At 35.6% G+C, this 271,089-nt stretch overlaps 5 protein-coding genes, 2 long non-coding RNA genes and 2 pseudogenes across 12 annotated transcripts; 6 read left to right on the plus strand and 3 right to left on the minus strand.

The window, feature by feature from the left end:
• Positions 1–5,855: 5,855 nt before the first annotated feature.
• LOC118606830 lies at positions 5,856–7,094 on the plus strand. The gene is made up of 2 exons (XR_004952656.1): positions 5,856–6,098; positions 6,645–7,094. It is a non-coding gene; the product is annotated as an uncharacterized LOC118606830 (long non-coding RNA).
• An 18,024-nt stretch (positions 7,095–25,118) lies between these two features.
• Positions 25,119–27,502, minus strand: LOC107509642. Of its 2 annotated transcripts, none has more exons than XR_001596587.2 (4): positions 27,288–27,502; positions 26,790–26,910; positions 26,369–26,423; positions 25,119–26,170 (listed from the first exon to the last, which is right to left on the minus strand). It is a non-coding gene; the product is annotated as an uncharacterized LOC107509642 (long non-coding RNA). The 2 variants fall into 2 exon arrangements; XR_001596588.2 differs by having other exon boundaries at positions 25,119–25,418; positions 27,288–27,497.
• Positions 27,503–27,712: 210 nt separating this feature from the next.
• PLPP1 (phospholipid phosphatase 1) lies at positions 27,713–95,892 on the plus strand. Of its 4 annotated transcripts, none has more exons than XM_036225437.1 (7): positions 27,998–28,123; positions 72,682–72,833; positions 75,811–75,906; positions 77,392–77,672; positions 88,565–88,622; positions 94,618–94,794; positions 95,287–95,752. In XM_036225437.1, exons 1-7 carry the CDS (start codon positions 28,066–28,068, stop codon positions 95,413–95,415), a joined length of 951 nt encoding a protein of 316 aa, XP_036081330.1. In that variant the 5' UTR covers positions 27,998–28,065; the 3' UTR covers positions 95,416–95,752. The 4 variants fall into 4 exon arrangements, with proteins under 4 accessions (XP_015997820.1, XP_015997819.1, XP_036081330.1 ...); XM_036225438.1 differs by lacking the exon at positions 27,998–28,123 and adding an exon at positions 57,313–57,442; XM_016142334.2 differs by lacking the exon at positions 75,811–75,906 and having other exon boundaries at positions 27,713–28,123; positions 95,287–95,892.
• MTREX (Mtr4 exosome RNA helicase) lies at positions 95,629–175,678 on the minus strand. Its single transcript, XM_016142332.2, has 27 exons — positions 175,315–175,678; positions 169,644–169,781; positions 168,195–168,261; positions 164,972–165,034; positions 163,979–164,091; positions 158,495–158,669; positions 157,350–157,440; positions 156,033–156,157; positions 154,890–154,988; positions 154,313–154,415; positions 152,747–152,878; positions 151,229–151,308; positions 149,821–149,931; positions 144,648–144,749; positions 142,450–142,575; positions 138,427–138,577; positions 131,233–131,405; positions 130,453–130,521; positions 120,464–120,592; positions 118,979–119,089; positions 117,529–117,717; positions 113,478–113,641; positions 109,840–109,945; positions 106,749–106,805; positions 105,570–105,732; positions 97,212–97,316; positions 95,629–95,916 (listed from the first exon to the last, which is right to left on the minus strand). The coding sequence occupies exons 1-27, from the start codon at positions 175,446–175,448 to the stop codon at positions 95,864–95,866; spliced, it is 3,129 nt and encodes a 1,042-aa protein (XP_015997818.2). The 5' UTR covers positions 175,449–175,678; the 3' UTR covers positions 95,629–95,863.
• LOC118607038 lies at positions 162,079–162,197 on the plus strand (annotated as a pseudogene).
• A 100-nt stretch (positions 175,679–175,778) lies between the features above and the next one.
• On the plus strand, positions 175,779–216,173 carry DHX29 (DExH-box helicase 29). Of its 2 annotated transcripts, XM_016142331.2 has the most exons (27): positions 175,779–176,103; positions 183,683–183,756; positions 184,907–185,020; positions 185,898–186,027; positions 186,685–186,830; positions 188,356–188,484; positions 191,370–191,496; positions 192,043–192,201; positions 193,699–193,864; positions 194,125–194,248; positions 195,514–196,122; positions 197,472–197,615; positions 199,582–199,758; positions 200,409–200,549; positions 201,689–201,833; positions 201,958–202,075; positions 202,686–202,770; positions 203,786–203,874; positions 205,195–205,323; positions 205,420–205,495; positions 206,256–206,480; positions 207,573–207,709; positions 208,142–208,235; positions 211,181–211,483; positions 212,418–212,549; positions 213,573–213,669; positions 215,876–216,173. In XM_016142331.2, exons 1-27 carry the CDS (start codon positions 175,923–175,925, stop codon positions 215,929–215,931), a joined length of 4,107 nt encoding a protein of 1,368 aa, XP_015997817.2. In that variant the 5' UTR covers positions 175,779–175,922; the 3' UTR covers positions 215,932–216,173. The 2 variants fall into 2 exon arrangements, with proteins under 2 accessions (XP_015997817.2, XP_036081329.1); XM_036225436.1 differs by lacking the exons at positions 175,779–176,103; positions 183,683–183,756; positions 184,907–185,020; ... (1 more) ...; positions 186,685–186,830; positions 188,356–188,484 and adding an exon at positions 188,725–189,395.
• LOC118607472 lies at positions 204,906–205,024 on the minus strand (annotated as a pseudogene).
• Positions 216,174–231,099: 14,926 nt separating the features above from the next.
• On the plus strand, positions 231,100–233,612 carry CCNO (cyclin O). The gene is made up of 3 exons (XM_016142265.2): positions 231,100–231,714; positions 232,347–232,532; positions 232,894–233,612. Exons 1-3 carry the CDS (start codon positions 231,328–231,330, stop codon positions 233,377–233,379), a joined length of 1,059 nt encoding a protein of 352 aa, XP_015997751.1. The 5' UTR covers positions 231,100–231,327; the 3' UTR covers positions 233,380–233,612.
• A 3,323-nt stretch (positions 233,613–236,935) lies between these two features.
• MCIDAS (multiciliate differentiation and DNA synthesis associated cell cycle protein) lies at positions 236,936–243,861 on the plus strand. The gene is made up of 7 exons (XM_016142266.2): positions 236,936–237,218; positions 237,306–237,402; positions 237,583–237,671; positions 240,835–240,907; positions 241,458–241,681; positions 242,300–242,410; positions 242,670–243,861. Exons 1-7 carry the CDS (start codon positions 237,102–237,104, stop codon positions 243,108–243,110), a joined length of 1,152 nt encoding a protein of 383 aa, XP_015997752.1. The 5' UTR covers positions 236,936–237,101; the 3' UTR covers positions 243,111–243,861.
• The last annotated feature ends 27,228 nt before the right edge of the window (positions 243,862–271,089 follow it).

The following is a 271,089-nucleotide window of genomic DNA, read 5'->3' on the forward strand; positions in this document are numbered from 1 at the left end:
ACAAGTTTTGTGAGAACTTGGCTATTATACTGAAAAACTTCCTAAAAATTATCTTCGAGTCACTCTTTCCTCAAATTTCCACCCCTTACCACAGCCACCACATCTCTTTCTCTCTCCTGCTACTCTACCTTTCTCCCCAGACCTCTTACAGCCAAACTAGTTGTTATCTTTTTTTTTCCAATCTGTTTCTTTAAATCCTTCAGCTTACATTTTCCACCTAGCAGAAACCACCCTTCCCCCACAACAAGGAAGAGAATTTCGGGTCACCTACTGTTTTTCCTGCATGCTCCTGAGGACGTCTACTTGCCCTGCTAGGAATTAATAATTATTAAAAGTTCCTAAGAGTCTCATGGAAATTGTTCTGTAAGGTGCTGAATTAACTCAAAGAGTCAGACAGCTTTGGCTAAAAAATAAAATGACTAAGATTTATTCAAGGGTCTTAGGGCTTGCGAACTGAAAACACTAGTAGGCAATACCCGAGAGAAAAGAAGAGTCTAAGAGTTTTATGGTAAAAAGTACATTCTTGAGAAGAATTGGTTCTGCATTCTTAGCCCTCGGATTGTTTCCAGGATGGCGATCGTCAGATGTCTGGTAGTCATTCAGATGGTTAACTTAAGGTCTGAGGTATGCCTAGGCATTAATGTACAACAACACACTGATGTGCATGCAGGTATTGACATGGGACTGGAAAGTTCAAAAGTTTAAGTTCTCAGGCTAGTTAAAACAAGAATAATCATTTCCTTATGCCGTGACCCACTCGAAGTTAATAATTTAGCAGCTTGACCACAGCGACTCCATTTTATTTCTTCATCTACTCCTCCGCAGGGAAAAACATAACTTTAATATGGTTTAAAAATACCACAAACTATGTCTAAAGACAAACAAAAAATTGAGAAATATTTATAAAATACACAACAATTCCTTTAATGTACACAATTACTTTTACAAATCACTAAGAAAAAGATGGACATTCCAAGGTAAAAGATATAAGCCATTAGTTTACAAGAAAGAGAGAGATAACATTTATTTTATTTTAATTTTTTCCAATCAGATTGACAAAGATTAAAAAACATTACTAATACTCGAATATGGAGCAATTAGTGCTGTTGATGGGACTATCAATTGGAGTAACTTTCCTGAAAGTCAATGTGCATTTGTGTCAATATTCAAAATATATCTACATTCGATCAAGTAATTAAGACTTCTAGAAATTTATTCTAAGGAATTATGCATGTAAGGGCACAAACATGTATTTACAAGATATTCATCATAACTCTTTGTAATAGCAAAATTGAACAACTTTATTGTCCAGCTGTAGGGGATTAATTCAATGAATTGTGGAAAATTTGTGTTCTCAAAGACTTGCTTACCTATGATTGCATCTCCAAAATCTAGCTCGGTGACGTCCATATATGAATATTTATTGAATAAATGAACTAGTAAATATAGTAGATGTTCTATAGCCATTAAAAATGATGATGCACATTTATATTTATTAAATCATAAGGCTGTCATCTGTTGAAAGAAAAAGTGTATTCCAATACTACATGAATAGAATGATCTCACTCTTATATTTAAAAAAGCACATGTGTTTGTATCCATAGAAAAAAATTTAGAAGGCTATATACCAAAGTATAAGTCGTGGCTCTCTCTACATGGTAACAAATATTGCTTTCTCTAAATACGTGTGCTACTGGAACACATATACCTGCAAGTAAGCATTCACTACTTTGCACTTTTATATATTTTGCTGGGACAATCTGAAAATGTCTAGGTCCTTGTAGAAGTTTGCCACCAGGAAAAACTCAGCACTTTATAAAATTTTTCTCAAAGAAAATACAAAAAGAAAAGTCCCAGGGAGTTCTTCAGCAATACGTTGTGTGATGATGTAGTAAGTGGACAAGAAGGTGGACAATACAGCTTTAGGCCTGGTCAGGAGGGGCCTTTCCTGAGCCACATGCCCAGCTGTGGTTCTCTTCTGTCCACCATCCTCCCCACAGGAATCCAAGGAGCCAAGTTCACCCATTTCTAGATCATGCTCCAAATATCTGGGAACTGGAATAGTCTCCTGTGTGTGCTTTCTGCAGAGACCTCTTCCCCAAATGTGACCTCCAGAGGATCAACTGTGCTGGTAGTGTCACTTTCAAAGCCCAAGAGGAGGCCAAGGGGCACTAATCCATGGAGGTGTAGGAGACTGGGGTACCCGCATCTGTGTGTGCAAGAATCCCAGGAGTGCGCCTTGGGTTGCTCCAGGGCTGAGAATGAAATGAGGAATAGGCCAGAAGCTGGTTTTCCCACATTCCAGCCTGGAACTCCTGAGACTCTGATAATGCTGAATTTGAAACTGACCTTCCAGGTCATTATGAAGGATACTTATGAAAGTAGGAGAATAAAATATGATATTTACAGTATGTTGGCTTGATTTATAGCTTTGACTATTTAGACACATGGTATGTGGACTTTCATTTATATTCTTGCCCTGGGTTCCACAAATGTTAGGGACCAGCCTGGAGGCACAAAGCAAAATCAAGTAGACCAGTTTGTTGCCTGAGGAACACAAAATGTCATGTGAATAGGTCTACTGAAGAGCATAGCTGGTGCTCTCCAGTCTCGTGGACAACATAGACCTAGATCTGTCTTAAATGACAGCCATGGCTTCTCAGTGGGTCCACTGGTACCATCTGGACTCTGGTGAATATAGCAAGCAATGGACCAATGACAAAAGGCCTAGAACGTACTTGAAAGAAATGCTTATTAAAGACCAGTTGATAGGCCAAGAATTTGCTAAGAATGGACAATAGGATTCCCAGGTATTCCGGGCCTTGAGCTGTAGGTACACCTGGGACTTATTTGGAAAAGAAAAACTGACTTCCCATTTAGCTTTCTAGAAAAATCCCTACTTTCTGGGAGCCCTGGCTTGGGACCGCTCTTGAGTTCAAGACAGAGTTAAAAATAAGAACAAAGGACAATTCATAGAAACGAAAATTATGTTTTAAACATATGAAATATTTTCAACCTCACAATAAGAAAAAATTAAAGTACACTTTTCTCTGTATATTATCCAATATCAAATGATTTGACAATATGCAATACTAGGTTAAATATAAGACAATTTAACCAATTCCTTTTTGGTGGAAGTGTAAAGTAGTAGATCCTATTCAAAATTATGTTTTGGCAACATCTATCAAAAAGCAAAATTTGCATAATCTTTGACACAACTATTTCACTTTGAGAAATTTATCAAATAGATATCCACACCTCGGTATATGTGCACAAAGAAATTTGCACATTGGATAGTATGTGTATTAGTGGAAGATTGGAAACAACTTGAAAGTTCATCAACATGATACTGGTTAAGTAAATTATGCCTCATTTATTCAGTGGAATGCAAAATTATTGTTAAAAAAGAAATAGGCTGCTTCATAAAATACTTAGAATATGCTTCAAGGTATGTGAAGAAGAAAAAATTGCCACAAAGGATAGCATTGAGACAACTGGAAAAATTTGTATTTGGACTATGTATTAGATAGTAGTTATTGTGTCAGTGTTACATTTCCTGAATTTGATCATTGTATCACGGTTAGGTAAGACAATGTACTTGTTCTTAGGAGATAAGCAAGTATTTAGGTGTGAAGATGTCTGCACTTCACTCCAAAATGGTTCAGCAGTAATAATTGTAACAATAACAATACTAATAAAATTATATATATAAAGAGAGAGAATGCAATTGTGGCAAAATATTAACTGATGAACGTAGGTAAAAAGCATTCAAGAGTTCATTCTACTACTCTTATAACTGTTCCGAAGGCTCGAATTTTTTAAAAATAAAAGTTTAAAATGAAAGAAACAGAGGTGCAGATCTATCTATAGTATACTCCCTTTCGGAAGAAATGCACGCACCACACCTAGAAGGAAACAAAGGAATCTGACACCAGTGGCCACTTCTAGGAAAGGCAACTGCCCTGAGAGGTGGGGTAAAAAGGAGATTTGCTATATTATGTACCTAACTATGCTGCACTATTGAAATTAAAAGATATATATATATATATATATATATATTTTACTTTGTGCACATACTCTCTGTACAAAACGAGAGAAAAAAAACAAGTTATTTTAAAAATAGCTAAAGGTAATAACCAATAAACACAACTTCACCTCTGTTGCACAATGTTAGAGAAGCTATCACTTTTCCTAATCCATTTTAGGCATTCCCATGTACGCCAATCAGAATCAGTCAGGATAATGCTAAAAAAATGAAGGGCGGGACAACAATGGCCAGAGACAAGCACAGTTAGTATTTTCCTGTTTCCTTGTAACCTTTTCCCTACATTTTTAAAACAAAGTTGAGATCATACTTATATAATTTTATGGTCGACCTCTTTTTTTTGTTTTTTGGTTTTTTTGTTTTTGGCTTAATATGATGTCAAACATCTCATATCCTTAAAAACTCTTTTTAGACAAAAATTTCAATAGCCACATAATATACTATGCTTTTTTGCAATCTATTTAACCTACCTCTATTGTTGGACATTCAGGTTGTTTGCAGTTTTATTTTATTAAAGTAAATCTGCGATGAACATAATTACTTAAAATTCTTCATCGGCAATTCAATTATTTCCTTAAACTAGATTCCTAGTAGAGAAACTACTGGATTATGTAGTATTAACACATTCAAACACTCTTGAGGCATATTTTCAAATTCCTTTCTGCAGAGATTTTTTTTTCGGCTGCTTTTTGCAATGCCAAGAGCCTTCTAGGACCTGTGGTGACGGGAGCCTTACTCATTGTGGACTGGACTAGAAGTCAGGGCAGCTGGGTTATGGTCCCTGCTCTGCCACAAACCAGTTGTGTAATTCTGAGAAAAGCAATAAAAAAAAAAATTTTTTAAAAAATATGCCTAGAACTTACATGATTTTTAAATCACTTTCATATTTTTTTCCAAACCTCACAATCGCTCCATGAAAAAAACATGGAGATGTTATTCCCATTTGAAAGATCAGAAAACAAAGCCCGAAATGGTTAGTGATTTTTCCAGGGTCACTGCTGGTAAATAACATGAAATGCACAACTTCTGGTTTCGATTTCAGAATAATTTCTAAATAATTATCTTTCCTCTTTCTTTTCACTATTTCAGCAATCATTCTGGATCTCAAGGTAGGGATTGCCTTCATGCTTCTCAGACTTTACTAAGCACACAAATCCCCTGTGTATTCTAATCAATAGGTCAGGATAGTGCCCAAGATCTTATATTTCTAACAAGCTCCCAAGTGAAACAATGCTGCTGATCTGTGGACCTCACTTTGAATAGCAAAGCACAACACAGCCTTTTAAACTCCTTTTGGCACTAATATTCCATATTTCAGTATTTTGCACCTAAAATCAAATTGTATCATATATAGATGCCATTTATCATATAGAACCAACCAGGTTCCAGAATGTCTAGATCGGTAGATGGGGATCAGTAACTGATGACAGCACAGATTCCATAATTTTCTGCCATAATGTCAAATAATGAGGAGTTAAAAAGAATTAAATCTAATAAAGAAGCTCTTCAGAGCCAAGAACACAGACTGCGGGACCAGCCCCATATTGAGTGTGACGTTTAGCCGGGGAGGCAAGAGCTGTGCACTCGAGAAGTTCGCTAAGAGCTCCAGGGTGCATGACTAAATATTAGCCAGGCAGGGCGTCCCAGGCAGGGACCACAGCCTTGGAAGGCAAAGGCAATAGGAATGAGTCACATGTTTTAGGGGCAGCAAATAGACTCATTTGGGAGGAATGTACAATTCATGTAGGAAGATAAGATTGGAAGTGCAACTCCAGGCCAGATTTTTATAGCTTGTGGATGCTTGGTTTAATTTAGGCCTTTACTTAATAATCCAGAGGTATTTACCATCGAAAGCTTTTGAGCAAAGGAGTGGCACGAAATGGTGTTAGGAAGATGAATTCTCAGAGGGGAGTGGCGGTAATGTTGAAAGGCCAAATCCATATTTAGGTGTGAGAGAATGGCAGTGGGAACAAACGTGAACAGATACAGCGAGGAAAGTGATAGCTCGACTGTGGTGGTTTATGACATGTGGCGAGAGATGGGAGTGTTTAAGGTGAGTTTTTGGGATTTCAGGGCTAGATGATTAGTAAGTGATGCAAACACAGCAAAAACAGGGACATGAGGAAATGTATTGACTAGATAAACCACAACTGCCCCCGCCCACTTGATGACCTGGCATGGCCCAGAATACTATGATCACAATGGCAGAAGAAAAATTAATTTGAGATAATCTTGCCTCCTTTCTATCCAACCTAGTAACTGTCATTGGTAACAGTTTACTAGGAGTAGAGAGAAATTTTCATGCTTGGATCGGGGCCAAACTAACTGGTCTCTGTGGGGTTCGGACTCAGAAGGGGTGACATTGTGAATTTCTGCTGTCTGCCCACTCTCAGCACATACAGTTTTATAAAGGCATTAATGTAATTTTAATTTCACCCTGATTTAGCATAGTCCACTGGAAACTTCTTTTCTGCAATCTGAAATTCTTTACAATTGAGGTCACAAATGCACTGGCTTCTTTGCCTTATAGAGGCTTCGATGCCCTCAGAATAGCACAGTTATTTGCAGCAAAGGGCAAACCTTTGTACTCCATTGGCAGCCTCATCTCTGTGGAGCTCGTGGGAGCCTGAGAGGAAGAAGCCCAGACACGGATGCAATTTCCTTCCCTGTTCATCAATTCGCTCCATTGTCTTTTTTGGTGGTTTGACTTTATGCCGCAATTGTAAGGTATCTGGGGGAAATTCTGAGATACAATGCCTAGCTCTTGCTGTACAGATGGAAGATTTTTAATTAAAATGAAAGCAATAATAGAAACATATTTTCAGAGAAGAGGATTGGTTTTTGTTTAAGCCACATGTCTTCATCAAATTCCGACTGGGATAGTTCCATGTGTGGATATTTTTCTCCTTACTTCTTATTACAGACAATTAAGAATTTCTGGAACACGCACTCTGTTCAGAGCACAATAATAGTATGCTATTGTTTAGAGTTCGAAACAAGTTGCTAATTCACTAAGCCCAATAAAAGAGTTTGTTTTTTCCCTTTGTAACAGGCATTGTTATCCGAGCAATTGACTATATTTCAATAGTAGGATTAGGAGGCATCATATAGCATATGTCATAAATTTTCAGTTTACTACAAGATGAGATGGCACTGTGATGAAGCCACCAAGAAAAGGGCTTATCTCATTCCCTCCCCTCTTGTCAATTCTGACCGTTTTAGTGGTGGGAGAGATGTTTCCAGCCTAAGGAAAAGACAGGTGCAGCATCAGCATCTGGCATAAAAGCAAAGATGAGTAATGAGGTCTCAGGATAGTTCTGTTTTTGCTTGGCTGTTAAAATCCTGCCCTGTGTTCTTATTACTCTCTCAATCACTTCTTACGCCAGTAATACAGGCAAAGAAGTTAGTTCAGATATGTTTTCAATCACAGGAAGGCCTTAGAGAACAGGCAACTGATTCAGAATGACTGATTATTTCGACCACAGTCACACAGTAGGAAGGTACCCAAAACTAAATCAGTGCCCCCACAACTTGCATAAGAACACAGCCAAGGAAAGAGAAGATAAAACTGTAGAAAACCAGCTAGGTTTTATCTGTTACATCAGCTGTTTGGCAAGGTCTGTTTGATAAACATTTTTTAAAGGCTTCTTTTAGTTGTTTATTTTCAATTACAGTTGATATTCAATGTTATGTTAGTTTCAGGTGTACAGCATAGTGGTTAGACTTTTTTTTTTTTTTTTAGTTTCTTATCTATGGAATCAGCTGAGTTCTTTTAAACGATACTTCTTCATCTTACATTCAAAATGATGATTAAAACTTAGCTTACGGCTATGTCCAAACAGAAACTGAAAGGAAGAATCTTAGTAAAATCTCTGGATGATTGGGGCTAAAAAGAAAACTTCTGGTAACCTGGAGCCCTTTTCAGTTATGTTTCACTATCAGTAATGGGGTAACATGGACCCAGACTAAACAATTTGTGTGGCTTTAAGCTTTGCATTTATGTTTTGGGATAGTGTCCAAAATCCTTCAAAAAATTCAATGTATTAAGTTTTATAGACTCAAAATCTTATTTGAAGGTAATATAGCTTTTACCTATGTCTGTAAAGTTAACTCCATTAGCATCAAAACCTGAAACACTTCATTTTTATGGCCCTAGAATCATGGTTTAAAATGTTCAGTAAGATGTGAATATAACCCCAGTTGATATTTTCCTCATCTTACAGTTAACGTAAGGGCATCAGCGAAGGTAGTTTCAGCATGAATGAAAAACTGTATATTATTTTTAATTGAAATTTTAATTGACATAATGGTAGATCTACCTGCAGTTGTAAGAAATAATTTAGAGATCCCTTGTAAACTTTGCCCAGTTTCAATGGTAACTGCTCAATAGTAACATAGTCTGGAAGTATAGTACAATATTATGACCAAGATATTGACATTGATACAATCCAGTGATCTTATTCTTATTTCCCCAGTTTAACTTTTGTTTGTGGGTACACATGTGTTTATTTATACAATGTTATCATCTATGTAGTTTTTTTGTGCATCCACCACACAGTCAAGGTAGCCAATTCTATTACCACAAGGATTCCTTATGTTGTCTTTTCATAACCACATACCCTTCCCTCCTAGCCCCAAACCATATTATTTTTTGACTTATCAGTTAGTTCTCCGTGTAGATTGAAAAGCTGGTATATGTAGTGATTAAGAGTGACTCTGAAGTCCCACCGCCCGGGGTTGAAGATTCCTGGCTCTGCCACCATTCTAGGTAATTTATATGCATGCTCTTATTTGGTGCTCACAAAAGCTCTGTGAGATAGATATTCTTGGTTCCTGTTTTAATATAAAGATTCTGAGCCTAGCAAATTAAATATAATACAGTATTTGCCCAGATAACACACTAGTAGCCATTTGAACTAAAATTCAAAACCAGATCTGTCTGACCTCAAAACCCATGCTTTTCTATAACAGCAAACATATTAATTACAACTGTTCCAGTTAGAGTAGTGTGCTAGTTGTTAAGCTATTGATTCAGCCTCAAACTCACCCTTCTATTCATTGCTTTGTGATGCAAAGCACAATTCTCCTTTGCCAGCTTGCTCTTCAATAGGTTCTATCAATAAGAGGCCCTAGGAGAACAAGGTACTGTGCTCCTTCCCATTGTCTTCTGTTCCTATCACTGTCACCCTGGAAACAGCTCTTCACCCTAGCATTGGCAGTTCCTTCCAGTAGCAGGACTCGATTCCAGGCTCCAGGTTTCCCACATTTCCAGAACCAGCCTCATTGCACCCCTCAGTGATACCCTATCACCCAAACATACCCACTCCTCAGAGATCTGGCTCGCAGCTCCTCAGGGTCCCTCCTCTGAGTTCCTGAAACTTTTGGCAAACAGCATCTTAGATCTTCAGGCCCTAACCCCAAGGCTCTCAATTTTAATAATCCAGGCCCTACGCTTTGTTCCTTCAGTTCTAAGGGTGTCAATCACTTCCTGATGTTACTATCTCTGTGATATCTTCATGTTCTCCTTTTGTCTTTCCAGTTCTAACACTTGGCTAAATAGTTCCTTATATTAAATTCTCTCTGTTAAAATAATTGGTATGGTTTTTGACTCCTGATTGAATCTTAACTGATACAAGTAGCTAGCTCATAATTTGGAAATTCGTTTGTAAAACTGACAAAAATTTTGGTTAAATTGTTTACTCTAGCAAATAGGACTTGTTACAACTTTAAGAAAAAATATTTAAAACTTAAAAAGAAGGCAAAAAGGATGGCTGTATGCCTGTCTTTTCAGTGTCGTACTGGCACTGTCTAACAGGTCTACCCACATACTATATAATTCTCTAGCGAAATGCCTTTTCAGCCTGGCTTCCTTCACTTAGCAATATGCATTTAAGGTCCCCCCATGTCCTTCTGTGTCATTTCTTTTTGTTGCTAAATGATAACCATTGTATAAATTCATCACGATTTATCCATTCTCTATTCGATATGTGCTTGCTTAACGATTCGCGTTAAGGGTCATGTCTTTTACTTTACTAAAAATATACTTTGATGATAATAGCCAATCATATTTCCCACATGAAAGATGATCCTACTGATCCACCATAGGTAGAAAACTCTTTTGTCATTTAAGTCGTGATAATGACCTTCACAATTACCCTCAGATTTTCTAAGAGTCAACTCACATGTGAACTGGTCAAAACAACCCTATTAAAAGTTAATGTTTTATGAGTGCAAAAGAGTACCTCGTGAACATTCCAACAAATTAATCCATTGATTTGTTTTATATATATATATATATGTGTGTGTGTGTGTGTGTGTGTGTATATATATATATACATATATACATATATATGTGTATATACATATATATATGTATATATAGTGACCTGAGAACCAATTACTAGATAAAAGCTAACTCACCCTGTTATAAATCTGATTAAAATGAATTTTTCAAGCTATATACAGTCTCCTTTTTCCTACATATTTTAAATTTACTGGCCTCTCTTAAAGGAGAGAATTGAAATCAACCCTTTACAACCGGGTCTTAGGCTTATCTCCAAGAAATAGAATCCTTGTAGGGTTTTGAGGCCTACAGGCTGAATTCTGACACTGCCCAGAGCTTCCATAGGCAGAGTAGAGAGTAGAATTACACCTCTGGTAGTCAGGGAGGCGAGGGTGCGTGGTTTGAATGTCAAGGGCATTCTTGGGCTTGCTGCGAACCTCGTTCTGATTCGTTCTTTTTCAGACTGTTGTGCTCAAGTCTATTTCTCTTCAGTCTTAAGTCATTCCAGACCATGGATTGAACAGTTCGCTCTCCCCACTCTCCTCAGATGTGGAGCCCCTGGGCAATGGCTGGCACGGTTCACATGAAACTTGCACACATACACACACACCCTCAACTAATGTAAAGGTCCCAACATAAACACTAGTTCTCACCAATGTTCCAAGGATTTTAAAGGCTTTGGTGCTGTAAAAAAAATATTTAGTCAGCTTGTGACAGCTACAATCCTGCTCCTGTTTCGGCTTTAAAAAAAAAGAAAAAAAAAAAAAAAGGAAACCATACTCATTTCTTCCTTCCACAGCTCAGTGAAGTTCCAAAAAGTAGAAAGAATCCCTTAGCTTGCCTCATTGGTAGAAATGCCTGGTTGGGACATTCCTTTGGCCACTTTAGCTGTAGTTTTCATACCGCTGGGACTAAAGCATCCTTGCTCTAGTCTCCTGTCTCGGAACTGACTGAGAGCTGTCTACAAAGATAGGAGAGCTCTGTGCAAAATGCCCCAGAAAAACAACACAAAACCACACCTGACCTCAGATGGAGGTTGCATTTCCAGAGAGAAAACACAGCCACTGAGATAGTAGCATCCCTCAAAGTCTCTTTTTATTTTGACTGCCAAGCAGGTAACCACCCTCGTAGGAATTTTGGTCTCTGTTTCTATCATATCTGCAGAAATGTAGGAAACTCTTTTAACCAACGAAATGAAACAGTAGTTAGTATGACACATTGCGGTAACCTCCAAGGGGTCATACTTGCAAGTGAAGAAACCCTCCCTATAGGAAACGGAAAAGCTGACAGGGCCTTTCTATCTAGGATACTCATGCTCCTGGCTGTTTTCCTGCAGCTTGTACTTAATTTCTTGTTTTATTTGGCAAAGAGAAAACAAGGAAAACAAGGGTATTAATAATGATAATCGACATTTGAGCTTCCTGGGTACACAATGTCTTGTACCTAAGTGCTGAATAGAATTTTTTTAAGATTATTGCCTGTGTGCAAATGAGACTAAAATTTGCCACAAAAGTAAATCATTCATTTCCCTTTGTCCTAGAAAAACACATTTTTGTCTCTGTGGCATTTGAACCAATTCTTCTTTTCTATCCTAATTTTGGCATTTTTATGTCATGAAACAACTTTATTTATGTATTCTGCAACTCATGCCACAAAGCCTTGGAGCATGCCAATTAAAAACACAACAGCAAAGAAGTGAAGTAACTCAATTTTCCATCGATGAAATGGTTTCCATCAGCAAGCTCCTTGCAAAATAATATTTGGTGACTCGAATGCCATAAATCTGGTTGTCTCTCTGGTTTTATGGTAAATCTCACCTGCTGTGGGCTTGGTTGGTGACTTTCAAATTTCAGTCTGGCTGCCATTTAATGAACCCTGTCCCCTATCCATCCTTTGTTAGAAAGGTGGAAAATCAACAAGGCCCCGGGAAAACAGGAGTCTTGGTAGGAGTCTCCTAAGAGTGATACCATTTACGGATTGTGATTTATGGAATTCAAGTCCTGAAGCATCTGAAGTCTGCTGCTGCAGTTTTCTTGGCATGTTAAAATCTGCCCGCAAGAGAGTTTACCAGAAAAGGAACTCCTGAGGTGAGGAGCTAGTGTCTACATCTTTGCCTCAGATGGTCAACATTTCTCAGGAAAATCTCAGCTGGAGCTCTGCTGAGAAATAAGCTGACATCATTGGGTTAAAGGACTTATTACCTCAAGATTCTAATGTTCTAGAAACTTGTGAAAGCCACTATTTGTTTTAAATTGAGTAGCTTGGAGTTGCACGCATCGAGGCCTCCTTACAAACACATGGAGAAGTTGTGCTCAGGAGCAACTGTCCTTTGCTGTGAGAGATCCCGGAATCAGCAATCTGTATGATTAACACAGTGGTAAGAACACATTTGGTGAAAACCCACAGCAAAAGCTATTAATATATCTATTTCTGATGCCTCACCCCCACCTCCCCCGATTTGGCCTTCTTAAAAAGCCTGATCCAGCTAATTGCATTTTTGGTGTTCTGAAAACACAGTAACTAAAGAGAGTAAAGAGTAAATTGAAACTGGGAGATGTTTAGGTATTTTCCATGATCTAATCCAACCCTAACAACTCCATCCCTGACTTTTTACCTTCTTCTTCCTTTCTTTTAATTACAAAAGTGCTGCATATACATGTGGAATAAAATTTATTAGAGCACAAATAGTTTTAAAAAATCTTTTATGCTTCCATCAACTGGGAACAATTATTGTAATCACGTCAGTGTATTTTCTTCTGGTCATATTTCTGTGTTGAAAGTTTATCAATTTTTGTATTACAAATTGTATGTATTATAATGTATTATAAATCTACATGCTTTGTATAAACAATTCACGTACAGAAATAAAGGATAAATTATTTCCTATAACCCCAACCCAGAATAGAGAGATAACTATTGTGAAAAATTTGATAGTAATATTATCTATTAAATGTACATCGATTCTATATTATTACATAATAACACATAATCTGGGTATATATATCTTATATCTACTACATATTATTTGTTATATATACTGACTTGATATTTTTACCAAATGGCTTATACAATATATTCAGTTCTGTAATTTGCTTTTTTTTTCACATAACAATATATCTAGACATCTTTTGAAGTCCAGATTTGGCTATCTACTCCATTTTAAAAATGACCATATAGTATTCTATTGCATGGATGTACCATATTTTATTTACCTGATTCCTACTGATGAAGATGTGTTATTTTTAATTTTTGCTATTATGAACAAAGCAGTGAACATCCTTGTGTAGTTGTCTTTGCATACCTATTTGGCAAGTGGAATTGTTGGATCAAAGGATATTGTGCATATATTTTAAAATATGATGACAATTACATCATATAGAATTTTGTCCTTCACTTCCACTAGAGATTATATCATTTCATGATATCACATTAAGTTAGTAAGTATCATTTTAATGGCTCTATAAATCACTAAGTGAATTAGTACTTCTGAGCCACATGAATACTGTATACGTGAAATACCTACCCCTCACTGTTTTTAGCTACTAACACTAGTGGCTGCCTTTAACCACATCCTGAGTGAGGAGACTCAACATGGCTATAAAATGTGTCTTGCTGGAGGCAAAAAAAAAAAAAAACAAACATGATTTATTTTTTAAAATTGATTTATATCTGTAAAGGTTGGAAAAAGGTGCAAAAGAGTCACTTTCCATATTTTACTAGGGAATAAGCCAATATTTCAAAGATGAAAAATTATTTCTTGATAGCAAATCCAAGCCATCTAAGGTTTCAGTGAAAACTCTCTTTGAAAAATACTCATGTCAAAGCAAGAGGAGGTTTCTAGCTAAAATAGTACATTAGCAATTAATCTAGGAAACCACAGTGTTTCCTGATCATAATGTTTGAATTTTTAGCCCCTGGTTTATGCATACATTGTTCCTGGCTGACAGCTGTCAGATAGTTTCTTACCATCATCATCAATAAAATCTTATAGTTAAAATGCAGACTAATAAGCCTGTTTAAACTTAAACCTCCAAGCTTTATTAAGTCACATCTCTATCAAGAGCCTGCTTCCCAGAAACATCAAACATGTTGGATCCTGCAATTCTGGAAATTTTTATTAATTGCCCTGTGTAAAACATTGTCTAGGATCCAGGATTTTCAAAAAATGAGTAAGTGGAACCATTTTTTCAAATAAAATTTTATATAGAAACCTAATATGTAAAACATTAAAGAAAAATCTGCTCAAGTCCAAGTTAGATCCAGGCTCAGAGCCTCACTCTCTCCTTTCCCCAGTACTGTGGTCCTACAGGTGTCTCCTCAGACTGCAGTTGGGTCAACAATAAGTTGACAAGAAGTAATAAATGAAACAAAATAATAGATGAGATACTGGTAAGAAGGAGGACCAAATCTGCAGAAAACAAATTTTCTTTTATAGTTACGTGCTTCTGACATTTAGTGCCTTTTAAACTATGTAAACTGTGCATAATTATGGTCAAAGTAAAAAAATGGTCAATCTCAAAATTAATCAAGATCAGATCACAGAGAAAGTTTCTGTTTTAATGCCATGCTTCATTCAATTTAAACCAGACATTATCCAGTTAAGAAGAATGATATTGAGAGTAATCCACCATTTGGATTTTAGCTATAAAGTATTAAATTCGATCTATTAAACACAATTTATTAAATATCATGTTTGGAGACTACCTTCATTCCACAGTCCAGCTCAGCATGATAGGCTTTGGTCTAGTAGGATGAAAGAAAACCTGGAGGGTCCAGAAATTTGGAACTAGAGTATCCTCATCTTTAAATGTTGCTTAAAAAAAAAAAAAGTCCAAAGACTACCTACATTAGAATTGTCTTGAGATATTAAAAATATAGGTATTTCTATTTGCCCTCCAAAAATCCTTATTCAGTATCTAGGGAGAAGCCCAGGAATCTGTACTTTTTCAAATGGTCTCCAAGTAATTTCAATGTCCACTCAGGCAAGAAGTTAGCAATATGGAGTTTAGCAAGTGATAACAGGGCATTCTGGTAGGCTGGTTTGCAGAGCTCAGTTGCAGGTAAACTATAAAATAGGTAAATAGCTGGCATTCAAGAAGTCCCATATCCTCCCTGTGCCAGTCCTGAGCGACTTGCACTCAGATGTATTTTTCAACTCTTTCTCTACTCTGCTCAGTATAGCAGGTGCCTGATCCCTGCAGGCTGTTTCCTAGGTTCCCATAGACTGACTTCTAGATGGGATCAAAAAATGAGAGGTACTGGTTTATGTTTGGAAGACAGAAGTGAGAAGCCAGGACACTTCTCCCTCTTTTCTGTTTTAACCTCCTTCTCTGGCTGCAATTGTGTCTTCTTCATAGTTTTGGCTTCTATCAGATAGGACCACCATGGCTTGTGCTTCCACTAGCTGACTCCAGCTCCTGAGCTCTAATCATCATTTTCTCCCTCTTTCCCTGCAGACTAGAAGTGAAAGTGCCTTCCTGCTGACGCTAATGTCTGGGATACTTTAATCCCAGGATTTTCAGTTGCTCCACCACCCATATAACCAATTCTCTCCATTAAATTATATTTTAACTACTCACAATAGTGTCTGTTTTCCTTATTGGATCCTAGCTGGTACAGGCCTGTCTACAGGGCTAGCTAGGATTTAGAACCAGGTCACCGCTAACTCCAGAGGCAGGTGGAACTGAATAAGTCCTGGGGCAGGTGGGCAAGAATAAGGCAGGGAGGACCCTGACATCGGGTGTAGCCCTGGAGTATATGCCTTAGGATTCTCCAAATGTGTGATGAGGCGTGGTGCCTCCCTTTAGGATGTGGTCTTCAAAAAAAAGTCACAGGATATAATGTCTTCTGAAAGCCAGCCCACTGGAATGTCCAACACATAGTAGCTGCTTAATAAATGTATTAAATCTAGTATTGAATGTGCATAATTTGTAAGGGAAACTATCTGATCAGATTTAGAAGGAAAAATTTGAAGATTTTTTTCCCCTTTTCATCCAATGAATATTTCCCATCTGAAAAGAAGATGAAGTTATTTTTCTAGAGCTATTTATTTTTATTTTTAAACACCAGAATTTCTTTCTTTATTTCTTTTTTCTTTTTTTTTTGACTGAACAATATCTTCTAGGGATTAAGTCAAGGTTTGTTATATTTTTATGCAGAAAACCAGGCCTACAAACTAAGAATTTATTTTTATCTACTTGGCAATGAGCAGTAGCCAGTATCTGACTTTTACAAAACAATCCATGTTAATGAGATAATCAATGTCAGATGCTCGCTACATTAAATTTGTACCACAGTTTTGTAGTAAAGTGTTAACATTCCTAGGACAGTAACAGTCTAGTATTATTGGGAAAACAATTGAGACTCATGAGAAAGCAAAATGTATTGAGATTAATGGGTTAATGTTTCAATGTAGGTTGGTACATTTACTATTTTTATTTATTAAAGTTCCACAAAGTCAAAATTTCTATGTAATTAGTCTCATTCAATAACTAGGACAATTTTTAAAGTCAAAGACAATGTTTACAAAATATTATCTTCGTGTTTGTAGTATTACATTGTAATTGATTCTTTTCCTTTTTCTTTTTATTACTCATATATTTATTTCTAAAATGAACATTCATCCTTTTTTAAATTGAAAAAGAACATAAAGTTAAAATTATAAGACAAATTTATTTTTATTTAGAAAAGACAGCAAAAATGCTAACCTTAAAAAAATAACAAGTTGGTTTGGTCTAGATTAAAATTCAGAACTGCTCATCAAAAGACAATAAACTGGTATATCTGACAAGGAGATTGTTTCTTGAATATACAAAACCTCCTAAAAATCTGTAAGAGAAAAGACAACCAAACAGAAAAAAAAATACACAAAAGAGGTGAATAGACAAAACAAAAAGGAGGATATAAATATCTAATAAATACATAAAAAGGTTTTCAACTTCATTAGTCATTAAGGAAATGCAAATCACAGCCATAATGAAATAACTCTACAAATCCATCAGAAGGTCTCTAAAGAAAAAGGTTGTAAAGAAAAAGTATTGGTGAGGATGTGGAATAACTGGAATTCTCACACATTGCCGGTAGAAATGGTAAAAACATTTTGGAAAACTGTTCAGCAATATTTGCTAAAGTGGAAAACATTCCTTATGGCCCAGCAACCCTACACCCAGGTGTAACCTAATAGAAATGCGCTCATATGTTCACCGAAAGACATGGACAACATGTTTATAGCAGCACAAGTCATAATAGCCCCACACTTGGAAACTATCCATGTCTACAACAATAGAAAGGATAAAAAAAAAATTATGGTTTGTTCACAAAACAAAAAACCCTACAGCAATGAAAATAAATTAGTTACAGCTACATGCAACAAATGAACAGATCTCACAAGAACAATGTTGCATGAAAGAAGTACGGGTTAGACAATTCCATTGAGGTTAAGATAGTCCATTGACATCGAGAGTGCACACTATATAATTCCATTGGTATCAAGTTGAAATCATCAGAAAATTAATTTATGGCACCCGAAGTTAGAGCAGCAATTACTCTCGCTGTGAGTGATGACAAGAAGATACCGGGGGGATTTGTGCAGTGCTGTCAAGATTCTGTATCTTCATTTGGGTACAGGTTACGATGATGTGTTAATTTATAAAAATTTAATGCATCTGTACTTTGGTGATGTGTATATTTTTACGTATGTAGATTATACTTCACTGAAATGTTCTAAATAGAATGAAATGCTCTAATAGGCCTTCTGAACAACAGTTTGTTTATATGGCTTATATATTTATAGCACATGCAGCCCAATAAACATAGCATTTGTCCCATATTTCCTTCTTTAAACAAATCTTAAGCAAAAGGCAGAATAATACCTCCACCCCCAAAGGTATCCACATCTTAATTATTGGAACCTATAGATATGTTACTTTATAATGCAAAAGGGACTTGCAGATGTGATTAAATTAAGGGCCTTAAGAAGGGGATATCTAGGTGAGCCCAACCTAAAATCACATCTGTCCTTAAAATTGGATCACTTCTTTCAGATGTGGTCATGAAAACATATGACTGTGGGAGAATGGTCAGAGTTGCAACATTGCTGGCTTTAAAAATGGAAGAGAGAGGTCATCAGCCAAGGGATGTTGGTAGCCTTTAGAAGCTGAAGAAGGCAAAGAAATGGATTCTTTCCTAGATTCCGCAGAAAGGAGCACAGGCCTGGCAACGCCTTGATTTTAGCCCTGTGAGGCAAAGGTTGGACTTTTGATCTATACGACTATAAGCCACTAAGTTTGCAATAATTTGTTATAGCAGCAATAAAAACATATACCTTCCTTTTCCTGTTTGTTGGAAATGCATTTTTTAAAATAGAAAACTAATATATTTTCCTTCTCCTGATTGTTGGAAAAGCAAATCTTTTTGTAATTGCAAGCTTTTCTCCCTTATGGGCTACCACTGTCAGCAGCAGAAACAATGATCCTGGAATGTTGAAAGTTTGGCAAGACTGAGAGTTATGAACTGTATTGAATCAAAACAAATATGCAAGAAGTAAAGGGCACAAAGAGCTTACCTGAAGTTTAACCTGTTCACTGTTCTTGGAAGCTCTATCAAGAAGTGCAAAGTACAGAGGCCAGGACAATGTTCTTGGTATAATAAGAAAATTGGTTTGTAAATAAGGAAATCATTCAGGTAAATACATGGCATGCCAATGAACTTAAAAGCCTGTTCATGCATCTGAAAACTGGGTATACCTCCCTGACCTGGAGGTATGATTTCTGTCCCCAACAGCAAGAGAATAATATAACCAAGTAGAGAACTTCATTATTAGCAAGGCTATAGAGTAATAATTTGAGAGTGCGTCAATCAATGGTGAGCTATTCTCTCCATCCACATTCTCTGATAGGGTCCTTTGATTTTTTTCCCCCCTAATCATTTTTAAAGTGTTATGTAAATACGGTTTCAAGATAAGTTTCACAAATCCTCCCACACGGAATTCTGGAATCACCACTAGAGCTAATATTTGATACACGAATTGTCATATCATCATTTCTGGATACTTGCCAATTTTGGTTGACGATAGTTTGGCCTTAATTTGTAAAGCTGAACATAAAAATACCTGTATTAGCTTCCTGGGGTTGCTGTAGCAAATCACCACAAACTTGATGGCTTAAAACAACAGAGGTTTATTTTCTAACAGAAGTTCAAAATCAGTTTCACTGGATTGAAATGAAGGTGTTTGGCAGGGTACCATGCTTCTGCTCTGGAGTCAAATCTCTTCTGCCTCCTACTTGTATAAGGACACCTGTGGTTTGTATTTAGAGCCTGGATAATCCAAGATAATCTCCCCATCTGAAGATCCTTAATTTAAATGTATATGCAAAGAGTCGTTTCACATAAGGTAACAGTTACAGGTTTAGGGGATTGAAATGTGGACATATCTTTGAAGGACATTGTCAGCCTACCACCAATACCCTGGCAATTCTACTCCTGGTAAGTGCCCCATATATCTCTGCCTAAATGCACCAGGAAACATATACAAGAATGTTCAGAAGTACAGTTTTCATATGCATTTTAAAAGTCCAAAGGAAACTACCAAGATGTCTAGTGATAGTGAATAGATAAATAGTGGCATATTCACACAAAGAGAAATGTATCCATCAGTAAAAATGACTCATGTGTAGCAACAGAAAACAACATGAGTAAGCATTAAAAATAATGGTGAGTGAAAACCAAATCCTCACCACTGTACATGGTATGCTACTGTTCTTGTAAATCTCAAAACATATAAAATAGGGACAAATATGTGGTAAAACCACAATTTTATTTTGACTAAAAGCAACGATAAAGAGAAAATTCAGAATGTGGTCTCCTCCAGGTTAGTGGAAGTGAAAAATGGAGCAAGAGTATGAAATTGGAAATGAACACCTAAGTCACAATATTGAAGAGGTTTCGGTTTTTATGTTGGGTAGTGTGTCTTCAGCTGTTTATTTTGATATGCTTTACAATTTAAACATATTACATACATTCTTGCACTTAAAAAATACCAAGGTAATTAGTGGCGATTTGTTAGGCATTGTATACAGGCTCAGGCTTGCTAGAGAAACAAAGTGATTTATCCCAAGGATTCATATGGATAGGAACTGAAAAGCATCTGGGATTCGAAGCAACCTAAGGACCAACTTCTCTCTCTTCTCCTTTATATGCAAAGGAGAAAGAGGCTGCTGCTGCAGGAAGTCTCATTCAGCTATGAACAGATTATCTGACAAATTATTCACATGCTTGGCTGGCTGCTTCATCTCTGAGACCAGTGTTTCCTCCCTAAATGAGAATAACCCAGAGTAATTTTAAAAAATGACCAGGTTTCATGAACCAAAATTTCAAAGAAAGACAGCAGATGATCTGCCTATTTAATAAGCATACCAGGTGATTCTCATTAACAGGGAAATTTGGGAAATTTCTGGAGCAGTGCTTCTTAAAGGTTAATGTGCACAAGAATCACTTGGGATCTTGTTGTACGCAGACTTTAAATCTTGGGTGGAGTCTGAGTCAGCCTTTCTAAGGAGACTCAGGTGATGCAGACATTGCTAGTCGAGTATACTATTTGAGCAGCAAGATTCTAGAGCTCAACATAGTGTTACAGGCCTCCTTTGAGAAGAGCTATCTATAGATCCATTACACAGCAAAATGCATAAACGTAGAATTTAACATACAACTGCAAAAGATTTGGAGGGGCCCTGAACAGTATCCTTAGGCCGAGGTTAATAGGACACACCATCGACCTGGTTCTGATGAGGAAGTGACAGGATTCTTCAATAATAAAGCCAACATTTATTGAGCACCTACTATGTGCCTTGGCACTATGCTAAGTATTTAAGACATATCATCTAATTAAATCCTCAGACAAACCTATGTAGAAGATACTATTGTTATCATTCTCATCTGACAAATAAGGAAACTGGTGCATAGAAAGTTTTAAGTAATTTGCTCAATGGTATTCGGTGAGACTGATTCCTGAGCCCAGGAGTTTAGTTACTATTGTTGTACTGCAGTCTCAATGTGTAGCAATCGCTTTGAAGAAAGTGACTATATTTTATTAAATTTTGTCTGGAGAGTGAAAATGGGAGCTGACTAGAACTGAAGTTTTCAAATTTTTATGGGCATCAGAATCTCCTGGGGGCAACTGTTTAACATGATAACAAAACAATGTTTTGGTTCCATCCTAGACCTTCATTATAGACTCAAAATCTCTGGGGATGAAATCAGAAACTTGTATATTGAACTAGCAGTCCAGATGATTCTGGTTTGCAAAGTATGAGTATGATTGCCATAGAGCTTACAAAAGCAGAATTTTAAAAGTCCAAAGGAAAATTAAATGAAATTTGTGATGTGAGAAACTGAAATGAAAGGTGGCTCTGACCTTAATGAGGAAGAAAAGCAGGGAGGACCTGTAAGTTTGTAGTCTTTTGCAGTCCAATCAGGAGTATTCCATAATATAGTCACTTAGAAGGGAATGGATCCACTTTTTAAAGTAGTTCACATTATCAAGGACACACACAAGTTACAAAGTGGTGTCATGAACCTATAGGAATAATGGCAGGAAATTTAACCCTGCTCCCCACCTCCACCCTGGACAAGCTTAAATTTAGGGGGTGGGAGAGCTAGAAGAACAGCAACAAAAAGGTAGGGACACAGCTCCTGTACTTTTGTTTACTTTTCTTTTTCTCATTCATTAGTTTATTCACAACTCCAGGGGGCTGGGAATACCATGCAGAAGGCGACCTACTCCTTTTGCTGAAGGAGATCAGTTAACCAGTCATATCAATACGGGGTTGAGGTTTAAGAGAGGGACAAGTACAATGTGAAAGGAGCACAATTGAGGCTTAAACAAAAAGAGAATCAGAGGATGAGAGAAGGGCAAATTTTATTATGATTCCAATTACAGACCTGTAGCTGGATGACAATCTTACCCAGTAATTTTTAATAGAAAAATATATGTGATATCTTTAAGACTATAGATACTTCATAGGTAATTAAATTCTGTATCTTTGGTGATATATTTTTTTAAGAGATTATTAAAGAAATAATTCGTGAGCATCCTTGAGGAAGTGGTGCTTTACCAGGGCTGGTGTGGATTTACTAAGAACAAATCATATCAGACCAGCTCCAATTCTTTGGTAGATTAGGGAACCATGGTAGATATAGGGTTGAGTGGGTGGTAGGGAAGTAGATGTAGATTCAGAGATGAGACATTTGCTAAGCAATTTCATCTACATATTTACATTTAGCCATCACAATAAAACTATTAAGAAAATATTGTCTTCCTAAAATACAACATAAAACCAGGCCCTCCTAAAGGAAAGCCTTGGTGGAAGGAGAATATCCTGGTGGGGCTGGATTGCCCTTTCATGAGGTCCCCAACTCTGATTACAGAGATTCACTTCCTTTTGATGGCTATTTATTTTTTACTAACTCTTGCAAAGTAGTCACATTTGTAGATTGAGGTAAAGTGTTAACAGAAGACTTTTCCCTTAATACTCTGCATCAAAGATGGAAAAGGGCTGGAAGCCATAAATAAGATTTTAGGAAGATAGAAAATAACAAAATGAAAATACACATAGAAAAGGACTTAAAACTAAATAATACGGTTTACAAAATAAGGTTTACTTATCTTTACTTTAGAACCCACTGCAGGGATTATGACTTCTCACTACTAGATTCTTCTCAGTACTTGTTTTAAGTGGCTGTCTTCAGCAAGTCACTCTGTATTATCAGCCATTTTTCTTTGCTTCCAGACACACTTTTTAGCTATAAACCGATCTTCTAGAACCTTATCTTTCACTAAACCTCAATGTGAATTCTTTATTTCATAGCTTTTTCTAATCAAGGACTTCAGAATATGTCATTTTTTATCTCTAGGTGCAAACTATTCTTCAATCTTCAAAATCTATTCTCTCTCGGCACTTTTTTACCTACTCAAATTGTGGCTTTGTGGTTTCCAGGACCAGAAATTCAATTAAGTTAGCTCAAGTAAAAAAATTTTCCTAGAATAATATAACTTGTGATTTCTCAGTAATAGGAATCAAAATAGTCTTGGGCCTTGTACTAGTTGTGAATATTTGAGGCTTAAGCCATTTTTTTCCTCACGTACAAAGAAATCTGGAGGTAGCCAGTACTAGTTGCTTTAGTAGCTCAACATCATAAACACCAGTGACATGATTTTTCTAGTCCTTTCTCTCATGATCACAAGATGGCTGTTGTAGCTCTAAATATCATGTCCATTTTTAAGGAAGGAAGAAAAAAAAGGAAAGGAAGCTAGTTTTTTCCTTTGGTCAGGAAAGCAAAAACTTTCACAGAAACCTGTCAGTAGACTTCTGCTTACATTACATTTACAACGATTCTGTCACATAGCTGCTTATATGTATCACAAGCCACATATTGAAAGAAAAAAAAATTACTATTGAGAATATATAAAGAATATAAAAATTTACTGCACTTTGATCAAAATAAGATAAATGACCCAATAGAAAAATAGGTAAAGATATAAATAGGTAAGAGACAGAAGAGTTAACATTTTTGGCAAAAAAAAATTCAGGAAAAGATGTCCAGCCACATTAGTGATCAGGCAAATACAAATTAAGACTACATTGAAATATATATTATATCCATTAAATTAGAAAAAATTAAGAAATCTCAAAAATAAGTCATTTTATTTTTATTATTTACACCTACAGCATCTGGTCTTCCTAGGTAGTCTCCCATCCAAGTACTAACCAGGCCTGACACTGCTTAGCTTCTGAGATCAGACATCAGGCTTGTTCAGAGTGGCATGGCCATAGACCATGGACCCTGCTTCCACTGGGGCACAAACCCAGGACCTTCTGCATATAAAGCAGACGTGCTAACTACTATGCTATGTTATTACATACTCAAAAATAAGTGTTGATGAAAATGGGTGAAAATGGGGAGTCTTATCCACTACGGGTATGAGTAGGGTAAAATGGTATAATCCTTTAGGAATACAATCTGGGACAATCTAATGAAGTCGGATGTGAGCACGTCCTACTGTGCAGCAATTCCATAGCTAGCCATTGCACACACGAGACATGCACACTCAATATTCACAGAGGCATTTTTTTAACAGCAAAAATGGAAACAAACCAGATGCTCATTGTCAGAAGAATGAATAAAATGATAGTCATATGATAGACCTACAATTATTGCAGCAACATGAATGTAAGAAATATAATTCTTGGTGAGAAAAAGCAAAAGCAGATGACTATGCATATGGCATGTTTTGAAAGCTAAAAAACATGAAGGCCAAACAATATATATTTTTAGAGATATGTACATAACATGTGGTTATGTGTTTCTCAAAAAAGAAATAACAAATCAAGGAAAAGATTAAAACAAAATTCATGGTAGTGGTCATCTCTCCTGAAGCAGAGAACAAGAAAAGGCTAGAACACACAGATAGATTGAATGATACTGAAATGCTTTTTGTATTAAATTGAGTAGTGAATTCATAGTCGCTGATTTTATTATGCTTCATAACTTATTTATATATATTTCTGTATGAAATATTACATAAGAACTTCAATAAAATAATAAGTAGCTTTAGCAATGAGTGTTAAAAGAATTATAACATACCATAGTGCGAAATTTTTTTTTGGGGGGGGGCGTGTAAAATACACTTTTTAGTGTTTTACATTTTTAGTGTTTTAGTTTTACAATACTATTTGAATATGATAAAAACTATATTTGTTTCAGTCCAGGTGGGAGAAAGGAGACAAGCACATATGAATATAAATACTCTAAGGGAATTTATTCTTAATCTTTGCAGATACTTTTTGAAATAAATAAGTTGGGACAAGCACCATTAGAACAAGGAGAGGAAGACTCGCCAATGTTAAAGAACAGAGCAAAAAGAGGAGTGGGAACAGAAGTGCGAATACAGAAGTATTTTAAGAGAAAGTAAAAATGGAGGATGTAGATTATAGTCTTTTCAAACTGCTTAGTAATGAGGGAAGAAAGTTTCTCTCTTCTGCAGGGAGTCTTCAGGACTATTCTTCCCAAGCCCATTCTGCTTTTGTTTGATGCCTATATTAGAGAAAAAAAATAATGAGCCCAAGGACAAACTCTGTTAAGCATTTAAGAAAGCCTTTGAGGTTTCATGTTCAGTCTAGGGACACACTAGTATCTACCCTCACAAGGGTGTTAATGGTGTCACCACTAATCAGTCAGTTTCCTTTTTATTATTTTCACCATCTTTTTAAGGTTATTTAACCCATTCTCACTTCCAATGATCACACCAGAATCCAGCCATGACAACAGACCAAAACAACACCTCTAAAAACGAACAAAAACTTCTATCCCCAAAACAAAATAACATTTCTTAGTCATTCTCACTTCAACTGAAGATTTAATTGTTTATAATCTGCACAAATCAGAGATCCTATTTTAAATTACAGGAATGACAATACATTTTAATGGACTTTGCTTTGTTAATCTACTTTTAAAAGGTATTATCTGCAACTCCTCCAAAAGGTCAAAAAATCTGTTAATATTATCAACTGGCTTTTTTACTCCCTTCTCACCTAAGAAAATGTCCATTGGTATGGGAGAGGGTTAGGAAAGAAGAATGTATGTATCACTTCCCTACAGAGTGTTTCCAGAGCTCCCCAGGAAACTCCCTCTGTGTGCCTGCAGAATACCAGCATACTTTTATCACAGTATTCATTTAATTACATGCCAGTTTTCTTGACTGGGCAGCAGACTCCTGGAGAGCAGAGATCTCGTGCTCATCTTAGTCTCTCCACAGCTGTGCACTTGGGGCTCATCTATATTGGGGGCTCAATAAATGAATGAATAAATGAGTGAATGAGTGAATAAACAATGAACAATAGCTTTAAACTAAGGTTTTTTGAATGCTTACTTTTGATAAAGTATTTTTAAATGTTTATTTCAAAAGCTGTTTAAAACACTGTCCCTAGGCTATGCCTGGTACACAGTCTCAATAAATGTTTTTTGAATGAATATCTAATACTTACATATCACACGTAATTTCGATTTCTTGTAGCCTTGCAATCTGGGGTCCTTTTAACTCTGGAAATAAGGGAAGCCATAGAACCACGGCAAATCTTTCTCAGGTATACATCATTCAAAACATTTTAAAGATAATCAAGCAAAATGTGAACTCCAAAATTCACATTCCTTTAAAAAAACATAACATGTTTCTTAAAATACTTTTTTTTTTTCTTTTTTGCTTGAGGGGGATCACTTGGTACTATAGACTCTGTGAGCGTAATATTATTTCTCCGTTGGTTTTAGGAGTATTTCACAAGAAAAACCTTAGAAGTAGTAGGTACAGTTTTTAATCTGCATCTTACATATTTGTATCAGAACATATAAGGAGGAAAGATACTAATCGTTGACATCTGTAGAGTATATGACCTTTTAGAAAACACTTACATGTTATTTTTTCCAGGTTTCACCACTTTTTGACTGTAACACAGAGCAGGGATTATTAGGAAACAGAAATTTACTAAACTTTTGCGAGGGTCCTCTCAGAATCGGGGATATTCTTCAACTGCTGTTAATGAAAAATTATTGACACTTGTTAAAATGGTGAGAATACTTTATTCAAGACTATTGCAATAGTAGAAATTGTGCTTGACTTTGAAGATAGCAAAGATCGCTGCGAATTTACGGCCAACAAACAAGCTGAGTGTTGGGGTCAGTGGATAGAAAGTTACTAAGAGGAAACATGAACGGTAATGGGCTTCTTACTAAAGGCAGGACATGGACTTAATATCAAAGGTGGGAGATAAGAAGTTTGATCACATATCAAAGATACCAAGGGTGGGGGATGATTTAGCAGATTTCACACGGATACTGGGTTAGACTTGAAGGCCTAGGTAAGCAGACGGCTTAGAGTAGCCTAAAGTTTGCCTACCCCGCACCACTTACCCAATCCCTATGGAGGAGGGGAGCTGACTTGAGCTCTGGGGTCGTGGGACGGGCGCCTAGTTCTCCCTCCCAGGCAGCAAAGGCCAGCGGCGAGTGCTACCCATGCCGCATTCAGTTACCATAAGATGAATGCGGGTTGGAACAACAATCCCGGTACGGCACTGCAGGAGCCCCACGTTCCATTCCGCCCGCCAGCGTCCTACATCAGGGGGCGGGCCCCACAGGTCGGCCGGGGCGGAGCCTGGGGCGCTGATTGGCTACAGAGCCCCGGACGGGAGGGGTGTCCCAGCCCCGGCCCCGCCCCCGTCGCCACTTACTGGCCGCCCCGCCCCTACCGCGCTCCCTCAGCTTACAAGGCCTGGAGCTGGCGGGTCCCGCGTTGCCCCGCGGGAGGGGCCGAGCCCGCGTTCCTCCTCCCTACCGGTCCGCATCCTTAAAGCACGAGTCCAGACGCCCCGCCTGCTGGAGAGGGCGCCGGGATCCGGCCAGCGAACACTGGAGGCAAGCCAGGGCCGACCGAGGAGGGCCTGAGGCCGCAGAGCTGCCGCGGCTGATACGCGAGTGTTTCGGCCTCGACCGAGAGGTTGCGGGACCTGCGAGGGCAGGGCTCCCGGGCGCCATTGCCGGCCGTCAGAGCGCCGCCCGGCCCCTGTTCGCCCTTGGCTGCTCTTCCCTGGCTGGGAGGAGCTGCAGCTCGGGGCCATCGCTAGCCCCTGGCCGGGACTCGTGAAACGGGTGCCTTGTCTGCCGCCCGCGCAGGGCCGCCCGGGCCGAGACCATGTTTGACAAGACGCGGCTGCCGTACGTGGCCCTCGATGTGTTCTGCGTGATCCTGGGTACGTCTGTGCCGCCGGGCCGGGGGCGTGTGTGCGCGCGAGCCGGGGTCTGGTGCACGGGTGGGTGCGGGCGTGTATCCTCTGGGAGGGGACTCACGGAGAGCGGCGGACTAGCGTTGGGGAGGGGTGTGCGCCTGATGCGCGCGCCTCTCTGAGGGCGAGACACTGGGGCGGCTGCCGCAGCCCGAGGACCCCGCTTCGCAGTGTGCACCCCGGCTCCCGCGCGGCCGCTGCTGTCTGTCTGTTGCCCACCCGTGCGCTGAACTCATTCTGCTTGGACGCTGTTCACGCCTCTGCACTCAGTGCCTTGCTTCTGTCCTCTATTTCCCGTTCCACTCCCAGCAGAGCAGAGTGGGCTCCTCCTGCTGTAGGGAAACCTGGTCGCTGGCTTATCAGGTTCAGGAGCGAAACCGGAGGTTTGATCACGGGGGGTTCTCAGTAACAGGCGCCAGTGCCTGGTTTATCTTACTTGTGGGAAGCAGTTTAATTTTTTGTCTATAAAAGGCTAGAACGTTCCTAATTAGAAGGTGTTACTAGGCTGTAAATTGTCAGGTTGAAGTGGGTGTGAGGATGCCAAGTTTCTACCTATAGGTCTGAAGAAATTTGATATTTTTTTTGGGGGGGGGGAAGGGGGCGCCCCGGACCTACCGCTCCCTTCTCCGCACAGAACTTTCCGTGGTGTAGCTTTCCTTCTTCTATGACAGCTCACAAGGAGCACCAGACATTCTTAACTGCAGCAAATTTGGCGTTGTCTTCCTGATGGAAGAGTTCAGTTCTGGGGTTTCTGGTTGCCAGTTACTCCTTTCTTTTGACGAGAAAGAATTGAAGTCATTTAGATAAGGGGTAGGCGTTGGAATGAATAACTTTCACCTTTTAAAATATATGTTGTGTAAGGCAGTACGTTATGGAAAACACGCACAAACAAGAAGGCCTTCTCGAGGTTTGGGTAGTCCTACTCATGTGCAAGTAGCGAAGTAGTAGTATTATTAGCAGGTTCTCAGGGTTAGAGATCTGTGACTTTAGCAGTATTCTAGATGGCAAGTCTGCATGACGGCTTTTCTGTAATGGGAAATTCCTCTGATTATAATCCACTATTCCATTCTGCTTCAAGCCAGTCCATTTAGGTGCTTTCAGTCTTGCTGAATTCTTATAAATTGTTACCCGTTTTTTTTGAGGAAAAATACCTTTTTGTTAATTATGAAACATTTTTATTGTTTAGCAAGACACCACCTGTATTGCTCCACAGTGAATTGTAGGAATTAAGTTTAGGAAAAGGAAATGCAGTTTTGGAACACTTTTTATAGAAACACAAGTGATCCTTTCAGATGTCAGGATATATTAATAGTTACATTAAAATATATTCAAATTTATTTGCAACAAAAAGTTCCCCTTTGGTAAAGATGTTAAATTTTAAATTCACTTCATGGATTGTATAAATGTCTAACTTTTTAAAATTAAAAATGAAAAAAAAAGTTAAAATTTAAAGTGTACTTTAACTTGTACTCAGTGTCAGTGGAGCTTTGTTAAACTTCATTTGTATTTTCATGGAGAGGAAAATTTGGTCAGAAGTAATTTGGATAATTTGACTATATTGGATAGTATTCTGTCATTGCCACATGTTTTATACTGTCAGAATTATATATCAACTTTCCCTTTCCTACCTTATGAGATATACTAATTTATAAAACAAATATTATGTTTTATCTTTGCGCCAAGTACTCTACTGCTTGACAAAGGAAACAATAATGCCCCAAAGTAGCTGAAGCTAATGTTATTAATCATAGAGCCATATAGTATATCTACGTTTTGTTTGTTTTTTAAATTTATGTATAATGGAGGAACCCTATTGTAGTATGGCTTCAGAAATTATAAGTTCTTGTAGTTTATATTTTCAACATGATGCAAACATCACACAATTGTTCTATAGAGGTAATTTATTGTTGCATTGGCCTAACAGTTACAGGATTTATAATGACTCTCAAAAAGATAAAATTGTGCTTACAATTTTAAATGTCTTTTGGTGGTTTTGGAAAAAACTTGTTTGGGGGATTTGTGCATTAAGTATGTTTTAGGAAAAGATACCTGATCTCTTTGAAACACGTTTTACCTGTCTTTGTATTAATAGAATTTCTTTTATAATAACTCAGTGTATTGTTAAGAAAAGCCCAGAATTCTCTTTTTCTAAATAGCAAATGAAGTACTGATTTATTTCAATTTGGTATATAAGATAACATTAGATTTAAGAATATCAATTCTTTAGAACAAAGAGCAATGAAGGAGAATTGTGGGGCAAGAGATAAGAAAAACTTCATTCTGAGTTTTGGAAGACAATGTATTTTTATATCAAACTCACCTTTCTGGTGGAGTCTAAGGGTCATTTTAAATTTGGCTTTTATTCATCTTACCGGCAGCAGGAGATTGGCAGCCTAAAGTCATGGTGGCTTGAAGAAGATTATCAATTTGACATTAACTCTTTTTTTTTTCCTGTGGAGAATCTACAGGTCAGAGTTGACTATACCAACAAAAAGATGATTAAGCACTTTGTAAGTACAGGGTTATGTGAAAATGGTTCATAATTATAATGTGAATATGTTCCATGTTCTGTTAATGACCACCCCAACATCATATAGTAGATCCGTTTTAATAGGACAGTGTTATGTGATTGTGTTACATGGCTACATTATAATTTTCCAGAGGGTAATGTCTGTTGAAATGATCATTAAACGTATCCTCTGTGTGTGCCTGTGTGCACAAGCATTTCTACCCCGTCAACATAATCATCACTGTGAAACATGAACTCCTCTATATAATATATATACTCAAATTATTAATTCTTTCAGTAGACGGGCTGCTCTACAGAGGATGATAGTGGGCTGGTCTGAAAGGAGCTGTGTGTTTTGTCCAATGTGTGTAACTGTGTCCTGAATAAAACTTATTGGGGTTTAATTGCTGAGGGTCATTCTAGATTTTATCCATGATGGCTTTAGGCTGCCATTGTTAATAGACAGTGAGTCCAGTGCATGCCGATTGAAGGCTAACTCTCTGCTAGTTCCATGTTTAGGTGCCAGGGATATAAAGATGAATAAGACAGTCCCTGCCCTAAAGGAGATCAGGGTCTAATGAGGGAGAAACAAACAAGAGATTATAGTACATCATGATAAAAATAATAATGGAGGTTTGGAATAGGTGCCTTTCGCGTGTAGGGAAGGAAGTTGTCACAATAGATAAATAGGTTGTCTCTACTCTTAGAGGTGCAGAAATGACAAAAGTTATGAGATTATTTTCATAATTTTTTTTTTCCAAATTGATATAAGGTAGTAGGAACTCAAGTACCTGTGTTTATGAGTTTTCTGCAGCCAGTCTCATGGTGTCTAGAAGATTTAGGTGAAACTGGCAAACCTTTTTATGTGCCTATGTTTTTCTGGGTGGCAGTCATTTAGAATACCTTTCTATGCTTTATTTTCTACTTTTGCCCCACCTAATTTTTTCTCCACCCTGCTCTATGCTTTGAGAAGTGACTTCTGTGGACTGTATTAACTGAGCATTTGCTTTTTGGTTTCTGGCTGGCTTTGGCCAGTGGGGCATCAATAGGAGGCTTGGAAGAGCCAGTTTCCTCTTGCTAGATGTGTGTTGTCAGAGCACAGACTGTTTTGTGAGTAGGTCACAGCTTCTGTTTAGTGGCCCTCTCTGCCGGCCAGCTACGGTTATAGATCTTTCTTGGTTTTGGTAACTCTTTCTTTACTTGCCCTTTTAGGCCTAGAGGTGATAGTGGCTTCCTGATATTGCTAGCCTAGGAGTATTTCACCTCCCTTGCTGCTTTCTCTAAACCCTGCCTATACTTTTAAAGATGGTTTCTTCACTAAATTCTCTTGAATACCTTATTTGAGTGTGCTGTTTTTTTGCCTGGACACTACTCATGATACTCACTTATTATCAGATCTGATATAGCTTCCCTTTCTGCACTTGTAGCCAGTCACAGCTGCCCATGATAGCAGATGCAAACAGGAGTTCATGGACCCAGCATTGGCTTTCTTGGAATGGCAAGGGTCATGGTTTCCTCAGAAACTCCGGATGCTCTATCACCATTATGCCAAATCAAAGTTAGTAGATTTAAAGTAAAATATGGCACTGAAGAACTTTGGCAGCCAATACTAGGTGGTTGTGGAATCCTTGTTACATATTCTACTCCAGTGATTATCATCATAATGCTGACATTATTCTGTCCCTTAAGTAATATCCCTAAGAAGTGGTCCTTTTCCTTACCCTCAATCTAGGCCCTTTTCTTATGGGGAAAAACCCAAGTATTTACTGATTTTCATCTGCTAAATAGTCTGCAGCATTTTGTGCCTTCCCTTTTCTCCTAACAATTACTTGTTAATTCACTCATATTGAATATGTATTTGTTTAATATCTAGTAAGTGCTGGGCATTGTGTTAAGTACCAAAGATAAAAAATAAGTAAATAAGTAAGTACAGACGGTCTTCTGCTTAGGATGGTCTGACTTGCGATTTTTTTGTCTTTACACTGGCATGAAGCTGTGTGCATTCAGTAGAAATCATACTTCAGATTCGAGTATTTATCCTTTCCCAGCTTATTGGTAATATGTCATGATGCTCTCATGATGCTGGACAGCGGCAGCCTCATGATTTCGCAAGTAAACAGTAGGTACTCACTCTTCAGTGTACTGTGTTGCCAGAGGTTTTTGGATTTTGTGTTTTTGCATCAAATCATGTCTACAAAATGCCCATTTGTGTCTCCTGCTTCTGGGAAGGAGGATAAGAGGAAGGCAGTTACTCAAGATAAAATTCAAGATAATTGGCCAACTGTAGGCTAATGCAAGTGTTCTGAGCACATTTAAAGTAAGCTAGGCTAAGCTATGGTGTTTAGTAGGTTAGATGTATTAAATGCATTTTGACTTAAGATATTTTCAAGTTGCAGTGGGTTTATGGGGACTTAATTGTAAATCGAGGAGCATCTGTAACTAGATAAACAAACAGGACTTAGTGTTATCCTGATCACTTGGCATTTCAACATTTATTAACTTCTATTAAGCAAACTTTTTCTACTTCCAATGAAGATTAACTGAGTTTGTTTCTTTGTTTTATATAACTTTTCTCTTTCTTTACAACCATAGAGAAAGGGAAAGAACCTCAAAAAATGAACAAAAATTTATCCATCTGGCATATTTCTGGGTCAGACTGGAGTCCTCTCGCAAGGTTTTTTCTACTTTTAAATGGCCAGTTTGGAACAAAAGCAGAAACCTGGAGGAAATTGCTACTATTAGCTCTAGTTGATTTTATACAGTTGAGTTTTAACTTAAAATTTACTTTGCTTAGAATAGAAATAGAAATGTTCAGAGACTGTTCCCCTCTATAGATTTTATGAAATGTAAATTTTTCTTTATATTCTCTTTGAATTACATCCTTTTGGAAACTCATGAGCATTCTATGACTATTAATTTCGTTTTTCCTTAGTCATTTTTGACTGAGCTCTAACAAAGGTTCCGATGCGTTACTCAGCTTGGAGAATTATTCTGATTCTTTTATATAAGAAATTCAAGTTAAAATTGTTACTGTTTACCCTACTAAAAAGTACGGAAATTGATAGAAAGTCACTAAATTCCAAGATTTTAAGTGAATTAGTTAACATGTAGTTTCAGTTCTATGGAAAGCAATTTGTAATGTTACTTGTCTGCTTTCTCTTAATTTTGGTGGCTTAATTCAGCATTTGGGATAGAAATACCCAGTCCTGGTAACAGGGTAGTTAGGGATTATATAGGCATTGTCTTGTCTCTTTTTTTTTTATTTTCTTTTCAAAACATTCATCATTCAGATATTATGAACAGTAGTTACTACTTTTTTCCTGTCCCTTTTCTATTTACCTTATCTTTCATTGTCATTACTCCCTTCCCCTCTTCTCTTCCTCCTGCTTGCTTTCTTCCCTTCAACCTTCTTGATATCTAGGTTTAAAGCCCAGATGGCTGAGTTGTTTTTCACATAACAGAAACTAGTTTAACATTGGGAATGATTTATTCTTTATAAATTTTTTTTTAAAGCATTAGTGAGACATAGTTCACTGATAAACTCTGGATCCAGACTGTCTAGGTTCACATACCAGCCCTTCCATTTACTGTGTGACCTTTGGCAAGTTTTCTCTTTGTGCCTCAGTTTCCTCAGCTGTGTAATGATGTAATTACCAACCGCATTTGGTTGTTGTGAGGCATAGATAGGTTAATATGTAAAGTGCTTAGAGCAGTTCCTTGCACTTAATATGCATGATATATGTTTGTCAAACAAAATTAATCCTTTGTCATTTTATTATCTATAAAATGATAATTATTTTAATTGAAATAACATCAACCACTTTTGTATTAGGAGACCAAATAACAGACTTTTAAAAAATACCCATGAGTACTCATGGAATGTTCTTGACGTTTACAGAGGATCTTGAAATAGTAGTGTTGTACCAGTCATGTGTAAAAGCCACATAGATGATCTCTAAGTAGTGGTAATCCCAGCTATGTGGAAATCGACCTGTGTAGGTCTGTGGTAGAGTGTAATTAAACAAATGGAAAACTGTTATACAGTGGTCATTCCTGAATTTCAACTTAAGAAAATGGAGTTAACAGCACTCTTGTCACCTTCATTATTTTTATTCTCAGGCCTTGGAAATGGTCCCTCCTCTTGTAAAAAGTAGACCTAATAGTCCTAAAATTTTTGAATGACCTTAATTATACATCCTCATTTGTGTAAATTCTATTATTTTAATTCCTCTCTGCAATTAAGGCAGCAAAGAAAAAAAACTTGTGTAATAACTTTTCATACCTCTCTTCCTCTTACCCTCGTTGTTTCAGATGCTTATTTTGATGTATGCTAACCTGAAATTGTTTTTTATGTTATGTGTGCACAGTGTTGTTTTTAAAATATATCACTTTGCTTCATCTTTCACTTATTTATTGACCATCCATTCTGTGCTTAGTACAATGCTAGGAACTAGAAATATCACTGTGAAAAAGATAAGGTTTCTATACTAATATATAAGGAAATTACAGATGTTTGTAAATGTCATGAAAGAAAGCAAGGTTAGAGTGAGACGTCGTGGGCCAGAAACCTCAAGGAAAGCTTCTCTGAGGAGGGGGTATTTGAATTGAGATTTAAGGATGAAAATAAGTTGGCCATGAGGAACTGGAAGAATGCTAGCATAGGGAAGAGCTGGCATTGAGGGCCAAAGGGGCAAAGGTCATTTTGCAACAGAAAAGAGGCCAGTGTGGCAGGAATACAGAATGCATCCATGGTGAATTTTGTAATTCTTACTAGTGAATTTTGTAATTCACTTCTAAATGTCAGAGTGGATAATATTAATAACTGACATTTATTTAGTGCTCACTAGGCCTTCTGTGGCCTGTGAGGTCTCTAGTCAACTTGCTCAGGGAGAGTAGCTTGGTCATATTTATTTTGTAGATGATGGAACTGAGGCCTAGAATAGGTGGGAAACTCTCTCAATGGCACCTGAGTAAGAAGTTCTGTGGTCAGGAATTGGGAAATGCATTTTTGAGGATTATAACTTTTGAATGTAGATTGGTCCAGATTCTGGAAAGATGATAGTAAATGGAGAGGGTGAGGAAGGAGGGATTAGGGGAATTAATTGGTTGCAAAAGCAGTGATTATTTTAGGTGGCCTAAACGTGTTATGATTATCTTTAATTCTGTATGATGTGGCCTCAGAGTCATTTTCTGCTTACTGTACTTTGAGCATGTGTCTGTCTAAAGGAGGCACTTTAATTTTTTATAACTCAATCTCCTAATAACTACTAAGAGTTTGCCAGGAGGGTATACCATACTAGAAAATGTAACTGATTTGCCCTATTCAGAATTTTTCTTCAAATACCATTGTCATTGTAGGCATTCCTACACAGGAAAGGAAGACCTTTTGTCCTTTGCTTTATTTCATGTGAGTCTTGTGTGTAGAGTTCAGAGTTACCTTTAGTAACTCATTCCAGCAGATATAGTTAGAACCTCTTGGTTTAGTTCTCAGTTGTCACTGCTTGGAATATTCCTGAGTCTTTTTCAGGGTGGAGTTCCCAGGAAAATGACATATAGGAAATGTGTAGCGGATGAGCTCTTGAGTTAATTGGCAGCTTGTTAAGCCAGGTTCTGCCTTGCCTTTTGGTTTCTTTACGTCAGCAGCAAGAAAGATGGGTTGGCTGCCTAGGTGCTTGAGTGGTAAATGAAAAGAGAAGAAAACTATTATTTATTAAGTGTCTAAATGAGCCTTTGAGAAATGTCTGACATAAACTCATGTAATCATCACAAAACTCTGTGAGGTGTTGGCCTCATTTTATGCCCTAGCATTGGGTATACAAAAATGAGTGGAAAAATTAAATAAAACCCATGCATATCAAATAGCCTTTTGCTCGATGTGGAAGACAGAATCATAAGAAACAATGACAATACTATGTATGATAAATTGGGTGCCTGATATATTATTGCACTGAGGTTACTGAGAGTAAGTGAGAAAGGCTCACTCCATTCTCAAGAGGTACACAGAGCCTTGTAAAGGGAGATAGGCAGGTATTTTAATAATGCCTACCTATATTTTAAAGCAATTTCTCCTGAGACCGTTCCTTTTACTTTCCAGCAGAGTTAATGGAAACCTTTGGAAACATTACTTTTGGCTAGTGCTAAATTCTGGAAAAAATTGCTTAGATAGTTCAGAATCCATCTGCATTACTGGATGAAAACATTATAATGAAGATGGTTGGAAAATGGGTAGCAAATGGTAGTCATTCAAATATTTGTCACATGAATGAAAAGACAGTATCCTTGAGTCAGCCGTTCTTCTGGGGTTTGAGTTCTAGCTCCATCTATTACTAATCACTGAATGACATTGGGCAGGTACTTCAGCGCTCTCTGAGTTTCCTCATCTAATGAGGAAAAAGATGTTGCTAACAGTGCCTTCTTTATAGTGCTGTGAAATTAGATAATGTATAAGGCAATGTATGTGAAATGTTTGGCACAGTCCTAGCCTGTAATGCTATTATTATTGTCATTATTAAGCTAATAAACCAATTTGGTACCACCGACCCAATCTGTTATTTAAATTTGATATATGCTGTTTACTTTTCTTTAAACATTATTTATGTATAGTTTTAGCTTTAGTTTAAACAGCATCGAAAGTGGAACCTAGTTCATATTTCAGTTTTTAGTGCACAAATCACTGTAAGAAATATTTTGATTACTTCTAGCCTTTTTCTTTCTGGAATCAGATACCACAGTCAGATATTCTGATTTTACTTTTAAGTGAGCAGTATTCCCACAGTCCCCAGGCAAGGTACCCAAATGAACGTTAATGGTTGGAGGAAGAACAGCAAACTAGAAATAGGAATAAACAAAGATGTGTGAGGTGGTAATGGCATGGTTTGGATAGTCATAACCTCTCTTAGTACTCAGCTCCTAAAACAAAGATATTATTTCTTGAATATAAACTAGTCAAGAGCTAAGTTGCAGTATAGGTTGAATGAGCTAAACATAACCAGTTCTCATCATAACTTCTTTTGATGGATAAGAATTTGTCTTTTCTTCTTTCCATAGAGTTTAGGAAAAAGATGTATAGAGGGATACACCTATTTGCAGTGTTCTGGGATAGTCCTAATTTTAGATAATATTCTTCATAGAGGCTGTTTGTTAAATACATGACTAAATGTATTTAAAATTAATATTTTCATAATATTTTTCTTTAAAAAACTTTTTAAAGAACATTTTTTCAAATGATATCCCATTTTGATTTGGAAAATATACTTAGCATAGTTGTGCAGTGTAGTAGAAGCAAGTGACATTTATTGTATTTTGCTTTTTTCCAAACAGCATGGATAAAGGAAAGGAATTTTAAATGCGCTCTTTTCTAGTTATTGTCTCTGTCTGACCCAATGGCCCAGTTGGAGAAAAGCGTTCTTAAATTGTGATGTTATCAAAACTTGTTAGGCAGGTTATAGGTAACACTCAACTTTATAGCTAATGTTTGATATCTACGTTAATGTTAACTTTATGTTCCACAATATGAGTGAGAATCTAAGTGGTGCCACTGAATATAATCAAATCTAGTAACAGGTAAGTTACCTTTTCTGAAGATAAGTTTTTGCATAGTGTTCCCCCTTGCTTAGGATTGACACTGTGGATGACTTCTCATGAGTGGCAATATGTTTATTAACATTATTTAAAGGGTTCAAAATGTGATCTAGTAGAAGTTGGCTTGGAAGCCAAATTCTGAACTTGCTTGTGCTACTCTCAGTGATCACATGGTGACATCTTGAATGTAGGGAGTCAAAGAAAGAGAAATATGAAGGATAATTCTGAAAATTCTAGCTTATATAATTGGGTAGATGTTGGTTCCTGCGAGTTACTGAGCTGGGGAGTACTGTGAGAAAACCTGATTTGAAATAGGAAGGGGATTGGAGAGAAGATAGTTTGGTTTTGAGCATGTTATGTTTAAGATGCCTTTGAAATTTCTAAGAGGAAGTATCAAATTTTCCTCTGGTTAAATGGGTCTAGAGCTGAGAGGAGTGATCTGACCTTTGATAGTCATTGGCATATTTGTGGTAACTAAAGTCATGAGAATTGACAAAATCTCAGGAAGAAGTTGTGAAGCGAGAAGGAGAAAAGATTAAGGACTGAACTTTGAGAAATACCAACGTGTTAGCTGGTTGAGGAAAAGGGAGAACACCGAGACTGGGAGGGAACACTTTAAAAACCAGGAGAATGTTTTGGAAAGCCAGCTGAAAACATTGACTGGAGGGGAGAGTAGCAATGTGTACATTCTCCTGAGAGGTCAAGCAAGATAATGTCTGGAAAGTGTTCACTGGGTTTAGTTACACAAGGTCATTGATAACTTTATGTAAGTAAAGCCATTCTCAGATTACAGTGGGCTGAGAAGTGGGTTGTTGGTGCAGAAATGGAAACTGTGGGTGTTGGTAATCACTTATAAAAGTTGGGCTGAGAAAGGAGAATGTAGAAGCTTAAGAGGTAATATTGGCTGAATGAATAAATGCGCCTCATAGGCCTTCTTGAGAAAATTCCAAGCATAGGCCAGCAGGGTCATTTCTGAGAATAGGAGGAAGATCACTTAGGGGTATCAGCTTAAACACTGATATTCTGAGATAAGATATGTCATGGTTTCCTGTGGTGTGCTGGATGGGGGAAGAATATCTTGAAAGATAGAGGAATACCAGTTTTAGATCAATGGTAAAGGAATAGTTGAATTCCTCCTACAGAATCCTCTTTGCTGAGAACAATGGATTGGTTTATATTGTTGTTTTCCAAAGTAACTGTTACCAAGTATGAGGGAGTCTAGGATTTGAAGCTATAGACAGGATTTCAGAATCCTGCTTTGCTACATGTTCTTGCTTCAGGTCACACAGGTGATTAGTCTTCCTAAGCTTCAGTTTCTTCACTTGTATAAAGTGGAGCGAATACTGTCTACTTCACAGATTTGTTAGGAATAAATGAGAATCTACGTAAATAAAGCACCTGGCACTTCATAGGCACTCAGTGGACATAATGTGTGCCTGTCTTTTTTTCTTGTTTTCCATGGTGGCTGCAGTTTATTGTGTAGTTTCAGCATTGTATATTTGCCTTGCTATTTAGCCGTAAAGGAATAATTTGTGGGAGTCCTTCCTTCTTCAGCTTATCTTCTGTATAAAATAACTTGAGTGATACAAACATACATTTTTGGGAAAATGGATATATGGTTTGCTACTGCAGTAATCATAGCCATTAAAAAAGAAATTTACTGAACTTTTTTGGCCTTATGTGCCTTTTTTAAAAGTGTGTATGTGTTTTAAACAAAGCTTACTAATTTAGATATGCCACTTTGGTGACTTCCTGCCCAAGTAAGTTTTTATGTTTTTCTTCTGAGACACACCTTAGTGTAACTTTATTTTAGTTTCTGGACCCTTGCCATTTGGCATGATTTTAGACTAGACATGATAGATCTACATAAATACTTTTAAGACTTAAAATGAACAATATATTTTTTTATCGGGGGGGGGGTGGCGTGTAAACTGATAAGAGCAGTTGCGAACTCAGGTTTAGGTTTTATTTGGTAGCTTATTTTTATTTGTAGTTTTGATTATTGAATTATTTCCTATGTGTATTTTGAGCACCGAGATAACTAATTTTGTACCAGAATGGTGAAATCAAGTCAGTATGATTTCTTTTTTTTTTTTAAGTTCAGTTGCTAAAGCAATCTCTTTGAAGGTTTTAAAGTGTCCCCAGCCACCATACACAGTTTCTTAAAAGGCATGTATGTATTTACTTTTCTAGAAGGTGACTGCCCTAAAAATTTTATAAGGGCATTAGAGTTTGCCAGCTTTATTCAAGAATCAATATAATGGTAAACACACACTTTTGAATATAGGTCTCACTACTGAGTGGGAGAAGTTATCTCCTGCCCAGCTATTAATAAGAGAGACTTTACTGGTTAAGGGAACTTTATAGATGGCATTACTGAGACTGGAAGTCTAATTGTTGGTTCAGAGAGAGAAGTAACTTAACCAGGTATTCTTACCTAAATATGGGTTAAGTGATACTCATTTAAAACTGTACAGGTCATAATTTCTTTAAAGACTGAATAATCTCTGTAGAAAACTATACTTCAAAGAGGAACCTTTGATCAACTATCCTACATCATCTTCTGAAGTTTGTTAGCTATCAATAAGCCTTTAAAGATAAATTATTAAAATACATGTAGTTAATATTTGATGAAATGTTCCTGTGTATCTGTTTATAGATTTTCTAAGTTAAAAATTACTTTTTTCACTAGAGGAGCTTCTCATTTCTTGTTTCATAATTTGTAATATATTTTACTGTTTTGACTTTGGAAATACATGGTATTTCATTGTATGAATTTAGCATAATGTACTGAACCTCCATTTTTGGACATTTGAGTCTTGGATATGGAATATCATAATTAGTAAGATCTAGATTAGCTTTTTTTCTTTAAAAATAATTATTCTGTGATTTCCAAATTTTCTAAAATTAACATGTAATAAATTAGTAAACTCTAAAAAGCCTAGAGAAAATAAATGTCACTACTAACCTAACCATCACCCAGAGAGGAGCCCTTTTAACATTCTGGTTATATACCCTTCCAATGCTTCTTTTCATGTCTATGAAGTCACACTTGAAAAAAAGGGGGAACAAACCCCATACTTTTAAAAAACCAAATTGAGATATTGCTACATATACGCTTCAATTTTTTCCCTTATTTTTCTCTTTTTGGTCTTCTTTTGTTTTTATTATTTTTTCTTATCTTGCTCTTTTCTTTCTATACTCTTTAAATTTTAACATGGTCTTCTACAAAATTACTTTTAATGCTTATATGACATTCTGTCTTTACTTGGCATAAACCACTTTACTTTCAGGTTATTTTCAGGTTACTTTTAGGTTATTTTCAGTTTTTGTGCTATTATTTTGTATACGACATCCTTGTAGAAACTGGAAAACCTTGGGTTGTCCATCCAGACTATCTCAGTGTGTTCTGGCCTTTCTACCTTTTTCTGTCTACCAACACTTCCTTCTTTAAAAATAAGACCAGATCAGGTGGACAAACTTTTTTAAACAATTTATTGGCTATCAGGCAATGACCATGCTGATCTCTGTGAATTCAGGGATCAAAGAGACACATAGACACATTCTATTTGCTGGAAATAATTTTGTTGGTGATAGAATTATGTATGTAACAGCTTTATGGGAAGTCAGAAAGAACAGTAGTTGTGAAGGCAGTAGGCAGAGGAGAAGGATCAGGGAATAAGCATTTATTAAGCTCTTTTAATGTGCCAGGTACTATGTCACGTGCTTTACTAAGCTCTTAGTTTGCGGCAGTTTTGGGAATTATGTAAAGTAGTATTTATTCACCCATGTACACTCAAGTAGTCACCGACTACAAAGCCCCAGGTCTATCCAGGACCCCACCCTGCCACACCAAAGGAAAGATTCCAAGGAGTAGCTGAATAGAAGCTAGAATGGCAAGGAGGCATTAGTTAGGTGGGGATGGGGGCAGGGTCATTGTGTAGAGCGTGGCAAGAAATTTGAAACAGGTGAGGGGAGTAGAGAACAGTGATATGAGGCTTAAGCCAATATTTTTAAAAAATTGACATATAGTAAAATTCACTCTTTTGGGATACAATTTTATGAATTTAGACAATTTAGAATTTAGAGTCATGTAACCATGACACAATCAAGACACAGAACTGGTCTCTCCCTTCAACCCTCCACACCCTCCCAAATTCTTTCATGCTACTCTTTTGTAGTCCTTCACCTATGGCAACCTCTGATCTGTTCTCCATCTTATCATATAAATGGAATGCCATATATTGTCATATAAATGGAATTATATAGGATGTACCCTTTTGAATCTGGCCTCTCACTTAGCATAATGCATTTCTAATTAAGCAACCATTAATGATGTACTAATTGTTACTGTACAATATTGCTATAATTTTTTTCCTCTGTCAAAATGTGCTTATATCATTTCCAACTCTGGTTTCAGGTAAGCAGAATGTTTTTTGGCTGAGAAATGATTGTGGTTATAGCTTCAAATACCAAAGAAGACCAAAATAGATTCCTGATAAATGCCCAGGAGAAAGTAAAATAGGAATGGAAAAAAAAAAAAAAGCTGTGTCTCCTCACACCCTATTACATCAGCCATCTCCTTATCTTTTGCATATAGAAAACCCACCAGCTTGGAAAGTTTGCTACTGTTTGTGACCTGTGCTAGCTTGAAAAAGAAAGAGAACAGCTGAGGGGGTGGAAAGTATTAATGTTCTTCCTGGCCAGTTGGCACCGTGTGCCTTTCTGGGGAGGGAACAACAGGTGACCAATTTCTTGCTTTTTATTTTTGGAGTATATAAATAGTCTAACTTGTTCTTTTGTGCAGAAATCTGAGTCCATAGTTAGAGAACCTGCCCTTATCGTCATTCTGGATTTTTTAAAAAGCTCTTTAAATATATACACATTATTTTCAGTGTCTTAATAAACCTTAGACTCCAAGGTTGAGGACACTATAAGTAATTATTGACAGAAAGCTACAAAAAGTAAATACCTTCTTTGGTAAATGCCACTTTTATTCAAACGGCCTTTTTTCCCCTTTTGTCCCAACTTAAACACAAAACAAAAACCAAGAGGACTAAGTACTTTTTATAGTAAAACCATGTCAGCCACAGATAGGTGGTGACTATAAGCCAGTGACCAGAATAGGTGTCTCTAGAAGCTGAGGGTACACTGTTCTTTGAACTTTTGCCCCTAAATACTTGGCCTACCATTTCTGTGAATCACACTCAAATACAACAGCCCCCACCTTATTCATGGAGGAATATGTTCCAAGACCCCCAGTAGATGCTTGCAACCGTGGATAGTACTGAACCTTATGTACACTGCATTTTTTCTTATTCTTACACACCTTTCATTTAATTTATAAATTAGGCACAGTAAGAGATTAATGATAGTAACTAATAAGATAATTATAACAATATACCATAATAAGTTATGTGAATGTGGTCTCTCTCAAAATATCTCTTCGTACTGTACTTACCCTTCTTGTAATGATGTAAGGTGATACAATGCCTACAGAATGAGATGAAATGAGGTGGAGTTTTTCCATTTAATATTTTTAGACCGAGGTTGACCACAGGTAACTGAAACTTCTTAAAGTGAAACTGAGATAAGGTGGGAAGGGGAACTGCTGTATATTTCACTCTGTACCACTGACCCCTCCTACCTGGCTCCAGGCTCTTCCTCATCTCCATTCTCCCTTGTCCAAACTCATCTTTCTGAAGTATAGCTTTCACCAACTTCTTTCTTGCTCAAGAACTAGTGTTGATTTTTCATTTCTTTTTGAAACATCCAAGTTATTTACCTAGAATCAAAAATCCTCATACTGTAGTTTTGCTGTCCATCCATATTTCTCTTATTCCTCATTTCTCTTTACCCTACCTTGGTTGGATCATCCTGGTTTTGTTTTTTGTTTTTTGTATTTTTTTTTTTTTGAGCTCAGTTATCAATCTTTAATTTATTTCTAATTCCATTTCCCATTGTAGTTGTTTGGAATGTTTTTTTTTCTACTCTATTAAACCTCCAGTTATCCCTTGTTTTCCTCATTTTTTTTTTTTTTTCTAGCAAATGGGACTATTTCCCACTTCATTTAGACAGATTTAAAGTCAGGTAAGTATATGATTGAATCCTGGGTGTAACACTAATTGTCAAGGCTGATAGCCAATATAGATCTGAGTTTTCCCTTCCCCACCCACAACCTTCCAGTGTCACGGTCCTTCCTACGGACCTCCCCAAGATCCCACAACTAAAGGTTGAAGTAGAGCCCAGCTCTTCCATCAGTAGGTAGCATCTGTTCTGAGTGGCCAGTGCTGGTGCATCATTAGTTGTTAAATATTTTTAATTTCACCCTTATTATATGTGTGGCTTTAATTAAGTTACTTACCCTCTCTGAGTCATCCTCTCATCTTTAAAGTGGAGATAATACCTGTTTTACAAGATGACTCCTTGTTCATTCATCAGATCTTTGTTGAGGGCTTGTCTTATTCTAAGCACTGACTTAGGTGTTTGGGATACATCAGTGAACAAAACAAAAATATTTGTGCCTTCTTGGAGCTTGTGTTCTAGTATTCTGAATAGTAAATAAAAATTAATGCTACCTGGTCAGTGTGGTGCCAGACATACAGAGGTGCTCACCATGTTTTGACCCTCTTTCTTTCCCTTTGCCATACTGTTTCCATCAGGGCCAAAGGGCCAAGGGGAATGTGTGACAGGCGATAGGGTGGAGCTAGTATTAATAACTGGGCATCAGCTCACCAAAGAGGACTCAGGGCCTGATTACAGTGCATGGCAATACAAGTGAAATAGGAAGCTTTTTTTTTTTTTTTTTTTTTTATGGTAAAAATACTAGCTGACCCTTCCCTTGGTGGTATTGTTGCTCACCTCTTGGATCTAGTTCTGTCCATTTATCTTTATCCTCAGGTCTTCCTCCTCCCCATCCCTATTCCATCACCTTAGCTCCCTATCATATCTTTTGCACTATAGACAACAACAGAAATTGTTACCATTCTTCTGCTCTGTTTGTCCTTCAAGGTGTGGACCAAGTTCTCCCTTCCCTTCCTTTTTATCAGAAGACATTTTAAAGTTGTCTCCCCACTCATTTATTCACTCCTTATTTCTTTTCATTCTTTCTCCCCTCACTCTAAGTGCTATGGTCCTTCTATCAGGGTTCATCAGTAATCTCTTTTTTATTTTTCTACTCAGCTTCTTTGTGTCATCTGTTATTGGGCTTATGGCCTCATTGACCTGGGTTCATATTCTAATTCTGCAACCTAAGTGGTTTTGGACATGTTTCTTCATCTTCAAAATGTTAAATTTAAATGTTTACCATTTAAAGTTATTGAAGGATTAGAAATCTACAACACCTAGCACACTGTCAGGATAGATGGTGGAAATTAAGTAAAAAGTACCTACTGTTACCGACATTTTTAAAAAGTGGCCCTTCATTTTTCCTGAGACAATCTATTCTTGCATGTCCTCCATTCTACTTTCTTGATAATTCATTCCTTATTAGTGGGCTTAGACATGAAACATTTGTCAGATAATTAGGAATAATAATCAGGAAGTAGTGTTTAAATTTGATCTGCAAGGAAACAATTTATGTTACCTGGAAAAATTATTAGCATCACTTAAGTTGGTAAAATTTTAATTAACTTTCTTTACTTTTAGACATCTAATGATCCTTTTTGAAGAGGGGAAAGAAAACCATTTCTGTTCAGAAATAACACATAACTCCTGTCAGTTAGCAGGAAGATTTTTAATGTGATTTTGGAAAGAATTTGTAACACCTGTTTCCAAAGATAGCAAGAAAAAATATTACATTTTTCCCCAAAATGTATTTTGTTCAAATTGAATTAGACACCAAATAAAGAGCATTCCTTAAGTTTGGAATGAATAGAACTTTCTAAAAACTGCTCAGGTAACACTAAGCAGTAAAGATCCAAAAAAATTTTATTTACTTTTAACCTTAGACTGCTAAAAGGAGAAAATGAAAGGGTTTGTAGAGAAAATTTCACTAAAGTAACTAGACTTACTTGTTAGACCCAAAAATATGTGTAGAGAAATGCACAAACATGGTTAAGTTTACATATGCTAGGTTTTTTTTTTTTTTTTTTTTTTGAAAGGGAGACTTATTTCCTATATATGAATTTTATCCATTACCTTTTTGGTAAAATATCAGCTCCTAGAAGCAGTTTCTTCACTGTTTATTTTTCTTGTAAGTTTTGCTGAGGTTTTGTATGTCTCTTCCTTAGTTTGTAGCAAAGTGTAGATAGATACTAGGATAGCTCAGTCAGCTCAAGTGCAGTAGATTATGATGTATCCTAGGCCACACATAGCAATTGCACCTTCACCCTCCCCCTCCCACCCTGCGGTCTAACCAAAAGAAGGAAATCAATTGAGTATAGAACAGTTTAAGCTCATAGAATCATGGACTGTAAGGAATCCAAGAGATGATGTCATTCTTCTGTCTCATTTGTAAATAAAGATAGTGATACCCTGGTGGTTAGACTCCTTTCCTAAAAGAGAGGCGGTATGACGTGGTGAAAAAGAAACTTTTTGTTAAAATCTTGGCTTCCTGCTTACCAACTGTGTAATACCGGTTATCTGCCCTAGTATACACCCAAGAGCTGCGTGCTATTGGGTAAGTTACTTAGTGTCTCTGAGTTTTTGATAAAAGTTAGCCCAGATATATAGTTAGTAGCCTTTAAAATTTTTAATAATTTACTGTATTTGCATGTTTGTTGTTGTTGTTATTTTCTTAAGCCTTTAACTAGACCGATCATTTCATTAACTGGTAAAAACTCGTTTGGTTTTTTGTTGATCTGATTTTTCCTCTGTTTTCTATTTCATTAATTTCTGTTCTATATATTCCTTTTACTTTCTTGAGCTTTTAAAATATAGTTAGTGAATGTTTCACTAATTTCTAATGTATAAATTTATGGCTGTATATTTTCATGAGTCTTGTTTCAGCTGTATACTTTGTTTTGCTTTGTATTTTCATTGTTCATTTCAAACTTTTGTATTTACATTTTGACTTTTCTTAGACCAATGACTTAGTGATTTTTAAGTTTTCAAATTTTGGGGGACTTTCTTTCTCCCTCATACACTTGTTAGAATTAAAGATAGTATATAGGCAAATACCTGGCAAGTAGTAGGTATTCAACAAATGCTTTTGTTTAAAGAAATGAACCTAGAACAGGAAATATAAAATTACAATAAGCCTAAGTAATACTAAAATGACTTTAGTTTCATAATATAACCACATAAGAAGATGAAGTATAGGGAGCAAAGAGGGATGATAGGTAAAGGATAAAATCAGGATGGGGAAGGAAGCAGAATTAAGGGAGGATGTAGGAATATCAAGTTGAATTAATTATAGTCTTCTTTGAGGTCATATTCTACTGATCACTTTGGTCTCTGGGCTTTAGGACTTTATTTTGTGTTGTTATATTTCTTATGCCTTTGTGATAGAGGTGACCATAAAGGATCTTTTTGGGTGGTGGGGTTGGGGAGGAGGTGCATGTGCATGTTGTGAAACTGTGTGGCAAAAGTTCTTAATGTTTTTGAAGAGAGGGTCTGTAGTTTCATTAGAACCTTAAAGTGGTACATGAAACCCAAGAAGTTAAGAGCTGCTATTTTAGAGACTTGATGATGTGGAATAACTTGAAAAGCTTTCCAGGAAAGAATTCTGTTTTTTCCTGCTTCAGTAAGAGTAATGACTACTACCCACTTGAGAGAGATTGAGTGTTCCTTATGATTCCTCAGGTTAGAAGCAGATGACCAGGCATTATACTAAGAAAAGAATTTAGCTTTTACTAAAGTGAAACGTAAAATTACATAGTATTTTACTAGCATAAATATTGTGATATGTGGTATGACTTACAAAATCTTAACCCTTTGATTGTTATTATTTTTATACAGCCAAACCAAGTGTTCTTGGCCTCTATTGAGGGTAGGAATAATCCAGGGAGTAAGAGGAAGCAGTTGGTAGCTGTTGTGGAGATGGGGTACTGTATAAAGGCAAGCTTTGGGCAGCCATAGACAAGAAGGCACTCTGCTGGGTTAGAGATGAAGAGGCCTACCCCAGGACAGAAGAGTAGGGAAGATCTGAGGTCAGTGAGGGAGGTAGGAAGAGATCTCAGACATACTTGATCAGCCCCTCTTGTTTCCCCTTATAGGAAACCTAGTTGCCTGGAGAGAGAAACAAGTTCAGATTTTAAAAATTGAGGGGTGCAGTAGGAATAGGTTCTTTAAAGGAAGCAAGCCAAAAGTATGCATGTAGAGGAATGTTATTCTGAGCACTGGCTCACAATGAAACCTATGTTTCCTCAAGTACTTCATAATTATTTCCTCTTTAAGTTTCTGGAATTAAAATTAGTTTTGCTGTATTAAGTATTAATACAATTTAGAAATTTGATGGCTCTCAACTTGTTAGTTTGTTTTTAATTACCTAAATCTACACTATGTAGTATGAGACCCTCTAGCCATATGTAGATGGGATTAATTCAAATTATGTAAAATTTAAAAATCAGTCCTTTATTCTCACTAGCCACATATCAAGTGCTAATTAGCCATGTGTGGCTATTGGCTACTGTATTAGATAGCACATCGTATTGGACATTTTTGTCATCACAGAAAATTTTTGGATAACACTGCCCTAATGAAATTATTTTCTTTACTCTCTGCTCCATCAGACTAATGTTGATTTATATTAATATGTAATCAATTTAAATCAACATTAGTCTGATGGAGCAGAGACTCGCTAGAGTAATATCCTTGTTACATAATTAAAAAGACGGTGCCACTCTTTTAGAATGATCTGCCCGAGTGCCATTATTTTATCAGGATTTTCAAGCAGTGGTGACTTAAAATTTAAATGTATTCATTATGGCTTATATTCAGCTGCCTCTGCTAAACTGATGACCCTCAAGATTATTTTTACTCTCTCTATATTAAGCATGTTCTGAAAGAGCCTGGAACCCTAGAATAATTATTTCACTGTAGGCCTACTTCTCTGAGATCTTAACAATGAGGTATAAAAGCTAAAGGATAATTTCTTTTGTTCTGTTTTTTTGTTTCAAACAGTACAAAAAAATAGGCCTTTTTCTTTGCTTTGGTTTCAGACAATCTCTGTACCACAGGTAGGACTCTTTCAGGTAAGGTGCACATACAGCATGATTTCAGGAAACACAACAAAAAAACTTTTACATTAAGCTAAAGCATTTTTTAAAATTCAAAGCTAATCTTGATTTTTTTGTTTTATTATAAAATATTCAGACATGGAAATATATACAGTAAGAAATGAGTTTTCTACCTGATTTGTATTAATACCATCCCTGGAGACAACTACTTAAAAGTTGGCTATATATTCTTCTAGACTTTCTGATGTATATTTAGACATAAACACAAGTAATTTATATAAGTGAAATTATACTAAATATGTTTTTACAGATTATTTTAATATATTGAACATATTTCTCTGTATATGTTGATTATTTTCATACTAATACTATTGATTAGGTTTTTAAAATTTTCTCCAGATTTCATGGTAGGAAGTATAAAGTATAAATATGTTTTTATATGAAGATGATATAGTTGAAATGTATGTGCAGCTGCCTTAGTATCATGGTGACCTGTATGAGATGCTCAATACATGTTAGTTTCCGTTCTTCTTGGACACATAGGAGAAGGGCCGTGGAAGAGGAGTAACTTTCTTTTGAGTAGTAAAACTCTGAAGACTCACAAGTAAATGTCCACAAACAACCAGGGTATTAATCTTTCTCTTAAGCATGTTTGTGTTTTGTGATTCAGGTTTATAAATTGCTACAGGTCTAGCAGGATTGCTATTTAAGAGTCTTGTGAGCTAGGCTGCCCTGATTATTTTAGGTGCTTTTGGTAAGAGCAAATATTTTTTAATGGTGAATAAGAGACCACATTATGATTTATGTTTTGTGCTGAGAGTGCGTAGTATAATGTGTACCATAAAATTGTACAGTATGTGAGAATGTTGTACATGGGAGTCTCAGAATGGATGCTGAGGTTGGAAATTAATACTTCTGTCATAGAGCAGGATGTGTAAATGTGTGCTTTACAATCTAAGATCTGATTTTTTTTTTAAGTAACAAAATTCACATATTATTTACATTGAAATAAGCTATACAAAATTCATTTTCTTCACCAAAAATAACAGCAATATTTTCTGTATTATTCCCAGATAAACCACAAAACACAATTTTGTAGGTTTTCCAGGTTTTGCATATAAATCAAAACAAGGCACAATAGATATAGTTATGGAAAAAGGAAGAATGAAACAGACAAATTAATTGCCAGTATTTGTGGTCTCTTAATCTTGTTCAGACCATGAAACTGAAGTGTTCAACATATAACTGCTAAAAAGCTTATGAAGATATAGGCTCAACAAAGGAATGCAAATAGCAACAACCAGATATTAAACAACAATAACAGTTTCTTTCATTCAAATGTTAACTGTAATTCGTTCCTTTAAGATCACTAAAAAAAGACAAAATCTACACCGAAATGCTTGTTTGGCAAGCTCACATGTTCCTTTCACAGTCTGGAAATTCCCTTAACTGCCCCTTACAGATTTTTAACAGCATACTTAAAACTCCTGCTATTCAAAGATTAGTTGTGAGCTTTATTATAATATTTCATGAAGTGAATTCTTTCTTCCCATACCTCCTCAAAATGTGTTTCTCCAAAGAACTAATAACTCAATCCCTGACAACTGGATCCATAGCGATGATAAATGTTATATCTAAACTGATTTAACTAAAACAATTCCAAAGTGCCATTAGTAGAGATCTCGTAGAAGTGCAACATGGCACTTTTCAATGCTATCTTCTGGAAGAACAGTAAAGTCTCCAAAGCATGGGAGTTCAAACAGGGGCCATTTAAAAAGACATTATCAGTGGCTAATGTACTCACTGGGAGGCCTATAGGTCAAGATATTCAGTGGCTAACAGAATATAGCTTTCAGATCTGATTGTCTCTAGTGGTTCTAGAGAAGAAACTAGGAAAAGGTGGATCTGGAGCTGATAATTATTTGTAAATTCCAATTTTGAAGTATTACTGCTTTATACTCGTCATCATCTCATTTGGAAATCTGGTCCATCTCCTTTCCTGCAGGGAAGTCATGGACCTCTGTTCTGGGTAGATCAGTGAAGAGGATTGAATTGGGTGGGGCTCCAGCTTCTTTTGCTAGTTGAGAAAAGAGTGAAGGGTGGTGCTGAGAGAAGTGCTTCCATAGCCATTCTGAAGCTTTGCTCGGAGGTAACGCTGGACTATACAGAAATGGCCTTCAAGATTCCAGGAGTTTGTGAATTATAAATTTGTTTTAGCAGTTAACATGGGCATATCAATATGTTTATCTTTACTTGTTAGCACTTTGTGTTCCCAGTGGAAAACAAGCTTGAGAAATAAGGGCTTCCCTGGCATATTCTTGGATTTTAGATTGTTAACCAGTTTTTTGTTTTTGTTTTTTCATCTTTTCTTGATTTATTTGTTTTAACTTGAGCTTTTGGAGATAAAAATCACTTAAAACTTTTCACGTATCTAAGTTTATGGTTCTGCAGTATTATTTTTGTGCCTCAGAGGCTTTTGCTCTCCTGTTTATTCATTTATTCATTCAACAAGTATTTCCTAAAGTGTTTTTATTATAAGCAGGATTGTGGAGGAAATGCTATCAGATATTAATCTGCTGAGGGTGAAGGAAAAATGGAAAACGTATTCTGCAGATATACCAAAGGCTGGGGGGGGTAGTAGTAGTAGTGGGGTGTGTGTGTGTGTGTGTGTGTGTGTGTGTGTATTTAAGAGAGACAGAAATACATCCATATATATATACATATACAGAGATATGGTCCACAGTTATATAGGAACAGTTTAAATTTTTTAGAATCTGTCTCTTCTTCCTATTCCCACTGTTATTTCTTATTTCAGGACTTCAACATCTCTCATATGCACCAGTATTTCCCTCTATTCTAATTTCACACTGCTTTTTCCTTTATATAGCTCTTCTCATAGTTTTTTCCCCAACTAAAGCACAGATCGGATTGTATGTCTCCTGTTACCCACAGAATAAAGTCCAAACTTCTTCATATATACAGTCTTAATATAGATTCTGCAAATAGTCCTTTTAAACTCTCCTAAGTTATCCCTTTTAGTTGCTGTCTGTTCCATGCTGAGACACTGATCGGTCTCACCTTCTGCCTCCAGGCTCTGTATAGGTCCTATTTTCCTATGCAGACCTCTCATCATTATCTAAGTGCCCTCAGTGTCAGGAGGCTGACCTTGCCCTTTGGCTTCTAGACGGGTTTGGACGATGGGAAGCACTGGCAGGAGAAGAGTGGGCTTCTTGTGTTTATTCTCCCAGCTTCCTCCAGCCAAATCATATCATGTTGGCTCTCTCAGAGGTCCAGTCCTATCAGGCGGCTCTCTTTGTACCTTTTAGTCCTAGGGGTGGTAGTGGCTTCAGGAGGTTGCAGTATCTCTTGACTTTGTCTGTACCTTCCATACCTGGTAATAGTCCTTTATTAAGTTCATAATTACACAGTTTGGCAGTTTCCTGCTAAAATCTTGACTGCTCCATTGTTGATATTCCTTAAGCTTCAACCCTGCTTGTTTACAGTTGTGTTATTTTCCTGTGGCACTTATCTCTCTTTCATTAAAATTTTTTCAGTGAGTTCTTTTTCATTTCTTACCTCTTTTAGTCTGTTTTCCTTTTTTCTTACCTGGCTGCCATATAGAAATTGAAATATTTGAATGAATAAGGAGTGGAGATTTTCAAGAGGAGGGACATTTGAATTTTCCTGTGGTATAGAATACTATTTAGATATCTCAAATGAGAAAATGGGGGAAGGTAGTGGGTACTGAAGTCAGTGTAGTCACTTTAGTAATATCTAGATTTGTACTTCTTTCTTTTCAAAAGGTAAACTTAGCACTTGTTTTTCTTTACCTTTGCTGCTACATATTGGAAGTTAACATTGGTTTACTTTACTTTTTCTCTGTCTTTACAATGCATTTAGATTTATACTATTGAAATTTTTTTGTAACAGCATATCTTTGAAGAAGTATGTACTATATATAAAATGGGAGAGATTTTAATTATCACTTAATTGGAGGAGAATATAGGAAACGTGTGTGTGTCTGTGGGTATTCATATGCTCTTCCTCAATATATCTTAGAAGGGATGCACTAAGAACAGACATACAGTAGCTAACAAATGTGTTTAGTAAGATTGAACTATAAAAGTGAATTCTCAAAAACAAAAAAGTCAATTCTCTAAAAGAATTTTAGTTAAGAGAAAAATATTCTAGAATTATGATTAGAGTCAAAAATAGTTTCTATGTCCTGTATATATTAAGGAAAGCATACAGCTATCTTATGAAGGGGTTTATTTGGAGAAGGATCTTCCTATAACAGTAACGTCGACACAGAACTCTTCCATTACTACCCTAAAAAATGCCGTCGAAAATAACTTCTATAGCAGATGGAGAATATTTTGTTGCTTTTTAGAGTAAAGATATCTGTCTCCTCTAGGGGGATGGATGTGCCTCCCCCACCCTCTCTCTCTGTCTTCTTGGGGTCCCATAACAAAATACCATAGACTAGATGGCTTAAACAACAAATTTATTTTCTCACAGTTCTGGAGCTGCAATTCTGAGATCCAGGTGCCAGTATGGTTGGGTTCTGGTGAGAACTGTCTTCCTCACTTGGAGACAGCTGCCTTGCTGTGTCCTCACATGAGTGTGTGCATGTGGAAGAGAGAGGTCTTTCTCTCTTTCTCTTCTTATAAGGCTACCAGGCCTATTGGGTTAGAACACTAGTTTCATGACCTCATTTAACATTAATCACCATCTAAACATCCTATCTTCAAATGCAATAAAATCGAGAATTAGAACTCCAACCTAAAAATGCAGGGGGACCACAATTCAGTCCTTAGGGTTGTGCATGTGCATATATATATATAAATCATGAGCAGTAGAGGAAATCTACTAAGCATGAAAGAAATTCATACTTAGACTATGATAACCCAATATTGAAGCTTATTATTGGCATTTCTTCATAAAGATATTATTGTGTCAGTAGAGATGGTGTAATATACTTTCTCACAGGTTACTGATTATACACCCTCTTCCCTAAGATTTTGTAGTCTACTAAGTTCACTTTCCTGAATGTCTTAGCATTTGGCATCCTACATTTATCTACATATAGATTTAATACTTTCATTGGCTTTTGTATCACAACACTATCCTATTGCTTCTCTATTGCTTACTCTTTTGTTCACAGAATGGCCAGTGTGTGCTGCCAAATGAGACACACACACAGCTCCTGCCCTCTAGAGCATGTAATCATCCTTTCTTCCTCTTTCGCCCATGATCTCTTTTTGAGATTTAGCTATGGGGATTAGTTCTTAGCTGATTGTTTGATCTCTGTTAGTCTTGACTTTAGGCTTTCTCTGAGAACTGTTTGATTCTCTTGGCTTAAGTTACCCGTTCTAATGCCAACAATTTGCATGTATCTCTCTACTTCTGATCTTTATCCTGAATTTTATTCATTTAAGCCATTCAGCAAATTTTTATTCGGAGCCAACTGTGTGCCTGGTGCAGAGGATACAGGAATGATATAGTCTTTACCATCAGGTTGCTGACAGAATGCAAAAGGTAGTTTAAAATATAGTGTGATAGATATGTATACAACATGCCATTGGACAGATAAGTAGGGAGTGCCTTGCTTGGACTTAAAGGGGAAATGAGAGGGCAAGTATCTCCAGTAGAAAGCTGAACATATTTGAAGGCACCTAAGATTTTGAAAACAGTTTGTTCAGGCAACAGCAAATGGTTCCTTGCGTTTGGAGCCTTGGGCTGCATGGGGAAGAGTGAAAAATGAGGCTGAGCATTTAAGAAGGTGCCAGAGCACTCCAAAGGCAATACACTCAATACTAAGCTAATTTTTTCTGTATAAACCAGCTCCCCATCCCAACTTCAGATTTCTGTCAATGGGACTATCATTTTCCCTACTTCCAAAACCCTGATGTGTCGTGTCCAGACCTGTCTCAGCAGTTTGATCAGTCATCAGGTCAAGACATTTCTATATTCAAAACACTCTTTCTCGCATTCCTTTCCGTTTTCACTATCAACGTACCACACAAGTGTTCCCCTTTCTGCTGCTTTTTATAAAAAATTCTAAAACCACTTATTTTATCCAGTTGCTGGCCCCAAACAAAAGGGGGCAGTGATATTTTATTTCCTATAAGTTCTTTCTTAGTATTGTAAATACATAATTCTTTTTAGTGAACTCAAAATTTCCAAGCCTACTTTCTCCCATTAAAAAAACAAAATTGCAGATTTAAGAGTAATCTGCAGCAAAGATTTTGTTCCATTAACTTTTGGTTTTTATTATGAACATACATGTGTTTTGTACCAAACAAGCTTTCCAAAAGGACAGGTGCCCTCGCCCCCCGCCCCCCCGCCACCCCGGCGCAATTATATGTTCCTTGGCACATTTCTAACTTGTTAATTTAGCTGGATCAGTTGCCATTAGGGGAGGCCCTGTATACACTGACTGTAGAAACAGATAACCTGTGTTGGAATCCTGGTTCCACTTACTGGTTTCAGTGAAGATCTGTAATTCTTAAAGCCTCATAATAAGTTTATGTGAAAAATGGGAAAGTGATAGTACCTACTTCACAGGGTTGAGGTAAAGATTGAGTTAATTTCTGTAGCCTGCACTTGGCATGTGTGAGCATGTAGTACCTGTTGGCTATAAAGTATTATGTACCCTGAAAACTCCTTGCTCATTCCCTCTGTGATCTTGTCGATGTGCTCTTGCTGACCTTGCATCCATCTACCACTAAATGCTCTCCTTGAACCCTTTCCCATTGCCTATGATTTACCTGCTGTTTCAAGTTCAACTCAGTTGCCTTTGTCTTTTCTGACTACTCTAGTTCAAGTTGACCTCTGAATTCCTTTTATAGGACCTTTTATGCCATTTTAGAAATTAGTCATGTTTTCTGTCTTCTATGATATTTCTTCTAAAATTTACAGGTAATAAAATTTACTTTTTTTGGATGCACAGTTCTGTTAAGTTTTGACAAAGGCATAGAGTTGTGGAATTAATATCACAATCAAGATATAGAAAATTTTATCACCCCTCCCCCAATTCTGCCTTGGTGTTACTTTTTAAACAGTTTCCTGAGTATACATTCTCTTTCTACACGTACAGTTTAGGCTCTTGAAACTAGTATCTGTTTTACATTAATTTGTTTCTCTTATAAATGGCCTTGCCTAATATTAAGTATATAGTAAATAATGCTTGAACATTTAAATTTTATAGAACAAAGCCTAAAAACACGGGAAATTTGAACAAATTAAGAAACTACTAATTAAAGTTATTTGGGTAAAAAATTGTGAATGAAATTACTCTGTATAAATTCTTAAAGTGATTTTAGAGTCTTGCCAGGCCTAATAAAAACCAGTTTTAATTTGTCTTTGGAATAGAAAGGGCTTGTTTCTTTCTGTTTCTGTTGTCAAATATACTTATGGTTTCTATTGTTTTCTAACCCTATTAATTTAAATTTTAATGTAAAACAAATTTTTTATCTTTCCCTTCAACTATATTTGGCTGTTAAGACATGATTATTAAATGTATTTACTGAGTTTTCCCCTTTTTTCTTAAATATATTTAAGTTATCAAGCAATTCAATTAAAAATGAATTAGTTACAAGATGTAAAACCTTGCTGTTTTCTCAGATTAATTTTTCCGTGGGCCAATTTTGCTCTCTTCCCTCATTTTTATTTAACCGATTGTCTCTAAAATCGGAGGTCAACACAAGTAAGAGAATTTATACTTGATAAAGGTGAGACTGATATAGACATGCTAATGCTGCATGGTTTCCTCAACTTTCATTCTTGGACATTATGGAATATTTGTTTTTCAGAAAGGGTACAGTATGTTTTAACATTTGCACCCCATTCAGTAGACTTTACTTCCTAACGAAGTGAATTGAATTTAACCATGTGTGTCTTTTTTTCCCTTCCCCAACAGCTTCCATGCCTATGGCTGTTCTAAATTTGGGCCAAATATATCCATTTCAGAGAGGCTTTTTCTGTAAAGACAACAGCATCCAGTATCCGTACCATGACAGTACCGTCTCAAGCTCTGTCCTCAGCACAGTGGGGCTTGGTTTACCCATTTCCTCTGTAAGTAAATTAATAAATAGGTAGCAATGGGCATGTGCTGAAGGTTGGATGAAGTGATGGAGTTGGGGCGGGGGTAAATCCAAAGCACTATCCTCACCAGTGTTTATGTGGTGAATGATTGGTTGAGGAATCTACCCACTGTTTTAATCCAGGGACAGCCTCTCCAGTTAAAAGCAGATGCTACCCAAAACAACTTGATGTTATCATGAAGAATTATAGAATGATTATTTTAGAATGGAAGGGTTCATTTAAGTCATTTGGACCAACTCCTTTTAGTATACAAGTGAAGAAACTTATGCTCAGACACTTGCTAAAGCTCAGTAAGCTGTTCTATGGCAGAGTTAAAACTAAGATTATGCTTATTTTATCATATTATTAGACAGAAATTGAGGCCATAATAAAGGATAGATTTTTTTATTAAATTTGAGACCATAACTCCGCAGAAAGGCTATAAATATATATGCAAAAAAAAAAAAAAATCCTCAGAATACATCAGAATTGTATCACTATTTTTTAAGTTGTACTGACCTTTATATAGTTCATCAGTTTGTAGGATAATACTGGGTTTCATTATTTTAGATAACTGTAAAGTTTCCTTCTAGGTTAAGTTTCACTGACTGGTTAAGATTGGCACTTAAGATGTGCTTACTTCCTTTCTCATTGACTCCGATTCCTGAACCTTGCCTTATGTCTCTATGTGACTTGGAAATAGAAGGAGCTGAGTAGAGACTTACCTCCTAGAGTGTCTTGGAAGTCAGCAGGTCATGCCATACTTCTCTGACCACCTATCTCTTATCAGTAGTCTTCCTCAGAGAGTGTACTTAAAAATTTTTGTCTTAAGCAAATCAGCAGACGCATTTCCACAATAGGACGGGCTGACTTTTCTTTCCCTATTTTGCCCCTAAATTGGCTAAGAATAATAACCTAATTCTTTGGTTTTCTAGTTTATATATGAGTTCATTTTGTCTAGCAGTTTTTTCGTTGTTGTTGTTTTTTGGTCATCTTTAGCACAGTATTCTCTGAAGGTGAAGGGGGCTTGAATTTTGTTATGTTCCAAGATATATTAAAATATTTCTATGTACAGTATACACATTCTAATTTGATTATAACTACTTTTATAGGAGTAAAGGAAAGAGAAAAATCTTGAATTTAGTTTAAGGAGATATTTACTTTTTTCCTAAAACTTAAATTCCACCATAACTGGTAAGTTCTGTGTTAGCCAACAGGCTTATGAAATAGTGTGCAGGAAAGCATCTACTACTGCCACTTAGATGATAAAAACAATGTTACTATATTTGTATGAAGTTCAAGGTATTTGTTGTAGCCATTATTTTAAGCAGCTATTGACTGATAAAAGTTTTTTAAAAACTACACTTGTACTTGAGAGTAATTGCTTGAGGATTTGGAGGTTACTTTTTAGTTATTTAACTTGATACATTTAATCTTTTTCTAAAAAAATGTTTAATTATAAAAATAATACATATTTCTTAATGAATTTAAAATAAAAAAAATCACTATTCTACTACCTAAAGATAACTACTGTTAACATTTTGATATTATTTCCTTTAGCTGGACAGTTTTTTAGATCATATGGCAGTGTGCAAATATAATTTTGTGCCTTGTTTTTTACTTATTTTTATAACAAATATTTTTGAGTTATTGTAAATATCAAACAGCTTAAATTAAGAGCAGTAAAGCTAAATTTAAAAAAGTAGTAGAAAAAGACTTGGTGTGAATCCTTGAGTTTTTGGCTATGAATTCCTGTGAGGTTGCTATTATAGAGATGTGATCTGGAAAGATATTTCAATGCAAATTTATTTATATTAAAAGAAGTAGTATTTGGCCACTTTCTGGACCTTAAATGCTATGGTTTGTGGATTAATGAGAAGGGATTTTAGCACATTTCTAGGGTAGATTTGCTTGTTTTAGTAGTTTATATGTAAAACATTTAACGAATAATAGAACATTTTAAATCAGTGACTTAAATTTTACAATATGAAGTCAATAATTAAAAAAAAAATGCATCCAGTAATGTTTCTTCATCCGCTAATGAAAAAGATGTAACAGTCAGAAAACTATAGATTTTCATATTTTTTGGCATAAAGTTTCTTTTTGGTTTTAAGGATTCACTTTTTATTTAACGCTACATTTTTTCCCTTCCCATTTTGGCTTTACATAGGTTTACCGTCTCCTCCATTTCCTTATACATTTACTTTTATAAATTTACATTTCTAGAAAAATGATAAAAGTTTGAATTTGTATGCAGATTTTCAGATTAATGATAGTAACCATAAAGTTAAATCCCAAATCCCTGTGTTAAAATGAGTAAGTATACTTTTTCTAGCATTTAAAATGTATATAGTTTGGGAATAGAAAACTTTCTTTTAGTATTTAATAGGTTATTTATATTGACGAGTATTTGAGTAGTTGCTTTTCTTAGCTCTTGATTGTTCTGTGGTTTAATATTTGAGTAAAAATTTAACCTAAAATAATATAGCCAATGTTTTTTGTGTGTGCGTGACCAATTTATAAAACTCCTAAAGAGACATTGTTTTATTTACAATGATCTAAATTGCTCCTCGACCAGCTAGGAATGTATATGGATATATGTGAAAAGGCTTATTAATCCCTTTACACATAAATACTGTTTTAAATTAGTGAGAAACAGATGAATGCCCCAGAGCAAAGTGGGCAACAAGCATGAACAAAAAGGTGTCAGTGGAAGAAAAAAGTTGTCAAAAAATGTTAAAAAAAGACATTCTTAAGAAATTGAATACGTTCATTTTAAAACAACACTGAGAACATGATAATTTGCCTGTAAGAGCTTTCTCAATTTGTCAGGTGTAGAAAACAAGTACTCTCATACACAAAACTGGCAGGGGCTAAATCGATATTAAAAAGGAGATATTGTTGGACCTAGAAATTATACTTTTAGCAATTTATACTATAGAAATAATAATTTCATAAAAAGAATTAGTTATAAGATTGTTCATTACAGCATTATTTTTAATAGAAAATTGGAAATGAATTCAGCTGTTAGGGGACTGCTTATGAATGACCTCAGTGATGAAATATTTTGATATCCATTTAATAATATTTGATGATGTATATTGATCTGGAAAGATCTTTGTAATATGTTAAATGGGGGAAGGAGGGAGAAGAGTGGTGTTATTATTTTCATTTTATCTCCTGCATTTTCTTCCCCTCTCCCTTTTTTCATAGTGTTTTTCAAATTAGGCTGTTTTAAGTTTTTAAAACATCATAGAAATTATCCCATTTTCATTTTGATAAGTGTGAATTCTGTCTTAACTGTGTACCCATTTCACAGAGTTGTTCCAGAAGCTTAACTGTTCTGTGTGTTCAGTTTTTTCTGTCTCCAAAAATGGGCCAAAATAAAAGATTTCAATGGCAGTATTTTTAAAATGCACAATAAGTCAAAATCAAAACTTCACCGTTTTCTCTAGGGCTCAGCATCCTATGTCTCTTTTAGGAGTGATGGGTTGTCTATGTACTTGAGTGGACCTACAGATAAACATAATAACTTCTTGAAGGCAGAAAGTTTGTCTTACATGTTGCAATCTAATACATTGTAATCTAATTCTGATGCTAACCACCAGAGTTAATGTCAAACGCCACAGGTTTAAGGTCACAGTCTGCAACAAGATTGTCCTCACTTTAGTTGTCAGCTACAAATTTGATGGTCCTCAGGTCACCCACAATTCTGACCTACTGGTATAAATCCAAGGGATTCCCATGACCCTCTTTCCCCACAAGACTGACCTCACTCAGATGCCAGCTGCAAGTTTGGGGGATTCTTGCTAAGACTGGACCATGCAGACAGAGCAAGGAAAGGATGGATACAGAAGGTTAAGTTCAAAGCCTAACTGAGAAGAGGGCTCAGAGGAGCGTAAGTTTCATCAAAGAGAGTGTCTTGGTCACCCACCATTTATTATCATTAATGATGAACTTCATCCTAAGTGTATATTGTACGTTCCTATTAGCTCATGATATTAACCTATGTGAATGTATCTTAATGTGCAAAAACCTTTACCTAAATTGTTTTAAAGAAAGCATTATTTGAAATTCTATTATGTCTTTATTGTTTGAAGTGTTTGCCTGTTAAAATTCCCGTACTTTAGAATGTGCATTGATTGTTCCAGTTTCTGTTTCCCCGTTGACATAGTTGCTGTGCTACCTTTTCAGAGTTTCACCCCAGTATGCACAAAGTAATAAACTTTACTAAGGTAAACTTTACTAAAACGCCTGTCTGTTTTGCTCACCATTTTACCCTTAGCACCAACCACAGTGTTTGGTATGTAATAGGTGTTTAATAAACATAGGTAGAAAATTTAACAAAAAACTACTAAATATGAAATGGAATATGATTGTCACTTATGTTTAATAATAATTACTATCATGAAAATTTGGCTTATTTATATACCATATTTATATACCATTTATAAATTCAGCTTATTTATAAATATACCATGTTTCCAAGCCATCTCTTAATGTTGGATACCTCATTAAAATATCTTTTTAGGAAAATAATCATGAGAGACTATTATATTGAATATATGTCCTGATTGGAGATATCTTAAAATATGGGGGAAATTAGAATTAAAGAAATTTAGTATTAAGGAGATTGGTTTCTTAAGTTGGAAAAAGGTTTTATTTTCTTGTTTACTTATTCCCCTTTGGAGCTACATTTCTTGTGCTCTTGAAAACTTACACAGAAATCAGCACATGGATGTTTCTAACAGCTTTATTTATAATTGCCCAAACTTGGAAACAACTTGAGATGTCCTTTAGTAGGTGAATGGATAAACCGTGGTATATTCATAAAATGGCATATTACTCAGTGCCAAAAAGAATTGAGCTATCCAGCCATAAAAACACATGGAAGAACCTTAAATGCATGTGTATTGTTAAATGAAAGAAGACAGTGTGAAAAGGCTTCATACTGTGTGATTCCAACTATATGACATTCTGGAAAAGGCACAACTGTGGAGACAGTAAAAAGATCAGTGTTTTCTAGGGGTTGCGGGGAGGACAGAGAAGGGATGAGTAGTTGGATTACAGAAGATTTTTAGGGTAGTGAAACTATTCTGTATGATACTGTAATGATGGATACATGATATTACGTATTGTCAAAAATCATAGAATTGTACAACACAAAGAATGAACCCTAATGGACTTTAGTTAATATATCATTATTGGTTCATTAGTTATGTCAAGTATACTACATTAATGAAAGATGTTTATAAGAGGGGAAATTAAAAGTGATAGTTGTAGAGCAACAGTATATCTTACTTTCTGTTCAGTTTTTTTTTTTTTAGAAATGTAAAACTGCTTTAAAAAATAAGATGTATTATTAAAAATTTAAAAAGAAAAAATTGCTCATAAAATCTGGTGAAATATCAATGCTCTTTGGTTAATTAAGTAAGATTGCTCAAATAATTATCCTCATAGTGAATATTTATACATTCATTGCTAGGGATTGGATTACCTGATAAGATATAAAAAGTAAAGTTTCTGGGCTATGATTCATATAACTTATCTATTTGTGAACTCAATTTATAGGAGTATTGTTTTTGACTTGAGATTTGTGGTTTTTACCAAAGGAAAGGAGTGCAGAATTGGTTGACAGTTTAATAAATAGAATAAATTTGATTTAATCTAGTGAAGACTTAAATTTGGGAAACACAATAGTACTTAATGAATTCAGTGCCAGTTTTCAATTTTTTTATAGTGAAAAACGACAAGGAATTGAAATCTTGTGGCCTTTACAGTCGTATAATTAAGAAAATGTATGTGTAGGATATATTTAGTGCATTTTATTTTAAGGGACCATTACTGTTAAAATTTTTATTATGCAAATAACCTTGAATACATCAAAAATTTTGTATTGGCTCTTTGAAAAATAATAGATTGAATTTAGAAGCATCTTTTAATAGCAAAGATTTTATCTAAGTACAAGTTCACAGTCCATTATCCAAAACTCTTGGAGCCAAAAATTTTTAAATTTTTGAAATGTTATATGATTCATATACCTTATGTAATGCCTTCAGCAGAGTCGAGGAGAGTATCTCATAATCCAGATATTAATATTTACACGGTGAAATATGACTTGTCAAAGTGGAGTAAATAACGTCTAGCGTTGTTCATTTGTTCAGGTTAAGTCTTGCCATTAGATAAGTTCAGGTTGGGTTTTGAGGACTTTGGACCTTTGAATGAAAACTAATTTAAAATTATTTAATTATTTAATTTCTTAGTCATGTTCTGTGGTTATTTGAAAATCCAAAATTTAGTTTTTATTGAACAAAACCTATGGTTAGAAGTGTGTAAGCTTAGAACTGCTTATGTGAAACACTTATTTGTGATTGGAGTGCAGGGTTGGTGATGTAAGCCATAAAAAATAAACAATGCATAAAGTAATTTTTGAATACTGTCTTATTCAGTAATTGTGAAGTGTGAGCAAAAATAGTGTCCTGGAAAGAAGCCACTCATGAAACATTTTGGTGTTTCCTTGTAGCTACAAACAACTTATGTTGCATAGCTGGCTTGCTGGAAAATCACTTTATATTCTATTGTAGCCAAAATTTCCTTTGGGCTCCATCTTTAAATAAAAATTTTAAAAAGTTATCTACCATTTCTGTCAATTGTCTTTAAGCTTTCATATTTACAATGAGAATGAGGGCTTTTAAAAAGGCAATTTTCTGCTTGATCATCAACCTGTGTTTCTAGCATGACAAGAAATGAAATGCTGTATTACTTATAGAAAGAAAACTTTTTGTGTTTTTACATCTGTTTTTGTACCATGAATAGTCAACACTAGTTCAGAGCTGGTATTAGAGCACCCTACTTTCAGAAGGCGGGTCCTAATTGCTGCCTTTCTGGCATCAGGGTACGTAGCAGCAGTGAGGAATCTTTTTAATCTAAGATGACTTTCTACCAGCTATTTTGGCTTGGAGGGCTGGTTGGGGGTGGGGGAAGATTCACTTGGGTATCTTGTTTTATCCAGGGGAAATATAAGCAGGGGTCACTGGCAGGGCAGTAAAAGTGGGGAGAATAGTTTAGTGATTGATTTTCTCATCAGAATACTTGGGAGTTTGGAGCACAGCATACGAATCAATGTGTTCAGTTAAATATGTGTATGTGTCAAATCAGATATATTCTCATACTTTGGTGTTAATCTTCTGATGTATTAAAAGCACCTTTTTAGAAGATATACAAATTTGAAAGAAAAATAAGATTTCTGTCGAATTCATTTCTCTGTAACTTGGAGAATTTAATAGCAGATTATGTGTTTCTAGCGTGGTGAGTCACTGTTCTCTGGGACCCAGTAAGAAAATCACTGGGCAAGGAGAAGGAAGGAGCAACTGGGAAAGACATTTATTTTGTTTACTATAGAATTTTGCCTATTCTCTTTGAAAATATTATAAATTGGCTATTCATTGTTTGGCTTTGAATTTTTGCATATGTGGCAAATGAAAGGCTTCGTTTGTCCTGTCATTTATTGTCTATTGTGTATGAAGTACACCTGTGTTATAGAGTCTTTCTCTCCTCATGACAACCCTCTGAAGTCGGTAGGTATTTCTCTTTTATAGCTACCAAGAGGCTGAGTTGGGATTTTGACCCCATCAAGTCTGCCTTACCCCATTGTTCACGTTCTTTTGTTAGTCCCTCACTGTCTTCAAGGTGGAGTGGGTCTCTTTTGATGGAAATGGGTAAGTGCTGTAAACTCTTTTGTTTTGGTTTTAGTTTATCAGTTGGAAGTTATAAATGCGTGTCTCGATGGAGAAGGTTAGATTAGGCAGGCTTGGTAGGAAATGGGTTAGTGTGGTAGCAGTCACCAAAGTATACCAGAGGGCTTGTCTGTTTAGGTTGACTTTATCTGCTGGAAGAATTTTTGAGTCTAGACAATTTAAAATAAAAATTTAAATGTGAATCTACTTCTTAGTTCCAATCCTGAAATTCAACATAACCTTGTGTAAGTTACGTAAGCTGTTTAGATGTATTTCTCTAACTATAAAAAGGATGTTTTCGGTTTGTCAGAAAGCCATGAGAAGAGCATTTGTGTCATTGACGCATGCACAACACCTATCTTAAAGTCTGTCCGTGTTCTTAAGAATAGAGTTCACCGATTCAGCTCCAAATACAGCAAACCGTTTTGGTATTGTACTTTGGAGAAAGGCACTGCCAATTCACCTAAGCAGGAATGAAATGCTTTGTATTTCTTTCCCTGATCTTTTTGTTGTCTGTCTTTACAACTCTTTTAGGGCTTTAATAATCTTTTCTATGGTCCTTAAATCAACTCTAGAAGAATTCTTGATTACTTGTTGCACTTGATATAGTTTAGTAGCCTCCTTGGGAATATTTCAAGAATAAGCTGACCCTTTCCTTCCGCAGATACAATAAGAAAGTCTCACCTTCTTTAATTTTTCTACTTTAAAGGTCTTGTCCTTTGGCTTAGCTACTTACCTCTCATGGTTATATCCTAGTTGATATGATTTCTAATAACTTAACCCACCCCCATAATCTGAACTTTAAACATTCTGTTCTCTAATCACCATCCTCATGGAAATAGTTCCTTTTAATAACTAGCAATTTCCAAGTTGTTAAATCTAATAGTCTTGATCTTAATTATCAGCAGCATTTTAAAAACATTTTTAAATGTTATACTTAAAAATAATTTTAGACTCACATAGAGATTGCAAAAATAGTTCAGAGTTCCCATGTTCCCTTTCTGCAGCTTCTCCCGAGAATAACATCTTATATAACTATGGTAAAATTATCAGTATTATTAACTAAGATACCTTATTCATATTTCACCAGTTTTTACATAGTCTTTTTTTTCTGATGTGCATAATTCTATGAAATTTATCACATGTATTGATTCGTGTAACCATTAGCACAATCAAGATTCAGAACTCTTCATTACCCTTAAGAAACTCCTTCATTCTATCTCTTTATAGTCACACCCTTCCCCAGACCCTAACTCTTGGCAACCGACTGATCCATTCTCATTCTCTATTACTATACTTTTGTTAAGTATGTTATATAAATGGATTCACACAGTATATATCCTTTTGAAATTGGCTTTTTAAAAAACTCAGAGTTATGTTCTTGAGAGCTGTCCAAGTTTTGTTGCATGCATCAGTAGTTTTATATATATATATATATATATATATATATATATATATATATATATATATAGTTGAGTAGTATTCCATTGTATGGATATATCACAGTTTATCCATTTGTTGAGGGACATCTTGGCTCTTTCCAGTTTTTAACTATTAACAAGTAAAGCTTTATGAAAAGTGTCTACAGGTTTTTGGGTGAACATAAATTTTCATTTTTGTAGGGTAGATAACCAGTAGTGAGATTGCTGGGTCTTTTGGTAATGTAGATTGAAATTTATAAGAAATTGCTAAACTGTTTTCCAGAGTGGCTATACCATTTTGCATTCTCATCAGCAATGTAAAGTGGTCCAGTTTTTCTGCATCTTCACCAGCACTAGTATTTATTTTAGCCATTCTAATAGGTATATAGCGATATCTCAATATTTAATTTGTTTTTCTCTAATGGCTTCTGATGTTGAACATTTTTGCATGTGCTTGTTTACTATCTATGTATTCTCTTTGGTGAAGTATAGGTTCAAGTCTTGCTCATTTTGTAATTTTTTTTTTTTTTTACTGTGGAATTTAGAAAGATTTTTGTATGTTCTGGACACATAAAGTCTTTTGTTAAATATGTGATTTGCAAGTATTTTTTCTCCAGTCTGTAGCCTGTCTTTTCATTCTCTTAAAAGTACCTTTTGAGAGCATAAGTTTTTAATTTTGATGAACAAAGTTTTTTTTTTTTTAAATAGATGAGAAAATTTTTTCCCAGAGAAGTATTTGTCCCAGGTCCTACACCTAGTAAATAACAAGGCTGAGATTTGAAACTGGGATGAATCAAGTTTGTTGATGTTTTTTCTTTTATAGATTGTTGTGTTTAAGAGTTCTTCACCTAAGCCTATTACAAAGTCTTTTTTCTGTTCTAAAAGTTTTATAGTTTTCTGTGTTCTACTTATGTCTGTGATTCATTTTGTATAAAGTTTTATATAAAGTATGAGGTTTAGGTTGAGGTTCACTTTTTTGTAGGTATGTATAGATGACCAGTTGTCCCAGCATCACTTGCTAAAAAGCTTTTCTTTCTTCACTGAGTTGTCCGTACCTTTGTTTGTTTGTTTTTTAAAAGGTAGTTGGCTGTACTTGTGTAGATCTATTTCTAGACTCTGTTCTTATTCCATTGATATATGTATCTTTTCTACCCGACATACCACACCTTGATTTCTATAGTTAAAGATATAAATTGAGTAGTAAAACATATTGAGTAGCTTAAAATTGTATTAGTAAAAATATATATTGAGTAAAAATATATATTGAGTAGCTTAAAATTGAGTGGATGAATGGGGGAAAAATAAAGTATAAACACATTTTTCTCAAAAAATTCAGGAAGTATGACTCTTCCAACTTCATTATTTTTAAAAATTATATTAGCTGTCTAGTTCCCTTGCTTTTCCACATGAATTTTAGAATTAATGTGTCTACGAACAATCAGGCCAGAATTTTGAGAATAAGAATTACATTAAAGTTGTAGATCAGTTTGGAGAGAATTGACATCTTTACCTTGTTAAATCCTCCAATCCATGTCTTTATTTAGGTCTTTGATTTCTTTCATCAGTGTTTTATAGTTTTCAGTACACAAATCCTGTACATACTATGTTAGGTTTATACCTAAGTATTTCAGTGTTTTGAACCTACTGTAAATGGTATCGTGCTTTTAATTTTGGTTTCCACTTGTTTATTGCTGCTATAGAAATATGATTGATTTTTGTGTGTTGACCTTAAATCCTGTCACCTTCTACACACACTTGGGTGGTCTAGGAGTTTTCAGATAGATTCCTTGGGATTTTCTGTATCTTCCTAATTTTAGTTTTATCTTACTGGCTGCTCTTTGTCCTTCTCCTCTGAAGTTCTTTTTCTTCCTCATGATCTCTTAATATTAATATTGGAGTGTTCCAGGAATCACTTCTTGGGTTCCCTTTGCTCTTCAGTGTAGACTCACTCCTTGGCGATCGCATTCAGTGTCATGACTCTTAATACCACTCCTATGCCATATTTCTATCTTTAGCCTGGACCTCTCCCTCAATGGACTTTACATCCAACTGCCTAGTTGACATCTCTTCTAACAGGCACCTCAGACTTGAGGAATGCAAGTCTGAACTCTTGAATCTGTCCCTTGCCCCTATTCAGTCTCCAGTTTTCCCCATCTCAGTTAATGCAGCTTTAAACTTCTGGTCTCTCAAATGGAAAACCTCAGGATCATTGTTGATTCTTTTCTCACACTCATATCCAATATATCCATCAGAAATACTATTGACTCTACTTTCAAAATAAATTCAGAATTTGACCTATGCCATATCTATGGTCCCTCCTTACTTCAAACTAGTGCCTTGTACAGAGTAGTAGGAAGTAAGTTAATTGTTGAACTAAATTGAATGATCGCTTCTTTATTAAAGAAATTGTACTGAGGAGTTTGAGATCTTAGTTTGTCTAGTTGAATAATAATGATTAATTTTCAGTTTTTTAAAACTCTGCCTCTATTAAAGATTAATGTTAATGAAATGTACTCAGATAAGCATTCCATTTAACACTAGAGTACATTATGTTTAAGGTAACTGCTCTCAATTGTTTACAACAAAAGAAGTATAGTCATGCTTTAAGTAATACAAGAATGCAGTAGTCCAGGTATTCCTTCGGTTACGTTATACTCATGACCATTCCTTCTCTATTTTTGGCTTTTGTTTTTTGGAGTAATTCAGTAATTATTTTTGTTTCTGTTTTATTCCTTCTGTTTCCCAAACTACATTTTACCTTGGACCCCCATGTGCCCTAATGCACATACAATCATGCATTAATGGGACAGGGTAATTTCACAGGTTCTCTTGAATAGTCACCAGAGTTCACTCTCTCAAATATAAGCAAAAGGAAAAGAAATAAGGCATTGGCATATTCTTTTTACGGTCTTATTAAAAATTCTTATATTTTAGGTATTCACTTTAGACAACTTGTATTTTTAAAATTGACTCTTTCCTACTTGGAATTTTCCCCTTTGGTAAATAAACAAAGGGAGGTTTTCAAATGACCTAATAGAAAAGGTAGACTAAATAAATACACACCTCATATCTTTTTAGCCTAGGAGTCTAGTCAGGTGGCAAAAACAATAATAGACCCATGATTCTACAGGTTAGCGTATACCTTTGGATTCTTTAGGTTTCCAGTCTCCACCTACATTCTCCCCTTTTTGTTCAGGCATTAGAAAAAAAGTGTGATCCCTGAGATAATTCATAAGTGGATATCATCTTCTTTGTTCAGTGGAGTCTTTTGGTCTGCCAGTGGGGTCTTTTTGTCTGCCAGGCCATTGAGGTATAGTACCTAACCTCTCAGCAAATCTCAAGGAACCTGACAGTTTTGTATCAGAATTTCTCTCTCTTGCCTACTGCTCTTAACCTTGAATTAGTGTGTTCCCTCAATGATTTGCTACTGTGGACTCTGAAGTGGCCCATCCGTCTCTTCTGGGCATCTGAAGTGGTTTATATCTGTATGATGGAATGCTGTACTGCAATAAAAAGGGACAAAATATATCCATCTATACTACACCATTGGTGAACCTAGTAACATTATTAACATCTTGCGGAGGCATTTGTGTAGTTTTCACTATTAGAGGAGTTCCCTTCACACGGTGGACCAATCACCACCTCCTGAAATGCTCTGGACTTTGCCTCAAGGACATTACTCTCTTCCGGCCTTCCGTCAGCCCACCAAGTCTGCTCCGTGGATCTTCTTCCTCTGCTCATCCCTTCAGTGTTGCTATTGCCAAGTCCCACATCCTCCACTTCTTTTCACTTGGTAGCTGTTCCGCACAATTTCTTTTTCCTCTGTGGCTTCAGAGGTTCTTTATGTCCTCAAATCACTCTGTCTGCCAGACCCCTTCTGCTGAGATGCTGACTTTGATGACCACCAGCTTTTTGTATATCACCACTTTAGAACCTCACCAGCTCTCCTCTTTTGAACCCTCATAGCTCTTTGTACTTCTGTTTAGTCTCTGTTATAATTAGGCACTGTGCGTTATTCAACTTTGTATTCCTGATAGCACCTAGCAAAATTTTTTGCACAATAGTTTCACTCAGTATTTGCCCACTCGAATATTTCTATTTTAAGAAAATGGACTAATTACATTTGTATATGATTTTATTTTGTTTCCCTCCTATTCTAAAAAATGCCCACAAACATTTTTTTTCTAAATCTAAGAATAATTTCTAACATAGTTTTTGTGGTCAAAGGAAAAAAATCAACTTAATAGATATGCCTGTTAAAAACATTTTTCAATATATTTGGGCCTATTTAGTATGAATTTTTTTCTGAGAATAAGGACATAAACCTACCAAGTTTTAGACACTAATCAATCATACATGGATTTAATTTCTGTACTAGATATCTTTTTCTTACTCCAAAAAAAAGAAATGCTCTGAAAAATTAAAGCAGTTCAGAAATATGCAATGTAGACACCGAAAGTGTCCAATATTATATATAGAGTTCTTACAAGTAAAATGAATTATAGAAGTGGTTGTTCTTTGTAAAAAAAAAAGAAAAAAAAGGATAAATTTGCTTATTGAGTTCGAGTACAGTTATTGGTTGAAAGCTAATCATTTAGTTATTGTATTGAGCAGGCAACAACTAAAACTACAGCCCTAAGTATTCACCTCCATGGGGTGTGCTACGTGCAAAAGGCTTTTGCTGCAGCCACAGTATTTGTATTGTAGGTTTGGACACATCACTCCATTTGTCTGAATGCAAAGAATTCAGTGAATCAGAAGATAGTCTGAATTCAGATATGAGAAGTGATAGAGGGGTCAGTTAGAAAAGTCAGCTCTATTGATTTTTTTTTTTTTTTTAATGTAGCATTTACTAGAAGTATGGCTTTAGGAACCTTGTGAGCCTCTTAAAGATGTCTGATGAGTTTACCACTATTGGTAAATTGGCTTACACACAAAAAAATAAACTTTGGCTCATGTGTTCAGGGTCTAAATACAAACCAGGAAGATAAATAAAAGAACTAGGAATGCACTTCTTTTTATTTGGCCCTTGGAGCTTGAACAGATTTGATGTTTGTAGTAAATACACTTAGGCAGGGTGGCAGAGTCTCGTTTGTCATTCAGCCTTTCAGACTTTATGGAGTAAATGAGAACTATAAGCGGTTGTCAAGTCTTGTTTCACAGAAAGAATACTTGAACATAAAGCACATTAGCTTAGCTATGGTATTACTGCTGGGAGAATGAGTCACTTAGTGAGAACTTTCTGTACTTGAGTAAATCTTGAAGCAGACCTCAAGTTGAGGGTTTCTGCTCACCTGTATCTCTTTTACAAAGTAGTACTTGTTAGTATGCTGCAGTATTAATCAGTTTGCCAAGTTCAGTGAAGTAAAGAAGAACTGAATCCTTAAAATTCACCCTTAGGTAAAAGTGGGACATTTTAGGAGGTCAGTGTGAGTCATGATCTTTAGGGAAAACATTGCTGATGAAAACAGACAGCTGTCTTTCAGGTGCTTTCAAGTGCTTTTGTGCTTGAGTCCATTGTCCATCTTTACTTAAGAAACTTGGTTTAAGTTCAGACTCCTTTTCACAGTACCAGAAACGATTGGCTAAAGCTCTGTTTAGATACTCTGATAAGTTAGCCAGTGACCGGACCTGTCTAAAGGTGATGGTAATATAGAGACAAAATGAGGAATGACAAAATGCTGTTTTCCTTTTGGAAGCAAAATCTGTGACAAGTTGGTTTAGTGTTGAAAACCCCGTGATGGAATGAGAAACAAGAGCATGAGATGGGATTTTTTTTTTTTCTTCTAAAATGCATTTAGTGTATTTGGGAAGAAACAAAGGGAAAAAGATACTCTTGATTAAATTGGTTAAGAGTGGACTTGGAAGTGTTTCCTGCAGAAAAAAAATCTTTGCCCGAAACTGTAATCTTTCTAACTTCTGTTGCATGCATTGCTGCATTTCCTTTTTACATGTGCTCTTATTTATTTTCATGGCAAATGTATTTTTAAACACAGCCTCTGGGATAATTACTGCCATTAATCAGTTTTGATATTTCCTTTTTAATGATATTTTCATTTATTCCTTTTGCTAGCTGGATTGCCTTTTGCAATTCTTACTTCAAGGCATACCCCCTTCCAACGAGGATTATTCTGTAATGATGAGTCCATCCAGTACCCTTACAAAGAAGACACCATACCTTATGCGTTATTAGGTGGAATAATCATTCCATTCAGTATTATCGTTGTAAGTTAAATCCATTTTTTCCAAATTTATCACTTTTGAGCAGTTGGCTTAATTTTTGTGTTAATCTGTTAATGATTGAATGCGTAACCCTCTATAACAATGTATGTTTTTTAATGGAAGGTGTTATTTGATCAAGATAATTTCACCTATTTCAGGTGGGGCCAAAAGAATAACAATGTATTACTGAATATGTATAGGTTTTATGCTGATCTTTTCAAGTCACTGTGAGTTTTAGATCCCTAAATTACAATGGTTTCAGTAATCATGCAATAGATGAATGTTCCTGTCACTGTTTCTAGCATACTTTATATCTAGGATGTTATTTTATAGTTTATTGAATCTATGTATATGTACCTATTTTCTAGTTACTAAATTCTGGAAAAGAACAATTGCTAACTAATGTTAAGACTTCATTTAATCCATGTTTACTCTAAAGAATTTTTAGATAATACTAAAAACGGGAGAGACCAGCCAAAGTTCTATATATAAATAGCAGTGAACACGAAAGAACTTTTACTGGTACTGAAACCCAATATTTACTACTATTCTCTAGGATTTCAGGTGGGCATGCTTAGAGAATTTGCTCTAGGGAAGACATCAAGCGATTGACCCACAAATTCCATAAGTTAGATTAGTTTTATATACCATAACTTGTAACTTTAGAAGCAAGATTTATTTTAGTTAAAAGCAGAAAATGTGGTCCAGGAGATAGGTCAACAAGATAATGGCATATATGTCTGGTCGGTTTATTAAAGAAAAAAAAGACAATTCTTAATTTAGAAATTTAATGTCTTATTTAAAAATGATCACAGCTCCTTATTAGCACTGAAAGTTAATCAGCTCATAAGTTATGGTACATAATTAGTAAAAGAAAACCTCTGATATACAAATGTTTGCTTCACGAGGCTATGAGCTCCTTGAAGGAAGGGACGGTGCCTTGTTCATCTCGGTATCCTCGCTGCCTTCCACGGAGCCTGGCAAGTCCTAGGTGCTGGGATGAAGCTGGAGTAGTGATGCATTAATGTTGGTGACTCTCCTACAGCATGGTGACGTTTTAAGAAATCAGTAGATGCCTTTAATCTGAACAAATCTTTACATCGAATTTTTACTAGTAAAAGAAAGAGAGGCAAGCCTATGATTCTTCCATTAAGAATGGAGTAAGAGTAAGGTCTTTTTTTTTTAAGTATGTATGTTTCTGAGAAATTACTTTTTAAATATCATTTTTTTAAGTAGGACTCTACGTTGCAGATTGTAGCTGATTTCAGACAGGATGCAAGTACTCAAACACTGCTGCAGATGTACTTGTCTTTCAATTCTAATTTTCTTTGTGTCTCAGTAAAAAGGATGCTATACAAGCAAAACGACAGGAATTCACTGCAAACGAGAGGCCCGCAACAGAGGGCCGACTGCCAGGCACCATGCAGCCTGCACGGCAAGTGCAGGGTCCGACTGGCCACTCAGTTAGCAAAAACTCGGTTTCTATTTTGTTGACTTGGAACTTTTTACTGTTCCAGCCTCACCTGTGTGAAAGTTATCTTTATATTTAATAAAACAGCAAGTAAGTTGAGTGTAGGTTTCTTAAAAAAGAACAGACTATTTAAAAGTGCCATAAAGTACTATTTTCATATTAACCATATCAACAAAGACAAACCTGCTTAGGGCAGTGGTTTTATGTAGTAATTTAAAATAATTTTAGTTTATTCGGTAACTCAGCTTCTTTTAGGCAGGACTTGGTTAGATTTTTATATGTTTAACTTTATTTACTAGAAAGTAAATCATTTCTTTAAAAAACTTTTTAGTTATGATTCAGACTTCATACCAACTCTTTGATCTAAGTTGCAAATGAGCCACAAATACATGAGTGAAGGAGCCTAGTAGAGAACCAGAATTAAGGTAGTTTCTCAGAAGCCAAGGGAGAATTTCAATGAGGAGTAGTCAGCAATGTCAAAGATTACTAATGTTAAGGTAAATGAGGGTTGATAAAAATCTGTTCAATCTTATGAGACTGTTTTGGCTTTTGAGAGAGATTCAGTAGAATATAGGGAATAAAGGTAGGTAGAGATATTTAGGAAGGAGTGGAAGTGTGTCAGTGATTTTAGACTATTCTTTTGGGAAGGTAGCCTTGAATGGAAGACGCATAACTATAGGGACGGTGTAGAGATGTATAAAATCATCTTGGTTGGTGGAGATATAAAAGAGATGGAGAGAAAATACTGTGGTGCATAGGTTTTAAATGATTTAATCACACTGATTTAGATAACTATTAGCTTCAAGCTTCACAAGTATTATATTTTACCCCCTCAAACATTATCTTTAGTTCTTTAATAATTTATCCGGTCTTTAAAATCTGAGTAAGCAATGCATGACAGGTCATCTCAGCTCTAAGATTAGGCCACAGTTAGCTTAAGTGCTGACTTCATCAAAGACTAAGGATTGGCATAAATGGCTCGAAGGGATAAAATATGAAAATGAAACAAAAATATGGCTGCCACATGTAGGTGAAATGCACAGACATATCCCAACATTTAATTTAGAAGAATTGATTTAGAACTTCTCTCGTTTATTTCTCTCAATAAAGATGGAGCATATAATCCAAAATGATGTACATTGACCTAGCATTTGTCAGCTTGAGTCCTCCTACCCTTCTCCGGTATTAAGGGTTAAGTTTCAGCTACCACTACTTTTAATCTGTGCCCAGGGCTCTGATTGCTCCTAGTGAGCTGATTTTTCTGTCAAGAACCAGAGTTTGACTGATCCTATACAACCATCACTGTGACTAGGGAGACTCAAAAAAATCAATACCCGTTTTTGGAAAATAGTTGCTTGTTCATGCAAGAACAGTTGACAGCCGAGATGCGGAAGATTCAACTGCTCCAATTGTGGCTGATTAATACACTTGCTATCGATTTTAAATGATCAAAGATCAATTTCATAACAGAGCATTAGAGAAACTCTTTTTTGCTGCTGATCTATCAAGGCAGTTTCTGGAACACAGCAGCCTGAGGAGATAGTGTATACATCAATGCAAAGCCACGGGAGGCAGTCTGGGAGAACCCTACCCAGAGTTGCACAGGTATGGCATCCCCAGAAGTGCGTGTGGTTTTCTTCTCCTGTGAGACCTGGTCTGATTCAGTTATTTGCATTAAGGACCATAATGAGTAATATATTTCTCTGAAAAGCTAAGGGTGTTTATTTTTGCTCAAGAGGCAGCATCTTTAATTAAAATTTATTGACCACCTATTCTGTTTTAGGTCACTGTAGTGGTCCTAACTTTCTAGTCAACAACCAAAAATTCATTCTTGCTTTTGTAGATGTCGTAATGTAGTCATCAAAGTTATAACATTCTAATTATGGAATTTTAGGAGCCATCCAGCCAGATGAGGAAAGAATTTATGGTATCAGGTTCTTGAAATCCTTTTCAGAAGGTAACCATTTATTCACCTATGGTAAGGCACACCCTAAAAACAGTTAATCCTCACTAAATGGAAATATCCGAATGCTTTGTAAAATTGTCTATGTAAATTGAACAATTTTTATGTAAAATGAAGCAACAAAACTAGTATGTATCTTAAGCGAAACTTTGTGACATATCCACCCTCAACATAAATTAGCAAGCAGACTTGTTTAAGTGTTTATTTTGGTCTTAGGTAGCTAGAGTGTACCTTATTTTATTAGCAAACATAGTTTTTTTTTAATATATATATATATATAATGTGCCATTCAGTATTGTTTTAATTTCTCAGGTTATTGGTCTGTGAAGTCCTCAAGTATTTGGAAACCTTTTTATGCCTTTAAACTCAGTACACTGTTGTGTGCTCATACACACATTGTTCCTGAATCTGGGAAGGCTTTAACTCCAATTTTACAGAAGTCAGTGAAAAAATAGAGAGAAAAGAGTCACTTGAAATGTTTTCTAAGAGAAGAAGAATATCAAGTTTGTGTTTGATCTTTTATTGAGACTTCTTAAGGAAGCTGGGCCTAAAGGTCTGGAGAGGCAGGATGGGAGTGGGGGGCTAACCTCTGCCCTCTGTACCCATTGGCCTCAGTGTTAGAGCCCTGCATTTATATTAGAGTCCCGCTTTTACATTTTTTACTCCTTTAAATTGTCTTAACTATCTTACCCTTTTAAATATGATAGATGTCTTTGATTCAAAAGAATGTTTGATAAAAATGAAGACCGTCAAAAGTACTTGTATAAGGGATATTCTAATTGGGGAGGTTCGTGTTCTTCAAATAAACCATAGTTTTTGTCCATAACACATCGCTGTCTACTTATTAAACTCAGTTTTTTTAATACAACAAAGGAAATAAGGCCATATTGTTTTGAGTAGACTGAAATTATTCTGGCTTAGCCATTGTTTGTAAGCAGTATTCACAATCGATCTGACATCTTTTTCTTTGTGATTTAGAATGAGATATCCTAAGTTGACTCTCCATTTGTAAGGAAAAAATGGGGTGGTGGTATTTTTAAAATAAAGATTTTATTGTGATTTACCATTTTTGATTTTGATTAAGAGCCTGGTTGCTGCTTTAACATTATTTTTCTTTTCTTTTTCAGATGGTTATTGGAGAGACCCTGTCTGTTTACTCTAACCTCTTGCACTCGAATTCCTTTGTCAGGAATAACTACATAGCCACTATTTACAAAGCCATTGGAACATTTTTATTTGGTGCAGCTGCTAGTCAGTCTCTGACTGACATTGCCAAGTATTCAATAGGCAGATTGCGGCCTCACTTCTTGGATGTTTGTGACCCAGATTGGTCAAAAATCAACTGCAGTGATGGTTACATTGAAAACTACATATGTCAAGGGAATGCACAAAAAGTGAAGGAGGGCAGGTGCGTGTTAAATGTTTAATGCTTGTCTTATCTTGTGTCTTCTTGAAAATGAACGTTTCAGTGACTGGAAGACGAGTTTAGAGAGATAAGCTAATATAATCACTGGGAGGTGAGTTGAGTTCATGTGTTTGACCTATTCGCTCCACTTATTCTTTTCCCCCATTTTATGCCTATCCTCTATTTAAGAGCATTTTAATGCAACTCTTTCATCTCCAGTGTATTATAATGTAAAATGAACCTTGTAGATCATAATAGTCCTTATCTCAAGGTGCCGAAGAGTAAATATTTTAGGCTTTGTGGGCCACGTGGTCCTTAGGCAACTATCCAACTCTTGTTGCAGTAAGAGGAGGGGTTGGGGGAGGTTAGCAGCCATAGACAATCTTTGAATGAATGGGCGTGGCTATGTTCCAGTAAAACTTTATTTACATAAACAGTAGCTACTTCAGAGATTCTAGTTTGCTGACTTCTGACCTAATCCAATCATATGTGAAGCTCAGCTAGATCTCTTAATATTCATAGAGTACATTTTTTTTGTAAGGTAACTTCATTCATATCTTGACAGCTCTAGGTCTTCAGGTTGCCTTTTTATAACAGCCTTGGTGGGCTACATTCTACATCTAGAGCCCCGTCAGGCATGAATGAAATAGAATGTTTGGAACTCAGAGTACAACTTTAATTTATAGATGAGCAAACCAAAGCTCAGTAACATTAAATAAATCCACTAATTAGTAGCAAAGCCATTTCCTCATCTCAAGTTTCAGAATTGTTAGCTATACCTTTTTTATATGATTGACCTTATATTTTAAGGTAGATAGTGATTTCTCTTAGTTATTTATCATTCAACAAATAGTTTCTCTGGGTAAAACACCCTTAGATTGTTCTCTATATTTAATTCTTAGATACTTTACTGTCCTTTTTGTTAATTTTTGCATTTAGTGGGGATGAAAAAACACCTATTTAACTACAAATATACGTTATACTATGTGCTTAGGATTCAGCAGTGAACAAGATAGCTCTGGTTCCTATCTTCATGGAACTTAGTCTAGCAAGGAAGACTTACTTACATTAAACAAATGATGACAATGGAAGAGAACGCCTCTGTTGTGATGAAGCCAAAGATTAGAGGGGCTGTTGAATGGTGAGCTCTGAGGTGATGATATGAGGATTGATGTGGGTGTAAAGTCTTAATGAATGAAGGAGGGAAAAGTGGCTAAAGCAGTAGGTGGTTGAGAAATAGATAGCGGAAGGTGGTATTGTTGAGTTGAGCTTAGGCGAGCGAGCACTTTTTTAACGGGAGGAGGAATGGTTCAGAAATGGCTTTGAGGACTGATGAAGATACCAACACTAGACTCTTAAGGTGTGGGATGTGGAGATCTCATTCTCTGCTTTGATAGCATTACAGGGCTACGCGGTATACTTGGGAAGGCTCTTTAATTTAATGAGCAGGGGATGCAGTTAACTTTCAGTGAAGAGTTTGAAGACATAGAGGAATATAGAAGACTTTAACAATAGAACTGGAGTTCCAGAGTGTACAGTAGAGGAATTGGGATGGAGGGGATGGACATATGGTTTGGTTGGAGAAAAGGAAGCTTATTTTGGTAGAGATTGCTTCTAATCTGTGGATCAATTTGTGAAGGATTCCATCTTGATATTGATTCCTCCAGACCATGAATGTGGTGTATCTCTTCATTTGTTTAGGTTTTCTTTAGTTTGTCTTGGCCATATTTTTTTAATTTTCAGTATTCATGTCTTGCTCACATTTTGTTTAATATGTCACTAAGTTTTTAGAATCTCTCGATGCTGTTGTGGATTTCCAATTGTGTTTAGAAATACATTTTTTTTTCTCACAATAGGTTTTTATATTGGTCTTGTATCCTGCAATCTTGCTAATTTATTAGTTGAAGTAACTTTTTATAGATTCCTCAAGATTTTCTCTGTACCCATTCATATTGTCTGTGAATAGAGTTATGCTTTTCATTTTCCCTTCTCTCTAGCATTTTATTTCTTTTCTTTGCCCTACCCTATTGGCTAAGATCTCTAATACAATGTCGAAAGAAGTGGTGAGAGCAGACGTGATTGTCTTCTTCTTGCCCTTAAGTAGAAAGCACTCAGTCATTCATCATTAAGTATGTTACCTGTGTGTTTTTTGTAGATGCCCTTTGTTAGATTTTTATCATGAATGTGTGTTGGATTTTGTCAGTTGCTATCTCTATGGTCATATTATTTTTCTTTTTTATTCTTTTAATACAGTATATCCCATTAATTTTGGAATAGTAAAGCAGCTTTTAATTTCTGGTATAAACTCCATGTGGTCATAGTATATTATACTTTTTATATTAACTGGATTTGATTTGCTAATATTTTGTTAAGGAATTTTGCTTCTATGTTCACTAGTGTTATTTGTCTATAGTTTTCTCGTACTGTTTTTGTCTAGCTTTGGTATCAGATGTTTGGTATTAAATGTTTGGTAGAATTCACCAGTGAATCCACTTAGACTTGTAGTTTCCTTAGTGGGAATATTTTCAATTATGATTTTATTTTTTAAAATAGATGTAGGACTATTTAGGTTATCTATTTCTTGTAAGAGCTTTGGTCATTTGTCTTTCAAGAGATTTGTCCATTTGATCTAAATTACCAAATTTATTGGCATCAAATTGTTCATAGTGTCTCCTTATTATCCTTTTACTGTTTGTAGGAACTATAGAGCTCACCCCTCATACATTTCTGCCATTGATAATTTGTGCCTTATCCTTTTTCTTGAGTGGTCTGGCTAGAATTTTATTGATTTTATTAATCTGTTTATTAGTTTCTTTTAGGGCCATTGAATTTTTTTCCTATTGTTTTTCTGTATTCATTTATTTCTGCTCTTTATTTACTAATGCTTGCTTTCAGTTTGATCTGGTGTTTTTTTGTTTGTTTGTTTGTTTTTTTTTGTTTTTTTTGTTTTTTTTTTGGTAGTCTCATTAGGCACAACTTAGGTCAATAGCTACGTTACAAATTTTGATATGCTCTATCCTCATTTTCATTTAACCGAAAGTATTTTATCATTTCCTTTCTGTTTTCCACTTTGATCTCTGAGTTATCTTTCTGTCATTGATTTCTAGTTTAATTACATTGTGGTCAGAGAACATACTTTGTATGTTTAGAATTCTTTTTAATTTATTGAGGTTTGTTCCATTGCTTGCGTATGGTCTATCCTCAAGATTGTACCATGTGAAGAGAATGTATATTCTAATGTTTTTGAGGTGGAGTGTTCTGTAGATGTCAGTTCAGTCAAGATTGCTATTTTTATTCAAATTTTCTATATCTTTATGAATTTTCTATACAGATGTTTTATTAATTCTTTAGGAGTTTGAAATCTCTATAATTGTTGAGTTATCTTTGTTCTTTCATTTCTGTCACCTCTTGTTTCATTTATTTTGTGATTCTGCTATTCGGTGTATAACATGTACAAATGTTCTTTTTTTTCTGCTGTCGGTGCCCTTTTCTGTATGAAAGGGGTCTCTTTGTTTCTAGAAATATTCTTTTCCTTAAGTCTATTTCGTATGGTGTTAGTATGTTGCCACTTTTCTTCTCTTATGTTTATTGTTTAGATAGTATATATTTTCCATAAGTAAAACTTTTAGTTTCTTTGAATCTTTGAATTTCAAATGTTTGTTGGATATTTATACAGTTGGATCTTGTTTATTCTTTTCAATCCAGTCCGAAAAATCCCTTTTTGATTAGAGTGTTCAATTAATTTATACTTAATATAATTACCTATATGGATTTAGGTCTGCTATTTTGCTGTGGGTTTTCTGTTTCAGCTCTTTCTGTTCCTATGCTTTTTTCTTTTGTATTACACAAATGTTTTTTAATATAACATTCTAAGTATTCTACTAACATTTTATCTAAATTTTTTGGCTAATTTTTCTCTAGGAATTACAGTATACATATTTTAATCATTATTTACATCACATTAATGACAATTAGCCTTTTGCACTTAGTATAGCTCTGTGCCCCCAACCTCCACCACTTTGGGCTATTACTGTCATATATACTACATCCATATACATTATTAACCCAACAAAATAGTGAATAGTGTTGTGATTTTTGCTTTAAACAGTTGTGTTTAAAGAAATTAATAAAGACATTAAGCAGTTTTCTTTAATAATTAGGATGTAGCAACTCTTCAATGAAGAGTAGTTTAAGAATAGCAGAAAATATAGGTTTTGTATATATAGAACTGGAGTTCCAGGGTGCACAGTGGAGAACTTGGGGTTCAAGTTACCATCTGATGTTATTTCTCTCAGCCTGAAGAAATTTCTTTGGTATTTTTGTGGCTCCACATGTTAAATATGTCATTGCATAGTCTTTTGGTCTCCACTGGTGAGATCTGATGAGAGATCATCTCTTAATTTTATTCTTGCTCCCCTTAATGCAATGTATTATTTTCTCACTACTTTCATCAGTTTTACTGCGATATGTCTAGGTATAGTTCTGTATTTATATTTGTACTACTCAAAATTTGTTGAGCTTCCTAATGTTTTTCACAATTTGAGTCTTAGCTTAGTACTTTTCTACCAAGTATCATACCTGTGTCTCCTATAATAGACTTATCTCCAAACAGGAAATCGACAGGAAAACTCTAATATTTTCTCTCATCAAGGTAAATAAACCTGAAGTTTGAGGGTGTGCCTCTATAATAGTGAAAAGCCATTAGAACTAGACTGACTGGCTGTGGTACTAAGTACTTGGTAAAACCTGCTTTATACTTTGAGAGAATGTCTTCTTCTATGTGGCCTAATAGTAGACATTACTGGATAAACCTTTATGCCTCCAAAAAGATTAATTTGTTCAGGGTTATCTGTATTTCTCATATGTGTATATATTAGTAAACTAGACAAACTTTCTAGTCTTATCAATGCATATAGAATGAAAGTGGACGATTTTAAAAGATCCTTCACTCTATGAAAGGACATTAGTTATTTGTGTATTTAAAAGGAATGTGACTTGAAGGCTGGCACCTCTTTCTGCCTCCTCTATTCTGAATGTCAGTACTTGACACTTTAGGTTGTAGCTGTGACTGCTTCCTCACCCCTACACCACCCTGACTCTTTTGGCCCCACTGTTTCTCACACTCTAGTTTCACTAGAATCACGTGGAGAGTTTGTTTAAAATACAGATTGCTGGACCTCACCCCCAGAGTTCCTGATTCAGTGGATCCATGGTGGGGCATTTCTAAAACGATCCCAGATTGTGCTATGGCTGCTGATCTGAGAACCACAGCTCAGTCTATTCCATGAAGTTACTAAGTTCAACTAAAACCTAGTGCTCTTAAGCCCTAGTCAGCGCGTGGCTCTTGTGGAGTTCACTGCTGAGGAGCTGAGACATGGACTGTATGGGTAATAAGTAGCACATGCTTAAAAAGTGTAAAGATAAAATACTTAATGAAATCAAAGGATGCTAATACTGCTAATAGAGGCATGTTAGAGGATGAGTACAGTCTGAATGTAGAATCGGGATGGAATATGTCTCTGTAAAATATGAAAGTTTTTCTTAACTCCCATTTGATATCTTTCTCCAGAGCCACTGTTAACAGTTTGTACATCATTTTAGTCGTTTTTTGGTATGTTTTTACATTAAGTGCGAAATTGTATAGTTTTATGTAGTTTAAATAAATGATGTATTTTTAAGTATGTCCTAGAGATTTTTTTTTTTTTTTTTTTTTTGTCGTTTCACATAGTTACTCATTTTAGCTAACTTAGAGCATTCAGAAAGAATAGAGACAGAACCATCTTCTCGGGTCCTTGAGTTGCCAGTGTTACAGCAGACATCTCTGTGCTCGTGTGTTTCTCTAGGATAGATGCCTTGAAGTGGAATTACCGGGTTAAAATATATGCTCGTTTTACATGGAGACAGTTGTCGTCCAACCACCCTCTGAAAAGTGTGTGCTTATATCAGTGCATATGAATGCACCCATTTTTCCCACTCATCCTAGGTGATTCTTCAATAATCTTAGACGTGAGACTTTTTTAGATAATAACCTGATATCTCATTGCTTAAGCATTTAGCACATTATTGGTCGTGAAAATCCTTTTATAATAAAGTAGGACTAATACTTGGGAAATTGTTCAATAAGGGTCGTTGTTCCCATGTGCCTTTGTATGGGACATGTTTTAACCTTTGAAAAGGATCAGTCCATGTTTAAAGGTTATCACAGAAGAGTAATTTATTATATCCTTCAAGTTAATTTGCTGTTATATAAAATTTATAAATCAGGAAATAATATTTGGAGAAAATGCCTCACGTTGCCGTTTGACTTCCTTTTATTTGAACTTTAGATTATAGAAAGGACAAATTAGTCCTCTCTTAAAATGGTTATTTACACATTGCATTTGTTTTTTCACAGATTGTCTAAGTTCTTGTTCATAAGTTAGCTCCCCGCGCGTTGCCATGTATAAGCAGTGCAGTTTTTCCGGTGGCTGTGCCCCGCCCTGAGGTGGCGGGATGAGGATGCTGCTGGGTTTGCCTGCCATTCACAGGAGCGGGATCATGGCCCAGTGGGAAGGAGCTGGGAAGACTCGGATTTGAGCAAGTTCCTGAACCTCTGTGAGGTTCAGTTTCTCTATATGTAAAATAAGGTTGGCAGCCCCCCTGCCCTGGGGGCTTTTGTAAAGAGTGGAAATGCTGTGTGTTAAGAATCTGCACGTAGAAGGTACTCAGTAGCTTGTAACCATTAACAGTTGTTTGACAACCTTTCTTTCTTAGAATGCTTTAGGAATCAATTTTGGGATGATCTGTAGGGAGAAAAGGAAGTTCTAATTTGTAGCAAAGCCAACTTTGGTAGACCCAGTGAACTGGTGCAATAGTAATAATTGGAAACATTTGTGAGCACTGACCACTTTATAATTAAAAACAGTTTTTACCAAACTCTAGTCTCTCAGTAAAAAGCAATTGATATTAGGTGACATTTTATTAGTCCTAGCCTTGTTTTAAAAAAGGCTACATCTGTTTTTGGCAATATGGAGGGTTAGAAATGCTCACTAATACAGTTCAGCTAAACATGTTTGTATGTATATATATATGTGTATATATATGTATATATGTATATATATGTATAGAAAATATACATAAATCTTAAAACATACACATCTTTTTAATAAATAGCTGAGCTGGTAAGAGAGTAAAGAACTTCTGAGGTTGGGGTCAGTTAATGCTGTACATCTGACGCGTGTCCTTAAAGTATGTGCCAATTCCTTGTAGACTGGAGCTTGGATTTTGAAAGGCTCTGAACGTGGGGCACAGGAAATAAAGGCTGAGGCCAGAGCAGAGTAGAAAGACAGATGGAAGGCCCACGAGTAATGTAGAGACTCTCACAGGGCAGCATCCTCCCAGGGGGAGCTATCAAAAAAGGTTTCTTAACTACAAGACCACAGTTACACCGCTCTGGGGCCAGAATTCATACTGTCAATGTGAGTTTTTAAAAAAAGAGCTAGAAGTTTAAAGTAGACTAGTAGTTAACCCAGCAGGAGAAAACATATATTCTCTGGAAGTCTTTTTAAACCAAGGCCTCCAAAATTCACCACAGATAGAGTCCCAAGGACATAAGCTCATATTCTAATGTAAATGGACATACATAGAAACAAACTACCCTAAGTGAGAGTCAGCAGACACAGCAAACTACCTAAACTCTCCAAGATTGCAGATATTAGAATTACCATATAGACTATAAAATCAATATGTCTACTGTGTAGAATAAGAGATTGAGAATATGACATAGGATGAAGAGAATCAAAGTTGACCAGATAGAATTGAAAAAGAACCAAAGAGATCTTCTATTAATGATATATATATATAGTAATTTAATTTTTTTAAAATTAATAGACTTATTAAGCAGATTAGACACAGTGAAAAGGAGGACTGAAATGAATGATAGGCCTGAAGAAAACAAGATTAAAAACACAAAAAAAGGTTAAGAGTTCTGGAAGGAATAAAACGAAAGTGTCTAACATGGTGAGTCAGAATCTCAGAAAAAGAAAATAGGGTGAAGGATACATAATCAAAGATATCATGGCTGAGACTTATCCAAAATTTGTGAAATATACAAATCCTTAGACATATGAAGCTAATGAGTTTTAAACCAGATAAATAAAAATAAATTCCACCTAGTTACATGATAGTGAAACTGCATAAGATAGAAGATCTTGGTGGGGGAGAAGGGGAGAAAATAATGGCAAATGGAAGGCTTATATTTTAACAGCAAAAGAAGCCAGAAGATAGAATAATGGTATCTTCAAAGTGATGAGAAAAAAATCAGCAACTTAGAATTTTATACTCAGGAAAACCATCATTCAAGAATGGATGCAAAATAAAGATTTTCAAGCTAAAAAATAGTAAAAGGCGTAACTGTTTTATGCCTTTTAACTCTGGGAAGTTGAGAGGAAGTAAGGAAAAAAGTCGGGTGGTAAAGAAAAAGTGAGATGATTCGGTTATTTGTGATTTAACCTCTTCATGAGGTCCCAAGTACTTAGCAAATTCCATTTTAAACTTAAGAAATGCTTTATGTGAGTTGTTTGCTTCTGATAAATGATAAAGGCTAGGTTTGGTTGTCTTTGCAGTTTATAAGGCTGAACATTGATGTGAGTGTTGCATAATTTGTAACTGGGAAATCAAAGACTATTGGGGTTCAGACCAAGTTTAATGAGCTCTCCCAGGAAAAGCGATGCCCTGGCTGATAAATGTAAAGGGGATGGGAATAACCTTAAAATTGTGATTAGGACTGAAATCCCATTCACAGTTACAGTCATGACCAGTCTGCTTGCTCATTGTTAATATACCATAGCCCAACGTCCGTGAAAACAGCTGCATTTTAGAATATAATTTTATCTCTAAATTTTCTTTCTGAAAAGACTTTCCTAACCATTGATAGTAAACTGGCTTAAATTATTATCTACCTTTATTAGAGGGGCTATATGAAAATGAGATGGTAGTCTAGGATTGGTTAAAATATAATAAGAGGTCAGTGTTCTTAGGCCACAGACAAAATTTTAAACATTTCAGTTGAGGTCACTATGATGCAGAAAACATTCTGCATTTTGACTAGTCTTTACATTTTTATTAAAGTACCCACTGCAATTTTTTTGTTCATTTGTGAATTATGGACACAATAAGATGCTCTTAAGAGCTGTGTTGCCTAGAGACTCCAGGAAAGAGTTAGTTTGGTAGGAAATATGAAAATAATTTGAATTGATATTTTGGTGGGGTTTTTTTTTCCTGTTAATTTTCTTTTTAATAGAAATAAAAGTCCATAACTATGATTAAGTGAAGACTTAGAGACTGAGGTTGGGCAGAGTTCTCCCTTTATGTTTTATGTTTTATAATCTTGTCAAGGTCAGAGCCAGACTTCTTTGGCTGATTCTATACTGAATAAAATGTTTATGTATTCAGAATAAAATCCTGAAACCATTTTGTTTGTAACTAATCATTTCACCCTGTGACTGAATCAGAGCTGTTCAAACCTATCACGAGTTTGGTATTTATGATTTTGTGGCACAGCGTATAGTGAATACTCTGAACAGGAAGTCTTAGTGAAACTTTTAACTTGCTTGGCTTTGAGAATATTTTTGTGATCATGGTCACGATAGCTTAATGGGATTTGACAGTCCTTGAAATTGGCTTTTATTTAACTCGTAGACTCTTCAATATAACTCACTGAAACTAACCATAAAATGAACAAAACTCTTCTCTAATTATCTGATTTAAAATAGGATTTGTATTGATCTTTTTCTATAGCCAAATAGTTGGCAAGGGTAAAAGTAGTTTGTTTTATGTAGGTTAAAACCAATATAAGTATCTGGTTTAATTAGTAATTCCTAATTGGCACAGGAAGTTAGAATATTCTTTCTTAGCAATGTATCTGATTCTAAAAAAGACTATCATAATTTTTGGTAGAATTATCATCACTAAATGTTTAAGAACTTTCCACTCTCTCACCTACTCTCGAGTTGCCAAACTTAAACACATGACTTTCTTATGTGTGTTCTAGCAGTCTTTTTTCCTTCTCTGAATCCAGGGGACCAAATTGAACCAAGCAGGGAATAATAAGTAAAATACTTAAGAGCCTGACCCTTTTTGTCTTGTTTTTATTCATATGTAGGAAAAGCAGCCAGAAGCATGCTAATTATTTGCATGATGCATCTTTCACAGGGAGTACTTCTACTGTATCAAATGTACTTGCCTTTTCTGCGCAGCAGAACTTTCGATTATGAATGTTAGCTTTTTCTTTTTCCAAAGTGCCATAAAGTTTTGCAAGCATTCCCTCATTTTTAGGTGAGAAGATGATACTCAGATGTTTACAGACTATAATACTGAAAGAGAAGATTCATGTGGTATAGAAATGTCAGTGTACAATTTAAAAATAAATGTCAAACAAAAGCATGTAATCTGGTGGGAAATGTAAGGCAAGATGTGTGCCCATTTAAAATGCTAAAATATAGGTCCTGAAATTTTTTACTTATTTTTTAAAAAGTAAACTTCTGAATATTCCAAGGAGGTGTTACTATTACTAAGGGGCAGACTCTGCAGGTGGAAAATAAACTTTAAATCATGGTCACATAAGTTTACATGTAATAAAGTCAGGCCATTTATGCCAGTTATAGCTTGTCAAGCATTACTTTAGAAATGCCTGGCAAGTTTCCGCTCAGACTCATTACTCATCCTGAAAGTTTAAATAAAATGACACTGTATTAAGAAATTGGACCTCAGACTGCCCACACACGCCCTGCAAATACGGTTTAATGTTCCTGTCCTAACTGTACCCCTATACCACCTTCCTAATTTCTAAAGGGGAGGGGAGGGAGCTGTGTTTCCTATAGGAGAGAAAATTAATGTTTCTCTTTTTTCTCTTTTAGATTATCCTTTTACTCAGGCCACTCGTCATTCTCCATGTACTGCATGCTGTTCGTAGCAGTAAGTACTTTGTGTACATTGGTGGTGGGTTATGTACTGTGTGCAAGTCATGTGTTCAGCTCTCGTTCTCCTGTGCGGCCACCTCCGACATTCTCATCTTAACATCCCAGTTAGCTGGACTCCGTTGCTGGCTGCAGTTAAGTTCACAAGGGAACGTATGCCTGTGCTTTTGCCCAAGGCCAGTTACAATTGTTTGAAAGTATTTTTATCCTTCATTTAGCAGTAGCAAACAGGCACATTGTATAGCAAGGTGCAAATTGGGACCTTCATGGTAATAGGGAGTCTTTACTTTGGAAGTAGGTTTTTTTTTTCTGACAGTGGTAGAAACTTATACAGATAATTAATTACCAAGTCTGTACTCCTGGTGCTAAGAATGAATCGATGTGTGCCCTTATTCTGGGACATATTTTCTGAAAGTTTTCTGGAACACAGAAACAGCTTCTGTGTAATCAGTCACAGCAGGTCGCTATCCGAAATAGCAGGCCAAGGCGACTGCTGCTGCAATAACCTCACCCTAACTGGGAGCCCTAGCCTCACCTGTTCGGTGTGGGCTTTGCTTCTTCATCCTGGGCGGCTGCTGGGGCGAGGAGCTGTTTTGATTATTAGAAGTCAAGGAAACTTCTGAGCAGGCTAGATACTACTTAAAGAGCTTGCCATCTATGCAATTTCTAGGTCCAGTTCTACTTGCTCACCCGTAGTGCATGGCAGTTTGTATTTCCATTATACAAAGTCGACAGTCAAGAGTTAGAAATGATTTGCACCCAAAATTTGCAAATCAAATTAAGAGATGAATGTGTCTAAAGAGTAACTAATAGAAGACTAGGCTTTAGGGCGCATACAAGGTCTTTAAAGATCAACTTAACTGACTTTTTAAATAAAGTCCTTTCCTTCTGTGGGTATCCCTCTCTGTATAAAATTATCAAAACTGGATGTTATTCACGCTCACTGACTTTATGATTGATTACTTGATCTGAAGTTATTTTGAAGGTCAGGTGATTCCGATCCCTGAAAATTAAATGGTGGCTGACACGTAACTTTTCCCATTGTTTTTAATTTTAAAGAATATTTTCAATTGTATCATATACCATGTAATTTTCTGCTCTTCTTTGACTCTTCTCAAAACATCTGTATGGTCAAATAGAAACTTTTACTGAGGGCCATTTTGTGAAATATGAAATTAATGTGGGGAGGACAGAATTAATGTATAGAGGGTCTCAATGACAGGCCTGCTCTTTGGGCACTTGGGAGCATAGGAGGCAAGTTAGGATATAAGCACAGGGAAAATTACCTCAACTCTGGTTTGAAAATTGGGTCCGCATGAGCCATTTAGATGTAAACTTATAGTGAAAATAAAAGTTCAGATAAATAGGTTTGTCATAGACCAAGGCCCTTGTGGGGAAGCAGGCCAGAACTGTGCACTGCATTTCACTGACTTTAAGCAGTGGAAGTATTTACTTGATGTGTGTCTAGGCCCAGCTTTTATTTAGCCCCTAAACACACTGATATCTCCTTGCTTTCCAGCTTTCACATTTATATATACAACACTTCACCTCCACCCCCAAATTCCTTAGGCCATGACTCATCTTGTTTCTCTAGGCATCTTGGCATCATGGTCAGTCCCAGATTTGGGTGGAGATGTACAGTCATTTGAATTCTGAGGACAAGTGTTTGATAGCCAAAACTTCCCTGTCGAGAATTCCTGACACCCAGAAATTACCTTCTAGTTAAAAATGTCTCATAAAGAAAATACTATGATCATTGTTCTCCTCTAGCAGGCAGCCCAGCCTTGCACATTTTACAATGCTAATAGTCAACATCCGTGAAAGCCACATAGGCTGGTGGGAGCACAGGGCAGGGCTTCCTTGCACATGGCCAATTTATGTACTTAGTGAGGCCCCTTGAACTTGGCTGAATGCCAAAGATTCCAAATTTATTTGATCAGGGAAAGAGTCATGGTATGAAACTATCCTTTTTTTCAATACAGTGAACAACATACTAAAACATTTTTCCTAGCACCGTCCTATTGAGGCTGAAACCTCAGACTGTTTATACCACTGCCTGGTATGAAATTACTATGTTCATTACTGCAGTGGGGATCCAGGTACCTGTCTGTGCCTCGGCTTTACTCCCCTCCCTGCCACAAAATGCCTTGTGTCCGGGCCTTGCCCCCTCCTCTGCATTGATTGGGATGGTGCTGCCTACCTGTCTGAATCTTACTCAGGCTCTTTGACACCACCTGCTTTCCGCAAGATTTGTATAATCTCTCATCTGGTATTACTATATATATATATATGTAGGGGTGTGTGTGTGCGCGCGCGCGCGCACACACACACACACACACACAAAAATACCTAGCACTCCTTATTTCGTGAAATTGTTTCCAGAAGTGTGGATTAATGCAGAACATAGGGCAGATGAACAACTCATGGCCCATAAACAACATGGGTCCAGCCTAATTTTAAGGTGGGATTTGACTCCCTCCCCTTATCATGTCCTGTGGTATTTATCTATCCTGCGCCTCTTAATAGATGAAAATGGTGAGGAGGAGTTGTGTAAAGGTTCACGAAATAAATGATGTATGTTTTTCCTATTAACTCTTCTTCGACCTCACTTTGTGTTTCCTGGAAACCCACAGCCCTCTTGCCTTTTCCTGTTTTAGCAGGGATGACACTAGTAGCAGGCACAGGCATCCCTCTTATAAACATAACTATTCTCTTAAATATTTCAGGACAGTGTTCAAATTCGTGCAGGGATAGGCAGAGGAGGTAGGTAGTCTTTTCTAAGCAATCAAAGCTCTTCTGGTCTGGGAAGCTAACAGGATTCACCCTCATCCATTCCCTCTACGCTAGACTAACCCTTGTGTTAATTCCCTTTGCCTCCCCTCTTAAAAAGAGTTACCACTGCAACTCCCCCTCGGCATGTCTCTGGTTTAGGCCCTTTACCTCAGTCTTTCTTCTGTGGCTGACTTTTGTGGATTGCTCTAGTTAGAAAAGCCTTTGCCACGACTGGAGTCCTGCCAGCTGCGCGTTTTCATCTCTGTTCCCTTTGCTGTCCTGCATCTGGGCTTCATGAAGCCTGTAGCATCACAGTGTGATGGATTTTGCTCTGGGACCACCTCAGTGAAGAGCTGCGTGTTACTGCTTCTGTTCTCCCTATTCTATCTGCTTATTTCAAGTTGTGAATTTTCTACTTTGGAGCTCCCTTCACCAGAAAGTTGGATGTTAAGATTGTGATGGATCCAGAGGCTAGACTCTCTCATCAAGCAGCAACCCCCAACCCCCACCCCCACCCTCCACGGTGACTGAATTACCCATTGTGAAAATCAATTAGCTAGGCCAAACTGGAGCAAGTTCAGAGAAGAAATCTCAGGATGAGTTTGAGGCAAGAGATGGATTTTTGGCTTGTGGGGCTCATGTCTTTGTACTATTTGTAGAAAAAAGTGATAGAAGTAAATCCCATGCCCAAGGCCACTGTTCTCATATAATGATGCCTTCAGTGGAAATTCAGTGTATTTACTCTGTTGGGATTTTATTTTTCTAAGTTTTTCTCAGTTGGAACCCAGGTGTTTTCCTTTTCAATCAAAACTTACCATTTTTAAGTAAAACTGCATCATTTGGGTCACAGAAATCCAAATTAAAAACAAAACAAAATGGAATTTTGGTTAAACACAGAGAAGGGTGTTAACAAAACTCCTAGATAAGATAGTTTAAGAATGGAAAGAGACAACAGGTGAAAGGTAAGGTTTTGGAAAGCAGTTAAATGAACCATAGACGAAGCCAAAGCTCTAGTGCCTCCAGAGTGTGGGAGCTTGAAAGACAGATTTGCACTGCAGAACCTGAGAAGGGCTTAGAAGTGGGACTACTAGAAACAATGTTGTGTGTATGCTTTACTGAAGCTGCTTTTTGTAGGAAAGACTTTGAGGTGGCAATATGAGAGGGGAGCTGCAGGGCTATTGGTGGTACCTGACCTTTGCAGTGCTACACTGAGTACCCTGCAACCAGGGAGACAGAGCAGACAAAGAGGAACCACATTCAATTAGCCAGCCTCATCCAGGGCTGAGAATTATTCTGTGACAACAGCCCGCACACAAGCCATGACCATCAGTCATCAGACAAACCAGAGCCTGGAGTTGAGGGTAAGGTTAGGTGTATAACTGCAACTGGAGAATCTTAGAACCCTCTCAGGGTGAAATAATCTCTGGGTCCATGCAGACAGGGGAACATCTATGCTTGGGTAGATGTGTAAGGAGAAACTAGCTACTTAGAGGGGTACAGGTTTCACTTAAAGTCTGTTGGAGCTTATTCGATTGCTGTTCCAAAAGGAAATGTTAATTCTCTTCACTAGAATGTTGAAAAAAATTTGGGCAAAATAACATTTAACATAGAGTCAAAGTCACGGTTCTTTGGAAGGAAAATATGGTTAGAGGGATTTTAGAATCCTAAGTGAGGAAGGACATTGAAAATCTCTGAGTTTCCTTTAGGTTGGAAGTATAAAATAGGAATGACTAGCTTAAGCCCATTTTAGGGTTTTTTTTTTTTTTTTTTTTTTTTTTTTTTTTTGCTGTCTAGCAGAGATGGGTACAGTTCTCCCTAAGATGACTGCATTTATAGATGTATTTGTAATTACTAGGTATATATTTTTATAGTCTGAAAAACCCATACCTTTATTGTATCAAAAGGCAGCTTAAATAACCAGAATAGGGACAGCTGAACTTTTTGACAGGAATACTCAAAACTTGGCTTTAGCCCCCAAAGAACTGTCCTCCTTAAAATAAAATGTTTCCAACTGAGGTCGAACTAATGAGGTGATCTTACTGGCATGGTCATGTTACCTAATTAGCTTCAGTTGCAAGATGCCAACTTTGCTTCGATTAGAATCAACTTATCTTCCCAACTCCAGAATCTTGAGACATGCTTTTTTTATTGTTTACTTTTTTATAGCTTCAACAAACAAAAAAGGGAGGAAGGGGCTCTGCAGAAAGCCGGTAGCACTTAAACCAGCTAGAATCCAACTCAGTTAAAAATGGTATGCTCTTTTAGAAGTAGATATTTATGTTATAAAGTAATTGATAAAATTAGACAACCTCTGGGCCTTTTCTAGCTGCTGAGAACTGAACACCCACAACAGTACTCAAAGAACTGGAAATGGATTTGTATATCTAAATAGCAGTGTCAATGGGTACAGCCACATAAATTGTTTTCGGAGGACTGCATTAAGTATGAGTCATAAATTACTGAACAGAATTTTTAAAATGAACATGAAAAAGTATATTCTTATTGGAAGAAGTTAGGCAAAAAAAGAAATACATTTTTAAATGAGACCAGATTTACTAAAAGGAGTTCCTAGAAACTATCCAAATTCCTTCTACATTATAACCTTTAGGGATATACCCTATAACCTTTAGGGATATACCCAAAGTCAAGGCAGGCTGACATGGAAAAAAAGGCAATTCTCAGGTCTGATTAGTATAAAAGTTATAGAATTTAGAAATCTACAAGTGCTGTTGAAAGAATAGAGCAGGATAAACACTAAACCTGTTTTATTTATTTAGGCAGATTATTTTATTTACTTATAATTAGTCTTAGTTGCCCTGTTAAATATTTGAGACTAGCAGGGCTCTAACTGAGTGCATTAATTAGTCCCTGGATAGGCTGGGCAGAAAACAAAGTAGCCTGGCCAGAGGTAAGTAAGGGCAGGCTTGTGCTCAAATTCCCAAGACTGGGGACTAATGACACTTGCCTTTGAGAATTGTAACACAGATTACAAGGGGAGGAGCTGTCCATGAAATCCTAAAGAAGCTTGCCCTTGCCCTGTTTAAAATTTGAAAGGTGGTTTAGTTAGATAGGTAAATTCTTCTAAACAGAAGTCACTGGGGCAATAGTTTTGTTTTCCTTTTAAAAGGATTAACTTTTAGGTACTTGAGTATAAGAATGCTTGCCTAAAGCCCTATTCCACATATAATAAATACTGATTTTTTTCTTATCTTTTCTATAAGCTTTATCTTCAAGCCAGAATGAAGGGTGACTGGGCAAGACTCTTACGTCCCACACTGCAGTTTGGTCTTGTTGCTGTATCTATCTACGTGGGCCTTTCTAGAGTTTCTGATTACAAACATCATTGGAGTGATGTGTTGACTGGACTCATTCAAGGAGCTCTGGTTGCAGTACTAGTTGTAAGTACACAGGGCTGCAGCCTACATCTTGATACTGATAAACACTTGGATAAATAAGTAGAAAAAATGTCCTAGTGATAAAACTGCAAAGGCAGATAATGTGGTACAATAACCCAGTACTATGTAAGAATTCCAGGGTTGTTTGTTAAAAGTCATGTAAGATAGACAGCAGATAAAAACTAGGTTGTTCTTTATAAAAAGTTATAAAATCTTACTATGTATTTTTATTGTAAAAGGTTCTAACTATAAACAGTTTCTTTTTGGTAACAAATCAAAACTAATGTACATGAAGAATAATTCTTTAAGTGCTGGCAGAGTGAAGCTATTTGCCCAAGACATGATAAAGCAACTATCAATTTGGAAAAAATTCCTGTTAGCCACTAATTTTTTGTACCCTTAAGCTGTAATTTGTACCCTGTAATATATATCCTTTTGTTTATATTTTTGCAAACTGCGTATGTGGTTTTTAAACTTATAACCTGTTCTATACAGGCTGTGTATGTATCAGATTTCTTCAAGGAGAAAAATTCTTTTAAAGAAAGAAAAGAGGAGGATTCTCATACAACTCTGCATGAAACACCAACAACAGGGAATCACTATCGGAACAATCATCAACCTTGAAAGTGACAGAACACCTAGATGAAGCTGGCCTGCTTTCTAAAGGAAAATGATTGCAACCTGAAGGCATGAGTATGTGTTGTTCTTGCCAGTGTACAAGCCTTTAAGGGACTGCTGCTGCTATACCTTGGATGCCCACTTTACATGTGTGTATATAGTTACATTTCACACAACACTTATCTAATAGCTCTAAATTCATAAAAAAAAATTCAAGCCTTTCACTAAAACAATGCCCCACCTGTACATTTTTTATTAAAAAAATGTAATGCTTATGTACAAATGTGTATGTAATATGTTTTTTTGGAATGCTTGATTTAAATATAATACATATTAAAATGTTTGAGGATAATTGTTGTGAGATGGGAGAACCAAATCAATGTTATAAGCATTTGTAGTCAACTGCAATCAGACAGGTGGTGAACAATTTAAAATCTCACATTCCTTTGGCTGACTATAAGTAAAGGCTGGCAGCAAACACAATATCTCTCTTGATTTTGGTGATTCCTAAGAGAAAAGAAAATATGGTTTAAACTTTCAAGACCACAAAGAATGTAATTCCTTTCTTCTGGGGGTTGTAAAGACATAACAATCCTGATTAAACTAGTGAGACAACAACCTGGAAAATACAAAACACCTTGCTGGTCTGAAAGATCTACCTAGAAGAGGTCATAGCCATCTCTGAGAGGTGGAAAACTTAGAAACTAGACCCCTGTTCTTATGACTTGACTCTAAATACTCTGGTGTGTGTGTGAGGGAGCAGTATTTAAAACTACTCAAAAAAACTTATCTGGGGAAGGACAAAGCTGTCAAAAGAAGCTGACTGACAAAAAGCATGAATTTTCAACTTGAAAACACATTTTCGGTTACCATGTGAAATTTTTTCTGAACTAAGAGCAGCCATAAATTTTTATTTAAAAAGTTTATATAATTAGACTTATACCCTGAGTGATTAAATAGCCCAGCTTCTATCAATAACAGAAACATAAGCCAGTTTTTGCAAAGTTTTTCTTTAGGACACTCAGCAGAAATCACTAGGGTTGACTGAGCAACCAACTAAAAGCAACAATGTGGTTGCTACTAATCTCATGTTTTAACTCAGACCTTTAAGTAAGCCAACATTCAGATGGTGTGAAACTATACACAAACACTTATTACCCCTGACCCCAACCCCTACCACTTGGGTCTAGCTATCCTTTCTTGATCTGGTCTTCCTGCTTCCATCTTGCAACTCTACAGACTTGCTTATAATGCTACAGCAAAAACTGCCTTGTAAAACCCAAGTTACAGCACACCGCTTCTGTCATTTCAGAGGAGAAAGCTGAGGGCTGGGGGCTACATGATTATTTTTCTCTCTCCAACCCCTACTATTCTACTCATTGCTCACTCTGCTCCAGCACAATGGCCTCTTGCTGTTGCTCAAATATATCAAGCCTAAATAAAGGGTCTAAATGCCACCTTCTGAGGGGGAACTCCTAGACCATTCCATCCATCCCCCAATTCCCTATTATCTTTTTTTCTGAAGATTTATTACCACCTTTTTTTGTCCACTGCTGTATCCCCCTAGTGCTTAAAATAATGCCTGGCACATAATACACATAATGCACAATAAATATCTGTAAACATATATAAAAATCTCAAAACTTTTTTCCCAGTCTAAAATTTTATTTAAACATTACTAGATGGCCCTCCATGGCAATCCAGTAAAGAACATCTTGAAAACATCCTCCTAGGTTGTGGTCAAGAGCTCAAGTCTCAGAAGATTTGCCTAAATTATTAAAACAACTTAAATGGGTACTTACCTTCTGCAAATTTATTTTCCAGTTCAGTGTTTCCAATAGCTTTTGCTGCTTGACACATTTGTCGAAGCAGTTCTTCCAGGCGCCTCATACATCGAATTATGCTGCCTGGACAGAAAAGGAAACAAAATCACTTGTAAAATGGAAATAATCAGGAACTAATAGAACTTTTGTTAAAAGGCAAGACAGGAGAACATGGGATGATTAATTAATAGTACTTTTAGGGACTCCTCATGTAGCAAATCAGTTAGCAAACTTGACTGGCTGCCTGCTAGGCACTAGGAAGAATGCAGCATTGAAAAGTTAATTCCCATTCTTAACTAATGGTAGAGAGAGTTACGGCTTTATTATACTGTGTCGGCACTTGCTCTCTTATAGAGGTAAGTAAACAAAATGCTTACGAACAGAGGAGAGAGCAAATTTGAGTGAGGAGGGATGGCAATATAACCTGGGTCTGTAAGAATGAGAAGGCCTGTCAGAGACAAAGGAAAATCACTGAGGCAATGCAGAAAAGCCTGACAAAATTACAGCTCATATTCAAGAACCCTGAGGAGTCTGGCCTACTAATGCCCCTGGATACCATCCTGTGAAGAGAATGCAACAAGATTTTTAAGCAGGGGAGTAACAGGATCAGATTTGTCATTTGAAAGGTGCAATTATTCATTCTTTTCGACTTTAGTAGACTCTTTCATCAGTGCTTTCTTCACAGTGTGTGTCCTCAAGGAAGCACAAAGGAGATAAGCCTCTTCACATGGACTTGAATCCCCTTGTGAGACAAATGTTTGTATCAAAGCTGAAGATGCAAACATAGTTTCACTTCTGTCAGACTTAAGCAAGAAGGGGCCTGGGATCCTTTAACTGCTACCTGCTTAAGTTTAAAACTTTAAAAAAGGACTTTGTTTTTAAGATCTGAAATACATTAGGAATATCAGTTCTGATAAGGCAAGTTGTGAACTCACAATTTAACTATGTCCTTATTAACTCCTTGCAACACTGGAATAATACTTTAACATTTATTGAATTCTTTTTCAATTACAGTTGACATTCAATCTTATTTTACATTAGTTTCAGATGTATAGCACAGTGGTTAAACAATTATATAATGTATGAAGTCATCACCCCAGTAAGTCTAGCACCCACTTGGCACTATACAGTTATTACAATATTATTAACCATGTTCCCTATGCTGTACTTTACATCCCCGAAACTATTTTGTAACTTCCAATTTGTACTGTCACCTTTTTCATCCAGCCCCCCCAACCCCTTTCCCATCTAGTAACCATCAGTTTGTTTTCTGTATGAGTTTTTTCTATTTTTTTTTTGTTATTTCTTTAGATTCCAGATATAAGTGAGATCATATAGTATTTGTTGCTCTCTGACTTATTGCAGTTAGTATGATACCCTCTAGGTTCATCTATGTTATTGCAAATGGTTTTCACTTTTTTTATGGCTGTGTAAAATATTGCATTGTATATATGTATCACATCTTCTTTATCCAATCGTCTATTGATGGGAATTTAGGTTGCTTCCTTATGTTGGCTATTATTGTAAGCAGTGCTGCAGTGAACATAGGAGTGCATATATCTTTTCAAATTAGTGCTTCAGATTTCTTCGAATATCCAGAAGTGGATATCAAGTTCTTGTAATACACTCAATGCACAGTGTTCACAGTTCCTTTTTACTTTTTAGTGCTCCCCACACTGTTTCAATGTGCTCAAAGGGGAAAATCAGCAGAGAGGCACACTCATAAAGCAGAATGGAATTCAAGCTTAGACAAAGACAAACAAACACTCAAGCCATTTACCTAACAAAGGCAGCACAATCCAGCAGGAAGTGCCCAGGCACAAGAGTACCTTCTCTCCCTGCAGGACAATTGTAGGAGCCCAAGAAAATACTACAAAGGGGCCTGGACCAGTAAGGACTACTTGCCTGGTTTTTGAACCCACCTATGGGCCAAAGCAATGAGAATACAAAGATGCTATTTTGGATACCAGGACTTTATGGAATGAGACTGGTCATACAGAAGAACGCCACTAGAACCAGGTCACCTTACTAGACAAATGGGGATTAACACCCCTTTCAGAAGGACAATGCTATGTCCTACATATAGGATGTTCACCTACTTTAGACTTGGAGCTAAGGCACCAGGAGTTAGAGAAAAGGAGACTACATGGAGATCTGAGCTGTACTCCACATTCTGTCACAACTAAGTGATTAGCTCTGCAATTAGGCCCTTATTTACTCATTTCCTTTTCTGATTTGTAAGATAAATAATAAATGCCATTTAAACATTGGGCTTGCTCTACCTAACTCTGGTCTCGCTTGAGATAAGAGATGCACAAATTCTTTGACAAGAGCAAAGTTGTAAAGAAATGTTAAGGTCATAATATAGCCCTTGAGCCAAAATATCCGAAGTCCATAGCTTTTGTCCTTCCTCTTCTCCTTCCATGAAAAGCTTCATGGAATTCTTGGAGAGAAACTCCAGCCCTCAATTCCAGAATATTTCCACTACACAATTCTATCAGTTATTTAGCTCCTAGCAGAAAAGATTCTTAGATGACAGTCAGTGGCAATAATGGCAGAAGAACAGAGAGATGAATTACATAAAAATCCAAGCAAACACTAGGGTCAAGAATGATATTTCACTCTTATATATACGCATGTCTTACTATAACTTTGAGGGCATTTCTTGTATTATAGACGGGTAGAGTAACATGTTTATAATGACATCTAAGCATCATGAAAAGGTGAAATTAGGCTGAATAAAAAGGGCCAACATTTCCTGAGCACGTATTTTGTGACTGGTCTGTAATCTTTATTTTGTGTAAATTCTCTCATTTGACTCTTACTACTCCATAAGACAAGTACTGTTGTTATCCTTATTTTACAAAGAGGAAAAAGGAAAATCTCTGAGAAGTTAACTCACGTAACTTGACCAAGGGTAGAGACAGGAGTAAATGGAGTCAGGATTTGAATCCAGACAGTAATATCTATAGCCCAAGATTTAACTATATTATATTACAGTGCCTCACAGGAATTATGTATATTTTCTAAATTTTCTATAGTATGTGTATTATTTCAATTTATAATTAAATTCAGTTTATCTATTTAAAATAATTAAGAAAAAAGTGTTATATGTTTTTTTGGCCTTGCTCTAAGCTCTTCACTGCTGTAATGCCAAAGAAGTTACATTAATGGGTTTCAAGAGGTAGGAGGCAATAAAAACTGGCAAGCAAGATCCAATCAGATAAGGGGTCTGTTTTCTGAATTTGGCAATCAGTCACTGGTGACTTGTGGTAATGTCACTGAAAGAAGCACCCAGATTACTGTGGATGAAGAAGGAAATGGGAGGTAAGGAACTGAAGATGGTCTACTCTTAACTACTCTTTCTGACCCTGGCTATAAAAGGAATGAGGGATTTGGGCGATGATGAGAACAAAGTAACTTACTAAAAAAAAAATGACTGCAGCAGCTAACGTTTATTGAACACTATGTGCTTGGCACTGTGTTAATGCATTGTTCTCACAATAGGAGGCAAAGGATAGGGATTAAGAATGGAGGAGGTAATTGACATCATATTACCTATGCAACCAGATATTAAGTGTTTATTTTGCAAATGCTTTTATTCAAAGAGAATTAAATTAGGTAGTAGCTAAAAACGTAAATATACAGCACTTTAAAAAAGAAATAGAACAGATTCTCGTAGGTTGTTCAAAATTGAAATGAAATCCTTTACAATGTCTTCAGCTACCCTGGGCATTAGAGAGTGAGGTACCCTCTCTCACAAACAAACTTTGTTTTGACTGACTTCAAATGTGTACCAGGAAATAAAGATAACTGATACTGTTTTGGTATTCTTACAAACCGAGTAACTCATGTTAATAATCAGAATCTGCAAAAGTTATCAGAGGCCAAATCATATGCAGTAAGTCGCTAAGATAAGGTATAAACTAAAGGAAGTAAACACACATCTGAACCAGGGAGCACTGCCATGTCACACTTTGTTAACACTCCAATTCAACTTCTGGAAAATTTAGTTCTGACAGTTTCAGATGGCATGAGAATAATTAAGAAAACGAGTCCAGGAGGTACAGGGCTGCACATATAATGGCTCTGGCTGTTGGCTACAAAATCTCACCGACAAATCACTGTGTGTGTGGTCGCATGCGTGCAAATATTGTCCACAGCTGAAGCATAAAAGCTTTTCCCCACAGGGATTAATAATTACAACTGTGAACTAGTGAACTGCCAGCATATTTCCTATCTACCACAGTTCCCTGCAGTCCCAGGGTTCTCCTTACTCCCAGCTTTGGAAATCATTCTCCCTCATCAATAAGGACCAGCTAGGATAAGTGCCACACAAAACCTACAAAGCCATGACCTCAAGCTACCTGAACCTCTCAAGAAACAGAAACACACTAACCTAATGTTTTGTTATCTTTTTTTTTTCTGTTCTTGCCATTGTAGAAAGTGAAATTCAATTCTTACTAATCAGTCTTTTTTAAAAAATTGTCTTTTAAAGGCTTTTAGTATATTCGGAGTTGTATATCCATAATCATTGTATAATAATAGGTGGCTTTTGTGTCTGCCTGCCTTCGCTTAGACCCTTAATGTGTTCCAAAGTTCATATACATTTTAGTATTATCAGTACTTCATTCCTTTTGCTAGTGGAATACTGTTCCATTGATTGGATATACCACAATTTAACTAATGTCACTCATTATGGATATTTGGATGTATAGGCTTATTTAAAGGCAATTTTGCAAACATTATAGGCTCATCTGGTTCTTGAACAAAACAGTATCATTCTCAATGAAGACAGAAAGCAACACATTTCTCTGAATGGTATTTCTACTTCTAGCTTTCCAGCATTCCCCAAAAGGGTTCCGCATAGTTCATGTCCTGCATCTGATTTAATACTTTTATGTACCTGATTTTAATGGGTTTGGCCTAAGGTTAGGATCACAAATATATTTTCCTGCAACTATTTACCACTGGATACCAGTGCAGGTTGAACTCTTTCGAAGGCAGAGACTCTGATGCTCACACTGCACCCAGCATGGTATCTGATCCCTCCTAGGGGTTCTGTAATTATTCATAAATAAGTATTAAGGAACTCATTCATAAGTCATTTAGTACTAAAATTTAAACAAAAATGATACATAATAAAATATTACTCTATCATTTTTAGCAAAACTATTTCTATAAACAAATCCACTGGAAAATCCCTAATAACAATGATGTACCCTGTCCTAGGGAAGGGTCAAACTTATGCTGGCTGAAAAGTCATTTGAGAAGTTATGTGGTTGGGCAGATTGTGGGAATGCATTATACAGAACTGCTCAAAAAACCTATGGCAGGCAGAAGTACAGTAGAAGGTTTCTAGTAATAATTCGTCACAGGTGCTTTCCTGATGACCTCTGCTAAGTGGAAAGCAAGTCCTTTATGTGTAGTGGAGAGTACAATATTGCTTCTGTATAGAAAGAAACAGTAATGGCCGCTATCTAGGTTACAATGCATCTACATGGATTAGTAGAATGAAACCATAGGCTTTAGCCCATACAAATACTTTTAAAATTGCTATTCAAATTTAGTTTGATAGAAATAAGAAACAACTACATGCTATCATTTTTCCCCCAGGGTGATAACAGATGAATTAATTATTTATATGAAATCTTCAATTTCCTCAACTGAATCCCAGTATAAACTCTTCTCCTGCATCAAACATCCCCCAACACAAGGTGTTAATCATGACGATGTTAAGGGGCCGTTAATGTCTGAAAAATATTTAAAACTACTTCTAGGGCTCATGACATAAAATGATCAAACCCTTTTACTTTCACATAAAAAGAAAATTAAGAATCTAGGAACAAATATGGTTTGAGCACAGCATATTAAAAAGTTCCAATGCAGTCATTTTCTGCCTATAAAAATAAAGAAACACTTTACTATGGGCTAGCACTTTGATTACAGTATTTTTCCAATTACATAAAGCCATGTACAGTTACAAGATGAGGAGAGAATGGCTATTTTGGGAAATAACAACTAAATAACATGGTAAAAAAAACAATGGGGGTGAGGGGACACAGTATGTTGGAAAAAGGAAACACTATCCCCAGTAAATCAAGGTTCTGTTACTTTTTTTCTGTTTAATGACATATTTTACTTTTAAAAGTTAATATAGTCTATACGAATTTTAGAAAAAGCTTAGTTAATATAATAGCATCCAGACCAGAAAAACATGAAAACTGTGCTGATGTTAGACCAAATTTCAAGTTATAGTTGTAAACTGAATTCTTTGAATTTTCAAACTTAGAGTTCTCAAGAAAACTGTGATGTAAAAATAGTTCCAAGGAATTGAAAAAGGGGGAAAACAGATTTCAGGAATGCTAGTATGTTGTGGAACAGGTCAAAAGGTGGCAGAACAACAGTCTTCAGTTTTAGCAGTTTAAGATTTATCTTCCATATTGTGATAACTTTTCCATTTAAGTACAAAGAACAGAAAAATGAAATATAAAACAATTTTATAGAGTTCCCTAGATTTCCAGGTCTGCTGCTCCCTGGCTTTTCTTAAAACAAAAAACAAAAACTACTCTCCCCTATGAATCAGTATTGTTTTATGTATTGTAGCAGAAGGTAGTATATAAACATGACCTATTATATTAACAAGTTTTTGAACTATTTAGGCACAGAACAGTTATTAGTTTCCCTTATGTTTCCAAAAGATTTTGAACTAAAGAGTAGTGGTGCTGTATTTGATTGCCTTTGTGCCTCTGAAACACATAAGATGTCATACATCTACCTGTGTTTCTGCGTGTTAAGCAATTTTCACAAGTGAGATGAGTATGTCATGCTTCCCTCTTCGTACATACTCAAATGTTGCTACCCGCCATGGACTATACTGCAGACCTTCTTACCATTCCTACAAGCATGACTTTTCAGTGGATGTACATGACATAATCTAGGTTAGGATTGAAGTCTTTAGGTGATCCAAAATTCAAGAATAAGATATTACGGTGCTTAGATGAAGTTATCAACTATCACGTGACTTGTAGTCACAGAGGCCAAGATTCAAATCATAGTGCCATCACGTACTATACCTCGATGACACTGACCTAATTATTTACTTTGTGAAATCTCAATTTCCTTGTGCGAAGTGGAGATGATAATATCCATCCCGAGTTGCTATTTTGGTGATCAGATCTAAATTAAAGTGCTTATTAGCACAATGCCTGGCACGCAGTAGTTACTTAACAAATAATGACCACCTTACTAGTAAGAGAATACAGTATTCAGAGAAAGATTTTGGGACCATATTGCTAAATGATCATTTAACGGAGGCTAAAAAATAAGCTTTTAAAAAAAGACTAAAACATCTTACCATAATAAAAAAAAATATATGGTAATCTACAACACTTAAAACCGTGTGTTAATTTCAATGTTAATGTAGTAAAGGTCTTTAGCTGAAAATATTAATATTCTGTTGCAAAGATGTTTACCTATAAATCGTAAAAATCACTGATTAATAAACTTAGCAATCTATTAGTCTTTAATAATATGAGTTAAAAAGTATATAATATTAGTGTGTTAAAAATATTTTTTTCTCAAAATAGATATTTCTCAAAATAAACAACAGTATGTTTTACATTCTTATAAACTCTAAGAAGTCCAAGCTCATTTATTTTCATTTATAAGAAAGTTCAATGTAAATATCTAATTTTGTAAATACAATTCAGCATTATAAATATCTACTTAAGCCAATCTTTTTGCAATGAACACAATATTTCTCAATATGGTCTTTACTGTGCTTATTTGCTTATTTTTTGCTTCCTGTAATTCATTTATAATTACTTCCCTTTACTTATTTTTCATTTAAAGTTTCTCTTTGAGTAACAGTTATTTTTCAGGCTCTTAAAACTTTGCTTATTAACCTGATCCATGCTGAAGACTGAGGCAATATTTGCTATTTGAAATGCAATAATGGCCAACATTTTCACTCTGCTGTTTTTCAATGAAATTATACAGTAAGCCATTAAGTTATCACCAAGAGAATAGAACAAAAAGTAAAAATACCCACACAAATATGATTTACTAGGATCATCTTGTCTGTGATGGCAGAGACTCTGGCACAGGACTACAAACCGTTAAAATAGTTTCTTAAGAAATTTATAATGAGCAGACTATGCTTATTAAATAACAAAGGATTTGTGGAGAATATTTTTGATCTACATAAGCAGAAGAGTCTTTTATTACCAAAAATTAAAAACAATACACCATTGTGTTTAATTAAAACAATACCATCCTAAGTACATATATATCTTGTATCAGAAGGAAATGTAATTATACAAAATTTAACCATACCTTCGAAGACATCGGTCATTTTGCAGATATGGGCAAATGTAGCTCCAGTTGCCCAGGTATATACTACATCCATTAAGTGAGGTTTGAATGAGCTTAGGTAAGTTTCCTCATCAATTTCCAATTTTGCTTCTGCTGAAACTTTTGCAATTCGTTTAGCACATTCCTTTGAAGATAAAATATATAATTAAAATTTCTTACTTATGACCTCCCATATCACTTTTTTCTTTAGGTTTCCAAAGCCAGTATTCCACAAGGTCCCATTTCCTTTCCTAGGTAATATGCGTGCAATTTGCATATTCTGCTCCTCAGTAGCCAGAATGCCTTTTCCATTGCTAAGGGAACAAACAGCATAGTTTTCCCATTGAAGTAATTAACTAAGAAAAATACATCATAGATCATGGTTTTCACCCAGTTATGCCTTTTCTACAAAAAACCAAACTTTTCGTTAAAATTATTCAAGAGTAGCTCTTAAATTAGATTCATTCTTTTCTCCTTGGTAATCCAAAAGGTCGAAAACATCTATGCCTACAGATTTCTGTGGTTCTGAAAGTTTAAAGTTCTCAATAATAATAAGGGATGCTAAATGTTCCACTGAAGGGACCTTTTCCTATGATTCACTTTTCATTCCTTTCTAGCAATGTCTTAAAGTTCACCTTTCCTTATTTTTCTGCACAATGTTGAAAGGCAGACAAAATCAGTTCATCCTAAGAAAACAATAAAAGACACAAATTCATCACTATAAGCTACTGTGGCTTTGAGGATCCAGAGATAAAAAATTTCTTAGAATAAAACAGACTTTAAAACTTTGTTGTAAACCAGAATGGAAAGAAAAATGAACAAAATATTAAAGGGAACTAAATCCTAGGCCATTAAAATGTCATTCTTAATCCCAAAGAGAACAATGCAGGCCCTGAATTATTGGTATAGCCTATCTACAGTATGCACTCACAGCAACTCTACAGTTTATTACACTGGTAAGGGAAAATGTTTAATTATTAAAATAAAAATCACAAATTATGTTATGATATAAATAGCATTAAATGACATGAATACACTAAGTAACATCTTTAATTCTGAAGTAAGCATCTCTGTTGAATGATAAATATAATTAGACAGTCAAAAATGTTTTTATTTTACAATATACTATTCATAAAATATGTAGTTTGAAAAAAATCTTACCTGCATTTGACGAAGTGGTCCTGCTAACTGCTCTGTTAATTTGGGCATCTCACTAGACTGTATTAAAAAAAGGAAAATTAGATGTAAAACACCACGTTTAAAATGTTGTATATACTACCTGTGCTTTAACAAAATGAAGCTTTTACGATATCCATTAATATCAAATTATAAGACCTTAAACAGTAGCAGCATTTAGTTTCTAATCAACTCTCAGTATGTAAAAATACCACTCTTCTCAACTTAATTACAATAGCCTATTATATTTCAGAGGATATTATACTGCTAAATTTGCAAAGTGTAATAAACTAGCTATTTTCTGTGACCACAAATGGAAGTGAGGAAGAATGAATACTATAAACATGCATAGTAGTTTAGTTACATTAAAATTAATATGAATGGTTCTATCACTGTTTGATCTTCAAACAGTTTTGGCTTCCAGGCAACTCAATCTGTAGAAACTGATAAAGAACATTAAAAACATGTCCTCGATTTTTATTTAACCCAGATATTTCTAGATCTCTACAAAATATAAAATTATTAAAATTTTAATCTGAGTATGTGTTCTTAATATTGCCTTCCCATAAGTGAAAAGTTTGTCAATTTCTCAATTAAAACAATAGGAGTTTCAGGTCTATTACTAACTGGCCAAAGGAACTTGGAACGAGGTGCCTGAATTGTGTTGGTTTCTTACCCTGTCAAAGAAAAATAAAAGGTCAAAAACTGAAAACCTATAGGCTTTTGATAAGAATAAAGACATTATTTGTGAATAAATTTTGACAAAGACTTACTATAGAAAAAAAAAATTACAAGAATGGTATGTATGTATGTGTAGGAGAGGATTTAAAATTATAAATTTTTAAAAAAGCAATTATAGGTTAATTGCAACAGATAGGCCTTTATTTTAAACATCAGTATTTACACAGAACTTGGTTTTGATTTGCATCATGTAGAAATATGTATATTATGTAATAAATCATGAACCAAGTTCTATATTCTATAATATTTCTGTTAAAATAAAAAATAAAAATAAAAACAAAGGCAAAATGGCCAGAATGAACTTAACATCTCAGTTTAACAGTGAAAAGAATGCAAGACTGCTAAATGTCTTTGATATTGTGTTCATTTGTGGTAAACAATAACTGCTTTTTCCGATTTTACTAGTGCTCTCCCACCAGGTATGTGCAGTTTATTCCTTCATCCATCCCTTAAGCCTCAATTCAAATGATCAGTGAGGCTTTCTCCAATCACTTTATTTATAACAGCCACACTATTCCCCCAGAAATTTCTATCCGTCTCCTCTACTTAGCTTTTCTCTATAATTCTCACCACCATTTGATATAATCTGTATGTATTTTATTTCTTTATTGTTATCTTCATCCACTAGCATATAAATATCATGAAAGGAAAAATTTCTACTCTAGCTCTAGAGCCTAGATCTGTAAATATTTGTAGTTATTTGATACTTACAAAGATTGTATGTGATCTTTACTTTTAATGATATGAAATAAGGAAAACACAGTTTTAGAATACATTTTAAAACAGAAGTTAATATATCAAGCAGATTATGATGTATTTATAGTATCTTACTATATTTACCTTTCTGGCTAGAAAACATTCTTTCTAAATTATCAACAAAATTCCATGTGACTTTTAGTACAATTTTTCATCTTGATGTTGAAAGGCACCGCCACAAGAACTGATGACACTACAGTGTGATTTCACTGAACAAATCTTAACATATAGTTAACACCTTGCCCCAATATTTAAGAGTTGTGATTTGGCTAAGTCCAACTCTTTCAAAGAGGCAACACACTTGACCTCTCAGAAGACAAGATTTTTGTAGTGCCACATTAAGTGGGGTGGGGAGAGAACCAAAATATAAGAATTAGCCACAAGACAGTCTGATAGAAGCAGAAGACCACCAATGCCCAGTCTCTAAACCTTAAATCTGTTCAAAAAAAATTTGACAAGCGTTCTTAATAATTATCTTGGAAATTAATGAAATAAAAATTTGAACCGAAGAAAAACAACAAACAGATAATATTTTGCAGTCTAATGCATTCTTCATGTACAAATTACTTCATAGGTGTATAGTAGGCATTCTCAGAAGAGCATAAAATAGTTTCTGGATTACTGTCCTATTTGTTTTCATTGCCACCATAGCTGTAATTCTAATCAGTAATCAGGAAGCTGAGAGAAAAGTATCTACCTACTTGAAGTAATGTATTTGATTTGATTAATGAATAAGGAAATAGCTAATTAAATAGATCAATGGCAGAACTAAAAGAAAAAAATTGTATTAATTTACTTAAAAGTTAAAGAGTACATAGTAAAAGGTCCTCTAAAATTCAGATAACAGTATTAAAATTATTTTTAGAAGGCAAATGTCCTTGTCTTATTCTATCCATTTCATCCACAATGAATAAATGTAAAAAATGCATTTTACCTTTCTAAAACAAATCATATTGGCCTTTGGAATAAAGTACAAAGATGATTAATGTTCTTGTAGTAGTCCATCTAGCACTTCCTTTCTTTGATTTCTTAAGAGACACTGAAAGTGAAGTATCTACTCACATGGAAAATTTATTGCTAAACCAGCAATGAGAATCTATGGCTAGTACTGTAAACCCTGCCTATTAAAATTAAGATTTTGGCCTCTTATAAGATCAGCTGTTAACTAGTTATTCTCCAGTATTAGGACCAGATGAATATTCAACCTCATCATCCTCTTCCATTTTTACTAATTTTGCCTGATTTTATATTCACTCATCTTTTTTTTTTTTTTTTGAGACTGTTACTAGGCCAGACCTCCAAACAATACAGAAGGTTATAGAAGAAACTTAAAAACTTAGAATCTCATTAATGATGACTGTCCAAAAATAAAATCCTATTTCACTCTCCTTTCTAATAATATATGGATTTTATTATGAAATTTTTACCATGTGTTAAAATTGTACTGATATCTATTTAACATTACTCATATTATGTAAATATAAAGTAGCATTTTTATAATTAGAAACACCCACGATAGTATTAAAGTTAAATAATAGAATATGTAAATAAGTAAGGCATGCTAAATCTATTAACTCACATTCTCTTGAAACACAAAGCAGCTTAGTAGTGCCGTTGCTTGTTCTGCAGACAGGTCATTGAAAAGGCCATTAAACATCATCTCAGTTAGAAGGAGCTCATCAGCACTATACCGCCACACAAAAAAGAATGAATTTCAAATTTCAGAATATAAAAACACATACATATATATACACATACTTAAAATGTAATTTTTAACAAAATGTATTATTTGACCATAAGGAATAATCAATGAGGAGTGACAGAGATTTATTTCAGGAAATGGCAAGTCTTTATATTTATCAATATACAAAATGTATATTTCATGTAAAAATCCCATCTAGCAGATATTAAAATGCATATATTCACTGAAATAAAAGTCATCACCACCCATTTATCTGGGTCCAAAAATCCTTTTAATTATGTTATTTTACAAATAATTTATTTTATAAAGAAATAATGAAACACAACTTTATTAGAAATCTTAATTAGAATGTACCCATAGCAGACATACATTTTTTTTTTTTGCAGTTTTTTAGTGCAGAGAATACATGATAACCGCGATATATGATGGCCTCTAAATGCAACAAACTATTGCTTAGCAATTGTCATTGAAGAATCTGAACTATATCCATGTAGTAAATATGATTCCAGATTTCAAATACATGTCTAATAAGTACTGCATCATAACTTCTTGCACTTGCGCTGTAAAAACATATTAACTGACTTCAGATTTTAGATATATCTCTTAGGATCTAGCTTATTATTTTTAGTTCCTTTCTAGTATCATCAAAATATAGTATTTTAAAGGACTCTGACAAGTCATAATTTTGTTGAAGAGAGGAAGGCCAACCTCTTTGCTCCATAATTATACATTTTCACATTCAGATTTAAATTATAAATATTAGAATGATCAAACCAACAAATTTCTTCATGATGTTTATTGGTTTACTTGTATTTACAACTGTCTTCAGTATTTGACCTCTTAAGAACCGTTTCAAGGAAAATTTAGTGCTCAACTCATAAAAGATGGAAGACTATTGTCACAAGTCCTTGTAACAAAATGGGATGATGCAAGTTCTTATCACAAAACATAACTATAACTAAGCCCTTTCTATTTAACAGAGAGTAAATTAAATAAGTATTTTACAAGTTTTTGTCTTCAGAAATTTATTTCTCACTCACTGATTCTTGGGTTTAAGAATTTACCTAGGGTCTGAGATTTTGCCTTCATGATTAATTTCACCATCATTACTCTGTCTAGGGTGTTTTCGGTCTCTGTTAATCTTCTGATTTGTGTAATAACTGCAAAATACCTTTCTTGGTTATTTTTCTCTTTGTCATTACGGGTTGAAAATGGAAAATTCTGAATTCTCAACTGTGTCAAAAGCTAAAAAAGACTACGAAGATGGTATCTCTAGAATTCTACAGTCAAAATTCTATAAGGTATCTTACATTTATTAAAGGATTTAATGACTCATCCAGTAATTATAAGAAGGTTATTCTTTTAAAAAAAGCAAACTTTTTGTTCTTTGGAAGACTTCTAAAAAAGAATAAAGTTATGAACTAGCAATCTTTACAAACAGTTTAACTATTCAAAAACAAAGTTAAAAACTAAATTTGGGTTCCCAATGGTAACCTGGAAGTTAAGTGAAGAAAAGAGGACAATACAAATATGGCAAGATTATTTCAAGGAACTACAGTCTAAAGAGTGAGACAGATAAGACAGCTAATAATCACAGGGCAGTGATTTAACAGGTTTATATAGGTAATTATATTTAAAATGTTGAGGAGTCTAAATCAGATTAGAGAAATTCAGAGCAAGTTTCAGAAGATCTTGGGAAAAAATATGCAGGAATTAGCAGGTGGGAGTGAGAGAAAGGTCATGCTAAGCGCGAGAAGTATCAACAAGTGGGATATGGTAAAAGACAAGTTGGAGAGAGTAGGGAAGTACACGCTAAATTGTGGAATTTATTCTAAAAGCAACAGAGAATCACCAAGAGTCTTTAACCAAAAGGATGACACAAAAAGATTTGTGCCTTGGAAAGAATATTATCAAGTATAAAGGATGGGCTGTAGAGATTGAAAACGGGAGGCAATAAACAGGAGGGTTACTACAATACTCTGAAGGATGCACATTAGTCAGTGGGAGTAGTTAAAAGGGCATGCAGGTAGGAGAAATTACTCAGTTAAGATGTTGAGGAGAGAAGGAAAGGAGTCTAGAATGACTCCCTAATTTTTTGCCTTTAATGGCTGGATCTTATTCAACAGAGACCAGAGAAGCAAATTTTGGGGGAAAGGTAATGTACTTTGACGTGATATTGTTGTCTCTACCTCTATAAATAATCTACTCTAGAAGAAAAGTCAAAACCATTCTTCCAAGACTAAATTGAGCTACAGATACCTAAGAGAAATTCATTTCTATATTAATTATTAAATACAAAGAAGTAATTCCAATAACATTAATTTTAGCAGATGAGTTAAGTAGACCAGTGCTATGGTATAGATTTAATCCTGGATAAATTAACCTATGGTGCTTAGGTTTCTTCAATTACAAAGTAGGAAAGCTGAACCTTATCATAGGTTGAAGGAAAACTAGAAGCCTGTGGGGCAACTGTAATTTGAAGAAATGTTTTATTTGGCTCACACAGATACTAAAAATTTGATTCTGAATTAGTTTGTGAACATTTAAAAATCAAAGAGATTTCACCCAAAATTCTAGATGGTTGGCTTTCCTAAACTGGAAAATGTGATATTACATTATTCTGTAATAACAACTAATTGGAGCTGGGTATTTGCTGCCCTTTTGGTGGCCAAGAATTGTCCTGTTTATCAGTCTCTGCCTGTCCCCTGGAGACATGTGAATTCCTAACACCTGAACTAGATGATCAAGAACAATGAGAATAAGTCTTTACCAGCAACATCTAAAACCATACACAAGGCTTGTAATTCTCTCACCTCATCCATTAGGGCCATGAAAAAAATGTTTCAAAAGTGTCCTTTAAGGACTCATTGAGCATAATCGTCATGACAATGACCAAAACAAGATATATCTTCAAGATGATGGCAATTATGTGGGACCATAAGCCAGGCCCATCCAGTGGGTCTTTCCTGTGTTTCTGATCCACAGAAATACCAGAGAGAATGAAATGACTGTTATTTCAAGTCATTTAGTTTTAAGGTCATTTGTAATGTGGCAAAAGGTTACCAAAACAGAAAAATAGCTTATATCCAATTTCAAGCTGTGGTTTATAACATGCTATATGCTGTAATACCTGAATGCAGCCTGAGACTTTAATAAAATCTCCTATATGTATAAAAGGATAATGATTATCAGACTAAATTTCAAGATGGAAAAATATACGTAATGTGAAAAAAAGATACAAAATTGTGTATAAACTAAGATTACAAGCACGTAAAAATCTAATCAGCGGAATTACATTAAAATGCTAATGGTGTTTATGTTAATTAATGGGACCTAAGGAATTTTTCAAAATTTTCCTTTTTTAGTTTCTCAATTTCAGGATCAAAATTTGCATTTAATATGGAAGGTATTGTAGTAACTTTATTTTAAAACAGCTCTTTTTCTAAAAGATTAGTAACCCTCATATAAAAAACAGACTCCAATTTTAAAATCATTTTTCTAGAACCAGGTTTTACCTGCTAATCTCACAAGCCACACGTCCTTTCATCTCTATGACATCAGAAGAAGTGGCAAATCCCAATCTCCTTAAAACACGTTTGCGACATTTGAGCTCATCCATTTGTAAGACTGTTCTTGCTTTCTTTAGTTCTCGCTTTGCAGATTTAATATCTATTGCAATCTAAGGCATATGAAAGTATAAAGGAAATTCAATAATAAAGGAATATTACACAAGAGAAATAATCTTACCAAAAGTTATTAAATACTAGTAAAAATGTTAAATATATGGAAAATATAAAAATACCCATTTGCAAAATTTGAGGCAGAGTAAAGAGATTTAGGAGTTGTTAAAAGCTTAAAAAGTCAGGGAATAGAACATAGCTCTTGCTTAAATGAGGAGGGGTATGAAGGAAAGTCTAAAAGGAGGGGAATGAGCTGGACAGCTGTCAACTAGATGGGATAACTATCAGGAGGTAGAAAAAGTCAGTGGTGAATTAAAACAGGCTTTTCCAATACAGGATTCATTTGACGATCCTGCTCCTAAAGTAGCTATACCATTAAACTTCAGCTTTTCATCTCTACAGAACAAAGGAAGAGCTTAGAAAACAGGGAAAGATGAGGATATATGAATCTTATCTCTTGACTAGCTATATTTCTACCATGATACCTTGCAAAGTGTTCCTTCTATTTGCCTTCAAATCATATAACAAATCTGCCTAAGTTGGAAATGGCTTTAAAAAGAGAATAGGTCTTTATTTTATAGAAAGAGATGAGAGCTTAGAAGAAAAATGTATTTTAAGGCCATTCTTTAGACTAGATGAGTTTTAAATTCAGTTAATCAGTAAATATTACATACTTTTCAACTGTGACAACAGTATGATAGTACAAGAGCAAGAAAACACTGGGTCATTAAAATGGAGGCTTCAAGTTCAAAAAAACACTGACAAAAAGGAAAATTTAGGGATTGAGAAGTTGAAATCAAAGACTCTGAAATTTTGCATATGACATATTAAGCTTCAATTGAGGGGTAGAAATTATAAAGGCAATGATGGCGGTTAGTCACTAATATATACTGACAGCTAACTATGTACCCTGTTTATAGTGCTTAATATTATTTCTTCTATTAATCATTTATGGTAGGTAGCTACTATTAAATCTGGATTTTACAAAAGTGAAAAAAATTAAAGCAGAGAGAGATTACTAAGCAGCTGGTCAAGATCACAGAGCTAGTAATAAAGACAAAGTTCACTTTAGAACCCAAACACTTAGTGATTATTGATATTGCTATGAACAGGTGTGTTGTCATAATGCTATGAGGATAAGAAGTAACATTTTCTATGCTAGGCAAATCTATGCTACCTAACAGGCCTATCAGAAAAAAAATTTCTAACGTTTAAGGATGCTCAGAGAAGCAGAGCACTTAATTTCTCAGAGGCATATAAAGCTTGCCAGTTAGTAGAAGACAGTCCACTAAAGACTTTTTCTCAATAATTTTTATTGAAATGTATTTTGGAAATATTGAGTTAAACAAAAATATTATTAAAATGAATTTTGCCTGTTTTTCACTTTTTTAATGTGGCCACTAAAGAATTTAAATTTACATATGTGGCTCACATTTTATTTCTATTGGACAATGCTGTTCTTTATCTTTTTTTACATACTTAAAAAAAAACACAGACGTCCATTTCTGTAAATGCATAGATACATAGACATATGGGCTTTTCCTCCATAAAAGTGAAATCAGCTTCCTTTTCCACTGAATATGTTAGGATTTCTAAAGACTACATATAAACCTATCTTATTCTTTTTGATGGTCATGTGAATTTGTGTCATTCATCTAATTTTCTACTTATGACTTATGAAATACTAAGAACATGCTTGTACCACCTCACTTTATAATTTCAATTTCTAGAGGTGGGAAAGCTGGGTCAGAGAGTGTAAGCACTTAAAATGTTGACAGTTGAGAGGTCAGATTTTGAAGGCTTCTTAGGCAGGGCTAAGGGATGTAAAAGTTATCCTGCACTCACTAGGAGGCTATCAAAAGACTTGTTTTTTTTCCCCCTAAATTGTTAACTCTAATTTTCTTTGATTAAAAGTTGAATATAAGCACATTACAGACAACTTGGTGGTGGGTGGTGGTGGTGGTGGTGGGGGACCCTATTATAACTTCATTGTCCCAAAACGACCACTTAAGGTTTCCCTTTTAGCCTTTTTGGTGTACCTATGTTCTCACTTTTGCTAAATTGTCCACATCCATTTTAGACACTACTTTTTCATTTAATGGTCTTGCATAAGCATTTTTCCAGGTATTTCAGGAGTTTTCATAACAAGTTTATTTATCCAGTTCTTCGGCCAGACATTAGGGCCTCCTTCAATTATATCTGAGTAGCTAAGACAATGCTTTTTTTGTAGTTTCAAACCATATGCTTCATGGATGCTTTCCAATTGCCATTAAATCAAGCTCAAGTATCTCTGTTCTCATGTTGTGGAATTGTTCGTGTAAAGTGGGAAGCAACAACTAGAAGCGAGGAGGGAGCTACTGCTGAGAAATGAGCAAGCCACGATCATAACTGAGTATACTTGTGGAAGTTAGTAAAGCTTTCTGTGTCTCTGTTTCCTCATCTTAATTAGTACCTTCATGGTGGGCCAGAGCATGATGAACATGGTCACTGAGGACACAGCTGCTATGCCCCATGTGGTACAGGATCACATCATCATGTTAGGTCACAAAGAGTTAGAAAGGGAGAGTAAAACTTTAACTAAACACACTATTCTATTACGCCAAGAAGTGTCTATTCACATATTTATTCGATAAACATTAGGCATTTACTTTTTAAAAGCAGATTATGGGAGATATAGGGGAGTACAAACAAACTAAAATGAAACATCTGATCCTAATAAGCTTAAAATCTAGTCTGTGAGACAGGAAGACAAATGACATAAAAGTGGCATGTGATAAAAGTTGAAAAAGCTGATTGGCAAGGAGTGATAAACTTCAAGGAGGAAGTGACAGTTATATAGTAGAAAAGATGCTAGTTAAGCAGATAGTGGAAAGGAATGTGTTTACTTTAAAAAGCTTTTTCTAAATTCATTATTCAGAATGGCTATAATGCTTTTCCTGGTTAGTGATTACAGCTAATTACCCTAAAAAGCTGAACTACTACAACTTCAAACCATTGAGATGGCTACAACAAAAAACACAAGACAATAACAAGTGTTGGTGAGGATGTAGAGAAACTGGAACTTTCATAAAATACTGGTAAGAATGTAAAGTGGAGTGGCTACTTTAGAAAACAGTTTGGCAGTTTCTCAAAAATTTAAACACAGAGTTACTACATGATCCAGCAATTCCACCCAACTTCACCCAAGAGAAATGAAAACATACCCACACAAAAACATAAAACACAAATATTCACAGTAGTATTATTCATAATAGCCAAAAAGTGGAAAAACCCCAAATGTCTATCTACTGATGTAAAGTTAAACAAAATGTGGTATATCATACAAAGGAATATTTTTCAGCCATAAAAAGAAATACTAATTCACGCTGCAACATAAATGAACATTGAAGACATTACGCTAAGTGAAAGAAGACTGACAAAGAAGGCTGCAAATTGCATGACATTATTTATATGAAATCTTCAGAATAGGCAAATCCATAAAGGCAGAAAGGAGGTTTGTAGTTACCAGGGACTGGAGGATGGGGAGAAATGAGGACTGACTGCTAATTGATTTAAGGTTTCTTTGTAGGGTGATGAAAATGTACTGGAATTAGATGGTGGTTGTGGTTGCAGAGAGCTGTGAATATATTAAAAACCACTGAATTGTACACTTTAAAAGGGTGAATATAATGCTATGTAAATTATATCTCATGAAAAAATACTATTAAAAGAACCCATCAAATTCTATAGTAAAATGATTTTCATCTTGTCTTGCTAAGAGTTGATAGTTTACTTGAAAGAGTAGTTTCTTGTTTAGCTGATGAAACCAACTAGAAAATGAAAAATGCATACTCATTACTTACTGAAATACCTAAAATTCTATGATAAAAATAAGTTTCTGCCGTACCTGTGCTTTTTTTTCACAAAGCGTATACACAGTTTCCAAATTTGGATCATTGTGAAGTGGATGAGAATACATTCGATGCTCAAAAGCCTCTACTTTCTGGATGACTTTTTTCAGCCCCTGATCCTGAATGCCCATATCATCAACAGGATCTAATAAAGGAACACCATCAGGAAAACGTTTCTGAACTTCCTGAAATAAAATATTTAAAAATAATTTTTCATCTTAAAGATAAAATTAGTTAAGACAAAACTAAATCAGTATTTTACTTGTTTATGCACACAGACATAAAAAGGCTACTACATATACATCATTTTTTCTTTCCCCCTTAAATTTGACTGTTTTCTATTGCATTTGTTTTTGAAAACTTTTGAATTATTATACTACGTTTACTGATATGAGGATGTATTATAATTTACTAATAATTCTAGTATTTAGAGTTCAATAGTTGTGGAGGTGGGACAACTTATTGGTGAATCCATTTTCATACATTTGAGTTGTTAAAACTTTTTGTCATAAATAATTCTGTATTGAATATCGATTTTCTGATTATTTCTTTGGTGCTGATTCCTAGGGAGGGCACGACTGAGTAGAAAGATAAAAACTTTTTAAAGGGTCTAGGTCTGTATCCCTAATTTTCTCCTACAAGATTTAACTGTTAAATATAATGAGCATGTGAGTTCAGGGAAGGGATAATTTACATTAGGCTGGCATCCCCCTGGGAGACTGTCAGGGTCTTGGACAGGTTTTAAAGGTAAGATAGGATTTGGCCAGTTAGGAACAGATGGATTAGATTATATTCGATTAATAAAAAAATTTTTTTCAGGTTATCCACATAAATATTTTATAAAACTGTCACAAAAATTTTTCATTTCAGGAAGCTCACCTATGGACCACAACTTAAAACTTTGTACTCTACTCTGAAAGCATCCTGTTTTTCTTTGTTTTCTCAGATTCCAGTATAGAGCCTCCAATGCACACACAATACATGCTAATCCAAGTGTTTATTGACTAAATAACAAAGTTCCTTTTTCTCCCTACCAGAAAATAAAATTTTCTAGAAAGTCCTATTTTACTGAAATAAAACTATTTCATCCATTTATTAACTATATTAAAAAATTATTAAAAGTTCTGACATGATTTTACACATAAAATTTTTAATAAAGTCTATAGTTATTTTCACTGATAACAAAAAAGCAGAACATATTTAACATGTAATAGTCACCATGTTTTCCGCTAGTGAGCCCTTCTTGAATAACTCACTTTACTGGTAGATTCAAAGAAAAGATAATCTATACGAAAATATGCTGCCGCCATTTTTATCAAAAAGAATTTGCTACTATTGATAGTGTTTAGTTTTTCTGAAAGTAATATATTTAAAAGCATTTCAGCTCCCTTATTATAAACTCTATTTGTAAAGTTTATATTTAATTTATAAAATTAACATGTATACCTGTATCGATTTTAAAACACTCTGTCTATTGTCCACAGGTCGAAGGTCTTTAGGAATATAAAGTCTAACACTGCTGATAGCAGATAGGAGATGCACCAAAACAGGAACAACCTACCAACAAAGAGTTATATAATATTACAATTAAAATTGCACACTTGAAATTCTACCATTTCCTAAATTTTGTTTGAATCCTTAGAAGGAAGCTGCATTTACAATATGTGACAGGTATAATAAACAGAAAATAATCATTGTGGAAGCTATATCTTAGTAGATAAAGCTTTTACCTTTATATTTTAAAAGTAAAAAAAAATTTAAACCTCTTAATAACAGCTAAATAAATGATACATAAAAATAAGCGATCCCCTCAATACAGAATTCATACCTTATTCATTTTTGTGTTATCAGTATCTGGCACTTTCTAAACACTTGAAAAGACAGACTCCTCTTTAGGTTTATTTAGATAAACAATCCTTTGGGTACAATGAATACATGCTAACTGTGGGAGTTTTAGTCTCATTTACAGTTAAGCAGGCAATCAGTAAAATAATCATCAGGGAAAAAAAAAATCACACAAATTTCATTGGTGGTGGAATTTTGGAGAAGAACAAATGATAAGATTGAGGAATAAAGACCAAAGGCTTGCTGGTATTCAGAATAATAATCATACATTTAAATCATTATTTTAAAATGTTTAATAATACACAGTCTTCTTAATTACTGTCCAGTCTGAATCTCATAGTTATTTAATTGATCCAAAGGAGCAACCTAATAATGTGGCAGTGGCAGATTTTACTTTCTATAAACCAAAACTAATTGTAACAAATATTACAATGATATTCCCTAAAAGATCTAGCTAATATGCCATGAACTTAAAATAATGGATAAAAATAACAAAATTTCAGTGTGATAGTAGCTTTCAAATTGGAATCTCTACAATGAGGTTTTGCCTCCAACATTTTATTTTAATTAATAGAAAATAAAAAACAAAATAGATGTTCGAGAAATATGGGATCGCATGTGGCAAACAATGTATTTCATTTAATTAAAAGCACATGGAAATTAAACGATTTTAACTAAGGAAACATGGGTAGAAAATTGTCATTATTAAAACTGCTTCAATCATTTTCACAGGAATGTAATAAACAGTATGAATGGAACAAAACTACTGATCACACACACACACAAAGTACCTTTATAGCCCAGGTAAAATCTAGCTTCATGTGAAAATTTAAATTATTAAATGCTTTTTAACTTTCACTTTGTCAATAACCTTGCCATAATTTGATAAAAGAAAAAGAGCTTAAATTTCATTAATCATTCTACTGGTATTTTAGATGGCCTTAACATATCTTAAAATGCCTTGAAAACTTCTTAAAAATTTAGAAATCATGACAATATGTTCATTATAATTACATTAGAAAATCTAGTGATTATAAATAATTCGCAAAATATCTGAAATATGAAGATGAAAAATAAAGTACAAACTTGCATCTCTCCTTTCTCATCAGGTTTAGCTGGCTTTGCAGCCTCAGTAGCTGAATTTTTTAAGCTTTCTCTGCTACAGCGCAGAAGTACTTCTACAACATATAAAGGATCCAGTTCACCAGAATTAGGCTATGAAAAAAAAAAGAAAAAGTTTATTAATTTTTAAAAACTGGCCCACAAATTTAAGTTACATGTGTATAGGGACTATGATCTCAGCATTCAGCATTATGATTGGCACATACTGTGCAGAAAATCTTTATTTCATGAAATGAAGACTGTCTTCATCCTTCAACATGCTCCACTAGATAAAGAAAAATCACTTGGGACTTAGGAATTCAAATAGTAGGATGATCACTGTAAACTGGGACATAAAATGCCATTTTAAGTTTCTAATGATTAGTTTGTAATTCCATTTTAAACCAGAATTAGGAAAATAAACTTAAAGAAATGATTAGTACCAAACAATGACTCTGCGTTTTCAAACCACCCTAATTAAACAACATAAAAAATATATTGAAAGGAGATTGTTTTATTGCTTAATACACTGGCACCTCTATAATGTCGTTTCATATTTTATTAAATATTCTCTAATAAAAACATGATTTTCAAGGACTAATCACATCTTTTGCACTATAATAATTTACCTGAGCAGTGTCTTTCAAATAGTATTAAGACACTTTTTTTCTTTAATGAAGAATTATTCTACTTTTTAGTTCAATATTTGAATTATCTCTTTTGCATAAAACAGATAAATGTTACTTTGAGAAGACACATGGCAAAGAAGTGACTGCTTGGTCCTTCCCTCAACCCCACACACAGTTCCTATTCAAAAATAAAAGACTGTCAAGATGTGACAGTGAATCCATACTTAAAATGTATTTCTGTAATAAACTAACAACTGCTTCACACCAGTAAAATAAATCCCCAATACAAACCAAAACTACAATCATAATTATCTTATGAGGCCAAATTTCCTCAAAGAAAGCATAGCCTCCATTTTCCAATCCAAAAGGAAAACTGTTTTTTTTTATCATACTTTTTTTCAAAATATGGTTATTTTAAAAGAAGTTTCAAAATTCCTCAGCTTGGTATATACACAAAACAAAGCTGGATAGTATTTTCAATTAGGTCTGTATCTGTAAAAATTATGTGTATGTATAGCTTAGTATAAAATGAATTTTATAAACCATGAGCAAAGTAAATAGTTATGACCAATTGTCAACTCTTCTAAGGAGCCAATGACTATAAAAATAATCAGTGACTATCATATTTAGTTTTGTGGGGGGAGGGGGACCTTTAAGATGCATTCCATAATTTGATGAATAAATTAATTCAAAGTGTTAGATAACATGTATTTGGACAAAAATAACCTAAGATTTATAAAAAATCTTTAATATATCTAGATAATATAGAACTCTTGCTGGGTTTGGTTCTCATTCTGTAAATTTTATGTGTAAACTTAATATTCTCCCTCTATAAGATACAACAGTCACAGAAATAACTATTAGAACTCTCAACCTTATCATGTAATCATCTGTCTTTGTAGAGCTACCAAAACCAATTACAGGTTTGGAGAAACATGGTGGAGAGAGAGACGTCACCAGCTAGCTCTCTTTGAAACAAAAATAAGCTGGACATCTAAAACTCAACAAAAAACACCCAAACTGCACACCAGCACGTCTGAGCATGGGATCTGTGCATAAGAGCTACCACAGGTCAGAACACAGTGTCAGGCAGTGGACTGGGCGGTAGACTGAGAGAAATAAAGAAGCTGCCTCTTGCAGCCACCGGTGCTCCCTGTAGGAGGAGGAGGAGGAGGAGGAGGAGGGGAGAAGGTGCGGCAAGTTCCCTGAACAGCTCCGTCTGGGAGAGTTGTGAGTTTCACGCAGCCAGTGGCAGGGCCCAGTCATCGGGGCAGAAAGCAGAGAACCGGGATGGCAAAAAAAAAAAAAGCAACAAGTTGATTTTTACTGGCTGCGGTTGCAAAACCGAGGCTGAATCCAGTCCCCAACTCTCAACCCAGGGGGCCCCTCTTCCCATACCCCCCAAGACGGAACACCGCAGAGCCCCAGGGAAATCTGAACAAACACTACTGAAACTGTTGCTAACACTGACAGGGACTGAAAATGAGGGTAGCGAGCATAATTAAAAATCTATGAGAAAATAAAAAGGCATTATTAAGCTTTTATATAAAGCAGGGATTGCAGGGGTTTAGACGCCACCTACTGGAAACAAAAAGAAAAGCACCTTCTTTGCAGCAGGCTAAAGGAGACCTTTAGATAATAAATCTTTCTGGGAAAAAAGCAGAATACACTTCCACTAATGCCCAGGCAAAGAAATAGTCCATTAAACACCATGAACAACCAAGGTGACAAGACATTTCAGAAAGAAAGAGAAAATCTCCAGAAAATAAGCTTAGAGACATAGATATATGCAACTTAAATGACAGAAAATTAAGGATGGCACTTCTGTAAAAACTCAGTTCTGAAATGAGTCATATCAATAATTTCAAGAATTGAAAAAACAACTAGATGAGCAGAGACATTAAACCCTCAAAAAGGACCAAACATAACTTTTAGAGATAAAGAAAACACTGCGAGAGTTGAAAAATGAAACAGCAATCTTGGGAAAGAGAATCGACCAAATGAAGGAAAGGATCAGTGATATTGAAGACAGAAATCTAGAAATAAATCAGAAGGAAGAAGAGAGAAATCAAAGAATGAAAAATAATGAAAGAGAAATTCAAGAACTAGCTGATACCATCAGGGAAGGAAACATAAGAATAATGGGCTTTATTGAAGGTTAAGAAAAGGAGCAGGGACTAGAAAGCATTTTCAGACAAATAGCTGACGAGAATTTCCCAAATCTAAGGACTGAGCTGAAGCGTGAAATTCAAGAAGTCAACAGAACACTCAATTATCTCAACCCAAAAAGACCTTCACCAAGACACATTGTATTAAAATTATCAAAAATCAACAACAAAGACAGAATTCTCAAGGCAGCCAGGGAGAAGAAAATGGTAACTTATAAAGGAAAACCCATTAGATTATCATTGGACTTCTCAGCGCAAACATTACAAGCCAAAAAGGAATGGAATCGAATATTTTAACTATTAAGTGAAAGGAACTACCAGCTTAGAATAATGTATCCAGCTAAGCTCTCCTTTATATATGAAGGAGAAATTAAGACCTTTCCAGACATACAAAAATTGAGGGAATTCTCCATTACAAGGCCTGCAGTACATGAAATACTGAAAGGGGTTAGCCCACCTAAACCAAAATGACCAAAACAAAACAAAACAAAACAAAACATAATTAGGGGTAAAGTGACTATCAATCAGGCAAATAAAAGCAGAAGAGTGCAATCCTTACTAAGAACAGAGCATTATTAGCTTAAATAAGAAGAGAATTGCTACAGCAAGATAGTAATGAATGTTCAGCATACATAGGGGCAAACTGAGATAACAATGACTGAAAAGGGGGGGATTCAAAGATTCAAATTCACAGAGGGGAATGGAGATAAGGCACGCATAGAAGAAAATGGGTGACTGTATATATATAACTATCCTTTACATATTCGTAATGGTAACCACACACCAAAGATTCCGAACTGAAGTATGTAACATAAAATAAGAAGGACCAGAGGGAAAACCCACAAAAGCCAACCAAAATAAAGAAAACAGAAACATAAGAACAAGAAAGCGACAGAAACACCAAGCTACCAGGAAGCAAAAGACAAATGGGTATTAGAAGACCTCATATTTCAATAATCTCCCTAAATGTAAATGGACTGAACTCACCAATAAAAGGCACAGAGTTGCAGAATGGATCAAAAAACAAAACCCAACCATACGCTGCCCCGAAGAGAAACGTCTCAGCTCCAAAGTCCGATATAAACTCAAAGTGAAAGGGTGGAAAATGATATTTCAAGCAAATGGCATTCAGAGAAAAGTGAGTAGTGGTACTAATATTGGACAAAATATTCAAAATAAAAAAGATAAAGATACTAAGGGACACTTCATAATGATAAAGGGAATACATGCACAGGAAGACATAATACTTATTAATATCTATGCTCCCAATCAGGGAGCCCCAAAATACGTAAAGCAATTACTAACAGAACTAAAGAGAGCAACAGACCAAAACACTATTGTAATAGGGGACCTAAATACCCGACTGTTGGATATAGGCAGATCATCCAAACAGAAAATCAATAAGGAAATAACATCCTTAAACAACACATTAGACCAACTGGACATAATTGACATTTACAGAGCCTTCCATCCCAAAACAGCTGCTTATTCATTCTTCTCTAGTGCACATGGAACATTCTCAAGAATTGACCACATACTGGAATATAGAGATAGCCTCAACAAATATAAGAGGGTAGAAATCATACCAACCATATTCTCTGATCATAATGCTTTGAAACTAGAGATTAACTGCAAAAAGAAGCAAGAACCACAAATACATGGAGATTAAAAAACATGCTACTGAAGAATAAATGGGTCACAGAAGAAATAAAAAAAGATCAAGAGATACATAGAAACAAATGATAATGATAGTACAACATACCAAAACTTTTGGGACATGGCAAAAGCGGTCATAAAAGGCAATTTCATATCACTATAGGCCTATCTCCAAAAACAAGACCGAGCCCAAATAAACAACCTAATGCTTCATTTCAAAAAACTAGAAAAGAACAAATGAAGCCTAAACTCAGCAAAAGAAAAGAAATAATCAAAATTAGAGAAATAAATGAAACTGAAAACAAAACAAAACAAAAAAAGGAAAAATAAATGCAACAAACAGCTGGTTCTTTGAGAAGGTGAATAAAATGGGCAAATCCCTGGCTATACTCACAAAACCTCTTAAAATATATTACAGAAATATCCTCAAGTGTTACTATGGAGACACATTCAGAAGTCTTCATTGCAGTGTTTAATGAAAATCTGCTGTTAAAAAATATTTCCTAAGATTATAAAAATTTTCATCAGCAAACTTCTCATTCCGTACTCTAGCAAAGACAGGTCAACAACGTCATCCTTCACTTAAGTTACTACACGTTCTATTTGGCTTTCTAATAATTAGCATATTCTTTAAGTTTTTGCTCAAATGTCCTAATTTTTAACTTCTTAATCATATAATTTTCTTTTTCCTAACATCTCCTTCTTTTTAAAATGTGGCTAATTCCTTACTACAAATGAAAATTTCCAGATTAAAATATACTTTTGATAATCCCAAACCTGCAGAATGTAAAGAAACAAATAATATTAAATAAATACTGACAATTACATTTTTTCTCTCTAAAATGCTTCAAACTAAAAAACTAAAATGCTTCAAACTATTTTCTTCATTGGTGTGTATTTTTCCTCTCTCTAGCAAACTCCATTGGCTACAATAATATTTGAATCAATATTCTGATCTAAATTACAAAATCATTTAAAAATGTACTTCTGCAGGGTATGTCCTGGTAAACACACAGAGACCCTTGTCAAAACCCATGTCATCCCAGGGCAACTGTGGTCAAATCCCAAGCTGCATGCAGGAAGCAACATAAGAGTCAGCACTGTAGGGTGGGGGGAGCAAAAATCTTTAACAACATAACAGCAAACTGAATCCAGCAACATATAAAAATAATAATACAATATGACAAAGTGGGGTTTCTTCCAGGAATCAAATGTTGGTTCCTATCTAAAAATCAGCTATTGTAATATACCAGGTTGGAAAATATACAAAACAGAGTAAGAAAACAACTACATCATTTAAATAGGCACATAAGAAAGCATTTGACAAAATATCACACTCTTTTCATGACAAAAAAACATTAACAAACTAAGAAAAGAAGGAAACTTCCAGAATTTGATAAAGGACGCTTACAAAACACTCAGAGTTAACATTATGCTTAATGGTGAAAGACTGAATGGTTTCCCCTTAAGATTAGGAAAACGACAAGGATATTTGCTTTCATCGCTTCCATCAATATTGTACTGGAGGTTCTAACCAGGGCAAATAGGCAAAAAGAAGATAACATCCAGATTGGAGAGAAGTAAAACAATCTCTATTTGCAGAGAACATGACCTTGTATATAGAAAATCCTAAGAAATCTACTAAGACTATTAGAATAAACAAATTCAGTAAAGTTGCACGATACAAGATCAATTAAAAGAACAATCTCATTTACAATAGCATCAAATAGTTAAAATACTTAGGAATAAATTTAACAAAAGAAATACATACTTTATACTTGAAAAACAAATTATTGTTATAAGAAATAAGGGAGATCTAAATAAATGGGAAAATATCCTGTGTTCATGACTGAAAGACTCAATAATGTTAAGATAGCAACTCTCCAAATTGATCTAATTCAATTATAATCCCTATCGGAATCTCCACTGATTTCTTCGTAGAAACTGACGAGGAAATAATAAAATTCATATGGAATTGTAAGGATCCTAGAATAACCAAAACAACCTTGGGTGGGGAAAAATGAAGTTGGAAGACTAAAAAGTCTATTTTTTCTAAACTTAACTACAAAGATATGGTAATCAATAATATTGGCATGAGCACTGATATATGGATTAATGGAATAGAATTAAGGATCCAGAAATAAACCAATGTTTCTATGCTCATCTGAGTTTTGAGAAGGGTAATATGACTATCTAATAAGGAAAGAATTTTCCAACAATTGGTCCTAGAACAAGAGTGAAAGCTGGACCCTTAACCTTACTCCACACACAAAAATTAACTGAAAATGGAATAGAGACATAGGGGTAAATCTTCATGACTGTGAGATGAGCAATGTTTCTTATATACAGCACCAAAAGCATGACTGGATTACATCAAAATGAGGAACTTTTGTGCTTCAAAGGACACTATCAAGAAAGTGAAGACAACCCACAGAAGTGGGAGATGGTATTTGGGAATCACATATTTGATAAGAGATTGTATCTAGACTATATGAAGAATTCACAACAAAATGAAAACGATTTGAAAATGGGTAAAAGATATGAATAGACATTTCTCCAAAGAATACATAAGTGATCATAAGCACATTTAAAAGATCCTTGGAATTATCAGGCATTAGGGAAATACAAATCAAGACCAAATTGAGGTACCACTTAACACCATGTAGAATCAAAAAGTCATATAGTAACGGTTGGTAACAATGTGAAGAAATCAAAACCCCCATACATTTCCTTGTTGGTGAGAATGTCAATGGTGCAGCCATTCTAGAAAGCAATCTGGCAGTTCCTCAAGTGGTTATACAGAATTTCCACAGGATCTAGCAGTTCCATGTCCAAGAGAAATAAAAACATGTCCACACAAAAACTTGGAAACAAATTTTCAATGGGACTTTATTCATAATATCTCAAAGGTGCAAACAATACAAATAGTACAATGTCCATTAACTGATGAACAGACAGACCACATTTTAGGATTTAATTTTTTTTTAATTTAAATTTAAATTTTCAGAATAGGTCAATCTATAGAAAGTAGATTAGTGGTTTTTTAGGGCTAGCGAGTATGGGAGGACAGATTCGCGCCTGAATGAGAGGTTTCCTTTTGAGGTGACAAAAATGTTCTAAAATTAACTGTGGTGATAGTTGCACATACCTGTGAATATACTAAAGTCACTGAATTAAACTTTAAAATGGGTAAACTGTATAGTATGTGAATAATGGCTCAATAAAACTTTAAAAAAGAAATGTAAAACCTACAGTGAAAGAAATCTATATAGCACTACAGTACATTGCAAGGAAAAATATTCTTCCTTGCAAAATTATCTTAAATATAGACAAGTTTCAGAATGAGTAAACTGGCAAAGACACAGTAACTTTTCCGTCATAGTTTATATAAGTGTGGATGGAACCATGACATTTAACATTAACTGCCACACTTTCCATAGTACACAAAAAATAGAATTTAATAGCTGTCAAAGAGGCTTAAATAAAGACTGCTATCAAGTTAACCTTGCCTCCTATAAGGAAAATCATATCTACTAATAGTTATTCCTAAAGAAAATAATGAGTATGTGTGGGGAGTTAGGGGGAGAGGCAGGTAAACAGTTGATAGTTTTCTCATGGTTGAAGGTGGTGCAATAGAAAATATAAAAGGCCTGAGTTGTTCTAGTCATCACTCAAATGAATTATATCCATATATTCTTTGTCAAGGTTAAACAGTCCAAGGTCAGACCTGAGTTGTTCTAGTCATCACTCAAATGAATTATATCCATATATTCTTTGTCAAGGTTAAACAGTCCAAGGTTAATTTCACTGTTTGTTTTAAAAAACGGGGGTGGGGAGAATGGAATGGGAGAGAGAAATTTTATCCAGCCTAGTACTACTGGACTCAATACAGCCATTCTTTTATACATATTCAAGTTTGAAACCTTATCATTATTAACACTCCCCTCACAAGTACTGTCTATTCTAGCTCAATTACCTTCATCTGTGCTCCTCCTCTTATCATTTTCTTTGTGATTCTCACTCAAACAAGAATAAGTCTCCTTAACTGACCAACTTTCCTCTACTATATACTATTTCTTCAAACATTGTTAGTAGGGTAACTTCTGATCATACCAATCTCACTCAAAAATCTGAACAGATTAAAAAACCCAACCAAATAAAAATAAACCCAAGCAAACCAGCCAATCAAATAACCTTCAACAGGTTAATTTTGCTTTTGAATGTTTAGAACTAGAACATACTCAAATCCATATTTTAACCACTTTTCAGGATTAACTTCAGTCTCTTTGTTATTTTACTCCTTTCTATCACCTGAAATGTTCTCAGCCTTATGCATATCACTGATTCTCTACTAGTGAATATCCATCAAATGAAATTCTTTCTTCAAAATTCTGTTTGAAATTAAAAATTTTTCTTCTCGAATGTCATTTCTAATAACTCAGACATTTTTTTCCTCTTCTGTGCTCCAAATGCACTTTACTTTCATCTTTACTAAAGCATTTATCATATACTGCCTGCTTGCCACTAATCACCAAATATGTGAGCACAGGGACTTTGTGTCTGTGGTCAATGAATGCTTGTTAAATTGGGATCAAATGAGGTAATACTTAAAAAAATCCTGTAAATTAATAATTACTAATCAAGGTGATAATTTACTGAAATACTAACAGATTAAATATGCTTAAGAAATTCTTCAGTGGGATTAATCATCAATCATTTATCAAAATACCTATCACAAACCTATGAACTTAATTATATTTCTCAGCTTTGGTATCTCAAAGTTCATTTACATATTTCAGGACAAACTTTCAATCCCAAAGCTTAATTTTTAATTGCCTCTACACATAGTTGGGACAAAGAAGTTAAAGACAAAATCACGAGATGGTCAACCTTAAAAGAGCACAGATGTCATCTTGTGCAAAGCCTTCATTTTAAAGATAAGAAAAACTACGCATGGAGATATATAATGTCTTGCTTGAGGTCACATATTTGCAAATAACAGGCTGATGCCTATTGTAGATAAAGAAAATATAATAGACAGGAAGGCTGATTTAATTTCAAGATAAACTCTTACTAATTTACAAAATCATCCTTTTATAAGTAATTTTTTCAACATATTTAGATAAATGACCAAAATCAATTTTATTATTGCTTTCATTTAGAGAGAATAAGTGAAATTGGCCAGTTCTCCAAATTTCTTTTCTTCAAGCCTCTAATATGTACATAAATCAAAATTCTAATTTTCAGTGTCAGCAGTAATTATTTCTAATATTTAATTTAAAGAGTAAAATTATAAAAAGGACTGATGAATGAAGAGAAGAAATATAAAATGTCATGAAAATAAAATTTGTTGTTCTTGTTAGGAAAATAACTAAATCCTTTAAGGACAAATTTTAAGATTATTCAAAAAAATTAATTCCTTATGGTAAAATTTATTTCAGCTTTTCTAAAAGTGATATTATTTCTACTTTAATTTCACTAACAATTTAAATAAAATTCTACTTTAAGGACAATGGTTTACCTTAACATTTGACTTTTTTGAGAAATTCACCACTACTCCCCAGCCAAAATCATCTCCTTCATTCTTTACCTGAAAGGAAGCACATAAATAAGAACATTTATGTCTAAAAGGCAATTTCAGACTTTCATTCCTACATTACAGGCAACAAAACTTTTTGTGTTTTCCTGATAAAGTATTTTTTGAAAGATCACTCCTAAACTTAGGGAAAAATATATTAAGGCTACAAGAAAAAAAAATCACTGCCAAATTTCATAGGTCCTAGAACAACTACAACTAGCAAATAAATGTTAAAAATGATATGTCTTTGTTCTTAGAACATCTAAGTCTAACTCATTAGCTATAAAACTACCTTATTTTAAAATAAGGACTTAAAACTACCTTAAATAAATGTTAAAAATGATGTCTTTGTTCTTAGAACATCTAAGCTAACTCATTAGCTCTAAAACTACCTTATTTTAAAATAAGGACTTAAAACTACCTTAAAAACTACCTTATTTTAAAATAAAACTGCCTGTATTTTTAGATTTTATAACTAGGAATAATTTATATCTTAATTCCCAAATTGTCTACTTCCTCCTGCCTTATCTCTCAAATGAAAAATCAGTGGAGATTAAAAGGCCTTCACATGACACCTCCTTAATCAGTGCCAAGGAAAACTGGTAACACAATGTAATTAATACAGATTAACTTCTGTTGCACTAAACATTGTACCAAGAAAAAAAAACTCTCCAAAAATTAAATATTAAAATATTCAAACGTTTTATGGAAAAAATAACATACCTTTACCAAACGACCTGGTTGTAGAAATGGTAAGCAATATTTTGGTTTGTGAATATATTCTTCAATTTCTTTACCCAGTTTGGCAAGCTGCTGTCTAATCTTATAATAGATGACTACGCTTTCTTCATTTGGTATTACTATTTTATTATACTGTTCTTCTGAGTTCTTTACCTCTGTAAATAAAATACATGTATGAACAATATCAAAAAAATTATACACCTTATGTAAATGATACTTGAAGATACATCTTCTTTCCCACTACAATTGTAAAGAGCAAGGTCAGTTTGCACAGATTAGAAGTTTCGAGGAAAAGCTTCAGAAATGACCATAAGGCATGTTGTTTAGTTTCACCTTTCTCCATTGCGGTTCACCTTCTTTATTTCTTCCTGCAGTTTTCCAACTCAGTGATTGTAAATCCTCAACATGAGTCTCAATTGGCAGTGGTATACCTAGTAAATATACTCTCTTGTATGGACAGGGGTGAGGAAATTATCTCTGGAAATTCTAGACCTACACTGTTCAACATAGCACTGGTCCTATAAACTTTATGTGATACAAGTGTTCTACGTCAGCTCTTCAGCCAGTAGACTCTAGCCATATGTGGTTACTTAAATTAAAATTAAACATTTACTTCAACTACACTAGCACCATTTCAAATGTTCAACAGCCACTAATTTTTATACTTGAATGCAGACACAGAACACATTCACTACTGCAGAAAGTTTTACTGGACAGCACTATTTTGGACCTACGTAACATGCTACTATAACTCTCAGCAAAGAATCCAGTTTGCTAAAGACATCAGCTTCCACCACCACTGGGATTAGGTCTCTAAAACTGAGGAGGGGCAATTCAACCAGTTATCTCTACACTCAGCAGCCAAAACAGTAGTCTCTTTAAGCAACTGTCCCCTTACTTAATCTAGCCATCTATGATGACACTCCCTGCTCCAATTCTTTTATCTATTGCTGACCTCCCTTCCTCATTCATTCTATTATGCATCTATCCTACTATGAATAAACACTATTTTGACTGGAGTAGAATATATATAAAATTCACCATTAATGACATCTAGTACATTTACAGTGCAAGCAATCACTACCACCATCCGGTTCTAGAATACTTTCACTACTCCAAAAGGAAATTCCATACCCATTAAGCAAACACTCCTCATCCCCTTCTCCCCCAGTCCCTTGGAAACCTTTCTGTCTGTTTTCTATCTATATAGATCTACCTATTCTAGATATTTCATACACGTGAAATTGTACAATATGTAGACTTAGATGTTTGGCTTACTTCGTTTAGCATGTTTTCAAAGTTCATCCATGTTGTGGAATGTATCAGTACTTCACTCCTTTTTATGACTGAATAATATTCCACTATATGGGTATACCATTTTGTTTATGTTTCTAGTTGACATTTAGACTAGTTCCACTTTTTGGCCACTGTGAATAGTGCTGCTATGAACACTTATATACAAGTTTTTGTTTGAACATATTTTCAATTCTTTTGATTATATACTTGAATTTTTTTGAAACTGTTGGGTTTTATGGTAATTCTATATTTAATTGGCTGAGGAAATGCCAAACTATTCCTCACATGACCACATCATTTGGTTAATAACCTTTTAAAAAAAAATATCCATCCTAATGAGTGTGAAGTGGTATCTCAGTGTGGTTATGATGTGCAATTTCCTAATAACTAATGATGTTGAACATCTTTTCATATGCTTGTTTGCAAACTGCTTATCTTCTTTGGAGAAATGTCTATTCAAATCATTTGCCCATTTAAATCAGATTGTCTTTTTGTTGTTGAGTTGTAAGAGTTCCTTATATATTCTGGATACTAGATCCCTATCAGACATGTGATTTGCAAATATCTTCTTCCATTCTGTGGGTTTTCTTCTCACTTTATTGTTGGTGTCCACTGAAGTACACAAGTTTTTATTTTTGACAAAATCGTATTTATTTTCTTTTATTGCTTGTGCTTTTGGTGTCTTATCTAGGAAACAACTGCCAAAGCCAAGGTTATGAAGATTTACACCTATGTTTTCTTCTGTCTTATGGTTTCAGTTCTTATATTTAGGACTTTCATCCAATTTCACCTAATTTTTGTATATGGTGTGAGATAAGGGTCCAACTTAATTCTTTTGCATATGACTATGCTGTTGTCCCAGTAGCATCTGTTGAAAATCAACTGACCGTAGATGTATGGGGTTTATTTCTGGACCTTCAATTCTATTCCATTGAGCAAACTCCTCTACTATTTAACCCATGTGATTCAGTTTCTTTATCCACAAAATAAGGATAATAATAGTACCCACACTCCACAAGGCTATAGTTAGAAACTGACAAAAAACATAGAAAGTACAAAGCTAACAGTATAGTACATAATAAATATTCAGGAAGGATATTACTATTGTATTATTATTTTTATTATCATCTTCAACCTTCTCACAGACTGCTCCCTCATACTTCTTGTTTTTTGCACTCTGTTAGGCATACTGCATAATCCTGATTATTTTTAATGAACTGCATGACTTCTTACAGGAACTGTACCCATTCACTAAAGACTAGAAGACTTTTATTGATAGAAATATTATGTTAATAAATATTATTAGAAAAAGAGACAATTAAAAAATGATAAAAATGTTTGATAGACTATAAAGTCAATATGAAGTTATATGAGAAGGAAAACTATACACAAAAATACTAACCTTGCTGTCCTAGTTAAAGGTACAAAAGTAACACTGTTTGCAGAAATCAGTGGAACAATAACCAAGCACTCTCAGAAGTTGTTTATGGAGAGATGATATAGACATCCGCTTGGATGCTTAAATACTAACCTGATCCTCCATACTCCAAATCACTTCTGTGCTCAGACCACTTACCTAATAAATCAAAAGTCTAAGAAGCCATGTTGTGTTTATGACTCTAATTATAGCTATGTACTACTCCAGAAATTTAGGTGCTGCCTCCTTTTTCTCCAAATTAAGGATTTCTCTTGCTCCCCAAGCAAAGAGTAGAGGAACCTCAGCATAAAAAGTTCATTTCAAAGCAAAACAAAAAAGTTCATTTCACTGCACTGCCCCACCATTGGAAAGCCTCGGAATCTTAGAAAATAGGATGTGAGATATTTCCATTAACTTTTAAAGACAGTTTGCAACCAACCTCCTCCTTTTGAGAGAGAAGAGAAGCAATGGTTCCAAAGCTATATTCATATCAAGTAATATGTAAAATATATGGGGCTTGTGAGAGATGGCAAAAAGGATTGCTACTCCCAGTATTGAGCAAATTTTAAAACAGGTTAAAATTTAAATGGCTTTAACTTATCTATGACAATACTACCAATAATTTAAATAAGTACTTACTGAGCATTTAATATAAACTATCTCATTTAATTCTCGTGAATTGGATGAACTAGATATTATCTCAATTGCATAGAAGAGCAAACTATTGCTCAGGCAGTTTTGATGCAAATGAATGCCTACCTACACCGCTCTTGCTATTAACCATAGCATTATAATTATTAATAAAACTAAACAAAAAGATTAAGTCTGAAATTTTCTTTTTGGTAAAGGAACACTGAAATCCTGGACGTTTTACTCTTATGGCTGGGAAATCTACTGTGGATTCAGTAAATCAAAATAGAAACATCTCATGTATGCCAGACATTTAACTTTATTATTTTTTTAAAAAAAAACCCAAAAAACATTATATTTGTAAAATAAATTACATGCTTCCACAGATAATAGTCTACATTTTAATTATAGCATATTTAAGGTGGTGAATAAAATACCAGGGCTCTTGAAAAGGTTCTAGTAGTATCAATAGCAAAGGAATTATACCCTTCGTAGTAATAAATAAAAATGGAAATAAACTGCATGTGAGATGCACTCTGCACTTAAACACAGAGGACAGCTCCTGTCACCTCTGTCTCCTCTTATACTGTATGCTCCTTCGTCACACCACTTAGCCCTGCGAACTCTACTAAAGGTGCTGCAATTCCCTCATTAATTATACCTTTCATCACTTAAATTCCTACCTCTTCCATTAAAAGTCTATTATATTTTTGATATATAGTCTTGTTTACTGGTTTTTAAAAATTAGAATATCAGATCTTGCTTCTTTAAAAACAGAGGTAGGGAAATGCAAGAAGATCTAAGTGTATAGTAGCAACTTCAGGGGTCAAAGATTATGTTACTCACAAACTTTTTAAAAGGTAAGTCAATCAGAACTACCCTGAAAAACAATAGCAACTAGGGCTTGAGGAGATAGGACACGGGATGGAGAAATGGTAGTAATGTTTAATTTAAGTTCACAGAGTGGGTAGCTGGCTCTTGGTCAAGTCATATTAATCAATCTGAGCCTAGCTAGTCATAAAAGGGCTTTAAATAAATGGGAAAACAGTTGGAGTTCTCAATCTATTCTCCACTGTATCTGGGATATTTTCTATGAATTACAAAAGAATAATATGAAGTGAAGTTGAAAAAGTAATTGGCTGATGTTGAGAATGTATTGTTTTTACAAAGCAAAGGTAGGTACCCCAATTTGCAGCCTCTTTCTCTTGGTTATTATTCAGTCTCTACATGGCTAGCTATGGGTGTATGTGTAATTATCCTAGTCATGTATGACCTATTGCCAATTGCCTAGGAGGAATATTTTAAAGTTTAATTATTTTTTATTTAAAGTATTAAGCTGGCATGTAGTCTTACATTTGTTTCAATGACGCTATCTGAAATTTCTATGAGGTAAAATGAATGGATATCTTTCTTCAGTACTAATTTGATTTCAATACTTCCTTCATTCAAACCCAAATTCACAATGTACTAAAATCTTGTTGATAGTTTTTTATTCTATTATTATATACACTTTTTTGTGAGAAGAAGGGAGATTTTTAGCTCTTTAAAAATAAGATTCTCTGAGCCTAGAATCACACTTTTCTTTCTCTTTGCTAAGGCCACAGTTTATCACCATGATAAATGGCATTAAATAAAAGTAAATTTTAAAAAGTAGTATGATCTAAAAATATACATTTGCCATTAATTTTATAAAGTGTGTTTTAAAAGTTCAATAGCTTTGCTTGTGGAAATTAAGTAAAGGTAGCCTTAAAACCAGCCAGCTTGTTTTTTTAATTACTTTTTTCATCCTTGTTTTTTTCAGTGAGAGAAGTTACATCTATTCTCATCCTATTAAAAAGGATGGCCTATGCCTTAATATAAACAGCATGGCTAGGGAGCGGGAGTCAAAGATGCTAATCTCAATTCCACCATTAATCAAATGTGTAACCCTAGATAATGACTTCTCTAGGACTTTTTAAAAAAAATCTGTAAAATGATGCCAAAGCTCCCTTCAGATCTATAGTTTGTAATGAAGAAGCTCTCTTAATTAAAATCGGAGAAATTAAGGAAAAAGGAAATAACTATTATCTATCATCCAGGTCAAAAAAAAAAAAGATTTTAACTCACTCAAATGTTTTAAACCTTTATCCTTAAGGAATGTTACTATCCCTCCTTTACTTTCAGGTACATAAAAATTGATTGAAAGTGTTCTATCTACACTTATTAGACGGGTATCTCAAATTTGCCTTTACCGTTTATCACAGTACATTTATAAAATGGAAATATTATGCAATCATTAAAAGTCAAACTTTTGAAGGACACTTGAAATTAAGTTTTAAAAGCCAGAATCAGTGAGCTAGTGAATGTAATACATTTAACGCATGGCTAGGCATAAGGGAAATATTTAACAAATGATAGCAATTGTAAGTATCATTACCATTACAGAAACTGCATATTTGATCATGCCTTTAAAATAAGCAGTCGCATGGGAAACCAAAAAGATGGAGGAACTATAAGTTAACAGTTGTACGGCTATCTTTATGTGAGATTACAAATGATTTTAATGTTCCTCTGATCTTTGCTGAATTTCCTGGTGTTTTTTTCTTTTATAATGACTATGCATTTTTATAAGATTTACCCAAACCAATATTTTCAATTTTGCCTCTATTTTAGATTTAATCAGCTCTACATAAAGATTAGCCACAATATCCTCTAAGATAAGAATCAATATACAATTCCACTTAAATGTAGTTATCACAGAACACTTACTTTCTGGTCTTTATAAAGTATTATTTTAATATTAGAAGCTAGAAATTCTAATAAAAGAACTGAACTCAAATCCAAGTTAAAGTATTATATTTCCTTAATCATTCATAAACTTATTCTATGGCATTCTTTTACAATGAGAAAGAGTGAAAAGGCAAGACCAATATATCCATGCTTCTTTGAAGTCAAATTTTAATATACCAGAAAAAGTAAACAAATGGGCCTACATTGAACTATAAAGCTTTTGCCCAGTAAAGGAAACCGTCGACAAAAGGAAAAGACAATTTACGGAACGGGAGCAGATATTAGCCTATGATACATCTAATAAGGAGTTAACATCCAAAATTTATAAAGAACATACACAGCTATACGACAAGCTAATAATCCAATCAGCAAATGAGCAGAAGATTTGAATAGGCATTTCTCCAGAGAGGAAATACAGATGGCCAACAGACATATGAAAGGATGCTCCAAATCACTAATCATCAGAGAAATGCAAATTAAAATCACAATGAGCTATCATCTCACACCTGTCAGAATGGTAATCATCAATAAATCAAAAAACAGCAAGTGTTGGCAAGAATGCAGAGAAAAGTACAAGTTAGTAGTTAAAAAAGTAACGATAATGTAGACTAAACCACTGGGAATATGTAGTCATTAGTATTGTAAATGGCTATGTATGGAGTCAGATGGGTGAGAGTAATAGGAGGGATTATTTCATAAACTATATAAATGTCTAACCAATGTACTGTATACCTAAAACTAATAAACATGTTTTAATATGCCATGCTTTTTATTATATCATTATTCATGAACATTAGTTATCATGTTATGTGTCTTTAATAAAATATACTAAATTTGAATCAACTATTAGAAAGGTGTCCTGAAAGGGTTTTCTTACTTTGACTTGAAAATGTTCTAATTGGTTACAATGACCAGATTGCAGTTCTTACTTTATATAAGGACCAAGATTTAGCTTATGAGAAAACAACACAAACAAAAACAATAGCCAAAAGAGAATAATGCTATAATTTTGCTATTTAGTCTCCTAGATAAATGAGGCTCTGTTATGGTAATTTTATACTTACTCTCTACTACTCCGGGAATTGCTCTATAATGCTGAAACTGGTAGAAGGATTTTTCCAACATGTATTCAGGATTGATTTCTTCTACACGTAGTAAGTTCAAAACCATGTTGTAGGTCAAATGAAAAGCACTATTTAGAGGGTCAGCTGAGCCCTAAGACAAAAAAAAAAGTCAATGTTTTAGGTTATTCGAATAAATCTACACAAATATTTTTAACATGTTAAATTGCTTTATAATTTAACTCTATGTTAAGAAATACTATAGAAATGTTATTAAGTTCTTTCCTTTAAAATGACCAATACAAACTGATAAAATAGTTATCTTGGGGAAAGTGAAGGGAAAAAACAAAACTACTAAGTAGGACAATAATAGTTAAAATACTCTTTACCAGTATGTAGCTCTGTGTGCCTTCTATGCATTTGACAGGATTACATTTTCTGGCCCCCATGCCTGTTGTGGAGGGCAAACCAAGAGCCGCTTACCCTAAGGGGATAGTAAGTCCTCAAAACCTTGATTTTTACCTACTTTCCTTGAAATAGGGCCAATGGGAGATACATTAGTATGAAAAACCACATTCTTGGGGAAGCAAGAAATTAAAGACAACTTCAGCCACTTCATTATTATACAAAAGACCCAACCTTTACTTTTCTGTTATCTGTTATTTTTCTTTTCTATTATTACCTCCTCTAAGAAATTTGGGGCTTCGGTATTACAAATGTTTATTTCTAACCTCAAGCTCTGCTTCTATATTCTCAACTAACTTCTACAGAATATAAATCTGAATTCTTGGTCACCTGAAACTCTACATGGCATTCTGACATCGTATCCAAGTGAGCCCAGGATAGTCCCAATTTATTTCTGTGGTTCTGATATAATTATTAAAAGCACCCTCTTTCATTCTCACAACAGTATCCTGATATGGGTGCTAAATAATATGGTTATACTAAAATGAAATTTCTCTCTTGTTCTTTCCCATTCCTGACTTGAGCTTCCTTCTTACACATATTAATGGCTAGTGAGATTACTCATTTGATTAATGGTTAGTAAGATTAGTCATTTAAGTTCCGATTTAGGAGTTTTGTTTCTTTTGCTTTGTCCCTTTCTTTTAATTAATCATGTTATATATTTTTTCCTCAATATATCTTAAGTTTAGTTCTTTTGTTTATCACTGACATCATTTGAGAGTTTCATCAATCTTATCTAGATTATTATAACTACCCTCCTAACTATTCTGGTTTCAATTTCCCCTCCAATTTATTTGGCATGCTGCTGCAAGACATGCCAAAACATAATTCCACTGTGATATAACACCTTGTTCGGCAGTAATAAATGACTATTTAGGTACTGAAATTCAGGTCATACCAAATTTTATTTTCTCCCCATGAAATAGAATGGAAAATAATGTAATAAGTTCCCCATCCCTCACCTTTCTCCCTCCCTCCCTCTCTCTCTTTCTCTCTGTCTCTCTCTCACATACATACACACGCACACACAGTAAATACATGAGGTGATGGCAGTGGTTAAGTGAAAGGTACACTTCATACTCACTAGAATGATTATAAATTAAAAGGACAGAAAGGTTATAAATTAAAATAAAAAGTGTTGGCTAGAATGTAGAGAAATCAGAATACTCATTCGTTGCTGGTGAGAATATAAAATGGTACTGTTGCTGAGAAAAAACAGACTGGCAGGTCCTCAAAAGGTTAAATATAGAATTGCGATATGACCCAACAATTTCACTCTTGGGTGTATAGCCAAGAGAAATAAAATCATACTTATACAAAAACTGTAAACAACTGTTCACAGCATCATTATTCACAATAGTCAAAGAACGAAAATAACCCAAACGCCCATCTACTGATGAATGGATAAATAAAATGTGATAGCCATACAATGGAATATTATTCATCAAAAAAGAATGAAGTACTTATATATGTTAAAATTTGGATGAATCTTGAAAACATTATCTTAACTGAAAGAAGCCAGATACAAAAGGTCACATTATTGTATGTTTCCATTTATATGAAATATCCATAAGAAGCAAATCTACAAAGACAAATTAGATTAGTCGTTTGCCTAGGGGTTGGGGGAAAGGGAAAGAGCTTAGGAGGAAAGAGGGAGTGATTGTGAACGGATACAGGGTTAAGGTTGATGAAAATATCCTCAAATTGTGGTAATGGGGACAAAACTGTAAACATTTAAACCATAAAAATGGGTAAATTGTATGATATGTGAACTATATTTTGATAAAGCTGTCTTAAAAAGTTACTTTTAAAAATAGAGAAATGAGAACCATTGTAACATTTGATCCAGCAATCCCACTTCTGGGTGTTTACTCAAAAGGACTAAAATCAAGATATTGAATAGTTCAGTGCAGTACTATTCACAACAACCAAAATGTGGAAATGACCTAAATGTCCATCAATAGATGAATAAAGAAAATGTGGTACATACATACGATGGAACACTACTGATCCTTTAAAAAGAAAGAAATTCTACAATATGCCACGTGGATGAACTCTGAGGACCCTATGCCAAGTGAAATAAGCCAATCACAGAAAGATAAATACTGCACGATTCCACTTATATGGGGAGTCTAAAAGAGTCAAAGACATGGAAACAAAGAATGAAATGGTTGCCAGAAACTGAGGGGAGAGGTAAACAGGGAATTACTAATCAAAAAGCAATGTGGTTTTGGTCAAGGAAGATAAATAAGCTCTGGAGATCTGTTATACAACACTGTATCTACAGACAAGAATGATATAATTTACAACTTAAAAATTTGTTAAGAGGATAAATCTCATGTGTTCTTTGCACAATATAATTTTTTAAAATGATTTTTAATGAAATGAAAGACAGAAATTTACACTTATAGAGTAACAAATCCAAGGAAATAAATGGAATGAAAAATTTATACTAATGGAACCAGATGCTGTCATTAAAATATTACCTGCTACAATGTGACAACCTGATTCAATTCTTTCTATATAGAGGAAAAGGAAAGAAAAAGTGTTTATCTCATACAATTTTTAAAAAAGAAAAAAATGTAAAATTTCAGTCTTGTGTTATTTACTTTACATGAAGCACTAAAGTTACATAGATGTTTAAAAGTAGGTTTCTAAGTGTTAATCTTTAAAAATAAGACATCATATGATCATTATGAATATGTTCAGACAAGTTTCATCTTCACTCATACGAAAACATATAAAACACCTTTACCTATGTTTGCTTCAGCATACCAGGCTTCCCCCAAACCCATATCTCAAATTCTCCATGTGATTCTCACATTTTAAAAGTTGAGCACAGTCTACTTCAAAGAGACACTGACCCATGTATGTCTTAATGTCTTTTGAAGCTTTAATTTAAAATAGCTAATAGCTGGCAGCTAATTTTATATTTTTAATTAATGTTAAGTTTCCTATCTTATTAACAGTTCTCTCTAGGGATTTTTCTTATTAACGTCTTACTATGGGGAGAGGACTAGAAAAACAAGTTGAACTTTCTTGAGAAGCTCTTTAAAATAAAAGAAAAATAAAAATCTTAGATAATCCAAAACACATATGCTAAGCAAGAAAAATGAACAGGCTAATTGAAATAATGCTTAAAAAATAAATTTAATAGATAGACTGAAAAAGAATGGTAGATCATGGAATTAATCATTTATTAAGCTACCTGGTAGAGGAAGGTAACTACCCAAATTCGGATATCATGTTCCTTACTTCCTGTTCTGGTAAGTGAAGAGTAATTAGAGGGAGTAGATATGAACATTATCTTAAATTTGAAAGACAAAGTAAATATTTCCACGCTCTCTGGGTATCTTCACATGACATGAGCTGCTCCTCGCCTAAGATAACAGAAAGCAGGGTACAAAATACCAGCACTCTGAGTAGTTACCCTTTTCTACCTTCTCAAGCCCAGATAGTATCATACTTAGAAAGGCATCTAAACTAACAACTAATTTCAAAGTGGCTCCTGAAGTATTTTTCTCAAATTCCTGGGAAGACACAAAATCTTAACCCGGTTACCTTAAGTAGTTGTTTTCCAATTGTTGGGCTCATCTTTTCATCTACCATAAGAATTACAATTCCTCTATCATCCATTCCTCTTCTTCCAGCACGACCAGACATTTGAATATATTCACCAGAGGAAATCTGAATGAACATAATTACAAATTCTGCATTTAGAAAAAAAACTGATAAAAAACATTTGTAAATTTTTTTCATCATAAAACATACAAGCACATGTTCTATATTCTAAAAAAGGAGACATGATGAAAAACATGAACTTTTAGGAGAGTGTAAGTGAAAACTCAAAAATGAAAGACATTTAAGACTTTAAATTTTAGGTCCAAAATGATCAAACCCACCACAGCTAAAGGGAAATATCAGCTAATCCATTGTCATAAAAAATATCTTTAAACTAGATATTCTAGAAAACAGCAAAGTCTAAAAAAGCAAAATGTATTATATACTAATTCTAATTTGATAATAAATTTTCTTAATTTATAGAATGAGATTACTATAAAATTAACATTTTTTTTAAAAAAAAAAAAGCAAAATTCTCTCCTATTTTCATGGTGTATGTTCTTAGAGTTTGGTAGAGTCCATTCATCACTAAGAAAAACCTAGTGGAGAAAGGTTAATAAGGCCCCTATATACAGGTTTTCAGGGTGAAAATAAAACACCTGAACACTGGGCAAAGTTTCATCTGTTAAGTACGTGTATACTATTCTCCTGTGGAAAGGATCCACGGTTTCCAGCTTCTCAAAAAATACATGACTTAAGAAGTGTTATGAACCACTATGCTTCAAGAACACATATAACTGATACATCAAAAACAAATCTAACATCCTAGGAACAAGAACAAGGCAGGCACCAGAAAAAATGACAAAAAAAAAAAATCCTAAAAAATATCAGAAAAGAGTATTTCAAAATCGCAGTCTGATAAAATCTCAACAAGGCCCAAAGGCATCATTACATCATGACACATTATCATTTTTATATTTCATAATTATGACCCTGAGTCTTCAAGAATAGGGTGCTTTCTTATTTATCCACTATACTCTGTATCCTTACCCTGTGGTCCATGAGATGCCAAAAGCATGTAAAGTCACAAACGGCTTATTTACTTGTTTTCTTGTAGCATTAATTTTATTCAGAGAATAATTTTAAACTAGTAGATTATGAAGCACTTTAAATTTTATACTAATTTAAAATATAAAACATGAAAAACTTTTACCTGCTTTGCAACTAAAAATCACTTTGAATTAATTTTTTGAAAGGTCAATTTTAAAAAGTTATGTTACAGGAAATTTTTAAAGATAATGTAAAAATTTCTAAAGAGAAATGGCACTATCTCCCTATACTTACATTTCTCTTTTGTACAGCATCCAATACATTTTAAAATAAAAAGAAAAATCTTCCTTTACAATTCTACTATGGGCACTTTTTAATTATTTGATGATGAGTAACTACTGGCAGAAACTTCTTTAAGCAGAAAAGAATCACCATTTTCAAAGATAAAATGTTAAGGAATAGTTGATTACTCACAATTTTCTCCAAATGCCAGATGATGTGAGACTTTGGCTTGCACTGGATACTCCAACTAGAAATCTCTCTCCTTCTACCTGCTTTTCACTCCTGTGATATTCCAATGTCTGCCTAGTAAATGCCCATCTGCTATTATTGCTCAGTTTAAAGACTGTCTTCACTAAGAAGCCTTCTCTGACCCTTTTTATACTTTATCCTTCCCGTATATATTTCTCAGAGTCCACAATAAAACAGTTTCACTTATGATCTCAACTTTCTTTCCTTCTCTCTTAGAAAAGACATATGTGCAAACCTATTAAAACCTCTATTTTAAACCTGAAGTGTACAACAGTGAGCTGCAACTTCACCTAATAGTAGAGGTGCTTTAAATACCTTAAGCTTTAAGAAATGAAAATTCTATGTATATTTAAAGCCTTTACTAATCATTTGCACACTTAATCCCTCCCTTAAGACCAAATTTTTTGACTTAAAAGAGTCTATTTTTGCTGATTTTTTTTTTTTTGGCTAAAGGATAAACATGTAAAGAATCTGAAGTTTAACCTTGATAACCTGTTTAGCTCAGGTACAAGTTCTTGAGTATTTAGAAATGAAAATCTCGAAAGTTTACATGTGTCACAATCACCTTACGTAAAACAATTAAAAAGTTATTTCAATATCTGAATTATTTTACTTACCCATCGGAAATCTTTCCCATCAAATTTTCGTGCATTTGTAAATAAAACAGTTCTAGCTGGCATGTTAATTCCCATAGCAAAAGTCTCTGTGGCAAATAAGGCCTAAATAAATAAATACAATTAATCATGTATTTTAAGATGAAAATCTAGTTTTATAATAACTAATCATTAAAATTAGCTGTTAATGAGACTATACTAAACATACTATTCCTAGATATATTTCAGTTTTACATATAAAATTATTAAGTATTATTTAGTATCTCTTGGGTCCCAGAAAATTTTAATTCAGGAAAAATACTTCCTTAAATTCCAGTGGTGGTAACCTGGAGAGACTACTGCTCTCTAATGGATAAATCATTAGGCTCCAGAACATTTCTCTAAACAGAGTCACATTTCCTGGTTTCCTTACTCATGATGCAGCAGTTAAAAACACCTTTAGGATCCCTGAGGGGAGATCAGAATCAGTGGCTCTCTAAGTTCACTTCTAAGACTTCACCAACAAAAACTTCATTACACGAAAAAATTATGTGTGGTTTAAACACATAAAAGTAAAGTCATTTAAGCTCTATTAAACAATTAAATTTTCATCAAGCGGGAAGATAATTATACTGTATTTCATCAACTTAATAGAATGCTATTCATTGGTTAAAAAGAATGAAAAGCTACATATGTGACAAAACTGAATAACAACATAGGTAGTATAATCAATTTTTTTATTTAAAAAAAAGAATATTATTTGAATGTATGCTAGTGGAAATTTCTGGGACATGAAGTGAATGATGATACTTTATGTACAATTGTTCTATTTGAATTTTTCAATCAATAAGTTCACATATATTTTTTAAAAGATTGTTTAAAATAGGCTTTAACAAAATATACAATCTAGAGAACACCAACAGGGCCTTACCAGGATCCAGGTATAACTTAGTAAACAATTCTTAATCTAAAATGTCTCAAGTATGTTCTTTAGAATGAATATATTTCTTTTAAATATTCCACTTCGTACTAAGGTTCACATGATAAATCTGTAATCTAATTTTTTGAATGCTAATCTGATTTTTAAACATAAAATAATTTATAAGTCAATATAAACTTACGACCACATTTTGAAGTTGTATCCAATTTTTAATATCCTATTTCTGGGTACAGACCTCAACGTAATTTTTCAAATTAAATCCGACCGTCTTTGGTTTAAAATCAGAATATCCTTCAAACGGTCTCTTGTAAATCTACCAGCAATTCTTAGCTTTCTAAACTAATCCTTTTAATTTGTATGTAAAAAAAGAATTCACTTACAGAATTAACTTTACTTCTGATAATAGCACCTTTTATAAAATTCCATACTGTATTCAATAGTGCTACCATTTCTTACTTTAAATATAAGGAAACAAAAGATTATTTTATCTACAGCCCCAAATTTATGAAGTACAGGTACCCTTGCTTTTCAAGATTGTTAAACCACTTTGCTTTTACGAAAGACCTTTATTAGTACCTGTTTTGGCTAACAGAAAGAAACCCAATGAGGATTTTTCCTATTATGAAAAAAGATGAAAGGCAAAAACACCATTCAGCGTGTTTTGCAGTGAACAATTACAGAGGCTGCAGGCACCCTAACAGTGAGAGTGGCACAGCCAAGCTCCATCCAGGAACTATACTCAGCAAAGGTACCAGAGCTTTGAGCTGCGTCTATGAACCTATGTGTTTTATATTGGTTTATTTTACGCATCTGTTAGCAAGATGTGCCCAAATGAAACAGAAAAGCCTAAGAGAACTGGTAAGGGTGTTACACTTAGCACAAAACTGGATGTAATTAAGTGGTTTTTTACTCCCAGCTTTATTGAAACATAACAATTAGTTGCTCAAATTTACACTGTACAATGAGTTTTTCTTGAATTATAGTTGACATATGATAATGTATGTTTTAGTTGCACAGCATAGTGATTAGAGCTACATAATTCACAAAGTGATCACCTTACTAAATCTAGTATCCCTTTCTCCTTACATATTTGTTACAGTAACTATATTCCTTATGCTATACTTTATATCTCCATGTCTATTTTCTATCTATCCATTTGTACTTCTTAATCCCTTTGTCTTTTTTCTGTCATCTCCCCAACCCACTTCCATCTAGTAGTCCTCAAAATATCCTCTGTATCTATGAGTTTATTTTGGCTTTTATTGTTATTTTTTTTACATTCCACATATACATGAAATAAAGCAATATTTGTCTTTCTCTGACCCATTTCATTCAGTGCAATACCCTGTAAATCCATCGAGGCAATATCTTTTTCTATCCCCTTCCTTCTAGTCTGTGTGTGTCTTTTAATCTGAAGTGTGTCTCTTGTAGGTAGCATAAGTAGGGGTCTTGTTTTTTATCCATTATTTCTTATCCATTCGGCAACTCTATCTTTTGGCTAGAGCACTTAATTCTTTTCCATTTGAGGTACTTATTGATAGGAATGTAGTTATTACCATTCTTTATTCCTATTTTTGATACATGTCTTTTCTTCTTAAAGAAGTTCCTCCAACACTTTCTGTAATAGTGGCCTGGTGTTGATAAATTCCTTTAGTTTATTTTTGTCTGGGAAGCTCTTTATCTGTCCTTCGACTCTAAATGATAGCTTTGCTGGATAAAGTATTCTTGGTTGTAGATCCTGGGTTTTCATCACATGTAATATTTTGTACAAGCCCTTCAGTTCTGCATTGTTTCTTCTGAGAAATCAGCTGCCAGTATTATGGCTGCTTCCTTGTAGGTAACTGCTTTTTTCTTGCTGCTTTTAAATATTCTTTGTATTTAACCTTTGGTATTTTAATTATAATCTCTTGGTGTGGTCCTCTTTGTATTAATCTTTTTTAGGACTCTCTGAGCTTCCTGGGGTTGTATGTCTATTTCCTTTACCAGGTGAGGGAAGTTTTCCATCATTTCTTCAAACAGCTCTTCAACTTCTTGTTCTCCTTCAGGTACCCCTATGACATAGATGTTTTTATGTTAAATTGTGTCCCATAGGCTCCTTAAATTACAGTCTTGGCTCTTTTTTCTTGCCTTTCTGATTGAGTGTCCTTGGCTTCCCATCCTTTGTATCAGTGGTTCAATCTTCTTTTTTATCCGGTTTATTCCCTCTAATATACTCATCTATGTTCTTCATTTCCATCTGATTCCCTTTTAAAATTTCCATTTCCATTTTTATGTTTTTATTCTCTTTGTTAAAGTTCTCACTGAATTCACCTATACTTTCCCTAAGTTCATTGATCATGTTTATAACCAGTGTTTTGGACTCTGCATGTTAGACTGCTTGACTCCGTTATTCTTGGATCTCTCATATGGTTTCTGCTTTCTGCCTTCCCATACTGGTTGCCATTCTGTGTCTTTCTATATCCTAGCAAAGCTCCTCAGTTTTCCAGTCTTATTACTGTGGCCTTCTGTAGTAGGTGTCCAGTGGCACAGTTCTGAGAGGGGGTTAGCTACAGGCCAAGGTTTAGCCCCAGTTTGTGCCCCTCCAGGGCTACCTGTTAAGATTCAGCAAGCAATCCACAGATGCTGTGCTTAGAGTTGTCTCAAGAAACCACACCAGGAACCGAGGTCAGCTGCCATCAGTAGAGACGGCACTGCTCAATAAGCACCACCAAACCTGCTGATGATACAACTGGATATGGCTTGGGTGGGGCCATGAGTTGGGGGAGGCAGAGTTTCAGGGAATCCTCTGGGTGGAGAGACCGTGGTTATCCTGTCTAATGAAGTCTCAGCTATAGTGGCATTGCATCCGCACCCTGGAAGGTGGAGAGGCCTCAACAGAAGAACAATAGATACCGCTGGCATTTCTGCTGGGGAGAGAGCCTTGCCTCCAGCCCTCACTCGGACAACTCGGTATCCCTCTTTAAGTACCTGGTGCCCCCGTGCCACCAACTAGCCCCAACTAGCCACTGGTTCTCAGGTGAGCAGGTTCATTACTGCAAAAGTCCTCTCACAGACATGGACCCTTTAAGAAATGTCTGCACTTGAAAACACATATCCGAAAAGATATTTGCAAACCGAAGTTCATAGAGGCATTATTCAGTGGCCAGGACAAGGAAGCAACCGAAGTGTCCTACAATAGATGATTGGCTAAAGAAGCTGTGATACATATATCCAATGGGATGTTACTTAGCCACAAGAAGAGATGAAATACTGCCATTTGTGACAACATGGATGGACCTGGAGATAATCATGCTAAGCAAAATAAGTCAAACAGAAAAAGTTGAAAATCACATGATATCACTTATATGTGGGATATAAACATAAAAGCAACAAATGAACAGGACAAACAAACAGATACTCATGGACCTAGACAACGTACTAGTGGTTACCAGAGGGGATGGGGTAGGAGGGAAGTAGATGGCGTAAAGGGGGTAGAATATGTGGTGACAGAAAGAAATCTAACTATGACAGACGAACACGCAATGTAAACAAATAAACATATATATGTGCCTTACTGTTAAAGTATACAGCTGAAACTTATTGGATTTTGTTAACCAATGTCACCATAAAAAAAAATAAATAAATAATAAAAATAATAATTAAAAAAAAAGTGTCTGCAGCTGCTGCTGCCGTGGCCTCTGTCCTGCTCAGCTGCTGGAGACCTGTCGGCCTCATGTCTTTACCCTCTACCTTCTACTGTTGCAGGCTGATTAATTATTTCTCTCCCTGGTTGTAGTGCTCTGTTCACCTAGATCCCAGGTGACTTTACTTGCTGTTTGTTCCACGTTTCTGTCATAACTTTGATATAGTCGCAAGAGAAATGAACAAAGCCTCTATCATCTATGCCATTTCCCCCCTCCTCCTAATTAAGCGTTCTGATGGCAGTGAACAAAATAAAGACATTGTCTGTGTGTTGAATACTGGGTCTGGAAACACTCAAAAAATTTTCCATATAAATTAATGGTAATTACTTCTTTGATTTATGCTATTTCAGCTTAAAATAGCTTCGTAGGAACTCTCTAGCTTGGGATAGAGGGGGAAACCTGTGTAACACTACATGTAAAAATTAAGTTCATTAGCTCAGTCATTCCATATTATCTGGTTTAAAAATAAAAAAACAAAACAATATAAACCTGTCTATAAATGGTGTTCTAGATAATTTTCAAGCTGTTCACACAACACAATTTTGGGACATAATAAATAAAAATAAAATCATACCTTTATCAATCCTTCAGAAAAAAGAATTTCTATAGTTTCTTTCAAAATAGGAAGTAAACCACCATGGTGAATACCAATCCCCCGCTTCAAAAGAGGAAGTACATGTTCAACCTGCGATTAGAAAGTTTATTTTACAATGAGATGGGGAAAGCGGAAATTAAAAATGTTAAACCAACCAAATTAAGAAAAATGGATAATCAAGAAAAAATTCTATTTAAAAAAACTTTATATAATCTTTTCAGAATAAAAGCAAAAACCAAACCCATATCCCACAGGTTATTAAACTCAAAACAATACATTTGTTTCAGCTTACTTTATGAAAATATGAAATGTATGTTTTAAATAAACTTTATAAATGTTTTGCTGCCTCAAATTTTCCAGCATCCCTTCATGTCCTCCAAAAAATTAAAAGTTATGAGGGCAAAGTTTGTATCTGCACAAAATAAATTTAAATACTGGCCAACTCAAACCAAAACAAAACAAAACAAAACAAAAACACTATAAAGTATATTTAATATAAATATGTACTCCATTTACAAACAAATGAATTATTGAAGAGTTCATTCTCTTTAACACTATATCAAATGCCATTAAATACCTTCTATTAGAAGTATGGTAGGATAACAAAGATGTATAAAGACATGGCTCAGTCCTTAGATATAATAATTCAACTGGGAAGAAAAATTACAAAAAATGTTGTATATTAAATACTATTTTTTAAATACCAAGAAACATGTTATTGCAGTCTTAGCATAAAGCACTTATAATTAAAGCGATCATTTGTAAGCAGACTATGACCTCCCAACTTTACACAAAATAAAACTTCCATATATTACGTTGGACTAAAGCAGTAGTTCTCAGAGTTGGATAGAAATTAGAAACCCCTGGAGAGCTTCTGAAAGATTCTAATAACTGGAGTAAGAATAAACATCATACAATATGTTTCAAATAATAATGAAACATCAGACCAATTAAGTCAGAATCTCTGGCAGTGAGACCCAGACATTAGAGTATTTCAGAACTCCACGGGCAATTCTAATAGTCAAAGTAGACATGTTCCTCACTAAATATACATGACTTTCATTAGGTGTGTGCTTTTGTTTTGTTAGGTAGCCTTAAGGAATTTAATGACTTATAACTAGCATTAGTAATTTTACGGTATTAGGAACAGAAGCAGTAATTTCTAGACCATAACTTTCAGAGAAGAGTTCCCTCAGGCAGCAAATCTTTCTTCTTCTCACCTTTTCAGAAATTTATAAAATAAAGGCATTATTTTGGTGCTTGATGTAACATGTTTATTACAGCGTGTGAACATTGTAATATAGTAATAAAACCAAGAAATATATGCAAAGTGAATATATGCTATCTATTAATATTCATACCTTACTCAGTAACATTAAACACAAACCTGAGGGAGCTTTTTATCTTCATCTGACAAGCAGTCAATTGCATTACTGAATACTTCTTCGACCATCTTCTTTTCTTCATCTAAGAGAAAATTAAACAGACATAAATATCTAAATAAGTCAGTAATATCAAACACTGAAAATAATAAGAGTCTATAAAGGGTAAAGGAAAATTCAGTATTTGAGATAGAAGGAAAAGTAGATTAAAATGGTTAAGTGATTATTTAATAAAATTCAATACCTTCCAAAACAAATATAGTAGACTAAATCCATGAATAAAAGTACTATCTTATAAAAACAGTAACAATACACTAAGTGCTCTATATGTAATATTTAACAGTCACAGAATTATTACTATCCACTATTAAGTGAGGCTTAGAGCAAATAACGGGCACAGCTAGTAATTGTTAGAACAATTTCAAAGCCTATGCTCTTACCCATTCCACTGCCTTCTTGAACAGTGTCTATTAAATAATAGAAAGCTAAGAAATATCTGTTGAACTAATCAATTTATAACCCTGCAACATTAAGCAGATTCAGCACTAGTGGTGTTAAGAAAACAATAAGCAGAGCAATTCACACAATCAAAAAACAAAACGCAGTTAAGTTCTCACTTAACATAGCTGAGAGGTTCTGTGACTTTAAGGGAAATGAAATGATGTATAACAAAACCAATTTTACCACAAGCTAACTGACATAAACAAAAGTTAAGTTCCTACAGCATCTCATCAATGTGATGTTGAACAAAACGTTATTCAAGGATCTGCTATATTATCGGCTTTAAGAGGTTATCATTTGTTGCTGCTACCCATGGATAAGTAAAAATTAGCCTTAAAATGGGTATAGTTCTGTGTCTTGATAAAGAAAACGATACAACCGAAATTTGATTTTAGATGACTGAAGATATTTCCTTCTCAGTATACAGGATTACATATGCAAAAGGCTAAAATGAATACAAGTTGGATTGGTATTCAGCATCCCATAATTTTTGGCTAAGCTGTGCTACTATGTACCTGTGTTACTTTGGTGAGTTACATTTATAGTTAATATATGTGAATAATTTAGTAATTTGCTAGAAGTTCTTTTACTTTATTCAAGAATTAGGTTAGGTAAAGGGCAGGAATTCCCATTTTTGATTTCTAGAAAAATGAAGTGGAGTACTTTCTACACACAAGGACGTGTGATGAAGAGAATGCCCCTTAAGGAGTCAGAGAATCACAATAACTAAGGAGTTCATGGTGACAAAGTATAAAAAGGTTATGATTCTAGTATTTCTCAGTAGAGTTCTTTGGATTTTACACATAGCAATATACTTACACCTTCGAATAAAAGAAAAGAGAAGGCAAGGAAAGAAATGACAAATCAAGGATCTCTTAAAGATTTTACAAATGCGATGAGTAACTACTACTGCAACTATAAGGTCAATTGCATATCCTATCAGTATATAATTGATAATGCCTTATCAGATATATATTTACATTTTCCCAGAACATTAAAACTATGCTAAAATTATAAAGTACCTGTGTTGAAATCTAATTTGGTCATTTGAAGTGCATAGGCTTCGCAATCTTTCTTACTAAAACTGAAAATAATTACAGGTTGAAAATTTCTTTCCATAATCATCTTCACGATCTTGAACACATTTGATGGTCCTGCAAAGAGTATATAACAACATACCCAAAAAATTAATCCAAGATGGATCATAGACCTAAATACAAAATCTAAAACTACAAAACTCTTTTAAAATATATAGTAAATCTTCATTATTTGGGGTTATAGAAAGCATTCTTGGATATGACATCAAAAGCACAAGCAATAACAACAAAAAGTAACAGATAAATTAGATTTCATCAAAATCAAAAATTTTTTGAATTCAATAAACATCAACAACAAAGTGAAAAGACAACCCTTACCCACAACATGAGAAAATATTTGCAAATGACCTAATTTATAAGCGTCTAGTATCCAGAACATATAAAGATTTCTTACAACTTGACAAAAAGACAATGTAATTTCTAAATAGGTAAAGAATTTGAGTAAATATTTCTCCAAAGAAGATACACAAATGGCCAATAAGCACATGAATATATACTCAACATCATTAGCTACAATGGAAATGTAAATCAAAACCACATTGAGATATCACTTCACACTACTAGGATGATGATAATCACATAGACAGATACAGTACTGTCAAGAATGTGGAGGAAATGGAAACCTCATAACCTTCTGATGGAAATGTAAATAGTGCAGCCACTCTGGAAAATAATCTGGCAGTTATTCAAAAGGTTAAACATAGAATTTCCATATGATTCAACAATACCACTCCTAAGGGGGGGGGGTGTTCAGAAGAAAATATATATTCTTGAATAACACAAATGTTTACAGCAGCATTATGTACAACAATCAAAAAGTGGAAACAACCCAAAATCCATCAACTAATAAATGGATAAAATATAGTATATTCATACAATGGAATGTTATTTGAACATAAAACGGAATGAAGTACCGACACATGCTATAACATGGATGAACCCTGAAAACATGCTAAGAGTAAGAAGCCAGATGCAAAAATCAGACATATTATGATTCCATTTACATGTAATGTCCAGAAAAATAAAGTGATTAGCAAAGGCTAAAGCATGAAGAACAGAGATTTGGGGAAAAGAAGAAATGACTACTAATGGGTATGGGGTTTCTTTTTGAGTTGATGGAAATAGTCTAGAATTAGAGAGCAGCATAACTTTGTGATTATATTGAAATCCATGGAACTATATGCTTAAAAATGGTGACAATTATGGTACATAAATTATATCTCAATAAAAAAATGACTGTAGTGATGGTTGCACAATTCTGTGAATATACTCATAACGACTGAATTATACACTTTAATGGGTGAACTGTATAGTATGTGAATTATATCTCAACAAATGTCAGGCAGGAAAAAGAAATCAACCTTTATTCATTTGATTTGACTGTACACTATCTAGATCTTTATATAACTTCCTGAGGAAAAAGCAAAGAAAAAAATGTCATTGAAAATACAATTTACATGTAAAATTCCCTCAAAAGAAGTTCCAAATTACCTTTTGTTCCTCCTTTCCGCCCCTTCTGATCTCCTTTTGCTAAATCACCAGCATCTCGAAGAACTTGCATTGCAGTATTAAAATTATCTTCTCTGAAGTCACCCTGAAATTAGAGATATTTTTCTATGTAACTTCACTAACATTTAATCCTAATCCAAACATTTTTCACACATCAAAATGAAGCTTCCTCAAATAATAAATTTAATAATAATGATAACAAAGGTCACTAAAATAGTTCAAAAATTATGTGTGGTAAGAGGTAATAAAAGGTGATAAAGAGGTATTAGAACTGGAAAAAGCAAAACCTAACATACCTGAAACATGTCTAGAGTCCCCACTCTCCAAGCATTTAAAAAATATAGGGAAAGGAGGGAAATCTAATCCATGCATAAGAGAAACATATAAGTCTTAAATAAATTTTTTGAAATAAAAATATACATAACCGACAACTTTGGATCACAAAACAATTTAAGGAAAAAAATGATTCTGTACCATTCTTCTCTAGTTTAAGGAAAAACAGATATAAACAACAAAAGTATGACATTACAGATAATAAGAGTGACAATTACTCTCTTACATTTTCATCAACTACAAGGTGCAGGCCATCCCCTCCAGCTGGAAAAATGTAGTGCTGCAATGGAGTAGGACGATAATCTGTGTAAATTACATGACAAGGCTGTAAAAAGAAAAAAATATAATTAAACATGTTGTGTTTTATTTCTTCAATAATAATATTGTGTATCTGACCTACTTAAAAGACCTTGAAAAAAGAAAAACTTTATAAAAATCACTTTAAAACCAGGCAAGAGAAAAAGGTGGAAAAATTAGGTCTATCAAATTATACTACCATCTGTTTAATTTTACCAATTTCCTAATCAGAGCCAAATACAAGATTTAAGCTTCAATAATAATCTTAGATTCATATCCTAGACCTGTGATGCTGTGGGGGGGAGGGGGGGAAGGGGGGGGAAATGCCTGTTTCTACAGAGCAGTAGTATGCTGAAAGAGAATGTTCCCTAAGGTAAAATGTAACTTTTCAGCCCCACTGAGGTTTCTCAAAGCCTTAGTAAAGCAGCAGGTTGACCTAGTTCATCCAAAAGATCGATCCACTTGGTTTCTAACCTACAGGAGCAAACACAGGTGCCACCAAAACACCATTAAATAGCTTACAGATAAGTCTGTGAGGACTCTGCTATAAAAGAAAAATAAGGGCAAGAATAAATTTATTACACACGAACAAATACTTGTTATAAGATCCTACACCACTGCTAAATTTGGACTAGAATGGCAAAAATAGTAAAAATTTTTACTGTATTCCCATGAGAAAAATAAAATCACATGCTTAGGACATGCCCAGCTTTTTCCTGTTACCAAGGTCTTACAGGAAATTCTGTGTTCTCATGGCTCACTGTACGACTAAATGTAGTAATCTCCAAATCTGCTGGACCTGTAAGATCAACTTGGGAGCTTTTAAAAGTTGGAACTTCCAAGACCCTACTCCAAGAGATTCTGATATACTGGGTTTGATATGGGACTCAGAAGTCTACACTTGTAAATTAGCTTAGCTATTCACTTCATTTAGACAAACTTGCTTAATTTGGGAAGTAGTTTCAGAGTACAATGTCCTCTTTATTCTAGGCAACATTAGGCACAGACATAGTAAGGCCAGGTTGTAACAGTTTAAATATTGAAGACATCAAAAAAGACAAAAAAAAAATACCTGTTTATGTAAATGGCAAATCCATTCAGCAAACTGTCGGGCATTTGGAATAGTAGCCGAAAGAAAGACATAGTGAACGTTATCTGGAAGCAAAATAATAGTTTCTTCCCATACCACACCACGCTCTGAAAAAAACAAATATACCTTGGAATCCAATGTCACTTTATTGACAAGTAATCTAAAATTATCTTCTCTCAAGCTCAATAATGAGAAATGCAGACCACTATACACACAGATATTTTTCACCACAGATTCTTAATGAAAACTACTTTAGTTTGTACCATGAATTTATCCATAGAAAGTTAGTAGACTAAACCACTTATAAACACAATGTACTTTGAAATGACGCACTGCAAAGAGCAGCTTCAGACTGAAACATTTTCAAAAAAGGTAACAGGAGTCCCACAGCAATGGAAATATCTACATTTCATTCTGAGAAGCAGAAATAAATGGCTTGTGAAAAATTACAGCAAAAATTTCAAAGAAACACCATTACAATACCATATATCTTTCATCCAAATTATCCTCATGAACTCTAGAGATGAAAGATCTGATGAACAGCAAAAAACTGTCAGATTTTATCAAAATTGGGGGGGGGGGGGAATCAGAATTTATCCTTAAAGTAAACAAATCAATATAAGATTCATGACTTTAAAACCAAAACAACTCTGCTCAGAACTTAATTTTATGAATCTTAAAGGGTTAAATGTTTAAAGGATACATGATTTCTTAAACTGTATTATTTTCACTATAAATATAGGTTGTTAGTGCTTTAATTTAAATAACAACTAAGTTTTATTTTAGGTGTGTAATATTAAACATTAAACTTTTAAATGTGTTTGTTAACATCAGCGCTTCCAGTTTCATCCAAAATACTAAGTTTACTTACTTTTCCAAAATAAAGGAATATTTATAATTTTTTGATCATTTTTATTTCATAAACCCTTTTAACCATAAACTTGCATTTCTTAGTTTAAAAAAAAAAAACTAAAACAACAAAAAATCAAGGAAATTAATTTTACAGGTTAGAAGTTTTAGAAATTCTTTAACATTAGTTATATTAGACAGCTCTCTATTAAAAGCAAACTAGTTTTAATTCCTTTTGTTTTATTTGAATTTGCATTTTCTCACCTAGAAAGTTAACTACTTAAGAATGAGATTCTACTGGAAATACTGTATTATGTTGTCTACCATTTAGTTTACTAAAACTCTAGCCGCATGAAACATCAAAGCAAACTGTAACAACTATTATTCTAAATTCCTAATGCCATTCTTAAGGAAAATACATGGCAGACATCTCAACACAGAAGAATATACCTGAATCTCTCATGTAATGAATTTCATCAAATATAACCCAAGCAACTTCTCGCATAACTTCAGAACCTCTGTACAGCATACTTCTCAAAATCTAAAGAAAAAAAATAGAAGATTTAGCAGAATTTTGACATAATAAAAACTCTTCTAAAAATTTTGGAAATCCTTTTTCAATGGAAATAAAATAATTTTGGGGGTTACACATATTTAAAATATATTTCATAAATTATATAATATTGCTTTTCTCATAAAATAAAAATAAATTACTTCTCAACGGCTGGCAATCAGATATGATCCATAAAGAGAATTATTACCACCTCTATCTCTACATGTCAAATATGAAGTCACTTCCTTATATGTACAATATTTATCCACAGATCTATACTTCCTAGAATATGATAGCAACTTAAAAACTATCTTCTATCCAATGCACTAGATCTCATAATGTTTACTCATTTTTTTCTGCCTCATCTCACAATATATTTTCTGGCAACTATTATCCCGATTTTTGAGTTGAGATGGCAGAAAGTTTAGAGAATGAAAATAAAACTTACTTTGGGCATCAAAATGAAAAGTGAGCAATGCTTCTGGATGACTCTGCAGACCAGAAGCTAAATTATGCTCTATTATACCATATCCTTGTAAAATGCAAAGACAAGAAGTACTGAGATAGTTAACTGTCCCAAATATGTTACAAGTAAATGCAAAGCTTAACTGTGGTTATGAGAAAAGCTAAACATAATTTGGCATCTTTTTAAAAGTTGTTTATTTACTATTTGTATCAACACTCAGATGCAGAAGAAAAATATTACATGGAAGGAAGAGCCACTACTTATTGGAAGTTATGTACTCAAATCCTTGAAAGTATATAAACAAAACCATAAGAGTATTTTCATGTCACTGACAATAAGTCTTTAAAAATACTTGGTCAAGAAAAAGTTAAATCAATGTTATATGGCAAATAACAAAAACAACTGGTAATTTATAACTGAATTTATATAATTACTAGAACGTTTTAAGATGAACTTTACCCCTTCCAAGTAAATTTATTCAGAAAGTACTATATTTTATCTATATAGAGCAAGTGATAAAACATTAGATGTTGTAAATTAAAAAGGAAAAATTGCATGAGGCACCATGTAAATTACCTCTGTGGTCATAACAAGACAAGATGCTGTAGGATTAATAGTAACATCTCCTGTCATCAGACCAACATCTTGAAATTCTTCATACATTTCACGGTATTTCTGGTTACTCAAAGCCTTAATTGGGCTAGTAAATATTACACGTTGTTTTTCCCTTAAGGCCAATGCAATGGCATACCTAAAAATGTGAAAGCACACAAAAATAAAGTACTTATAAAATCTTTCCTTTAAAATGATTTTAAAACTTCTGTTATATAAATTATGCCCGAGTTTTCCCTACTTATCTTAAAAGAACTATTAGCAAATTCTGCTATCGTAAACTATTACAGTAATAATTATTATGATAAAAATCTGAAGTGTAGTGGTCTAAATAAACTAGAAAATTTTAATTTTAACTCTGGTCTCTTGGAGTTAATGTAACTTAATTACCAATACTAATGGATTACTAATGGTTACCCTATTTCTTGTAAGCAAAATACCTTCGGTCCTATAAACGAGCCTCCAAAAGTTTAGAGCCTGTGCCTGTCAGTTTATACATATACAGAGTATAAACGATTAGGAAACACTGGAAAATGAAGTTTTTTCTTTTGTTTCACAAATAAATTAATTTTAGCACATGTAATAGTGACCAAATCAGTCTTTGATTGGAAATTATGGTGAGTTCCAATTACATAAAAGCTCTTCTACAGCTGTTAATAGAATGTAAGAATTTTGTTTCTTAAAAAGAAATTCAATTGAATTTAAGTGTTTAAATTTAGACCATGAAATCAGAACTAAGCACTGTGGCTGATCCTCCTTGTTACAGTTCCCTCCCCCAACAGACATATTACCTATTTGGGGAAATAAAAATAATATTAATTTCAACCATCCCCCCAAATAATGAAATAAACAATTAAAAATTATCCAAGCATAATCAAATATAAACTGTTAAGAAAAAAGAATATAGAGATGCTACAATATATTATCTAAAATATCCACTTTTCAGCAAAAGATATAAAAAGAAACAGGAAAGTGCAGTCTACACTTAGGCAAAAAAGAAATCATGAGAAATGGATTCCGAGTGGGCCCAGATGTTGGGCTTAGCAGAGAAAGACCCCTAAGTGGCTATTAAAAACATGTCCAAAAAAATGTAAGGAAACCATATTCTCAAAATTAAAGGAAAAAGGACAATGATTCAACAAATAGGCAATCTCGACAGAGAAACCAAAACTGTAACATAACCTAATAAAAACTCTATAAATGAAAAGTATAATAATTGAAATGAAAAATTCACTAAATGGGCTCAAGAGCAGATCTGATGGCAGAAAAAACTACGAGTAAATATGAAGATAGATAAATACAAATGATCAGCCCTAAAGAGAGAAAGAAACAGAAAAAAAGACACTCAGAGATCTGTGGGACAACCTCAAGCATCTCAATGAAATTACAAAAAGAGAAAGCGGCAGAAAAAATATTTTAAAATATTTAAAATAAAAATGAAAAACTTCCTAGTTTGTTTAAAAGAATATTAACCCACAAATGCAACACACACAATCCGCCCAAGCAGGAAAAACTGAAAAAGAAACACCTAGAAACATAGTGTAACTGCTAAGTGACAAAGTCTTCAAAGCAACAAGAAAAAAACCACACATAGAAGAGAACTACAACATATTAAGGCTAACTTCTGACTAGAAACAATCAAATAGAATGAAACAATCAGTAAAATGACTAACCAATGTTGCAAGAGAAAATGTCAACCAATAAATCTATATTCAGTGACATTATCCTTTCAAAAACAAAAGCAAAATAATTTCCAAATAAAAAACTGGGAATTCACTGCTAACGTACCTATCCTGCAATAAATATTCTTTAAAAATCCTTTAACTCAAATCCAGAGAAAAGAATAAAGAGTTCTAGGAATGATGAAAATGTGGGTAAATATGACTGTTTGTTTATTTCTCTTTTATCCAATTAATACTTTTTTAAAACATAAGACTAAGAAAAAATTACACTATATTACATTAGATTTATAGTATATACAGTTGAAATAACTATGACAAAAATAGCACAAAAAATATTACACTATGGTTGTGATTTAGTTAAAAGTGCATACTGTAAACCCTAGAGTAACCACACACAAAAAAAATTAACTCAAAGCTAAAAAAAATCAACAGAAGATCTAAAATGGTACACTAAAAAGTATTTGTTAAATACAACAGAAGGCTGTAAAGACATGAGGCATATACTAAAAAACATTATATCACTAAATTATTGAAGTCATAAAGAATCTTCTCCAACTACACAGAAATTACATTAGAAATCAAAAACAAAAATATATGGAAAATCACCAAATGCTTGAAAAGCAAACAACATAAGAGAAAATGAAGAGCTACTTAAGAAATGAATTGAATTAAAAATGAATTGTAACTACGAAAATTTATGGGATGCATCTAAAGTTGTACTAAGAGGGAAATGTATACTTTTAAACACATTAGACAGAATGATCTAAAATCAATAATCTAAATTCTGCCCCAAGAAAGGCACAAATTACCAAAACTCACTCAAGAAGAAAGAAAACTGAATTAGGAATGAAAAATTTTTCCCATAAAGAAAAGCCCAAGTTGTTCAGATGGCTTCATTTGTGAATTCTCTCAAACATTTAAAGAGGAAATTATACCAAATGAACACAAACTCTTTCGGAAAATAGACCAGGAGGGAACACTTCCCAAACTTACATTATGAGGTCAACATTAACATGATACCAAAGGCAGTCACTCTATAAGAAAACTACATACCAATAACCCTCATGAGGAAAGATGCAAAAAATAGTCCAGAATAAAATATGAGTAAACTGGCAACATACACAAATGGTCATCTGCCATAAACAACCAGATTATTTATATTCCAGAAACATAAGGTTAGTTTAACATCAGAAAATACACATTAATAAGATAAAAGCAAATACCACATCATTGTCTCAATAGATGGAAGAAGCATTTGACAAAATACAATGCTTCTTTTTTTATCCTTGATGTATATTTCGTTCTTTCTAGCTTTATTGAGACATAATTGCATACAACACTGTGTAAGTTTAAGGGTTATAATGTGACAATTTGATACGTGTGTGTGTGTGTGTGTGTGTATTAAAATGATTACCATTACTCATTAACACCTCTATTCCCTTCCATAATTATCGTAATTACCGAGTAGTTGTTTGAGTATGTTTCCAATTCTTTGTGGTATGTACCTAGGAGTAGAATTGCTGAGTTCTATGTTAAGTCTATGTTAACTTTTTGAATAAGAGTAAGACTGTTTTCCACAGTAGCCCTCACCAGATTTTCGAAAGTATAACTCTAGTGAATTTCTTAAATTTCTCTTTATGGTTTCCTATTCCAGAGTTTGACAGCAGGGTTCAGCACACATGCAATAATTTCCTCCACTGAAAACTTCTCTCCTCTTGTAGAAAAAATGAAAGCAAGGTTACACTAATGTCCGGAATTCTAAGAATTATATATGTTGGCTTTAAACGGAAAATGCATCAAACATATTGTATTCTTCTCTAAGTGAGATAAAATAATTGAATTAAAAGTAGTTAAACCTCTTCTTCAGTCTACAGCCATGCTACCCTGCACAGGCTGGATTTCCTCTGATCTTGGAAGCTAAGCTGGGTCAGGCTTGGTTAGTACCTGGATGGGAGACCACCTAGGAAGACCAGGTATTGTAGGCATAAAAAAATAAAACATAAGGGATTGTAAGCTGACAAGGTCCTTGCAATCTGTGAGGTCAACCAAGGGCTGTCTCGTCTAAAAAAAAATTAAAAAATAAAACTTAAAAAAATAAATTAAATAAATAAAATAAACCAAACCTCTTCTTCTATATCTTAGGAGGAAAGTAGAGGGGAACCAGTAAGAAAAAGGTCCTACTTTACTGGATAGAACTGGGATAATATGAGACCATAATGTATTTGAGGCTGGGAAACAGATCAATATTCTACAATTGGCTGATACCATTAGGATGACACTCAAGACCCAAGCTTCATTCCTCTAACTCTCTCTGTAAAGAGAAAAATTGTGAGTTATACCTAAGCCACAGTCTGGAAGGCACTAATATACAGTGACCAGATAAACCCAGAATTTGGCTAAGGAAAAAATATTCCAGAACTCATGAAGTATTTCCACCATCATGCCAAGTTTAAAAGGAATGATGAACAGGGTGATCAATGCCATTTTTATCTGTTTCTTTCTCTATGGTCTTCACTCTTTATGAAGAGTACTTAAGTCAGTTGCCCAATAGAAAAGCTGAAATTTTTTCATAATGGAGAAGTAAAATATGTAATAAATTATTAAGTTAACCTGCCAACACAAACTGATTTCTGAAAAGCGTGCCAAGACAAATCGTACTGAGACAACTGGATGTCCACATGAAAAGAATGAAGTCAGTCCTTTACCTGACAAATTATATATAAATTAACTCAAAAAGAATCAAAGACCTAACATAAAAGCTAAAACTACAAGGCTCTTAGAATTGGTACAGTCACTATGGAAAACAGTATGGAGGTTCCTCAAAAAGCTAAGAATTGATCCAGCAATCTCTCTACTGGGTATTTATTTACCCCGAAGACTCAAAATCCACATCCAAAAAGATATTTGCACACCGATGTTCATAGCAGCATTATTCACAGTGGCCAGGACATGGAAACAACTGAGGTGTCCTACAATAGATGACTGAATAAAGAAGCTATGGCACATATATACAGTGGAATATTACTCAGCCATAAGAGATGAAATAATGCCATTTGCATCAACATGGATAATCATGCCAAGCAAAATAAGCCAGACAAAAAAGTTGAAAATCAAATGATAACATTTTTATGTGGTATATAAACCTAAATGCAACAAATGAACAGAATAAACAGAGACTCATGGATGTGGGCAACAGACTAGTGGTTACCAGAGGGTAGGGGGTGGTGGAGGAGAAGAAAGGTAGACGGGGTAATAGGGGTCAAATATAGGGGGGTAAGAGGAGGGTGAAGTGGGTAAAGGAATCAAATATACGGTAGCTGAATGAAACTGGTCTTTGGGTGGTAAACACACAATAGATTATACAGATGTCAAATTATAATGTACACTTGAAAATTATATAATTGTATTAACCAATGTTACTCCAATAAACGTAATTTAAAAAATAAAATAAATTAGAATGAAATATAGGCTCACTACAGATATAAGGACACAGAGACTAAAAGTGAAGAGATGGAAAAAGATAGTCCATGCAAATGGAAACAAACAAACAAAAAGCTGGGGTGGTTACAGTTATGTCAGACAAATGAGACTTTAAACAAAGACTGTGAAAAGAGACAAAGAAGGATACTACATAATGATAAAGGGGTCAATCCAACAAGAATATATAACATTTGTAAAATATTTAAAATGTAGCCAACATAGGAGCACCTAAATATATAAAGCAAATATTAACAGACCTAAAATTTCAGTTAAGAAAGCTACTTACTCAGCGCATACAGTTTTTCCTGCTGACGTATGTGCAGATACTAAAACAGACTGGCTATTATCAACACACTGAATGGCTTCTCTTTGAAAAGCATCAAGAATGAATGGGTATTCCTATAAAAAAAAATTAATATCCATATGAAAAATCTAACCACATCGGAGCACATTTAAAAGAGGTGTTAATCCTAGAAGCATTCTGGAAACATTTTTTTATGATTCTATTCAGGAAACATGCCATTCGCAAGAGAAAATTAGGAAGAGTAAAAAAGAAAGTCTTTAACTAGATAGCACAGAAGCTAATTCTGCTGTCTAACCTTTCAATTATTATCCTTATATATACATTGTATTATAATACAACAATCGCTATTTACCAAGAACATTCTTTGTGGTAAGCACTTTGCAACACATTTTCGATGTATTATGATTAATCTTCACAACAACCCCTCAAGAAGGTATTATTTTCTTTCACAGAGGGGAACTCTGAGGTCCTGAAAATTGAAGTCCCTCACTTAAGTTCCTCAGCAGAGGCAGAATGATACATCTATTAGACTTCGAGTTCACGCTTACTCTACCATACTGCCTTCTTTAGAGAAAATGTCTTGGAAAACTTATATTGATCATTTAAGGTCTATCAGGACTTCAAAATCCATCTAATACAAGCATTAGAGATTAGGTGTCATCGGAAGCTTGTTAGACTATAGAAAACTTTATTGTACCCATGCATTTTTTTTTCCTTAAGAAAGTTTGATAATTTTCATTAGGTTCTTTTAAAGGTTGAGAAATCACTTTAATTTTCAAAAATCTTATCAACATGTTACTTGTTTTTCAGCATGGCTGTTTTATTTGGTTCTCACTATATCTGACTTCAGGTGGCTTTTTCTTGGCATACATACACTGGGAAGTATAAAAATCTCATTTGAAAGAATTTATCTCTAAGACGTTTAAGAAAAGGAGACTCATAAAACAGTTGAACTGTATTGCCTGGAATACAGACCTTTGCAGCTTTTCCAACTCGAGGTTTAAGTGGTAAATAATCTTCATCTGCAGGAAGTGCAACCTGATGTTAAACAAAAAAAAATGCAATTTACTATTCAAAAATTGATGCATTTAATACTCCATAATCGATGATGGTTTGAAAAATAAGTGTTTGATAGTCCCAGGCATTGCAAAATAAAATTAATTCCTTTAAGAACAAGGCAAAATGCTAAAACTACAACACTCAAAAACCTCTACTACTGTTTAATGATAATGTAATTAAAACCTTTTAAGACTACCTCCTTGAAGAAACGGCATGTACTCAGATCTCGGACCTCTGTTAACTATCTTCTTATTTTCCACATAATGTATTGTCTGACATTAATGAATGTTCAAAAAAGTTGAATGGGCATAAAAAGAATGTCACTACATGAAAGAAAACTATGTGGAATAAAATGATACTCTCTATTTTCTGGAACAGGAAAGTCATTTTCCTCTAGTGAATATTAAGATCTGGAAAGCAATTCACAATATAGTTAAATTTCCAAGATTTAAATCTGTTAGTGTATAAATAATCCATGGGGGGCAAAGGAAGGACCACAAAGAAATTAGAAATACTTTCTAAGAACAAAACATCACTAAACAAGTATTATAGACAAGATTAGTTATCTTAGACATAGTTTGGTAGTTTACGCAGTACACATTAGGAAAGAGTTAATTTGAGTTGTTTTTATCAGTGAATGAACACTTCTGGAAAACAGGAATAGCTTTCATCAGTCTTTCATGTAAGACCACATAGTCCTCATTATTATGATTCCAAGAAACTTCTAAGTAGTTTCTGACTCTCAACTAGTTTGACAGTGAGAGGATTATTTACCCCTTAAATTAAGCAAACGACATTCTTTTGTATACCTTCATCTCTTATGAATATGATGAAAGTGAGTGTATCCTAGAAAGCACAATCTCTGGTACACTGACAAAACTAAATTTCTGTATCTAAAAAAATCTTAAGACTATACCCTAAAATATGATCCCTATCAAGGTATGATCAACCTGTGGGGCCATATCTAATCTGGTTAGCTGGTTGACCTCCTTCACATCTCTCCTGATACTTTCTATGATATGAGAAAAGAACATTAGCACAAAGCAATTCAGATTTTAGCATCTCTGAGATTTAACAGCAGCAACAACAACAACAAAAAATTATGTTTTCATATGTATAAGAATCAAGAACTTTTTTTTTTATTCTGAGAACAGTCTGGGTAACACTAACATATAACGACAGATAGACGAGAAGCCTGTGACAACTACAGTCAAAAAAAGAAAATCAGCAGAATGATCAAAAGTCAAATAGACCTGGTATTTATTTACTGGTAAGAAATGGGAAGAGAAGAAATCAAATTATAGTAGATTAAAAGATGAATAAAAGGTTAAGAAGCCTAGCAGGAATTTTCCAAACAGAACACTTAATAGCAGCTTTGGAAAGGGACTATATCTCTTTTCTAACTCTATACTCAATGAATAAAATGTACCTGACACTCAAAAGGTATGTACTAAATGAATGACCACAGAGAGAAAAACAACACAGTGGCTGAAAAGCAACCTAGAACAAGAAAGGAAGCTTTTGTATATTTACATACTGGTAGGAAAGGGCAAATAGAAAAAAGGAGACTCCAGAACCAGTCAAGGAAAAATGGAACGATCCAACTCTTTGTGCAGACAGGATAAGATACAACCAAGAACACTGAGAGAGCAAGAGGCAGTGCCTTTTACTTTGAGTAGATGACAGGTGCAGAAAGGCTTGGTAAAGGAGGCTGTAATCAGAGGGCACTTCAACTTGATATCCTCAAGCCTCTAAATGAAGTAAAAGGTAAAGTTACCTGTAAAAAAGTGAGAGGAGGTGGCAGAATATAGAGCTTGAGCATAATCTCCTAAAGGAGGGCAGAAAGAGCTTTTGACTTTTTTAGAACAAAATGTGTTTGTTTTTTTTTTCCATCTTTTTAAGACCACAGCATTGAATAGGGTCTAACATAAGTACTGAATGATCAAATGGGTATTACGCCTGCCAAACTTAGTGCTATTGTAAAGGAACACAGGAATTTTTAGTAGGAAAAAAAATCAGGTATTTTAAAAAATAAGGTTCTAAATCCATATCAAAAGCCATTTTTGTTAATTTGAAATTACTGTTTCCTCAATGAAGACTTTTAATAAGAGTCCCACTTACTTGTAGTGGAGGAAAGAATATTCCAATGAGGAATATTCCACTACCTAACTGCTGCCAGACTTGCCAATTAAATCTTGGCTAGAACAGAGATTACTTCCCTAAAATCCCCTCAGAGACTGTCTGATCAACCCCTCCCCTAAGCCCCACCACATGCTGGCTTGTCCCAGTTCCTAGAACAGGCCATTGCCTGCCCACGGGCAAGCCTATACAGTGTTGTTCCCCTTATCTGGGGCAGATCTTGCCCCAGTACCTCTTCCCACCCTGTCCTATCCTATATATAACACCTTAGCACCTTTCATACGGTACAGAGGATAGCCATGTCCTCTCACCATGCCCAAGATGCACCTTGTATGTAATTTCCCTTAATAAACTCATAATGTAATACTGGAGTTGTCAGCCCTTTTCTTATTCTCTCAGCCCCTAAAATATTTTATGTAACACCTATAACAATAACTTGTAAGGTTATACTGTAAAGACAGAAAACATAATAGAAAGAACGTTACAGTTCCCTTATATCCATTACATTTAAAAACTCTCACTTCTAAAGGGTTACTACAACCTATCAGTGACCACCATCTTGTGGCAGAAAAATGAAACTGAAATACATGAGTTATCAGAGAACAGCATGAAAAAGCATGTGAACTGCCAAGTGGCACTGTTATTTGACTATAAGAGTATGGGAAGGAACATGTACTAAACGCTTACTCTGTATTGGGTCCCTTACCTAATTATCTTATATAATCTTCACAATCACCCCATGAGATAAATCTAATTATTCCAAATTTATAAATTAAAAAACCAATGTCAAAGAGGTTAAGAAATTTATTTAAGACTGTAGTTAGAAAAAGTACTGTGTCAGGATCTGGGCTCAGGTTTGGATACTGAGACCTAGCGCCTTCCACTAGACTATGTACACCACAAACCCTTAAAGCCCAACTGTTTGCTAATCATCATACTAGACAGTCCAAAGAAAAATCTCATTTATCAAACCAACCTACTGTATTCTGTTTGTGCTTACCTCATGTGTACACCCTTCAACAGTTTCAACTGATTGCACCTTGACTCTGGGCATCAAGTCTGCCAAACTTAAGAAAAAAATTGTTAAAGTTACATTAAAATAAATTATTTTTCTATAATTAGATAATAAGCCAGCCTCCAATCTCACTGTTAAGGAAAATGGTATTGTTCAATTATCAGTATTTCAAACTGGGAAAAGTTTGGTTTTTAAAAATACTGTTTTTCAACATTACTCAAACACATGCTGAGAATTCAAAATAATCTGTTAACATCTTTAATTACAAGTGGATTATTTGAAGAATTATGTCTTAGTTCCAGTAACTATTTTAAATAAAAAGTGCCTCTCCAAAGCAATGTCATTACTTCAAAACAGGAAGCTTGTTATAAAAACCACAACATGATACAAACTACAAAATAAACTAGTCTAATACAAATGTTGCCGTAATTTATAGAAGTGTTCCCTATTCTCATCGAAATCCTATTCTCATTGAAATCCTGTTATACACTCATCTAAGTTCTATTTCAACTGTGAAAAGAAAAAATAGACGTATTTCTGTTCTAGATTCATTCTTCTCTTACTTATTGTACTTTTGGTTTTTATTTTAAATCAATAATCATGCTTTGGATAAAACCCAAGCTTTAAAGCTTTACTTCAATATGCAACAATAATTTTATTATTGTTGTAATCTATCCCATTAGCTTGAGCAAATGATGTATCCTAAATATTTCAGTGACACATCTACCACCATATGTAGTAGCTACTTTTGCTAGCTATGTTAATCACCAACTGGTTAAAAAAAGTCAGAGTAAATTCCTCATGGCATTGCCAAGCTGAAATACAGCATTTAAGAAGAGAGAAAAGCAAAGCCATTACAGTTCCACCACAAGAAAATAGGTGAAATTGCTACTTAAGAAATTAGCATGTACTTATAGAAAGTTCCAACTTTCAGAATCAGAGAAATACTAACTTTTTCTGCCAAAGATATCCATGAGTCTCCCTCATTGACAGTAATCTTGAGATTCATAGCTACTCTATTGCTATAAACAATAGTGAAAATCGAATTCCTCCTAATGTTCCTTCTCACTTATACCTTCCATTGGGTCAGTTTTATTCTTTCTTTTTATTCCACTCTTCCAGTGATCCTCTTCTTGGGACATTAATGAATAAAGGAAATGTGTCATTTCTTTTCTTTTCTTTTTTGTTTTAAAATCAGGCTTCAACATTCTCAAAACTGGATTCTAAAGTATGAAAACATCTCTTCAATACCATCTTCTATTTCCTCAAATTTAAATAAATATTCTTGTTTATATGCTTCTACGAATATTTTTAAAATCTTCATTCCTCTAACTCAGCAAGTACTTTCATAAAGTAATAACATATAAACAGCTTTAAAAACTTTATGCAATTACCTAATTTGAGTTAGTAACATTCATGACAATGGAATTATACCTTAAGTCTTCAGTTATTGACTCTTCTACCCTGGGCTTCTTTCCAAAAATGGGTTCATCTGTGCCCTCGAAATCTGCATCTCTCTTGGTTTTTGCAATATTGGTTGACTCTGATTGTAATTTACCATCAAGACGTTTCCTGAGAAATAAACAGTTTAGAATTAATTCTGCAGTATCAGTTCCTACTTTAAGAATGACTCTATAAAAATTATTTCATATATAATATATAGCATTAACAGAAATATTCACATGAATAGATGTTACAAATCAAAACTGACTAAAGCTCAGAACACCCTAACCTAAATTAATAAAACTTAACACTACTACTTTTGCATTTTATATTTTCTTGAAGTTGTTTTTAAAATATTTTGCAACTCACATTAACAATTATACACACTGTTTTTTAAAATTATAAATTAAAACCATTATTTACATGATCACCTTCAGTAAACATTAATGCTTTCTGCAATGATATGATATTACCACTTAGGAGATTTTTTGTTTGTTATTTTGGTGGTTGGATTCACTGGTCAAAAGTAGTGACAATAAATAGTGCTTGGTGGACTGAATGATCCACAGAGAAATTCAATCTGACTCCTACCCTTCTTATGCATAAAAATCAATTTCATGTGGATTTTATTTATTTTTTAATTTTTTTTTATGCCTACAGCGCCTGGTCTTCCTAGGTGGTTTCCCATCCAAGTCACAACCAGGCCCGACCCTGCTTAGCTTCCAAGAACAGTCATGTGGATTTTAGATCTAATTGTGAAAGGCAAAAACAAGAAAGCCTCTAGAAGATAAAATAAGAAAATAATCTTCATTTTTTTATTAAACAGGATATAAAATTATTAACCAAAAAGTTTGACAAACTGGACTGCATTAAATTAAGAATTTCTGTTAATCAAAAGGCACTATTAAGAAGGTAAAGGAGCAAGACAAAGAATGGGAGAAGATATCTGAAACACATTAACTGACAAAAGGCATATATCTAAAAAACTAGAAGTGGGGACTACAAATTAAAAATAAAAAAGACATCCTAATTAAAAATCGAGAAGACACAACAGGCACTTTACAAAAGAGGATACCCAAATGGCCGATAAGCTTATGAAAAGATCAAAATCATTAACAGGAAAATGCAAATTAAAATAGACTATACTGCATCACTGGCTCTCAAGTTTTTGGTTTCCGAATCCTTTTCCAGTCTTAAAACTTACTGAGAATGCCAAAGAATTTTGTTTATGTAGTTACATCTACCGATATTTACCATATTAAATATTAAAACTGAAAAAAACATAAATATTTACTTATCTATTCATTTTAAAATAGCAGTAACAAAATCATCATTACATGTTAACATAAATAACGCTTCTAAAAAAAGTGTTTCCCCCTCAAAATTTAATATAAGTGCCATTGTTTTCTATTATTGCACATCTATCTTCAACAGAAGAAATTTGCAAAATCTGGCTTAACAGAAAACAGCTGGACTCTTATCGGTCTCTGCATTCAACTTGTTGTGATACACTGTTTTTGGCTGAAGTAGCTAAAGAAAAATCCAGCCTCAGACCTGGCATCAGCCACATCTCTAAAAGTTTCCTATAGAGGGAAATGTTATTTAGTGCGTAGGATGATCACTGCTACTGGATTTCATTGTTTTTTTAGGCCTTTACTATGGAAAGAACTGGGGAATCTTTGCTTTTAGAAAAAAGAGTTCATACTGACATTTCCAATATGATTAATATTACAGGGTTTTTATTTCAATTGTACCTTTTTTTGCTGAAAATCTTCATTCCTAATAATAATTACACAACTAAATTTTATCTTACATATACCTATAATAGTTTTAAAATAGTATTATTATTATTACATATAAGGTAGTCTATGGTTCTTTTTGTACTTGGAATATATCGCACGAAGAGTGAAAATATAGTAGTTCCATTTCTAAATGTCATTTGGTACTTACTGTGTTTATTTGTTTCCATTTATTTTCCATTTTTAAGAAACGCTATAAATTTAATTTTTTAAAAAAATAAGTAAAACATTATTTTACTGTTCCAAAATCAAAGGTTTAAAACATTTTTGCTTTCATCCTTGCTCTTTCTGCCATTTCTCCCCTTCCCTTGAGATTCTGGTTTGTCCTTTTGTTAATTTTTTGGAAATATACTCAAATCATGTGCATGTGTGTGCACATCTGTGTGTCTTCTCCACTCCTCACTTTTTATGCTATTACAAATGATGTAGCTCTGAACAGCCTTACACATGTCTGTTTTTTAGGCTTTAAAATTTTTTTGCCATTTTATCTTTGGGGTAGATTCCTAGAAATGTAATTACTAGATCCAAGGGTAAGTGTATGTAATTTTCCTGGGTGTTGCCAAATTCCTCTCCACAGGAGACAGGTACCATTTTGTGTTTGTGGTAGGCAGAATGATGCACCCCACTCTCCAATGATGTCCATGTCCCAATCCCCAGAACAGTTTTCAAAATCAGGAAATTAACACTGATACATGCAGTACTATTATCTAATCTACAAACTTATTCATATTTTGCCAATTGCCCTTCATAAGGATTCTGTACAGGATTGGTTGTCATGTCTAAAAACAACATTTTCAGATTATTTCAATAAATCAAAACCTTATTCTTAAAGAAAAAGCTTGTTATCTATGACACTTTATTTCCGGCCTTTCTGTGTAACTCAGGTGTTTCAAGTGTGCAAGTTCCACATGTAACATTCATACCAAGCTATAAAAGAAATAATTGGAGACCTGAAAGTCTAACATACAATGTTAAAGAATATGGCTCTTCTGAAGGAAAATGTTGCACTATCTATCAATTTAGGTTTTAAGTTTCTCAATGATAACAGAAACTATATTGGTGCAAAGGCATAAAACACATCAAATACATAAAAACCCATCAATTCATCAAGAAACTAAACACATAATCAGATACCCATGTTCCTTTGGATACAATTCATTTCTCTTAAAACTGATAAAGAATCACATTTATCCTACCTTTCCCCTATGGACTATTTTTCAAGGGAAACAGCTAATGAGGTAATGTTCTTTCTGTATAATTGGATTCCAAGTAATAAATGCAGGGAAAAAATGATAAAAATAGAAAAATCACCATTTTGCAACTAGTGAAATCATGGAATAAGGCAATCATCATAGGTGCTAAAGCCATTATGTGAAAGGTTGATGAGGGATCAGGCTGACTGACACTCTTTAACTCACTGATCAATCTTAGAAACATGGAACAACATCATGTGTATCTTGTGATATAATACAATAGGAAGTAAACAGCACCACTATGAAGCATTCATATCTAAAACAATTAAACCTGAATGTAAGTCTCTACATCAATGCTGTCCAATACAGACACACATAATACAAGCTACATATGTAATTTTAAATTTCTATTAACTATATTGAGTTAAATAATTTTAATGTATTTCATTTAACCCAATAAATACAAAATATTACTTCAGTATATAATAAAGATAAAAATTAATGAGGTACTTTACATTTTTTTAAGTCTTTAAAATCTGGTGTGTATGTTACAACCATTGCACATCTCAATTCTGACTAGCTACGTTTAAGCGCTCAACTGCTACAGGTGGGTAGTAGCTATGATAATGGACAGAGCAACTTTATATAAGGATAGTATATACTTGAAGATAGAATATCTAGTTAATAGTTAAATAACAGTAAAAAAGCAAATTCAGGATGTAAGAAACCATAGAGGACAAATGACCTGGTCTCTCCTCTCACCAACCCCTCCAAAAGCCATAAGGAAAAAAGAGAGCTCTGTAGAATAAAACACTTAAGGGATATAACAACCAAAACAGTGTATGCACTTTGTCTGGATCCTAATTCAAATAAATCAACTACGAAAAAAACATCTTTGAGACAACAGGGGAAATTGCACTCTGGATTCAAGGATATTAAGGAATGATTGTAAATTTTATTGGGTGCAATAATGGCTTTATGATTATGCTGAAAAAGTCATTACCAATAAGACGCATACTGAAATATTTAGGGAGAACTAATATGATGAGTAGCATTCAATTTACCAAAAAAAAAAAAAAAAAAAAAAAAAGAATGTGAGACTAGATTGACAGGGACTTAATCTGCTGAAGTATTACTGATTTGTGGGTACATGGAGTTTTCATACTATTATCTATCTCTCTAGACAATTTTCATAAAAGAGCTTTCTAAAAAGCACCCACTTGGTTTAGTGTATTATATAAATAAATTCCCTTAAAGTTCCTGGATTTGTCTTCCTGTATTACACAAATCAGATGGAAATCACACTATACATATTGTTCATAATAACTATGACAGTATCATAATAATTATGACAGTATGATAATTGGAATCAGGAAAATTGGATTTTTTACTAAAAACATCTATAAGACTAGGCCTATTAAGGTCTCTTATATTACTAATGTTCTATACTGTCTTACATATTTCCCTTCTCTAATGTTCTCATATATCCTAAAAAGATAAAAATGTAAATTAGATCACTTTAATATCCTACAAATTTTTCACCTTGGAAGGTTGTGGAAACAGCTACAAACTGAATTAATTTTACCCTAGTAATTTTGAAGCAAAGTATTGACTAAAGGGGGAAATTATATACGTATTGTCTTCATAATACCAGAGTTGCCCATTCAAATTACAGCAATTATTATTCCTGTTTGGAAAAAAATAAAGGATCTCTGTCCTCTCTTCTAATTTTCCCTGAAAAGTTCCCCCAAAATCTCCAGCTCCAACTCAATGAGAGGAATACTATTTTTCTACTTTCTGTCACTCTTAGATCACTCTTATTACAGCCAAATGCACACTCATTGTTCTTCTAGCGCTCTAATCTGTTAAGTATCATTATACTTTCCCACAGGGAACTCCGCCTCAAGCAGTACCAACTCAAATAACCTCCGGATATATACTTACCTCCAGTTCTGGTGTTCCACAAACTTTGATTAAAACTGCCAAATGCACAATCTTTATCTAATTCATATATTAGCTTTTCCTTGTTTTACTACAATTCTGTACACTTTCTAGTGGTCAAACACATCAGGCCATATAAATGTTTACGGACAAATAATTTTTAAATTTTTTCTTAATAAATTTGATAGCCAGCTTTTGAAATTTTATTATATGCTAAGCACTGTTGGGCGCTTTGCACATTATCTCATTCAATCCTCAGAATAACCCTAGCAGTACGCACCATCATCTTTTTACGCGCAAAACGACAGCTTGGGAGATTGAATTTCTCTCCCTTCTGATGTTATTTGCCCTTTCTCCTCCAACTCAACCCAAGCCACCTATTCTATGCTTCTTAACCCTTTACTCAACTGGCCATTCGTTTCTTTTATTAAAAAACGACTTGCCAGGTATTGTTCTGGTGCTAAACCTTGCGCTCACGACCCCACCGTGGCGCAGAGGTACTGAGACAGCAACGTAGTAGGCCTAAGGGAAGTGCAGCGGCAGGAGTCCACGCTGCCCGCGGACACCGGGGTACGCCAAGACCCCGCTAATCCAAACTAGCATTCTTCCTCCTTCAACATTTTCTCAAACCCCTTCACTTCCCGACACCACTCGATGTTCACTCCACTTTCTCGTGTTCAAGAATGTCGTATTTTCTTCCCTTAGCACTGAGAAAATAAAAACACATACCCGGCCTTTTCTGCAGACACTGGTGGCCCCTTCCATTTCCCCTTCTCCTTCTCCTTGTCTTTTTTGGTTCCGGGCGCAGTGGTCGAGTCGTCCTCGAACACGCTGAAGAGCTCATCCCCGAAAGCGTCCGCCATCTTTCGGAGCTGCAAGACCAAATCTCCCTCCTACCCACAATGCTTCGCAGCCGCATCGACAGTGACGCCTAATGAAGATTCAACAGTGGCCCGTGGGAGTCAAAAGTAGTCGAGTCACATAGCTACCAAGAATTCTTTCTTGGCTTCTTTTCCTATTCCGACCTTTCCTTTCCGACCTTTTCTTCCTTTCCGACCACTAATGGGTGGGCAGCTCCCTAAAGACGAAGCTCGACGAGCGCACTGGCGAGGGTACCAGGTCCCTAATAGGTACCTGCCGGGCGGTGGGAGAGCGGTAAGGAGGCGGGACCTTGAGGAATCGGACCAATTGCGAGGCAGTGATCGCCCAGGCCCGAGAAGCCCGGATGGAGGACGCTAGGTGGCAACGCTGGCCCCCAGCAATGTAAAGAACTACTGGAAGCTGTGTTGAGGTGGTTCCGGGGCCTGCTGGGAGAAGTCTTCTGCCACAGCTGCAACATGGGCGGCAAGAACAAGAAACACAAGGCGCCGGGAGCCGCGGCGGTCCGGGCCGCCGTGTCTGCTTCTAGAGCCAAATCTGCCGAGGCCGGAGCTGCGGGCGAGGCCCAAAACAAAAAGCCTGTGGCCAGGCCGCCTCCCACGGCCACCGCCAGTACCAGGGAATCTCGAGTCAAGCAAGGTACGAGCGGTCGTCCAGACCTGGGCTTTCCGCCCCTAGACGCTGCTGCTTTGTCGCGAGGGAGAAGCCTTTGCACCTGGGCGGACCCTCGGTTTCGGATCTTATATATCCCACACCCGGAGCTGCTAGCCCCCTTATCGGATCGCTTTGTTATAGATCAGTTTAAGGTGTTTGGGCTTGTAAAGTTCCAACAGTAGCCCTGTTGCAGCCTGGTGTCTCGTACCTGACTCCCACATTTTTTCCTTCAGGGAAGAAAATAAAAATTGCCTTAGCTTGCGTTTCAGCAGCAATCAGCCCTGAGCCATCGTCTAAACTAACTAGCCTAATGCATAGTAGTATAGTGTGGAGTTCTTAACCTCCTGGAGCCAGACCCGTTTTCTACCTGGTCTTTATATAATTTTCAGTCACGATGTAGTGTTTTCATGTGTTATGGAAATCATTACTTAATAAGATTATCAGTACTTGCACACCGAATACACACCGAATATAAAATTACCTGCGATCTTTACTGCACCTATGCATTTTAGCTTACCTTGCGATTTGGTTTGATAGTTCAACTTGGAGATTGCCGATTCCGGAGATCAGCAGGACACTATTACAGCCGATTTTAAAAGATAAACAATTATACACTGTTTTGTTGTGCGTAGTTTGTTTCCTTGTAGTTCTTACTGAAATAGTCATACAACAAATTTTTATTGAACACATACTGTGTTTCTAGCATGATGTTAGGGATGGAATGAGCAAAACAGGTACATCACCTCATGGACCTTGCCAGTCTAGTGGCAGAGACAGGCATTAAATAATTACATAAACACTGATCACTGACGAGTGCCATAAAAAGCTAAGACATAGAATTTAACATGGTAATCTATCATTTTTACTGGGAGAAGAAGGAGTCATGGGTGGTCTTTTGAAAGTGACAGTTAAGCTGATATCAGGAGGACGAATATGTGTTAATTCGGTAAAGAATGGCAGAAATAGTATTCCTGAAAGAGGGAAGGAATACCATGTGGAAGGATCTTGAGTCTGGAAAGAACTGGCCTTTGAGATACTCATAGCATGTAAGCATTGCCCAGGAAGGAGAGATTAAAGAAGTAGGTAGGTACCAAATCACCTAGAAGGTGGAAAATGATTCTTGGCCCTGCAATTTATTGTAACGTTTTAACTACAAAGTTATACCTGTAATTACAAATATATAGGATTATCCTTGACTGTTCTGTGACACTTACACTCTGTTAATTGACCCCTTTTCCTCTTAATCATTTGCTGATATTCTTCTGAATTCTTTGAACTTTCTAATAGTCATTTGTTGTATTCTTTGACTCCCCATGCCCCCCATCTCCTTACTGAAGGCGTCAGTCTGTGACAGTATAGTTTGTTCTCTACAGACCTTCTAGGAGAGTTCACCTACTTATATTACTTCTGTCTTTTTGCATGTAGATGACTTCTCCATCAACATATTCAATCCTGGTCTCAATTCCAAGCCCAAGTCAACCATTTCTACATTTACTTTTGGCCCTATTTTGCAAGCATCTCAAATTTAACTTGGCTAATACTAAGCTACATTTCTCTTCCCCAAATTAGCTTTTCACTCTGACTTCCATATTCTTCCATATTCTTTCTATTCTTTCATATTCCTTTTTATCCAACATCACTAGTTATTTTTGATACCTTTCTTCTTCACATCCAGTCTTTTGCATAGTCCTCATCTATTATCTTTCATGTATACCCTTTCACTTTTTATTTGTACTGTTCACAGCTCATTCTAGGTACTCATGAATTCCTGGGGGTACCAGCAAAGGCTTCTAATGAGTTTTTTTTTTAGCTCAGCTCTTTTTTCCTCCTCCAGTCCTGTATGCAGGCATCAGATTAATCTTTGAGAAACACTGCCTTTGACACTAGCACTTCCCAGTTTCTTCCACAGCATGCTCACTGACTTTGTGATAAAGTCCAAAACGTTCAGCTAGCGTCCAAGACCCCCTTTCCATCATTTTTATTGATTTCTATAGTCAGCTATAGCCAGTCTGGTGTATTTTCACTGCTCTAATTGCAGCTGTTGGCTTTCTGCCTCCTCATGTTTATTCTTGCCATTTTCTCCTAATGGAATGCCATCTATACCTTACATTATTTACCAAAATCCTGTAATGCCCACCCAAGATGTCATCTCATTTTTGAATTCTTCCCGTATCCGCAGCTCATGTATCATTTTTGTTTGAATCATTTCCAATATTTAGATCTTGTCTATGGTATGTGAGGAGTTATGCACTTTATCTGTTCTACAAAATTTTAGGAGGTAAACTGTTTCATGGACTTACATTAACATCCATTAGTGTCTACTCCAATGCTGTGCATATTAGTCATTCAAAAAATTTGTAAATGACAAGGAAAGATTCAGTGGAATTATTAAGGCCAAGAAATCAAGAGAGAAAATGAGAGGTTATCTACTAAATTTGTAGCTAAATTTGTAGGGAATTTTTATAACTCTAATATATAGTAACAATAAAATGTTGCCACACAGATTGCCACATAAGGTGTTTTGTTTTGTTTGCTTTTTTTTTTTATGTTATGTTGTTCAGGTATTTTTTATAGCATATAATAGGACTACTTTTGAGAAAAAAGTGGAAAAATACACCAAGGAAACATTACCTCTGAATTCTTAGTAGTTCCTAATGTAAATGTAATTGTTCTACTCTACTTCCATTTCTATCTTTTCAAACAATTTGAAGGATTGTATGTAGTATACTGAAAATTTCTAAAGGTAGAAAATCACTGGTGCCATGAAATGGCTCTTGGCACAATTTTGGATATTATGCGACTCCTGTTTTTTTATTTCATTTGTTCTTCAAATAATTTTTTAAGAGTTTCTATGTGCCAGGCAAGATTTTAGGCACTGGGGATACCACATGAACAAAACAGACTGAGATCTGCTTTCAAGGGGCTTACATTATCTGGAGTGGGGGAAGGTAGCTTACAGCCATAAGGTTTAAACCTAGTTGAAACTTGAAATCTTAAGAGGAAAATAAGACTGGGGAACTGATATCATAAGTAAACTTACAGAAGCTATTATAAATATTTTTCACAAAAATAGAAAAAGTGCTATAAAGGTCAGAAAACAGTGACTTGGTAAAGAATTAAGAGTGATGGGGTCTGTTTTGGTTTAGTACAGAGAGAGCTTCCCTGAGGAAACATTTAAACATGGTTTAAAGCAACCAGCTTTTGGAAGGTATGGAGACAGAATGTTTGAGGCCAAGGGAACAAGGGCAAAGGCCCTAAGTCTGTCATGCTGAAGGAAGACAAAAAGAAATTCTGTGGATAGAATGAGAGAGGGGGGACTGCAGTTGGTATTAAATGGGGTAAGAGACCTTAGCTGGTTTACATTTTTAAAAGATTACTGAGGTGGTTCTGGCAGTATGGACTTCCTCAGTGACCCAGACTACTTAGGTTATATCAATTCATTATCATTTATTCTTTAGCTACCCTTCATAGCGTATTTGGATAATTAGTTGCTTAATTACTCTACCAGTAATATGAGCTCCATGAGGACAAGGACTGGGCTTATTTACTGTCACTGAGTCTTATTTATCCCTGTTCAGATCCCTTTTTAGATGTATACTATTGATTGGAAGAGAACCAGAGTACCTTACTACACCTATCAGCAGCAACTCATGTCTTAGTGGTAGTGGGTCATTACAATCACTGAATGATATAAAATGTAATACTGTATAAAAGGAATATGTTGTAAAAGAAAGTATGGGCAACAAAAATATTGATTCTGGCTGATAATTTTTTTATTAGCTGAGTCATCTTGAGGAAATCACTTAGTTTTTCTGTGCTTCAACTTTAGTATTTTTGAGAGCCAATTATATCTGTTATATTGTTCCATAGACTCTCACATACAGATTTGAAATCTATAATACTTTTGCCTTGGAGATGCTGCATACGAACATGCTTAGTTCCAGTCAGATTTTCAATAACTCCCTCCATCTGAAACAAAACCATACTTACAGAGAAAGGTCTCATACCTGCAAGGAAAGTAACTTTCAGAAATCTTAGGCACTTGGCAAAAGAATGGAAACTATCTTTATGCCATGGTGTATTGACTTAGAATTGTGTTTGAAAATAGGGTTACTAATTTAAAAGTTTGAATATCTGTTTTCCTCTGGTGCCTTCACTTTTTCCTAAGTAACAGATTAGAAACTAGGGGCGGGAAGCTGTTAGCTTGACATTCTGAAAATTGGCAGCTGACAGAAAAGGAGACCAAAGAATCACCAAGTAGAAAATTAGAGCAGTCTCAGGAAATTGAGTAAGTTCAGCCTTTTCAGTAGCCTCTGTCAGCTTCTCAGTACAGTAATACATATTCATAATAAGAAATACATCATAAAAAGCTTTGCATTTTGCTCATGTACTATATAGTTTGGCAGGAAGTATAAATATATTTTAGAAAGATTTCCGGTAAAAATTGTTAAAATAATGTATTTCAAATTCTGGAATTTTCATTCACACCAGTTAAAAATCTTCCATGCACATATTTTAGGAAGAATTTGAAAACGAAAAGGCCTTAGGGGTTTACTTTTTTTAATTGGTGATATCTCTGTGGCAAGATCTCATTATTGCTTCAGTTCCTCAGAATATTGATTAAAATGAAAACACACCCACTTTTAGAGACCCTGATTGACACCTGCTGAATGTGCAACAGTATTTGTGAACATTCCCCTCCTGATTGTCTTAGGACTTGGGTCTTTTATTTGCCTTCTTGAATTTTTCAGTATAAGCTGACCTCAAGGAGGTGATATAGTCGGATGTCTTAAGTAGAACGGTAAAAGGAGACAAATAAGAGCTTACTACTGCAATCTTCAAGTCACTAATTAAAAAAAAAAGTTATTAAAGAAATTTACAATTTCACCTCTGTCAATAACATATCAAACTTGAGCTCTTTTTCAGTAGTCTCGCTAATGAACTTCTCATCTGTACCTTTCAAAAAAGGGTTAAAACTGGGACTCCTAAATATGATGAGTGTAGAGAGCTCTAAAATTCTGATTAGTATGCTAAATTTGTGAAGTTTACCACAAATGATAAGACCCCAGAAATGGTACAGATTACTTATACTCTTTTTTTATGATCACTGACTTGAGTTTATGAGCCAGGTTACTAGAACTAAGGTAAAGGCTGAGACAAGAAGATACCACAATTATTGTTATCTTTTGATGTATTCAGGTAGCTTTGGGTACCTTCTAGATAAGTACAACACAGATGTAATTGAGAGAGCCACAGATGTCACCAATTCAGTTTGCCCAAATGTAAATAGTTATTCTCAAAATATTTTTTCTTTTAAAATGCAAAATGCCTAATTATAATAGTATCTTAAAATGAAGAACCTAATGCAAGCCAACAGAAACTAAAGTCCTTGACTTTTAAAATCATATAAGCAACACTTTAATATTTAGTTTTCTCTCAAAGGTCCTTATTTTGAGGTATATAAAGCAGAAGGATTGGGGTTTATAAAATTTTAGGATTATTCTTATATAGCAGTGGTTCTCAAAGTGTACTCAATAGGAATTCTTGAGTCCTTTATGGCAGAGTCTCCATGAGATCAAAACTATTTTCATAATATTTCTCAAATGTTGTTTGCCATTTTTATGCTCATTTTCTCATGACTGTATAGTGGCATTTTCCAGTGGCCGTGTGATTCGTAATATTACAGCAGATTGAATGAAGTAGCCAGACACTAAGAGATGTGTAAAAATGGAAAACAAATTTGTTTTTGTTTTGGGAAATGTAGTTGTTTTTCATAAAAAGTTATTTATTAACATGTAGTAGGTTTATTATTTTTTCCTCTTTTTAGTTTTTTTTTTTTTAATTTTATTATTAGTTTCAAGTACACAGAACATTGGTTAGATATTTACATAGATTATAAATGATCCCCCCGATTGCTCTTTCTCTTCTCTGGCTCTACACCTAGCCATTATATTAATGCTAACTGCATTCCCTATGCCATGCTCCCCATCCCTGTGACCGTCTATCACCTACTTTCTATTACCCTTTTCTCCCAGCCCCTCAGTTCACCTCCCCTCTGGCTATCACCATATTGTCCTCTATATTTATGAGTCTGTTTTTGCTTAGTTTGCTCTTTTTGTTCCTTAGATTCTGCATGATTGAAATCATATAGTATTTATTTTTCTCTGACTTAACGTCACTGAACATAATAACCTCTAGATCTATCCATGTGAATTAGTATAGCCACTATGGAAAACAGTCTGGAGGTTTCTCAGAAAAATTAAAAATGTATATACCTTTTGACCCAGCAATTGCACTTCTGGGTATTTATCCAAAGAAAACTAAAACAATAATTTGTAAAGATATATGCATCCCTGTGTTCACGGCAGCACAGTTTACAACAGCCAAGATATGAAAGCAACCTAAATGCCCATCAACAGATAATTGGATAAAGAAGTTATGGTTCATATATACAGTGGACTATTACTCAGCCATTTAAAAAAATGAAACCCTACCATTCGCAAAGACATAGGTTTATTATTTTAAATGAATTAATGACTTTAAAATTTTTTCCCTTTTGGTTTATTATTGATAAATATCAATCTTATAACCCACATAAACAGAAACTATTTGAGATCTTCAATAATTTTTAAGAGAGGAGATCATGAGACCAAAGTAATGTTGAGGATAGTATTTATTCTTTCCTGGTCATTCATTTTTAGAAGACTGATGATATATAGTGTTTCTGTTGATTTGACAAATGTTGTGAGTTGAGTAATGTCCTCCCCAAAATGCATGTCCATCTAGAACCTCACAGTGTGACTTTATTTGTAAATGAGGTCTTTGCAGATATAATTAGTTACGGATCTTGAGATGAAATCATCCTGAATTTATGATGGGCCCTAAATCCAATGACTAGTGTCCAGAGAAAGGAGAGGCAGGTTTGGACACAGAGAGACACAGGGAATAGTCCATGTGAAGACCCATATGAAGGAGGCTGACAAGCCAGATAACACCTGCAGTCACCATTAGCCAGAAGAGGCAAGGAAGGATTCTTGTCTGGAGCTTTCAGGGGGAGCATAGGCCTATTCATACCTTGATTTTGAACTTCTGGCCTCAAGAATTGTGAAGAAGTATTTGTTATATTCAACCATTAAGTTTATGGAAACTAATTCAGCAACCTTGGACTTAATAGATGATAGGAACTCTCACTTCCTTTTACCTTTTTAGAGAAGTGCTTTCTCTTTAAAATCACCTGTCTTCTCTGCTAGGGATTTAATATCCTCTGAAAAATCTTACTTCAACTAAGTACCAGGCAGAAAAGCATCTACTTTTTTAAAATAGGAAATTGAAGATAAATTTAATCTAAAAGGTACATGGGCATTTGCATTTTATAGGATACTGGTTAACCTAGAGAATGCTAATTGGTAAAAAGATTTTGAAAACTTGTTGACTTTTAGATTGAGTTATTTGGTGGAGTGGGGGGAAAGAGCTTAAATCAAATATTACTTACCGACTTTTGGAGGAAAATTAAAATAGTGTAATAGATATTAATCATTAAATTGCCTTGACTATTCTGTTACAGGTCCAAAAATCTATAGTTTTAGTTCTGCAAATGATTTTGGTGGCCCTGCAAATCTGGATAAATCTATTTTGAAAGTAAGTATCAAAGTTTTGAGTCATTTCAAGAAACGTTCTCTTTTTTAAGAAAATATATATATTCTTAAATATAAGAAAATGATGGGGTATTTAAAATTTGTCTAAGTAGTACACTAATTGCTAATCTATAAAATAAAGTAAATCAATCATACACATAAGTTGAGAGCTGGTAAGAAATTAAGGAAGATTGGAGTAGGTCCAATCATCCTTTCAGACCTAACTCAGTATACCTTTTCAGCCCCCTCTCCACTTAAAATTTTAGTTCACATCTCATTGTTCCCCCAATCTCATATGATTTAATGACTCTAGGTTTTTGCCCATGGGCTCTCTCTCTAGAATGCCCTACTTCCCTTTTGCAATTTGTCACCTCTGTGACCTTAATGAAGTCCTTTATTACATACTAGGTTGATTTTCTTGGTGATTTAATCAGCACTTCGTGGATCTTTTTAAATAATTGCCATGCTGGGTCATAGTTTATCTTTTTATGTATGTTTGCTAGACTGAATTCCTAAAGTATATTTTTGTGCTTGACTCATAGTAGGCATTCAGTAAAGATGTAATGAAGGGAAAGTATTTTTGTAGGTAGATGCTTGTGTATTTTTAGGTTATAAACATGGAAACAACAAAAGACGAAATGGAAAAAATAGAACTCAAACTCCCGAAGCCAAAAGAATTTGTGTAACCTAATTACTCTTTGTACAGATTATATTTTTTACTTGATATGCCCCCATTTTACTGTAGCATCCATCCTTTCAGGCTGTGTGCTTGGGCTGATTTACATTAAGGCAGAATTTTGGGCTCCATTCCCAAGAATTTTTATTCAGCATGTTTAAGATAGGGCTTAGGAATCTGTCTTTGGGGTAACAATCCAAGGGAGGTCCAAAGACATTGTCTTGAAACATATGGCTTCAAGAGACTTTACATGAGGAATTTTTTCTTGCTATATGTTGCTTTTTCCATATTAAATATATGATAGGAATGTGGTCTAAAGAATAGTAGTCCAAAATATTGTAATTACTATATCTGATTTTAGCTGGAATTCTGAGTTTGGTCGGCATGGATATAAAATGTATGATTTCTTTCTAATTATTTAATTACTAAATATGATTTAATAATTTAGCTTCTAATATGTCCTTTTTGATCTCAACAGGTGGTAATTAATAACAAACTAGAGCAAAAAATTATTGGAGTGATCAATGAGCATAAAAAGCAAAATAATGATAAGGGTGTGATTTCTGGAAGACTTACTGCCAAAAAATTACAGGTATTTTGCAGACTTTTTTTTAAGTTATTTATATTTAGTGGTGCATTTTTAAGACAGTATCACATGTGAGATAAAATGACTTTTTCAGCTTCCATTGAGATTTCATAATGATCATTTCCATCTGCAAGAGTAGGGAAGGAATTGTGCAAGATACAAATGCGCACATTAAAATGGTGATATGAAAAATAAATTATATTCCTAAAATTGTTATTGGGTACTATGCTTACATATTCTCTGACACAACAGTCCAGAAGATATTTTGCCCCATTTTTCAAATGAAGGAATTGAGGCTTAGAAAGATGACATAAGTTAGTCTGATGTTATTAATCAGTAAGTAGCAGAGTAAGCAGAGTCTGGATTTGAACCCAGTTCTGCCTAACTCTAAATATTATGCTTTAGGAAGTACATTAAAATGCTCGAACATGTTTAAGCACTGCTTATAATAAATGAGAATGTTCTAAGTGGTCAACAGTAGGAAAATGAATGATTATATTATAATACGTCTGCCTAATGGAATGTTATAGAGTTTTTAAAAGTAGTGAAGAATTTCTAATAACTTGGGAAGATGCTCATGTTATAATGTTAAGTGAAATTTGTTTTTAAAATCATAGAAACATGACTGAAAGGAAACACTACATTGCTAAAAGTATCTTTGGATAGTGAGAATATGAGCAGTTTCTCCTGGCTCTTTAAAATTGTAGTTCTCAAATTCTCAGTACAATGAGCACATTTAACTCTTCTAACTGAAAAAAAAGGGAAAATGTATTTTTTAAATTATGATTTGTGTCAAAGATTTTGGTTTAAAATGAATGAGAGACTATAGTAATGAAAGAAGAGAAAATTGAGTAAATGAGGTTTTTACATTTCCCTTTCATAGGATTTATATATGGCTTTACAAGAATTTTCATTTAAGACTAAGGACATTGAAGATGCCATGACTAACACACTCTTACATGGAGGTGACCTTCATTCTGCCTTGGACTGGCTCTGTTTAAACCTTTCAGATGGTAAGCAGGTTGTCAAAATTCTTTGTTTCTAAAATCTTTTGAACTAATTTCAGTATATATGATATCTGTATCAAGCTTTTGACTTGCGCTTAAAATTTTTTCATCTCTAAGGTTGTTGTCTGTGCAATAAGAATTTTTTTTGTGTGCTGTTTTCAGTTGTTAATAGTCATTTTACAATGCACTTAAGACAGTAAAATCTCTAAGTTTGCCTCTCATTAACCTATTAGGCTGTGTCTCCTGGTTTTTCTTTAGAAATTAGAGCCATTTTGCTTTGGATAAATAGTGTATCAAGATTATAAATCTTTGCAAGAGCCTGGAGTACAAATTGCTTGTATGACTGGTTAAAGATACTACCATATGCTGTAACAAGAAGCCAAAGACTGGAAATGGTTAAGATCGTTTTATGAAAATTTAGTAGTATACCACATATCACACAGAATGAATGGCCAAGTAGAGGCGAGCTAGCTATCATCCAATGAGTGTTACCACTTCTAGTTTGACAGTAAAATCAAGTTCACCATAGGACTTTTTCTTAGGAGATGAGCGATGCAAGAAAACTAGGTGCTCTTTGTCTAGACAGCGTTCGTTTATGTTTTTTGAATATTTATGTGTTTTATTATCATATGCATGTTTATTCTCATTCCAATTTCTTTTAAGATGCACTCCCTGAAGGATTTAGTCAGGAATTTGAAGAGCGACAACCTAAAAGTAGGCCAAAATTTCAGTCTCCTCAAATACAAGCCACTATTTCATCTCCATTGCAACCTAAAACCAGAAAACAGGAAGAAGACCCTAAGATTAAGGTAATTTAAGAATTAAACATTTAAAGTTATATAAAATCAGAATGAAGCATATATAGCAGTTCATAGGAGTATAAATATTAGGTTGCTATAACATTTCTACTTATTGAACATAACCTACCTGTTTGCCAAACTTTTCTTTCATTGTCTGTTTTAGTTTATTCCTGCATAAAAAGCCACCCCAAAATATAATGGCTTAAACCAACAGTTTATTATTTCTTAAGATTTTGAGTCTGGGCTGGGCTTACTTGGACAGTTCTTCTGTTCCACACAGTATCTTTTGAGGCTGGAACATCCAAAATTGTTTCTTACTCACATGACTAGCGCTTCAGGTGAGATCTAGCCAGGCATCCCTCTCTCTATGTGACTAGATTGGGTTTCCTCACATATGTTGATTCTTATATCACATTTGGCTTCCAAGAGCAAATATTTCAAGATGGTAAGGCTTAATATACAAATTTAATCAGGTCCTTGCCTGTATCACTCTTGTTAACATCCCATTTGTTGAAGCAAGTCACTTGACTGATTCCAAAATCTTGTTGAAGGGTATTACAAGAAACATGAATACTGGAAGGTATAGTTCCTTAGTGCACTGCACTTAAATACTCTGCATATTATTAAACACCTGTAAACGTGAATGAACCTAGAGAACAGTACACTTAGTGAAATAAGCCAGTCCCAGGAAGACAAATACTGCGTGATTTCACTTATATGAGGTATCTAAAATAGTTAAATTCATAGAAGCAGAAAATAGAATAGTGTTTACCAGGGGCCAGGAGGAAAGGAAAATAGGGAGTGTTGCTTAAAGGTTATAAAGTTTCAGTTATGCAAGATGAAAAAGTGCTAGAGATCTGCTGTGCAACACTGTACATATAACGACAATACAGTATTGTATACTTTAAAAAATGGTAAGAGCATGGGTCTTAGGTTAAATGTTTTTACCACACACACCACCACCCCATTCCAAACACACACGAGAAGGGAAGGAAAGTTTTGGAAGTGATAAATATTTATAGTACCTTGATTGTAGTGGTTGTATCATGTATATGCATATGTCCAAATTTATCAAAATAATGACTTTATATATGTATTATATATACATTATAATATATTAAATAATTGCTATATAATGTATATAGTATGTTAATATACATGAAATATGTGCAGTTTTTTATATATCAGTTATACCTCAGTAAAGCTTAAAAACAAACAAAACAGACCTATGGAAGCATCATCCTCATAAAACCAATTTTTAAGGAATAACACTAGTTTTTTAATTTTTAACAGTTCACCTTTCATTTTCTTTTGTTTTTGCCCCTCATGTAAACATGTTATTTGGATTATGCAAGTTTAGACTTTTCTTAATGTTGAGTTGATTTGTCCTTCACTAAACATTAAAAAATACGATTTTTGAGGCCGTGTGTCTACTGTTTTTGAGTATAAAGGAATCATAAAAGCAGTGACGCTTGATGAGTTTTGATACCTTTTTCTAACTTTGGTTTTTCAGATGTTTGTTTTTTCTTTCTAGCCAAAAAAGGAAGAAAAAAATATGGAAGTAAATATGAAAGAATGGATTTTGCGGTATGCTGAACAACAAAATGAAGAAGAAAAGAATGAGAATTCTAAAAGTTTAGAAGAGGAGGAAAAATTTGACCCTGTGAGTAGAAATTTGTATTAGGCTTTTAAGCTGGACATTCCTTGGAAAAAATATTTAACTTTTCTGAGCCTTAAGTTTCCTCATTTGAAATTAAAGAAATACTTTCCTTTAGGGACTGATACCAAGATTAAGCAAAATTACACTTAGGAAAAAACATGACTTAAAATAACTGCTCAATAGATATTAATTATAATTTTCCCATGCTCAAGGAGAATGGAGAAAATAATCAAATATTTTTAAATGGTTATGTATGGGGAATATACTAAATTCTTTGGGTAATAAAAAAAGAAAGGCACATTCCTTTACAGAGGAAACCCATAGTCTGGAGAGACAAAACCCAGAAATAAGCTGAAAATATAAGTCTAAGTGAAACAAACAAGTCATAGGAAGAAAATATTGTAATACATAATATCTGACAAAGGACTTATATCTAGAATTTCTAAAGTTTTGAAATGGTAACAGATACTTCACAAAAATAGATATGTAGATATCCAATAAACATGAAAAGTATGTTCAGCATCACTAGTCATCAAAGAAATGAAAATGAAAACTGCAGTGAGATACCTATATATCCATCAAAATGGCTAAAATTAAAAAAGATCTGTAATACCATATGTTAGGAGGATATGGAGCAAGCAGAACACTCATACATTGATTGTGAGAGTAAAAAATGGTATAACCACTTTGGAAAACTGGCACTTTCTTAAGAAGTTATACATATACTTATCATATGATCCAACAATTTCATTCCTAGGTATTTATTTACTCAAGAAAACTGAAAACATATGTCCACAAAAAAAAAGACTTGTACTCAAATGGAATGTTCACAGCAACTTTATTCATAATAGCCAAACACTGCAAGCAACTCTCAAAAGCATTGTACGAGAATGAGAGAAGCCAGACAGAAATGAGTATGTTCTAAATAATTTAATTACATTAAATTCCAGAAAAGTCATCTGTGCAAAATCTATAGTGACAGAAAGCAGATCAGTGGTTGCCTGAGTCCGGGGGTAGGGTAAGGAAATTGACTATAACGCATCATAAGAAACTGTTGGTGATAATGGAACTATTTTATATCTTAGTTGTGATGGTGGTTACACAGGTGTATACATTTGTCAAATTCTTTCACATGTATACTTTAAAATGGGTACATATTATTGTAAGTAAATCATACCTTAATAAAGTTGGTTTAGAAAAGGAAAAAAAGTTGCACAACAGCACATGTTATGATGAACCCACTTGTGTGAAACAAAAAATAACATATATATATATTATGTATGCAAAGAAAACATTTAGAAAGATACACAAGAAACTTACTAGTGATTAGGACTTGGGATGGTAGGGTGAGAAGGAGACTTCTTTTTTTATACTCTTCTGTTTTTAACCATGTGCCTATATTAAACTAAACAATAATTTAGGACAGTACAAGTCTACTTTGAGATTCAGAGAGGTCTCTTCTGATTGGAGCATAAGGTAGACTTCAAAGAGGTGGGACTTGAAGGGTGCATAGAATGTATATAGGCAATAAAATATTGGAAGAAAATCTAGATGGGTGAAATAGTGTGAACAGGGTACAGACATGGAATTGTGCTGGGGGCCTTTGAATATTAAAAAAATGGATGAACATATATAGAGGATAAAATGTGTGGTTACATACTGGCAGATAAGAATAAACAGATGAGCTCATAGGAGACTAGAAGATTTTTGATGCCCCAAAAAGTGAATTTGACAACTTCTATTGATTGTGAGGAGCCAGTAGAGATTTAGGGGCAGGTGACAAGAAGAATTTGACATTTTAGGTCAAATTTAGTAGTGTTTAAGGTGGTTTGTAATATTTAGTAATACTCAAGGTGATTTGGAAAGGGTATGAGGGCCATTCTGCTGGCTATTGTACTTGCTCAGGTGTGAAATAATAAGATCTCAAAATGGAAATTGGAAAGGAAGAGAAACATTTAAAGCAAGAATTAGTAAGAACTGGTGATTTACCAAATAAAAGGTTAAGGAGCCAAAGATAACAAGAGATTCATTGGTGGACAGATAGTGAAATCAATGCTATAGATAGGAAAGATGGAAAGAATGAGTGATTTGGGTGAATTTGAGGAGCTAGTGAACCCTACAGTCAGTTATACTATATCAATGTTTGCTTCTACACAAAATCTGAGAATTCAGCGGGTATGCTATTTCTTTTGTTTTCTCTTTTCCATTCATCTTAGCAGTTGTGTTTCATAGCAGCAACTACACATACTCTCATCTCCACCTTATGCTTTGATGCTTCTCATCTGCTGTTCCTTAGTAACCTAACATAAGAAAAAAAATCAATAATTTGAGCTTAAATTTAAGCTCTGTCTAGTTTTTGCACAGCAGAGTTAAGTCCTTAAATTGTAAAATACCGATTTTCCCCAGAGGCCATCTTTTTTCAATGTCCCTATAAAATAGAGGTTATGGGAAGGTGACTTTTAGATGAGTATTACTATATTATTACATATGTAATCCTTTATGTATATTTGTAAAAATTGATTTTTATACATAAATGAGCTCGTACATACTTTCCGTTCTATAGTTTGCTTTATTTAACATGTCAACGAAATTCTTTCATGTGGATCACCCTCATTCTTTTACTACCTTATTTTTTTTCTAATGGCTGACTAGTTTTCTCTGTAGATATTCAGCATTTGGTTTCCAGTTTTTCCTTTTCAGTCAGTACCACAGTAAACATTTATGTACCTGCAAATTTGCGCATTTGTATTATTTCTCTGTGAAAAATTATTAAAAGGTTTGCTAGATCAAAGAATAATATCAAAAGGTCACAGGTTTTGATATAACACATTGTCCATAGATAAATTAATCTTGTTGTTCTTTTTATTTCCTTATCTTATTTGGAACAGAATGAAAGGTACTTGCATCTTGCAGCAAAACTTTTGGATACAAAGGAGCAAGCAGCTACCTTTAAACTAGAAAAAAACAAGCAAGGGCAAAAAGAGGCTCAAGAAAAAATAAGGAAATTTCAAAGAGGTAAAAACACTTTTAAATTCTTAGGTGAATAATGTCTGTTCTTAATGGCCTTCCTAGCATCGGGGTTGCCTCTCATCAATATGTCTGCTCTTTCCTAACAATTTATATGAGATTAGCTAATGTTTTTTGTAACAATTCGAATAGTAAATATTTTAAGCTTTGCAGGCCATACATACTGTCACAATTATACTCAACTCTGCTATCACAACATAAAAGCAGATATAGACAATACCTGTCTGTGTTCTCATAAAACTTTATATATGGATACTGAAACATGAATTTCATACAATTTTCACATGTCACTAAATATTTCTTTTTATCTTTTCAACAAGTTAAAAATATTAAAATTTTTCTTAGTTCTGAGGCCATACAGAAATAGGCAGAGGAAAATAAATTGCCTCTGACTTCTAGCACAAATTCCTGATAGGAGGTGTTGAACAATTAGCTTCAAGGAAAAAGAAGGAATACTGGGTTTTTTTTTTTTTTTCATCAGAAAGGCACAAAAAACAAATACATAAAACTAAGCATCATGTTTTTTCTTGGTAGAAATGGAAACTTTAGAAGACCATCCAATATTCAATCCAGCCATAAAGATTTCACATCAACAAAATGAAAAGAAAAAGCCTCCCATTGCCACAGAAGGGGAAAGTGCTTTGAACTTCAATTTATTTGAAAAATCTACAGCTGCTACTGAAGAAGAAAAAGGTAAAATGAAGAGAAAGTGTTCCAAGTGTACTTCGTAAATAGTAAAATGTCTGAGAATGTATAATTGAGAAAATATGTTACTTTGAATTCTAGCAAACTACATAAGATGATTGTTTGCTTGCACAAGCTGTATTCGAAAAATAATAATTATGGTAATTTACTTGTATTGCATTTTGTAATTACAAATATCTTGCTTCAGCCTCATCCCTCTCCAGTCCATCCTCTAAACTCCTGCCAGAATTACTTTTCCACAACAGATCTACATAAGAGTTTCCTCTTAAGAGCCTTTAATTAGTAACAAGTCCAAGAGCTTTATCATGGCATTGAATATCCTTTGCAGTCTGCCACAATCTACCTTTCCACTTCATTCTTCCAGCTATGTACTGTAGTCACATCATTCTTTAAAACATATGTTGTTTCAGGGTTCCATGACTTTGCTCATCCTATTACCCCCTACATGACCAATCTTTCCCTCACTTCAAGGCTCACCTCAAACGTCATCTCTTTAAACCTTTCCTGATTCTGGCCATGCCACCAGACATGTGCAATCGTGTACTTCTTTGTGATAAGTAAATTATTGATAGAGCTAGTATAATATTTAGCAGTCTGTAACATAGTTAAGTCCCACACCAAATTCTCATTTTTTAATTATATATCCTTTCTACAAATATTTATTTATTCCTTATTGTTCACAACATCAAATGCTACCTGCACAGTTATTAACAAAATAACTTGGTTCTCCCTTCTTTAAGTGTATAGTCTAGTAGGGAAGGTAAGCTTTAAATATACACAAATAAGTAATTATAAATTGTGATGTATGCTATCAAAGAAATAATAGAGATAACAAGAGGGCTTAATTTGGATTGAGGAAACCTCGTTGATGACTTGCTCTGGAGTCTGAGAGATGGTTAGGTGTTAGCCTGGTAATGAGCTGGTGAAAGAGCCTTCTAAGCGGGGAGACAGTACAGAGAGAAATTGACTGACAATCAGTGTGGCTGCAGCATAGTGAGGTGATAGAAGAGTGACAACAGGTAGGCAGACCATGGAAGGCTTTTGGGAAGTAGTGAAGAACTTGGACTTTATTTTATATATTACGTGAAACTTTTGAAGGAGATAGTGGTGGTGTCATCTGTTAAACAAGGAAATAACATCTGATTTATACTTTTTCGAAAGATTACCCTTCCTATGTGGTAGTGTACCAAACACTGTAATTGAGAGTATCCTAAGTAATTCATCACATGGATAGTATCATTGATATTTCACAAAAAATACATAAGTTACTCAAGATAGTTCCTTTAAAGATTCAGATTTTCAGTGGTTCTATCAATCAAGATTTCCTTACATCGCTTATAAAGAGCAAGGCTTTCTATCTATCCTTTTTTCACCTATTTTCTTCTAAAAGTCTGTTTCCAAAAGTGAGAGGACTTTGATCACTCGTGAGATTGTATATTAGCACATGACCATTTTTTAAAAATGAATTTTTGTCTATAATTTTAGAGAAAAAGAAAGAACCTCATGATGTAAGAAATTTTGACTATACTGCTCGAAGCTGGACTGGAAAATCTCCCAAACAATTTCTGATTGATTGGGTCAGGAAGAATCTTCCTAAGAGTCCAAATCCTTCCTTTGAAAAAGTTCCAGTAGGTAGATACTGGAAATGCAGGTATGTTTTTCTGGTTAACTGAATGAACTTTTAGAAAAATCTAAGTTGAAAATCTTTTTGTTTCTTATGATATAAGTAAACATTTAGGAAGCTCTCTAATGCCAACATCTCAGGTTGGTAGTGCTTATAAATCATCAGTTACAATGTCTTCCGTGAGAATGTTTTATTTAAATAGTTTATGTAAACTTCAGTTCAATGCTAATGGAATTCTGACTTTTTTACTTCAATTTTATTTAAAATTTCTTTTGGCTTCTTTGTAGGGTAAGGGTAATCAAGTCTGAAGATGATGTACTGGTAGTGTGCCCTACAATCTTAACAGAGGATGGCATGCAAGCTCAGCATCTGGGAGCTACATTAGCGCTTTATCGTTTAGTGAAAGGGCAGGTGAGATTTTTTAGACATGGGTGTTTTAAAAATCATTTGTGGAGTAATGGTATATTATATTTTGTCTACATAAAACTATCTGCATGTGGAAGTTAGTATATATTTAATTATGGCCTTCTGTGCCAATTTTCTCTTTACTGTTTCTTCTGATTTATCGTTATTTCTGCTTATTTATAGTTTTGACTTCCTCTCACCCTTAAACATGGCTCAGTCTTTCTCTCCTAAGACCAGAGGCTCTGAGGCATTTGATTGGTTCAAATTTTCAGGCCATACTAATTTACAGAATAAAAATAACTGTGCTAGGGTAGTTGAATTAAGGAGAGATTTTTTTTTAAAGTTTGTTTTTCTTTAATGTTATATTATCTCTCAACTTTTAAAAAACTGTAAACATTGGTTCCAATTTTCAATTTAAGTTACATCCAGATTAAAGAACGATTAAAATAAAGTACTAAAGGAAGTAATTTTAAAAGAACACAGTGCTCTGTAGGGATTGAGGAGATTGTCAGTATTTCCCTTTTATAATAAATGTGTATATCTTCATGAGAAATTAGAACCACTGAAAAGTTCAGGCACTGATTAAGTGAAACCGCAAAATGTATTTCTTTTCCAGTTTCTGTCAGTAAAAGTTCTTAATTTCTTTATTTCCCTTATTTTGCAAAATAAGGCATCATAAGGTAAGCTTAGTTGATAGAAATGACTATCAATGTAATAGAGATAATTGTGGGCTCTCTTATACCACAGAATTAGGATTACTTATATTCCATCCAAGTGTAGTTCATTTAAAAGACTTTGACCTGTAATAGTATACATTTGCCAGAATCGCAGAGGGAGCTTTATTAAGAAATGTTCTGTGATTCATCGACACATTTATATAGCACCCTTGCAAGAATAAATAATAAACATTTATTCAGTAGTTAATTATTAAGTTCCAGGAATAAGTACTTTTCATGTATTCACTTGAAATTTACCTCAGAGCATGCCTATAAAGGAGATAGTTATTAGCCCCATTTTACAAATGTAGAAACTGAGACAGAGAGAGGTTATTTGCCCAAGGTCACCTAGCTAGTAAGTTTAGAAGCCTGATTATGATATGTTGTTTATAAATTTGGATCATATGCATGTACACCTTCTATTAAAGTAGTAACTTTTACTAGTTTAAGAGACAAATACATTTTCAGAGGAAAATAGCTATTCTGAGTTCTAACCCATTGAATTTTGACACCTATAATTAGTAAAAATAACATACTGCTGTTTTTTCTTTATAGTCAGTTCATCAATTACTTCCTCCAACTTACCGAGATGTTTGGCTGGAGTGGAGTGATGCAGAAAAGAAAAAGGAGGAATTAAATAAAATGGAAACCAATAAACCACGTGATCTTTTTATTGCCAAACTTCTGAATAAATTGAAACAGCAGCAGCAACAGCAACAACAGCATTCCGAAAATAAAAAAGAAAACTCTGAAGATCCTGAGGAATCTTGGGAAAATTTAGTTTCTGATGAAGATTTTTCTGCACTTTCTTTGGAATCAGAAAATGCAGAAGACTTGGAACCTGTTAGAAACCTCTTTATCAAGTTGCAAAGCACACCAAAGTACCAGAGACTTCTTAAGGAAAGACAACAATTACCTGTGTTCAAACACAGGAATTCAATTGTTGAAACTCTTAAAAGGCACCGGGTAGTGGTTGTGGCAGGTGAAACAGGGAGTGGTAAAAGTACTCAAGTACCACATTTTCTTTTGGAAGATTTGCTTCTAAATGAGTGGGGGACAAGCAAATGTAACATCGTCTGTACCCAGCCCCGAAGAATCTCAGCAGTAAGTTTAGCCACAAGAGTGTGTGACGAATTAGGCTGTGAAAATGGACCTGGAGGAAGGGTAAGATGTTCAGCTCCACCTTAGTGAATGGTGACATTAATCACCTTTGCTCTTGAGATCCAATTGGAATCTATACCAACTATGAGTTTTGAGTGTTACTGGTTGTTCAGTAGCACATCTCAGGCACTTTTCATTTTTTCTTTGATAGATGTGATATTATGCCACTCTCTTCATATGAAAAAGATTATTAATAGTTCTTTCATTAAAGTTCTCATATAAAAGAAAAAATATATTCAGTTTATAAACTAAATATTCAAGTATGTTCTATACTACATTGAACATTCAGATTACAGACAAATATAAATTTGAGTCTAATATCTTATATCTCAAGTTTTTGCAAATCTTTTCTGTGGAATGTATTTATAAATGGTTTTCATTAATTCTTGTCAATGAGCAGAAGGTAAAAACAATGTAGAAGAAAATTCTAGACTATTTTCAAACCTTGTATTTAAAAAAATTTAAGAAGGTACTTAAATATCTATTGTCATGCATTTGCCATGTCAGTATACACAAAACTCACCAAACTTTAACTAAAGTAACTGCTAAGTATATGAATTAATGAAGTTGGGTAGAACTAACTATGATGAATTCCAAGTTCATATAACTCAGCTTAGTTATACTTTGAATTGTTCTTTCTAGAAATGGTACTTAACATTTTCGTTTCTATTTTTAGGATAGGTACCCCTTCGTTAAAAAAAAAAAAAGTTCCATAGCAAATTGTTTGGGTTTCTCTCATGGAATATAAGAAAAAAAAAAGGCACAGTTTCTGTCTTAAGTAACTAACATTAAGGGAATGATAGGTACACAAATAAAATAAAGGAATGTCTGAAGAAGGAAGAAAGCATGATGGGAATAGAAGTGACTTCACGATTCCCGTCGGGCACCACTGGTATGATAGCAGCTGTTTTTTAATAGTGGCAGCTCTTATAAAGTCTGGAGAGATGAGAAGACCAAACTGTAGGAGCTGCTCTAAATTTCTGTTCCTGAGTGCCTCAGTATTTTTCTGTAAGATAATTTAATAAGAAATTAATTAAACATCTGTTAATGTTTTTATAATTATATTAATATTTGAAGCAGGTAAACAGCTTTTTGTGTCAACACTTTGAAAAAAACAAAGGTTTTTCTTGTTTAAATTTACCAAAACAAATCTTATAGTTTTATATGATTGAAGACTATAGGAAAATAATTCAGGTAATAAATTGCACTAAATTTACTTAGACTATTTATTCCACATAGTAGCAAGATCAGCACCAGTGGTTCTTTTTTTAAAGTTTTAATTAATAGACTAGAAAGAGAAGGCCTAAAGATCATTCATGAGAATCTAATCTCAGCCTGTATTTTTTCTTCAGAATTCTTTGTGTGGGTACCAGATCCGGATGGAATCTCGAGCTAGTGAATCTACCAGGTTACTCTATTGTACAACTGGGGTTTTGCTAAGGAAACTTCAAGAAGATGGTCTCCTAACTAATGTGTCTCATGTTATTGTAGATGAGGTGAGTAGATTCTATAGTCATGTTCAGATAAATTCTAAATATTTTTGTATTAAAAAGATGCTTCTTCTAATACTTGCCAACGTTTTCTTTGTGCTTAAAAAATGCCACACAGTTTATATACAATTATTTAATTCTCTAGAACAAATATGTCTCATGTTCTATAAAATTGACTTATTTAGTAAATACTATATATAACACTTGCTACATGCTAGATGTTGTTCTAAGGATTTTATATACATAAATTCATTTAACCCTCCAGCCATCCAGTGAAGTAGATATTATTATCTCTATTTTACCATTGAGGAAGTTGAGGTGCAGAGTTTAAATAGCTTGTGCAAGTTCACGTAGCCAGTAAGTCCTGCAACCAGGGGGTTCAAATCCAGGTAGTCAAGCTATTGTCTGTATTCTTACCAGTATACTGCCCCTCAACTACATTTAGTTAAAGGATTGTCTCAGATTCTTAGAAAAAACAAGGACTCATCATCAATATGTTATTTTCTCTATAGGTACACTCCTACTTGAAGCAAATTTGAATGAACACAAATTGAATTATGCCCTAAGTTTTACATTAGAATTATTTTAAATGGCATTCTAGCCCAGTATGTGTAAACTGATTTGCTTTGTACATATTTTTTCAAGAAGAAATAAGATGTATGGCATTTTTATTATTCAAAATATATTTAAAAAATTTTCCCTGTTACAAAGTTTTTTTGAATGTCTATTAATTCACTAAGTTCAGAAGACAGTAGTCAAAGATGTCATTCATTGATTTTTAATTAATAGACTACATATTGATTATTGGGCTATTTTCTTCTTTTTGTTTAGAAATTATCTATAATCTGACGACCCAGAAAAAAATATTGATGTTTAATATGCATATTTATATATGTGTATATGTAGTGTTATGTATATTTATTATATAATTCTTTTACATCATTAGTCTACAAAAAGATTTTTTAGTAGCTTTATAGTATATTATTTGGATGTACCATCATTTATTTAACCATTATCCTGTTGTTGGACAAGTTTAGGTTAAGCCGTTTTTAAATAATATAATATTTTTATAATAAGTCATAGGAATTCATTTTATCTAAGGAACCTTTATTCTTTAATGGGGAGAGAAATTGTAGTATTATCATGAAGATGTCAAAAAGAAAGAGGACCTATGGTCGCTTGAGCAGGCCCATAGGTGACTGCTCTTGGTAGTAGTGGACTGGGGTGGGGAGGTGGTAGAGTGTCATGATCATACCTTTACTGATTTTATCAGTAGCCTCGAGAATCAATATAAGTCGAAATGCTAATTTATCTATAATGAGAAATTTTTACTGCTAGATAGGTTGAAATATTTGTATTAGCTACTTATACAATGGAGTAGAAATAAGTCAAATTACAGAAAGTTGGAAGGTAGACTGGTACATTCAGCAGATATTAAGTTCTGACAGTGTACCATGGCTATTAGGCTCTATAGCAGGTTTACAGCGCTCTTCACTAAACTGCGTGTATTGGTAGGGCATTACAAAAAAACTTTTCTTGGACGGTTGATAAAGACTGTGTCAGATTTCTACTAATCAACTTACCTTTTTCTACATAGTCAATAGACTATCTCTCTTGTGGTGATGGCGACAGTATAGTTTTATTTAGTGGCAGAACTTTAGGAGTCACCCTGGCCACTAAGTGAAATTTGGGAGCTACCCTAATCTTACCAGACACTTGCAAGCCATTTGCTAAGGAGGAGTCCTACTTTCATAGCTAATTTTGTTCATTATATGCTGATTTTTACTAGCTTCTATTTTTAGAGGGTAACTTTATTTTCAGTTCCAAAGATCTGCCTTACTTGAAACATACAGCTTCTCTTTCCCTCCATGTTTACTATTTAAATATTAACTTTTAGTAGATGTGAGTGTGTGATTCTTTTAGCCTCTTACTCGACCTTATATACACTTAATTTTTATTTCCTTTATACTAGGTTCATGAAAGAAGTGTCCAGTCAGACTTCTTACTAATTATCTTGAAGGAAATTTTACAGAAACGCTCTGACCTACACTTGATTCTAATGAGTGCCACTGTAGACAGTGAAAAGTTTTCCACATATTTCACACACTGCCCTATTCTCAGAATTTCAGGAAGAAGTTACCCTGTTGAGGTAAGTTTTCTTTACAACACGTATATGAACAGAAACCACATGCCCACCAGGGAGTTTTCCCAGGAGATAGGCCCTTGTAGTCTGAGCCCAGACTTATTCCCAGAGCACTGCAAGCAGAGAGGACCTGGAGATGGCCTTAGGAATCAGATGGCTTGGTGCTGCCTTGACTGAGGATGGTTGGGCTGGAAGGGAGGATTCTGCTTAAAGACATAACTGACAAGTACAGAGCATAAAACATTTCCATATCAAAATCATTATATCCAGATTGGGGATGGCTACTTGGCATTAAGGAACTCCTTTTTTATCCACCTCTCAAATATAGGGTTGGCTTTGAAGCTTCCTTTCTTAATATTTGCCCTTTTGGTTCAACTGATAAAGACTGCTGTTTTTTTAATTTTTTAATTAAAAAATATAAGTGAAAACCAACAAATAACCATAATGTAATTTGTCTTCAGACTTACAGGGACAGACTCATCTGCATCAGTGAAATTCTTCATTCCCAAATAATGCAGAAAATCCTTTTTTATAATAATTTTTAATTAGCATTTGATGACATTCAAATGGTAACAGTCCCCTTATTCTTTTTAAAATAACATTTACTGAAATGAATTTGAGTTCACCATTTATATGTGTTGCCTTAATCTATGCAGGTTTTTCATCTTGAAGATATAATAGAAGAAACAGGCTTTGTACTGGAGAAAGACTCAGAATATTGTCAGAAATTTCTGGAAGAGGAAGAAGAAATAACCATTAATGTTACAAGCAAAGCAGGGGGAATAAAAAAGTATCAGGTAAAAAGAAAACATTTTAAAAGACATCTAAGAATGCTATCCAAGATGTAACTTGCCATGAGGGTTTTGAGATCATATGCTGGCATAGTGAATTTGAGTATAATTTGGTAGAAGAGGAACAAATATGACAGAACAAATTTTAAAGGTCATTTCTTTAATCTGTGTTTCATAGAGTCTAGTTGTTGGTGTATAATATTTTGTCTTCTTACACTATTCTGGGCCTTATTAGTGCACATAAAAAAGTCAGGACTGTATAAGTATGATGTAACTTTTATTGTTTCATAGCAATGATCAATCATTGAGAAATAAATTTGTAATTATTTTCTCTACTTTATCTGAATACCGTAGGTGGTCAGGTTGGACAGGCCCAAATCTAGATCCTTGCCAGCAGTTTTCTTAGCATCTATCCTGGTGTGAGCCTTAGTACTGAAGCTGTCCAGGGCGCAAGCACAGTTCTTTGTAGATAGTTTTACTGACATGTTTTTAGAAATATCACAAAAGATATTTTATCCTGCATTTTAGCCAGTGGTACTATACTCAGTATTTTCATCGTATCCACAGTATATCATGCATATATCTAATCTGATGTAAACACAAAGTTAAAGTTACTTAACTTTTAATTAAGCAGGTGATAAACCAAGAACTCAGAAAACTAAAATCTTTCCCTAAAACTCTAGAGATAGAAATTAGAAACTAAAGAAGGACTTTAGAAAATTAAAAGTATTTCAAAAGAGATGACTGGAACTCAGCAACCAAAGTAAAATCTAGAAGAAATGAGGCAGGTATAAACTATTAAATAAAGTTATTAAGACCTCTCAGCTTAGTTGCTTTTCACTTGCCACAGGACAATGTATAGTGTTCTGTTTTTCTTTAATTCTTCATTAATTTAGCATGTACATGCCAAAAAAAGAAGTTTTGTTATACTTAAGGAGGCTAGATAAAATTAAATTCTAAGAAGGAAACGAAATCTTACACTTTTTTCACTTAAAAATAGTACTCTTGCAATATTTTAACAAAATAATAATGGTAACAATAAAAAAATACAGATTTGAACGAATGACATACTTCCTTTTTCTCTTTTTGTCTCATAAAAATACTTAATATTTTTGTTCATCTTTTTACAATTGTGTTTCTTTTAGGAATACATGCCAGTTCAGACTGGAGGAGGTGCTGATTTAAATCCATTTTACCAAAAGTACAGCAACCGCACTCAGCATGCTATTCAGTATATGAATCATCAAAAAATCAACCTGGATCTCATTTTGGAACTTCTTACTTATTTAGGTGTATATCTGTTTCTAATGAGTCTTCATTTGTTTTGATAAAACTTTTAGCTGGAAGTGTTTTATTAATATCTTATATGTTGTTTCTCCTTATTTTGAATGTTGTGTCTTTTTAAATATTTCAGACAGAAGTCCCCAGTTCAGAAATATTGAAGGAGCAGTACTGATCTTTTTACCAGGTCTGGCTCATATTCAACAGTTGTATGATCTCCTGTCAAGTGACAGAAGATTTTTTTCCGAACGGTAACTACAAATCTTTATTAATATCCCTGGTAGTTTTTAAAGAGAAAATATTTCATAAATTAAAACTCTCGATCAGAGCTTTCAAAGTCTTTTTACCTTCAGTTAAAATTGTCCCATGTTTTTAAAGCAAGTTTGTTTTTGTTTTAACATTTCTATTACAGTATTTTATCTACTAAAAATTTTAGGTACTAGTTCTGCATTTGTTCTATTAATATGCTTAAGCAGAGGGTTAGATGGCGATTTCCCTCCCTAACCCACTGGATGGTTCAAAACCCCAGCAGGGTTTCAGTTTACCATTCATACTTACTGAACTGGCTGGCTATTTACCTTTTTTGTTATAGTTGATTACTGCTGTCATGGTTTTCACTTCAACATCAGAACATTTTAAAAATTCTTTAAACCCTATACATATAATTCATTCATATTAAATTTTTTTATCTTTGATGAGTATATATGGGATTTCACTGTACCATTATCAGAACTTTTGTGCTTAAAATTTTTCATAATTAAAATTTTTAAAGTTGCTTCCTATTTGCAAATAAATTTTGTTATTCTTTGCAGTGTCTTCTAAAGAGAAACTCTTGCTAAGAACTATGATTTTAACTTTCAGATATAAAGTGATAGCTCTGCATTCTATTCTTTCAACTCAAGATCAAGCTGCAGCATTCACACTTCCTCCTCCAGGAGTCAGGAAGGTAAAATTCAGTACAGCAAATTTATATGTGATCCATCTAATTTGCTTTCATGAAAGTGTTATCATCAAAGACAATTAATATTATATACCTTGTAGTGTATGGCAGACTCCAGATCCTCTGCAGCTTAACACACTCAAAAGTGAACCCAATATCAAAATTAAAGTATTTGAATATTTACATTATGCGTTATTAAAGGGTCAAGAATTTTTAGAGGAGTGGTAGTTGAAAAATATGGCATGGATGTTGCTCATGAAAAGAAGAATGACACTTTTCCCGCAAAAAGGCATCATGAAGGATGTTGATTGGCAGGAGCTATTTGAATCCAAGGAAGATTCTTTGTTGTTTTCTAGGCTATTTATCCCAGATTATTTTTGTAATACATAGGCCATTAGGTTGAGAGGGAAAAAATCTCAATATTTTCATTGTGTCCTCTGTTCAGGACTCTGCATGAAGAGATATTTGGCAAGGAGAGTTTCTGAGATTTTGAACCCTTTCTCAGAATGGAGAAAAAGAGCACAATATAGGAACTATGGGGAACACAAAGCTCCCAGAAGGAGTATGGACAATAATGCAGGAGGCCTGGGTTCTCATCCCTAAACTGCTACCATGTTTGTGGCCTTTGGCAACCCCCTCAGCCTAACTTTCTCATCTTTAAAAGGAGCACAGCCTTAGGATTAGAACCCCTGGGTTCTTAGAGCACAGTTAGAAAAACATCAGTTTAATCGAATTCCTTTGACCAAATTTCCCATTCTATTTAGTCATCTTTAAGATGACTGACCAATTAGGGGAATGGTATTTTTGTTGGAATAAAAAATTCTATCTTTAATTAGCAAGCTTAGGTAATGAAACTAAGTAGAGCAAATTAAAATTGCACAGTAATAACAAATTATGAATTTTGTAAATAAAATTGAAATTCACTTCTTAAACTCATCAGCTCAAACTGTCTAAAGTAGTTTAAATAATAGGATATGGCTGAAAGTTGTTAACTAAATGTTGGCTTTTTGTTTATTTTCAGATTGTTTTAGCAACAAATATTGCAGAGACAGGTATCACTATTCCAGATGTTGTATTTGTAATTGATACTGGAAGAACAAAAGAAAATAAGTAAGTTTCAGTTTCCCAAATCTAAATATTTTTAACCTGAAAAGAGTTTGAAGCTCTTGAATTCTTAGGAGAAATCCCAGAATCATGTAGAGAAAATTCCAAATGTCCTTATTCTGCCCAAAGCAAAAAGCCTCTGAGAAACTGTAGGAAACTTTAAAATGTCTGAGAGTAAATGTTAAATTTCAGTATCACAAGTTTTCCCATAAGAATTGCCAGTGTACTGCTACTTTTAGAAAAGTGCTCTCTGAGAAAATTTTCAGAACATGAATTTTTGTAAATTTGTTTGTAAAATAAATTGTTTTATAAAAGCATTATTTGTGGGACTATAGAAAAGAGCATGGATTTTGGAGTCAGAGTTGGATTTAAATGTCTAATCTGTAATCTTGAACAAGTAATATAACCATCAGTTATAATCATCAACTTCCTCATGTAAATGGGGAAATGAAAATTTCATAATTGAAAGTGCTTAGTACAGTAGTTGGCACATAATAGGTAACCTTAACTTGAATCTTCAACAAAAAGATTTCTAATTTATAAATGTTTTAATGTTTATACATAAATTGATGATACCACTTTAGTAATCTATTATAATCTATATACACTATCCCTAGTATTAGGAAATTTTAGCAATATTTGGAAATGAGTGCAACTGTCCAGTACAAAGTAAACCCTTGATTTTTAAAATTGAAACTTTAGAAGAAGCGTTTTCAGGGTTTAACTGTATCTTGTGAAAAGTACTTTGAATTATAATGTTCACAGTGGCATTTCTCAGACTCTTTCAAATAATTCTTATGGTGTAGATAATAGGCATTCCACTAAAATATAAAAGGTCCATGGTCAGATTAATTTGAGAAAGGGTAACAGTTGTTTTTCTTGTGCCAGAGCTTTTAATTTGGTAGTATGAGATTTAGTATGTAGTGTTAAATTATTACTATATATATATATTTTTTTTTAGGCGAGGCAACCCTTGGTTGACCTCACAGATTGCAAGGACTTTGTCAGTTTACAATCCCTTATTTTTTATTTTTTTACACCTATAGCACTTGATCTTCCTAGGTGGTCTCCCATCGAGGTGCTAACCAGGCCCAACCCTGCTTAGCTTCCAAGATCAGATGGGATTGGGCTTGTTCAGGGTAGCATAGCTGTAGACATTTGCTAAATTATTTAAACATGAAACATGATTTGGAAAATATTGGTCCATAATAATGGACTTTTTAAAGCCTATTTTCAACTTAATTTTAAGAGTCAAATATTTTCAGCTTTTTTAGATTTTGATTTAAGTCAATTATCCACATATACTTTTCTCCAACATTTCTTTAGGTACCATGAAAGCAGTCAGATGAGTTCTTTGGTTGAGACATTTGTCAGTAAAGCGAGTGCTTTGCAGCGCCAGGGGAGAGCTGGCCGGGTCAGAGATGGCTTCTGCTTCCGAATGTACACAAGAGAAAGGTATGGCATTAGCATTGGAAATAAAACACACAAATCAGTACAGTGTGGCATTTCTGATAATATGTAAACTCTAGTTGGTGTTATTTTATTTTTCAGATTTGAAGGCTTTATGGACTATTCTGACCCTGAAATCTTGCGTGTGCCTTTGGAGGAATTATGTCTTCATATTATGGTAATCTCTAAGGAAATCAGATTTTTATATTCTTCACCTCTTTCTAGAGGAGAAAAAAATGAAGACCTATACTTTCTAACCTTAGTTCCTCTAGATGTTCAAGTATTTTATTTACTTTTCTTAAATAAGTGGCCCCTTCCCCATCTTTTTTTAAGTAAACCCCCTGTGCTTTAATTCTGCCGTAGTTACTCATACTTTATAGATTAAAATACAGTCTCATGACCTAAACCAGTAGTTCTCAACTGGGCAGATATTACTTACCAAGGACAGTTGGCAGTGTCAAGACAACTTTGGTTGTCAGAACTGGTGATAGAGGTAGGCCATGCTGTGGGCATAAAGTGAGTAAAGGTCAGGGATGCTTTTAAACATTCCACAGTACACAGCACAGGCCCCTAAAACAAAAAAATTCTTGCCCAAAATAAGACTAGTGCTGAGATTTAGAAACCCTGGCCTAAAACCAAGGGCTTCCTAGTCTGAAAGACTCATAATATCCTTCAGTTCTTATATTTTGACTGTAAAAATCAAGAACGACAAAACTAAAAATATGGACTGAAAGATCTCATCCTCTCATGCCTACCCCCTCAACACACACATACACTCCCAATTATATTTTTAAAGGAATACAATAGCCTTACTCAGACATTGATCCTCTTTGCTCAAAATTTTACTTAACTCAAATTGAGTTCCAATTTCACCATCTCTTTGAGCAGTGTTAATTCTCTTTGATCACATACCAATTTATCACTTTTTCAATTTGCAGAAATGCAACCTTGGTTCTCCTGAAGATTTCCTCTCCAAAGCCTTAGATCCTCCTCAGCTTCAAGTAATCAGCAATGCAATGAATTTACTCCGAAAAATTGGAGCTTGTGAACTAAATGAGCCTAAACTGACTCCGCTGGGCCAGCACCTTGCAGCTTTGCCTGTGAATGTCAAGATTGGCAAGATGCTTATTTTTGGTGCCATATTTGGGTGCCTTGACTCAGTGGTAAGATAAAGGAGGCTGCTATTTCTTCACTTGGAATATTATTTTGGTTGATAAATTATTAAATTTGGAAATAACTTTTAATTTTTTACCTAAATAGAATGTACTAACATTAAAACATAGGAGTTCTGAACACTTGATGAGACTTTCTGAATATTTAACTTTATATACAATAAAATACATTTACCCATTTACTTAAGTATACCATAGGTACTGTTTTATAAGTGGGTTTAGCGCATCTAGACTTTTGCTGTCAAATATCCCAGTAGAAATATCTATTTAATTGAATACATAGACAATTCTTAGAAAGCTCTGAACCCCACAGACTTTCATAAGTAAAATCAAAAACTTCCTTCCCTTTCTCTAGGTTATCTCTCTGAGCCAGTAACTACCAGCAGTCCTATTTTCTCAGATTATCTCAGAATCAGCAAATTTTGTGCCTCTGTCTGAATCTCTAGGCTCACTCATCTGCATTCCAACTGTTCAAATTTATCAAGCTGTGGCCTTTTCTGGGAGTACAAATCAAGGCTGTTTAAAAACAACCGAGAGTACATGGCTACTTTAGTCTCTTTTCCTCTAGTATTACGAATAGATACTCACCAGAATTGTCTTAAGTCCAAAGGATGACCTCTGCCATGATAGTTGATCTGAAAAGCTGCAGCAACAGATGTAGTCCAAATTATTGGAAAAGTATTTAAAGAGCATTGCAGACAATGGAAATACAGCAGGCTAGGAATCAAGATATCCGAGTGATGATTCTAGGATTGCTTCTAACTGTGTGACAGACTACAAATCACTCACACAGACATTCAGTTCTTTTCTGATTCTGGTGATATTACCTCCTATCTCACAAACATTGTATGAAAACCAAGTGGTATATTTTTTAAATTACATAAAGTGAAACTAAAAGTAACTAAAATTAAAATGTTAGCTGTTGTAGAGCATGACAAATGTATTGAAAGAAGAAACATGCAGTCAATCATGCAAACAATCACTATTGAAAGTGATTGTTTTGATTTGCTTTCTTTTACAAATGAGATTATAATGTTTAGATCCAAATTATTTATTTGTTTGTTTGTTTATTTTTATGGATAGGCAACACTAGCTGCAGTTATGACAGAGAAGTCTCCTTTTACGACACCAATTGGTCGAAAAGATGAAGCAGATCTTGCAAAATCAGCTTTGGCTATGGCAGATTCAGACCACCTGACAATCTACAATGCATACCTAGGGTAAAGAAATAGTCTGGGTGTTGTTAGTAAGCCTGAGGTTATTTACTTTTTAAAAAATTTATCTTTGACTTTCATTAAAAAGATTTAACTAAGATTTAAATTTATTTTTAGTTACTTCATTTGTCATATTCTCTAAAATAATTACTTATTTTAAAGATTCATATTTTTGTAATCTTTCCTAAAGTTTCAGAATACTTTGTATGTATTATTATATGTATATTACCTCAAATTTGAAGTTAATAATTTACTGTTATAAAGAGAAAAAATATCAGTATTGTGGTTGAAATTTTATATACAATTGGTAACTCCTACAACAAGCAAGACCCTTCCTGTTCTTAAATGATTATAATTTAATTAAAGCTTATTTTGGTTAGTGCCTCTGAAAAAATTTGAAAAGAAACCATGTTGAACTTGGTCGTTTTATTTACGTAGATGGAAGAGAGCACGGCAAGAAGGAGGCTACCGTTCTGAAATAGCATATTGCCGGAGGAACTTTCTGAATAGAACCTCACTGTTAACACTAGAGGTACGTCTTAGTACAGCTAAGTCAGGGTTGTATGGTTGAATAATAGGTTTCTTTTGGAAAAAGAAATGCCTAAGATAGTGCTTGATAGTGTTTAATAAACATTTGCTAAATTAATAAATTATAATTTTTTGTTTTGTTATTTCTCACAACAGGTAACCTATATGCCTGACACAATGATTTAAAATAGTATTGAATAATCATAATGTATTTGGGAAGTGATTTTTTTAAAAAAGAGGCAACATGATTTCATAGAAATAACAACAGCTTGGGAATGAGGATAGTTGTCTATTAAATAGCTCAGTTTAGGAAAGCTAATTCTCAGTACCTCATTTAAAAAAAAAAAAAAGAATTGAATGAGGATAATATACAGTTCTTTTCAACTCTGAAAATTCCTTTTTTTTTTATTAATTATTATGGAAAATTTCAAACATACAAAAAGTAGGCAGATTAGTATAATGCACTCCCATGTCCCCATTTCTTACTTCTAATCTTGAGCAACCATGTTTTATTTTCATTCCCATTATTCCATTATCTGCCCTTTAGATTATTTTGAAGCAAATTCCAGGCCTCAGGATTGTTATGAATCCCTGAAGGATAGGACTCTTTTTTTCTTAAATATTATCACACCTTAAAAAATAAATAATTCCCTGATATCATCAAATATATAGTCAGTGTTTAAATATCACCAATTTTCTCATGAAGGTTTTTTACAGCTAGTTCAAATCATGATCTAAATAGGGTCTACATATTGAGTTTACTTGATATGTCTCTTAAGTCTCTTAATCTGGAGTTATCCTTCTTTCACTTTCTTCTTATTCGCTTTTTTTTTTTTTTTTTTTTAAGAAACCAGGTAACTTGTCCTATAGAGTTTCCTGCATTCTGGATACGTCCAACTGTATCTCTGTGGTATTGTTTAGCATCATCTTCTGTGCCGTGTATTTCCCATAGAGGTTTAATCTGATTCTGGTGTTTTTTTTTTTTTTTTCTTCTTCTTTCTTTTTTGGAGTTGTCTCTCTTTTTGTAATGTTAAGATTTGTCAGTGGTGTCAGCCACATTCACCCACTATAAAATTCCTCATTGGCTTTTCATGTAATTATTTTAACAGCCATTAATAACACTGAGGTCCACTGTTTCATTGCGGTTGCAAATGGTAATATTCTAATTCTACTTGTTAGTTAAAATTCTTTCATAAAGAAGTTTTTCCTCATCAATATTTGGATAACTCTGAGGTATAGTTTATATAAAGAAGTTAGGATAAATATTTGATTGTTTTCTTTGACCTAGCAGTTTTCATAATGAGTTGATACCCCAGCATTTCTACAGGTAATGAATGTTGTTTTTAATAAAAATCATTATGAACTTGTGAGTTAAATGTATTTGATGTGTTTCAGTCCTCTGTAGATTTACCTTTTTTGATACTCAAATTGTCCCTTTGGACAGTGAGAGCCTCTTGAGGTTTTCCCTGAGTCCTTTTCATAGAATCTAAGCAGTCTTTGATAGCTTCCTTGCTTGGCGTATGACAGTATGTCCAGGCTTGTCTTATGCATTTCATGCTCCAGGCTTGGAATCTGTCATTTTTCCTAAGAGCCTTGATTCCCTTGAATTAAATTATTTTATATTTCCTAAATATTAGCCAGCTACTTATTTGTAGTATGGGATGATAGTTTTCAAAAGACGTCCAGGGCATTGTACCTTGTGGCTGATTATGACCAGATTTATAAATCTGCTCTTAGGAAGGGAAACCTGGTGACTTTGTCCATCATCCAGGTCTTGGCTGCTGTTCAAGGCCATGGTTATTTGTGTGAGGAGAGAGTAGAAATGTAGTTAAAATGAAAAGACAAGTTATAAAAAGCAGAGTTCTTCCACAAACACTTTTCATTTTGTTCTTAGTGTTTAGTCCAGACATGCTATAAAAGTATTCAGAAAATAAACTATGTGCATATCTCACATAATTCCTCTATTCTGTGCTCTTACTTTAAAAGATTAAAATTTTTTATTCCCATGTAATTTGACCCATTATATTTTTGTGATTTGAAATAATTGCTAGGATGATAGCTGGGATTTCTCTAAGTAAAATGAACTTTGTCCTTCTCTAAACAGATAAAAGGATAAATTGAAGAAATAGCCACCTCTGGGCCAACTTGACTAGGATTCAAGATGTAGATTGCTAATCAACACTCCTTTGTCTCCATTCCATTCTTCACAACCTCCAAGTTGCCTTTCACCCCCTTCCTTCTATGAGCCTTTTCTTCACCTCTTCTTCACCTTCCCTGTTATATTTTGACAGCTGTCTGTTTGGTCTTTCCTCCCCTGGAATCATAGTCCTTAAAGTCCCAGACCAGAAACTTAAAGGAAATCCTAAATGTAAATGTCACCTTTTAATCACTTGTATCCTGTTTGCTTTGAAAAATGCTCATCCTTCCTGTAGTATTTTAGCTGATTGTCCCTACTAAAGGCAAAAAAAGATTTGAGGCAACAATAATTATAGATTAAATGAAATTGCCATTAATAAACTTTGTCAAAGTCCCCTAGGAAATTAAGGTGAGATTCCCAGAGACAAATGAAGAAGGTACTTGCAGTCTCAGATCAAGATTCCTTTCTAATTCTTCCTCAAAATTGTTCTCTATGTGACTGTCCTCATTAAGTTAAAATCAGCAAAAGGAAAACTACAATTGAAGTAAATATACTGAATGAAAAAGTGGTTAGGCACATTTTTATTGTTGTCACATTTTAGACATGTTTCTTATGACATCTAAAGTCTTGGGGTGGTAGAAATAGGTGACTATATTTTTTTCTCCCTAATTTAATTTAGGGTATAGTTAAATAAGTAATAGTTTGGCATTTTCCAATTCTGATTGGACACAGTAATATAAATTACAGTATTTGGAAATTTCTCTGTTTTAATCAATTATGATCTTATCTCTTTTTAACATAAACCAATCTAGGATGTAAAGCAGGAATTAATAAAGTTGGTTAAGGCAGCAGGATTTTCATCATCTACAACTTCTTATGGCCTTGAAGGAAACAAAGCCTCACAGACCCTTTCCTTCCAAGAAATTGCCCTTCTTAAAGCTGTACTGGCTGCTGGACTATATGACAATGTGGGAAAGATAATCTATACAAAATCAGTTGATGTTACAGAAAAATTGGCTTGCATTGTAGAGACAGCCCAAGGCAAAGCACAAGTACATCCATCTTCAGTAAATCGAGATTTGCAAACTTATGGATGGCTCTTATACCAAGAGAAGGTAAAGTGCTCATTCTTAAATTCCAATATTTAGGGCGTTATTCTAGAAGTCAGTCATAACAAGCTAGGTTGCGCCAACAAGTGTTATATTTGGTTCTCAAATGGAGCTGTTCATTTCTGTTCAATTTGAAATCAAGATGTATAGAGCTTCTCAATGAAAAAAAAAATATATATATATATACAGTTCTTTTATTTAATGAAAGAAAAGTATTAAATGTTCTACAGTAACCATCATTTTTTTTCTACTTGAAATAAGGATTATTACAAAGAGATGTTCTTTAATAATGTATCAGTTCCTTGAGATACCACTAAAAGGTACTGTCTCAAAAGGGAAAAAAGACATATCTGTATTTCCAAAGATATGGCAACAGTTTGAATCACAATGTAACCTAAGATAATTTAATACCAGATATTTACAGATTATAGCTAAAATAGTCAACCTTTTGAATCATAGCTTGTTAAAGTAACAAGGATCCATAATTTCAAGCACTGGCCTGAATAACTCCCAGCATGTCATCAAACTGAACAGAAAAACGTGAGAAATCACTAATGGCTATAGCTGAACATTAGTCTAGAAACCAGATACTTTTAAATTTTTTAAACTTAATCATAATTTAATTTTTGCATTAATTATTTAACAACATTAGCATTATAAAATTGCTCGTTGGTAGTTTCATTTATGTCCAGGGTATATAATTAAGCCTTATAATTAATATTTTATATGCCTTTTAATAGTATAAATATACAGGTGGTGACTATAATTACTATACAATTAGCAAATTATGCACATAAGAGAATGTAAACATGTAGCTTCACAAAGCGTATGACTTAAAATATATATAGCACATTACAGAAAAATGCTCACATGAATCAGATAAATTAATTTCTTATAGTATTAGGCTGTAAAGTTATTTGTTCTCTTTCTTCCTACTCAGATAAGGTACACCAAAGTATATTTGAGGGAAACTACTCTAATAACCCCTTTTCCAGTTTTACTTTTTGGTGGTGATATAGAAGTTCAGCACCGGGAACGTCTTCTTTCTATTGATGGCTGGATCTATTTTCAGGTACATGCCACATCTGATCTTATTGATTACATTTGAGCTTCTACTGCTAGTGCCATTGACATAGATTTTTAAAAATTTTATTAGCATTTGCATAATTAATTTCTTCCTATAATTTGACTTAAATTGGAATTCTTTCTTGCCTTAAATCTGTTAATTTTGAAAATCAAATGATATTGCTATTACAGATTGCATTTATCATCAGTAACAATTATAACGTACCATGTGTTGAGTACTTCAATAGTTAACTTTACATGGATTATCCCAAATATAATACCCCAACAAAATGTGTCAGATTCCTTTGTATATAGGCCCTTGAGCTCAGTTAAATAATTTTCCTAGATAACATGGATTGTTATTGGTAGAACAAGATTTAAACCTAGAACTATTTGATCCTCAAACTCATGCTCCTTCCACTACATTATGTCACCTAAAAAATGTCTCAGATTCATAGCTTTTAATGCATGTTGTCAAATTCTCTGGAAAAATTAAACCAACCAGTGCGACCAGCAGTAAGATTATTTCTCTGTAACCCCATTAACACTGACCAGTTTAAACTGAGCAAATCTAATACATTCTCCTGTGGTAAACCATGATAGCTGTTTGTCTAGGACTAGAGAGGTAAATTTTAAATACAACTTAAAAAGTATATGCAGCTTTTGTAAAGAGGCCGAGGTGGTAGAAATGTTCTATAACTAGATTGTGGTGATGGTTGCACAACTATATAAATTTACTTAAAATCATTGAATTGTACTCTTAACAATGAGTAAATTTTTATGGTTTTTAAATTATACCTTAATAAAGCTATTTTTAAAATTTTATCAAATTCTTGGACAGTTAATAAATTGAAGTTTTTATAGCTTAGCTACAGGAAATAATTTGCCTGTATTTTTCCCATCATGTTTTACATTAAGATCAAGATGTAGTAAGACAGATTGTAAAGTATATATGCTTACCTTGATTTGTTTAAGCATACTCACACTCTTAAGGATTAACTCTGTTTAATTTGTCACCTTCTCTCAACAGGCCCCTGTAAAGATAGCCGTCATTTTTAAGCAGCTAAGAGTTCTCATTGATTCTGTTTTAAGAAAAAAGCTCGAAAATCCTAAGATGTCCCTTGAAAGTAAGTGTTTGATTATAATGTAAGTAGAAAACAGTATACTTTTAAACATTAGAGTACAGTATATAGCACGTTGAAGTCTTAAATTCCAAGTGATTTCAAATGTTCTAATAAAATTTATTTAATGCTGAATTCCATAGACTCATAGACAGTTCTTCTTTATTTACAACCTTATTATTCTCTTAAGATTCTTTTACTTCTTCCCCTTCTAATCTTCACTTCTAAACTTCTGACCATTTCACAGAAAAAGGGATGGTAAAACTGAGCATTGTGAACTTTGCTACTTGTTAGCTTACTGGTAAACTGGTAATGCAGTTATTTTAAAAAAAATTAGAATGAGGGACTTTCTATGAGGTTCCCAGCATGTTTTCACTACCATTCTCACAAATGCAGAGCTATTAGTCTGTATAAAATAAATACATTATCCTTCAACAGAAATCTGCAATGAACACTTAGTCTAGTACATTGTTTCCCAAACTTGCCAAATCATCAGAATCATCTTAGCAGTTGTTACAAAGTCCAAAGACCTACCCCAGACATATTGAATCTTCTTTATGAGAGAGGCCTGTGGCTGTGTTATTTTTTAATCTCTTTTCATCTATAACACTTCCCCTCTACTACCATCCTTTTTTTAAAATGCTATTTTTAATAAGTAGTTTTTTTCTGATAGAATTTTCCACATTCAAGATGTGATTGGTTGCATATTCGTGTTTTAATTTACTGTGTTTCTCTATTCCCTATATTTTCTATAAACTGGTATATCTAAAGGCTTGATTTGAATCAGGTTTTTAGAAAAAGAATATTTTCTGGTTGGTGCTATAGTCTTCCCTTTGCATCACATCAGGAAGCACTTAAGTCTGAGTTTTCTGTTTTTAATGTTAAGAATTGTTCAGTTTGTTCAATGTGCTTGTATTTAACAAGTATCCCAGTTAATTGTCATTGTCAGGCAAATTGAGGAGCTACTGATTTGTGCTACTACCTGAAGCCTCACATTGTATTTATTTGTATAACCAAATGTGAATACATAAACATTAAACTTTATTAATTTTCTAATACTGAAGGAGTTTAGATAAGGTCTTGACATATTAAGAGATGTGGGCTCTTAGGGAGCTTTGAGAATTACAACTCAGCCTTAGAAATAATTACATTATATAAAGAATAGGTTGAACCTCAACTTTTAAGAAAAATGGATTTTAAAGTGGTTTCAGTGTTTCCCTGTACCACAAAAAGGAAAGCAGAACTCAGATGAAGCATATATTTTTGACTTGGGAAGGAAGACAAAGTACATGTATGTTCTCTCTTTCTGCACTTCATAGTAAGAAAAGTTGGGATGTTAAGCTTTGAAAAAGCAGCAACTAAAGTTGCTCTTGTGCTTTCCGTTACTCTGCTCTTGCTCAGATAAAAATCATGGTTCTTTTTAGACCTGTAATTATTCCCCTTGCAGTAAGTAGTCTTTTCTTTTTTTTTTTTTAATGCCACCGTATCCTCCAAGAACCTATAAAGCCATGAGCCCAGTTATCAGAATTCCCCACTGCAGCCATTGAAACCCAAAACATTCTCTTACTGAAGTGTCTAATATAAATAGAGAATTTCAGTCTTACAGTCCTGATAATTACAACTATCTAAAGAGTGGTTATGAAGTTCTTAGGAAGTCACAGTATCACAGCACCTATTTAGAAGTAGAAGCAACTGTTAACAAAACCTCCTTAGCAAATAATGTAGCCTCTGTTGTCTGTTTGTCTAGTTAATTGGTATTTGATTACTTTGTTGTGTAGAGAGGTCTGTCACTTCCATAATGACACCTCTCCAAGAGCACTTCCTTGTTAAAATTTTTTGTTTCCTTTGGACTAAACATGGAGAAACTGTTAACAGTTCTTCCTTCCTTGTCCATACTGTGGAAATTCTGTTCTGATACAGAAGAAATAATTGCTTATAAAGGGCTAGCAGTTACATCCTATCATCTCTTTGGGTCTTAGCCTACTTTTTGTCAAAGTAGGTATATAACTATAGCAATAATTAAAACAATATTCATAAGGCAATAAATTATTTAGGCATCTGTAGCTTTATAGTAAATATTGCTGGTATTAGTTTTGTATTTTAATTTAAAAGAATATTTTAATTATATATACTTGTTGTTTACATGTGTTGTATACATTAGAAAATTAGCTGGTGATGAATTTGTTCATGGGTTTTTTTTTCTTCCATTAAGATGACAAGATTCTACAGATCATTACGGAATTGATAAAAACAGAGAATAATAATTGAAACTGAAATTCATGGTCAACTGCTTTAAAAATTAAGATGAAGATACAGTCATGAATTGTGTGAAAATGGACCATCCCATTAAGTATTTCAGTACTTAAAATGTTGGTATTAGCCATAACATAAAGGTGGCAGAAAAAAAGCACATACTTTAAATGTGTGATTTTCTAGTTCATTTTTAATGATGATTGTTCTCATGTATTTGCCACTACATTTACAATAAATTCTTTCTTTGGTATCATCCATGTTTTATATATTATTATGTGTCTTATGGGCAAGGCCTATGTCTGTAGTATCTGTGACTTAGTGTTTGATTCCCCGTGTACCCACCTCATTTTCTATTAGTCGTCGATGGCTGGAGAGTTTAGACCTTCTTGTTCAGAAGAGAAAATGAGCTCCAAAACCAGATGTAATTAAATTTTCATGAAAAAGAACAACTTCAAAAGTCAGTTATTTAATATTTGATACTCAAAGTCAGATAAGTACACAGTATTAATAGATGCCACCTATTTCAGTAACATTCACTAAGCATAAAGATGTAGTGATGGAGGATAAGCAGAAATGACTAATGCTACTGTGGGATGGATAGCTTGCACCATTTCTCATTCCTAAGCCTTGACATCATTGTGCTTGAACACTTTTTGTATCCATAATTGAATTGGTAAGGTAGTAAAGCATGCTTAGATGTGTTTCAGTTGTTTTGTTTCACTTAACTGAGGATCTTTCGAATCTCCATTTTGATTATAAAGAGGAATTTTCCCTTTGCTTCCTATCAAGATTGTTGAGATACATTATCCCATGTAGAACAGATGGCAGAAATTGTGCCTGAAGGGCAAATTATTAGTCCAGTCGTTCCACTCTCATAATAAGTACTCAATTAATATTGGTGAAGTACTCAATTAATATTGGTGGATTAATGAATAAAAGAAGCTGTAGCTTTCACTCTATGTGCAGATAGGAATAAAAGTAATACTTAGTAGCCATCTAATTTTAAGTCTCTACTTGCAGTGTGATAGGGAATTGAAAACAAGGAGTCAAATCGGACTGCCCTTTGAAATGACAAGCTAGAGCCATTAATAGAAATGGAAGTGTCAAGTGGAAGAAATAGATTGAATGCTAGAGGCAGTCGAACTTGTACCATACAGAGACAGAGAAATTATGGAGCCCTGCAGGTGGAACTAATGTTGACCAGTCACTGTGTGTGTGCAAGTTAGTGCCAAATGTTTTTGTGTATTAACTTAGTTAGTCCTTACAACAACCCTATGAGGTAGGTAGGGCATTATCCCTATTTTTCAGATGAGAAAACTGAGGCAGAGAAGTGAAACAACTTGTCCAAGATCACACTGACAGTGGCCAGAGGCATTATGGCTCCAAAAGCATTTAAATGTTTGAAATGTAACCATTATTCCTTTGAAAATGTGAAATAATGGCTCTCATCAGGATTAGGGTCATAGAGTTAGAATCTTTCGCACTCTAACCGTATGAAGTGATATGTGACAATTACTTAGAGGTGATAATTAAAGATGTGGGAGTGGAGATAATCATCAAAGAAGAGAAAAGATAGAAAATAAGTTAGGTTAAAATCTTACAGAACATGTGTCAAAGTCCATTCCATTTATGGCTTTCCATCTCCTCAACCACCACTCAGACCCAGGTCATCATGTTTCACCTACATCACTGTAGTAATCTCCAAAGTAAGCTCTCCTTCCTATCCCTCTCTAATTTATTCTTGCTACAACTCTTAAGAATGATCTGTTTAACAGATTCTGTCACTTGGCTGATTAAACCTTTTACTGGCCTCCCAGTGCCTTTAAAATAAAATATAAAGTTCTAAACATTACCTACATAGCTCTAAGTGACCTGGACCTTGCTACCCTCTGACCTCCTCTGCCGCTTCTCGTAAGTGCTCCAGCCATACCAGGTTACTTTTGAAACCTAGAAGATGCTAAGGGGTTTTTTAAACAGTGCACATGCTGTTCTCTGCTGTAATACACTGTTTCTGGTTCTTTATCAGACTTTATCCTGTCTTGATGTTATGTCCACTGACCACCCTGACTTTCTCATGACCACTGTTCTGAAGTGCATCTCCTATTTTAATCACTCTTAGGACACAGTACTTTTCTCAACATATACCGTCTGCTTTTAGTCTTCTCTCACTAGTCCATATGCTGCACTATGACTTTCACTAATGAATACTGAGCACAATGTCTGGCACATACAGGCATTCAATAAATGTCTGCTGAATGAATGGATGAGGTATGAGGAGAGACAGGGTAGGGTATTCTTAGGGAAGTCAAAGAAGGGAAGTTTCTGGAAGCAAGAGTATTGTCAACAGATGCTATGGACTAAGAGATGACTACTAGATTTAATGAATGGATCAACTTTTTGAGAGCAATTTGAATTAAGAGTGGCAAGGAAGGATACTGTCAGACCACAGCCACCCATACATTGATTCAATCATTTGCTGGAAGGACTCACAGAACTCAGAGGTCATCGTTTATTATAAAGACTTATACAACAGGATCAGCAAGGGGAAAAGACATCCCATGGAATCTGGAGGAACCTATGCAGAGGCTTCCTACATGTTATATAGTGTTTCTGCCCAGGAAAGCCCACTTGAGACTCAAGAGTCAAAGAAAGTATTTTATTTGGGGGCTGGTCATGCAGGCGCCAAGACCAAAAACGTAACTATTAAAATTCTAGACTCACAAAAGGAAGCAGGCATTTAGTACCCCCCAAAAGCAAAAGTGTTATTGAAAAGCATGGAGCTTTTCAAAGGCCAAGTTCCCAGGCTCCAGCCAAGAGCCAACCCTGCAATCAAGCCCTTCTAAAATAGCAACCTGAGGCCTGCTGTGTTAACTCTTTTCTGAATAGTCCCAAAGCATAATTTTTAGGGAATGAATAAAAACTAAAAAGTGGGGCACCAAATAAAGAGTACTGTTTACAGATGTGATGAAGAAACAAAATATAAGAGGTTGAAGAAAGATATTTTAGGATGGGAAAATACTGATTTGCAGAAAAACAAGATAATTTTAGCATCAGAGGGAACCAAACAAAGGACTAAAAAAAATAGGAAACAACTTGGAAAGGCTTTCTGGCACTGCTTAGTGGCTTGGGGAAGTGAGCAGATAAAGTTGATAGTGGGTATCTTTTGCATTCAAGTGACCATTGGCTCTTAGAATGAAAGAGACTGTCTCATTGAAATGGTTGACCAGAAATGCTTACATAGAGGCAATGGGACCAGAACAGAGGCCATGGACCAGGAAAACAGGGAGAGGCTAAGGGATTAGAGGTCTGGATCCAATCCTCAATTCATGTATGTAAGAGTATTTGTACCCTACGTGTTGTTTTATGTTCTTTGCTTCTGCCCTCCCACCACTGTCTCTATGATCCAGTTTGGATAGTTTCTATTGATCTGTCTGGGGGTTTACTAATCCTGTCTGCTCTTATATCCAGACTGCTGTTAAAGCCATCCAATGAGTGCCAATTTCGGATACTCTATTTTTCTTTTAATTATTTTTGACAGATTTTAAAGTCCTTGTTTACTAACTCCAATAACTGATTCATCTTTGGATAAATCTGTTCCTACTGTCTGTCAGAAGTGTTTTACTAAAGAAAAACTATATGATTAGATATTGGGAAGGGGTCACTCCTCTGGGAGAATCAGAGTGATAGATAAATATGCCAGGAAAGATGTGATTATTCACTGGGCTCTGGGGTGAGAAAATTGGAGGTGTTTTTTGACCAAGAAACCAGACCCTGATGAGAGGTATCCTAGGAAGGACACAATTTGAAACATAAATGAAGTATTTTCTGCTGACACACAGTAGGCAGGTCTGAGGAAAACAGCACTGTCAAACATGCCATTTGTATACTAAGGAGAACAATCTTAATATCGGGTTAGAGTCATAGGTAAAGAAGACAAGTTCACCAAAGTACCAGCCTTAAGATGTATGCTTTAGTGTCGACAAACCAAACAAGACCAAGCAAAATAAGTCCAGGATAAGGACAGGGCTTATGGGAGGGCAGCCACAAAGAACTTCCAGAAGGGATGAAGAAGGAGGTTTTAAAGTCAAGGTTGGGCAACCTAAAGCTCAGATTATGAATCTCTGAGACCATACAGAAAGTGAATTGCTCTGTAAATGTCACAGGCAGCTGCCTAACAATTAAATTCAGTCTAGCATAGAGATCTCACATACCTGGAAAACACTGACTAGAAATTCCACTAGAGTAAACAAACAATGACACCAAACTAAAATTATCTCCAGCCAGGAGTCCAAACAATTAGATCAGGACAAAGTCACACAACTAGTTAGTACCAGAGCTTTAGACTAAAATTTGTAGACTAGAGAATCGGTGCTCACTAAATGCATCTGTTTCTAGTTTTCAAATATCAGTTCTTTAAATATACTTTTCCCTCAGTTTCCCAGTCAAGACGCTTGATAAATCCAAAAGCTGTAGTGATTTGGGCTTAGAATTAGTTATTTTGAGATAAAGTATTCTAAAACAAATTACCTATACTCCTCCAAAAGGCCACAGGGGGGCTATTTTTATTGCCTACTTAATTTCTATATAGTAGATGGAATTTGGAGACTGACGGAGATACACACACACACACACACACTTTACATTTAATCGTACATAGAATTATTTATTTGCCTCAAATCAAAGTCTGCTGAACACTATTAATAAGTCCTATTCGACTTGGTTGCACGTGCCCATTCTTTTCTTCACCAACCAAAGTCCCTTATGGGCAGAAAAGTAAGGGGAGTGGTAACATCAGCAGGCAAGCTCAGCAGCTCTGGAGGGGAAAGGGATGAGAAAGGACCAGGGAGAGCTGAAATGTAGAGCAAAAAGGGAAAAACAGCAGTGTAAACCTAAGATTAGCTGGTTTAAAGGGTGGGGGCAGAATCTGCCTAGAAAGAAAAAAAAAGGAAATAAAGTGTGTGAATGAAAAGAAACGATAGTAGGGAAAATGAGAGGGTACAGGGAAACACTCTAGAAAAGATGGGCACCAGGGAACATAAGTAGTAGCTTTGCTGCTCTTTTTGTGATTTGGAACTGTTAAAGTCTGTCCTAAGGTAGAGAATTTTTTCCTTTGCATCTTTAACATTAGCATCCTAACATTTCTAGATAAATGCCAACAAACTAAATGTCTGAAACCTAAGTTCATTGGTTTCAGGAAATCACTTTAGAGAGAGAGGAATGTATGTTGTTATACACAAAACTTCCTGGAATGCTTAACTAAGTAAAGAATGGGGTATACTTTTGATAGGAAATTCTGTAGTTATTTAAAATGATTTTGAAGAATATTTAATGATTGGGGGAAATGCCATAATACAATGTAAAGTGAGATAAGGCAGATGAGACAGAGGCAATGCAATGCACTGGCCATAATTTCCTCTTTCTGGGCATACAAGGAGACTATATTTCCAAGGGTAGGTAGGTCAGGATTGTGTGATTGGATTTCTCATCAATGGGAATTTGAGCAAAAATGATGTGTCACATTCTAGTCTTAGGCAGTAAAGAACCATTGCAAGTTTGCCCAGCTGACTCTCCTTAAACATGGTCAGAAGCACTGAACTTCAAACATGGTGATTTGCAGACTAGAAGCAGCTCTGATCTCTAACTCCGTTGGAGGAAAACTGACCAGGAGAACTGCCTGACCTGCAAGGACTGTGCTAAAAACAATAAACCTTTGTTGTGTTAAGCCATTAAGATTAGGTTTAGTAGTCGGGATGATGAATATACTAGGATACAAAACTACATATATGAAGAGCCTAAGTATATACCAAAACATATATGAATGCATTGTATTTCTGTGCTTAGATATACACACAGGTAACTGAAAGAGTACATACCAAAATGTCAGTGTTTTCTATTATAAAACTAATATTAAAATTCTCTATTCATTATGAAATTTTCCTAATTTTATTACAACAAGCAAGCATTACTTTGCTAATCAGGAATATACAATAAATTTTGATGAAAAAGTGCTGGGCAGACACTGAATAAACACTGGTACATGAACTAAAATGGAGCAAGGGTGTGTGCTGCTGTCGCTGGCCTTCTTGGAATGCCTAGATATTTTAGAGTAATTTTATATCCCCAAAATAAATCAGGCACGTTCTCTAAATGTTATTTTGGTGAATATAATTTTCATAGTTCTATGTTAAACTTGTGCATAGCAACAAAAAATACAATCTCCAATTGGTCTTTGAATTATAAGTCGGGTGTTACGATGTAGAATACAGAAATGCTTAATATCTGGAACAAAACAAATGCTCCATAAATGGTTCACGCCTGTATTCCTCCGAGCCCATACAGAAACAACAGATATAAAAAAAAAAAAAAAAAAAATGCGGGTTATAGTTGAAGGAAATTGAAAATTTGTCATTCTCTCCAAAAGTACTAGGAAATGTTCCTGAAGGATACAACCTTAACATCCAGACTTGCCACATGGGGAGAAAATCCAGCCACTCCATCCATTCATTTCCAATTCACATAGTTGAACACACTTAGAAACTGGATCCTGCCTCTCAACAGGTCAGCCTAACCTGCTACACGCTGAGTGCTTTTGTTAACTGCAGGCCCCTGGAGCCTCTTCTCATAAATTCTAAGAAACATATGACTAGGCGGCTCTCAACAGCTGCTCTATTTTCATCTGCACCCTGTGATTTGACATCTAAGCAGGCGCATTACATATTGTACCCTTCAGCCTTCCCCTTTGTTGCTTTTCAATAGAACCAGCTTTGCTTTACATTTGGGACAGGGAGTTATTTTACCATGGTCTGAAGATACTAATTGCTGCCCTCTTTGCTTTTTGTGTGGTAGAGAAAGAAAAGACATGCTAGATCTGCCCCTTCTAACAGAGAAGCCTGAGGTTATGTTAACATAGGATGCCCCACTGGGCATAAGAAGACCTTTATGCACCATTTAAAACAACAACAACAATAAAGCAGAGATGTTTTAGCTTTATCTTGCATTTTGTTGGGAAAAATCCACTGTATACAATGAGCCTACTTCACATTCTCACTAATTTGCAGATCATCTCCGGATAACTACTCTAGGAGAATTTAACTAAACATTTGTAGGACCCACTCCCCGCCAGAAAACATTGCTCCCCAAACAATGACACATTGATTTAAGCAATGTTATGAGAAATCTCACTTAGAGAATGGATTTGCTCAACATTTAAAGAAAAAGACTGATATTTTGACTTGTGAACACTAGTAACACATGAGAAATCTCTTCGAAGAGGCATTCCTGACCATGCAATTTAAAGTAGCCGTACATTCACACTCTAGGCCAGCATAATTTTAAATCTCTGCATAGGCCTTACTATGGTCTGACATCACTTATGTTTATTGCTTTACTTCCAGCCTCCCACTCCCTGCTATATGCAAGCAGGGGGCTTATGCATCTTATCCACTGCTGGAAATCTAGAGCAACACCCAGCACTTAGTAGGTGCTTGTTAAATAATGGTTGTGGAAGAGCGGAGACAGACAACTACAGAGTATTCAGGTACAGTTATATTCTAGTAACATTAATTTTGTAAAATCTTCGATCTGCTACTTCGTATGAAATATATATCTGTGCCAAGAATAGGAGGTGGAAAGAAAGCCACGGTTTTTAATAGGCTATTTAATCATGACTAAGGAGCAAGCTCCTTAGGCCAACCTGCTTTCTGAGACCTCTTACTCCCAGCAAGGTTGCTAGATATCAGAACTTGCACTCTCCAGACATTTTTAACTTGTCTATTCAGCATCAGTGCTCTCCTCTGAGTAACTCAGAAAACTGTTACTTACGTGATCACCTCCTAAGAGGTGGCTGATTCATAGAAATTAGACACAGTCTGTGCTTATCACACTCCATATGGCTTCATACTGTCTTTGGCTTTGAGGTCTTGCTTCCTTTTCCCCCTCCCAGTTATAGCTCAGCTTGTACCTCCTGGCACATACATACTGGGGCAAGGCAATTCTCTCTGCCTTGCTAAACCATACCAGAGCCTCTCCAAGGTTTATTACAAGAAAGTGCAACCAGCTCCGCCCCTGTGGGATCCTTCTTCTTCTGGGGACTCTAACGCCTCAGCTTTGCTTTCCTTTCAAAGCAGAGGCCCAAGGGTGGACTCAGAGCCTTCTGTTAGTTCTCTCTTAGCATTTAATAAATACAGAATACCACAGGGATGACTGTCCAGACTGGAATCACAGACTTGGTTTTCAGTCCTGGTATTCTGCTTACTAGCTGTGTATCTTCAAGCGAGCTCTTTAACTTCCCTAAAGATTCTTTCATCTCTAACATAGGGACAATAATTTTACCTGTCTCACATGGTTGAGCTGATGATTAAGTGCTACAATAAATAAAAGTGCAACCTGAGAAAGCATTAAGAACTCAGCGAATGCTAACAATAACAAAGTCCTACATGATCTGGCCCATGACCTTTGTGATCTCATCTGCTACTCCTTACTCCTAACTCCAGCTACCCTGGCCTCCTTTCTGTTGCCCCACGTACGATGCCTGTTCATGCTTCAGAGCCTTTGCCCTGGCTGTTTTTTCTGGCTAGGATGCTTTCCTTAAAATGTCTGCACGGCCAACTCCCTCACTTCCAGGAGCTCTCTGCTCAAATCTTCTCAATGAGCTTTTTCTGACCAAATTACTCAATACCACACAACCTGCTTGCTGGCTCTCCCCAGGCCCCGTATTGTTTGTCTCTCCATGCACTGCCACCCTATAAGCTCATTCTACTCACTGATATGATCCAAGTTCCAGAACAAAAGTCTCAGATGAGAAGTACAGAACTTCACTCTCAGAGTACCCAGACACCGTTTTACTCTTTCAGATGTCCACAAATAATAGTTATCACCACTTTTTAGTCCTTGCCTGGGTTCCCTGCTTTCTAACTTTCAGCACATCTGCATATGAAATATGCCATTTTAAAAATAGATAACACATATGCATAGTTCAAAAGTCAAAAGGTAAGTGAAGATATACAGTTAAAAGTCCTTCTTCCTCTTATTTCTATCTCCTAACCTCCCAAAGGCAACCAGTGTTACCTGTATCTCCTGTATCTTTCCACATATGCAAAGTGAGATTCTATGCATACATAAGGATATATGTATACACTCTTTTTTTTACACAAGTGACAGCATATTTGACATATCGTTTTGCACCTTGCTTTATTTTATTTAATACTGTATTTTGGAAATCCTTCTATATCAATTAATAAACATTTTCCTTATTCTTCTTAATGGCTGTATAATACTCTGATTTTTATATATTCTTTATTGAAAGCAATCGATGTTTTGATTTAACAAGGATATTACAATAAATATTTTGACAAAGTCATTTTGAATCAATATGGAATTATTATTCCAAAGCAGAATTGCTGAGTTACAGACTACGTGAATTTAAAATGTTTACAGATCTTGCCAAACTGTCTTCCAAAATGGTTGTGTCAATTTACACTCTCACCAACAACATACTGAGTCCTCTTTCCCTACATCCTCTTATCAAACATTCAGACTGTCCTCAAGCAGATTAACTGCAAAATAATATCTCATGATAGTTTTAATTTGCATTTTTCTTATTATGAGTGAATTTGAGCATCTTTTCATATAAGATACATTTTTTTCCTGTGAACTAGCTATCTAAATATTTGCTCGTTTTTCTATTAGATTCTCTTTTTATTGATGATTTATAGCTCTTTATATTTTAAGAAAATTAGGCTTGTGTCTGTGATGTAAGTTACAAGCATTTTTCCAGTTTTGATGGAAAATACATTTTTTCCAGTATATACTTTGTTTTTACTTTCACATGATCAAATGTATCATTTTTTTCTTTTATAATCTCTTAGTTTTGTATCATGATTCCCTATTCTGAGAATATTACAAAACTGAGTCATACCACCTTAACACCCACCATTAATGAGCAAATCTTCCTTGTACACCTCAGTACCCAGGGGGACAAGTACAAGAAAGAGAAATTTCCAGCTTGCAGATTACCCAAGGCTTTTTCCCTTTATTTTGGTTTCTTTTGGGGAAGGCACACCTTTACTCCAAGCAAAGGATCTCAAAAATGACTTCGTTCTTCAGGTAAGACTGCTCTCTGTACACTGGTAGTAGCTTAGTAAAGCTACATTATAAATACCAATGAACAAGTCCGATAACATCAGACCATCCTGGCTGTATCATAAGTGAATGTTAACACCCTAAATGTTAACACGCAGTACTCAGAGGCCTGATCCCTCCTGACGTCTCTGAGTCTACATGGGCAACCCCACTATCTTAAGAGAAAACAATTAGAGTGAGCATCAGGCTATGATCACAGTTTAAGAAAATACTTTCATGGCCCACTAAAATGAGTCACTGAGTCTTTCATATTTTAAGAGATCTGGGGCCTTGGCTGGCCTCAAGCATAATTATGCTACTGTGCTTACTACTCTGTTAGTTCTTCTCAATGTCCACTTCAAATCTGGGCCCTGGAAAAAGAGGTTGCTCCCAGAGACTTCTCACCTCAATATTATATCTTCTTTCCAATAGTTGGAATTCAGCATCTAGAATGTAGCAAAGAGACATACACTTTGCAGAAGGAAAACTTGTCAAATGTTACCCCATGTAATGCTTACTTGAAGGGCTACATCTCTAGTTCAACACTTCAAAGGCCAGCTTCAGATGTCAAATGATGTTCAGTAGAACTGTAATATGAATAGCAACCTTCCTTCTCCTTACGACTATAAACATATATCAACATATGTCAGATATATATAATATAAATTGTACATATCAACAAACTGAAAAACACGTATTATTTTCCCCAGCTACGCTGGATGGCAAAAAGACACATACCTTAGCTTCAAAAAAAAAAAAAAAAAAAGATAATTATAGTAGCAGCTAACTCATATTAAGCACATTATGTGCCTTATCTAACCCTCAGAACAATTTTCTAGGAGATTCTTACTACCTCATTTTTTTTAATAGCTAGGAAAACTGAGGAATAAAGAGGTTGAGTAATTTGCCCAAGTTTACAGAGCTTCTGTGATCCATAGCTGGGATTTGAACCCAAGGAGTTTGACTCCAAGGCTGAAGCTCTCAACCATTACACAGTACCCACCCACATGGGCTGGGCGGATTGCCACTAGTGGGTGTGAGTTGGGAGAAAAAGCACATGTATATATGAGAAAGAAGCAATGCACTCCAGCATATGCACTGAATATTTGATGAACTGGTAATTGGCAAAGCAGTAGGAAAACTGGTAACAAAGAGATGCCGTTGTGAATACCAGTGAACATTTAGACATTAAAGTCAAATGTCTGACTTTTAAAAATTTGCTGGAAATCCCTGCTCTTTGTTTAATAAATGCCAGCAAAACTTGTCTGACTTCAAGTACCTTAAATAATTCCTCAATTTAGGCACTTAAATATGTTAATAGAAAACATCTTGAGTAAATATGATTTTTAATGAGATCAAAACTGCTTAAGGATCATTTTAGGCACTAACAAAGTTGTCCACATCTAGGTAGCAACCCACTTGCTTTGATTGCTAAAATAAAGATACCGTCAGTAAACACATTTCTTCCTACTTCAGTCCCAGTTCTAGAGCTGGGGCAGAGTGTGGGTGGGGGCTTTTAAATAAAGCTGAAATGCCAAACTAGAAAAAACAACAACAACTTTGATTCCGTTATATTAATATTTCCTTGCAAATTTCATAACCAATACCTGAAAATAAGCAGGACTAAAAGCTAAGCAGCTTTCATTATAAAAGCTTGGGTTTAATTAGGTTTGACATTTTTAAAGTATTTTAGGTTTACCAAGCGCTTTAAGGTGCATTGGGCCCAGGTCCCAGAGATATTAGAAAACAGAAATTAAGTCTAAAGACCCTTCACAGGGAAAATAAAAAGACCTTAACTTGGACCATATCATTCATACCACAAATACTGCACCTAAATGGCCTCCAGGCTTGCCCCTTCCAATTCATTTTCCACACATTAGCTACAGCAATCATTAAAACAAAAGATAGATCACCTTTTTCCCTTCCCCAGACTTTTTCAATGGCTTCAGGCAAAGTCTAAACTTTTAATGTAGTCTGCATGATCTTGCCGTTGAAGGAGTATAGCATGGTGATTATGGAGCAAGGCACTAGGCTGCCTACATTTGCAACTTAGTTCTGCCATTTACTAATTGCGTGACATTGGGCAAATTACCTTTCCTCTCTTTACCTCAGTTTCCTTATCTGTAAAATGGGGACAAAAAATCAAATCTATGTCAGTGTTGTTTGAAGGTTAAATGAGTATAATATACATAAAAAGCATAACGCAGTATCTTGTACACAATAAAGTTTATACAAGTATTAGCTATTATCTCCCCTACATCTTGTCCCTTCCCCTCAATTCTGTATTCCAGCCATTCTCTATCAGGTAGGCCCTAGAATGTCCCAGGAATGATTCCAGACCCTCCCACATCCTATTTCTCAACTTGGAATGCTCTTGCCCAATGCCTCTCTTTCTTCTTCCCACCCACATCATTTTATCTTAGCTTAACCAACACTTGCTTTGGAGCCTTCTAGTCCAGGCCAGCTGCTCCTACTATGGCTCCCACAGTACCCCGGTAGGGCTGCCAGATTTAGGAGGCCCAGTTAAATCTGAATGTCAGATAAACAACAAATAATCTTTTAACATAAATATGCCCCATGCAATATTTAGATTTCAAATAATTTTTAGTATAAATATGTCTCATGCAATATTTGAGACATACAGTAAAAATTTGTTGTCAGTATGTGAATTTAACTGAGTGTTCTGTATTTTATCTACCAATCCTACACTCAGGAGATGCTCTATCATAATCCTTACCACACTTTAATAATTTAAAAAATGTGACAAGTGGTTCTGTTTGCCCCTCTAGAATGTCAGCTCGGTGAAGGCAAGGGCCCATGCAGCCTTGGTTCACTATTTTAGACCTGGCATGGCAGGCATATATCTCAGAGGTATTGCAGGTTCGGTTCCACATCACTGAAATAAAGTGAGTATTGCAACAAAGAGAGGTGTAACCTTTTTGCTGGTTAAAGGTCTTGCCCTCAATTTGTAAAAATGAAACATCTGTGAAGCACAATAAAGCAAAGTGCAACAAAACTAGATATGCCTGTGCTGAGGAATAGATCCAGCAGGCTGAAGCTCAGGCACCCCCTGCTGGGAGTTAACTCTAACCACAGGCAAACTCTCTGGGACAGCAAAGCATTTTCAACAAGGTACCACTAGCCTCAGGTCCACAAATGGATAAAAATGATGGTACTGCTTTTCAGGATATCTCCAATGGGATAATATTATTGATTTCCCAATGATAGCTTTAAGGTTACCCCACTATTTTATATTCAAAAAGAACTTCTGGGTTTTCATGCCTTTTTCACTTGACTCTCAAGGCAAGTATTAATATCTACATTTAATAGATATGGAAACAGAGGCCCAGAGAAGGTTAACAGCTTGCCCAAGATGACTAATAAATGGGAGCGACAATTTTGACCCTAGAAATTGATTTTGTGCTCCTTCCACTGTATCGGATGGCCATCTGGGCTGCTTTGAAAATCTGAATTCCTAGGTTCTTCCTCCTCATCTAGACAGCTTCTCAAGGAAGAAGTCTAATATCTGGCCCCTCTGCACAGATTTAATTGCTCTGCCACACTGGTTCCCCAACAATAGCTAGCCTGAGAGGAAACAGGGAAGCCTAGCACCTGTATTTTGAAATACAGATGATTCTTAGATGATCTCTCATGTTACAGATGACACTATTTAGGTCTAGAAATTAAAGACTTTGCTCATAGTTACAGGGAAATAGGGGTAATACTGACCAGAACTCAATATTGGTCCTTTTTCTTTTACCTGCATCCCTAGAAAGACAGCACCCCAAATCCCACTAAATTTCTGGGGAACAAAGATTTACACTTTGACTACATACATTTGGTAGCTTTCTTCTGGAATGAGGGGAGAATGGCTGAATCTGCTCTTGGTATGATAGCATCTAGTAATTTCACCTCTTGGAGAGCCTCTGGAAAGTTTGTCAGGTCGAGGGTATGTGGACTTTCTGCCACTGGGAATGCTTATAAGGCTATTTGTGTCCCCAGTGCCCTTTCTCCTAAAGGGTCTGAGACCCTCAGAAAGATCGCCCAGGTGGGAGGAAGACTCCACCTCCTACAGGTCAGGAGGCTAGGAACTAAACCAGCAATGGAGAGGAAACTGCCATGCTCAGCACAGTCTTTCCTTCCTGGACATCCAACCGCCACCTTCCACTCCTGCAGCTTTTCTTCTGTGAGCTTCTGCAGGAAGTGAAACTTCCTCTAGGAAACTTCCACTCTGAGGGGCGGAAACGAAGCAGGGAATAACCAAGAAAGGCTGGGCCGCAGGGGACAAAAGGTCAGTAGCTAATAACCTAAAACAGAACTGGCTGTGAGCAATTCGATAAAGTGAGAAATGCAACCCTCCAACAATGTTAGGTTCTTAAACGGCGCCAGTTTACTTGGTTTGGGGTAGCAAGCATGGAATCAGTATTACAGGACTGTAGTTTGAGGCTCCTTGGGCAGTATTCTGTTTTGTTTTGATGTTTTGAGCACGAATGTCCGCCTGGCTGGGTAGCCTAGCTGCTAGATACACAGCAGCGCAGAATAACCTGCGGGGATTTTGCTCTCAGACACCAGCGGAAGGAGGGACACCAGCTACTGGGGTCCTTCCTAAAACAAAAATCACAAACGCAATTAAATTAAGACTGTTGCTTGTATGAGTCGCTGAAGTAAATTTCTCCTGTGCTGACCGAATTCTAGCTGGAGCTTTCGTTTGGAGCTTGGAAATTACCGACTTGGATCAGAGCCAACATGGAGGGTGGTCGCATGCCTGGCCCAGGACCAGAAGAGGCCCCATACCCTGGGCGAATCTTTTTCTGGGGGAGCATTGGAGCCCCACAGCTGGATCCCGGGCTCACCTGGCCTCGCCGTCGCCGCCCAACCTCCACTCCCACTCGCACCCTACCTCAGTTGGAGCTCGCAGCAGCCGCAGCAACGCCGGCTCGGTTGCTCGGGTAACACGGGACGCGCGCGGGGCTGGCTGAACGCGGCGGGCGCGCGGCGGCCTCTGTAGCTCTTCCTCCTCCACCCCCACTCCCACCCCCCGCCCCCGCCCTTGCAGACGGCGGAGCCCAAGAGCAGTCAGCAGCTCGCTCTGGAGCGGTTGTTTAGCCGGGAAAGCGCGGCTCTCGTGCCGCTCCGGACTCAGCCAGTGAGAGGCCGGGGGTGTGGTAGAGGGAAGGCGCAGGCCAGTACTTAGGGCCTCGCCACCCATCAGGCTTGGCCTCCTTCGCACCGTCGCACGCGCGTCCAGCCCACTGCAGCCGGGGATTAGTGGGGCGGCCACCCGGCCGCATCATGGTGACCCCCTGCCCCACCGGCCCGGTTAGCCCCGCCGCCCAGCCTGGAAGGCGGGACAACGACCAGAACCTTCGCGCCCCGGTAAAGAAGAGCAGGCGTCCACGCCTCCGGAGGAAGCAGCCACTGCAGCCGCTGAACCCGTGCCCGCTCCCGGGAGACTCCGGTGTTTGTGAACTATTCGAGTCGCCCAGCTCCAGCTCCGACGGTGCGGACAGTCCCGCGGCGTCCGCGGTGCGAGGCTGCAGCCCCTCACCCGGCCCTGCCCAGCAGTCCGTGCAGCTAGATCTACAGACCTTCCGCGATTACGGTCAGAGCTGCTACGCCTTCCGCAAGGAGCGGGAGAGCCACTTCCACCCGCAGGAGTCGCTGGCGCGGCAGCCACAAGTGAGGCGCTGATAGAACCACCTCCCACCGCCGCTCCTCTTCCTCTCCCCGGCTCTCTCCTTTTCTGCTTTGTCTGCCCGCCGCGGCGCCCCGACCCGCGCCAGCCCAGGTCCTGCCCCCGGTCCAAGAGGGAAGGGCCTTTGGAGGACCGGACTAACGGCCTCAGTTTACAGATGAAGGAGAGTGGGGCCTAAACGGCTTAAGTGACCTATCTAAAGTCTCTAAACTGGTTAGTGGGAACACAGTAGAACGCGAAGGAGTTAAGACAGTTTCTAGGTTGGAGTTCGGATCCCCACCAATCCTGAGCAAGGTATTTAACAATCCTGAGCTTGTTTCTTCATCTGCAAAGTGGGGACCCTCCTACACACTGAATTGCTGAGAGGATTACACGAGGTAATGTGTATACGCGCTCCGCACAGCGCCAGGCACGAATCCAGGCGTCCTGGCGCCCAGCCTGGCCAGTGCTCTGCAGCAGCGTTGCCCGCGTGTTTCCCAGTTTACAGAGCATTTAGCCTTTTCTTCTTCTTCCTGTCTCCCTCCGGGGAAGCTCCCGGGGACTTCTTGGCCGGTCCCTGCCGCAGCCCCTCTCCACTCTATGTTCAGCCGGCCGCCTCCCTCCTCCTTCCCGGCAGGTAACGGCGGAATCCCGCTGTAAGCTTCTCAGCTGGTTGATACCCGTGCACCACCAGTTTGGCCTCTCCTTTGAGTCGCTGTGCCTGACGGTGAACATTCTGGACCGCTTCCTAACCACCACGCCTGTGGCTGCAGACTGTTTCCAGCTGCTTGGGGTCACGTCCCTGCTCATCGCTTGCAAACAGGTACCTCCCCCCACCCCCCAGGGCCTGGGGGCGAGCCACACTCCTGGCTCTCCACTGAACACGATTTAGTGTCGAGTTCCCTGAACTCATTTTGGCAGACATTTGCAAACTTATACACCCCACAGCCTTTAACTTCACCCTCCCCCCAATCCTTTATTCAGTCCCCAAAGAAATAGGTTGGTTAGCCCCAAAAGTCAAAGTACACCCTAGGTGATTTAGGTGGAAGTAATAGAGCGGAGAAGCCCCAGCTATCTCGCTGGATAGGTTGGGGAAGTCCCGGTTTTCTCCTGGGTTTTGAGACTGGGATGGGCCTTGGACCCTGGATACCGCGCAGCGGGGGCTGAGCGCCCCTCTGTTACAGGTGGAGGTGCACCCGCCGCGTGTGAAGCAGCTCCTGGCCCTGTGCTGCGGAGCCTTCTCCCGGCAGCAGCTCTGCAACCTCGAGTGCATTGTGCTGCACAAACTGCACTTCAGCTTGGGCGCTCCAACCATCAGCTTCTTCTTGGAACATTTCACGCACGCGCGCGTGGAGGTCGGGCAGGCCGAAGTCTCCCAAGCCCTGGAGGCCCAAGCGCTGGCGCGAGGGGTGGCAGAGCTCAGCCTGGCCGACTACGCCTTCACCAGCTATCCCCCCTCCCTGCTGGCCATCTGTTGCCTGGCGCTGGCTGACCGTCTGTTGCAGCTCCCGCATCCCGTGGACTTGCGCCTGGGCGGGCACACTGAGGCGGCGCTGCAAGACTGCCTGGGCAAACTGCAGCTGCTAGTGGCCATAAACGGAACCTCCCTGACTCACATGCTACCGCACCAGATCTGTGAGAAGTGCAGCCTCTCTCGGAGCTTGAAATAAAGGAGACGGTTGGTCTCCTTCCATCTCCTGGCCCAGGGGCTGAACCTCTCCCATTGCTTTGAGAGAGTGCAATACTAACCCACAAAGAGGGTTTCAGGGCTCCCACTTGGTCACCAGGTCATCTTGTGGATTGTAAATAGTGTACAATAGTAGTAGCGTCTAGTCATTTATTTATTTTTCTGAGAGCACCGAGACGGCAGAGTCTTTCCCCAATAAACAGGCTGTTTGTTGTGGTTTGTCTGAATGTTCCTTTTTTTTTTTTTTTTGTCTGTGGGGAAGGATGGTGAAGGCAGGCCAGGAATCCAGGAGTCAGCAACAATCAATGGATCCTCCCTCCCTCTGGGTCTACTCTGTACTTGGCATTTGTGTGTAATTACACCAGATCAGGCAACAGCAGAGTGGCCTCTGTTCCAGTTATAAGGCGAGTCAGGGTCGCTTGTAGGCCTATATGTGACCCACCTGTCAGGAGTCTGAGGACTGCACACTCTGAGAGGTCCAAAGGGTGTGATGGGGTGTGAGACCTTATAGAACTCACAGCAGTCTATGCAGTCTAGCGGGGTCACTGATGCCAGTGATGTGTGGCCAGGAGGATTTGGGCACTGCACAGGCCCACTAGCAGAGAGTGGAGCAAGAGATACCCTCGACAACTAACTGATGCTGGAAATTAAGGCTTCACAGACAGTTATGGCCATTACAAACTGAGCCCATTTACCCTGCAATTTCATGGTTCAATATATACCTGCTGCATGTGAGTCCAGGGTAACTATGACAATAGTAATCATGACTATCATTGAGTGCTTATTGTACCAGGCACTATGCTCAGAATTCCTTATTTCAATCAAAAAATTTTATGAGGCAGTGTCTATTATTCATTTTTCAAAGGACCCTGGGTCACAGAGAGGTTAAAGGACGGTGGAGCAGCCAGGATTTGAAGCCAGGTGATCTGAGTCCAGTTCTACCTTCAGCCACAGTGCTCAAATTTCCCCACTTGACATGTTTCTGGAAAATGCTCAAAAACCCTCTCCTGGAGATTGGTGTGGCTGTACCCATCCCTAACACGGGGCTGTTGTGAAGCCTAAATGAGATTGTCGTGAGGTAGTATAAAGGAGTGATTAAACAAGTGGGCACTGGAGTCAATTTACTAGGTGATATTAAGCAAGTCTCATGTCTATGTCTAAGTCTCTTTTGTGAAAATGGGAATAACAGTAGCACTTATCTGGTGAGGTTGAGGTATAGATTTATAAGATGTTCCATGCAAATCCCCCAGCACAGGGCCTGGCACATAGCAAGTCTTCAAGAAGGCTGGTGGCAGCCTGCACAATGAAGGGGAGTGGTGGGGGGTGGGGTTACATGAAAAAACTTGGAGAAAGAAATAGAAAGCAAACATAGGAAAATGTTAATAAGTGGAAGTAAAATTACTGTTGTTTGTTGTACTGTATTTTTCCCCCCAGATTTTCTGTATGTTTGAAAAAACATTAAGTTTTGAGGGAAAAAGTCATGTTCTATTGCTTAGAATAAATCTAAATGTATGACAAATATGCATAAATAAAAAGCAAACAAACTGAAAACAAATTTAGAGAATCTTCCTTGCACTCTGTTCATGTGCATCCTCCAAGTACTCTCCAGAGCCAGAAATGCCTTACTCTTCAGGCCACTTCTCTCCTGATATGTTGCTATGACAAGCTCTCTAGGAACCTTTACCTTCTTGTCTCAGGAAGAGGATTTTGGTGATTCCCAAGCTGTCTGAAGAAAAGCTGGTCTGTGATGGTGAAAATGAGGAGAAGGAAAATCATATCATCTGTCCCAAATTCCAAAAGATCTGGAGCCCTCAGCCTGGCTGTGGGAATCTGTGTGTGTGTGTGTGTGTGTGTGTGTGTGGTGGGGGGAGGGAGAGTGGAGGGGGGACTGGCCTTTTTGCAAAACAGTGACTTTGGGACAAACTGTCTTCAGCATTTATTCCATCACCATGCCAAGACTGATATGAGTGATTTGGTTCCAGAATCACCCAGACTAGGAGTCATATAACCATGCTATCCAGACACATAATCTATTACACATTTTTATGTATATGCCCATATTTTTCTACCCCCATTTGTAACTCATTGATGAGAAATGTGCCTGTTCTGGAAAATCGGTGAGTCTCCAAGTGTAGAGATCTCTCCAAATTTTAGCCAAGTGTGCCCCTACTCCGTTTACAGACTGGAACGTCAGTAAGGATAGCGGTGGAGAATGGACTGGCTAGTGGCTAGGCTACTCAGCAGGAGACAGAGCCAGGCAGTGGGAGGCCAGAGATGCGGCTTAAAAGGCTTCTTAAGACAACAACAACATTAATTTATCCACACCAACCACCAGTCACATAATCTGTCTTCACAGCAATGCCTGACAGGCATTGACCTGAAAGCCAGAGCTCCTCACTGTCAGCAGTATCACACCAACTCTAACTGACTGGCCTTATGCAGCTGGGTTCCCACATCTACAGATGGATCGGAGTCTCTATCTAGCTCTGCCACTGAGTTGCTCTCCATCACTTTTAAGGGTATCTTGTTTATTAATCTAAATAACAGGTACAAATAAAAGAGGATAATGACATTTTAAAAGAGGATCTTTCATTACTACTACTGGGTTTAAGGCACAAACAAGGTGCCTAATAGGAGGTAACAAAGATTCCAATTTCAGATTGCTTGAATTGGACGGATATGAGTGGTTCTGAGAGAGGCCTCCTTACCCAAGGATTTGGAGATGCCCCTTCCTGGGAGAAGCTTTGGGCTTGGGAAGGGCAGCCAAGATTGCTGCAGAAAAAGCGAGGTCTGGAGGAAGGGGGTGGGGAGAACAAAGACCGGGGCTATAGGGGGTTTGGGACTGTCCACTGTGACATTTTCAGAAACTAGAGGACAGTATGTAGATGTCACTTTTTCTTAATCGATCCTCTTTTAAAAGCTGTGCTCCGTCGCTGCTGCCGGGGAAGATGAGGGGCAAGGGGTACAGGGCGAGGCTCTAGGCCAAGAGAGACCGATTGAAGTCAATTAGTTAAGATCAGGGTGCTTCCCCTTGGAGCCTTGCGGGATGAGGCTTCTGTGATCTGAGGGCTGTTCTGGCGAGTTCCCGCTGGAATTCTGCATCTCCACCAAATCCTACAGGGCTGGGCAAATGCTGGAGTCTGGCGAGTGTCGCTCCGCGTTTATTCCGTGCTTTGTGGCTGGGATGGGAAGAAAATGAAATAAGATGCCTTAACGTTGCAATCCCCGCTGTCCATAAACAAGAAGGGGGTACCCAGTGTTAGGGACCGGTAGGGCTCGTCTGCCCCTCCTTTCCCTCCCTTACTTTGGCGCGGTCGGGAGGCGGCGGCGCCAACGCTCACCGAAAGGGCGCTCGCGGGCCCGGGACCCGCGCTCGCGGCTCCCGGGGGAAGCAGCGTTGCCAGGTTGGATTTAACGCCTCCGCCTGCGCGCAGATTGTTCAGGGCTGAAGGCGCCACCTCTGGCGCTCAGGCGCGAGCCGCCCCTCCCACGTCGCGGTCCTCCCTCTCCACTCGGCCCTCCCCCCGCACCTCCATAGTCGCCCTTGTACTCCACCCCAGCCACGCGCCTTCTTGGACCTTGGGACAGATTCTGAGCCTGCAGGCGTCCGGTGGAGCGCAGGGTGTGGGTCGCCATCCCAGCTCCGGCCACCGCCTCCGAGCAGTCGGCGCGGGCCTCCCAGGCTTTATCCCACGGGGAGGCAGGATGCAGGCGTGCGGGGGCGCCGCAGCAGGACGCCGGGCCTTCGACAGCATCTGCCCCAACAGGATGGTGGAGCTGCGGGCTCGGCCCTTCGGCAAGCCCGGGAAGCTGGAGAGGAAGGTGGGACTGCGGGCCGGGGCCGGGAGGGGCCCGCAACCTCTGCGCCCCCAGGGCTGACCCGCACTCACCGTTTCTGTGCCCGGCTAGTTCGGCCCTCCGCGGAAGTTCTTTTCCGGTTGCAGCGGCGGCAGCCGGGTGTCGGTGTACGAGGATCCCCAGGACGCGGAGCCCGCTACGCTGCCTGGTGAGCATGGTGGCCCCCGCACGACCCTTCAGGTTTCCTGCTCTGGGTGGGTGGGGCGCGCGCGGCTTGGAAAGGCTGCTTTTCCCCGGGTTCCTACGTCCTGGCGGAGATGGCAGCGGCGAGCCCTTGCGAGGAGGCTCAGGGTCCGCCCGGTGCGTGTCTCCGGTTCTCCCCGCGCAGCCCTCACCACCATAGACCTGCAGGACCTCGCAGACTGCTCGTTATTCGGGTCCGACGCGCCGCCTAGTGGTGACTCTGTCGCCTCGCAGGTACCTTCCATTCCTCTTGGAGCCTCTCGGCCTCTGACAGCACAAACTCCGACTCCGGAGTTATGGGTTCCTTTCCGCAAAGGCTTGTCTCAGGCGGGGAGCGCAGGCACTTCTGGCTAGTTGGTGGATTAGTCGTGCCAGAATCAGCCTAGAGGATCAGAGCTTCCTCCTCCCTCCTAGTATGTTACGACGGCCGCATTCTCGGAGCTGTTCTGACCAACTTGGGACAGGGGGGCTCACCTGGAGGTCTCCCCGGCCATACCAGTCTCCCGTTCTTCTCATCATCTCTTCCCTGGAGCAAAGCAATGTGGAGATTGCTCACTGAGGGACCAGGCGGGTAGGTGGGAGCAAAGTTGCGCGTTGGGCATTCGATATGTCCTGTCTGTTCCCCTAACGTCCCATTCCCAGACAGTCATTAACTATTTTCATTCCCTGGGTGTCTAAGGAGTGTGGAGATCGGAGGATAACTTCTGGATCAAGACTGGAAAAGAAGAGAGTTTACATTTGGAGGAAGCAGAAAAAGGGAAAGACTCTGGAAGAAAACGGACAGAAAACAGTCCTCTTTGAAGAGATGGCCCTTAAGCAGTTGGGCGCCTTAAAAAAGTTTTTCTCCACCCCCCCCCAAATGTTCCTATTGCTTACCCTTATGAGGCAAAGAAGCATTTGATTTTTTTTCTTTCCCCCCACACCTTATCTTCTTATTTCCCACTTCCACCACTAGCCAGAGCTGACATTCCCCAGAAAGATGATGGAGCTTCCCAGCACCTGTATGTGGGAGGCCAGAAGCCTGGCTCATTGATAGAATATGCAGTGCCCAGAAGGACACTTCATAGGTAGATACAACCTACAGGAAGAGTGCCAGATCCAGATTCCTGACAGCAGGTGCTGGGGGATATGAGATCCATAGGGATAGGCCCAGCAAAGAGCTCTCTAGAAGATATGACCGCCTCCCATAACTGAGCTTGGGATGGAGCAAAGCTTCCCAGGGCCTCTTCTAAGTGGCTCTTAGAATTGGCATAGAGCCCAGGGGGACTCAGGGTAGGTGGCCACTGAGAGCAGAGATTGTTCAGATAAGAGGCAATAGTTGGCATTGCACTAAAGGGGCCAATATATTGTTCTTTTTAAATATGGATGCTCGAATAATGAAAGATGATGCCTGAGCACCTATCAATGGACCCTGGGGGCCTAAATCACTCCCTTACTCCAACATGATTATTTTGCAAGTAACAAAAACCAAGCAGGCTCTTGCTGAATTTTTGCTTAAGTATATAGAACTTAAATATGACATCATTTTGTTAGTCATTTTTTGGAGGGGGAGAAATAGTTGGAGCTGGAGAAATGCCACATTTTTATCTAATTGGGAAGGTAGGATTCAAAGTTTTGAGAACAGAGCTCATGCCAGATGGCCCAAGAGGTCCAGGACTTTTCCTAGGAAAGACAGAGCTGATGCAGAGGGAGCAAAACCCCTAGGGGAAAATCCTCTGGGGACACCCCTGGCCAGTCCACACTCTGGTCATATTTCCCAGCCTCCCCCCTGCTGGGGAAGGTAAACAGAGAGAGGAAGTGCTCTAGAAGTGTTTGAGGTCCAGAATGGGCCAAGACCTGGGCAGCATAGGAGAAAACATTTCCATTGTCCCAGTTCCTAAGTTAGCTGCCAGTCTTCTCGAGGTAAGAACTTTTCTACAATCTGAGAGGGAGACCTTTCAGTCCCTGGAAAATGAGTCCTATTTCCGACTCCTTCAACTAGGGCAGAACTTGTGCTTCAAGATTTGTCTGGGGCTCTCAGTCCTTCCTTTCTCAACTCCTTTTCCAGTACAGCTTCAGTTCCCAACTGGTGTTAGAGGCCTCCCTGATGGAGCCCTCCACCCTGAGGAAGACGGATGCTTGTACATTCTTTGAAGTCAGAGTCAGAATAAGTTCCTCTTCCCAGGAATATTTAAATAGTAAAGAAGGGCTTTTGGGATAAGAGTATGATTAACACAAAGGAATCAATCAATCAGTTAATCATAGTGGAATCAGAAGAACAAATATTTCTGGTGGGCACATTGGATGCATCCCTCACACCTTGAGAGACTCCTTTCCCTTTCCCAGTTTGTCTGCATTGGAAGCCAGGCTTTCCTAAAAGACAGATGAAGCTAGAGGCAATGAGGCATAGAGGAAAGGGGATTGAAATGGGCACCAGCATTCTGCCACTATTTCAGAGCTGGGTGACTTTGGGCAATTCAATTTCTCTGAGCTTCAGATTCTCCATCAGAGGAGACGGAATCACTTTCTGGGCCCTGCCTACTTTCTACATTGGTGTGAGAATTAACAGAGAGGCTCTGTATGAAAGAGTTTTGTCAGCTGTAAACATCCACAAATTAAGGGAATAAGAAGGTTCTTGCACCTGCCAGCATTTTATCATCTTCTGCCTCAGGCACCCAGACACATGGCAGGAATCCAGGAGAGTGTCCAGTTCAAGATGTTGGAGGTAAATCACACTGTAATGGGGAACATCAACTCCACCTTTCTGAGAAACAGAAGAGCATTAGGGTCCACACCTGCTGTCACATAAGTCCATTGCTCTGTACAGAAGCACTTTGCATAACATCTCTGGCCCCCATGTCATAGCCTACCTTTTCCCTTTTTAATGGGGATGGGATAGTTTAGCTGTGAGTGAGCCTTGGCAAGACATATGGCCTCAGGTTACTGCTTTGGATGACCCTGAACACTGTCTGGTCTTGGAAAGAAAGACGGAGAGTTCTCACACCACACTCCCTGATCTTAGAGCGGTGGCTCCTTGGCTAGTCCAAGGTAAGTCGGAGCTGAGGTTCAGCGGGCGCACCGGGAATGTGCCAGAGGCAGCTAGCTGGTTGGCTTGTGGCCGGCCATTGAGGCGGCATGCGGGCTCTGCAGGCTGCCAGAGGACAGCCGCGGCACCTGGGTGATGAGCACGGAAGCACCGGGCCCCTGTTTCACGTGTCCTGCCCTCCACCATGGCGGTGCAGGCCTGCTGGGTTCCGTGTCTCTTTGACCCGGCTTTGATTTTCAGGGATGAGGCTCGCCTGCAAATGCAAGCGCATGCACACCCGCTGCTGAGCCCGGGAGGACAACTGTCGGTCTAGGAAGTGTTCCAGACTTGCTGACTGGACACTAAATAGTTTATACCTCTGGTTTATTTCAGAACCAGTCCCTGCAAACGGCAGCGGACTTTGATCTGCAGGATTTCAGAGACACGGTGGATGATCTCATTGCAGGCAAGTGCAGTCTCCCTGAAGTTAAATAACTGCTGGGGTGCCCCTACCCCCCAAATCTGACTAGTTTAGATTTCATGGTCATCAAGGTGGTAAACTCAGCACCTGTCAATGGCTCACCAGCAACTCATCAAAGGCCCTCCCACCCCCAACCCTTCCTAGTGGAGATGAATCGCTGGATATGTAGAGCTTTCTTAGTTTGCCCATGTAAGTTCTGGGAGAGGGAGCCCTACTCCGTGATGTAGTGGAGAGAGGTTGAGGAATAGAAGTGTACAGACCAATGGACTTATGTGACTTCGGGCAGGTTTGCCCTGGCTGCGGTGGAAATTCAGTACAGATCAAATCAAGAGGCATATATTGAGCACCTGCTGTGTCTGTACAGGCTATCAGGAAGGGCCTGGGAATCGTAGAGATTACAGTTTGGGGTGCTTTACTTAAAACAACAACAACAACAAACAAACATAACCCCTACTATATCCGGCATGGCATTTTGTCCTCGTAGCTAGTTGGGCATGAGTCTGAGGCTGCAAACCCTGCTCCCTCTCTCCCCCAGACTCATCCTCTTTGATGTCGCCTGCCCTGTCTGCCGGAGACTTCCCTTACTGTCCTTGCGACGTATTGCAGTTCGAGCCCTGTCCCTCTGCGCAGCTGAACCCACCGGCCCTACAGTCACCGCCTCTGCGCCCTCCGGACGTGCCTCCGTTGGAGCAGTACTGGAAGGAGGTGGCCGACCAGAATCAGAGGGCGTTGGGGGACGCGCTCGTTGAGAATAACCAAGTAGGGACACTGGGCTGGCGGCCAGGGATCCCGGGGTGGGGACAGGGTCTGTAGCTCCGGGCGGAAGCGGAGGTTGCAGGAGTAGGAATGTGCCGCTGTGGATGTCAGAACCAGTGGACCCCCGAGCTGCTCACATAGGTGCTCTAACTCAGCTTCCAACTTCACTAAGTGGGAATAATCCTACCAGATTTTTAATAGGGCCACCAATATTTACTGAAGGCTTTCTATATGTCTGGTATTGTCCTTATCCATTTACGTTCTCCTATCATTCAATATAACCGCTGAGCTAGATACTCTTGTTAGCCTCATTTTACAAATAAGGAAACTGAGGTATAGGAAGGTTGAACTTCAGAGGCAGAGCATAGATATGTCACCAGAGTCAGTACTCTTCACCGCCACGCGGCTACACTGAAGATTAATTGAGACACATTTTGTCTAGATGCTTTGTGAAAAATATAAGTCAAATAAAAAGAATTGATTATTGTGCTCACCAGTGTGAATGACCTTGGGTCCCCAGTTCCTGGTTAGACATTAGGATCAGGGTTTAATTCATGCAGAGTATACTGATGAGACAGAGCACGGTGGCCTACCTCTGAACGTTTGGGTCTCCTCCTGCAGCTACATGTGACGCTGACCCAGAAACAGGAGGAGATCGCTTCGCTCAAGGAGCGGAACGTGCAACTGAAGGAACTTGCCAGTCGAACCCGGCACCTGGCCTCGGTGCTGGATGTAAGTGGGGAGCGGGCAGAGGGGACACTGCGGGAAGTCGGAAATGTTCCTATTCAACCCAGACCCTGTTCCTAGAGTTGGGGACCTGGCAGAGGTGGGGAAAGGAGAGGACCACTGTAAGCTCGCAAAGTCACTAGCTGGCGACGCCTAGTGACTTGCAGAGTCGCGTGTTGGAAGCGCGCCTAGATCTCCTTTGCGCGCCCCGCACGAGGCGAGTCTGGCTGGCCCCAGAGCGGTGTTCCATCCCTATCTTTTGTAGAAGCTGATGATCACGCAGTCTCGGGATTGCGGGGCGGCAGTGGAGCCCTTCCTGCTCAAGGCGACTGCCAAAAGGAGCCTGGAGGAGTTGTTCAGCGCTGCGGGGCAGGACTGCGCAGAAGTGGACGCTATCCTGAGAGAGATTTCCCAGCGCTGCGATGAAGCACTGCAGAGCCGCGACCCCAAGAGGCTCCGGCTGCAGTCAGAGCCAGTCAGTACGCACCGAAAGCCTGGCAACTTGCACGGCGCCTTCCGGGGGCTGCGCACAGACTGCAGCCAGAGCTCGCTGAACCTGAGCCAGAGTGAACTGGAGGAGGGGGGTTCCTTCAGCACCCCCATCCGCAGCCATAGCACCATTCGCACCCTTGCTTTCCCCCAGGGCAATGCCTTCACCATTCGGACAGCCAACGGGGGTTACAAATTTCGCTGGGTTCCCAGTTGAGCTGGGATGTGGTTTCCAAAACATTGCCTTGTATCCTGACTGAAGCACCTGCAGACTAAACGGGAGTAGCTGAACTATTTCCTGAAACTGACTTCTCAAAACTCCCCCTGTAGGGCGAATGCCACCTTGAAACATTATTATCTTTTTTTTTTTTTTCAGGGACAAACCTCGATACTGGTGCACCGTAAAGTTATGGTACAAAATATTGTATAGCCTTTCCCCTTTCACAGCGAAACTGAGTGTGTGTGTGTGTGTGTGTGTGTGTGTGTATGTGTATGTATAAATGCACACATATATCACAGTTAATTTTAAATGTATTTTCAGCAGCTTTAAATGATGGACTTTCAGATCTGGAAGGGACTTGGAAACCACTCAGCTATTATATAATTATATAATGCCCTAGCTTTACAAGAAGAAAAAAGAGGCTCAAAGAGGTTCAGTCATATTCTATGATAAGAAGCATCGGGAACTTCCAGGCACTCTCACTAGTCATTGAGGGAGTGTAGGCCCAGAAACCAGGTTCCTGGGTGAACATGTCAACACATCACTCAACTTTCCCCAGTCCTGGAAGGACACTTAATTTTGTTACTGTTGAAAACTTTTATTCCAGCTGCCAGAATAAAAAATTAGAAGAAGTAGCCTGAACACTTGCTTTAGTAGAGGAAAATGCAAATGCTCCAAGACAGTGAGCTATCAACAAAATAGGTGCTAAACACATTTGTTTGTAATGAGCATTCATATAATTTTGTATGATTTATGGTAAATCTTTATATTAATTACATATATAGTTCTGTCTAAACTGAATAACCACACAAAAAGCAAAATCTGTTAATAAGAAACATGAATTATTTTAAGAAAATGGCATATCCCACATAAAAAAGTCTTTACATTTTTAGCCAGAAACCAAGTGTGAAAATCTTGGTAGAAGTAAAACAATCTTTTGAATTCCATGGCCAAAACCTGGGTGTGCATTCATGTTCCATATTATTTGGCTTGATCTTCTAAGAAAAACTTAGACGTTATATAGTGCCTTCACTTTGACTTTTTTTCTATCCCCTTTCATGTGGAGTTCCTTTTTCTACTCTGTGAGTAGCTTTGGTCATCACTGTGAGTGATTTACCCCAGCCTCCACAGTTCTTAACATGAGGGCTCCTTGCGTTTGGGGGCTCAGCTTGGGTAAGTTTCCAACTCTGTTACACCACTTTGCTGGTTCTGCCATCTGAGTGGAGATATCAGGTAACTGGTGAGCTGGGCAAGGTGGCAGAACCTGCTCCTCCACTTTCTCCTGCATGCTGTTATCTGTATTTCAATAGCCATTTAGAAGGAAAGAAAGAAAAAAGTGATAAAATAGACCACATTTCCTCATATTTTGTCTCTCAAATGAACTTAAAAAATACACTGGACGGCTCAGAATTTTTTTTATCAGCTCAAATATAAACTTAACATGTTCAAGACTAGGAAAAAAAAAAGCTCAAAACCAAAACAAAAAGAAAACACTTAAATTGTTTCATGAAACAATCAGCTTGTTAAATTTCCTCTCTACTCAACTAGCTATAATGCATTAGCTTCAACTGAAAAGTTTTAAAAAATCATATGTATTTTTTTCTATTTGTCTTATGCCTGGATTTTTTTTTTTTAATTACAATTCCTACTGACATTCAGATTATAGACCTGTAATTGTTACATCAGCCATTGGCGACTCTAACTGCTTAAGTATCTTCCATTTCTAGGGGGCAGGGAGATGTGTGGAGAAGCTCTCTTGTGAACTAATGGCACAAATGACTAACTTTGCATTACTTAGCAGTAACTGAGCTAAAAAATTAGATTCATTCATTCAACAGATATATATTAAATGTTACTGAGCATCTCAGTAATACAGATACTAGGAAAACAGCAAAAACACAAAACACAAAGACCCTGCCATCATAGATCTCTCTCCTCCAAAGAAATAAATACTAAACAAATATGTAAGTGCTATAAAAAAATGAAGAAGAGTAAAGGTAGTAAAGGTAGCTCAGGCTGCTATAACAAAATACCATAGAATGGTGGTTTAAACAACAGGCATTTCTCACGGTTCTGGATGCTGGGAAGTCCAAGTTCAGGGCGCCAGCATGGTCGGGTTGTGATGAGTGCCCTCTTCCTGATTTGCCCTCTACCTTCTTACTGTATCCTCATTTGGCAGGGAGAGAAGGGGCTCTGGTCCTCATAAGGGCACTACTAATCCCATTGTGGAGGCCTCTCTCTCATCTAAACTGCTCAAAGACCCCATCTCCAAATGCCATTACATTGAGGGCTAGGGCTAGGGCTTCCACATGTGAATTTGCAGGGGACACAAACATTCAATCCATAGCAGATAGAGAATGATGGGAGCAGATGGTCTGTTCAGGGAACCCCCCTCTGATAAAGTGACATTTGAGAAGAGACCTGAGGAAGCCAAGGAATAAGCTTTATGGATGTCTGAGGGGAGAACATTTGAGGAAGAGGAAACAAGAAGTGCAAAGTGTGTGTGTGTGTGTGTGTGTGTGTGTGTGTGTGTGTGTGTGTGTGTGTAGGGTGTTCCTGACTGTTTGAGAATAGCAAGGAGGCTAATGTGGTTAGAGCTGAGTGAATGAGGGAAATTGAGGACAATGAGTAGAAAAGCTGATTCCTCTAGACTTTGCAGAGGACTTTGGCTTTATTCTGAGTGAGATGGGAAGCCATCAGAAGTTTACAGCTGAAGGGTCACATAAGCATACTTAAATTTTAAATGGAATATTCTGGGTTTTTTTTGTGGGGGGAGAAGTGGGGTTGGCATGGACAAGAAAGCAGAGAAGCAAAGAAGCCCATTTGAAGATTATTGAAATAAGCTAGGTGAGGGATAATTATAATTTGTACCAAGATGGCTGTGGTAGGCAGAATAATGGCCCCAAAAGGTGTCTATGTTCCAAATTCTGGATTTTTGAGTCTGGAGTTCAGGGGAAAAGTTGAGTGGGAGATATTAGTTTATGTATCATATCTAAGGCTATGCAAGAGAACTAGATCACCTAGGGAGTGACGGTAGATGGAGAAGCCTGGGGATGAGCCCTGGGCACTCAAACGATGATAAAAACTTCCTGTTAAGAAAAATTGGTGGATATGTGAAATGTTTATCAGCAAGTGTCATCTTCATCTAAAGCGGGTACAGGTTATAGAAATTGTCCTTCAAGTCAGATTAACCCAATGAAATATATAATTGCTATTTGAAGGAGGGCATGGAATGGAATTTGAAAACTGAGGGACATTAGACATCATTTAGTTCAAGCATCTAAAGAAAGCTAAAGAGCCCTACACAAGTGCAGTTTTGGGCTCTGCTTTCAGTCCTCCTGTTTAAAAAAAGGAGATGAGATTCTTTCTCGTCTTAAGATGTCTAAGAATTTACTGAATAAAATGAGTGGCCTCTTATACAGATGTTCTTTCTATTTTTAGACGCTTGTCTTGGTTTGGATCATTTTATGGAATCTCAGACAAAAATCAAAAGTCAAGGAAAAATTTTCAAAATGTTTTCTGGAAATCGAATCCAAAACAACTTCATAAGTGAAGATAGTATATAGATTACTCCTAGAAAATCCAAGTATGTAAATACAGATTTCTCTGTGAGAAAACAATTCATGTACAGAAAACAAACAGAGAAATAATTATTGTGCACAATAAAGATAATATATCAAAAGCATAATAACTAGTATAATTAACAATGATAATTTTGCAGAGTATGTATTTTGTTTGTTATCAAACCTAGAAGATGAAGAATGGAGAGTAGATGACAATGTGCATTTGGGGACTTTCCCCAAATTACTGTGATGATCTCATCTGAGAAGAGAGAATGTGAGAGTTAGGTTCAATATGTTTTGCTTTTTCTTATACTGTTTCGAGAAAATGAATTAGAAAAAAGCTTTGTTATGATCAACATGATCTGGCCACAAAAACCTTTGATTCCTGGTATTAGTTACATTTTCTCTCTAAACAAGGCCCGATGTAATAATTAGATCCCCAATTGTCAAAGAGAGTCTTGGGAGAACATATGCCAATGACACAGAGCTCTAGCTTGTAATGTATAGGGAAGGCAGAGTAGTGTGGGCAGGTCTGGCTTCGATAGAAGGGGGCAGGGAACCCAAGCATGGCGGTATACTGACTAGAGCCTCTGACTTCCTGATAGAACAAGTGTCTGCTTGTGGAGGTTCAGCAATTGAGGATTCTCTGATATAACATTCATCTTCAGTCACATGTATCCTGAGGGCCAAAGCCTATGAAAGGGTCCTCCCCCTGGGACAAGGATGAGAGGATAGAGCGGGGAGTAATTTGGGGAAACCTGTTTGTGGGTATTTTCCACATGTAGGTGCCTTCACATCCCTAATTTTGCAATGTCCTATAAAAACCTATGCTGAAGCTGAGACATAAAGCTTATCACTTGTGACTCTGATTTCAGCCTATAGCATCTTCTTCAAGGCAGACACAATAAGACTAACAGGTTAGATTTAATCATATGACTTACAGGATCAACCAGCCAATGATTCTTATTACATCTTGCTGATTTTCTCTTCTTCCCTTTGTGTCTCTTGCCTCCAACTAGAGAAACTCGACCAAGAAGTAAAAATATAGGCATGAATTAGAGGTCAAAAGTGTGGGCATAAGTTATCTAAAGCAAAAATGGTGTCCTTGCTCACAGCTGTGTTCTGGAGCCTACATGTCAATGGAGGAAATCCAGAGAGCCGCTTTATTAATAAGCTGGAGGACATTCACAACCGTTTCTTAACACTTCTAGCAATTGTGGGAAGTAAATCCAGTCCTTGCTTCTCAGTGAAATTTTCTGCCTCAAGGTACCTCAAACTGGATTATAAAAGGAAAGCTGCTACTGTCCTGGAGGCATCTTGATCATGAAGTATAAAAATTTCCCCTTGGAAAAAGATGCACTGAGTTGTGAAGGAAAATTTCATGCATATCAAAATGTTTTGGAGCTCTGACGAAGCCTAAAACTGCATTCTTATGTCACCACTGGCCTATTAAAAATTTTATTTAAAAGTTCTGCATTTTTTTCTAACTCATTGGGTTAACAGAGTTTTTATTGCCATTTTAACTACCTAACAGATCTTGCTCTGAAAAATTCCATTCTCATATTAAGGAATATCATCTTTATCCCATACCCTTCTCTGTCTGGAGTGAACTTTGATTCATTCATTTATTTATTGAAGGCTTTTTTCGTCTAGTTGTTTATATTTTATTGCCACTAACATCCAAAATTAATTTGAGACCAGTTGTAATAAAAACTTATATAAAACAGGATAGTTAACATTGACACCATTAAATATAAGGAAATCAGCATAGTTAGGGTAGTAATTTGCTTTGATTCAACTATTTCTACACTTAAAGACCTATAGCCTTCCTTTAGGCAAACACCTGTTTGAATTTCCCTAACTAACAACTATTTTCAATATTTACTTTTAGCCACTTGACGAAATACTAGGTAAATCAGACATGACAATTATTTATATTTATTCATATTGTACTAATGTTAGGGAAAGGAAACTCCACAAATTTACTTAGGATTTATATGGGTAGCTAAGTAATAATTAGAAATTACATTTGATATAGGATGTGGAAAATTCTGTTAATTCATTTCACAGTTTAAAGCAAACACAGACAAATACCATGTTCTGTGAGTGATAGTAGCTTTGAGTACTTATATAAGATCATGCCAAGGATTTAAGACTTGTCTTTTATTTGTTTCTTTAAAATGGAAATTCCTAATGTAGAAGATACCTCTTGGGGTTGCTTCCAAACTCACCGTGATTGCCCCTTTTCTGGAAAGAGACTTGAATACACAGGGTTGGATCTGTTTAGTTTGGACTGTTACCACACTCTTGCCCTCATCATCCATATCACCACCAATAGCTGATTGAATAAGGAGACCTTTTTTAAAAACAGATTTATCGAGATGTAATTCATGTACTATATAATTCATTTAAAATGTACAACTCAATGTTTTTTAGTATATTCACAGAGTTTTTGCAGCCATCCCCACAACCTAATTTTAAAATATTTTTGTCCCTTCTATAAGAAATCCTGTACCCATTAGTTGTTAATTCTCATTCTTATCTTCTATCCTCTAGGCCCAGGCAACCACTAATTTATTTTCTGTCTCTATAGATTTGACTATATTAGACATTCCACATAAATGAGATCATATAATGTGTGTGTGTGTGTATTTGTCTTGTGACTGGGTTCTTTCACTTAACCATAGTGTTTTCAAAGTTCATCCATCAGTCCTTCATTCCTTTTTATTATATAAACTTTTGGGTTATTCCAACTTTTTTGGCTATTGTGAAAAATGCTGCTATAGACATTTGTGTACGAGTTTTCTTATAGACACATATTTTCATTTTTCTTGGGTATATACCTATGGGTGGAACTGCTGGCTATAAGATAACTCTATGTTTAACATTTTGAGTAACTGCCGAACTGTTTTCTAAAACTGCTGCACCGTTTTACATTCTTACCAGCAGTATATGAGGGTTTCAGTTTCTCCATGTCTTTGCCAACACTTGTTATCATTTGTATTTTTTGATTATAGCCATGCTAGTGGGTATGAAAGAATATCTTGTTGTGGTTTTGATTTCTATTTTTCTAATGACTAATGATGTTGAACATCTTTTCTGTGTGCTTATTGGCCATGTGCATATCTTTGGAGAAAAAGTCTTTTTCAAATCCTTTGCCCATTTTTACATTAGGTTATTTGTCTTTTCATTATTGAATGATAAGAGTTCTTTATACATTCTGGTATAAGGCCTTTATTAGATCTATGACTTGCAATACTTTCTCCCCTGCAGTGACTTCACTTTTACTTTCTCAGTAATATTACTTGCAGCAAAAACGTTCTTATTTTGATGTAGTTCAATTTATTTATTTTTTTGTTTTGTCACTTGTGCTTTTGCTGTTAACTCAAAATCACAAAGATTTCTTCTGAGTTCAATAGTTTTATCTGTTAATTTAGGCCTATGATACAATTCGAATCAATTTTTGTATATAGTGAGGGGTTAAACTTCATTCTTTTTGTGGTGGATATCCAGGTAGGCCAGCACTATTTGTTGAAAAGACTTCTTTCCCCATTAGATTGTCTTGACACCCTTGGCAAAGATCAATTGGATCTAAATGTAAGGGGTTCTTTTGAACTCACAGTTCCATTCCAATGATCTGTATGTCTATCCCTAAAGCAGTAAGTACCATGCTGTCTTAATTACTGTAACTTCGTAGTAAGTTTTGAAATGGGGAAGTGTGAGTTCTAACTTTGTTCTTATTAAAGTTGGACTTAGCAATTCTGAGCCTTTTGCATTTCCAAATGAATTTTAGAATCTTCATATTATTTTCTACAAAATAGACAGCTAGCTGTGGTTTTGATGGGAGTTTGTGTTGCGTGTGTAGATCAATTTGGGAGTATTGCCCTCTTAATAATATTAAATCTTCTGATACATGAATGTTTTCTTTTTGATTAGATCTTTTTAAACTTCTTTTAATAATGTTTTGTAGTTTTCAGTGTATGTCTTACACTTCTTTCGTTAAATTTATATCTAAGCATTTAACTTTCATGCTATTGAAAATGGAATTGCTTAGTGTCATTTTAAAATTGTCTCATTGCTAATGTGCAGAAATGTCTATTTTGTATATGAATCTTGTCTCATAACATCGTTAAATTAATTCTAATAGTTTTAAAAAATGGATTCCTTAAAATTTTCTGTATACATGATCACATCATCTGCAAATAAAGATAGTTTACTTTCAATCTGATTATCTTTTATATATTTTTCGTGCCTAATTGCCCTCACTAATACCTCTAGTACAATGCTGAATGGAAGTGGGGTAAGCAGAAATTTTTGTTTCTTTCCTGATTTTAGAGGAAAACATTCACTCTATTGCTATTAACTATGATTATTCAGTTTTCATAGATGCCCTTTATCGGATTAAGAAAGTGCCCCTTTTTTTCTAGTGTATTGAACATTTTTTTTAATGAAAGGATGTTGGATTTTGGTAATTGCTTTTTTTGGTGTTTATTGAAATATTTCTGTGGTTTTTATCCTTTATGCTATTAAAATATTATATTACATTGATTTTTAGACCCAAGAGATTCTTGATTTAAGATAAGTCAATAAGAATGTCCTTTCCTGGGAGAATTTAAATTTTTTTTGGTTCATTTTTAAATTAATAATTAATTATTAATTGAAGAAATGATTAAAAATTCCCCCCATCTACCTTCTCCCTCTCCCTTCCCCCCACCCTCTGGCAACCACCAGTACATTGTCCAGGTCCATGAGTGTTTTTGTTTGTTCGTCCTGTTCATTTGTTGCTTTTAGGTTTATATCCCACATATAAGTGATATCATGTGATTTTCAACTTATTCTGTCTGGCTTATTTTGCTTAGCATGTTGTTGCAAATGGCAGTATTTCATCTCTTCTTATAGCTGAGTAATATTCCATTGTATATATGTACCATAGCTTCTTTATCCAAACCTCTATCATAGGACACTTAGGTTACTTCCATGTCTTGGCCACTGTGAATAATGCTGCTATGAACATCGGTGTGCAAATATCTTTTTGGATATGAGTTTTCAAGTCTTTGGGGTAAATACCTAGTAGAGAGATAGCTGGATCTTATGGTAGATCAATTCTTAGTTTTTTAAGGAACCTCCATACCATTTTCCATAGTGACTATACCAATTTGCAGTCCCACCAGCAGTGTATGAGGGTACTTATTTCTCCACATCCTCTCCAGCATTTGTTATTACTTGTCCTGTTAATTATAGCTTTTTCTAACAGGTGTGAGATGGCATCTCATCATGGTTTTGATTTGCGTTTCCCTAATGTTAAGCATCTTTTCATATATTTGTTGGCCATTTGTATGTCTTCTAGGGAGAAGTGTCTGTTCGGGTCCTCTGACCATTTTGTTTTGTTTTGTTTGTTGTTATTGAGTCATATGAGTTCTTTATATATTTTGGATATTAGGCCCTTATTGGAAGTGTTGCTTGCAAATATATTTTCCCATTCGGATGGTTATCTTTTTACTTTGTTGATAATTTCTTTTGCTGAGCAGAAGCTTTTTAGTTTGATGTAGTCCCATTCATTTATTTTAGCTTTTACTTCCCTTGCCTTTGAGGTCAAATTCATAAAATTCTCTTTTAATTCCAAGGTCTTTGAGTTTAATTCCTGTGTTTTCTTCTATACATTTTATTGTTTCAGGTCTTACATTCACGTCGTTAATACATTTTGGGTTAGTTTTGGTGTGTGGTGAAAAAACTTAAATTTAAAACTGAGGTTTGGAAACTTCTAGTCATTTTAATGGCAAAACGCTAGGAGAAGATCCCAAACATGTTAAAGTCAAAAACTTTGGGTATAGACACTATCCAGGGAAGAGGACTGTAGTGGAGTATTCCAGGTGGTGACCATCAGTGAAGTGAGCACTTTGGGGGCTAGGCAAGGGGGTAGGGCATAAAGACGCTGACGACTAAAGAGCAGACAGCTCCTCTCCTTTTTTCCAGTACAAAGAGGAGAGAGATGAGTGTCAAGGGGGTGGTTCCTGGGTGAAACAATTCTTCCTTGGTGATCTCTAAGCTTTGGGGGAAACTAATAGTAGCCCCTGTTCACATTGAAAGTTAGAAACTCCTGCAGTATAAAATCCTTATAAAAAAAAACAAGAGTCAGAGACCTTATGATATTAACTATATTGTTTCTTTGAAAAAATTCCTTTTTGCTTTTATTTTTTTGGAGTTGTTTGTTTTTTGAGAAAATGATAAACTACCATTGCTTTAATTGCTGTGGATCTTTGTAAGTATTATCCTTATACAATAGAATCTCCTCAGCCCATTGTAAATCTTAGGTTTAATTTAATTTTAAAGGAAATAATGTATTACTTAACTTCTAAAACACAAAAGAGAAAATGTGGCTTTCATTGACAGATGACTACGCTATTTGGTTTGACACAGTATGGATGGTGAACCTGCTTGCTCATCGTCACCCTGGAGGAACTTTGTATACTTGCTGCAAAACAAAACCCAGCCCGTTGTGTCTTTTAATGCCTCTTACTCATAATTTGGTATAAATAAAAGGATATTCATAAAGCTATGACAAAAATTAAGGCATTCTCCCCTCGTGAATATGAACAACATTTGGAGAAATAGAATAATCCCAAAGACTTACTGTTGACTGGGTTTCATCATCCACTGTATTAGCATGGGAAATAGAAGGAAGGAAAATATCTTCCAAAGGTCACTAGGTCAAAACATCTGTCATCTTCCCCAAGAGCTTTGGTCAATTTAGTGTCACTAGAGATTATGTACACAGAGTAGAAAAGAGAAATGAATGGGAGAAATTTTTTTTTTTTTGCATAAACCCCAAATTAATCTTCCCTGAAAGTAGAAAAATACCAAGCATCTGCTATTTGAAAGCAACACATGTTTCTTGTAAATATGAAGGTTTAATCTAAATGTCTTCATGTTCCCCACGAATCTTTAGATTTTATAAAAATGTTTATGAGCAAGAAACTATAAGAGCATAAGATCTCAGAAAACAAGAAAGCCTGATATAATTAATGTAAAATAAGACTTAAAAATTACACTATTTTTCTCTTTTGTTCATTAATTGACTGAACTAGGAAAGGAATTTAAACAAGCATGAATGTGGGTACCAATTTCATCCTGATTTATACAATTATTTAAATATACATTATTTTTATTTTATAACAATAATACATCTTTATTATAGAAAAGAAAAATAAATTCAGCCGTTTAATAATTTATAAATTTAATTAACATATATACTGAATACCTACTGTGTGCTAAGTATTGTGTATATATTTGGTAAATAAAAACAGGTATGAGTCTGCCCATGTGGAGCTTAGAAGCTAGGAAATAAGACAGACAATAAACAGTAATCATACAGTAATCATAAATATGTAATTTAAAATTGGAATGGGTGCCTTGATGAAGAAAGAAACAAGAGAGAGAGAATAAGAGTAGAGGATACACTTACATAAGGAAGTTTTTAAGTATTAAGTTTGAAATCATATTAAAACAATATACACACATGGTTAAAAAAGCCAAATAAAGAAGAAGAATTTATTATGAACAATAGTTATCTTCCTCTCCTCATATTTCCACACCACCCTACTCACCAGATGCAGTCATTTATCACTTTTGTTAGTTGCTGTCTTATATCTAAATTACTGGTTTTCAACACTGGTTCTCATTAGAATCACCTAGAAAGGTGTGAAAAAAAATACCAAATGTGTGGACCTCTCCTGCAAAGATTCTACTTTAACTAGTTGTAATGGTATCACCATTTAATTTTCCTTTGGTTAGAAAACATAGTTTACAAGATTTTGATCTTTTGAAATCTGAGATTTGTTTAATGGCTTGATTTATAGGCATGAATTGGTGAATGTATCATATGCATTGAAAAGAATGTGTATTCTGAAGTTATTGAGTGTAGACGATTAGATTAAGGTGGTTGATATTAATGTTCAGATCATCTATGTCCTTACTACTTTTTGCTTTTTTGTCTTATAAATGCTATTATAAATACTCAATTATAATGGTGAATTGCCTATTTTTTCTTTTGTTCTGTGAAAATTTTACTTCATGTGTTGTGAACTCCCATTATTAGATACACGTATTTATAATTATTATATATATTTTAAGGTATTGGCCTTTTCTACCATTTTGGAGTGTCTCTTTTTGTTTGTAGTCATATCCTTATCTTGAAGCCTATTTTGCTTAATATTTTGACACAATTTGGTTCAATTTGACATATATAATATTTATATATATATTTTTAAATGGACCTTTTTAGAACAGTTTTACAGTTGCCGAAAAATTGATTTGTACAGAAAGTTTCCATGTAGCTCCCATATGCAGTTTCCCATATTAACATCTTACATTAGTATAGTATACTGGTTAAAATTAATGAACAAATATGAACTACTATTGATACAGCTTTATTACCCAAAACCCATGCTTTATTTATATTGCCTAAGTTTTGACCAAACGTCCTTTTTCTGTTCTGGCATCCCACCCAAGATACCACGTTACATTTAGTTATCTTATCTCCTTATACGCATCTTAGTTGTGACAGTTTCTAACATTTTTTTCTTGTTTTTGATGTTCTTGACAGTTTTGAGGAGTACTGGTCAGGTATATTTTCGTATGCCCTTCTATCGAAACGTATCTAGTTGTTTTTCTCATGATTAGAGTGGGTTGTGTGTTTTTTGGAGGAAGATAAAGTGTCATTTTCATCATGTCTTATCAAGGGTACATTCATCAACATGATTTATGTCTGTTGATGTTGACTTTGATTGGGTGGTTAATGAAGTGTTTGTCAGGTTTCTCCACTATAAAGCTACTCTTTCTTCCACCTGCCCCTACGAAAGTTCACTATTTGTAGCCCACACATAAGAAATGTAGAGTCATGCTTCCCCTCCTTTCAGGTGGAGTAGCTATATAAGTTATAAGTTATTTGGAGTTCTTCTGTGTCAGAAATTTGTCTCTTTTCACCCATAACATCTTTGTCTCTCTCTCTGTCTCTTTCTCTCTCTCTCTCTGTCTCTCTGTCTCTCTCTCTCTCTCTTTCCCCCGTCTCCCCCCCTTTCTCTCTCTCTCCATCCATCCTATCGTTTATCAGCTCTTTCTTTTTCAAGTTAAACAAAGAAATTAGTAAAAATTATCTTGCTCTAAAAGACTCAGTATTATTTCTAAATCTCAACTGACATGTCTTTTCTTCATTCATACCAAAACTTAACTGAGCAGAATAATGTTTATTATGTGTGCTTTCATTTTGACTAATATTTGTCTTTTACCTAAAACTTTACAATAAGATTCTTTATACCTCTTTATTATTTGCAATACTGCAGTCTATATGCTAACACTATTAACTTCATTTTACCGATGAAGGAACAAAATGATTAAATGTCCTTTTTAAGTTCTCACAGAAAGGTAATAAATGAGCTGCCTCTCTAATAGATTCCTAGTTTTGTTCCCACTTCACTGGTTGGTTATCTCTTAGTAAATTTTAAGACTTTTAAGAAACAAATTTCTATTTGTTTCTTGCTTTTGTCCTCTAGTTTAAACTTCCCCTTATGTCTCAATAATAAACTTTAAACATACCTTAGAGTAGAGGGGAGAAATTAAAGCTAGGTTTTTCTGCAATGCTTAGGAAACCAATTACCAAAAACTAAAAAACAAAATAAAATGCTACTTGGACAGCAAGATGAACACTAGTATTGCACAAAAAAGTGTAAAGCTGCAAATTCAACAACAAATAAAGAACTTACAGGTGTTACTACTTAGAGAAACTTTAGCTGTAGTTTCTTTTGTTTCTGGATTGAAAGCAAGACATGTTTGCATTTAAATTTGGAAAGTTTTGCTGATACCTATTTTTAAAAGTAAACACTCCACAGTAAGTGGCTTAATCATATTGTATGTATACCAGAAATGGAGAGATTGGCTACGTGGAGGGAAGAGAGTAAGAGGAAGAAAGCTTGGCATGAAGAGTAAAGTTGAGGAAATGGAGCTATGTGTTAAACTTACTTTTATGGGAATTTTAAAATATATTCAAAGTTGTTAAGTGAATAATGAGAACAGCTATATTATAGAAAAATCTTCATATAGTTGCAGTACAAAGAAATTTGAACAACTGTAACCACATTTATAATAGGAAAATGGCATTTGCATCTAAGTTTAGAGTTGAAAATGATTTACTCAAGAAGTATTTTATATTCTGAACCAAGTACTTAAAACATCCTAAATCTAGCTATATAATGGTGCAAAAATATTTAATAGATTTATACTGGAGGGAAAAATTGTATAGATAATTGAAAACCTATCAACTAAACGGAACTACTAGATCCAATCGGAATGACAAAACTAAAAGTGTCAAAATGTAAAAATATAAATGAGTTTTTGTTATGTAAACAATAATATTCTTATTCTATTAGGTACATTATATTTATTGGTAACACATTTTTATCAGACCAGCTATGGAACTATAGTGTGTAATATTGACAGATGATTTTCAGTTAATCAGGTAAATAGTGGTTTATTAAGAGGTCTTACAATGTCTTAGCCTAGGTTTGCCTTTTGTTTTTGTAGGTACAGTTACAGTGAGAAGATTTTGGTTGAGCATAACCCTGCCCAAGATGGTGTCTACACATATATGTCGGCTCTACTCATTCAAAGTGCGTCTCCTTAAACTCTGTGAAAAAATTCTTTACCTTGAGAAGCTGTAAAGAAAACTGATTTAAGAGAATCCACAGTCTATCAGATAAATCACACATAATTTACAAATAAGCATATGCATGTCTAAAGCAGATGACAAAGGTCTCATTGTCACAGAGTGTGCTTGCAGTTAACAACTAGTCATTTCCCAATAAGGTAATGACAAACTCTGGGCCAGGCTGCTTCATATAACCTGCTCTTGACCTATATTCTTCTTTTAAAAAATCTCCCTTTTTGCTATCATTCCTTGGCCCATTTCTATATTTCCTGATCATGACACTGGTTCCTGTGAAACTGATTAGTTCTTTGTACCTAATTTCATATACTAATTGAAAAATTTACAGGTGCTCTAAAGTTCAGTGATTTGAAACACTGAACTTCTCCCTCAACCAAGGAGACGCCATTAATTATACTCTGTGGTCCTGTTTCTGTTCTCATTTTCTATTATGCAAATTGATGCGATGTAGGAAATTTAGGTTGTGTGATGCTCTTTTAATTATATTTAATCATATTTATCTTTTAATTATATTTATATTTACTTGTGCATGACTTCTGTGAAATTTTTGTGTATTATCACTTGCTGCATGAGAAGAAGTTTAATAAATTGCTTTGGCTTTAGAAGAGAAAGAAAAAATCTTCCAGGCTCAAACATTTACTAGAAATATTTTTTTCTATTATTTAGGAGATCACATACTTTGGTAAACTCCTTCCCTTGGTTTGTTTCCTCATTGAAAAGATGAAAAGAGTCTGACCCCTTATAGATGTAAATCTTTTATAATCATAGATAAATTCATAGAAAATCTTTATAAATTTAAAAGAGGATAGGGTTATTGGGAAGCAGAAAACATTTTCTTTTTCCTTTAAGTCAAACTAAAGATCACTGTAAATAAGTTGAAAGACATTTAAAAAATACTTGGTTATCTTGGTTTTATCTTAAAACAATTTATTTTTACCAATGTAAATATTGGGAACATTTTATTTTTTTGTGTGTTAGGACAACTGATAGAAACAAAGATCTAAATCAAAGAAAAATCTGAGAAGGTATATTTTGGATTTAAGACAACTTTTGTGTCAAGACAAGTATATTGTGCTAAATGAAGTTTATATGGTCAACAAATGAAGAAATTGTGGATGCCTATATTATTGATAAGTTCACTTAGATAAATGTCATCAATACAAAAGAGTTTAAATGTAAAGTTGGACGAAATAAGTTTATTTCTATACATGCAAAGCGAAACTGAGAGTTGAAGGAATTGATTTTCTGGATGTTTTCAGAAAAAGCAACTTTTGACTTGCAGAATTTCAGTGATCCATCTTACTCTCTATACAAAGAAAACATCTAAGGTATTTTGTAATGAATTTTAATTTATTTACTCTAATTTTATCTTTTAAATAAAAACATTACTGTAGACCAGGAAATCTTTTCCTAATAAAATGTTTTATGAGTGGAAACAGTTGAGAATTTTAGGGAACATTTTCGGATTCAGAAATGAAGTTGAGGAAATAACTTTAAAAAGCAAGGTTCATTAGGAGAAGTGACGCCAAGCTAAGGAAGCTCTCCTGTTATGCCCAAATATTTTTCCTCCCAAATCTTTTCATTTGCATAGATGCATGGTCTGACTTTCCTCTGATTAAAGGCTAATTTGGGTTAATAAGTAGTCTTATTTAAAAATATGATTATCCCTCATTATAACAGTAGTATGTGTTTATTGATACAGTTTTAGAAAATAGGAAACATAATAAGAAATAACCTTAAGTTTCACCTTTTAAATACAATCATTGTTCACATTTTGGTGAATTTCGTTCCAGTTTTTTATAACCATTTTTTTTTCTCCAGAATTGTGATCATTCATTCCATAATATTTTGACTCTTTTGTTCCATGTATTTGACATAAGCTTTCTGCCCACCCCAGCCCCCATGAATAAGCAGCTTCTTTAACTTTCTCTGGGAGAAATATGGGACTGTTTGGCATTCATGATTTAGTGTGATTTTGTCACGCTGGGCTGTTTTCCCCACTGCCTTCCTACCCAAGGTCATAAGTATTTATTTATTTGACAGGCACACTGAAAGTTTTCTATGTGCCTAAAGACAAGGAATGTAGATTCCCTATTAATTGAGGGTTTTGAAGTCAGAACAGTGGTTACCTAGGGTGAGGGGGATTGACTGGGGAAAGAATGAGGCAAACTTCTGGAGTGGTGGAAATGTCTTTATCTGGATGATGGTTACACAGGTGTATCCATACGAAAAAAGTCATCAAGCTACACGCTTAAGATTAGTGCACCTTGTGTGTTATGTGTCAGTAGAAAAGTAAAAGTTTTTCCCCATAGGCTTAGCCCTCTGCCAAAGGTAGGAGAGGTGTAGGAAAGTTCTGCTTGTTCCTTTCTCTGCTGTACTGCATTGCTCTGTTAACAGAACCCAGGACTCAGACTTGTATTATTAATATCATGGTTCTGCTACATAAAGGTAAAAAAGGCTTTTGTGGATTAATTTCAGAAATAAATACTATTTAAAATTAGTTCTGTAGGGAAATGCAATTGACTTACAAAAGAACATCAGAAGTGCAATTCAGTAAACATTTATGGAACACCTCTGCTGCGTAAAGAATTGTGCGTTGTGCTGAGACAGTCTCCAAGATGAATGAGACTGGAATCTTACTGCCAGGAGCTTGGTTTTCCCCAGACTGGAATCTTTCCCATGTTACTATTGATTCAAGATTTCGATTTTCTAAGTTTAGAAAGAATCAAAATATGATATCTTACAAAAATATACTCAACATCATTAGGCATCAGAGAAATATAAATCAAACCCACAAAAAGATACTAATTCGCATCGCTAGGGTGGTTATAATAAAAAAGAGATTAAGAAGTGTTGTCAAGGATATGGAGAAACTGGAATCCCCTTATATCCCTGGTGGGAATGTAAAATGGTGCAGCCACTTTGGAAAACAGTTTGGCAGTTTCTTAAAGGTTAAATGTAGAGATACTATATGACCCACAATCCCACTCTTTGATATCTACTCAAGAGAAATGAAAAGATGTTCACACAAAAACTTTTGTATTATTCATAATAGTCAAAAAGTAGAAATATCCCCAAATATCTATCATTTCATAGATTAAAAAATATAGTATGTCCATGCAGTAGAATATTGTTTAATAATAAAAAAGAAAAAAGTACCGAGGTATGCTACAGCATGGATAAACTTTGAGAACATTATGCCACATGAAAGAAGCCAATCACAAAAGACCACATATTGAGTGATTCTATTTTTATAAAATGTCCAGAACTGGCAAATCCATAGAGACAGAAAATAGATTAGTGGCTGCCAAGGGCTGGGAAAAGAAGGGAATGTGGAGTGACTGCTAAAGGGTAAGTTTTTCTTTTGGGGAGTGATCAAAATGTCCTAAAAGTGATAGTGGTGATGGTAGCACAATTCCATGAATATACTTTTAAAAAAATCATTAAATTGTGCACTTTTAAAAAGGTAAATCTATGCTATATGAATTATATCTCAATTTAGCTGTTAAAACAACCTTCCCTCCCACCCCCAAAAAAGCAACAAGAAAGCCTTAACATAAACATTGAAGAAAAAAAGTGAGTGGTTAAGAGCTATTCTGGAGCAGGCTACTTGGGGTTTAATGCTAGATCAACCATTTATTAGCTGTAGGATCAGGCATGTTATTTAACCTCTCCATGCCTCAGTTCCCTGTCTAGAGAATGGCATGGCCTACTTCACTCATAAGCGAATGTCCATAGATTTTTTTCCGTAAACTGAATGCAATAATTGGCTCAAGTATAGTGCTCATGTTAGAGCTCAATATATGTTAGCTATTATTTGTAGAAAGCTCTAATATTTTAAAAGTACTCTTATATACATTTTCTCACTTGATAGCACAAGTACTGGGGAAATTTATATTCCTTTGGCCTCAGTAAAATTTTGAGCAGTTTGTTTTTGGCTCTGAAACTTCCCTGATGTCTGTTGCTCTCTCTGACACTTCACAGTACCCAAGGTTTATCCCTATTTGATTCTTGCTCTTACCTAACTTCTGCTAACATGTCAATAAATAGCACTTAATAACATGACCCAACCAAGGAAATTTCCATGTTAAAAGAGAAATCAAAAGCCAAAAGAGCTCGTAGAATTCAAAGGAATGGCAGGCAGCTCTCCAATCATATCATTATGTACAATTACATAATCTTATGGAGGCAACCTGATGTGCCTGCTCCACAGTTGGGGTCTGATATTTATTACTGTATGACATGTATAATTTGCCTTTTCTAACAGATTAAGAGTCCTAAAGATGTAAGAATCCTCTCACATATACACTTTATACTTTTCCTCAGGGTCGTTAGGCCTTGTAGGCTAATAAACCAATTCTAAAATTTACTTTGTGAGAATTTTATTACAAAATGACACATTTTTTTCTTGTTACAAAATCAATGACTGTAAGCAAACATAAAAAAATTCATATTCCTCCCACTTTGATAGGAACTTCTATTTTTGTGTGTCTATATATATAAATATATACTTAAAAGAATAGAAATCATACCCCATTGTACACTCATTTTTTCTCCTTAACAGTATTTATGATTCTTTTATGATTTTTATTTCTTAAATGTTTTATTGACTTTATTTCATTATATAGATGTAGAATAATTTGTTTAACCAATACCCTGGATATTTAACAAATCTTCGCAGGATCATAAACATTTCTATAATTATTTTAGAAGTGAATAAAGTGCTAGGAAATTAAGGGAAGTAAGACATTTTCTCCCAAATCCAGCCTTTTGGGCCTTTAAAAGGTGGTATAGTTTTGAGATCTATAATCTAAGATAAATATTGAAACCTGAGGATTCAGAGGACAGTAAACAAAGTATTGAGAAATAGGAATTGAAATTATTTAACCTTAAGCGAAAACTTACAGATAACTATATATATTTACATAGAAAAAATGTTTTATAACACCTTGTATTTTTATTATGTCACTCTCACAGTCCGTCAGCCATTAGAAGCCATTAGAATTATTATTGTGTATATCTCCTTTTCACTTCTAGTTTGAGGGCTCTCAGAGGGCAGAAATGATCTCATGTCTCTCTCCGATTACCCTATAGTGTGTGCTGTTTGAGAGTAAATATCCATTGAACAGGATTTGAACATAATTATGACATCTCAAAGGAAGATAAATCAGTGAGAATTTAGTCCTGCCTGCAGTCACTGTGCTAATTATAAACTTCTAGAGGAATATTCAGCCATGTGACTTTAAGTATTGCTAGTCTGCTGTTGTGTTTCCTATTCTGTGAAGGGTTTAAGAGCTTTTCCTCACAGCCTTACTCTAGTAAATCAGGTCCTTGTGTATAATATTACTGAAATGTAAACATAATTGTGTTGAAATTATGACCCACTTGCTCACTTGAACTGTATGAAATGTTAACTAAATGCTTCTGTATTTACACAGGTATATTTGCTCACTGGATAAGCATGGTTGGAAGTGTTTCATTTGAGTGTGATGATCCGACAGTCTTGAGGCAAATTTTCCCTGACAGAGATATGATGCAAGTTGTCTGGGCATTTTTTTTGGACTAAATATCTAGGCCATACAACTGTGAAATCTCTAAAGAAAAATTAAAAATGGTAGCACCTGTGGAACACAGCAAATGCATGTATTCAAATTATGCTGTCTCAAACTTTGATTGTTGTAAAATTTTACTACCTTCATAAGCTGTAAGGTAACTGTAAACTTTTAGGTTGTTTGAATCACAACTTCCTACTTTTGATAACAAAATAATTTAAATGGTTCATGCCTTGCAAAATTAGATATGATTCTGGTGTGAGTTATGTGGTGTTTGTTAGAAAGGATCTTTTTTAGTCAGGTCTCCAGTTAAAAGCGAACATCACCTCTTGTCTGCTTACATGTTATTTCTGAAAAAGATAAAGCAGAGAAATAAGTTTTTGAATTCTTAATTACCCTAGGAAGATCAAATAAGTTGGACTTGTGGGAGTTAAATATTTTTTAAAATAGCTCCTTTATCCCACTGCTGATGTTAATGTAAAAGTGCTATAATACATTTAAAGTGCTTAGTACAGTGGCTGAACATAGTATTCAATAAATTTTGTTATTAGTTTCTTTAAGAAAACTATATCAATATAAAAACTCACTGAAAAAGTTAATGGGTGTAGTTACAACAGGCAATAAATTTGATCTCAAAAAAGAACCAAAATGAAAATAGCAATATAATTGGGGGAACTGACATACATATTATGTTGCGTTTTTTTTTTTTTTGTTTTTTTTTTTTTTACCTAATAATGTAGTCCTGTAGTGCTTGAATAAGTTAGTGAACGCAGCTAACCATGTTTCCTTGTTCATAGTGCCACCTTCAGGATAGAGGCTAGGTCAAGTGCCAATCAGTCATAACAAAGACAATGTTTGTTTTAGTTCAAATATCATGAGAATGTCTACCCTCATTCTTGCTTGGCTATGTTCAGTGCAGAAGACCAATCTGTGAGCTTTTAAATTTTGATGTGGGGAATTTAAAAAATTGATTAGAAATGAATGCATATGGTTTCTAATTTATTTTCTTTTGGAACAAGATCATAATATGTAAATTATGCAATTTTTATGTTATCTCCAAGAGATTTAACAGTCTCCTTTAATAACTTGTTTCTTTAACCAGTCAAATAAGGAAAATATTCATTATATCGAATAAAAAATGGAATTAAACAATTACTTTTAGTTTTTAAAATAGTACCCAATGCATAGATATTTGGTTAAGGGAGCCAGAATAGGTCAGATTGAACAACCTGAGGGAGGAGAAGGGGGAAAGCTACTAGAACTTTCTAGGGCTGCATTGTCTAATATGGTAATTGTTAACCACATGTGCCTGTGGAGTGCTATAATGCAGATAGTACGAATTGAGATCCCTTATAATTGCAGAATACACACAGAATTTTGAAGACAATATGAAAAAATTGTAAAATACCTCAGTAATATATTTTAATGGGTTATATGTAGAAATGATATTTTTTATATATTAGCTTAAATAAAATATATTTAAATTAATTTCACCTATTTATTTTTACATTTCCTCATATGGCTACTAGAAAGTTTACAATTATATATGTGGCTTGCACTATATTTCTATTGGGCAGTGTGGCTCTAGGGCATACAAAATATAGTGACAGTAGCACCCATGATAATGATGTATTTACTGAGCACATACGATGTGCCCGATACTGTACGAAGTGTTGATAAGAAAACTTTAAGGTAAATTTCCATGATCACTCACATTTTTACCTAGAAATTGAAGCCGAGAGATTAAATACTTGCCCAAGATATCACAGCTAGTAATATAAGGGAGTATTTGAACCAACTCTGACTTCAGAGCCCACAAAAAAACCTTTACTTGAAGTCACAGAAATCAGAACAATGTAGAGAAGGTAGATAATTTAATTCAAACTTTCAGTTCTATAGTTGGGAAAAATGAGGTCAAGAGAAGATGAGTGAGTCCGAGATCTCTTGTAGTCGAGTTGCATATGGTTTACCACCTTACTTGGGGAGGGGGAAATCATGATAAGTCCGAAGTAGGAAAAAAAGAGGGTGCCATGAGAGCAAATAATTGGGAGATGGGATATGGCCTTAAAAGTCAAGAAAAGAAGTAATATTTTAATTGAGGTCTAGAATAAAGGCAGAAATTATCTAAGTCAAAGAGGCGGGGGGCGGGGGGCAATACGAGGAATAAAATATACATAGATCCCAAGGCAAAAGGAGGGTGGCTTCTTCAAGGAAAAGAATGATCATTGTAAATAGATTGCAAGGACGCATATGGATCCAGGTAAGGCTGAGAGAAAGGCAAGGGCCAGATCAATCACACAGGGAATTTTAGGCCTTGTGAAGATTTTGGTCAAAGACTTGGCCAAATTCACAGAGCAAGTAAATGAAAAAGCTAAGATTCCAAACCCAGATCTTCTGGCTCCAAAGCCTGTGGTCCTTTCACAACTCTATATTACCAAGTAACAAAAGGGCAAGAAGGCACATATTTGGTGTCATTCTGAGTTTGAAAAAAGATAATAAAATTCAAAAAAAAATAAAATTTATTAGGAACAGAAACTCTAACATTTATCCTGGAAGACACTCCTCTATGGGTCTCTCATGTTCCTGCACGTTTCCTGAAAACACTAAGGGTGCAAGGTCTGGCTGACTCTATATAGACTATTTCTCAGAATTGATTTGCAATAAGCAAATGCATGACAAAGAGCAGTCTTTCTTCTGCTTGCTATAAAAGCAGTGAATTCACCAAACTAAGAGTTCCTCTCCTCTAATGAAACCTACCATTGGGGCAGGCATCTGTTTGGGCCCTCCACTGCACCTCTGTGGGATTTGAGGGCAAGATGAATTGATGTAAACCTGATGCTCATACTACTTGCTGTGTTGTGAATAATAAAGCCCTTTGTCTCTGGCCTAGGCATTTCATGTCGGCATCCATGAAACAATAATAGGCTAACTTATTAAAATATAAATAGGATAAAATAAAATCTCTGATCAAAAGTTTGTATCTAAATTGTCAGCAGCCCCTGGAAATCTTGGAAAAAAGATAATGCAGCAAGCAATCATAAACATGGATTTTTAAATTAGTTAACTTTTTGCATGGGTTTATATAAACTGTCCCTCCAACTTTTGCCCCATGGACTTTATAAAAAAAAGGCCTGGTTTTAGGGCTTAAGGCTTCCAATTGCCCTTTGGTGGTACTCTGCTTCTCTGCATGTTAAGCTCTATAGGAAACTAACTTCTCATGTGTTAGTTGGAACTGTTCCCATGGGTGTTTGTGTTGCCATGATCAAACATGGCGAAAGGATGACTGTGAAAGGCAGAGTTTCCCAGCCTGGTAGTACCATGCTGAGGTCACCTTTGTTGGCAATTTGTGAACTATATGATGCAGTGGTGGAAAGAATGTTAGAGCTCCCTCAATCTAGAAATTAAAATCTCATCATTGAATACATAATTGGACTTTTGGGGGAAGAGTAACTTGGTCAAAATCACACTGCAAGTTAATAGCAGAACAAGAGCGTCTGCTGTGGAGTAGAACTCCACTGTTTTCACCACTCCTGTTCTATTCTACTTCTCCAGCACTATTCTCAAATCATAGCAATTGTGTGCTACTGACTTACCAAGCTCAAGTCTGGTGGATAAACCAGTACTCAATTCATTTCTTTCCCAGAGTTAAGCTTAAGTCATAAATCAAAAGGTTGCTTGGTGAGCACAGAATTGAAACATATATAAAGTGTGTTCTCTAGAGACATAACTGTAAAACTAGAGCAGAGCCATATGGATCTCTCTGCTTTTAGTGTACTTTTAGTTAGAGAACTGATTTGGAAGTTAGTATTCATTCATTATTGTAATGTTTTTTGACCACCTACTATGTGTAGGCTTTGCACCTGAGGATACTGTCCTCTGGATGCGAGCTTCAGAGAACCTTTTTAAAAATTAGCCATGTAGTTACCATTACTTCACCCAAAAAGAAAGGATTTATACTTTTAGTGATTTTATATTATCCTTTTGATTCTCATCATAAATCTGCACAGTAGATAGTAATTATCACAGTTTACAGATTAGGAACCTGAGATTTAAAGGGGTGAAATAACATGTTTCAAGTTACACAAATGGCAGGCCTAGGAAAACCCAGATCTACCTTGCTCCAAGCACCTATGCTTTCCATTTCACCTATTAACTTACAATTTTCTTAAAATTGGATTTATTACATTTGGGGCATGGTCATATTAAGATCTTTCTTTTGTAACTCTATAATCTCAGTTCCACAATTTGGGAAAGGTCCCAATCTCGTCTACAAATCAATTCAAGCAGATATTTACCGAATACCAGTGATATACCAAGCTTACTTACTATGTGCGAAGCACTGAGCCATTGTTTGAAGAGAACACAAAAATGAAAAAGACAAGATCCGTATATTCTTGGAGCTTACAATACACTTACACACATATAAAATCTGGAATTAAGCAGACTAGAGTTACAAACAAAATGCTATGGGAACACAGAGAAGAGAGAAAAATTCCAACTAAGGAGATTTGAGAAGGCTTTTTCGGAAAAGGGAACTAAAATTTCAAAAGAGTAAGATTGCTGGAAGATAGGGAAAAAGAACTCAGAAGTGAGGCAGCCTCAGCAAAGTCCTAAAGGCAGGAGAATGCTGGGCATCAACTACGTCATAGGAGACAGGAGATACTGGTGGTGGTGTGTGAGATGATGCAGGAAAGGCAGAAGTTAAATTTTAATGGGCTTGTATGTGAGCTAAAGAATTTGGAACTTAATTCATTTTGGAAGGAAGATCCCTCCAGGGATTTTGGGCATGTGAGAAATATTATCAGCTCCATAACAGCAATAATAATGTGTATTGCCTTTTATAGCTTTATCACTATATCTCTACCGCTTTACATGGTGCCTGGCATTTGTTGTGTGCAAATAAACATGTAAAATAAATAGATTGGAGGAGAATAGATTAGAGGTTGAATTATCAGTTAGATTATTGTAATTGTTCAAGAAGAGGGTAGATATAACCAACACTGTAGAGGTAAAAATGACTGTCTCTGAAAGCTGGGTTTGGGCACATGGGAAGGGTTAAAAATGGTGACTTTGACTCTGTGCCACCAGGAAGATGGTGATATTGGGAACAGGGTGCACACAGGAAAAATAGTTGGTTTGGGGAGAATGGGAGTAAGGAAAAAGTCTCAATTCTGTTTTAGATTTTGTTGTGCTTGAAGTGCTGATAGGATATCTAGTAGAAAGTTTTACAAGTCTAGAGCATTCACGAGCTCTCTTTTCTTTGATGGTGTACCATTTTCATATGCCTGACTTCATCCATTATTTTATACGGTTTTGTACTAATTTCAGTTTGACAATTTTCTTACATTCCCTAAAATCGTGGGAAAGTATCTTATTTAGTACCCTGCACAAGAGCTACCCTAAGGAGAAAGAGATGGGAAAAATGCATTAAAGAAAAGTGATTGAGGGTGAAGTGATCTGATTTTCATGCTTTAAGCTGGGCAAACGTTACCATCCATCTTCTTTAACTGTGGGTATGGATCGAGAAACACACTTTAAAGGACTTTCTACTTAGAAATCAAGCAGTAACAAAAATATATGTATATATTTAAACTGTAATTGAAAATAAGCCTTGTAATCATAGGTGACGTGGTGCTTTATTGATTACGCTTCTGATTTAGGCTTTTACATTGCTAGAATCTTTACAAAGTAAGTCGCACTGATAGTCTGAATTATATGTATTCTGGCAAGCAGACACGCTCAGAGAATTTATTAGACCAAGACACGATGGTTCCTTTCCTTTCCTTTTCCCTTCACCACGGCGTATACATCCTGAACTCTTTCCTTCATCCAGTCTTCCCCCGAGCCCAACCTAGGCTGTATTAATCTCCGCTGGCGTGGTGCTTTCCTCCAACCTCCCACCTGGCGCGGGGCACGTGCCCCAGGGACGGTTGAAAACACCAACGGTCCCTTTTGTCCGGTAGGCGCGCGCGCAGGGCGGCTTGGGTTGTCGCGCCAGACCTGAGGGCGCGAGCCTGGGCGGGCTGGCGCGGAAGCGGCGCGGCGCGGGCCAGGGCAGCGGGCGCGGGACCAGCCTGCGGTCCAGCGAGAGCGGCCGCGGCCGCAGGGGCGCGCTAACCGACCATTGGAATTGGGGATGGGGAGCTCTCCGCTTTTCATTTCTGGAAACGTAATTGACTACAGCGGTAGAAAAAGCAAGTTGCAAAACGATAAGTATTGTAAGATGCCATTTATGTAGAATGATTCACAGCGCCGAACTATGTGTACATAGTTTACAAATACATTGGAAAAGGGCTGACGAAGCTCCGGGGAAAGGAGTAGGTAGGGAGAGCGGATGGAGAGAGCTTACTTTGTACACCATATTTTCTGAGATATTTAAAATTATTATTACTTAGAACGTAATAATGTACTGAAAAAACTCCGCATTTGAGAAGTTTGGGTATCTTCTTGCTTCTCATCGTTAGGGACCTGCTAAGACTCTCAGAGCATCTACAAGAGACAAGTAAAACTTTTTCACATTTGCCCTTCTCCCTCCCTCACAGCTTCACCTCTGCCCTCCCTCACCTTCTTACTCAAAATCCTTTAAAATGACCTTTGTAGAGGAGTCTCCTTCACAGTCCTTATTATATTACAAACCTATCTGCAAAATCCACTTTCAAAGAGGAAATATTTTGAAGGAAGGTGAATTATTCGCAGGCACCTAAACATTTTAATTCGACATTTTTCCTAAACAGTATTTGATAAAAATTAAGATAAAACATTTACTGTATGTTTCTATTTTCTCCTAAACAGTTATACCATAGTGTTTCTTTTATCTGACCATTTTATGTTAAATATTCATTTTCATTTTTAAGTTTTCATTTTGAAATAATTTGACTTAGAAAAGAGTTGCAAAACTGTTATGAAGAATTGTATTACATACTTCCCCCAGCTTCCCACAGTGTTAACATTTTCTATAACCACAGTACAATGATCGTAACTAGGGAATTAGCATTACTACTACCCTATTTACTAATCTACAGATATTATTCAAATTTCTTCTATTATCCAACAAATGTCCTTTATTTATTTATTTTTTTGCTTGAGGATTCACTCCAGGATATCACAGTGCATTTAATTGTCATGTGTACTTAGTTTCATCTCATCTCTGACAGTTTCCCAGTCTGTCTTTTTTCCTGACTGATACTTTCAAAGAGTTCTGACCAGTTACTTTTTGAATGTCCTTCAATTTGGGTTTGTTTAGCATTTTCTCAATATTCAGGGTATGTATTTTTGACAAAAATACCACAAAAATGATGTTCTACCATTCTCAGTGCATAATATCAGAGGGCACATGATGTCAATGTGTCATTCATGGTAATGATTATTGGATTACTTGATTAAGGTGTCTGCCAGTTTTGTCCAATGAATATTGTGATTTTGTATTTAAAGGAGGCAAATATCCTCATCATATGCACACTAATTTTAGCATTCATGATTTTGACTGCAACAGTCAAGTGTCAAATGGTGATTTTTCTATTTCCATCACTTTGATATTAAATTTCAATCTAAATATTTAAATACATGACATTTTAAGATATTTGACTAATTCTTTTCTACTTTACATTAGGGAAAAAAGGCATTTGGAGGTTGTGTGATATATGCTGTGTAATTAGTGGCTAAAATGAAACTTATAGATGTATTACAGATAATTGAATTCTAAATCAGTAATTTATTATTCTTAGCACTTGTAAAATTGGATTCTAAAATCTCATTTTACATGGATTTGTGAACTCAATAATTGAATTGGTTTTTATAACTCCCATGTTTGTACCCATTCTTGTAAATGGGAAAATGTAAAATGATATTTAAAAATAGAACAAAGAAAAAAGTCTTTAATATTATTCCAATGTATTGCTATTTTTAGTTAGCATTTGCAAGACTGATCCTTTAAATTAACAATACATCTGACTTTCATCCAATGATATTTCACTTTATTTAGCCTCCATGTTTGCTGAAAGGATTTACTGGAAGTTGGAATGAGTACTCTTTGAATGCATTGCAAGGAAGTAGAATTCTTGTGGGTGAAACTTAGAGATCTTTTAATACATGAGTTTATTTGACTATCACAAATTTTGATAAATCTCATTTGAAGATTAAGTTAC

The sequence above is a fragment of the Rousettus aegyptiacus genome, unplaced genomic scaffold (assembly GCF_014176215.1).
Source record: "Rousettus aegyptiacus isolate mRouAeg1 unplaced genomic scaffold, mRouAeg1.p scaffold_m13_p_8, whole genome shotgun sequence".
Taxonomy (NCBI): Eukaryota; Metazoa; Chordata; class Mammalia; order Chiroptera; family Pteropodidae; genus Rousettus; species Rousettus aegyptiacus.

Bases quoted from the DNA above. Each gene is read 5' to 3' on its own strand.
- PLPP1 (XM_036225437.1), top strand. From the start codon at position 28,066: ATGTTTGACAAGACGCGGCTGCCGTACGTGGCCCTCGATGTGTTCTGC. The intron at 77,673-88,564 runs GTGCGTGTTAAA...TTTCTCTTTTAG, and splicing joins CAAAAAGTGAAGGAGGGCAG to ATTATCCTTTTACTCAGGCC. The intron at 94,795-95,286 runs GTAAGTACACAG...TGTTCTATACAG, and splicing joins CTCTGGTTGCAGTACTAGTT to GCTGTGTATGTATCAGATTT.
- MTREX (XM_016142332.2), bottom strand. From the start codon at position 175,448: ATGGCGGACGCTTTCGGGGATGAGCTCTTCAGCGTGTTCGAGGACGAC. The intron at 156,158-157,349 runs GTATATTCTTCT...TGTTTTTTTCAG, and splicing joins TCATTACATGAGAGATTCAG to AGCGTGGTGTGGTATGGGAA. The intron at 106,806-109,839 runs GTGAGTTAATAG...TTTTTAATACAG, and splicing joins GCTTTGTGTTTCAAGAGAAT to TCTAGTGAGATGCCCAAATT.
- DHX29 (XM_016142331.2), top strand. From the start codon at position 175,923: ATGGGCGGCAAGAACAAGAAACACAAGGCGCCGGGAGCCGCGGCGGTC. The intron at 194,249-195,513 runs GTGAGATTTTTT...TTTTCTTTATAG, and splicing joins ATCGTTTAGTGAAAGGGCAG to TCAGTTCATCAATTACTTCC. The intron at 202,076-202,685 runs GTAACTACAAAT...TTTAACTTTCAG, and splicing joins AGAAGATTTTTTTCCGAACG to ATATAAAGTGATAGCTCTGC.
- CCNO (XM_016142265.2), top strand. From the start codon at position 231,328: ATGGTGACCCCCTGCCCCACCGGCCCGGTTAGCCCCGCCGCCCAGCCT. The intron at 231,715-232,346 runs GTGAGGCGCTGA...CCTTCCCGGCAG, and splicing joins CGCTGGCGCGGCAGCCACAA to GTAACGGCGGAATCCCGCTG. The intron at 232,533-232,893 runs GTACCTCCCCCC...CCTCTGTTACAG, and splicing joins TGCTCATCGCTTGCAAACAG to GTGGAGGTGCACCCGCCGCG.
- MCIDAS (XM_016142266.2), top strand. From the start codon at position 237,102: ATGCAGGCGTGCGGGGGCGCCGCAGCAGGACGCCGGGCCTTCGACAGC. The intron at 237,219-237,305 runs GTGGGACTGCGG...GTGCCCGGCTAG, and splicing joins CCGGGAAGCTGGAGAGGAAG to TTCGGCCCTCCGCGGAAGTT. The intron at 241,682-242,299 runs GTAGGGACACTG...CTCCTCCTGCAG, and splicing joins CGCTCGTTGAGAATAACCAA to CTACATGTGACGCTGACCCA.